Source organism: Peromyscus eremicus, chromosome 6 (genome assembly GCF_949786415.1).
Source record: "Peromyscus eremicus chromosome 6, PerEre_H2_v1, whole genome shotgun sequence".
Taxonomy (NCBI): domain Eukaryota; kingdom Metazoa; phylum Chordata; class Mammalia; order Rodentia; family Cricetidae; genus Peromyscus; species Peromyscus eremicus.
The window spans coordinates 66,057,429-66,345,786 of NC_081421.1; the positions used below are offsets into that span (position 1 = coordinate 66,057,429).

Consider the following 288,358-nt stretch of genomic DNA (forward strand, 5'->3'; position numbering starts at 1 on the left):
TCACTTAGCATAATTCATCTGAGACTCATTTTATTACATAGCCTGATAATATACCACACATTTTGCCCATCTATTTACTGGATGAAGGGCATTGGGAAGTTTTCTGGTCATTGGTTATCACAAGAAAAGCTTCCATAAATATTTACACGCAGGGCTTCATTTGAACGTAAATTTTCTCTTTACTGGAGTGACTAGCACGTTGTTTCTAGTTAAATCATAAATACATTTACTCTGAAAAGAACTCAGTTTTCCAATGTTAGATGTACCTTCCTTCGTTCCCAGAGTGTAGGTCCCCTGCATCTCCTTTGTACTTGGTACTACTAATGTAATAATTTAAAACGTTAGTTATTCCCGGTTTATAAATGTTACCTCTTTGGGGTTTTAGTTTGCATTTTCCTAGAGGTTAATAATGTTAGTCATCTTTTCACAGGCTCATTTAGCATTAGTCTATCTTTGTTAGTGAACTACAATAATGATCAGCCTGACAAGACTGCCTGTTCATGGTGTACCAGTGACACATATGTTATGGGAGTAACCATCCACTTTCTGATTGGATTTAAGCCCTGCTCCACAGAAGGAAGCACATGCCTGGTACTGCAGATATGGCCAAGAACCCATAGCTGGGGAGCTCACAGATGAACCTACCACCATTACTTTGTTAAATGGACACAGTATCAAACTGTCCTCTAATTTTATCTCTCTCATCTCTCTCTATCCACAGGTCTCAGTCCTCATCAGAAAAGTTTCTTTGTGTGGTGAATGGCAATTAACAACAACAACAACAACAAAATAAACAAACAAAACAAAACAAAAACACCTCACAAGCAGTCAAAGGGCAGAAAACAAACATCTGTGGAATTCTCTGCCACAAATGCTTCTCCCCTCCCCTGCTGAATGCTCAGGATCCACCTTAGAAGAGCAGGCAGAAGGATTGTAAGAGCCAAAGGTTGGAGAAGACTGGAACAAACCAGTGTCTCTGGACATTACAGGACTGCACCCATGAACTCACAGCAACTGTGACTGCCTACACAAGATCGAGCCAGTCAACATTCCAGCACTGAAGGGGCAGAGCCCTCACCTCTGAGGAGCTATTGACAGGCAATGGCTCCTGAAGGAAGGAAAGCCAGTTTTCTTTCCGCTTGCAGCCACCGGCTGGCAGACCACACTCCAGGGGAGTGCCCCACATCCAGGAGTACATGAGCATCCAAAAATGGACTCAATGGGTTATTTTTTAAAAGAGGACATGAAGTTGAGGAAGGAAAACGGGAGGGGGGGTCGGGTAGGGAGGTGTGGTTGGATCTGGACAGAGTTGGGGACAGGAGTAGGGAGTATGATCAAAATATATTGTATGGCATTCTCAAATAATTAATAAAATATTTTAAAAGTCACTCTATAGGTTTATAAATGGCAACTCATGGGTGTTGACTTGCATTCCTTAGGAATTAATAATGTAGGCATCTTTTCACGTGTTCATTCATCATGAGTGTATCTTTTTTAGCAAAGTGTCTGTCCATTAAAAACTTTCACCCATTTTCCTCCAGGGTTGTTTCTCTCCTTGAAGTTTTATTTGTGTGATATGTGTGTGTGTTTGTGCATGTTTGTTGGGTGCACATAAGTGTGTGCATATGTGGAAATGAGAGGGTGACATCTGTGCCTTCTTCTACTGTGCTCCATATAATTTGAGACAGGGTTCTCTCACTGAACCTGGAATTCACCAATTGGCTATCCTGGCTGGCTAGCAAGGCCCTAGGGCCTTCCTATCTCTACCTCTCTCTGCTGAGACTATAAACTATGTCACCATGCCCAGCTTTTTACATGAGAGGTGGGCCCCCAAACTCAGGTCCTCATGCTTGCATGGCAAGTACGTCACCCATGGAGCCAGCTCCCCAGATCCTACCATTGAATTTTAAGAGTTCTTTACACAAATCAGATACACACATCTTATCAGATATGTGATTTTCAAGTACATTTTACCAGTCAGTCTGTGATTTTTACATAATTCTTTTGATGGTATTTTTTTTAAAATCCCAAGTTCTAATGAAATCCATTTAAACCCATTTATCTTTCCTTTCTTTTTTTGTTTAAATGAACTGTGCTTTAAGTGTAATATTCAAGAAACCTTACCTAGCTGAATGTGGTAGTGCATACCTTTAATCCCAGCACTTGTGACATGGAACACAAGAATCAGGAGTTCAAATCCAGCCTGGGATACGTGAAAACTGAGAGCTGGAGGGGCACTGACCTAACCGAAGCCACACAAAGCTTTTTCCTATTTTCTCCTTCCCTTCACTTCCTATACATTTGTTCCAGTACCACAGAGATGATCTTCCTCAGTTTCAGAAATAACTAACTTTTGATAAGACATTTTCCTGATTAACGCAGCTTCGTAGTAAGTTCTCAAGTCAATCAGTGTCAATCTTCCAATATTTTTTCAGTTTGTTTTGGTTATTATAGTTTCTTCGCATAAATTTTATAATCAATTTGCCTACATATACAAAATAAAAAATAAACACATGTAACAATACCACTGGGATTTTTATTGTGATACTGTTTTATCTATAAAATAATTTGAGGAGAAACTGAAAACAGTACTGTTTTCTCTTTGTAAACATGTATAACTCCTCATTTATTCAAGTTCCTCTTTGATTTCTTTCATCTGTGTTTTATAGTTTTTAGCACACACATCCTACATATATTTTTCAAAATTGTATCTAAGTAGTTCATAATTTCAGCATTACAAATGGTAATTTAAATTAAAATTTTACCTGATCCTGAAATATCCCCCCTTTCCAGTAGTCTCTTTCAGTACTCTCCCTCTACCCGCCTCCCACAATCTGATTGCTCATGTTCCCATCCCCACCTGCCCTCAGTCCACTCACAAAATCTCTTCTATTTCCCCTTCCCAGGGATATACAGGAATCCCCCCATTAACTATCCTTGTTATCTAGTCTCTCTGGGTCTGTGGATTGTAGCATAGTTATCCTTTATTTTACAACTAATATCCACTTATAAGTGAGTCCATACCATGTTTGTCTTTCTTGGTCTGGGTTACCTTACTCAGGATAATTTTTTCTAGTTCCATCCATTTGCCGTCAAATATCCTGGTGTCCTTTTTCTAACTGCTGAGTAATACTCCATTGCATAAATGTACCACATTTTCTTTATTCATTCCTTGGTTGAGGGACATCTAGGTTGTTTCCTAGTTCTGGCTATTTCAAATAAAGCTGTTATGAACATAGTTGAGCAAGTGTCCTTGTGGTATGATTGAGCATTCTTTGGGTATATGCCCAAGAGCAGTAATAGCTGGGTCTGGAGGTAGATTGATTCCCAGTTTTCTGAAAGACTGACACACGACTTCCAAAGTGACTATACAAGTTTGCACTCCCATCAGCAATGGAGGAGTGTTCCCCTTACTCCATGTCCTCTCCAGCATGAGCTGTTGCTTGTGTTTTTTATCTTAGCCATTCTGACAGGTATAAGATGGAATTTCAGAAAACATGGTGGAAGCAAATCTCCCAGGAATCTGTAAGGATGACCCCAGCTAAGACTCCTAGCAATAGCAATAGCGGATATGTAGCCTGAACTGGCCCTCTCCTGTGACCATATTGGTGCCTAGTCCAATTGTCATCAGAGAGGCTTCATCCAGCAACTGATGGAAACAGATGCCGACCCAGAGCCAAACGTTAGGCAGAGTTTGGGAAATCCTGCAAAAGAGGGGAAGAAAGGATTGTAGGAACCAGAGGTGTCAAGGACACTACAAGAAAACTCACAGAACCAACTAACCTGGGCTCATAGGGGCTTGCAGAGACTGATCCAACAACCAGGGAGACTGCATAGAACTGACCTAGGCCTTCTGCATATATGTTACAGTTGTGTAGCTTTGTCCTCTTGTGGGACTCCTAACAGTGGTGACAGAGACTGTCTCAGACTCTTTTACTGGCTTTGAGACCCTACACCTCATATTGGGTCACCTTGCCCAGCCTTAATACATGGGAATGTGCTTAGTTTTATTGCAACTTGACATGCCATGTTTTGTTGATACTCTTGGGAGACCTACCCTTTCCTAGACAAACAGAGGAGGAGAAGAGGATTGGGAGGGTGAGAACAGAGAGGAGTGGTGAGGAGGAACTGGGAGGAGAAGAGGGAGGGGAAACTGTGGCCAGGATGTAAAATAAATAAATAAACAATTTTTAAATAAATAAATAATAAAGAAAAGAAAAAACTGTGAAAATTAATTACTTAATTTTTTACTTAATTAAAAAATTTAATTATTGATAGTATGTAGAAATATGATTAATTTTAGGGGACTGATTATATCCCAGGACTTAGATAAACTCACTTATTATTAGTCCTAATAGGTCTTTTGGTTGCTTTTGTGCAGTAGTTTCTTTGGGATTTTTCACAATAGTGATCATGATTTTCTAGCCTATGGCCTTGCTACACTGGCTACCAGCTTCATGAGGATGCTGACCATGGGCAAGGGAGATGCATGTTTTCAATTTAAAAGGCAGAACACTCAATCTTTATCTTTCAGTAAGATACCAGCTTTGTGGATGTTGAAGGTAGCTACTTTCAGGTTGAGAAAGTTCCTTTCTATTCCATTTTAGGCTAGAGAGTTTTTCCACAAATGGATGTTGAATTTAATCAATATCTCTTTTTCATCTACCTAGATAATATGTAGTTAATCTACACTAGTTTTTTTAAGATGATGAAGTACCTTGATAGATTTGGAATGGACACCCATCCTGGCATTCCAAAAATAAACTCTAGTTGATCATTACACATTGCACATCTAAAGACATTATTATATAGGATTTAATAAACTTTCATTAGGAATTTTGTCACCTCACCACATAGGACACACTTTTAATCCTAGCCTTCAGGAGGTAGAAACAGGATGGCCAGGAATTCAAGGCCAACCTCTGCTGCCCAATTAGTTTGACACCAGCCTGAGCTATATGAGACTTTAACAAAAGATTTTATCAGTATATTTATGAAGAATATCAGACAATAGATCTCTTTTCTCTTGTCTCTAGCTTTCACACTGGCCTCATAGAATGGGTTGAAAAGTTTCACATCCCCTTCAACCTTCTGGAAGAGTTTCTATGGACAATTTGTATTATTTCTTTCCTAAATATATGATAGTATTTACCAATGAAGCCTTCTGGGCCCAAAGGCTTTTTTGTGGCAATTTGCTAAAACAATATGTTTTAATTACACATTTAACTGATTTAATAGACATGAGGCTATTCAGTTTAGTCATTTCTTTGTGCTTGATTTTATTATATATTCACAAATCAAAGTTACATATATTATTTCTTTTTGAGTAACCTTTAGTAGTTAGTATCTTTCAAGGAATTTATCCATTTCACCTAACCTGTAAAAACTATTGGCATAAAGTTATTTATAATTTCCCTTTGTTATCTTTTTAAGGTATATAGACTTTATCATGCCTTTTTCTCATCCTTGATATTAGATGTTTGTCATCTCTTTTTATCCCTAGTAAGTCTAACCAGTCTTTCAATTTTATTTATCACTGCCAAGAATTAAATTCCAGTATCTTTATTAGTCCTTTTATTTTCATATTATGCACAATGTCCTTTTCTTTTTCTCTAGTTTCTTAGGTTTGAAAGCATGCATTGTTGACACCTCTTTTCTCTCTCTTTAGTTACTTGACAACTTTGTACAATATGTTTTGGTCATATTTACCCCTGCCCCAACTTCTCCTGGATCCAGCTCTTTCCACATTCAACTTTGTGGCCTCTCTATTGTTTGTTTGTTTGAATCCATAAAGTACATTTTGGGCTGCCCATATATTTATGAATGTGTGGTATTCTATTGGACTGTAGTTGACCTGCAAGTGGAAACCCTTAAAAACTGACTCCCTTCCCCAGCAGCCATCGATTTCCAGTAACCCCTTGGCTAGTGGTGACACTTCATATCCACCTCCTATCTCCATGTTGAGATTTAGTCTGGGTGGAGCCTGCACAAAACTTGCACATGCTGTCATAACCACTGTGTGTTCATATGTGTGTGTCTCACTGTATCTGGGAGACACAATTTCCTTCTATTCATAAGTCCCTCTGGCTCTTACCATCATTTCTGTCCCTCCTTCCACAATGATCCCTGAGCCTTGGAAGGAGAAGGCGGAGCATAGATGATCCAGTTAGGGCTGAGCATCCTGTAGGTTCTTATTCTCTGCACCCTGGTCAGTTGTGGGTCTCCGTCTTAATCACTATATACTGTAAACAGAACCTTTCCTAATGAGGGTTGAGAGATGTACTGATCTATGGGTATAACAAGCCATTAGAAGTAGGTTTAATATTATGTTCATTTAGCAGAATAATAGTAGTAGGTTTTCCCCTGGGGCTTATTAATTGTCTAGTCACAGGTTCTTGGCCCAACAATGGTGCCAAATATGGGTTTTCTTGTGCTTAGGGCAACATAAATCTAATCAGAAAGTGGTTGGTTACTCCCATGATCTTTCTTAAAAGTATGTGACTATTTATTAATATTAAATAAATATAAATTTCTGATAACTGAATAACTGATTAACATAAGCTATAAATTGAAGCAGCATATAAAGAGATATAAACTGTATGGTCTTTCTTTAAAAAGACAGGAAAAAGGTTTTAATTTTATTTTGAGATTATAATATAATCAGAACATTTCTCCCTTTCCTTTTGTGCTTCCAACTCCTCCCTTACACCCCTTCAAACTCTCCTTCAAATTCATGGCCTCATTTTCCACTAATTATTATTGCATGCATATATGTACATGTATTTACATAATTTTTTCGTGTTTTCCCTTTTATTGAAAATGGACTTTTTCTCACATAATATATCCTGATTGTGGTTTCCCCTTCCTCCACTCTTCTCAGTTCTTCCCCACCTTCCATCATATCCAGATAACGAACAGTCTTCTAAGGGATAATAATAAAATAAAATAAGATTAAGCAAAAACAAGCCCATCAGAGTTTGGATAAGACAAACAAACAGAAGGGAAAGAGTGCAAGAGAAGGCACAAGAAACAGATACTCACTAATTTGCACACTCGGGAATCCCAGAAAAACACTAAGCTGCAAGTCATAGGTGGTTAGATAGGTAGGTAGGTAGATAGATAGATAGATAGATAGGTAGATAGATAGATAGATAGGTAGGTAGGTAGGTAGGTAGATAGATAGATAGATAGATAGATAGATAGATAGATAGATAGATAGACAGACCTAGAGGACCTGGTGCAGAACCATGCAGGCCCTGTGCATGCCGCTTCAGTCTCTATGAGTTCATATGTGATTTGATCATGTTGACTTGGAGGTCTTGTTTCCTTGGTGTCTTCTATCCCCTCTGGCTCTTACACTCTTTCTGCCTCCTCTTTCACTAGGTTACCTGACTCCTGAGAGGAGGGATTTGATAGAGACATCCTGTTTTGGGCTTAGTGTTCCAAAGACTCTCCTCTCTGCATAAAGTCTAGTTGTGAGTCTCTGTATTTGTTCTCATCGGCTGAAGGAGGAATCTTCTCTGATGATGGCTTAGCAAGGCACTGATCCATGAGTAGAGGAAAATGTCATTAGGAGTCATTTAATTGTTACATTTTTTTTTGTAATTCTTGTTCTAAGAACAGTAGTATTTAGTTTTATCCTAGGTCCCTAGGCTATCTAGTCCCAGGTTCTTGGTTATACAAGCAGTGTCAGGTATGGGTCCCATCTCATGGAGGGAGGCCTTAAGTCAAATCAGATATTGGCAGATATTAGCTGGTTACTTGCACAAGCTTTGTCCCACAACTGCCCCAGTATGTTTTTTTGGGGGAAGGATTTTTCATGTAATAGCTTTGGCTGTCCTGGAACTTGTTTTATAGACCACGGTGACCAAAAAATTTTTACAGAGATCTGCCTTCCTCTGTCTCCTGAGTGCTGGGATTAAATGTGTGCACCCCTACAGCCTGGCAAGCTCCAGCAAATCTTGAAGGCAGAATACCACTGTAGATCAAAGGGTTTGTGGCTGTCTTAGTGTTTATGTTTCTCTTTTGGTAGCATGTAGAGTACCTATCTGTACCACACATGCTAGCACATAGGGATAAAGGCTCTATGTGGTTTCCAGCTTGACTTCTCCATGTTTAATGAGTTGTGTGGGTGTTGTCTTCAACAATGTGGCCTTGTCATCAGTTTGGAGAGAGCGACCTATATAGCAGCCTACTCCTGTGATCTTCATGCCCCTATTGCACCAGGGGTCATGGCCTACCAGGCCAGTTGTTATTGTGCTGAAGTCATTTACAGCTGGGTAAGATTGATGGTTACTTTTCTCTGGTAGCATGCACAGCATCTTCCAGCACCATAAAACCTAGCCAGTAGGTATGAAGCTTTAATATTAGTGCCAGAATATGCTGCGTTCTGTGAACCAGAACCAGGCATCCTCAGAAATAGGGTCTGAATGAGGTAATCTAGATCCTGAAAGATAAATGTCACACTTTTTCTCTCATCTGTGGATGGTAGTCTTGTATCTTCAGATATATTTCATTGGAATAACCATAGAGGTCAAAAAATTAGTAAGGTACCATGGGTCTGGAGCTTTCAAGAAGAGGAGATAGAAAACAGTGGTATAAAGGCTTAAAGAAGGATCAATGGAACACATCAAAAAAATTATCCACCATGACCAAGTAGGCTTCATCCCAGGGATGCAAGGATGGTTCAACATAAGAAAATCTGTCAATGTAATACACTATATAAACAAACTGAAAGGGAAAAAAACCCACATGATCATCTCATTAGATGCTGAAAAAGCCTTTGACAAAATCCAACACCCCTTCATTAAAAAGGTCTTGGAGAGATCAAGGATACAAGGAACATACTTAAGCTTAATAAAAGGAATATACAGCAAGCCAACAGCCAACATCAAATTAAATAGAGAGAAACTCAAAATTATTCTACTAAAATCAGGAACAAGACAAGGCTGTCCACTCTCCCCATATCTATTCAATATAGTACTCCAAGTTCTAGCTAGAGCAATAAGACAACAAAAGGACATCAGGGAAAACAAATTGGAAAGGAAGAAGCCAAACTTTTGCTATTTGCAGATGATATGGTAGTCTACATAAGTGACCCCAAAAATTCTACCAGGGAATTCCTACAGTTGATAAACACCTTCAGTAATGTGGTGGGATACAAGATGACTCAAAAAGTCAGTAGCCCTCCTATATACGAACGATAAAGAGGCTGAGAAAGAAATAGGAGAAACAACACACTTTATAATAGCCACAAATAATATAAAATATCTTGGGGTAACTCTAACCAAACAAATGAAAGACCTGTATGACAAGAACTTCAAGTCTTTGAAGAAAGAAATCTAAGAAGATATCAGAAAATAGAAAGATCTCTGATGTGGGATGTTCTCTATGCTGTGAATGTGTTGCTCTGATTGGTTAATAAATAAAGTGCTGACTGGCCAGTAGCCAGGCAGGAAGTATAGGTGGGACAAAGAGAGAGGAGAATTCTGGGAACAGGAAGACTGAGTCAGGAGATGCTTTATAAGTAATATAAGCTTCTGAGTGATTATTTTAGAAGTGGGCTGCAGGACTATGGGGGCTTGGCAGGACTCAGAGAGAAACCCTCCAGCTACAGATCTCCCATGCTCACTGACAGGTAGGATTAACATAGTAAAATCTTACAGCAATCTTACCAAAAGCAATCTACTGATTCAATGCAATCCCCATCAAAATCCCAACACAATTCCTCACAGACCTCAAAAGAAAATACTCAACTTCATAAAGAAAAACAAAAAAACCTAGGATAGCTAAAACAATCCTGTACAATAAAGGAATTTCTGGAGACATCACCCTCCCTGACTTCAAGCTCAACTATAGAGCTATAGTAGTAAAAACAGCTTGGTATTGGCATAAAAACAGACACATGGATCAATGGAGTATAATCAAAGACCCTGACATAAATCCACACACCTATGAACACCTGGTTTTTTACAAAACAGTCAAAAATATACAATGGAAAAAAGAAAGTATTTTAAATAAATTGTGCTGGCATAACAGGATGGTGGCATGTGGAAGAAAGCAAATAGATCCATCTCTATTTCCATGCACAAAACTCACATCCAAGTGGATCAAAGACCTCAATATAAATCCAGTTACACTGAACCTGATAGAAGAGAAAGTAAGAAGTAGCCTTGAATGCATTGGCACAGGAGACCACTTCCTAAATATAACACCAGTAGCACGGACATTGAGATTGACAATTAATAAATGGGACCTCCTGAAACTGAAAGGCTTCTCTAAGGCAAAGGACACTGTCAATAGGACAAAACAGTAGCCTATAGAATGGGAAAAGATCTTCACCAACTCCACGTCTGACAGAGGGCTAATCTCCAAAATATATAAAGAACTCAAAAAGTTAGACATCAAAACACCAAATAATCCAATTAAAATATGGGGTACAGATTTAAACAGAATTCTCAACAGAAGAATCTTAAATGGCCAAGATACACTTAAAGAATTGCTCAACCTCTTTACCTATTCAGGGAAATGCAAATCAAAACCACTCTGAGATACCATCTTACACCTGTCAGAATGGCTGAGATCAAAAACACTGATGATAGCCTATGTTGGAGAGGATGTGGAGTAAGGGGAACACTCCTCCACTGATGGTGGGAGTGCAAAACTTGTATAGCCACTTTGGAAATCAGTATGGTGGTTTCTCAAGAAATTGGGCATTAGTCTACCTCAAGACCCAGAGATACCACTCTTGGGCATATACCCAAAGGATGGTCGATCATACCACAAGGACACTTGCTCAACTATGTTCATAGCAGCATTATTGGTAATAGCCAGAACCTGGAAATAACCTAAATGCCCCTCAACCGAAGAATAGATAAAGAAAATGTGGTACATTTACACAATGGAGTATTATCAGCTGTGAAAAACAATGACATCAGGAAATTCGCTTGCAAATTGATGGAAGTAGAAAAAAATTATCCTGAGTGAGATAACCCAGACCCAGAAAGACAAACATGGTATGTACTAACTCAAAAATAGATAGTAGATGTAAAGCAAAGAATAATCAGGCTATAATCCATAGCCCTGGACAAGCTAGGTAACAAGGAGGACCCTAGGGGAGATACATGGATTGCCCTAGGAAGGGGAAATAGATGAGATCTCCTGAGTAAACTGAGGGCTGGGGGGGAGGTACAGGGGAGGGGATGGGGGATGGGAACATGAGGAATCTGGATGGTCGAGTTGGGGGAGGGTCAGAGAGGGAGAGCAATTAAAGAGATATCTTGATATAGGGGGCCATTATGAGGTTAGGGAGAAAACTAGTACTACAGAAACTCCCAGGAATCTACAAGGATGACCCCAGATAAGACTCTAAGCAGTAGTAGAGCAGGTGTCTGAACTGGCCTTCTCCTGTAGTTATAATGGTGTCTACCCTAATTCTCATCATAGATCCCTCATCCAGTAACTGAAGGAAGCAGATGCAGAGATCCACAGCCAAGCACTTGGTCAAGCTCCATTAATCCAGCTGAAGAGAAAGAGGAGGGATTATATGAGCAGGGGGTGGTGGTCAAGATTACGAGAGGGAAACCCACAGAGACAGCTGACCCAAGTTCGTAGGAGCTCACAGACTCTAGACTGACAGCAAGGGAGACTGCAAGGGAAAGACCTAGACCCTCTACATGTGGGTGACAGTTTTGTAGCTTGGTCTGCTTGTGGGGCCTCTAGCAGTGGGACCAGGACCTGTCCCTAGTGCATGAGCTGGCTTTTTGGAACCTGTTCCCTATGGTGGGATGCCTAGCTCAGGCTTGATGCAATGGGGAGGAGCTTGGTCTTGCCTCAACTTGATATGCCATGTTTTGTTGACTCCCATGGGTGGCCTTACCCCTTCTGAATGGAGAAGGAGGAGGAGTGAATGGAGGGGGGGGGAAGTAGAAGGGAGGTTGGGGGAAGGAATGTGAGGAGAGGAGGGAGGGGAAATTGTAGCTGGTATGTAAAATGAATAAAAAAATTACTAAAAAAGTTTAAAAAGAAAGGAAAAAAAAAGCAAAAGAAAAAAAATTTAGTTACTCAATAGTGGGACAACAATGCCCCTCCTAGACACCACAGACTAAGAAATAAATTTCCAAGTGCCAGGAATGTGTTTTCTTTTATGGGATTGTTGGCCAGTGAGTACCCAAAGAACCTCAAACATTACAGACTATTGCATGCTCTCCAGAACTCGATGGAAATGTCATTCTTGTTCTCTAACACAGACACTTAGTATTATGAATTTTCCTCTAAGTCCTGGTTTGACTGCAACTCACAAATTTTGAAATGTATATTCATTTCTAACTAGTTTAGAGAAATTTCTGATTTTCTTTGAGCCACAATTTATTTTGTGTTTTAGTTTCTAAATCTTTTAGTTTCCATGGATTTTTCTGTTAGTTTCTATCTTTTTCTTGGGCTTTTCATCATTATTACATTTACTTGCTTATTACATGTTTGTGTACAGGTGTGTGCATGTGGAAGTCAGAGGACAACTTGCAGGAATCAGTTCTCTTATGTGGATCCTGGGAACTGAACTCTGGTCATCAGACTTGATATCAAGTATCTTTACTTACAGAGCCATCTCACTGTCCCCCTTCCCAGTTTTTGTTTGTTTCTTTATTTGTTGAGAAAAAGGTTTTGGTATTTTGCCTAAGCTGGCCTTGGACTTACTGTGATCCTCTTGCCCCAGTCTCTAAAGTGCTAGAAAACAGGTATGCTTCGCTATGTATCTTTATTTCATTGTGATCAGAGGTTGCACTTCATAGGATTTTTAAAAAGTTTATTGAGGCTTATTTTATGACTCAAAATGGGCATACTTAATAACTGTTCATGTTTACTTGGAAAGGACTACATTCTGATATTGCTGAAGAAATTATTCCATATGTACTGATTAAGCCAGGCTGGTTGACAGCATTCTTTAAGACTTCTATATCCTTGTCAATGTTCTGATTTTTTAGTAATTATTAAGTGTTTTTTAATCTCTGACTATAACTATGTCTTTTTTCAATTTCCATCAGCTCATATGATACTTAGGATTGTACTGTCCTACTGATACTGATCCTGCCTGAGCTTCCTTTACTGTCCTGTTGGCAAGGAAATAGTACTAGGCTTTAAGCTTGGGCAATCATAGTACTTACTTACTTCGTTTACCTTCTTTATTATTCAAGAAGTGAAAACTATTGTGGAATTTTTTGTTCTTTTTGGATATTAGTTGTCAAAAGTTAAGAGTTTATCTAGTCCATGTTACTCCATCTTTCCAAAAATCCTGAAGGCAGTAACTGAGCAGAGACAGAAAGGAGAAGAAAGACTAATATCCAAAAATGGCACTTCAGAGAGAGGAAATAGAGAAGAGAAAGGCCCTGGCCCATAAGGAGGCCAAGGTGGACATAGCAAAAATAATAACAGGAATAGCAAGAGATGAAAGCAGAGATATTTAGTTCCCTTTAGTCAGACCCGCGGCTTATTTTGAAAAGGACAGTGGACACTAACAATGTCATTAAACTGAGGAGTGACATGCCCACATCCCTGTTTTAGTGTGTTCCACTGTGAACTTGTACTGTGCTGTGACTGTAGAGAATAAAAACAGAAGCAAGCAAATCAGTTAGAAGGCCAACAGTACCAGCACCAAATGATGGAGCTGAACAAAAATATAGCAGTGGAAATGCCAAGAAAGCCAATTCTCTCCTTAACGTGGAGGACATGATACAAAGCAACAGCATTTGTTGACTATTAGCCTGTGATGAATAAAAGCCAGATGTCTATAGCTCTAGAGAACTTTGCACTATTTTGAATCATAATAGCGCGCTGCCAAGAGCAGGGTCTCTAGCAGGTCAGAGAAACTGGAGAGGAGATGTGGATAGGTGGACTATTGGATCAGAAACACAGACACACACAGGATCCTTATCGGAGAGCCAAAGCCTAATTCTTTATTTTATTTTTCTCTCTGCTGGTTGTCCTTCCTACTCTGTTCTGTTCCTTTACCCTGTTGTGTATTTTTTTACATTTTTTTCCAGTTTCTCTCCTTCTATCCCCCTGATGTTTCCCTTCTATTTCTTCCCTGATCTTTTTTCTTCTATATCTCTCCTTCTCCTATATCTCTTATTTTTCTCTTATCCCTTTTATACCTCCTAATACAAAGATCTTTATGCAAGAAAAAATTAATTCACAACCATAAGTTACATATTTTACAAAAACAAATTAAAATCTTTACATAAGAAGAATTTATATTAAGATCGTAAGTTACACATTCTCCTTAGAAGCCCACAAGTAGTTAGACATTTTTCTTTGTATTAATTTTCCCACCATAACATCTTCACCCAAACACAATGGTTCTTTTATAACTGATTAACAAAGTTTTAGCAAGCTAAGTATATTTCAGCAAGTTCCTTTTATACTGGCAGGCAGCTGTTTGTGGCTTTAGTGGAACATAATTCTATTCTTCTACTCTAGAGAAACTTTAAATGAGTGTCAATTTACCATCTATTTTCCTTTACACGCAATAGAGTCATTTAATTTATTTTTACAACTTTTCAAGCTGGTGCCTGTGGTTAATTCTGTAAGTTACATGACCAAGGAACTCAGGCCTAATCTTGGGTGTAGGGACATAATTGTTTTCTTTGATCATCAGCCTGTTTTCCCACAGGAGGAATTCATGAGTCTATAATGCATGAAACTTCCTTGTTCTTATTGTTCATCTTCTGCAAATCTCATATCTAACAAAAGGGAAGGTAACTTATAGCCTATTTTTGTCTTTTTTGTATCTCTTTTAAGAGCAATTGGCAGAATAACCTAAACCATTTCCTAATCATCTTCACTAATTGTCTTAACCACCTGTATCCCTTAGGGTGACTCAGAAAATCCAATTAAGTCAAAGATTAAACTAATCCTCATTGCTCTTATAAAAATCATCTTCATTATGAGCTGCAAGTAAATTGCCCAGTGAGGGGTGAGATTTTCTCAAGAAACAATCACACTCTGCTAGATACAGTGGAATTCCTTCATATAGTAATCACACCATGCCAAAAGCAGCAGGAACATGGCAACAGCAAAGAGAAGGAAACAGCAGAAGCAAGGGGCATTCTGGAAACAATCCTCCTGGGGCTTTGCCTCTCCAGGATGGACCCAAGTAGCTTTGTTATACTCTGGACTGTATTCCATGAGCTTCATTGCTGTCTGAAGCTTCTCTGACATACCACTGGCAATAGTGCTTTATATCTGAGAGATAATTTTATGGATTAACTCTCTTATTATGACTACCAAATAAGCAATAGGTATGCATTTGAGGCTTTTCCATGTCTTTTCCAATGGTACAATGCACATCTGCCCTTAGTGAATTTCTCAGGTATAGTAACCAAAGCATAAAGGACTCTCTTTTCAATTGGCCATCTCTGAAATGGAATGGATGGAGATGGGGACCAAAACTGCCAATATTTGTATTTGTTAGTGTAAAAGCAACCATCCAAAGCGCCCTCCCTTTACTATCATCTCAAAATAGAGAACCCTGCCTGACAAATAGGTTCCAGAATACTGAGTTGTGGAAGTAATAGGTAAGTGAACCAGATCTACAAGAGGCAGGTTCTGAACCTGGCTGGTATGTACCTGACTCAACTTGCCTCTGGCTTCTGAGACCTGAAAGGATTGGGTTTTGCTTCAAATGAACTCCAGCTTACAACCTTGAGTAGCTTGCAGGAGAAATAACAGTGAAGCTTGATAAGTCAATTTATATTTAGATAGAAGAATACTTAAAGTTGCAAAGTATTCAATTGTACCCAGATCTTAGTCAGGAAATGTCTCCCTGTCACTTTGACTGACCTGCTTAACACTGTTCATCTGTCTGAATCCTATGGGGTGGAGAAGCAGGAGGAAGAAAGCAGACATCCAGAAATTTATGATCCAGCAGAGACTACTGAGTATCTGGCTATTTTTTGAAGAGAAAGTACATAATTTTTCTATGTAGAAAACCACAGAAGAATCCCTGATTTCAAGAATTGATGGGTAAGCATTCATGGAGAAGATGAGGTGGCAAAGATCGCAACCAGCCATGAAGGAGCATTTAGGGGGCAGAGTTGAAACACATATAAGATTAGAGAAACAGGGTAAGTTATCCCATATATACCTGCCCCAGTGGAAAAGAAACATAGAGTCTCTGTATCATGAATTCAGGGATAAGCTCTAAGCTGGTATCCACAAAATCAGTGCTTCTGGTCTGAGGATTCTCTCCTTTTGGGGGAGAGTTTTCATCATTATCATAACCATTACAAGTGGCATAAAAATTACTGGCATAATAATCATTTTTAATCATGGGCTCATCAGCCAACAGAGCCAGAAGTACAATCAACTTTGAAGCAGATCAATTATAAGCCAGGCTTTGCTTTTTTTTTAATAATATATATGCTAAGATGATGATTAGTCCCAAGTGCAGAATCTATCATATGATTTTTAGCTCTCAAAACAAAACTGGTAACAGTATTTTTCATGACAATATTATCACTAAAAGAGAAAATCTAATTATTTTAATAAAACCTATGAAACAAAATAGCATCTTTTTAATTTTGAGTTAAAATTGTAATTTCTGTGTTATTTAACTACTTTTTTGCTTTAGACACTGTAAACTTTTAGGCTTTAAAACAACACACTGAAGAAAATGTCAGCTATCCACAAACACAGGTCTACACAGCTAACGACAGGGCTCAATCACTGTGCAGTGGAATCTGGTTTGGTTCTTTAGACATAACCTAAGAATCACAAATTTAATAGTTCTATGTCATATCTGTAGTCAAGTCTTCTAGTTGGAGCAAATTCAGGAAGCAGGTATGAGGGTGGCCTTAGTGGACACCTAGGTTCAAAACTATTTCTACTGGAGCAAAGCCCCATCCTCTCCTTCCGTGTGGATTCCTCCCTTTCAAGGCAGGTCCACCCCAGAGATGAGTAAACATCATCTTTAACACCTTACAAGTGAAGCATCAGTCTCCCTAGGCCAGGGTTTCTGCAGCTACAAGTGTCACTTGAACAAAACTGGGGATGTAAGGTGGGGCAGTTGGATTAGCGAGCATAGGGAATCCCTGAGACATTAGTCACCTTATCATAGTTACATAAAATAATTACTCTATCTGAGTTTTGCAATTATCTTTCTAAATTAGTGACCTAGTGTCCCTCTTCTAAGACATGAATCACTAAGGAAGAGAATTCTCACTGAGGGAAAAATGAGACAGGGAAGATGAGTTTTGTGCACATCCAACTTTATCATGCTTCTTAGAGTCTGTACATTCAGAGGTGACTTAAACTGAGCAGAGAAGATTTAAGCACTTAGCTTAATTAGTGCCAGAGAGAAGGTATGAGTAAGTGGGTGGATTACTTTATTTATACTAGGCTAAAAAAACATAATTAATTTCTTAAAGGGAGCATTGTCATACTCAACAGTAATAATCAATATTAATTTGATTTTTTTTAACTCACAAACCCACTACCAAATGCTTACCAATGGCTCCAAAATCACATTCATGATTAAAAGGCCAATTGTTTTATCCACCAAGTGACATTTTTAAAAAATGCAAAAATGTACATATGACTTCCAGTGACTTCACATTGACTGCAGTGGTTCTGGACTGTGTAAACAAGCAACGAAACCTCAACAGCTTTACTTAGCAGCAATCCCTTTCAACTTGCCAGAATAAAACTCCCAGCCTACCGAGTGAAGTCTATCATGTCAGTACTAATTTGGCTCTTTCTCTTCAGTCAGGTTTGACTTTCGGTAAGTTTCCAACTCTATCCTGAAGCAATTTATTTCCACCCTAGTGCCACGGGTTAGTGGTTTTGTGGCTGCAAAGACCTTCAGAACTTCTGAGACCTAGCTTGGAGATGTGCAGTTCTGTCAACTTCAGTGAGCACCGGAAGGTTCCAGACGGGATATATGAGTTAAATCTGCACTAAGCAAGTTATGGAAGCCCCATGCTGCATTCCTGAAGCCTGGGTGTGTGGGTGGGCTTCTCCTCTGGATTCCATTGCCCTGGTGCATGGAACTCCAGATATCCATCATCATGTGGAAAACTAAAAAAGGGCTCTGGAAGTGAAAGGCATTCTTATACAATGCAGCTAGTAGTTCCTGTCTTCCTCATGGACTTTTCATAATGAAATTCTTTAGTGTCTTTGAAAGCCAAATCCCAAATGCTGATGTCTGATTTTACCTACAGAGGCCGGAAGAAGAGAATCAAGTTAGGAATCATCTCTAGGAACCATCAACTCTACTCATTTGTAAGATTAAACTGGACAGAAAGAAGAAAAGAAATACACTGAATCCCTGTTACATGCTAAGCATTATCTGAGTGTTAAACCAAGTTATTCTCAGAGTTGTGTAATTATCCCCACTTCCCAAATGTGTAAACACAATCAGATATAGAGATGTTCCCAAATTTTACTGGTAGTATATGTTGAAATCTAGTACAAAAGTGATCTATGTGTCTTGATGTAAAAATCAATGCCCTCCCCTGCCCCGCCCCCCGCTCGCCAGTCTATCATTCTAAGCTTCCAGAACAGATCTTTAAACTGCTCCAAGAGAAGAGACAGTTAATTCATACTGATGGACCTGCAGGAAGTCTTAGGGGCAGCTCTCAGTTGAGTTCACTAAGTATTCCTGGAATAGGGACTCCTGACTCCTGAGAATCACAGTGAGTGGAAATGTTTGGTTCTCATTAAGAAGTAATTCTTTTCTTTTCTTTTTTTTTGGTTTTTCGAGACAGGGTTTCAGGGTTTCTCTGTGTAGCTTTGTGCCTTTCCTGGATCTCGCTCTGTAGACTAGGCTGGCCTCGAACTCACAAAGATTCGCCTGGTTCTGCCTCCTGAGCGCTGGGATTAAAGGCATGGCATGCGCCACCACCCCCCAGCGAAGAAGTAATTCTTACTTGGATCCTATTGCAGGATTTTAATCTGAAAAGATGACTTTAATTTTGATAAGGTGACCCCATGGGTATGATTATATGCAGTAACAAATGAATCAGACATTCTGTAGAACTAATGGCTGTGACTTTCACACATGCAGTTAAAGTTTGTTTTAATAGTATGGGATGTGTATGCTTATATAATAGCACATGAGCTTCCCCAAATGGCCCCTGACTACCCAGAGCAGGGTGGGTGTGAGTAGGTAAGCAGTGGGTGATGAGAGAATGGAGAGGAAGGAGGTCCAAGGACAGAGGAGCTGCATATCTGAGACTGTCCTGATGGTGCTCTGGGCTTCTGCTTCCTCAGACTGTAACTTGTTGAAGTTAGGTAAGCAAAAGTCTCTGCAGATATCACCACAGCAACCTTTATATCTTAAAATACCAGAAATGGTGTTCCTTCACAGAAGGCACTTAGGCCCCTCTTAGGTAGGGACAATACTTATTCCATACTGCTGCTCAAATGGCCTGACATATCCACTTGTACCTAGACAATAATAACATTTGGTGGTTATCCAAAAGGGAAACAGAAGCAATGGAAAGTTCATGGAGACTTCCCAAGAATACTGACTCTGTAGGAGCCATTTTATTTCACAGCCCCGCACGACTATCACCCACTAAATTGTATACTTTCAAAGTCCAACTTTTATGGTATATGAAATATATCTCAAAAGATATGTTCTTTTTTTAAAAGTTTGGAATTACCTTCTGGACAATGCTTTTGACAAAGGCTTAGTATTTCTGCCTTTTCAGAGCCTATTATAGGCCCCTAACTCACTTTTTAAAATCAATTCTTATGTATAAATTTGGATGGCATGAAACACTTGCCCAAAAAGAGGTTGTATAGTTTACTATGTGGTTATTACAGGGCACATACCACCTCCATCAGTGAGTAAGTGCTTTCATTCAGGTTGTTTAAGCTGGGAAGCCCAAGCTAAGAGAATTTTTAGTTCTGCGGGGAATGCAGCTGGTAAGAGGCAGAGCTGAAAGTTGAACTCAAGTCTTTCTAACTACAAAGACTATAATTTTATCCATTATGCCAAGCAAGTAAGAAAAAGAAGAAAGACTGAACACAAAGAATACAAAAAAAAATGAATTGCTAAAGTTCTGAGTCAGCAGGCTATGGAAAAGTTTCCAAGTTCTAAATGAATGCTGGAATTCAGTGCAAGACTAGCTTTAAATTTAATTCACGATGGATGTGAGGCACCAAAGTCTTCCTGATAAAACCACTTTCACAAAAAAGAAACACAATTTCAAAGGAGCCACACAACTTAGAAGGACTATAATATCCATGGGAAAAACCTAACTTTCTGTGGCTGTGTTAGCTTAGGAGTCCCTTGGTTATAGGAGCAATGGTGTCTTTCAGGGGCAAATCCATTAGCATGTCTGTGAATAGATATTCATCCTATATGGCTGCCAAGCTCTAGGGACTGCCTGGATAATAACTGTCCCCAAGGCAGTACCCAGACAGAAGATGACAGACCCCAGACATGTGGTGAACCTGAAACTCTAGGCCAGGCTTTAGCATCCAGTAGGGTGAGTCACTTTTCCTTCTGATGCCACTGTGATTTTTGTCCCAATTTAAATTTTTTAATGCTTTCATTTCATGATCTGTAAAGGAGGTGACAATAGTATTGACCTTACAAATTTACTTGAGAAATAAAAATAGAAAAGTAAGCAAAAACAGAAGACAGTAATCACTTCACTAATGACAGCTGCTGTTACCATTTCGTGGTGGTGAGTACAGAAGAGGTGATTTATCATGCCTAATGCAGTTTTCTAATTATTTTGCTACCCTTAAACACACATGATATACATTATGTACATATACTTTCCCAAGAGATTAGGCCTAAAGATGCCAGACTACCAGTGAATATAGGGCACTGGAAGAAAGTCCTGCTCTAAAGTCATCTTAAACACTTATTTTTAAAAACATTACTTTTACTTACAGACCCTATACTTGGATAGACAAAAAAAGTAGCTTACACAGAACCAGAGAATATTTCTTCTTTTCATAGCTTGCAGCATCTCATACATTAGCCCTTCATATTATTGTGTTTCAGTAGACCTGTCATTCTTAAAATGGTGTGCATATGGTATAAATCTCAGATTCATTTATGCATAATGGTTATATAATAAGGTTGCACTAACATAATGGTTACAGCAACAGCGTACAATAAGATAGTTATATGTTCAAATCTCGACACTTTCAGCATATAGCTATGACTTTGAATGCTTTTAAACCTATGTCTTCATTTGTGATGTGGGGAAAAACATACACATGCAAATGTTATGAGACAACATGACAAGAGAGTTATGTTCAACACAGTATCTGAATACAGTAAATTCTCAACAAATGGTAGCATAATATTATTGCAAAAGCCATGAATTGAGTAAGCTTAGTGGCCTGGGTCATTTGCAATTCAAAAAAAAACCCCTTCACTGTGCACCTGCCAAGTATCTTACACTCTGCTATCTTCTTTGAACACTAGATAATGAAAACCAATTGCACAAATCAGTCCTCCACAGCGAGGTCTCTGCTTCTCACTGTGTATGATGACTCTAAAGAAGAGTGTCCAGAGCAGGTCTCTGTTGTGGAAGGCGAGGCCATTAACACCCTTTCTGCAATCATCTTACAGACGAGAATGTGAAGAAGGAAGATAAACATGCAAGGGGTGGAGTTAAGTTAGATTAGAAATGAATCAGCCCATCCCACAGAAGACAGCACCCAAGCTAGAAGCTATATAAGGGTCACTGTCCCAATCTATCGACACCCTGCAAGCTGCATCAGGCCTTATCCTACTTGTTCCTTTGGTGAACCAGGTGAGAGGAATTTAAATCTATAGGATTTGGTGCTCTTGTGTCAGATATCCTGAGCTAAGTCTGAGCTCAGGCATAGAGACTATCATATTTTGCTACTTTTCCTTTTGTTGTTGCTTCTTTTATTTTTGGTTTGCTGTTTGGGTTGGTTAATTTAGTTTATTCTGAGTCTTTAGAAATCAATATGTCTTTATTGAGGAGAATAAATCGAGTAGAAGTCTGTCTTTGTCTAGGCCAGAGGTTCTCAATCTGCAGGTCATGACCCCTTTGGAGGTCAAACAACCTTTTACCAAGGCCACATGTCAGATATCCTGTATATCAGATATTTACATTGTGATCCATAATAGTAGCAAAATTAGAGCTATGGAGTAGCAACAAAAATAAATTTATGATTGGGGGGGTCACTACAACCTGAGGAACTATATTAAAGGGTCACAGCATTAGGAATGTTGAGAACCACTGTTCTAGACCATCTCACAGTCTCCCTAATTTTTCCATATGTCATCTTTTCTGGGCATGTGGAAGAGACTGGTAGGACGGTGTAGTTTCTTTGTGGTTCAGTGTTGGTTCATAGAGCTTTGAGATCTAATTCTCCACTTTCAAAATCTTGTCTGGATTGCTAATGTTTAAAAGGAATAGTGTTTGATCGAGGGCTGATATTGTGCCAGTTTCTGACTTGGGATAAGGGCGATACTATCTCTAGGTTCTAAAGTACCAAGGTATTATTGAGACACTTTGCCCATTTTTAATTTTGCTTAGGACTTTTGGGTCTAGTTTGCTTTCTGATGAACAAAAAGGATTTAGATGTTAAGGCATCTGCCACTTTTGCCCCAGCTGGGAATGGGGGAACATGCATGTAATTCTGCCACTTGGGAGGTGGAAGCAAAGGAGATCAGGAGTCAATTGCCAAACTTTGCTACAAAGGAACTTTTTGAGGCCATCCTGAGCTACATGAGATCCTGTCTCTAAAATAAAAATAAAGAAAGAAAGGACTGAAGAAAGAACAGAAGGAAGGGAAAGGAAAGGAAGAGAGAAAAGAAAAGAGCCTGAGCAAATAACTGAACAAGTAAAGTGCCGGCCACACATGCATAAGGGCCTGAGTTCAGATGCAGAGCACCTATGTAAAAGCTGGGTGTGGTAGCATGTGTTTGTAATCCAGTGCTGGGTTAGGGAGAGAAGCTGCTGGCTCTCCAGAGCTCGTTTGCTAGCCAATCTAGCCAAGTCAATGAGCTCCAAGTTCACTGAGAGACCTTGTCTCAAATACAAGGTGGAAGACTGGAGGAATGGCTCAGTGTCTAAAGAATTTACAGTACAAATGTGGGGGCCTAAGCTCAAATGCCTAGAACCTATCTATAGCTAGGCACAGCAGTGCACATCTAAAATCCCAATGTTCCTATAGCTAATCTGGCAACACAGTGACAAACACCATACAAAAAGGAAACCATGAGGCCAGGCGACAGTGGCGTATGCCTTTAATCCCAGCACTCGGGAGGCAGAGCCAGGAGGATCTCTGTGAGTTTGAGGCCAGCCTGGTCTATAGAGTGAGATCCAGGACAAGCTCCAAAACTACACAGAGAGACTCTGTCTCTGGGGTGGGAGGGAAGGAAACCATGACTCAAACAATGTGAAATGTGCTCAGGTTTACCTCTGATCTTCACACATGCACCATGGCACATGTGTGCCTGTTCTCATGCACAAATACAAACACACATACAAACCCTCACATATTATACACACACTTACATAACATACACAATTCACTTGCATATAAAGGAAAGATATAAAAACAATGTGAAGGATTATTTGGTTTCCACACACATGCCCATATATACACATTGTATCCCCAAACACAAATGTGTATGCACACCCACACAAACACATACATGTATCACACACATGCCAGGAAATAAATGAAAAGGAAAAAAAGGAGAGAAAAGAAAAGAAGGGGCAAGAAGAGGTATGGAGAGAACAGAATAGGAGAAAGCAGAAGAGACAAGACAGACTGGGAAATTTGGAAGTCCAGAGTAACACTGGATACCAATATACTCAGAGATATTATATCGAGAATATATTAATCAAATAAATGATATGTAGAGCTGAGATCATCCCAGCTGGTCTAGGAACATGCCCAAAGTCCCCACTGTGTTGACTGACATTACAGAAACCCTGAGCCATACTTATACGTTGAGGTTGAAGAAAGAGAAGAGGTTTTAAGTTATTTTACCAGCAGTTCTCAATCGGTAGGTCATGACCCCTTTCATAGGGATCATAGATCAGATATCCTACATATAATATATTTACATTATGATTCATAACAGTAGCAAAATTACAGTTATGAAGTAGCAATGAAAATAATTATATTTGAGGGTTATTACAACATGAGGAACTGTATTAAGGGTCTCAGCATTAGGGAGGTTGAGAACCACTACATTATATTAAAATAAGACCTGTTAGTAAACTGAAAGATAATGAGACCTCTCTCTGACCCTTTCTTTTTATCTCTATCTCTGTTTCTTTCTCTTTCTAGGTTTATTTAAACTTGGGGAAAACAAGATGACAGACCTCCTAAGAAGTGTTGTCACTGTCATTGATATATTCTACAAATACACCAAGCAAGATGGAGAATGTGGCACACTGAGCAAGGATGAGCTAAAGGAACTTCTGGAGAAAGAGTTTCGTCCAATTTTGAAGGTATGGGCCAAGTCTGAAGGCTTCTGGGGTTCTGTATGTGTTCTAAGATCAAAATTAGTGGGAAAGTGCCCAGGCCCAGCTGATTTTGAGCAAACCCAAGGAATAGGCTTTTGAACTAGGGCATCATAAATCTATTCAATCTGTGTATATTTTTTAAAGACAGATGTTTCTTCCATACATTCCTGTGCCCTTCCACTTTTTAGAACCCAACTTTCTCATACACTCAGGCTTCCCATCCCAAGTAAATAAATAAATTTGTGCTAAGAAATTAGCCAATTGATTGATTGATTGGTTATTCTAACAAATGTGGAACAATATTATAAAGGAATGTCATCTTCTTCCACAGATCACAATGGTCTTTATTTTCTATTAACCCTTCATATATGCTAGGTCCTATTAACCTAAAGTAATACTCAAATGAATTAAAATCATATAACACACAATATATACTAGGTAATACTAGGTTATTTTAGTTGAGAATAAGGCTGGGCTAACCAAGTCTTCCTTGATGTGTCTCTCATATACAGAATCCAGATGATCCAGACACAGTAGATGTCATCATGCATATGCTGGATCGAGATCATGACCGAAGACTAGACTTTACTGAGTTTCTTCTGATGGTATTCAAACTGGCTATGGCCTGCAACAAGGTTCTTGGAAAAGAATACTGTAAAGCTTCAGGGTCAAAGAAGCATAGGCATGGTCATCAACAGCAAAAGGAAGAAAGTGAAACAGAAGAGGAAGAGGAGACACCGAAACAGAAATCAGGTTTGAGACATTCAAGTTGGAGTGAGGGAGAGGAGCATGGACATAGTTCTGGGAGCTCATCAGGAACTGGAAAACATAGACGTAGGTCCAACCCTAGGTGGCTGGAAAGGCAAGGTGAATTCTCCAGCTCAGAGGAACTTAGGAAAAAACACCATGGGTCTATCTCTGGTCACTCTTGGAGCAGTAACAAAGAGAGACATGGTTCCAGCTCTGAAGAGTTAGAAGGAAAAAGAAATTCCCATGGTAGGTCCTCTAGTGAGTCTGGGGAAGAATATGAATCTGGATCTAGGTTAAACAGTCAGGGAAGAAAAGGTCATAGTGGATTGTCACATGGACTGGAGAAGAACAAACATAAATCAAATTCTACTCAGTCAAGAAAGGGTGAAGAACCAAAGCTTGGGCCTAGCTCTTCAAGTTCAGGAAATAGTAAGGTACAAAGTCATACATGTGGTTACAGCAATTCTGGTGGATGTTGCAAGCCACAAAATGCTTCAAGTTCTTGTCAGGCAAGTAGCTCTGGGGGGCAAGGAAAGCAATCTTGCTGTACCCAGTCAAGATGTCAGACAGGAACTAGCAGAGGACAAGGCTATGGATGTGTCTCAGGAGGTCAGTCCTCTAGATGTTGTCAACCTGAACATAGATCCTGTAGCCAGTCATCAGGTCAGAGAGGGTATGGATCTAAACAATGTGGTCAACCTCAGAACTATGGAAGTCAGCAGAGGATGGGCTCATGTCATTCATCATGCTGTGGGTCTGGAGCAACTCAATCTTCTCCTTATGATCAACATGGAACCAGGTCCTGTAGACACCCTTCAAGCTGTCATCAAAAGGGATGTAGTTCCAATGAATTTTCCAAGTGTGGCCAGCATGGGTCTGGTTCAGGGAAGTCATCATGCTGTGAACAACATGGAACAAATTCAAGGCAGTCTTCTGGCTTTGAACAACATGGACATGGATCAGGTCAGTCTTGCTGTGGACAACATGGTACTACCTCAGGTCAAGCCTCAGGTTGTAGTCAACATGGGTCTCACTTGGGTCAGTCATCTGGTTTGGGGCAACATGAGTCTGGTTGTGCTCAGTCTTCTAGCTCTGGGCATCATGGGTCAAGTTCTGGTCAAGAAACTAGCTCTTGGCATCATGGGTCTTCAGGCACAAGTCACGCATCTAGGTCTGGGCAGCATAAAGTTGGCCAAGGTGAGTCATCAGAGAATGAGAAACATGGGTCTGGTTCAGGTCAAACATCTAAAACAGGGAAACAAGGGCCTAGATATGGACAGTCATCTGGACCTGATCAACATGGGTCTGGATATGAAAAATTTAAGCATGAACAATCAAAATCAAAGTTTCATGGAAAACAGGGAAATTCACAGGAACAGTCAAGAGACAGCAGAAGACAGGCTCAGACTGGGCATCACGAGCACCCACAATCAGGAACTGGGAGAAGTACCAGAGGGGAACCTGTTTATCCTGAGTCCAGTGAGGGTGAGGAACACACAGTAGTCTCACACAGACACTCAGAATCCACTCAAGGTCATGGTGGAGTTCAGCATGGAGGGTCTGGGTCCCCAGGTCGTGGACCTCAGGGACATCCTGAAAGTCAGTCTAGGGACAGCACTAGACAGCCTCAGTCTGGACATCAGCAGCCCTCACATTCAGGGTCTGGGAGAAGTCCCAGAGGGGCACCTGTTCATCCTGAGTCCAGTGAGGGTGAGGAACACTCAGTAGTTTCCAGGAGACACTCAGGATCCACTCAAGGTCATGGTGGAGTTCAGCATGGAGAGTCTGGGTCCCCAGGTCGTGGACCTCAGGGACATCCTGAAAGGCAGTCTAGGGACAGCACGAAACAACCTCAGTCTGGACATCAGCAGCCCTCACATTCAGGTTCTGGCAGAAGTCCCAGAGGGGCACCTGTTCATCCTGAGTCCAGTGAGGGTGAACAACATTCAGTAGTCTCACACAGACACTCAAGATCCACTCAAGGTCATGGTGGAGTTCAGCATGGAGAGTCTGGGTCTCCAGGTCGTGGACCTCAGGGACATCCAGAAAGGCAGTCTAGGGACAGCACTAGACAGCCTCAGTCTAGACATCAGCAGCCCTCACATTCAGGGTCTGGGAGAAGTCCCAGAGGGGCACCTGTTCATTCTGAGTCCAGTGAGGGTGAGGAACACTCAGTAGTTTCCAGGAGACACTCAGGATCCACTCAAGGACATGGTGGAGTTCAGCATGGAGAGTCTGGGTCTCCAGGTCAAGGACCACAGGGACATCCAGAAAGGCAGTCTAGGGACAGCACTAGACAACCTCAGTCTGGACATCAGCAGCCCTCACATTCAGGGTCAGGGAGAGGTCCCAGAGGGGCACCTGTTCATTCTGAGTCCAGTGAGGGTGAGGAACACTCAGTAGTTTCCAGGAGACACTCAGGATCCACTCAAGGTCATGGTGGAGTTCAGCATGGAGAGTCTGGGTCCCCAGGTCGTGGACCTCAGGGACATCCAGAAAGGCAGTCTAGGGACAGCACTAGACAGCCTCAGTCTGGACATCGGCAGCCCTCACATTCAGGGTCTGGGAGAAGTCCCAGAGGGGCACCTGTTCATTCTGAGTCCAGTGAGGGTGAGGAACACTCAGTAGTTTCCAGGAGACACTCAGGATCCACTCAAGGACATGGTGGAGTTCAGCATGGAGAGTCTGGGTCTCCAGGTCAAGGACCACAGGGACATCCAGAAAGGCAGTCTAGGGACAGCACTAGACAACCTCAGTCTGGACATCAGCAGCCCTCACATTCAGGGTCTGGGAGAAGTCCCAGAGGGGCACCTGTTCATCCTGAGTCCAGTGAGGGTGAACAACATTCAGTAGTCTCACACAGACACTCAGGATCCACTCAAGGTCATGGTGGAGTTCAGCATGGAGAGTCTGGGTCTCCAGGTCGTGGACCTCAGGGACATCCAGAAAGTCAGTCTAGGGACAGCACTAGACAGCCTCAGTCTGGACATCAACAGCCCTCACATTCAGGGTCTGGGAGAAGTCCCAGAGGGGCACCTGTTCATTCTGAGTCCAGTGAGGGTGAGGAACACTCAGTAGTTTCCAGGAGACACTCAGGATCCACTCAAGGACATGGTGGAGTTCAGCATGGAGAGTCTGGGTCTCCAGGTCAAGGACCACAGGGACATCCAGAAAGGCAGTCTAGGGACAGCACTAGACAACCTCAGTCTGGACATCAGCAGCCCTCACATTCAGGGTCTGGGAGAAGTCCCAGAGGGGCACCTGTTCATTCTGAGTCCAGTGAGCATGAACAACACTCAGTAGTTTCCAGGAGACACTCAGGATCCACTCAAGGTCATGGTGGAGTTCAGCATGGAGAGTCTGGGTCCCCAGGTCATGGACCACAGGGACATCCAGAAAGGCAGTCTAGGGACAGCACTAGACAGCCTCAGTCTGGACATCAACAGCCCTCACATTCAGGTTCTGGCAGAAGTCCCAGAGGGGCACCTGTTCATTCTGAGTCTAGTGAGGGTGAAGAACACTCAGTAGTCTCACACAGACACTCAGGATCCACTCAAGGTCATGGTGGAGTTCAGCATGGAGAGTCTGGGTCTCCAGGTCGAGGACCTCAGGGACATCCAGAAAGGCAGTCTAGGGACAGCACTAGACAGCCTCAGTCTGGACATCAGCAGCCCTCACATTCAGGGTCTGGGAGAAGTCCCAGAGGGGCACCTGTTCATTCTGAGTCCAGTGAGGGTGAGGAACACTCAGTAGTTTCCAGGAGACACTCAGGATCCACTCAAGGTCATGGTGGAGTTCAGCATGGAGAGTCTGGGTCTCCAGGTCAAGGACCACAGGGACATCCAGAAAGGCAGTCTAGGGACAGCACTAGACAACCTCAGTCTGGACATCAGCAGCCCTCACATTCAGGGTCTGGGAGAAGTCCCAGAGGGGCACCTGTTCATTCTGAGTCCAGTGAGCATGAACAACACTCAGTAGTTTCCAGGAGACACTCAGGATCCACTCAAGGTCATGGTGGAGTTCAGCATGGAGAGTCTGGGTCCCCAGGTCATGGACCACAGGGACATCCAGAAAGGCAGTCTAGGGACAGCACTAGACAGCCTCAGTCTGGACATCAACAGCCCTCACATTCAGGTTCTGACAGAAGTCCCAGAGGGGCACCTGTTCATTCTGAGTCTAGTGAGGGTGAAGAACACTCAGTAGTCTCACACAGACACTCAGGATCCACTCAAGGTCATGGTGGAGTTCAGCATGGAGAGTCTGGGTCTCCAGGTCGTGGACCTCAGGGACATCCAGAAAGTCAGTCTAGGGACAGCACTAGACAGCCTCAGTCTGGACATCGGCAGCCCTCACATTCAGGGTCTGGGAGAAGTCCCAGAGGGGCACCTGTTCATTCTGAGTCCAGTGAGGGTGAGGAACACTCAGTAGTTTCCAGGAGACACTCAGGATCCACTCAAGGACATGGTGGAGTTCAGCATGGAGAGTCTGGGTCTCCAGGTCAAGGACCACAGGGACATCCAGAAAGGCAGTCTAGGGACAGCACTAGACAACCTCAGTCTGGACATCAGCAGCCCTCACATTCAGGGTCAGGGAGAAGTCCCAGAGGGGCACCTGTTCATTCTGAGTCCAGTGAGGGTGAGGAACACTCAGTAGTTTCCAGGAGACACTCAGGATCCACTCAAGGTCATGGTGGAGTTCAGCATGGAGAGTCTGGGTCCCCAGGTCATGGACCACAGGGACATCCAGAAAGGCAGTCTAGGGACAGCACTAGACAGCCTCAGTCTGGACATCAACAGCCCTCACATTCAGGTTCTGGCAGAAGTCCAAGAGGGGCACCTGTTCATTCTGAGTCAAGTGAGGGTGAAGAACACTCAGTAGTCTCACACAGACACTCAGGATCCACTCAAGGTCATGGTGGAGTTCAGCATGGAGAGTCTGGGTCTCCTGGTCAAGGACCACAGGGACATCCAGAAAGGCAGTCTAGGGACAGCACTAGACAGCCTCAGTCTGGACATCAGCAGCCCTCACATTCAGGGTCTGGGAGAAGTCCCAGAGGGGCACCTGTTCATCCTGAGTCCAGTGAGGGTGAACAACATTCAGTAGTCTCACACAGACACTCAGGATCCACTCAAGGTCATGGTGGAGTTCAGCATGGAGAGTCTGGGTCTCCAGGTCGTGGACCTCAGGGACATCCAGAAAGGCAGTCTAGGGACAGCACTAGACAGCCTCAGTCTGGACATCAACAGCCCTCACATTCAGGGTCTGGGAGAAGTCCCAGAGGGGCACCTGTTCATTCTGAGTCCAGTGAGGGTGAGGAACACTCAGTAGTTTCCAGGAGACACTCAGGATCCACTCAAGGTCATGGTGGAGTTCAGCATGGAGAGTCTGGGTCCCCAGGTCATGGACCACAGGGACATCCAGAAAGGCAATCTAGGGACAGCACTAGACAGCCTCAGTCTGGACATCAACAGCCCTCACATTCAGGTTCTGGCAGAAGTCCCAGAGGGGCACCTGTTCATTCTGAGTCTAGTGAGGGTGAAGAACACTCAGTAGTCTCACACAGACACTCAGGATCCACTCAAGGTCATGGTGGAGTTCAGCATGGAGAGTCTGGGTCTCCAGGTCGTGGACCTCAGGGACATCCAGAAAGGCAGTCTAGGGACAGCACTAGACAGCCTCAGTCTGGACATCGGCAGCCCTCACATTCAGGGTCTGGGAGAAGTCCCAGAGGGGCACCTGTTCATTCTGAGTCCAGTGAGGGTGAGGAACACTCAGTAGTTTCCAGGAGACACTCAGGATCCACTCAAGGACATGGTGGAGTTCAGCATGGAGAGTCTGGGTCTCCAGGTCAAGGACCACAGGGACATCCAGAAAGGCAGTCTAGGGACAGCACTAGACAACCTCAGTCTGGACATCAGCAGCCCTCACATTCAGGGTCAGGGAGAAGTCCCAGAGGGGCACCTGTTCATTCTGAGTCCAGTGAGCATGAACAACACTCAGTAGTTTCCAGGAGACACTCAGGATCCACTCAAGGTCATGGTGGAGTTCAGCATGGAGAGTCTGGGTCTCCAGGTCATGGACCACAGGGACATCCAGAAAGGCAGTCTAGGGACAGCACTAGACAGCCTCAGTCTGGACATCAACAGCCCTCACATTCAGGTTCTGGCAGAAGTCCCAGAGGGGCACCTGTTCATTCTGAGTCTAGTGAGGGTGAAGAACACTCAGTAGTCTCACACAGACACTCAGGATCCACTCAAGGTCATGGTGGAGTTCAGCATGGAGAGTCTGGGTCTCCAGGTCGTGGACCTCAGGGACATCCAGAAAGGCAGTCTAGGGACAGCACTAGACAGCCTCAGTCTGGACATCGGCAGCCCTCACATTCAGGGTCTGGGAGAAGTCCCAGAGGGGCACCTGTTCATTCTGAGTCCAGTGAGGGTGAGGAACACTCAGTAGTTTCCAGGAGACACTCAGGATCCACTCAAGGACATGGTGGAGTTCAGCATGGAGAGTCTGGGTCTCCAGGTCAAGGACCACAGGGACATCCAGAAAGGCAGTCTAGGGACAGCACTAGACAACCTCAGTCTGGACATCAGCAGCCCTCACATTCAGGGTCAGGGAGAAGTCCCAGAGGGGCACCTGTTCATTCTGAGTCCAGTGAGCATGAACAACACTCAGTAGTTTCCAGGAGACACTCAGGATCCACTCAAGGTCATGGTGGAGTTCAGCATGGAGAGTCTGGGTCTCCAGGTCATGGACCACAGGGACATCCAGAAAGGCAGTCTAGGGACAGCACTAGACAGCCTCAGTCTGGACATCAACAGCCCTCACATTCAGGTTCTGGCAGAAGTCCCAGAGGGGCACCTGTTCATTCTGAGTCTAGTGAGGGTGAAGAACACTCAGTAGTCTCACACAGACACTCAGGATCCACTCAAGGTCATGGTGGAGTTCAGCATGGAGAGTCTGGGTCTCCAGGTCAAGGACCACAGGGACATCCAGAAAGGCAGTCTAGGGACAGCACTAGACAGCCTCAGTCTGGACATCAGCAGCCCTCACATTCAGGGTCTGGCAGAAGTCCCAGAGGGGCACCTGTTCATTCTGAGTCCAGTGAGGGTGAGGAACACTCAGTAGTTTCCAGGAGACACTCAGGATCCACTCAAGGACATGGTGGAGTTCAGCATGGAGAGTCTGGGTCTCCAGGTCAAGGACCACAGGGACATCCAGAAAGGCAGTCTAGGGACAGCACTAGACAACCTCAGTCTGGACATCAGCAGCCCTCACATTCAGGGTCAGGGAGAAGTCCCAGAGGGGCACCTGTTCATTCTGAGTCCAGTGAGCATGAACAACACTCAGTAGTTTCCAGGAGACACTCAGGATCCACTCAAGGTCATGGTGGAGTTCAGCATGGAGAGTCTGGGTCCCCAGGTCATGGACCACAGGGACATCCAGAAAGGCAGTCTAGGGACAGCACTAGACAGCCTCAGTCTGGACATCAGCAGCCCTCACATTCAGGGTCAGGGAGAAGTCCCAGAGGGGCACCTGTTCATTCTGAGTCCAGTGAGGGTGAGGAACACTCAGTAGTTTCCAGGAGACACTCAGGATCCACTCAAGGTCATGGTGGAGTTCAGCATGGAGAGTCTGGTTCCCCAGGTCATGGACCACAGGGACACCCAGAAAGGCAGTCTAGGGATAGCACTAGACAGCCTCAGTCTGGACATCAACAGCCCTCACATTCAGGTTCTGGCAGAAGTCCCAGAGGTGCACCTGTTCATTCTGAGTCCAGTGAGCATGAACAACACTCAGTAGTTTCCAGGGGACACTCAGGATCCACTCAAGGTCATGGTGGAGTTCAGCATGGAGAGTCTGGGTCTCCAGGTCAAGGACCACAGGGACATCCAGAAAGGCAGTCTAGGGACAGCACTAGACAACCTCAGTCTGGACATCAGCAGCCCTCACATTCAGGGTCTGGGAGAAGTCCCAGAGAGGCACCTGTGCATCCTGAGTCCAGTGAGGGTGAACAACATTCAGTAGTCTCACACAGACACTCAGGATCCACTCAAGGTCATGATGGAGTTCAGCATGGAGAGTCTGTGTCCCCAGGTCAAGGACCACAGGGACACCGGGAGAGGCAGTCTAGGGATAGCACTAGAAAGCCTCAGTCTGGACATCAGCAGCCCTCACATTCAGGGTCTGGGAGAAGTCCCAGAGGGGCACCTGTTCATTCTGAGTCCAGTGAGGGTGAGGAACACTCAGTAGTTTCCAGGAGACACTCAGGATCCACTCAAGGACATGGTGGATTTCAGCATGGAGAGTCTGGGTCCCCAGGTCATGGACCACAGGGACATCCAGAAAGGCAGTCTAGGGACAGCACTAGACAGCCTCAGTCTGGACATCGGCAGCCCTCACATTCAGGGTCAGGGAGAAGTCCCAGAGGGGCACCTGTTCTTCCTGAGTCCAGTGAGGGTGAACAACATTCAGTAGTCTCACAGAGACACTCAGGATCCACTCAAGGTCATGGTGGAGTTCAGCATGGAGTGTCTGGGTCCCCAGGTCATGGACCACTGGGACACCCGGAAAGGCAGTCTAGGGATAGCACTAGACAGCCTCAGTCTGGACATCATCAGCAATCACAATCTGTTTCTGGGAGAAGTCCCAGAGGGGCACCTGTTCATCCTGAGTCCAGTGAGGGTGAACAATACTCAGTAGTTTCCAGGAGATATTCTCGATCTTCTCAAGGTCATGCTGGAATTCAGCATGGAGATTCTGGGTCTCCAGCTCATGGAAGCCAGGTGTCTCCTCAAAGGCACTCTGGAACAAAAAGTTTTCAGTCACCCAGTTCTAGACAGCAGTATGATTCTAGTCATCATTGGAGACATGGCAGCTATGGCTGTGAGGAGTATGACTATGGCCAGTCAGGATATGGACCTTCTGGAGGCAGCAGAACTAGCAGCCGCAATTCTAGCCCTCTGAGGTCATCTCATAGAGCTTCAAGTACACAAGTGTCAACATATGGACAGTCTTTCTCTCTTTCTCACCATGCAGGATCCAAAGGAAATGAAGGAATGGGAGGACTGGTTTTAAAATACAGAGAGTCTGACACTAATCATGGGCATTCACTTGACCACTACAATCTTACTGATTATAGTACAACTAGAAATGTAGTGTCTAATCATCCCCAATCTTTAGTAACACTTGAACATTTAAATGACTATGATACTAAATATGGATATAGTATAAAAGAAAAACAAGAAACTACTCAAAGCCAGCCAATTGACCAATCTGATTTTGGCCATAGTCAATATACATCATTTCAGGAACATTCAGAATCCAATTCAATTGGAAATCAATCTGGATTCGGCACCAATAAAAGCCATGGCCAATCAAGTGACAGCTACCAGCTGTCAAGTGACAGCAGATATGCAAATCCAAGATCGTCTCCCAATAACTCTCTTCAGAGCCTATACTGTATGGGAACTGAAGAGTGTAAATATTTACCAAGTGTAACCACATTTGGTGAGGGAAGACTAGGACAGGAGCCAGGTTATAATCCATCACGGACCATCAGAAAATATAGTCAATATGTAGATGACAAGGAGACAAGAGACTCTGAATCCAGAGGTTACCATGAAAAGAGGGAAATGAACTTCGGTTCTGCCTACGTAGACAGCAACACTCCACTGTACACTTATGTCCAAGAACAAAGATACCATTATTTTTATTGAGAAGCCAGTATAAAATATGATAAACCAAGATAAGAACTAAATCAAAGAAAAAAGTAGATGCACATAAGATAATAAAACATTCAACATGATTCCTCATTTTGGCAGTAGGTGGTATATTCTTTCATATTAACTGTACTACTATTTTGATGTTGTTTGGTGCAAGATCTTTTTGTAGGACTCCAGAGACACTGAGCTTCTTGGACAGAAGAAAGTAAACAAAGCAAAAAGTATTGGAACAGTATTCAGAAATACAAGATTAAAATGTATGATTTTGATGTTTGGGAAGTAAAATGAATATTTAAAACTTCTAAGATAAGTATTTGGGTTTTCCACATGCTGTTGTAATTTTTTGATTAAAAACTTGTCCAAGAAGCAAAGGACATAGTTTTGGAGTCACAATTTTTCTAGCAATATTATAACATATTCCGTGTCCTGAACAAAGAATTTGATTGTTTCCTGGATACTTTTATCTTTTGTGTCACCACTGGAACTCTGTATTACTACTGAATTTATTGTCATGATTTCCTACATAGAAGAATCAGAAAATTGTATTGGATTAACATTTGACAATAAACTTTTCATCTGAATATATTTTCTCTATTTTTATTTCTACAAACATAACTCCATGCCAAGGGGTCAAGTGTATGTTTTTCTTCTCGCTCTGGGCAACTAATAGCAGTAACATACTCAGAAGCTAATAATGTAGAGTCAAAAAAAGGAAGAAAATCAACCACACCTAGTCCTTTTCTCTCTTCTTTACTGTCCAAGGAACACTTTATACTGAATTGACTAGAAATGTTTTTATTAATCATTATCAACACAGAAAAAATAAATATAATTCCAAATGTCCATTTCCTAATGTAGTCCAAGCTCTAGGAATAAGATTTTTGTGGTATAGACTTTCTCTGTCAAATACATGAATAGAAATATCCATGCCAGTGGAGGTTATGGAACACCTACATTCCCTATAGAATAAAAGTAATTGTTCCTTACTAGAAGGAAAAAATTCATAAATTTGTTATGAACAGTAAAAAAAATAAACAGAAAAATATGTACAAGATACTAACTTCAGCAGAAAGTTGACGACTACTATTGTACCAATGATAATTTCCAGAATGTCAAAACTAGTTTAGAGCTTTAAAATTTTTCCCATGTTTGCAGTTTCAAAGAAAAGGCCAAACAAAACATATTTAGTGAAAGAGTAACAAGTTTCTAAACAGAATTTTATGTCCTGCATTTCTTTGCCCCTAATTCAAACTGTTTTTCTTGACCTTCCTTGTGGAATTCAAACTAAAGAGAAATTCCTGAGTGGGAATATAAAACATTTCAAAATGGTGGAAGGAAGGTACCATGCCATCACCTCTTCTGTAAGGAGGAACCACAACAATAGATGTTGTTATATTCTGAGATGAGTGGCCATGAGTGAACACCAGAGCTAGGAAGATAGAGTAGACTACTGTAAAAATCATAGACCTGGGACAGAAACTTACTGAGAAACTGAAGATTCTGGCATCTACCACCCATAGCTCCACAACTTCAGGGGAGGGGTATTCTGCAGTCACATGTAGGTTGTGGCCTTTGCAGGGTAAGAGTGAGAATCCTACCAAACTCTACCACAATAAAACATTTAATATGATTCCTCATTTTGGCAGTGGGTGGTATATTCTTTCATATTAACTGTACTATTATTTTGATATTGGGATGTGAGGAATCCCACCTACTAGAATATTTCATGACACTCACAGAGTTTTACTTAGATAATAAACTAAAACTTACTTGTTTTAGTAAGTTAAGTATAACATAACATACAAATACAATGAAAGATAAAAAAAACTATCCGATCATTTCAATGGGTGAAGAAAAAACATTCAAAAAATTCAAAAGCCCTCATGATAAAATCCATGAACAAATTAGCTATAGAATTATTATAATTTAACATGCAAACACTGTATTTAAGAAACACATAATGAGCATCAAATGATGAAGAAAAAGATCAGTCAAGAACAACATAAAGGTGTCCATTTCACCATCATTAACACCATTAGAAATTTTAGCCAGAGTGGCTTAATAAGAGAAAGAAAGGGATTAGAGAGATAGTTCAGCAGTTAAAAAGTGTACTGCTTTTCTAGAGGACCAGAGTTCAGTTCCCAGAACCCATATTGGGTGGCTCACAACTCTGCAATTCCACTACCAGGGGATCTGATGCCTTCCTAGCCTCTTGGGACACCTGCACTCACGTGCATTTATCAACACACAGACACACATCCACAAACATTTACTCATTGCCATTGGGAGTGCAAACTCGTGCCACCACTATGGAAATCAATGCACTAATTCCTCAGGTTGCTGGGAATTGATATACCTCAAAATCCTGCTATACAACACTTGGGTATATACTTGAACATTTGATATCTTACTACGGAGATGCTTGCTCATCCATGTTCACTGCTGCTCTGTTCCTAAGAGCTAATAATTAGAAATAGCCTAAATGTCCATCAACTGATGAATGGATAATGAAAATATGTACATTTGCACAATGGAATATTATTTAGGTGTTAAAAATGAAATTTGCAAACAAATGGATGGAGCTAGAAAAAAATCATCCTGAGGTAATCCAGATCCCGAAAGCCAATTTTGTATATTTTTTCTTATATGTGGATGTACATATATGAAAGTAATCTAGATGAAGTCACAAAATAATGGAGACATTGCTCCAACTTGACATCTTAAGCCACCAAGTAAAACCTCCAGTACTTGGAATAGTTTACATCTTGAGTCATTGGCCAAAAGGGCCCATTGAAGCTCCAACACATCACAGCTACTGCCAAGGCTATTGTTTGTTCACTACAACCTGATGGTTTGGCCCTATTGCTGAAGACTACGCATATATCTCATTGAACATGCAAAATTTGATTGACATGGAAAAGTTGAGCTGGTGCCTAACTAGAAACATCAGTCCTACTGACTAGTATTCATGGTCCTTATAGTTACTCCACACAATACTAGAGGAGAAAGGTAATCATTAATATCATCCACCTTAAACTGTGACCTACAACTAAAATGCCTGCAAGACAAAGTGATATAATTGTGACATAAGCACTTTTTGGTTGGATTTAAGGACCATCCATGAGATGGAACACATACCTGACACTGGTAAAGTGTTGAGATAGACTAGACTAAGACTAGATAGGTCCAGGGACTAGGGGAACCAAATACTACTATTCTGCAAAAAAAAAAAAAAAAAAAAAAAAGCAGTAAAATAACTCCTAATAACATGCTATATAGATCAGTGCCTCACTCAACCCACATCAAAGGAGCACCTTGCAGTATATGGTTGTTAATACAGAAACCCACAACTGGACAACATGCAGAGAGTGAGAGACTTTGGAGCACTCAGTACTAAATGGGATCAAACCCATCCCCTCAAGGCTCAGGGATCTATGTAGCAAAAGAAGCAGAAAAAGTATAAGACTGGTCAATGATTCCAAAGTAACAGTGTCTTCCAGATATGATGATATGATTGGACTGGTACACATATAAACTCACAGAGACTAAAGCAGCACACGTAAGACTTGCACAGATCAAGGCAGGCAGGGTCCCACCCTTAAACCAAGAAACTATCTGGAACTGATACCCACTGATAAAGTGAAAATCAGATTTCTCCAATAGAGTGTCACTGGGTATATCAACCAGACTCCAGGGCAGGCTTCAAGCCCAGGAGTGGTTGGCAAACAGGAAATTAACTCAATGGTATTTTTGTGGACTTTTTTTTCATTTTTATTTGCTTTGGCATTTTTTTTTTGTCTTTTGCCTGTATTCTTTTATTTGTTATTTTTCTGGTTTTGATTCTTGCTTTGGTTTCATTTTTGTTTATTTGGTTTTTTTGTTTTTTTTTTTTTTTTTTTGGTTTTTCGAGACAGGGTTTCTCTGTGTAGTTTTGCGCCTTTCCTGGAACTCACTTGGTAGTCCAGGCTGGCCTCGAACTCACAGAGATCCACCTGGCTCTGCCTCCCGAGTGCTGGGATTAAAGGCGTGCGCCACCACCGCCCGGCGTTTATTTGTTTTTTAAAAGAGAGAAAGGATAGTAAATCCTTTTTCAAAATCTCTTTTTCAAAAGAGAGAAAGAGTAGGTAGGGAGGTGGGGAATCTAGGACAAACTGGGAGAGGAGGAAAATATAATCAACATGTATTGTACAAAATTGTAATTAGAAACAAAAAATGAAAAAAATATTAGAAGAAAAGAACTGTGCATGACAAAATGAAACAAACAAAAATGAAGTCATGTAGAAGGGGAAAAGTGAAGTAAAGTAAATTTAAAAAAAAAAGGAAACAAAGGGGATATGATAGGAAGACAGGTAGTCAAATGATCAGTGTGGAATAAAAGACTCTACATACTGAACAAACCCAGACTTCACAAAAAGACCATTAGATTGATTGATTTAGTAAATTTACAATTGCAAGTTTTGCTAAGAAACTCAAAATATACCTATGAATAAAATTAACTGAAAAAAATGAAAGACCTCGACAATGAAAATTGCAAATAGCTTAATAACCCCGTTCAGACAGACTAATATATTATGCATATAATATATTATACATAACAATAATAAAGAATTAAAGAACATGAATTTGACTGGGAGATTTAGGGGGAAACATAGGAGGAGGCAAGGAGGGGTAATATGTTCAAAATGTATTACACTCATGTATGAAATTCTCAAAAAATTAAAGTTAAGGATATCCTTATACCCACAGGTAAGTGTAGTCCTCACACTTCATCAAGGACTCTTCTCTTTGCAACAGACAGAGACCACCACAGAAAACCACAACTGATCAATATGCAGAGCTGTGAGCCCAGTACCAATGGATACATTTACAAAACACTCACACACCTAAAAGTTACTGGACATTGTAGAAAAGGAGGCAGGAAGATTGGCAGAGTCAGAGGATTAGGGACTTTGCTGTGAGATTGTGTCTCCTAGTAACATCAAAACTATACCTTTAAAGTCTCATCAACATACTGCCCAAATATGAGCTAACAAGGAGGATAACAGTGAATATGCTCTCTCTGGATTCCCATCTCAGACTGCCACCACACTACATAGCTGCTTTGAAATTCCCTCAGACTTCTACCATTCTACAGAGTCGGCAGACTTGGTAAGTCAATTAAGATATCTTAAAGGGTGAAATTACTTAAAAGATAATTTTTCCCCACATTAAAAAATGGGAAACATTTTACTATGGAAGGAACTTGGTCTCTGTTTGATAATACATTAGGCAGTTTGAAAGTGGATCAATTAAATAGGAGGATAATTAATATTGACAGGATGTACATAACGTCAATTATGAATATTATTTTCTTGATCATTTTTATTTTAGCATTAAAAATGTTGGTCAATTTGAGTGCCAAGATAAAAGCTTTAGAAAAACCTGTTAAATGAATCACAGAGAAATTCAGACCCAGACAGAAGCATTTAAAGGTGTATGTATCTCACGACTGAATTATACAGTTACAGAGAAACAGCCTCAGGTTACCAGACAGCAAACTTTAATCTACTCGGTAACCTTACAGAAACTGTCAAATGCTCAAGGGCATATACAAGCTAACTGGTCTACAGTGGAAATGTTACATTTAGGGAGATTTAAAGAAGCTATTGTGGAGAGGCGGGCAGGCATGGGGGTGGGGGTGGGGCACAGTTGCAATAAAGACCAGAAAATTATTACCCGCTGAAAAGTTAGTGAAAACAAGCTCTTAATCAAGAGCTTGGAACAGGGATGCCTTTAATCCCAACATCTCCATGGGACGGAACCAGAACAGATCTGAACACTCTGTCTGAGGCCAACCGAGGGCCCAGCTGCTGATCCTGTGAAACCCAACAACTGCGAAACCCAACAACTTGGAGGTGTTGGTGAGACTACCCTGCTCAGCTGAAATCCATCCAGGAGAGGATTCAGAACCCTACAGTTTGAAGTCTGAGGAAACAAGATCAACTGAGGAGTTAACAAATGAGCAAAACGTGACCTGAGAACACAGAAGAAGGCGCCGCCCAGCCACCGAACCAGATCACCAGAATCACAAGTATACACTTCACTGACTGAGAACAAGTAAGCTCCCATCTCCAGACGGACAGATCAGGTCCCTGGCCCCTACCCTACCTTGGAGTCCCAGAGACCAGACAGCTACCTTTCCCTGCTCCCCCACCAAAAAAAAACGAAACAAAACAAAACAAAAAAAACAAAAACCAAAAACCAAACAAAAAACTAACCCCTACGAACCTACCAACCACTGAAACCATAAGCACAACCTGCACCAACTGGGAACAACTGCTCCCAGAAACAGAACCCATTAACACTGATTTGACTAAGCTGCTACCGAAGAAACAGAGCCCAACAGCACCAATTTAACCAAGAACTCCTAGTGAACCAAGACTAAAAATTAGAACAAGAGAGGCACCTTCAGACACAGACACGGCCTGCACTGAGCAGAGGAAGAGATGAATAGACGCCAGTGCAAAAATACAGGCAACAACATAAAGACCTATATGACAACATCAGAACCTAGTGATTCTGCACCTGCAAGACCTGAACATATCAAGACTTAAGAAACAGAAGAAATCAATCCTAAAAATGACTTTAAGAAGATGATAGAGGCCCTTAAAGAATAAATAAAAAATTACTTTAAAGAGGAAATAAAAAATACCCTTAAAGAGGAAATGAAAAACTCCCTTAAATAGGAAATGAAAAAAAAGAGGAAATAAAAAATTCCCTTAAAGAAATGGAAGAAAAAACAAACAAAAATTGGAAGAAATCAAAGAAAGACAAGAAAAAGTAATTAAACAGATGAAAGAAACATTCCAAGATCTGAAAAATGAAATTGAGACAATAAAGAAAACATAAGCTGAGGGAATGCTGGAAATAGAAATCCTGACTAAACAAACAGGAACTACAGAAACAAGCATAACCAACCGAATGCAAGAGATGGAACAGAGAATCTCTGACACTGAAGACACAATAGAGAAAATAGATTTGTCAGTCAAAGAAAACACTAAAAACAAAAAAGTCGTAATACAAAACCTCCAAGAAATTTGGGACACCATGAAAAGACCAAACCTAAGAATAATAGGGATAGAAGAAGGAGAAGAATACCAACTCAAAGGCACAGAAAATATATTCAACAAAATCATAGAAGAAAACTTTCCTAACCTAAAGAAAGAAATACCTATGAAGATACAAGAAGCTTACAGAACACCAAATAAGCTGGATCCAAAAAAAAGTCCCCTCACCACATAATAATCAAAACACTAAACACACAGAACAAAGAAAAAATATTAAGAGCCGCAAAAGAAAAAGACCAAGTAACATATAAAGGCAAACCCATCAGAATAACACCAGACTTCTCAATAGAGACTATGAAAGCTAGAAGGTCCTGGACAAATATTATGCAGACACTAAGAGACCACGGATGCCAACCCAGACTATTATACCCAGCAAAACTCCCAATCACCATAGGCGGCATAAACAAAATATTCCATGATAAAACCAGATTTAATCAATACCTGTCCACAAACCCAGCCCTACAGAAAGCACTAGAAGGGAAAATCCAACCCAAAGAAAGTAAACACACCTATGAAAACTCAGGCAATAGATAATCCCACACCAACAAACACCAAAGAAGGACAACACAATACAACCACAAAAAATAACAGGAATTAACAATCACTGTTCATTAATATCCATCAATATCAATGGTCTCAACTCACCTATAAAAAGACACAGACTAACAGAATGGATAAGAAAACAGGATCCATCCATCTGCTGCATACAAGAAACACACCTTAACTTCAAAGACAGACACTACCTCAGAGTAAAGGGCTGGGAAAAGGCTTTCCAAGCAAAAAGAAGCTATTGTATCATATGGCATGCATTCTCCATTTGTAAAGCAGATGTTAAACTCATGGTCAATTCGTAATAGAATTATCCCTCTGGACAGGGAAGAGTTAATTACAGCTGTCCTAGAGGCCAGACTACAGTTACAATGGAGAACATTGTTTAAAGAGGAGGCTAAAATTATAGAACAATGATGTATGACTAGAGGTGTGGAAATTTCATAAAATCAGCTTCTTGGAGAAGGCAATTATACTGATATACAAGGACAATGTTTATATGATAACCAAACCCTAATTCTATGCTGCATGGTAGCTATGAATACATGGGACAGATTTGAGGAAGCAGGGGAAAAAATGAGTCATTTATAAAAGTTATACAAGGCCTGAAAGAACCCTTCCTCACCAGGAGAGAAAAAGCCAAAGAGATTCTCACTGTGTGCAGCTTGGCCTGAGCCTTGCAACTCAGACCTGAGCTGGGGGACTTGTAACAAGTGGCTTCTTTGTGAATTCTTGCCACAGTTGTTGGGTGCCAATTGTAGATGAATTTATAAATGGCCTTATTAAATAAAAAACACAGAGCCAGATATAGAGGTTAAAGCCTGAGAGAGATCAGAGGAATAGGAATAGCCACAAGCTAACTTCACCTCACCAATACCTCAGCTTCCAAATGCGAGCTACTTCCTGTCTACCCACACCTATATGCCTTTCTGTTCTACCATCTGATTTGCTCTCTCTGTCCAGCTACATCACTTCCTCTTCCTGCCCAGCTCTATCACTTCCTGCATGTCTGTACAGACCTCCAGACTTGCATAGTTAACTAGTGTTGGAATTTAAGGTATGTGCCACCACACATAGCTCTGTTTCCAGTGTGGCCTTGAACTCACAGAGATTCAGATAGATCCCTGCCTGCCAAGTGACAGGATTAAAGGTATGTGCTAACATTGTGTGACTTTTGTGTTTACTTATAATGGCTTGGTTTTTCCTCTGATCTCCAGGCAAGCTTTATTTATTAAAGCATAAATAAAATATCACCACATTTCAGCACAAATAAAAAATCACCACACAGGTCCTCCACGAAAGGGCCATTTCTGTTCTGGGTTCTTAATGTTGGCACTTGTCTTTAATGTCCCAAACATGCTTAGATAATATATAGAAGTTTATTAAAAAGTTCAAGGTCAAAACAACCTCCTATTGAACACATCAAATAGGCTCACATAGTGGTAACAGTAAGACTCTGCTGTTAGCTCCCTCCTGTCTTTCCAGAGTCCTCAGCTGTGTGGACTAATAAATTCTATCTACATGTTCAGCTCCATCTAGAGTCAGTTCTTGGCATGACAGACACAGATCTTCAGTCCCGGATAGCCCAGTGTACAAGCACTGATGGGAGCTGCCCTGCAACTGTTTGCAGGCAATTCACAGCTCATTCACACAATTGCTGCCCACATGTTGCAATGTGTCCCCATTTTAAACAAGAGAACAGATGCTCAAAACTGGGAGAACCTGACCGAGGACGTACACCACTGTTGTAAATGGAAGCCGAATGAAGAAGACAAGCAGGACATGGTTCTGTGCATCCCAGGCTGAACATCATGCACTGAACCTCTGACTTCCTTATGCCAAGTTTTTCAAAACTTGATAAAACTAAATACATTAATAAAACAGTGAATATGCCAAACTGAATGGGGAAAAGCCCAAGAGATCTTAGCCCTACACAAAGAACTACAGGCAATTGAATAAAGCCGGAGTGTGAAAGGTGGTCTTCCCCAGGGAAGAGCACTTCAATTGTTTGTCCAGTGACAAATCATCAACCCTGAAAACATATATAAAAGTAACATTATAAAGACTTCACAGATTATATTTAAGAATATATGTATATAAATACATATGCATGCAATAGCAGTTTATTAAAAAAGAAACCATGAATTTGAAGGAGAGTGGGGGAGGGGTATATGGAAGGGTTTGGAGGGAGGAAAGGGAAGGGAAATGTAATTAAAATACTATCTCAAAACTAAGCAAGTAAAATTTAAAAATGAAAAAAGAAATTATAAAAAATAAAAATGTGAAAAGACATAATATTTATGAAATGGAATAATTAAGGTTATTAAAATATTAACATTATTCAATATAATATATAAACTAAATGCTATCCCCATAAAAATGCCAATGATATTCTTCAGAGAACTAGAAAAAAAAATTCCCAAATTATTATGGAAGCACATAGTATATCTGCAGAAAGCAGAGGTAGAAATTCAAAGAAAAGAAGGAAGACGGGAGGGAAAGAGGGAAGGAGAGAGGGAGAAAGGGGGAGTAAAGGAAGGAGGGAAGGAGGATATTCAGAAAAGACAACTGGCACCACAGAGAAGTACAGTCTAAGAAAACAAGAGACCTGGAATTGGCACATTGGCACCAAGGAGCTTCTTTCTTCCCAGCTTATAATGTTCGGCAGTACCCAAGAGCCATCTTTTTTTATAAATATTTTTATTTTATAATTAATTTAATTTTACATATCAGCCATGAATTCCCCTGTCCTCCCTCCTCCCACCCCCCAGTCTTCCCCCCAACCCATCCCCCATTCCCACCTCCTCCAAGGCAAGGTCTTCCCTGGGGAGTTAGCCCAGCCTGGTAGATTCAGTAGAGGCAGATCCAGCCCCTCCTCCCTGCACCAAGGCTGAGCAAAGTGTCTCAGCATAGGCCCTAGGTTCCAAAAAGCCAGTTCATGCACCAAGGACAGGTCCTGGTCCCACTGCCTGGGGGCCTCCTAAACAGTTCAAGCTTATCAACTGTCTCACTTATCCAGAGGGCCTGGTCCAGTTCCATGGAGGCTCCTCAGCTATTGGTTTACAGTTTATGTATTTCCGCTAGTTTGGCCATTTGTCCCTGTGCTTTTTCCAATCATGGTCTCGATATCTCTTGCTCATATAATCCCTCCTCTCTCTCACTGATTGGACTCCCTACTCTGGTGATTGGATGGCCGAACACCCTGTTATGATAGAGCTCTCATCCAGTGACTGGTGGAAGCAGATGCAGAGATCCACGGTCAAACCCCAGGTGGAGCTATAGGAGTCCAAGAGCCATCTTTAGAAGACATGAGCAAAGCCTACTACTTTGAGAGCACAAGGCACCTACATTTTCCTGTCTCTGGAAAGGTCAGGATGCATTAAATGTTGAAAGGCTACTATTACAATAAAGAAAAGACATTGGGTCAAAAATTAAAGACTCCTGGGGTAAAGTCATGTTCTAGAAGCTCCATATTTAAGTTCTATATAATCAGAAGAGTCAGGACAACAAATGACAGACATAAAAGAGAGAAAGAAAAAGGGTGTTGGGAAGCACAAAAGTTACAAGGTGATTGTGACTGTTCTCCCAGCTAGACATCCCAGTCTCTAAGCCCTAGGTTCCCAGGTACACCCTGTGCCCTCCCTAACCCATCTCAGCCCCACTAGCCCACCAGCAGGCAAGGCTCCTGACAGCAAGCCAATCCACCACCACCAACATCATACCCCGTAATCTACAAGTCCCACTCTACCGCCCAAACCTACCCATTCACCACAACATCAGCAGCTCCCTGAGACATCCATACCACCTGCACCAATCACATGAAGAGTGGCTCCCATAGGCACTGACAACACATGCATCAATTGGACAAAGAGTGTCCCCCAGAGGCACAGGCACTGCCTGAACCAATAGGAGGAAGACATGGGTAGATGCTAGTGCAAGTATACATTCAACAACATAAAGAGCAATATGGCAACACCAGAACCTAGTGGTTCTACAACAGCAACACTTGAACATCCCAACAGAGAAGAAGGAGGAGGAGGAGGAGGAGGAGGAGGAGGAGGAGGAGGAGGAGAAAAAGAAGAAGAAGAAGAAGAAGAAGAAGAAGAAGAAGAAGAAGAAGAAGAAGAAGAACCTTAAAAAATAACTTTATGAAGATGATAGAGACCTTTAAATAGGAAATGAGAAATTCCCTTAAAGAAATTGAGGAAATGACTAACAAAAAAATGGAAGAGATGAATAAATTCCTTAAAGAAAGCCAAGAAAACTTAGAAAAGGCAATCAAAAAGGTGAAGGAAAGAGTTCAAGACTTGAAAATTGAAATAGAGGCAATAAAGAAAATACAAACAGAGGGAATTCTGTAAATGGAAAATATGGGTAAATGAACAGGAACTACAGATGCAAGCATAACCAAAAGAACACAAGAGATGGAAGAGATAATCTCTGACATTGAAGACATGACAGAGGAAATAGATATATTGGTCAAAGAAAACATTAAAGCCAACAAAGTCATAACACAAAATGTCCAGGAAATCTAGGACACCATGAAAAAACCAAACCTAAGAATAATAGTGATAGAAGAAGGAGAATTCCAGCTCAAAGGCACAGAAAAGATATTCAAAAAAATCATAGAAGAAAACTTTTCCAACCTAAAGAAGGAAATGCCTATGAAGATACAATAAGCTTACAGAACGCTAAATAGAAAATAGACTGGGACCCAAAAAAAGTCCCCTCACCACATAATAATCAAACAACTAAACATAGAGAATAACGAAAAAATATTAAGAGCTGTAATGGAAAAAAGCCAAGTAACATACAAAGGCAGACCCATCAGAATAACACCTGATTACTCATGACTCTGAAAGCCAAAAATTCCTGGACAGATGTTATACAGACCCTAAGAGACCATGGATGCCAGCCTAGACTACTATACCCAGCAAAAGTTTAAATCACCATAGATAGAGAAAACAAAATATCCCATGGGGAAAAAACAGATTTAAACAATACCTGTCCACAAATCCAGCCCTACAGAAAGGACTAGAAGGAAAACTCCAACCCATTGAAGTTATATGCACCCACAAAAACACAATACATAATATCACACCAGCAATTCCCAAAGAAAAGAAACACACACACATACTACCACCAAAAAATAATGGGAAATAACAATCACTGGTCATTAATATCCCTTAATATCAATGGACTCAAGTTGCCTATAAAAAGATACAGGCTAACAGAATGGATACAAAACAGGATACATCCTTCTGCTGCATACAAGAAACACACCTCAACTTGAAAGACAGACATTGCCTCAGAGTAAATGGTTGGGAAAAGATCTTCCAATCAAATGGACCTAAGAACCAAGCTGGTATAGCTATCCTAATATCTAACAAAATAGACTTTAAACTAAAATTAATCAGAAGAGATGGAGAAGGACATTTCATATTCATCACAGGAAAAATCCAATCAAGATTAAGTCTCAGTTCTGAACATTTATGCCCAAAATACAAGGGCACCCACATATGTAAAAGCAATACTACTAAAGCTCAAATGGCACATCAAACACCACACACTAATAGTGGGAGACTTCAACCCCCTACTCTCCCCTATGGACAGGTCTGCCGATAGAAACTTAATAGAGCAATAAGGAAACTAACAGATATTATCACTCAAATGGATTTAACAGACATCTATAGAACATTCCACCCAAACACAAAAGAATATACCTTCTTCTCATCACCTCGTGGAACCATCTCTAAAATTGACCATATCCTCGGTCACAAAGCAAATCTCAACAGATACAAAAAAATTGGAATAAATTCCTGTAGCTCATCAGATCACCAGGGCTTAAAGTTAGAATTCAACAACACAAATCACAGAAAGCTTATAAATTCATGGGAACTGAATAATGCTCAACTGAATCACCACTGGGTTAAGGAACATATAAAGTAAAAAATTAAAGACTTCCTAGAATTCAATCAAAATGAATGCACAACATACCCAAAGTTATGGGACACTATGAAGGCAATGCTAAAAGGAAAGTTCATAGCACTAAGAGCCTACATAAAGAATTTAGGATAATCTCACACTAGCACCTTAACAGCACACCTGAAACTCTAGAACAAAAATAAGCAAACTAACCCAGGAGGAATAGATGCCAGAAAATAATCAAATTGAGGGTGGAAATCAATAAAATAGAAACAAAAAGAGCGATAAACAGAATCAATGAAACAAAGAGTTGGTTCTTTCAGAAAATCAACAAGATAGACAAACCCTTATCCAAACTAATCAAAGGACAAAGAGAGAATATCCAAATTAACAAAATCAGAAATGCAAAGGGGAACATAATGACAGACACTGAGAAAATACAGAGAATCATCAGGTCATACTTCAAAAACCTGTACCCCACAAAATTAGAAAATTTAAAGAAGTTGACAATTTTCTGGATAGATACCACATACCAAAATTATATCAAGACCAGATAAATTATTTAAATGGACCTATAACTTCTAAGGATATTAAAAGTCCCAACCAAAAAAACAAAAAGCAGCCTAGGGCAAGATGGTTTCAGCACAGAATTCTACCAGAATTTCAAGAAGAGCTAATACCAATACTCCTCAAATTGTTCCACACAATAGAAACAGAAGGAACATTGTCAAACTCCTTTTGTGAGGCTATAATTATTCTGATACATAAACCATACAAAGATGCAACCAAGAAAGAGAATTACAGAACAATCTCCCTCATGAACATTGATGCAAAAATACTCAATAAAATATTGGAAGATTGAACCCAAGAATGCATCAAAAACATCATCCACCATGATCAAGTAGGCTTCATCCCAGAGATGCAAGGATGGTTCAACATATAAAAATCTGTCAATGTAATTCACCATATAAATAAACTTAAAGAAAAAAAACACATGATCATTTCATTTGATGCTGAAAAAGTCTTTGATAAAATCCAACACTGCTTCACGATAAAGGTCTTGGAGAGATCAGGGATACAAGGAACACACATAAGCATAATAAAGACAATTTACAGCAAGCCAACAGCCAACATCAAATTTAATGGAGAAAAACTCAAAGCAATTTCACTAAAATCAAGACCAAGACAAGGCTTGTCCATTCTCTCTACCTATATTCAATATAGTACTCGAAGTTCTAGCTAGAGCAATAACACAACAAAAGAAAATCAAGGTGATACAAATTGGAAAGGAAGAAGTCAAACTTTTGCTATTCGCAGATGATATGATAGTCTACATAAGTGACCATCAGAGAACTCCTATAGCTGATAAACAACTTCAGTAATGTAGCAGGATACAAGATTAACTAAAAAAAAAAATCAGTAACCCTCCTCTATACAAATGATAAAGGTGCTGAGAAAGAAATAGGAGAGACAACACCATTTACAATAGCCACAAATAATATAAAATATCTTGGGGTAACTCTAAGCAAACAAGAGAAAGACCCATATGACAAGAACTTTAAGTCTTTGAAGAAAGAGATTCAAGAAGATATCAGAAAATGGAAAGATCTCCCATTGCTCATGGATAGGTAGGATCAACATAATAAAAATGACAATCTTACCAAAAGCAATCTACAGATTCAATGCAATCCCCATCAAAATCTCAGCACAATTCTTCACAGACATCAAAAGAACAATTCTCAACTTCATAAGAAATAACAAAAAACCCAGGATAGCTAAAACAATCCTGTACAATAAAGGAACTTCTGGAGGTATCATCATCCCTGACTTCAACCTCAACTATAGAGCTACAGTAATAAAAACAGCTTGGTATTGGCATAAAAACAGACACATGGACCAATGGAATTGAATTGAAGACCCTGACATTAATCCACACACCTACAAACACCTGATTTTTGACAAAGGAGCCAAAATTGTACAATGGAAAAAAGAAAGCATCTTCAACAAATGGTGTTGGGTGTCAACATGTGAAAGATTGCAAATAGATCCATATCTGTCACAGTGTACAAACTCAAATCCAAGTGGATCAAAGACCTCAACATAAATCCAGTTGCCCTGAATCTGATAGAAGAAAAAGTGGTAAGTAGCCTTGAACACATTGGCACAGGAGACCACTTCCTAAATATAACACCAGTACCACAGACACTAAGAGCAACAATCAATAAATGGGACCATCTGAAACTGAAAAGCTTCTGCAAGGCAAAGGACACAGTCAATAAGACAAAACGACAGCCTGCAGAATGGGAAAATATCTTCAACAATCCCACATCTGACAGAGGGCTGATCTCCAAAATATATAAAGAACTCAAGAAACTAGACATCAAAATACCAAATAATTCAATTAAAAAATGAGGTTCAGGTGTAAGCAGAGAATTCTCAACAGAAGAATCTCAAATGGCCAAAAGACACTTAAGGAATTGCTCAACATCCTTAGTCATCAGGGAAATGCAAATCAAAAGGATTCTGAGATACCATTTTATATCGGTAAGAATGGCTTAGATAAAAAACACTGAGGACAGCTTATGTTGGAGAGGATTTGGAGTAAGGGGAACATTTCTCCACTGCTGGTGGGAGTGCAAACTTATATAGCCACTTTGGAAATCACTATGGTGGTTTCTCAGAAAATTGGGAATCAATCTACCGCAAGACCCAGCTATACCACTCTTGGGCATAGACCCAAAGGATGCTCAAGCATAACATAAGGACACTTGCTCAACTATGTTTATAGCAGCATTATTCATAATAGCCAGAACCTGGAAACAACCTAGATACCCCTCAACCGAAGAATAGATAAAGAAAATGTGGTACATTTACACAATGAAGTATCACTCAACTGTAAAAAAAAAAAACAATGGCATCATGAAATTTGCAGGCAAATGAATGGAAGTAGAAAAAAATCATCCTGAGTGAGGTAACCTAGATTCAGAAAGACAAACATGGGATGTACTCACTCAAAAGTTGATAGTAGATATAAAGCATAGGATAACTAGACTATAACTCACAACTTCAGAGAAGGTAGATAATAAGGAGGAACCTAAGATGGATGCATGGATTGCCCTAGAAAGGGTAAATAGATAAGATATCCTGGGTAAACTATGAAGGGGAACAGTAGAGAGGAGGGGATGGGGGATGAGGACATGAGGCAATGGAATGGTCAAGCTGGAGGATGGATATAGTGGGAGAGCAATGAAAGAGATATCTTGATAGAAGGAGCTATTATGGGGTTAGGGAGAAACCTGGTCCTAGGAAAATTCCCAGAAATCCAAAAGGATGACAATTTGGTGATATTTTGTGTATGCTCTAACAAATAAAGCTTGTCTGAAAGTCAGAAGGCAAAGTCAGCCCCTAGTTAGCCATAGAAGCCAGGTAGTGGTGGCACACATTTTTAATCCCAACAATTGGGATTTCATGTCTTTGTTCCCAATACTTGGGAGGCACACATATTTTTTAATCCTACCACTGGAGAGGTTGAGACAGGAAGTGATATGGCTGGGCAGAGAAAAGGAATATAAGGCAGGAGGAGACAGGAGCTCAGTCCTTTTTCTGCTGAAGAGTTGTTGAGGTGAGAGGTAGGTGTGGCTTGTTCCTTTGTCTCTCTGATCTTTCAGCATTTGGGCTCTGGGTTTTTACTAAGACCAATTAGGATTTTTGCTACATCTGGCACCCAATGTGGGGCATGAACCCATGACCCTGTGATTAAGGGTCTCATTCCCTTGCCTTGGCTACTGACAGTATGCTATCTAAATGAGACAAGAAGGACACAAAAGAAAGGACTGCCAAACTTTGCCAAGACAAGGTAGGACAGCCCTTCAGAAAATCCTGCTTCACAGATAAGTCTGTCAGATATTCTAGGCCTGTAGGCCAAAGATAGATGCACCAACATTGCAGAGAAACCTTGAGTGACTGTCCAGGCAGCCAGCTGTTTCTGTTATTTCTTACAATTTTTGGAAGCTGCTTGCTTGTACTTCCTGCTTACTCAGTTAATTGATGGGGGAATGTTTTTCTGTATGCTGTGAAAATATGTTGCTCTGATTGGTTGATAAATAAAGCCATTTGGCCTATGACAAGGAAGCTTAGAGGCAGGCAGAAAATCCAAACAGATAGAGAGGAAGAAGAAAGAGCAGAGGAGATGCTGCCAGCCACTGCCAAAAGAAGCAAGATGTAAAATTGCTGGTAAGCCACAAGCCATGTGGCAAAGTATAGATTTATAGAAATGGATTAATTTAAGATATAAGAGATAGCTATCAAGAAGCCTGCCATTGCCATAGTTTAAAAATAGTATAAGCCTCTGTGTATGTTTATTTGGGACCAAGCAGCTGTGGGATGTGGGTGGGAGAGATTCCACAGGACCATCGAAAACTTCTGGCTAGAGTTAATATTATTTCATTCTCAGGCCTCTGGAGTTGAAGACTAGATAGTTATAGTTACAGTTTTCCTTGTTAACAAATTCAGAAAAGAAACTCACTAAATAGGTGTAAAGCGTATAAGTTTGAGAGACATCAAAAGATAGTTTTCAGTTGGTAATACATTAGGATAGAAATTGAATTAGGTACAACACCATGAACTCACCAAAATAGGATAAATAATGGAGTATTTCCTCTGAATTTTTCAAGTGTTAATGGACTAGACATTATTGATATAATTATTACCTTATATATTATATATAATTATTTTACTTATTGTATGTAGTTTTTCTTATATTAATTATAATTTTTTATTTTGAACAAAAAAGAGAAATGCGGTGATATTTTGCATATGCTCTAACAAATAAAGTTTGCCTGAAGATCAGTGGGCAAAGCCAGCCACTAGTTGGCCATAGAGGCCAGTGGTAGCACACACCTTTAATCCCAGCACTAGAGAGGTTGAAACAGGAAGCGATGTGGCCAGGCAGAGTAAAGGAATATAAGGTGGGAGGAGACAGGAGCTCAGTCTTTTTCCAGCTGAAGAGTTGGTGAGGTGAGGGGTGGCTATGGCTTGTTCCTTTGTCTCTCTGATCATTTAGCATTTACCCCAATATCTGGCTCTGGGTTTTTATTAAGACCAATTAGGATTTGTGCTACATGACCCCAGCTAAGACTACTAGCAATAGTGGAGAGGGTGCCTGAACTGGCCTTCCTCTGTAATCAGATTGATGAGTACCCTAACTGTCATCATAGAGCCTTCATCCAATAACTGATGGAAGCAGATGCAGAGATCCACACCCAAGCACTAGGCCAAGCTCTGGGAGTCCTGCCCAAGAGAGGGAGGAGGGATTACATGAGCAAAGGCGGTCAAGATCATGATAGGGGAATCTAGAGAGACAACTGAAACAAGTTCATGGGAACTCACAACTCTAGACTGACAGCTGTGGAGCCTACATGGGACTGAACTAGGCCCTCTGCATGTGGGAGACAGTTATGTGGCTTGTTCTGTTTGAGGGGCCCCTGGCAGTGGGACCAGGATCTACCTCTGGTACATGAGCTGGCTTTTTGGAGCCCATTCCCTATGGTGGGATGCCTTGCTCAGTCTTGATGCAGGGGGGGAAGGGGCTTGGTCCTGCCTCAACTAAATGTACCACACTTTGTTGATTCCCCATGACCTTACCCTTTTGGAGAAGTGGATAGGATATGAGGGTGGAGGAAAGGAGCAGGAGGAAGGGTGGGAGGGGGAACTATGGTTGGTATGTAAAATGAATAAAAAATTATTTTTAAAAAAGGGAGCTACAAGACAACTTAAAAGCATGGGGAACAGAAAGTTTGTACAAAGGGAAGTAGAAAACAGCTCAAAGTTGCTTGGTAGAAAAATAAGGCCAAAGTTATGACTACAACATAATCTAAGTATCCATGTTGAAAGCAGATTGTCAGTGACAGCCTCAGATAAGCCTACAGTTCTCCTAAGCCTTATGTCCAGTGGTGAGATTTGATATGACAATGACTTCCCCTGTGTGGAATCAAAGAAGATATCCATTTTGTCATTCCCCACATCTCAGAGTGCTTACCTCATTACAGTGTCTGAGTAGGAGCTGGGATGCTTGCTGAAGACACAGTAAATTTACTTAATGAAACTCTAACAGACAAAAATCTTGTGTCCTTCTGCCTACAAATAAAATATCAAGGTGGAGGTGAATGGGAGAATCACCTTCTGTTTCCAAACTACTCCAATGTGTCTCTGTTTCTATTGACTATTTATAGGATAAAAATCTTTAAGGAATGGCTGAAGTCAGGCCTTAACAACACAGGCATAAGTGATAGGAGAGGCAGCTTCCCAGATTGAGGCAAAACATTAAATAGTTGTATTATTTATTCCACTATGGATGAAAATAAAATCAAAATATATTCAATGCCTATTCACTATTTCAGGCACTTTCTCTAAAACAACCTTGCATGTCAAATGTTGTGTATAATCTATAGACAAAACTGACAATCATAAAGATTAAAATTTAAACCACACAAGCATGATGTAGAAATCTAAAGTCACACACCCTAGTCACTCAGAAGCCCAGATGTCCTCTACATCACCACAGTACTTAACACAAGACTTTAACACTCAGACAGCATACATCAATTGTTGATTTTTCTTACCTTCTTTCCCCTAAGCATCAATTTACATTTCCCAATTAGAACACATAGATATAATAAATAAGTGAGTATGTAGATAGATAGGTAGATAGATAGATAGATAGATAGATAGATAGATAGATAGATAGATAGATGAGTAGATAGATAGATAGATAGATAGATAGATAGATAGATAGATAGATAGATAGACAGATAGATAGATACACACCTTGTAGAGTTTTACATTTGAAATGTTAAAATATTCTGTATACCTCATTAATCAGTACCACTATTTCCTTTTGTCAAAAGAGCTTTAATAAGACAGTAGTTCAACCCTTCTTTGTCAAATTCTCAAGACGAGATTTTTGTCAGCTCTAATATTGTCTGCTGCATTGCTAAGTTTCATGGATATATTAATAACCAATCAACCAATAAACAAAATCACAAGTCATCTAAATTAATTTACTCCAAGTAGCATTTAAGAATGCATGACAATGTGAAATTACTTCTAATTGGTGTAATTTCAGATGCTGGACAAGGGTTATGCACCACACAAATTCTAGATTTGAATATTTGGGGATTAGGAGGATAATCAATAACCTTGATTTCCAACAGCTTTACTGTTAGTTTCCTTCTAAGTCCTTGCTTCATCCTTACTAAAACCTTCCTGACAAGTTTTGTCAGGCTTAGCTAGCCAAGCCTGAAAGAACAGGTGGTTGAGCTCCACCTATGTGTGACAACGTACTCATTTCTACAGCTCTCCTTCAACTAGAAACCCAAGAATGTGGGCTAGGCTGGTCAGCAATCCCTCTCTGATTACTTTGATGACAGAATACAGATGATCTAGATAATGTGGGTGTTGTCAATGTGACATTGGGGTCATTCATTAACTCATCTATCCTTGGGAAGAAGTTAATAACAACTTAATTGACAGGCATTATCCTTGGTATTGAAGTTACAAATATAAGAAAGACACTGTCTCTGTCTCTTCATAGTTAATGTATGTATACCCAGGAGACCAAAATGCAACGAAACAACAGATATGAATACTGTGGAGAGTACTATAATAACTACACTAAAGGAACAAAGTCTGCTGTAAGGTGATCAAATCTAATCCTGACTAAAGTGAAGAAATGGGATTTTAAAAATCTCAAGGAAAAAAGTAACATTTACAGCTGGTCTCTAGAACTGGCCAGTCCAGGCTTACATGTCCCGCAACTCTAAGAACATCTTAAAGTGAGTGTAACTTCCCCGAGGAAGGAAGTTCACAATGACTGAAAGGAACATGAGAATAATCCAGTATAGCAATGATGTAAGTTATGTGGCAGCAAAGCAAGAGATGCCAGAGCACTGGGCCAGGATTGGATCACAATGAGCTTCACAGATAAGCCTTGCTAAGAACTTAAGCTGTTATGAACAATGAACAATTGTCAAATGGATTTTTGATGTCACATGATCATATTTTCACTTTGAAAAAAATATGGCAGAAGGACAAGAGACGATTTGTGAGGACAATTCATAGACTGCTAAAAAATCTGGATGGAAAATTGTAGTGAATGCAATGAAAGTGCGACAGGATGCTGGACATATTTCTAAAAAAAAGGTTTGAGATTATCTGGGATATAGTAATGGAATGAGAAGAAGATATTTAAGATTATCAGCTAGGTTTCTGGCTTGACTGAATGAATTTATCCTGGTATCAATGAATTCCTATAAGAATAGATGAAATTGATGAATTAATGAAATCAGTTGTCTGAATTAACTTAAATGAATCATTTAACAAAGTTTAGAAGTTAAAAGATAATAGACAGACATGCTAGGCAGTAGAGTACTTGCAGTCACCCTTTGGACTAGGACTGAGTTTCTATCCCATCTGAATGTCTCCCCAACACCAACACTGTGTTCACTCAATCAGTGGGAGGACATGGGGAATCTACAAACAATCTCTTTCCCAAATCCTCAACTTCTACCTGCAGCCTCCAAATGTGCTCCTTAAGAACATATGACATACTTGAAACTGGCCTACTTTATCCTAAATCATAGAAAACATGTCAATCATTCATTCAGAAATCTAAGTGAGGTGAATTATCCAAGACTATAAAATACTTCTGGACCAAATAAAAGACCTTTCAAACATTGGTTTTATAGGTTTCTCCTTTAATGATTAATTGATTGATCAAGTTATTTTTGTTTTGTGCATATTTTTTGTTAAGGAAAAATCTGATGCATAACAAAATTTTAAATAATTTCAATAAGAAACATGTTATGAATTAGGAAAGGGCAGAACAGATATGATAAATTGCAGAAGCAAAAATACTTGATTGGTCTGTGGTTACTTATTTATCTTTGAAAGAGCCCTTGTTGGAAGTCCCCTAATCACATAATCATAGGCTACTTGACTCCTTAAGATTAGCTGAGGTCACATTTCTGTTTAATAGAAACATTCACCAGAACCATCCCACACTAAGTTTTGTGTATATTTGCAGTTATGATGCAGGGTACGTATCACCCATGTTTTCAACTGAATAAATTAGAGCTAATTTTAAGGCTTAGCTGATTTTACCTGCTCAAAAATTTCACAGTCTCTATCCCAAATTTGTTCTAACAATATTCATAATAAACTGTAACATTAAAATAGGAGTATTTGGACATGCACTGGAATACTTGAATTTACATGTAATTTGGCACACAATAGGATATTTTATTATAATTTTTATTTCATTTTCCCACAATGATCTGGAGAAATAGTCCTCAGGAAACAAAGCAAAATGAGCATCAGTACAACATAGTAAAATCAACAATAGTCTTTTTCCGGAAACATCTAAATACAATGTTCTCATTACTCATTCCTAGAGTTTATTATTTTCTGAGAAAAATAATAACCAAAAACAATGTGAATTACTTTTAAATGTAGTTAAAATGTATGTCACAACACTAATCAGGCAACACACACATGCATCAAAATAAAGAAAATCAGAAGTAGAAAAGATATGGTCAAAAAGGTGAATTTTAAATTCAGGATATAAAAATGTTATTTTAAAAAACTTATGACAAAGTTAAGATAATATAATGAGTAGGGGAATGGGTGATGCAGGGGGAAAGTACAAGCCTCGTGTCTTCAACACTCACTCTAGAGTCAGTTGATTGGGTGTAAAATTGGATCACCTAAGTTTTCAAGATAATTTGCTGTTGTCATTAATATCCATTTTCCTTTATTCTTAAAGGATTTATAGACATTACTAACAATAGCAAGGAAATATCTTAATTTTAATTTTATTATCTTTTATAGCAAGTTAATATGAACAAAATTTCAGATACTTTATAAAACTGTTAGATTTTTAGTTAAAACTGCAAAGTGATTACTCTACTTTGAATCAATTTTGTCTATTTTTCATCTAGCAGTATAAAGTCTAAGAAAAATGTAATATTTTTCAAAAGTTAACACTGAATATTTATATGTAAGTAGTGGTGATTTATGGGTTTTTTTTATAATTGTCTGTATTGCTTGAGAATTTTTTGCATAAGATAAGCATACACTGTTCTTAAAATGCCATTAAAATATAAAACAAATCACATGGTACCATTCCCAGAAAGATGGAACATGTCCAGACAGATAAGGAACTTGTTCTAAGTTCTGGCCCGAGGCTCTGGGAAAGCGCTGCCACTCAAGCAAACAGAGGTAAGGTGCAGAAGAAAGTAGAGTCCAACTTACTAACATATTTCAAGTTTAGATTATTTTGCTGATAGCAGTCAAATGTTAGCAAAACACTGGGATACAAAAGAAGATCAAATGTTGGAAGACAGCCAAGTGTTTGCATGTAATAACAACAATAGTAGATTGAATGAGGCCAAAAGGGCCTAACTTTGTGAGGCAAGGTCTCCCGATGCCAGTCACCATGCTTCTGGTGATGCGGTCAGTTCTCTCCTAGGGACTTGGCTCTTGTTGGCTTTCTCACTCAAGGATAGGATTACAAAGAACATTACCTCACTACATTACTGAGTGAAAAAGAAAATTAAATGTTTTTCATCGAATCAAACAATTAAGTTTGATAACTCTCTCCATGGTGAAAATAAACCATAGTTTTTCCATATTTTTATTCACTTAATAAACAGTTATTTTCCCAGAAAAATAATTCTCAAGATTTTTCTGTCATAAACCTCTGTTGCACTTAAGAATTACTAAGGCTCCCAAAGGGCTTTATTTACATGAATTACATCATCTACCAATATTCTCCATATTAGAAATTAGAATAGAAAAATCTATGAAACATTAATTCCTTTAGGAATTATACTAAATCACCTGAGAGCAGTGGTGTTCATCTTTGATTCTGGTACTCGGGAGGCTAAAAAAGGAGGATCTGGACTTCAATCCCAGTCTGAATTCCCCAAGACTGTGTCTCACATAAACAAGTGTATGACATGTCAGCACAGCTTATTTTTATAAAAATACTAGGCATTTTCTAAAAGCTACAGAGAATAGTAGCTATGTTTCACTTTTTCTTTTTTTTTTAAATTTCATTGGTATCTGGTTTAGCAGAAGAAAGCTCTGGTATCTGCTTCTGCATGGCATTCCTTGTGATCAACTGAACTGAACTTGTAAGAGTGTCAGCATGGAAAAGGTAAACAGCATGTTACTACTGTGGCGGAAGTAGTTTTGTCTCCACTTGGGCCACAGGAACATGTTTCAAGAAACACGACCACACACAGTTTTAGTAAGCACTTTAGTGGGCACTCTAGTCTTTGTCATTTCACTAGGTTTTTACTTGGCCCTCTAGGCCTGGACCCACTTCTTGGTGAGGGAAGGAGAAAAAAATATTAAGAAATACAAGGCCAGATTTTCAGGAAACTAATGTTTTGTACCTATCAGTGCCCTGGTTTTGGACAGAGTTAATTCACTGATTTTTTTTTTCCAACTACTTTTTTTCAGAATTCAAAGAGCTTTCCAGCCCTAATTATTAACTACTTCAAAATTGATCACAGTTTTCCAAAACACTGAAAAACCACAGGCCCCTCTTTCTCTATTAGAGACTCCAGTTGCTGTATTAAATATTGTATGCTATAATGTATCAGACAGGGACAGAGGACTGTACATGGATTATTCCACAGAGCACTGTATTTACCTTGGAAATTAGTTATTCTATGAATTATGGAAAGTATTAACCAACTTTGGTTTTGTGTTTGTTTTAGTCATTTGAAGAGGACCACATGGGAGGCTTTGCCTTCTTGTGGGAGGGAGTGGGGGATGGGTTGGGAGGGGAGGCTTGTGGGGCGGGAGGAGGGAAGAGGAGGATCTTTGATTGGTATGTAAAATAAATGAAAAAAAAAATCTTTAAAAAAAGAAAAGGGGAGGAACAATATAAAAGTTTCAAGGATTGCTTCACGCATACACAATTGCCCCTCAAGGATTACTCCCCTCTCAAGGATTGCTCCGCTTCAAGGATTGCTCCCCTCTCAAGGATTGCTCCCCTCTCAAGGATTGCTCCCCTCTCAAGGATTGCTCTCCTTCAAGGATTGCTCCCCTTCAAGGATTGCTCCCCTCTCAAGGATTGCTCCCCTTCAAGGATTGCTCCCCTTCAAGGATTGCTCCCCTCTCAAGGATTGCTCCCCTTCAAGGATTGCTCCCCTTCAAGGATTGCTCCCCTCTCAAGGATTGCTGCGCTTCAAGGATTGCTCCCCTTCAAGGATTGCTCCCCCTTCAGGGATTGCTCCCCTTCAAGGATTGCTCTCCTCTCAAGGATTGCTCCCCTCTCAAGCATTGCTCTCCCTTCAGGGATTGCTCCCCTTCAAGGATTGCTCCCCTCTCAAGGATTGCTCCCCCTTCAGGGATTGCTCCCCCTTCAGGGATTGCTCCCCTCTCAGGGATTGCTCCCCTTCAAGGATTGCTCCCCTTCAAGGATTGCTCCCCTCTCAAGGATTGCTCCCCTTTCAAGGATTGCTCCCCTTCAGGGATTGCTCCCTCTCAAGATTGCTCCCTCTCAAGGATTGCTTTTAACAGAGCTTCACAACTGAAAGCGACACTAAGATCCTCTAATGGACAGCCCGAACCTTCTTTCTGCCAGTGCCTTATTATTCCAGAACTGTGAGAGCACCACTCGCACAAGGAGGCCAGATGCATCAGCCTTCCACAGGGCTGATCACACAATTTTTAGTTTTAGGAAAATGGTTCTCAATCTTATGTGATCAATGAGTGTAAACTTCAAATGAGAAGGCGCCTGCTATAGCTTTGCCATTCAAGGAGGTCTTTTGGAAACAGAAGCAAAGACAAGGAGGTTGGTGCAGTGGAAGCTGAGATTTAAGGAGAAAACACAAAGCCCATCCTTTAAAATAATATTAATGTTTTCTTATTTTTCATTACAAGCATGGTACATAAACATATATGCCTAACAAAATGAGCCAGTTTCTTGCTGAGAATAAATTCATACCAAATTATCTTAATTTGTATTAACCAAATGCATACCAATTACTGTACAAATCATTATTAATTTATGTAATAAATTATTTCATCAAATACATACCAGGTGAATAAAAATGGTTTTTAATTTAGTTTTGAAGGAATACATTCCTCCCTTTTAGTTGAAATATTTATGGCTAAAGGTACAGCCTCCTCTGATTTCATCTCAAATATAACTAGCCCTGTCTCACTGCAAAGCCAGAGTTGGTTTTGTTTTGTTTTGTTTTGAGACCGGGTTTCTCTGTGTAGCCCTGGCTGCCCTGGAACTCACTCTGGAGATTAGACTGGCCTCAAACTCACAGAGATCCTTCTGCCTCTGCCTTCTGAGTGCTGGGGTTAAAGTCATACGCCACCACTGCCTGGCAAAGCTTGGTTCTTCCCAGGTACCTACAAGAAATTTTTATATGCAAATATAAGCACAAAGACAAATATTTAACATTTTGTGCATTTCTATCTAAAAGGTGTCTTGCTATACTTCTTGTTCTGCATTATACAGTTTTTGCTGAATAAAGTTAATTCATTCATTTAAATTGCTTATACAATTCTATGATAGGTTTATGCTAAACTTTATATAGTGACTCACCCTCTGGTGGGCATTCAGGTTTATTTTCAGAATTACAAACAATGATGTACTAATATTGTACTCATGTCTCCTTGTTCACACATGTGCTTGCCATGGGTGTATCTAGAAATGAAATAATTGGCAACAGGGTGTATGCAATTTTAATCTCAATAGATATTGCCAAACTGTCTTCTAATTAACAATGATTGACACTCCCATAGAAGTGTATGAAAGTAGCCTTTCCCCAGCAGAGTACAAAGTACATCAACTTTAGAAGTTCTGCTAACCTTGGGCATCAACAATACCATCCATTTTTTAATCATTTACATTTTCCTGAAGTCTTTTCTCAATCTTATTGCACTTATGAGTTTTATACAAAATGTTTAATTTTTATGTTTGCATCTTATACTATTTGGTTATTATCAGGTCAGTTCTTTCTGCACTTTGAATGTCAATCTCTTCCTTGTTGAATATATTGCTAATATTACCTCCCAATCCAATTTTATTTTAATAGTGCTTTTGTCCATAGCATTCCTGAAGTTTTAAAAATTAAATTCATGTACCTTTTTCTTCATAAACATGACTTCTGGGAGCATATGCATTAAAGTAATTCCTATCAAAATAAAATGATATTTCAATTCATGGATATTAATTCCTTATCAGATGAATAGCTGGCAAAGAATTTTTCCTCCTATTCTGCAGGATATCTCTTCATTCTGCTAATGATGTTTCCTATGATGTTTAGACGCTTTTAAGTTTTTTGAATACCCATTTGTCAATCCTTGCTGTTATTTTTTAACCTATTTTCCTATTCAAGAAGCCATTGCATCTAGAGTTAGGTGTTTTCTCCATGATTTCCTCTACTGCTGTCAAAGTTGCAAGTCTTTCATTAAGAGCTTGATCCATTTAAAATGGGTGCTTTTGTGTACAATGTGAGAGATAAGGATCTAGTTTTAGCCTTCAACATGTGGATATCCATTTTGCCTCACATAGTTTAGTAAAGAAGCTGTCTAGTCTTGTTTTGAGGTGCCTTAATTGAAAAGCAGATGGCTGTATCTGCATGGGTTTGTTTCTAGACCCTTTATTCCATTGGTGTACAGATTTATTTTTGTGCTGATATCATGTTCTTTTTGATTCCATGGCTCTTTGTTGAGACTATAAATTAGCCCAGCCATTACAGAAATCAGTAGAAATCCCTCAGAAACTAAAAGCTAGCACATCATCCTGCTATACCACTCTTGGAATCAGTCAGCATGCAACAGAAACACTTGTACATCCATGTTTATTGAGACACTACTTACAACACTTCCCACCAACGAAGGCATGAATAAACAAAATGAGGCATACAAATATTGGAGCATTATTACCCCATAAATAAGAATGAAATGATATCATTTTCAGGAAAAATGGAACTAGAGACCATCATGTCTAATAAATTAAGCCAGATTCTGAGACTGTAACACCTGTTTTCTCTCATATGCAGAATCTCAGTGTTTCCTTTTAATTTAAAAAAAAAATCTTTTTACATTTAGTGTGTGTGTGTGTGTGTGTGTGTGTGTGTGTGTGTGTGTTTGCTTACATACACAGCCACTGCTCATGTGTGATGATCTGAGGACAACTTATGGAGTATGTTAGTCTGTTATCTCCTTTAATCATGTGATCACAGGGAATCAACTTGAGGTCATTAAACATGATAGCAACTGCCTTTACCCTCTGTGCCATCTCACTTGTCCCCTGGAGTGTTTTTTTTTATTATCATTGTTGTTTTTTTTATGGCATGGAATCAAAATCTTTGCACAATAAACCAAACCTCCAGTGTTACCAGGTATGAGAGGCCTCAGAAACCTATAGCTGGGAGTTCACAGGCCCTCAGAAGGAATGACTACTGTTGTTTTGCTCAACTGGCATGGTACCAAGAAGCTTTCTAAATATTTATGTTTGGAGCTGTAGATGAACACAATTCTCAGCCTTAACTAAAACTTCTATATGTACTAAGCAGTGGTGGATACAGAGATCCAAGACTTTGCTCTAGATCCACGGCTGTTCAAGGTGTCAAGAATAAAGGAAAGTTCTCATCCCTAAATAGGACATTTATATCACCCCCTCTACAGTCAGGGAATATCATGAAGAATATAGCAGAAGAGAAAGCAGAAGATAAGAAGGTGGCCATGGAATACCGTCTTCAAGGCATGGCACAGCCATTGCAAACACAGTCTTATGTGGGATGCCAGCTGTGAAACTGGCTTCCACATTTTACAACAGGGTACTCTTGAGGAGTGAGGGATAAGAGAATTAGATAGAAGGATAGAGGGGAGAGAAAGAGAAACACAGGATAGCCTTGGGAGGGCCTGGATCCTTATCCATTGGCCCCTCCTGTCTCTTCTAAAGGGCTATTTATAGGACTACCAAGGGATGGAGCAAAAGACCGCCCCCTAGCTCAGCCAGGTGTAGACCCTTCCAATCACCTAGAATCCATGCACATGGTCAAGCAATCCTCTAATGCAGCTCTGCTGGGTAAAGCAAGCTCAGATCTCACTAGGAAACCTTTGTGGGCCTCCACAGTCTTACAACTGCTGTACTTCCTGCACAACACTGGGAATGTCAATGATAAATTGTGGATTGGAAGGGGGATCAAAGGACCCTTTGCCCTGTTGCACTGTTAGCTGCTGATGGATTCTGGGGTGAGGACAAGCATTGTCTTCAGTTGTGTACATAAGGATGAGCCTACCAGGCTCTAATGGATAATTCTAAACCCATTGCCACATAGATGACTGAATAAAATCAATGGACCACAAAACAAAACAAAAAAACATGAATGTGGGTAAAGTACTTGTAGGGAGGAGGGTAGAGTGATGGGGAGGGGGGAGATAAAGAAGGTAGGGGTGAGAATAACCAGAATACATTGTATATGTGTATGAAATTATCAAAGAACAAGTTTTATTTAAAATACTTCTTAAAAACCATGAAAGCAAGCCGGGCGGTGGTGGCGCACACCTTTAATCCCAGCACTCCGGAGGCAGAGGCAGGCGGATCTCTGTGAGTTCGAGGCCAGCCTGGGCTACCAAGTGAGTTCTAGGAGAGGCGCAAAGCTACACAGAGAAACCCTGTCTTGAAAAAACCCAAAAAAAAAAAAAAAACAAACAAACAAACAAAAAAAAAACCATGAAAGCAAAAGGTGACTATGTTAGAAGAGGAGGGGGACCATTAAGAGGGAAGGGGACAAAAGAGGGTAATAGGGGTCTAAACATGATCTAAGTACATTACGTTCATGTATGAAAATGTCACAATGAAACATATTATTTGTGTAAATATATGCTAATAAAATAGCTTTCATCCTTCTACATCTTCTTCAAATAATTTAAATTTGGTTATTTTTGTTTTGCCCTGGTTTGGGCTTAGGTTGATCAAATGTCCACCTGAACTTACATCTGTGTGAGTTGACTGGATCTGCTACAAGGCATCTATTTCTTTGACATTAACACACTGACAGAAAACTCTCTTGTGCAATCTTGAATATGAGGTGTGCAATGCAACTGATGTTTAAAGTACTACCTCTGTCACAGTCTAAAGCACATTGTCACACGTGCAAATGGTTGTTTGGGGCTTTTTCTTGTGTTCATCCTTTGCCTTTCCACAACACCATGCTTAGTAATCAAAGCTCTTTCTAGTTGTTCAACTTTCTGAGAGCCCATTTTTCTCTACTTTGTTTTCTATCCCAAAGATAGACAGGCTTTTACTGTATATTTACATTCCATTTATAATCATATTTGCTAGACTCTGGAAAGTTCAAGGACTTAGAAAGGAATCCCATTAATTTTTTTGTATTAATTTGGATGAGGACCAACGTTTTCTAGAGTATATTTATTTGAAAGAATATACCTTGGGTTAGCAAGATGGCTTAATGGGTAAAGCACTTGACACACAAGACTGACAACAAGAGTTCAATTCCTGGAATCAACTGTAGAAGGAGAGAAACAACTCCTGAAAATTTCCCATGCACACACACATGCACACACGTGTGCATACCACACACACACAAAAAAAAAAACTAAAAGAAATTAAGAACATATGTACATCTTTTAGACTATAGTGTGATGATGATCTGATAGTAAAGTTCCAATGTACTTACCCTTGTGTCTGTGATGGTTATCAACTTGACAGAATTTGAATCACTCAGGGAACAATCATCTAGGCATGCCTGTGAGAAACTTCTTACATTCAGGTCAGTAGGAACATACAACCTTAATGGAGGCAGCATGATTTCATGGTCTGGAGTTCTGGATTGAAGACAAGCTGAGCACCTACAGGCATCTCTCTCTCTGCTTCCTGACTGTGGGCACAATGTGACCAGCTGCCTGTGTTCCTACCTCTATTTATTTCTCACAACCATAAACTGTAGCCTAGAACTGTGAACCAACAGCCACACTTCCTTAATCTGCTTTTGTCGCAAAAATAAGAAAAATGACTAAGACAGCATTGTTCCTTATCAAAACTGAATTGTCAGTGCACCATGGTAGCATATTGTAATCCCAGGACTTTTAGAAGCTAAAGCAAAAGGATGTTTGAGGCCAGCTTAGGCTAACATAGCAAGACCTTATCTTTAAAAATAAGCCAATAGGAGTTTTAAAATCACAAGAGAAATATTCATTGTGAAAATTCAACCTATTAAGATGAAGGGTTTGTCAGCTCCACGAGTCTGTTTGGACTCATGTTTGATTCTCTAAATAGCACGACCACACTTATGTAATACTGTTCATCTTTAGAGTGATTTACAAACCTCATCTAGTCAACAAGCAAAGACAAACCCTCATGTCCTACATGGCTTCCCAGAATCTTTCCACCAGCTGGAATCTAATTAAATCCAAATGAACTTGCTTCTCTTTCATGAGAGTCTCAGCAATACTTTAAACAGCACAGAATCTTAAGAACATCATCTAGACTTTAAGTCCAATCAAATGCTGCTTTAGATTAGCTTCCTGAAACTGTACAGGACTTACCTCTCTCCCCAAACTTTCATAGCTAGCTTCTTTTCCCTTAACTACTGTTCAACTTCTTATCTGACCAAGGAAAGGCACAGAAGTTGTAACTCATCATAGACTTTGATTTACAGTAAATAAAGAGTTCAACCAAATTTCTTTTGAATTTTATTTTAAAAATAACTCATGCATATTACATCTCCAGATTAATATCTTGACAATAAAGTTCTTGAGAGATAAAATAATTGACTTTTATTCTTATATTTCTATTTCACCTTTTCTAGAAGCAATCTATATTGCTCTAAGCTTCCTAAAATTTATTTTAAATTGACATTTATGAAAATAACATGTAATTTATATATATATATATATATATATATATATATATATATATATATATTGCAGCAAGTCAATCAAGTTAACTAACATATCTACCACCTCATTTTTGTGGAGAGAATGTTTTAAATCTATTGGTATTTTGAGCTGCGCAGAACCATGTTGAGCGTGATGGTCACACAGTGTGCAATAGATCACTAAAATAAGTCTTCCTGTCTGAAACTCTATGTCCCTTAACAGTGGTGAAGACTAAACCCAGGGCATTACTCCTGCTAGGCCAGCACACCAACAGAGCTGGATCTCCAGCCTCAACTTTGGATTCTTTAGACACCATCTTTACTTCACCCATCCCTGAAGCACTGCTCTCTCTCAGCATCTCTGCAGCTCCGCTCTCTCTCAGCATCCCTGCAGCTCCGTTCTCTCTCAGCATCTCTGCAGCTCCGCTCTCTCTCAGCATCTCTGCAGCTCCGCTCTCTCTCAGCATCCCTGCAGCACTGCTCTCTCTCTCAGCATCCCTGTAGCACTGCTCTCTCTCAGCACCTCTGCAGCTCCGCTCTCTTTCAGCATCTCTGCACACCGCTCTCTCTCAGCATCTCGGCAGCTCCGCTCTCTCAGCATCTCTGCAGCACTGCTCTCTCTCAGCATCTCTGCAGCACCACTCTCTCTCTCAGCATCCCTGCAGCACTGCTCTCTCTCTCTCAGCATCTCTGCAGCACCTCTCTCTCTCTCAGCATCTCTGCAGCTCCGTTCTCTCTCAGCATCCCTGCAGCTCTGCTCTCTCTCAGCATCTCTGCAGCTCCGCTCTCTCTCTCTCAGCATCCCTGCAGCTCCGCTCTCTCTCAGCATCTCTGCAGCACCGCTATCTCTCAGCATCCCTGTAGCACTGCTTTCTCTCAGCATCCCTGCAGCTCCGCTCTCTCTCAGCATCTCTGCACACCGCGCTCTTTCTCAGCATCTCTGCAGCACCACTCTCTCTCAGCATCCCTGCAGCACTGCTCTCTCTCAGCATCCCTGCAGCACCGCGCTCAGCATCATCTCCTCACTATTTTCTCCTGTTTCCATGACACTGACTTTTACATATTCCGAGATTGTACAACATTTGACTTTCTATATCCACTTCACTACTTTTTCCATAATGCTCTCCAGTTCCAGCTACACTGTTTCAAATCACAGGCTTTCCTTTATGAAAGATTAAATAGTATATATTGTGTACATATTCCATGTGTTATTCTGTTCAGTTAGGATGCTTTATTACTGCTGTATCTTAACTGCTCTCAGCAATGCTGAAGTAGATGTGGGAAGTCTCTTCAATACCTTCAGATGCATGCCATACAGTGTGAATGCTGAATTATTTGGCAATTTTGTTTTTGAATTGTGCGGAAACTTCCAAGAGATCTTCTAAGTGGGCTCCACTAGCTTACCTCCCCACTATGAAAACCAGCCATCTTAAAATGCAGAATTTCTCAACCTACTTAGATTTTCTTTCATGATCTTCTATAAAATTTGGCCTATATAAAAGGGAAAATGTGTATTCTTATAACAACATTTTACTGCATTACCAGGCCTATTTAGGGCACCTTACATTCTGATACTAATGAAATTTTCTGGTTTTAATTAGTGATTTCTTTCCTACAAGAAGCTACAAGCTCATTTGCGCCAATCAATGAATGTACTGTTACTGCACTTTCTGACTCTCTTAGTGTATCAACTAATCTACTTGGGTTCACTGTCTTCAGTGGTGCAGAGAATTATCTTTCTTTTCAGTATTTATGCTTCATTTCTTGGTTTAGCATTGTAGCCAGCTTTAGGTGCGCTATTCGATGAGATTAACGCATCCACACTGTGTGATACTCACCTCTAGGCATCTCCACTTAATATTCTATACTCATCAGACATTCAGACATCACGTGTCAAGGCTCACATCCTTCACCATGTTGCCAGCCATCGTTATATTTTCTGCCTCTATAATTTGATAACTCTATGCAATTCATGATTGAAATTATATAATAATTTCATTTTGTATTTGGCTCATTTCATATAATATCTTCAAGGCTCATCAATCTTGTAGCCTGTTTTGGAATTTCATTCATTTTGAAAGCTGAATAATATTTCATTGTATACACCACACTTTGTTTTTCCATTAATAAAACATATGGTTGATTTTGTCTACCTTTTTTCTATTGTGAATAATTCTTCTATGAACATGAATATACAAATACCCCTTCAAGTACTTGCTGTCAAATCTTTTCTATACAAAACTGGAATTGAAATGTTATTTCTTATTGGCTAGGGCTATATAATTATTAGTAGTAATAGCTCACATCTTTGTCTTGTGTCTGACATCAGTGTCATATTTACAGTGTTTCAATAATTGAAGCATCTTGCTATAGGCTTTTGTTACATAACTACTATCACATTAAGGAAGAACTCTTTTATTCACAATGAGAATGTTTACACAGAGTTTTAAATTTTACTCACATTGCCTTTGCCATTTCAGTAGAAATGACAGGGATTTTCTCTTTGTTCTATTCATTTAATTACCCTGTCATTAATTATCTGAATTTACTTTCAAAGATTGAACTGCTCTTGCATTTTATGAGAGACTTTAGTGGTGAAGTGCATTTGGAATTTTCCTGGAGTTAGTATGATAATATTCTATTAGAATATTTGCACCTCTGCATTAAAAAGTAAAAACTGACTCATAGTTTCATTTTCTTGGGCTTTCAACTATCTGGTTTTCATTAAGATTATACTAACCTGATTTATTTTGACTGGGAAGTTTTCAATCTTTTCTATATTCTTAGAATGATTCATATAAACTATGGATTTCTTGAAGCTTTAGCAGATCCAATCCATGGGACAAGTAGATCTCCTGCCTCTGGCAAGTTTGAGCTAGTGTTTGATAAGCTGAAATAAAAAGAATCATAAATAGATTCCTTAATGGTTCAAATTGTCTTAGAAAAGTATCCATTTTATGTTGTTTTCATTATTAATCAGATTTAGCTGTTCATAATATTCTATATTTAGTGCAGGTTTGTTGAGTTATAACTGACAATAACATTACATGCTTAATCACTATTTCACCTGTTATTGATGTTACTTTTATTATAGTTGTTGAAAGTAATTCTTATGTTTTCTCTTTATTTACACTATTATCATTTTAAAGAATTATTTACACTTTGTCAAAGAAATAAAAATTTTATGTTTCTCATGGACATGCTTTGCCATTCTTTTCCATGGGAACCTTAGTTTATATCCTTACATTTTTACTTCGTAGTCAATAACTACAATTATGATGATTACATATGATGAATTTTCCTGATTATTTACCTCTGACTTCTAGAGATTAATAAGCAACTTTAGTTGTCCATTACACTTATTTTTATTTTTATTTAGTTTCTTCTGTGTCTCTCTATTCACACAGCAGTGTGTTATTTTCTACATGTGTGATTTTAACATTTCCCAATATATGATTTAAGTTTAATTTTATGTTAGCCATCCTATATTATTTATTTCTACTTTTTTCATTGTAGTTATTTACTGTGATAACTTTGATATTCTAGTTTATATTTTATTCACACTTCCTTTATAACTTCATATATGGTTAATTTTTATTAACTTTGCATATGCTATGAAAAGAATGTATATTCTCTGTTGAAATTAGAGTCAACGTATATCCATTAACCTATACATACACATAAACTATTACTTAAGTTTTTCTTTTATACATTTGTCACTTGATCATTTTGATTTTTAACAGAATTGTGAGGCTTACTTGCTGTCCCTGTGTATTTGTGGGCAATTTCCTTTTTCTTTTAGTTATTCATTTAGACACCTCATAATAAGCATTGGGTGCTAGAAGCTCTTCACAGGTGTTTCCTTGTGAATTCTTCCATTCACCAATATTACATCTTTAATTATCAGTGTTTCACCTTTGTGCTGACTAGATTTTGTCAAATTGACATAAATTAGAGTCACCTGGGAAGAGGGAACTTCAGTTGAAAGACTGTCTATACCAGACTGGTTTGTCAGCATGGGGGGGGGGCATTTTCTTGATTAATGATTGATGTCTGAGGGCCTAACCCACTGTAAGCAATGCACTGGGCCAATGGTCCTGGGTTCTATAAGAAAGCAGGCTAAGCAAGCCATAAGGAGCAAGCCAGTAAGCAGCATTCCCCCATAGTTTCTGATTCCGTTCCCACCTTCAAAACCTGGCCTTGTGTTCTTGCCCTGGCTTTCCTCAGTGATGGACTGTAACCTGTAAACCAAACAAACCCTTCCTTACTTAAAGTTTTGCTCAGTGTTTTACCATAGCAACAGAATACAAGTTAGAACAACCTTCTATTTTTCCGATATTAATTAAAGCTTGCACAATGTGGGTTTTCCTTACTTCTCTTTTACTCTTTTCTTTGCAACTTCATTTTAGAAATGTCTTTTGTTTAGTTAGGGGTTCTACTGATGTGATAAAACACCATAACCAAAACCAACATGGGGAGGAACGGGTTTATTTCAGGTTAGACTCCCATCACACAGTCCATCACAGTCCACTCAAAGCAGGAACCCAGAAGCAGGAACTAAAGAAGAAGCCATGGAGGAGTGCTATTTACTGGCTTGCTCCTCATTGCTTGTTCAGCCTGCTTTTTTATATACCCTGGGACCTCCTGCCTATTGTGGGCTGGGCCCCCTGTATCAACCCAGTGGGAACATTTTCTCAATTGAGTTCCCTCTTCCCAAATGAATTCAGCCTCTGTCAAGCTGACAAAACAAACAAACAAAAAACACCTAGGACAATGTCTAATAAACAATGTAGAGGTTAATGTTGATCTTTGAGTTTGTTTATACAATCTGAGTTTGTATTTTATAATAGAAAAGATGACCTTCTCAATTAACCTAGAAGAAAAAGCTAACAACTTAGGGAAACTGCAGAAAGGCGAAGGATGAAATAGGATAGAAGAAATAAGTCTTAATAACAAAATTTCAACGAAGCAAATGAGCTAATCAAGGAAAAGGAAGAGTCTTTTAGATTTGGAAAAGTCTTTTAGATTTGATAACAACAATAAAAAGACTTGAGAATACAGTATCTGCAAGACACAGAGCGAATAAAAGTGAAAAAAGTAAGTTAGACAAATATGAATCAAAATAAAACTGGAATATAGTTCTTAATGCTTGCAGATATATCTGGATAATGTAATGTGTTGCTTATTTTGCACATCCATGCCTCTATCTGATCCTATTGCTCTCAACAGCAGTAAGAAAGCATCACTGTCCATGTAGCTGCAAAGTCCTAGATAGCCTGGGTGTTGAGGGGTGGGGAATGGGAAGGGAGAACTCTGTACTCACAACAGTTAAATTACAAAACAGGAACTGAGATCCATGACAGAGCATCCAGTCATGAGAGTATCCAATCACCGTTTGCAAATGCTGGCTTTACAGAGTTGTTTACACTGGTGTCTAATTTTATCTTTTGTATCTTTGTGTTGCCTAACAAAAATGCAAATTTCTTAAAGGGAAAAACTACTGTGAACTAAATATTGTTTCTATTGTAATAGACATATAGATCAAAATACATGGGAATTTTGTTTGTTAGCATTTTTTTTCAGTTAAATAAAGCTTATTGGGTACTCCACATACAGTTTTATAGATACTTGGGATACAGATTTATTCACACACTCTGTGTCTTCAAACATCTTGTTACAGTAATGATGGGCAGACTGGTATTATACAACAAAATATTTCAGATAATGATGCTAATGAGAAAGTCTGTGAAGAAAAAGGGGAAAAAATCACTGGAAAGAAACTGGGAATGATGAAAGAAGGCTACCTTACAGTGATATACAACAAGAAAGGAAATGTGACACATAAGATACAAAATTTATAATTTCCTACAAAAATATGAATTACTAAAACCTGGTACAAGAAGAGACAGATAAACTCAATTGGGTCAAAAAGTATTTAACTATTAACACAATAATCAAAGATTTACTTTTCCATCTCAAAAACAAAAACATCACATCTGGAGCACTAAGGAATTCTACCAAAATTTAATATACAGTTGTTAGAGCAGGAGAGATGCTTCAGTACTTAACAGAGAACCTGAGTTTGGTTCCCAGTACCCATGTCAGTGGCTCACAACCATCTCTTGAAAGACGTATACAAACATGCAAAAATATCAAGGTAAAAGTGCCTCATGTTGTGCTTACCAATTCAGTAAGACGTCATAGTTATGCAGTACCAATAATTGCCATTTACTATCTGTTACAATGTCAGGCAAAGAGCCATGGTATTGATTTATAATTCCTTTAATACCTGCAAGAACCATGCAAAGCAGAGTCTTCACTTTGAATATGAGGAAACAGACCAGGAGAGGTTAAGACATTTGCTCAGCCACACAGCTTGTAACTGGAGGAGCCAGTACTCCAATACAAGGCTGGGAGGTCTGTGAGACTGCTGTCACCACCACAGTGTGGATTTTTGTAACATTAGCACTAACTGGAAGACCAATATTGGAAGCATAGTGGTACATAGTTCAGTTCATAGTTGATAGAAGTACATTTCAAGTACCTCATCCAAAGAGTTCTTATAATTAGGAACTTCATCCTAACTTGAGGACTATTAAATCCATACTGTGAAAGTAAATGTAACTTTCTTTTGTTTTTGTTTGTTTGCTTGTTTTGATTTTACTCTGTTCCAGGTAGTCTGGAGCTCTCTTGGTAGACCTGGCCTTGAACTCACAGAGATCCACTTGGCCTGCCTCTACCTCTGGAGTGGTGGGATTAAGGGCATGAACCACTGTAGCAGGCTTTCTTTTGGGCCAGCTCCTGAATCATGACATGGAGACCTCTTATTAGTTATGAATGCTCAGCCTTAGCTTGGGCTCATTTCTTGCTAGCTCTTATAACAGTTTAACCTGTTTCTTTTCATCTATGTTTTGCCTCAGAGCTTTTTGCCTTTCTTTCATTCTGTATGTCCTACTTTTCCTGATTCTTCTGTGTCTGTCTGTCTATCTGGCCCCTGGTGTCTCCCTCCTTCTCTCTTCCCCTCGAGCCCAGATTACTCCTCCTACTTATTCTCTCTGCCTGCCAGCATGCCTATTCCTCTACTGCCTAGCTATTGGCCATTCAGCTTTTTCTAGACCAATCTTTTGCCTTAGGCAGACAAAGCAACACATATTTACATCGTTAAACAAATGCAACAGGTCTTTACATTATTAAACAAACGTAGCATAAGCAAATGTAACATCTTTACATAGTTAAAAATAATATTCCACAACAGAACACCACACCTGGTGTAGTTTTATATGGATTTTTTTAAACATAATTATCATATAAAGTGTTGTCAGATTATACTTTACTAGGATAATTAAACTGATGGCCTTGTTAGAGAAATGGTGAAATGTGGTAAAAAGGGACATTCTAGAAAATATGAGTTCAACGATTAAACAAATATTGAAAAAAAGTCCCCTCACCCTTACTCAGCCTCTCAAGTACTACTTGCCACAGAAGGACAAAAAGTCATCCCCAAAAAAATCCCAAGACAAAAGACCTGAAAGTTCTAAATGGATACAATAATTTTGTTATCCACACTATGAGGTGGTTCCAAAATTTATTTGACCCAGCTCTGTTAGACTTTGTCCCAAGTTGTTTGGATATCCTAAAATAAGATAAATCTTTTGAAACAAAGTTTCTAAGAAACCAGGGAAGTTACACTTAAAGGGGATACTGCTAACAAGCAGAAATGTTGGTGAGATGCGTCCACCTGCACAACAACATGATCACCTTTAACGTCAGAATCTATGAGGTCAACAAAAACAAATCATCATTAGCCTCACAAAGTCAAACTCCACAGCCTGGACCCTTGGGTCTCAATGACTTTTCTATATACCTGGTAGTTTTAGAGTCCTTTTTTTTAAACTTTTGCTATAAGCAGAAATTACACATAATATGCCTGAGTAACTCCAGAGTTATTCTGATGTTCACCTCCTGAACTCATCAAGTTCCCAGACTATTAGGCTATGCAACCCTTGTGGACAAGAGCTAAGCCATGCACACTATTCTGGTCCCTGTTCTGACTACATCTGGTTGAGAGGGGTGTGTTGTAACAAAGGCTGAGGCTGGCTACACCAATAATCATGGAGATTATCAATCAAACATCTGCCTATTCTACAACATGTAGGTGGTGAAATGTGATGTGTGAGTAACCCAGAGAGAAACAAAGGGAAAATAAAGTCCATGTTGACAGAAAGTAAATGCTGAGTAGATACATAGTCTTCAGGTACTAGAAGTTCAGTGAGACCCCTATCACTCAGAATAAGTAGTAACCTTCTATAGGAGGAACTTAAAGATAGAAGTTACCGGAAATTCAGGAGCATCAGGTCACCTATGCTGCTACTCTGTCCTTGATCCCTTGCACTCATGAAAACACAGTCTCTCTGTTTCCTTGTCCTGAAGATAGGAACTCTTGTTTGTTCTTCAGAAGCCTAGATCCAAGATAAAAATGCTGATGTGAAAGATGAGCCCTAACCCTAACGTCCTTCTATCAATTGATGGGATGTCAGTCGATATCAAGTTCCAAATACCTGCTTATCTAAACCTCCTATTCAATCACTGAATTCTGAAACACACCGTTGGGCTGTCCTCACTAGGTTGCCCAACACCAGCTGTTTGGCAGAGCTTTAACTAACCTATTGCCTCTTGTTCTTCACTCTGCTTCATTCCCCACATCCAGTGTGTCATTAAGAACTGCTTCTGGAAACATCTCTTCCTTCAGCACTACTGTCAATGCCTTAATTTAAGAATTTATTACCTATTCTCTTTTACTTAAATGGCCTATTCCAACTTAATCTTCAATCCATATGCCTAAAAGTCGTTTTTTTTTACTGAAAATATCTGATCTTGTCATTGTTCTACTTTGAATCAACTTCCACTGCTGCTACCCAATATAGATAAGCTAATACTCAATCAGATAACATCCATATAACTTGACCTGGCTTTTGAGGCTTTCTTCTATGGCCTTTCAGGTTAAAACTCCTGCTCTTTTACATTATACTTTATTCATTTTATTTTATTGTTATATATGCAAATGCTTTGCCTACTTGTATGTCTGTGTACTACATGTGTGCTTGGTGCTTGCTGTGGCCAGAAAAGAGTGTCAAATCCCCTGGAACTAGTGTGTTATCGATGAGGTGCCATGTGAGTGCTGGGATTAGAACCTGTGTCCTCTGGAAGGACTTTCAGTGCTATTCACCATTCAGCCATCTCGCCAGCCTCCCATAACTTGATCCTTTTAACCTCTGATCACACATCACCTCCTCTTAACCTCTAAATAGTGAGTTGTCTTCTTGTCTCTTGTAGTCATCTACAGATACCTTTATTATATCACACTGCTTACATGTGATATAATATACTGCTTTCCTCATTCAACTATGAACTCTTTGAGGACAGAGAACATGCCTTCCTCATTTATAGTTCTGTGACAAGCATGGTGATGGATGAGTTGACAACTGGCATCACATGTTTGTTGAATGAGTGAATTATGCCTGAATATTATGACTTATCTACATCTGATTTTCCCCCAGTACATGAAAAAACTTACCCTCAAAAATATATTCTTACGTATCTATCTACTTCTCTTTCTTTTGCTTTCTATTTATACTATCAGAATATGTTCAAGGGAAAAGGCAAAAGGAGAGTGGGAGCATATTTCAAATTCTATCTCCTTGATCTTCCACATTCTCTTCTGATTATTGTACTATGATAGACTCTGTCTGAACAGGTAAGATTGTTAAAGCCTTGAAAACAGCTGTAATGTCTCAACCCTGGCTGGATTCTTTTATTCCATATTCTGATGCTTCGTCACCCTCACTAATCCTCGCTGTTCGCTTCTGTAAGGCATGGAAAGCCTAGTGATCTGTTCTTCACTAATAATGATAATGATGCTCATTGCTGATACAGCCACTCAAAGACCTCAAAATCTTATGATTCAAGAATCAAGTTATAAGTTTCTTTCCTTAACTGCACAATATAGGATAACCATTATTTTTCTCTTATTTTGTTCCTGTTACAAAAAACTACTCACTTAACATAGGATAGAAAAGGAGAGGAAAGGAGATGAGAGGACAGGAGAGGTAGCGAACTGAAAGCAACTTGAAAAGCTTGCTTGAGATCAATAGTACTTCCTTCTACCAGTGTTCTGAAAAATTCAAGCTTTAAATAGAGATGTATTCAGTTACTTTTCTGCTCTATCACTGAATTGCAAAGCAGGAAAGTCAGCTCCTACTATGCCAAGGAACCCAAGAGAATATTGACCTGGAAAAATTCTAACCCCAAAAGAGCACCTCCCAGGAGATGACTACAGCTCCTGTAGGAAATCCTTTAACCACAAATTCCAACTCCCCTTCACTCCTACAGCCTCAGTCACACATCTCAAAGGGCTGATCCCTTGAATTGTGACAACCTGACCCACATCAGCAGCCCAGAGGCCATATGGCAACATACGTCTTTCCAGCCTACTGGATAGGGAAAGGGAGGGACAACCAATTGAATGATTGTGATTGAAATCCTATAATTTATGATTTGTCAATAACATTTGCCTTTTGGGGAGTTCTCTTCACCCCTTAACAAATCCTAGCAGCTATAATATATAACTATAGACATCTAAGATACCTCTGAAGCCATTCATTGTAATGAAGAATATGGACTCTCTGGAGTAGAGACATCCTCTATATCAGAGCTCATGACTCTATATTAAAGACTTTAAGGGGAAAAAATCCTTTGGATTCTAAAGTTAAAAAGCTAGTATGCAAATGAGATCAGCTATGCTGGAATGAACTGAGACAGAAGTTGGAATCTAAGTACTTTTTGTTCACACCACAAAGTGACATTATTGGATATGTTACCCCTGCAGTCACTAAACCACACTGATCAAACAGCATCTGAGTTTTGATAAATCAAGTCAGAGAAAGACATTTTCTTGAAACACAGCTCTTAGGGTGAAAGTGGGTTTTATTAAACATGTACCCAAATTCCTACACTTAACTCCCTCAAAAACATCCCTGTCTTGAGCTCATTTCCTAGCAAGTGATGCATACTGGCTCAGTGTAAAGAGGAAGTAGGATGGAAAGTCCTGAGCTACAGACCAGGGTCTTTACTCTTGTATTTAGCAGTCACACAACACTAGAACTCCTGGTCCTCACCTACAGTGTGAAAGAGCTAGATTACCTCATGGCCAAGAAAGGTCTCATCTAGTTCAAGTCACCTAAGTAATAAGGAACTACCACCTCCAAAACTAATTGCTGTACATTTGAACAATTCTAAAGATGAAAATAAAATTTTTCTTAAACGAAGTTTTCACTCATGTACCTGAGTTCCACCTACCCTTGTACCACACAGCTTGAGCCAAACAACCACCCACAAAACTGAAGACAGATACTGTGCCATCCACTCATGGCCCATCCATACACCAATCCATCTAAGCCTTTTCTCTTTTTCTACTTACCTACCTAATCATGGAATTTGTTCCCTTTAGAGTACATATTGAGTTGTCCATAGCCTTATTGAACTGAATTGAACTGTGACCACCAGAAGTAAATGAAATACTACAGAAATAATCTGACATGTGCCAAGTAAAGAGGACCACCACAGACTGAGTTCTGGTCACGATGCTCCTTTTAACACAGTCTACCATTGCACTGTCTGCTGGCTGTCTTATCATTGCCACTGTCACAACAAAACTTCTTTACTTGTGAATCTGCAACACTCTTATGAAATGTATTTTGGAACCAAAGTCAGATTTTTACTTTTGTTTCTGTAAAACTCATTCTATAATATTTCAACCACTGGTACATCATGCCAAAAATCTTCTTTGATTTTTTTACTCTAAAAAATATCTGGCCGGGCGGTGGTGGCGCACGCCTTTAATCCCAGCCCTCGGGAGGCAGAGCCAGGCGAATTTCTGTGAGTTCGAGGCCAGCCTGGTCTCCAAAGCGAGTTCCAGGAAAGGCGCAAAGCTACACAGAGAAACCCTGTCTTGAAAAACCAAAAAAAAAAAAAAAAATCTGCCATCTTTTTACATATCCATCCAAGTTATTGATGAAATACACTAACTATAACAGTTTTCAAAGTCAGTCGTGGAACATGCCACAGAGATTCCCCTCCACAGTGATATGAATCTACAAGATTTGGGTCTTCTGACCACTAAAATGCCACATCTTTGGGTGCCTGTCCTTGTCACTCTTTGTATTTACCTTCTGTGCTCTTATCCACAATGATCTAGTCTTTTAGTTGCTTTTGTAATGATTTCCATAGGTAAGTTTGCTCTGGATCTGGGGGGTGGGGGCATATTGAAAAAAAAAAAAGACAACTATAGGAAAAGCTAGGAAAAGAGGAGAAAAATTCCAAGGAGCATGAGGTGGTGGAAATAGGAACCTTGGTGACCTGGGATTAAGTCCTCCTTGCTCACCTTGTCACAATCAGTTCTCTCATCTTTGAAATAGGGATAGTAACAATGACCTCACAGGGTTGCTCTGAGGCAGAGAAGTAATGCATTGAAAACCTTAGCACATTCTTATCACATAGCCAGTACACAATAGAGATTAGTCTTATGATTAGCATTGTTACACCATGTCAGGATACAAAGACACAATAGCTCCTGGCACACAAAGACACTTACACCCAAAATTTAAAAAAGAAGACCTGTGTTCTGTGAGTGCTAACTGGTGTTCAAAATGAAAGAGCCAGGAGTCTATTGAAATTAGCAATGTGGACATTGAAATATTGTACTTTTTAACCTAAACAATATTGGCAACCCTCTTGTTTGCTCTTCTTTGCTCATGTTTCAGACATGTTAACAGGACTCAAGAAAACAAAAGAGGACTCAGAAATAGCCAGTGTCAAAATGAAAAAAAATAGAAATGTGAGAATAGGGCACAGACACATACATAATTGAAATAAAATACATGTTTGGTAAGTGGTAAGCCCAGCATGTGTGGAAAACGGCAACTTACGTGGAGATGGCAAATAAGGTTCTATGCACAAAGTGGTGATTCAGGAGGGTCCTAAGAATGACTGAAGTTAAAGCCAAGGGACTTTCACATGGTGAGGATAGCATGCATACATTTCCAGCAGGATTGATTTCTCTAATGTGACTTTTCCACGATATTTGATCAGTAAGAGAGGAGCTTGAAGGATATGAGCGCATGCTTAATTGTGATGGGGCTTTTATGTCAAATAAAGGAATGTAGAAGCCAGCACAGAGAATGACATTAAAAGCTGAAAGCTGAATTAAAAAAAATGCATGAGTTGTAGTATTTATTACAAACACCCAATTGACAGATGTTACAGTCCAGAACCAAAACCGTCACATAGGAGATGTAGAATAGGCCTGCATAAAGAATACAAGTCTAAAAAGAATACACATTATGTGGCATACGCATGGAACACGGGAAAAAGAAAAAATAAACAGTGTGCAGACTTCTGGAAGAAAGGTACTTTGGTAGGGGATACCAAAGTATTAAACATATTAAATAACATGGACTGAGGTGTTGGGGTGACATCCAAACGGAAGTATAGCTGGTTTAGCACACTAGTATAAAAATCGAAAGAGAGATCCAGGATAAGAGTCTCCTGTATGTGTTCAGGAATAGCAGGAATAATGGTTTATCCATCTTCCTCACATACTCATCCATGCCTGCAACCAAGCTCCATTTGTTGGTTACACAGGAGGGGGCCTCAGTGCAATAACCTGGAAAACATGGCAGACTAATGGATTTTGACCAATAAACTTGCATTCCTGGTGATCACAACTTCTAACTCAAGAACTCACATTCTTGTTCCATTTTGAAAAATCAAAATTAATGTGACTATCTCCTCTCCAATTATTACGGAATCAATATTCATCTCATAGCAAGTTGTCTTATTACCCAGAGATGATATTCATGGCTAAAAGGGGCATGAAGGTAGGCACTGAACTTGTGATGAATTTTATATATCTTCTAGAAATAAGGATCAATTTATGCTTACCAGGTCAAAGTGGGAGCTACAAAAACATAGGTATGGGTCTGCATACATGAACCTTTAGTAAAGACCCTTTCAGAAAATCAGCAATACCACAGGGCTTATGTAAATCCAAATTTGGAGCTTGCTAAAACAAGTACACATGAGTACGTGAGGAAGTTGGGAAGTAAACACATGTCATTGGAGAAATAGAGGTGGAGATGTGGGTGGATCTGGGTTTGGTTAAGAATGAATCAGACCATCCCACAGAGGGTGGCTCCTCCCTGGATGGACTTGCTGTATAAAAAGGCCATTCCCTCAGACTGCGGTACCCAGCAAGCTCCTTCAGCTGCATTCTATTCACTCTTCCTCCAAACAAGGTAAGGCGGAATACATTTAACTTTGCTGGATTAGTGTTAAGACAAGTGGACATCTGTACAAATATGCATCCTTAGGCAAAAGGTCTAGATATTTAGAGTTTTTTTTATTACTTCTCTTGTCACTATCATTAAAGGTATATATATACATATATATATATATAATATATGAAATAATGGATTTTATTTCCATGAGAACATTAATGCTCTCTTTTCCACTGTTGGTTTGTCCATGTTTTCATTCATTCGACAAAAATATTAAAGCCCTTCTCTTTGCCCAATGCTGCTGCCATTGTCACTGATCTTCCATCAGAGAGCTATATAAATCCCATACTTTAGAAGTTTACATTTAGTTATGAAAGATATTTAGTAAACAATAAATGAGTATGTCTACTAATGACAAGAATGATGAAGAAAAATGGAGAGTCACATAGCGGCATAATGGCAGCACAAAAGTATTGTAGATTGGATGGTCAGGGACTCCCTCTCTGGAAAATTATCTTTCCTTCGTTTTTTTTTTCTTTTCTTTTCTTTCTGATCATTGAATAAAAATTTCTGTTGACATAGAATTGTACATAATAAAGGGATATATAGTGCATATATATCTATATGATATGTAATCATAAGATCAGGAAAATTATCATACCTATTATCTTAAATACTTATAGTGCTTAAAATTTATGAGAGATGAGAATAATAAAAATCAAAACCTCTGCTTGAAGCCAAAACCTACTCAAATTTATAATCATTTATCTATGATTCTACAATGATAATATACAATAATAATCATTATTATAGAATCAATGTTACATAATTATATTTCATGATTCTTATCTTCGGACCATATTGATTCATCACTGTACCCAGACAATGCTGCATACCTAGCATTTCAAATCTATTTATATTTGTCTCTCAGTCTACATGATCATTTCAACTCAGTGCACACTCAGATCCTACCTCTGATTATTATAAGAAAATACCACAAGTTTGCCCATTTTTCTATTGATGAACACTTGAGTCATTTCTATTATAAAGATTTTAAATTTGCTGTGTAATAATTCTCTCTCTCTCTCTCTCTCTCTCTCTCTCTCTCTCTCTCTCTCTGTGTGTGTGTGTGTGTTTGTGTGTTTCTGTTAGGTAGGAATATTCTAGGAGTAAACTTCTGGGTCTTAGATACTACCAAACAATATTCCAAAGGACCTCTGTCAGTTTAAGCACACTCTAGTAATATGAAAGACTTCAGTTCTCCATGCCTTCATCAATATTTGATGTTATCATGTTTCTTTGACCTTTATTTTAGTCACTTGTGATTGTATTGCATCCTCACACTATCATTGCAATTTGTTTCTTCCTAGTAATTCATGAGGTTGAATATTTATGATACATTCTTTAGCAATTTGATATTTTCTGTAAAGTGCTTCTGGGAGAGACTAATTTTTTTCTGTTGAATTTTCTGCATTTGATAGGTATTATTTTTATATTAAAAACAGAGTTTTCTATTGGTTAAATGTGTTGTATATATTCTCCCATTCTGGCTTTAATGGTATCAGAAATGAACAGAGATTTCTATCCTCAGTGCCGTCCAATTTTTCAATTTCTTTTATGTTTATAATATTCTATCTATTGAGACAAGGTCTCACTATGTAGTCCACTGGCCTGAAACTTTCAGTGTAGCCGTGTGGTCCTCCTGCCTCAGTCAGTATTTCCTATCCCAAAGGCTTAAATATATTCTCCAATGTAATCTTTTGTATTGCTGAATCTACTGAAAACATTTTTTTCCCGCACTTTAATCTAATTAACCCAGAACCATTTACTCAATAGGCTATCTATCCTTGGTTCAAGAGATGGCTTAGTTAGTAAACTGTTAGCCATGCAAGCATGAGAACTCAAGTTAAACCCCAGAAATTATGTGAAACATACTCTGGCATAGAGGCCCATGCCTGTAACCCATGCTGGGAGGCAGACAAAAGCAGACAGATCCTGGGCTCACTGGTTAGCTAGCTTAGTCTACTCAGAAAGCCCTCAATTGTTCTACTTCCAAACTTAACTAATAGGTTTTCTGATGTTAAGGCGAATGAATTTGGGGATAAACTTGCTTAGATTTGATATTAGCTTGTGTATTCTTATTTGTTTAACACTGGGATATGTTTACCAACCTTTCATTCATATTTTTGCATGTGTATTTATGAAATAGTCCCAAAATTTTTGTGTCATGACGTGATGCTAGACTCACAAATAAGTGTTTTTACTCTTTTTCACTCTCTAAAAAAATCTCTGTGATGTTAGTACGATTTCTTTCCAAGAACTTTAATAGAATTCACCAACTGAAGCCATTTGACTAACAGCTTCTCCCCGACTAGAACCTATAGTCATTTAAGATGCAATTTCCTTAATAAATAGAGGGCTATTTACACTTTTTATGTATGGCTTGTTCTGTTTAGATAAGAAGTATATTTCTAGAAATGTCTGCTTCACCTACATTCCAAACTGATTTCAACAAAGGCTTTCTAACTGTGCTCCCGCTGTGTCTCCCTTCCTGATTAATTTTGAGGGTTTATTGACTTTATTAGATGCTTTCATGGTGGAACATTACATCTGTTGCTTCTCTAAATTTATTTCATTAATGTCAGTTACCTTATTTTTCCTTCATTATACTATCAGCCTTAATTTCTTGTTCTCATTCAAACTTCTTGAGAAGTATGCATATTAATTTTTTATCCTCTCTTTAAAAACTGCATTTATTTAAGTTATAAAAAAAACCACTAGACATGGAGTTAATAAATCCAACCCACTTTATTAGGTTAAATAACTCAACCTATTATAGAAATGCTGAAAGATATTAGTATTTTATTATATATTTTTTATATCATTTTATTATACCATTTTATTATATCAATATACACTAAATTTTTTCTGTGTATCAATTCTTTCATTATTCCTCATTCTTTACTGCTCCTCTGTGTTCCCAAGTAGGATTATACTTTAATATTTTTATTATAGTATCTGCCTCATGATGAGTTCTTTTTGAGTTTGAATATAAACCATAGAAAATTATCATGATCTTTATAGTTCTACAGTACCAACACCCCCACCACACAAGCACACTAGCTATCTTTGTTCTCAAAAGAAGGGTTAATCTAAAACAATCAAATAAACTATTGTACAAAGTAGCATTTTAGTAAACAATCAATTTGATCATTTTCTGACAAAAATCTTCATTCTATCACATTTAAGTAAAATGCAACAATTTTCCACTATTTAAAGATTCTACCTGACCCATATCTAGATCTCTCACATTAACTTGCATGAATCGTGGATTTTGTTTTCCCCTTCTTTTTGAATGCTTCATAAGGCTTAAATTCAGTTCTTTCAGGAGATAAAAATAAGCTTGCCAAACTATATATAAATAAATCACAACAAAAATCAGGAAACACATTTCATTTTTTATGAAAGTCCAAGGTCCATAATGATTTAGTTCAGAATATAAAACATATTTGACAAATTTATGTTCCCTATAGTATTTAGGTTTTGCCTGTTATGTAAATCTAAAAATCATCATTGTAATGCTTTTATATAATGAATAATTATTTCATTTATTGATATGCCTACTAATTTCTGGTCACTAAGTAAACAAGCAACTGAGCTTGTTATTACCCGGCCAAGAAGAATATTCAGTTCACCAAGAGGGACTATGTTGCAGAGAGCAAACTGACATCTAGTAGTTTAAGAATCTACTATTGTGAATATATTTAAAGCCCCAAAATAGGCAGGATCAGTTCACAAAGTTACTCAATATTTTACTTTGTAGATGGTATGGAGAAGTTGTTCATAAATAAGTTTCATTTCAAAAATGCACTATTTAAGGAAAACTATGGGATTAAAATATAACTAATCATTACAATAATAAATCAACCTATGAAATAAAATTAAAAAAGAAAATGAATTTTGTTTCACTTTAACAGGTACACATATACTGCTGAAAGATGTCTACTCTCCTGGAAAACATCACTGGCATGATTGAAACATTCCAGCAATACTCAAACAACGATAAGGAAACAGAAACACTGAGCAAAGAAGAGCTGAAGGAACTTCTGGAAGTAGAATTACGGGCAGTCTTGAAGGTAACAAACAGACAAAATAACCAAGGAGAGCAGACTTTCTGTGACTTAAAAACAATGCAACCTAAGATTGTATAAAACCTTATTTAACTACTTTATTTGTAAATGAAATAGGCAGCGATGAATTTATTTGGAAAGAATTTAAATGTGTGCCAACATGTTTTTCATAGAGAGATGACATGTGAAAAATAAATACTATCCATATTTAATAACAAAAATATGAAAGTAACTTAATTTTTCACAGTATTTTTCCCATCATCAAGAATATTAGTGGGGTATACTTAGAAAAAAATTAAATAATGAAATGAATAAAATTCAGACTCATGAAATGAGGAAAACAGTAACTGACAACAGGAAACAAGTAATGATTTCTAGCTGATCTTTAAATATTATTTTATACACTACCAACACATGTGAAACAAAAATAGAATAATATACAAATATGACAAATGAAAAAAATGTAAATGACCTGACACAAATGTTTGTTGAAAGACGTAAATTTACATTGAATTTGAATTATAAAGTTGAAATTAGTTGGTAAGAAGGAAAATCTCTCTAATTCTTACAGAATCCAGATGACGAAAATCTTGCAGATGTCTTCATGCAAATCCTAGATGTAGACCATAATGAAAAAATAGATTTCACTGAGTATTTACTGATGGTGGTGAAGTTGGCTCAAGCATATTATGAGTCATCTCAGAACAAAAGTTTTAAAACTGGATCAAAGAGACGGAGTAAAAGTCAACACAAAAGAGTAGGAGAAGATGGAGAAGAAGAAAGAAGACACAGATCAAGCCATAGGAGATCTGAGGGAAAGGAAAAAAAAGAAAGCTCAAGAAGCCCAAGAGGGAGAGGGAAAAAAAGACATGGATCAGGCAGCAAAAATCAAGATAGAGACACAACTACGCACAGAGAAACAGAAAAACATGGGAAACATCACAGTTCAACTGGAAAGCAACGGGGAGGATCTAACTCGACTGAAAGAGATGGTAGAGTTAAGAAGGAGAGAAGATCAAAGGAGAGAAAAGAAACAAAATATGATGCCATCAATAATGAAAACACAAAACAACAAGAACAGTGGGAAAAAAGCTGTGGTGAATATTATTATGAAATCGAGCATAGCAAAAGTGAAGAGACAGGAGGAAAAAGAAACACTACGAGAGACAAATCTGGCCGAGAAGAGTCTCCAGACAGCCCTAGGCAGTCCAGTTCCCGTCAGAGGAGCGAGTCTCCCCGGACCAGCACAAGAACAGGCCACAGAGGAACACACCAGTCCCCAGCCGGCCAGCAGTCATCCGATGGTCACAGGCAAGCCACTTCCAGGAGGGGCAGACACCAGGAGGACAGCGCCAGCCAGGCCAGCGACAGCGAGGGCCACTCAGAAGTCCAAGTCAGGCACAGGCAGGCCTCAGAGACCCACGGGAGGACCGCGTCCGGCTCAGGGGTGCAGCGGGCATCCAGCAGCGGTGGCCAGGCAACTGACAACGTCAGGCACTCGGGGGCCCGTCAAGGCCAGTCATCCGGCCAGGGACAAGGACGCTCCGAGTCAGCATCCCGCACCAGGGAAGCACGAGGGAACCAGAGACACGGCCAGTCGGCTGACAGCTCCGGGACCTCCGGGACTGGTCACGGAAGAGGCCAAGCCACCTCTGCTGAACGGAGACATCAGAGGCCCAGCGAGAGTCAGGCCAGTGACAGCGAAGGCCACTCCGAAGCCTCAGAAGCACACGCAGTGGGAGCCCACGGTGGGTCTGGAGCCAGCCACAGGCACGAGCAGACATCCTCTCGAGGCCAGCATGGCTCTGGATACTACCAGGTGTACTACTACGAGCAGGAACACCCCGAGTCTGGACACAGACAGCAGAGGTCCAGTGGCAGGGCTCCTCAGGGGTCCGGCCCAGAACAAGGGAGGGACAGCCGCAGGATCGGGGGCTCTCACGAAGGACAGAGCTCCTCTGAACTCCAGGCTAGAACCTCCCGTGGAAGGTCCGGAACCAGTGCTAGAGGGGGTCAGGGGTCCTTCGGAACGGACCGCTCTGAGCGCCACCAGTCCACAAGGGGCCACGAAGACATCCACGGGGGCTCTGGACGCTCACGAACAAGGCAAGGACAGGTAGACTCCCACACTGGGAACGACACCTCCCACGGTCAGGCAGAGGGCAGAGGCAGGGTTAGCAGGCACACAGGCGGCCGAGAAGAGTCTCCAGACAGCCCTAGGCAGTCCAGTTCCCGTCAGAGGAGCGAGTCTCCCCGGACCAGCACAAGAACAGGCCACAGAGGAACACACCAGTCCCCAGCCGGCCAGCAGTCATCCGATGGTCACAGGCAAGCCACTTCCAGGAGGGGCAGACACCAGGAGGACAGCGCCAGCCAGGCCAGTGACAGCGAGGGCCACTCAGAAGTCCAAGTCAGGCACAGGCAGGCCTCAGGGACCCACGGGAGGACCGGGTCCGGCTCAGGGGTGCAGCGGGCATCCAGCAGCAGTGGCCAGGCAACTGACAACGTCAGGCACTCGGGGGCCCGTCAAGGCCAGTCATCCGGCCAGGGGCAAGGACGCTCCGAGTCAGCATCCCGCACCAGGGAAGCACGAGGGAACCAGAGACACGGCCAGTCGGCTGACAGCTCCGGGACCTCCAGGACTGGGCACGGAAGAGGCCAAGCCACCTCTGCTGAACGGAGACATCAGAGGCCCAGCGAGAGTCAGGCCAGTGACAGCGAAGGCCACTCCGAAGCCTCAGAAGCACACGCAGTGGGAGCCCACGGTGGGTCTGGAGCCAGCCAGAGGCACGAGCAGACATCCTCTCAAGGCCAGCATGGCTCTGGATACTACCAGGTGTACTACTACGAGCAGGAACACCCCGAGTCTGGACACAGACAGCAGAGGTCCAGAGGCAGGGCTCCTCAGGGGTCCGGCCCAGAACAAGGAAGCGACAGCCGAAGGATCGGGGGCTCTCACGAAGGACAGAGCTCCTCTGAACTCCAGGCTAGAACCTCTCGTGGAAGGTCCGGAACCACTGCTAGAGGGGGTCAGGGGTCCTTTGGAACGGACCGCTCTGAGCGCCACCAGTCCACAAGGGGCCACGAAGACATCCACAGAAGCTCTGGACGCTCACGAACAAGGCAAGGACAGGTAGACTCCCACACTGGGAACGACACCTCCCACGGTCAGGCAGAGGGCAGAGGCAGGGTTAGCAGGCACACAGGCGGCCGAGAAGAGTCTCCAGACAGCCCTAGGCAGTCCAGTTCCCGTCAGAGGAGTGAGTCTCCCCGGACCAGCACAAGAACAGGCCACAGAGGAACACACCAGTCCCCAGCCGGCCAGCAGTCATCCGATGGTCACAGGCAAGCCACTTCCAGGAGGAGCAGACACCAGGAGGACAGCGACAGCCAGGCCAGTGACAGCGAGGGCCACTCAGAAGTCCAAGTCGGGCACAGGAAGGCCTCAGGGACCCACGGGAGGACCGGGTCCGGCTCAGAGGTGCAGCGGGCATCCAGCAGCGGTGGCCAGGCAGCTGACAACGTCAGGCACTCGGGAGTCCGTCAAGGCCAGTCATCCGGCCAGGGACAAGGACGCTCCGAGTCAGCATCCCGCACCAGGGAAGCACGAGGGAACCAGAGACACGGCCAGTCGGCTGACAGCTCCGGGACCTCCGGGACTGGTCACGGAAGAGGCCAAGCCACCTCTGCTGAACGGAGACATCAGAGGCCCAGCGAGAGTCAGGCCAGTAACAGCGAAGGCCACTCCGAAGCCTCAGAAGCACACGCAGTGAGAGCCCACGGTGGGTCTGGAGCCAGCCAGAGGCACGAGCAGACATCCTCTCAAGGCCAGCATGGCTCTGGATACTACCAGGTGTACTACTACGAGCAGGAACACCCCGAGTCTGGACACAGACAGCAGAGGTCCAGTGGCAGGGCTCCTCAGGGGTCCGGCCCAGAACAAGGGAGGGACAGCCGCAGGATCGGGGGCTCTCACGAAGGACAGAGCTCCTCTGAACTCCAGGCTAGAACCTCCCGTGGAAGGTCCGGAACCAGTGCTAGAGGGGGTCAGGGGCCCTTCGGAACAGACCGCTCTGAGCGCCACCAGTCCACAAGGGGCCACGAAGACATCCACGGGGGCTCTGGACGCTCACGAACAAGGCAAGGACAGGTAGACTCCCACACTGGGAACGACACCTCCCACGGTCAGGCAGAGGGCAGAGTCAGGGTTAGCAGGCACACAGGTGGCCGAGAAGAGTCTCCAGACAGCCCTAGGCAGTCCAGTTCCCGTCAGAGGAGCGAGTCTCCCCGGACCAGCACAAGAACAGGCCACAGAGGAACACACCAGTCCCCAGCCGGCCAGCAGTCATCCGATGGTCACAGGCAAGCCACTTCCAGGAGGGGCAGACACCAGGAGGACAGCGCCAGCCAGGCCAGCGACAGCGAGGGCCACTCAGAAGTCCAAGTCAGGCACAGGCAGGCCTCAGAGACCCACGGGAGGACCGCGTCCGGCTCAGGGGTGCAGCGGGCATCCAGCAGCGGTGGCCAGGCAACTGACAACGTCAGGCACTCGGGGGCCCGTCAAGGCCAGTCATCCGGCCAGGGACAAGGACGCTCCGAGTCAGCATCCCGCACCAGGGAAGCACGAGGGAACCAGAGACACGGCCAGTCGGCTGACAGCTCCGGGACCTCCGGGACTGGTCACGGAAGAGGCCAAGCCACCTCTGCTGAACGGAGACATCAGAGGCCCAGCGAGAGTCAGGCCAGTGACAGCGAAGGCCACTCCGAAGCCTCAGAAGCACACGCAGTGGGAGCCCACGGTGGGTCTGGAGCCAGCCACAGGCACGAGCAGACATCCTCTCGAGGCCAGCATGGCTCTGGATACTACCAGGTGTACTACTACGAGCAGGAACACCCCGAGTCTGGACACAGACAGCAGAGGTCCAGTGGCAGGGCTCCTCAGGGGTCCGGCCCAGAACAAGGGAGGGACAGCCGCAGGATCGGGGGCTCTCACGAAGGACAGAGCTCCTCTGAACTCCAGGCTAGAACCTCCCGTGGAAGGTCCGGAACCAGTGCTAGAGGGGGTCAGGGGTCCTTCGGAACGGACCGCTCTGAGCGCCACCAGTCCACAAGGGGCCACGAAGACATCCACGGGGGCTCTGGACGCTCACGAACAAGGCAAGGACAGGTAGACTCCCACACTGGGAACGACACCTCCCACGGTCAGGCAGAGGGCAGAGGCAGGGTTAGCAGGCACACAGGCGGCCGAGAAGAGTCTCCAGACAGCCCTAGGCAGTCCAGTTCCCGTCAGAGGAGCGAGTCTCCCCGGACCAGCACAAGAACAGGCCACAGAGGAACACACCAGTCCCCAGCCGGCCAGCAGTCATCCGATGGTCACAGGCAAGCCACTTCCAGGAGGGGCAGACACCAGGAGGACAGCGCCAGCCAGGCCAGTGACAGCGAGGGCCACTCAGAAGTCCAAGTCAGGCACAGGCAGGCCTCAGGGACCCACGGGAGGACCGGGTCCGGCTCAGGGGTGCAGCGGGCATCCAGCAGCAGTGGCCAGGCAACTGACAACGTCAGGCACTCGGGGGCCCGTCAAGGCCAGTCATCCGGCCAGGGGCAAGGACGCTCCGAGTCAGGATCCCGCACCAGGGAAGCACGAGGGAACCAGAGACACGGCCAGTCGGCTGACAGCTCCGGGACCTCCGGGACTGGTCACGGAAGAGGCCAAGCCACCTCTGCTGAACGGAGACATCAGAGGCCCAGCGAGAGTCAGGCCAGTGACAGCGAAGGCCACTCCGAAGCCTCAGAAGCACACGCAGTGGGAGCCCACGGTGGGTCTGGAGCCAGCCAGAGGCACGAGCAGACATCCTCTCAAGGCCAGCATGGCTCTGGATACTACCAGGTGTACTACTACGAGCAGGTACACCCCGAGTCTGGACACAGACAGCAGAGGTCCAGTGGCAGGGCTCCTCAGGGGTCCGGCCCAGAACAAGGGAGGGACAGCCGCAGGATCGGGGCCTCTCACGAAGAACAGAGCTCCTCTGAACTCCAGGCTAGAACCTCCCGTGGAAGGTCCGGAACCAGTGCTAGAGGGGGTCAGGGGTCCTTCGGAACGGACCGCTCTGAGCGCCACCAGTCCACAAGGGGCCACGAAGACATCCACGGGGGCTCTGGACGCTCACGAACAAGGCAAGGACAGGTAGACTCCCACACTGGGAACGACACCTCCCACGGTCAGGCAGAGGGCAGAGGCAGGGTTAGCAGGCACACAGGCGGCCGAGAAGAGTCTCCAGACAGCCCTAGGCAGTCCAGTTCCCGTCAGAGGAGCGAGTCTCCCCGGACCAGCACAAGAACAGGCCACAGAGGAACACACCAGTCCCCAGCCGGCCAGCAGTCATCCGATGGTCACAGGCAAGCCACTTCCAGGAGGGGCAGACACCAGGAGGACAGCGCCAGCCAGGCCAGTGACAGCGAGGGCCACTCAGAAGTCCAAGTCAGGCACAGGCAGGCCTCAGGGACCCACGGGAGGACCGGGTCCGGCTCAGGGGTGCAGCGGGCATCCAGCAGCAGTGGCCAGGCAACTGACAACGTCAGGCACTCGGGGGCCCGTCAAGGCCAGTCATCCGGCCAGGGGCAAGGACGCTCCGAGTCAGGATCCCGCACCAGGGAAGCACGAGGGAACCAGAGACACGGCCAGTCGGCTGACAGCTCCGGGACCTCCGGGACTGGTCACGGAAGAGGCCAAGCCACCTCTGCTGAACGGAGACATCAGAGGCCCAGCGAGAGTCAGGCCAGTGACAGCGAAGGCCACTCCGAAGCCTCAGAAGCACACGCAGTGGGAGCCCACGGTGGGTCTGGAGCCAGCCAGAGGCACGAGCAGACATCCTCTCAAGGCCAGCATGGCTCTGGATACTACCAGGTGTACTACTACGAGCAGGTACACCCCGAGTCTGGACACAGACAGCAGAGGTCCAGTGGCAGGGCTCCTCAGGGGTCCGGCCCAGAACAAGGGAGGGACAGCCGCAGGATCGGGGCCTCTCACGAAGAACAGAGCTCCTCTGAACTCCAGGCTAGAACCTCCCGTGGAAGGTCCGGAACCAGTGCTAGAGGGGGTCAGGGGTCCTTCGGAACGGACCGCTCTGAGCGCCACCAGTCCACAAGGGGCCACGAAGACATCCACGGGGGCTCTGGACGCTCACGAACAAGGCAAGGACAGGTAGACTCCCACACTGGGAACGACACCTCCCACGGTCAGGCAGAGGGCAGAGGCAGGGTTAGCAGGCACACAGGCGGCCGAGAAGAGTCTCCAGACAGCCCTAGGCAGTCCAGTTCCCGTCAGAGGAGCGAGTCTCCCCGGACCAGCACAAGAACAGGCCACAGAGGAACACACCAGTCCCCAGCCGGCCAGCAGTCATCCGATGGTCACAGGCAAGCCACTTCCAGGAGGGGCAGACACCAGGAGGACAGCGCCAGCCAGGCCAGCGACAGCGAGGGCCACTCAGAAGTCCAAGTCAGGCACAGGCAGGCCTCAGAGACCCACGGGAGGACCGCGTCCGGCTCAGGGGTGCAGCGGGCATCCAGCAGCGGTGGCCAGGCAACTGACAACGTCAGGCACTCGGGGGCCCGTCAAGGCCAGTCATCCGGGCAGGGACAAGGACGCTCCGAGTCAGCATCCCGCACCAGAGAAGCACGAGGGAACCAGAGACACGGCCAGTCGGCTGACAGCTCCGGGACCTCCGGGACTGGTCAAGGAAGAGGCCAAGCCACCTCTGCTGAACGGAGACATCAGAGGCCCAGCGAGAGTCAGGCCAGTGACAGCGAAGGCCACTCCGAAGCCTCAGAAGCACACGCAGTGGGAGCCCACGGTGGGTCTGGAGCCAGCCAGAGGCACGAGCAGACATCCTCTCAAGGCCAGCATGGCTCTGGATACTACCAGGTGTACTACTACGAGCAGGAACACCCCGAGTCTGGACACAGACAGCAGAGGTCCAGAGGCAGGGCTCTTCAGGGGTCCGGCCCAGAACAAGGAAGCGACAGCCGAAGGATCGGGGGCTCTCACGAAGGACAGAGCTCCTCTGAACTCCAGGCTAGAACCTCTCGTGGAAGGTCCGGAACCACTGCTAGAGGGGGTCAGGGGTCCTTTGGAACGGACCGCTCTGAGCTCCACCAGTCCACAAGGGGCCACGAAGACATCCACAGAAGCTCTGGACGCTCACGAACAAGGCAAGGACAGGTAGACTCCCACACTGGGAACGACACCTCCCACGGTCAGGCAGAGGGCAGAGGCAGGGTTAGCAGGCACACAGGCGGCCAAGAAGAGTCTCCAGACAGCCCTAGGCAGTCCAGTTCCCGTCAGAGGAGCGAGTCTCCCCGGACCAGCACAAGAACAGGCCACAGAGGAACACACCAGTCCCCAGCCGGCCAGCAGTCATCCGATGGTCACAGGCAAGCCACTTCCAGGAGGAGCAGACACCAGGAGGACAGCGACAGCCAGGCCAGCGACAGCGAGGGCCACTCAGAAGTCCAAGTCGGGCACAGGAAGGCCTCAGGGACCCACGGGAGGACCGCGTCCGGCTCAGAGGTGCAGCGGGCATCCAGCAGCGGTGGCCAGGCAGCTGACAACGTCAGGCACTCGGGAGTCCGTCAAGGCCAGTCATCCGGCCAGGGACAAGGACGCTCCGAGTCAGCATCCCGCACCAGGGAAGCACGAGGGAACCAGAGACACGGCCAGTCGGCTGACAGCTCCGGGACCTCAGGGACTGGTCACGGAAGAGGCCAAGCCACCTCTGCTGAACGGAGACATCAGAGGCCCAGCGAGAGTCAGGCCAGTGACAGCGAAGGCCACTCCGAAGCCTCAGAAGCACACGCAGTGGGAGCCCACGGTGGGTCTGGAGCCAGCCAGAGGCACGAGCAGACATCCTCTCAAGGCCAGCATGGCTCTGGATACTACCAGGTGTACTACTACGAGCAGGAACACCCCGAGTCTGGACACAGACAGCAGAGGTCCAGTGGCAGGGCTCCTCAGGGGTCCGGCCCAGAACAAGGGAGGGACAGCCGCAGGATCGGGGGCTCTCACGAAGGACAGAGCTCCTCTGAACTCCAGGCTAGAACCTCCCGTGGAAGGTCCGGAACCAGTGCTAGAGGGGGTCAGGGGTCCTTCGGAACGGACCGCTCTGAGCGCCACCAGTCCACAAGGGGCCACGAAGACATCCACGGGGGCTCTGGACGCTCACGAACAAGGCAAGGACAGGTAGACTCCCACACTGGGAACGACACCTCCCACGGTCAGGCAGAGGGCAGAGGCAGGGTTAGCAGGCACACAGGTGGCCGAGAAGAGTCTCCAGACAGCCCTAGGCAGTCCAGTTCCCGTCAGAGGAGCGAGTCTCCCCGGACCAGCACAAGAACAGGCCACAGAGGAACACACCAGTCCCCAGCCGGCCAGCAGTCATCCGATGGTCACAGGCAAGCCACTTCCAGGAGGGGCAGACACCAGGAGGACAGCGCCAGCCAGGCCAGCGACAGCGAGGGCCACTCAGAAGTCCAAGTCAGGCACAGGCAGGCCTCAGAGACCCACGGGAGGACCGGGTCCGGCTCAGGGGTGCAGCGGGCATCCAGCAGCGGTGGCCAGGCAACTGACAATGTCAGGCACTCGGGGGCCCGTCAAGGCCAGTCATCCGGCCAGGGACAAGGACGCTCCGAGTCAGCATCCCGCACCAGGGAAGCACGAGGGAACCAGAGACACGGCCAGTCGGCTGACAGCTCCGGGACCTCCGGGACTGGTCACGGAAGAGGCCAAGCCACCTCTGCTGAACGGAGACATCAGAGGCCCAGCGAGAGTCAGGCCAGTGACAGCGAAGGCCACTCCGAAGCCTCAGAAGCACACGCAGTGGGAGCCCACGGTGGGTCTGGAGCCAGCCAGAGGCACGAGCAGACATCCTCTCAAGGCCAGCATGGCTCTGGATACTACCAGGTGTACTACTACGAGCAGGAACACCCCGAGTCTGGACACAGACAGCAGAGGTCCAGTGGCAGGGCTCCTCAGGGGTCCGGCCCAGAACAAGGGAGGGACAGCCGCAGGATCGGGGGCTCTCACGAAGGACAGAGCTCCTCTGAACTCCAGGCTAGAACCTCCCGTGGAAGGTCCGGAACCACTGCTAGAGGGGGTCAGGGGTCCTTTGGAACGGACCGCTCTGAGCGCCACCAGTCCACAAGGGGCCACGAAGACATCCACGGGGGCTCTGGACGCTCGCGAACAAGGCAAGGACAGGTAGACTCCCACACTGGGAACGACACCTCCCACGGTCAGGCAGAGGGCAGAGGCAGGGTTAGCAGGCACACAGGCGGCCGAGAAGAGTCTCCAGACAGCCCTAGGCAGTCCAGTTCCCGTCAGAGGAGCGAGTCTCCCCGGACCAGCACAAGAACAGGCCACAGAGGAACACACCAGTCCCCAGCCGGCCAGCAGTCATCCAATGGTCACAGGCAAGCCACTTCCAGGAGGGGCAGACACCAGGAGGACAGCGCCAGCCAGGCCAGCGACAGCGAGGGCCACTCAGAAGTCCAAGTCAGGCACAGGCAGGCCTCAGGGACCCACGGGAGGACCGGGTCCCGCTCAGGGGTTCAGGGGACCTCCCGTGGTGTCCAATCAGTAGATAGTTCAAGTGATACTCCAAAACACCTTGAGTTCAGTATGGCACAGAGATATTATTACTATCAATGAACAAGTAGTTTAAGTGAGATAGAAATGGTAATGCCCTACAAAACCATATTATCCTTGAGTGTAGGTCTTATATTGTATTTTTGTGGGTAATGGTTTCCTGGGGTTGTTTTTTTTTTTCTTTTTTTTTTTTTTTTAGTCTTTTTTTTTCTTGTCTTTTGCTTTTTTTGCCATTTAAAAATTTAATTTTTCCCTAATTGGTGGTAGTTTTTTCTCATTTTATTAATATTTTTAAAAATGTTTCATGATTTATTACCTAGAACATTCCATGTTATGGAGATTTATTTTTAGTAGTAGGAATATTTGGTGTAAGAGTAAGGTAATTTACCTTGAAAGATTTTATTTTCAATCAACTGAATATTGGATATTAATTTTTGCCAAAACCTTGTAAGAAAGCCCAAAGTCTAAGACCAGTCTTTTGGAGGCCCCAGTCCTCTCTCTGCAATCAGTGTTCAAAATGTATAAGCAATTTTCCACTTCATTGAATCATTGAAATCAATTGAAGCAATCATTGAAATCATATTGGACATATGGAATTCAACATGTTAAACTGTATGATAATTGGAAATAAACAATTGGCTATCTAATATTGTTTGCCTCTTTCATTTTTCTTTTCATAAATTCGAAGACTTCTTTCTGTATGTCAGAACTGCATCCTTCAACTTTATAGAAAGCTGGATAACCATATAGAAATATCTGCTTTTCAATGATTGATGAGTTAAAATTAAAAATATACCCATATATTTCTCTAATGGAATTGTTGTTCCATAGTAGTACTTTACAAAGCAAAATAGCTTTGTTCCAAATAGGAAATCATTTATCCATGTAGTAATTATCTCTCTCAAGCCAAGATCACAAATAGGAATCTTTGAAGAAAAAATGAAGTTCTTCCTTCCAAAGAACATGGCACTTAATGTTTCTAGTGACAACCAATGGGAGCAGAGTCAAGGTCCTGGTGTACATTTACAGAGGGAAGGAAGAAACACAGCCACATTTATCATTAGGAATGGGTCAGGAGAGAGAAAGGAACCAAGTAAGATGTACACAAAATCACTTCAGTAAAAGGGATATCTTTCCATCTGAACTGTATCTGGATTTTACTTCCCAAAATATCAAACTGGGGAGAGCCATAGGCACACATCCTCAATTTTCAGATGAGTTTATCACACAAATAACTTCTCTCAAGACAAGCAGATATCCATGTTTTGTGTTTGGTGGTTTTATAAAACGTTCACATACGAGCTACCTTTCTTGAACCTTTACTGAAATAAATCAAACTCAAGATGAAGTGAAACTGTCAAAATTTTAATGATCTTCAATGGAGAAAGGTATTGAATCAAAGTCAGCAAGCAAGTTCCTTGTTTTAATTAGCCTTGTTTCATGTTTCTATTGGCTTCCACAAGCCCCAGATGGTGGTACTCCCCTCCATGCAATGCTGTCCCCATATAAAACTATAAAACTGCATATTCCTTAAGTTGCCAGAGCTGATAACTTAGCAGTGCTGCCACAGACAGTCTATGCAGCTCCTTCAAGCAGCCCTTCTATACGTTTAGTTAGGCCTACCTATGGAGTTAGGAGTAAAATGCTGTGAGTTAACAGTACAGACCTGGCTTGACCAAGGTGGATGTACTGATGGGCAATACAACAGAGATGGATAGATATGTGTTCTCTACAAAAATAAACTCTCGTTTTCTGACAGACCCACAGCCAACTGAAATTGCTTTCTTTTGTATTCCTGCTCACTCAAAGGACAGAATTACCAGAACATCCTTTTGTCAGCTGACAGAAAATCAGCTTACCCATTTGGATGAAACAAGGTTCACTAGAAACATAAGCTTTTCTCTGTTCTCTTGTTTCCTCATGACACGTTTGCCCCTCTTCTTAGGTGGCTAACTCTTATAACAAAATTAGAGGGTCACAAAGACCTAGTAGGTCCATGGAAAACACTTAGAATTGCACCTGACACATAGTAAGCACTCAATAAATGTTTGTCATTTGGGCAGGGTGGTGGTGGTGCATGCCTTTAATCCCAGCACTCGGGAGGCAGAAGCAGGTAGATCTCTGTGAATTTGAGGCCAGCCTGGGCTATACAGTGAGTTCCAGGAAAAGGCACAAAGCTAAATAGAGAAACCCTGTCTCGAAAAACAAAACAACAAAAACAAAAACAAAACAAAAAAATTGTCATTTGGGGCAAAGTTTTAAGCATGAGTTAAATAACAAGATGAAGAATAAAATATTGAGAAAATATACCATTAAAGGTCTGCCCATAGGGCTAGAGAGATGGCTCAGTGGTTAAGAGCACCGACTGCTCTTCCAGAGGTCCTGAGTTCAATTCCCAGCAGCCATATGGTGGCTCATAACCACTTGTAATGAGATCTAGTGCCCTCTTCTGGCCTGCAGGGACACATGCAGGCAGAATACTGTATACATAATAAATAAAGAAATCTTAAAAAAAAAAAAAAAGGTCTGCCCATAGTTAAATAACAAGTATGTGGTAGGTAGAAGATTTGAAACCTGGAAACATACAGCTCAGTAGTAGTTTCTAGCATGTATAAACCCTGAATTTAATCCCCTGCACAAGAAAACAATAGTAAAAACAAACCAAACATAAATTTATCTGAAGATAATTTCTTTGTGCTAGGCATGGTGGTGTTTGCCTATGATGCAGTACTTTGGAGGCAGAAGTAAAGATAGTATATTCAAAGCCTGTCTGGACAATATTACAAAGCTCCAGGCCATCAGAGGATATACATGGATGATATCCTGCCTAAAATTAAAGAAAATAAAGATAAAAAGATTTCCAAAGCTAATTCTGTCTTTCAAGTCATACTTCTATCACTAAGAAGTGTTATCAAATAGCACAGAAAAATCAAGTAAAGAGAAAAATGAAATACAGTCATTTTTGGTATCTTGAAATCTGTGATACAAGGAAAAGCCATTTCCATAGAGAGGCAGTGATATGAAGAAATTATTGGAAATGTTAGTAATGAATGGTTTCCAATGAACCAGACACAACAAATATAGACTACTTCTATGAGGAAGCAAAAAAAAAAAAAAAAAAAAAAACCCTACTACCTAACCAAATCATCCAGGTTTTCCACATCCATCAGAGTGCTGGCCTGTGAGGATTTGTGGAGTGAGGCTAGGGAAGATAGTTTTCAGGAGCTACCTTCTGAGAATTAACAAGAGACCAGATCATGGATGGAACATTGGAAACCAGAGTTCAAGGCTGAACTTCCCTTCCCCAAATTTCTGAAAAATAAATAGCACTTTTAAATAGCATGTTTTGAGTATATAATTCAATGCATTGATATAAGTATACAATGTGAAATAATCACTATGGTCTAGCTAAGCTTAAGATATCAATTATCTCACATAGTTACCTTTTCCAGGTGTGTATGTGGTGGGGACACTTGAGATCTAGCCTCTTAACAAGTTCCAAAACAACACATAATTATTGACTATAGTTAATTGTACATTGTCTACAGTAATCACTCTTCTGATAACAGAAGGGTTTAATCCTTTGTTCAACAGATATTTTTTCATACACTCTCACCCCTGGTAGCCACTATTCTACTCACTTTGATTTTATGAGTTTGACTTTTCTTTAGATTGTATATATGTGAGTCATGCAATATTTATCTTTCTGTTGACTTAGAATTATGCCCTCGGGGTTCACCTGTATTGCTGCAAATCACAAATCTCCCTTAATCTTAAGGCTGACTAATATTTCCTTGTATATACAATCAGACATCCATTAACAACAGGATATATTTTGAAAAATACCTTGTTAAGTAACTCTGCCATTATATTAACATCGCAGAGTACACAACACAAACCTAAATGGTATAGATCAACCACTTCACATGGCCTGTTGAGGCAATCAAGTAAACATGAAACATATAAGGTGTTGCCAACATTATATGTCATACTATTTTACACTAACAATGAAAATGTGGCATGTGAAATATACACACTAGAAATACAGTCATTTATTATCATTATAAGGTATTATATGCTGTGCATAATTGCATGTGCTATATTTTTGGAGGTGTAGTATACATGCATGTTTATGTGGATATATGAACTCATGTGCACATGTATGTGGTGGCCAGAGGTAGTTGAGTGTCTTCCTCAATGACTAGTTTTTGTGATAGAATCTCCCACTAAAGCTAGAGCTCACCAATTAACTAGTGAGCTACAGGAATCCACCTGTCTCCACTTCCCTATGCTATAACAAATTCACACTGCCCTGGTCAACTTTTACATGGATGTTCAGGATCCAAATCAAGATCCTCATGTTTGTACAGCAGGACTTTTACTACTCTGTGCTATACTTTCACATAACTGGCCAGAACATAGACCTGTTTGTACCAGTACAATCATAGACACACGAGTGATGCATTATGCTACAAAATTATGATGGCCACAATGTCACTAGGTGATAGGAAATTTTCAGTTCTATTATAATCTGACATTATTGCCACTATATATGCAATTTATGGGTATAAATAAGGAGATGGTGTCTGGAAGCCTCACAACCATGATAACCACTTACAAATAAAATGTACATATTCAGGCAAGTAGAGGACATGGGAAAAGAAATGTCTCCTGAAGACATACTATTAAGTACCACTGCCACCTACTGGCTGAACAGAGAAGGGACTGTTCATTTGGTCCATTAGTCTTTTCTCCAAACAACAAAATTGCCTTGCTTGTTTAGATCATCTATCTGTTTTTTTTCCCTTAGGTATGTGGCTATATGCCTCCTCCTATAATGACTAAAATAGACTGAAGTTTCCCTCATCACCTCCTAACCCCTACTTAACTCTGAAGTCAGTCAGAAGAGCTTGAAGTTAGTGACATTACAGATGGTCCAAAAACATCAGTCTGAGGCTTAGGAGTATACATAGGCACAGAAAACACAAAAGCATTATAGATGAATTGGATGGGAAGGGGACTTAGTGTGAAAAGGGAGTTAAGGAGATGGGGAGAGAAGGAAAGGGGAGAGGAGAGGAGAAAGAAGAAAGGAAGGGGAGAGGAAGGGGAGTGGAAAGAAAGATGAAGGAAGAAGAAATCAGTATAGGGGAAAAGGAAATTTCTCTTCAGTGTTATAGAATGAACTTCATGAGAATGTGAATTGTAATGGTCACCTCTGCAGCACAGATATTACATTTTGAAACACACAGAGAACACTAGCATAGTCCCTGCCCAAGGATGACATGGAAATTCACAAATCATTCCATATTTTTAACTAAGCTACAAATGGATTGAGGTCCTCAACACAACAGCTAATTTTTTTTAAAACAAATTCTCTTTATGTAGCCTAGGCTGCTCTGGAACTCATTCTGTAAACCAGGTTGACCTCGAACTCACAGAGATCCACCTGCCTCTGCCTCCCAAGTGCTGGGATTAAAGACACGTACCATCAAGGTGCACCACCACGGTCAGCAGGCTCTCTTTCTGAATAGGACTCCAGCAACACAGGAAATAAAACCAAAAGTCAACACACAGGATCTCAAAAAACAGTAAAAGCTTCTTCCATCAAAGGAGACTGTCAATCAAGTGAAGAGGTAACCTACAGAACAGGAGAAAATCTTTGGCAGTTATTCATCTAACAGAGGATTGGTGTCTAGAATTTATAAATGAAACTAAACATCAAGAAAACAAACAACACAATTTTTAAAATGGACTATTGAACTAAACAGAGACTTAAGAAATAAAAATGGCTAGGAAACATTTTTTTTTAAGTGCTCAACATCTTTAGCTATAGGGTAAATGCAAACTAAAATTACTTTAAGATTTTATCTCACCCCAATCAGAATGACCATCATAAAGAATACAAACAAACAAATAATTGCTAGTGCATGTGTGAGAAAACATTGACTCCAGCTTGGAAGTGTAAGCTAGTGCAGTTCCTTTGAAAATCAGTCTGGAGTTTTCTCAAAAGAGAAAAAAATAGAATTAACCGTACTAGATGACCCAGTGAGACCACTCATGGGCATATACCCAAAGGACTCTGTATTGCATTACAGAGATACTTGAGCATCCATGGTCATTGCTGTTCTAGTCACAATAATGAGGTGTGTTGGCTAGGGTCTTTTTTTTTTTTTTTTTTTTTTTTGTCAGCTGAGCACAAGCTAGGGAAGAGGAACTACAATAAGGAAAATGCCTTTAACAGATGGCCTGTAGGCAAGTCTGTAGGACATTCTCATGATTAACGATTGATGTGAGTGGGCTCAGGCCACCGGGACCAGTGACACCCCTGGGCAAGTTGAATAAGAAAGCAAACTGGGCAAACCATGGAAGCAAGCCAGTAAACAGTGTTCCTCCATGATGTCTGTTTCAGTTTCTGCCTCTGGGTCCTGCCCTGAGTTCCTGCCCTGACTTCTCTTTATGATGGAGTGCAATTGTTAGATGAAATAAACCCTCTCTTCCCCAAGTTGCTTTGGGTCATGGTGTTTATCACAGCAATAGAAACCTAATAAGGACACTAGAAAATGGAAACAGCCTAAATATTCATCAACTGGTGACTAGATCATGAAAATGTGGTACATATACACAATGGAAATTTACTCAATTTTAAAGAAAAGCAAAATTTTCAGGAAAAATGGATGGAACTAGAGATGATACATGATAGACAGACAGATAGATCAACAGGACAGAGTGAGATGGCACAAGCCCAGAAGTAGAAATGCAGTATGTTCTCTCTCATATGCAGATCCTAGCTTTTATTCTTTAGTTTTGTTTATTTAATCTGGAGTGGCTGTAGAAACCAGGAAACTAGGAAGGATACATGAAGAGAAGTGTGGCTTAAGGGAGGAGAGAGAGTAGACACAGGTAAAAGAGGAAGAAGAGTTTAAGGAGAGAAGGGGTAGGGGAAGTTTTGTCAAAACAAGGAGTGTATGAAAAGGTTATATGGAAACTTACTATCTTATAACCCAATTTAAAAACTAAGGGAGATTGAAAGTAATGCTGTTCATAGAAGCAGTGAGTTTCTAAACAAAATTCCCAGTGCAAATACCTCTATTAGACTTATTAGTCAAGGATGCTCCAAAGGCCTCTCAAACAATGCAGGCTCTTGCCAGTACTTGTGTTTGCCCATCATAACTATTGGATAAATAAGACCTTATTGCTGAAGATACCACATATTTCAGTTGCAAGATACAGAGAAATCAAGGCAATAGGTGCAATGCAGGCAGCAGTGGAAGAAAAGGCTTCAGTGGTTTCACCCAGCTGTGAACTCTATGAACAATCAGGTAAGATGTGCCCATTGGTGTACTAGTGGCATAACTATTATAAGAGCAAACCAACCACTCCCTAGCTAGATTTGAAGCCTGCTTCACAGACGAAATCTACACCTGGTACAGAGGTCCAGTCAACAACTCACGCCTAGGGAGCTCATAGGCTCAAGGCATAATTCAGCTGTCATAGTATCAAATTGTCTTCTAAATATCTGTGTATTTACTCATAGACAAAAGTTACTTTCATCCTTAACTAGAGAAGTCATTCTCTAAGTGAACAGTAGTAAATGCAAAGACATATGGATCCCCAATGTACTGAGGATAAAACATTGAGGGCCCAGCCTGAAAGAAGGACCACCCCTCCTCGAAGGCTCAGAGAACATTGCAGAAGAGGGGTCAGGAAGAAGTTAAGAGCCACAAGACAGGCAGCGTGGGTGGGGGAATGATGCCCTGCCTCCCTACCCCGGCGACCCATCAACACCTGAGGCAGGTGAGAGAGCTGGTTCTCTGGTCCCAAAAGTGGGAGAGCCATCCCTGACCCCAACCAGCTACAACACTCAGGAGAGTAGGCCATGCACCTTGCCAGGGCAGCACAATAGAGCCAACTTTGTTAGTGCAGGCATGGGTGAGCCAGCCCCAAAATTGTGAGATTGGAAGAGCTGTCCCCATTACCCACCTGTCCTGTGGCAGCATGGGCAGGGGAGAGTTGCCTCCCCCACCTGCCCATCAACACCTGGGGCAGATGGGAGAGCTGGCCCTGTGGTCATAAGAGCCGGAGAGCACAGGTGTGGATGAGCCAGCCCCAAAGTTGTAAGCATGGGAGAGCTGTTCCTATTTCTCATCCAGCAGACCAATCCTACAGCTGCCCAGGCTCAGACCCAGGGTTGCAACTTGGCCCGTCCCAACATCCACCCCGTCTATGATCTGCTGGAGCATGCGAAGGGACCTGACCCACAGACACAAAGCTGTAGGATCTCCATAACACAGGGTAACAACAGAATATCCAAGAAGAGTCCTAGTGATGCCCAGCCTAGTGATCCATAGTGCAATAGAAACCAGAGGCCTCGAACCAGACCAATGACTCTTTGCAATGAATACTTATAAGTAAAGATATATGTACAAAGGGGTTTATGATGTGACTCCCTGTGTCACACTGCAGCTTCCATGACAAGATTTTTAATTTTTCCCTTTTTTAATTTTTTTCCTTTTTTCTCTTAAATTTTGTTTTATTTTAGGGGTGTGGTGCAGGGCCAAAGGGCAGATGGGAAGAGACAGGGAAATGAATGAGATCAAGATACATGATGTAAAAGACACATAGAATAAATAAAAAGAAAAAATACAATAAGTTAAAAGATAGGGAGAGAGAGAGAGACAGGACAGAAGAGAAGGGCTGTGAAATGCCATCTAGATAGCACAGTCACTATGATCATGAACTCACACAGTGGTGGCTACCTACTATGGGCCTGTATAAGACTGGCCCTGTCTTATCATAAATGAAGAGCTCATTAGGTCATACCCCTTACTGCTGAACTATTTGTTGTTGATAGATTCTGAGAGGAGAGGAGTCTGTCTTCATTTGTACACCCAGGTGAGTCTACCAGGCTCCAATAGATAGCTCCAAACCCATGGTCATCCAGATGCCCTGGTCAAGTTCAGTGAGTTACAGACTAAAAAACAAACAACAACAACAACAACAAAAACCAAACAAACCAAAAACAGGAATTTAAGAAAGATTCACAGGGAATGGGAAGTAGACAGGTATGAGAAGGGGTTAAGAGGGGATAAAGGGGTGAGAGTAATCACTACATACATGAAATAGAGAAATAAACTAATTAGTAAAAAGAGAAATCATTTTAAAAGAATATGAATTATTAAAAATACTATACTCAAAACGGTGATAAAATAGGAGAATGGTATTCAACAGGATATTGGAAAGTTAAAGAAATCAAGAATATGCATTTATAAACCCCTCATGTGGATTATAGGCCCAGATGGAAAGAAATCACGTTACTAACAGTGTGGAAAAGTCCCGAACAATCCCACTGAATACACAGAAAAATGACAAAGGGATCAAAGTCACTAAAGAGAAGCTTGCTGATATGAAGATACCTTATGAATCTACAACAAAGAACAAAATAGAGTTAAGGATAGAGCTCAATGATACAAGCATGTGTCTAGTCCTCAGCATCAGAAAATAAAAGGGGAGGGAGGGAGGAAAGCAGGGAGAAAGGAAAAAAGAAAGTAGTGGAAGGGGGCCAAACAAAACAAAAAAAGTTATTCATAAATATATAAAGAAAAAAAAACCCTGGGATGAAAAAAATAGTTAAAATCTGGAGAGATGGTTAAGCAGTTAAGAGGGCTGGCTGCTCTTCCAGAAGGCCTGGGTTCAATTCCTGGCACCCATACAGAGGCCACAACCCTCTGTAATTCTAGTTTCAGATCTGATGCTCTTCTGACCAGGCGTTTATCAGTACACAAAAATAAAAAGAATAAATCTCAAAAAAAAAAAAAAAAAGAAAGAAAGAAAGAAAAGAAACGGGCTTTTGTTTTGTTTTGGGACAGGGTCTCTCTATGTAGTTCTTGCTGTCCTCTAACTCACTCCGTAGACCAGGCTGCTTTCAGAGATACGCCTGCCTCCTCTGGGATTAAAGGCATGCACCACCATACACCTCTATTTTTAAAGATAGATTAAGATCATTACTCTTTCCTCATTACATGGTTGACAGAATATATCACTGAAACTGCCTACAGTCCTGTTTCCTTGAGAATTTGAAATTTAGCATCTTCAGTAGACACAGGAAAATTCAGATTTTTCGTTGTATCAGTTCTGATATATTGAGGTTTGTCAAGAAATATTCCATTTAATTGAAGTTGTTCAATATATTAAGAAAAAATGGTTGGAATTTTAAAAAGAAATCTATTACGCTGCCAAAAAAACAAACAAACAAACAAAATCTCAACATAAAATTTCTAATATGGAGACATTCAAATAACTTTACTATTCTTAAAAGATATATAAATACCCTATTTTTCTACTGAGTTTCTCATTTATAAGACCTGAAAATATGGTGGAAATAAAAAATAAATGGCAATATTTTGAGGTACTCTGCTCATGGGTAACACATTTACTAAACTTTTTCCCTATCTAAAAAAAAGAAAGTTTTCATGATTGCTGAAGCTTGGGAAAGGGATCAGGGAGGGCCAGGTCATCCTGTACTCTATAGGACCCTCATCCTCACAAGGTCTCCAAGGAAATATCCTATAAGAGCAGAAAGAAAATGACATTTATATTCTCATATCCTTTCTCAGTGTGAAGACATAAAGGTACAGAAGTTCACCCAAATAAGGCAGCCAATATTAGGCTAACACCTAAACTCTGATAATTATATAATAGCTCTAAGTCTTAATATAACTAAAAGCCATATAATTGGTATATTAGCTTACTTAATTCTTTAGTGGCCCTTGTAGAATGCATTATCCTCATTTTAAGGATGAGGAAACAGACTCAGAGACTAAGTAGATTGCCAGAATTCAATGGGGGGGGGGACGACAAAAGACAAACTTCAAGGAAACCAAATTCCAAAGCATTTGTGGTTAACAGGGTTCTAGATTGGTGTATGGCTTGATTGTCACAAAAAGGGCATCAGCATAGTGGTGATGGTGTTGCTTAAGTCAATTCCATCAGTTAAATTTATCACAAGAGGTTTTTAATAAGAATTGGAAAACATGAAAATATTAGGTGATATAAACCCACAGAAATTAACTTAGTGCAATTTACTCTGAGCCATAGTACACTTTGCTTGAGTGTTAATGGATCCCCAAACAGAAAGAATAAAAAGAGCTGTAGCAGGGTATCCTGGGTCAGTGAAGCCATGGTTACTTGTCTCCTTTCTGCCTGTGTCTGCCTCCCTGTAGTCTTTGCCCAGCTGCCCAGGCTTCCTACACTAATCTTGGTCTGGCTTCTCAGCACCACTCTGTCCCTGGAGGAACCCAGAGGAGGTCCAGGACTTTGCAGCTGGCCTTGGCACTTCCATAGGTGCCTGAAAAGGTCACACACTGGTACTGCCAGTACACAGCTGAACTCCCTTTAAAGTTAGAGGAATTCCAGGACAAGTACTCTATGTCTTGAAACTCTATGACAAGATTGATCCAGAAGAAGCCTTCCGTAAGTTCTCTTTCTATAAAGGGCCTGGGCTTAGATGGTTTGGACAAAGTGGAGATAATTATGGCCATGGAAGATGAATTTGGTTTTGAAATTTCTGACAGAGATGCAGAGCAGTTCATGTGTCCAAAAAACATTGTAGATTTATTGCAAGTAAGAAGGATATATATGATAAAGTATCAGAGCCTTCTTCCTCACTAATAGGACTCCAATAACATACGATAGCATCACAGCTGGATGTTATACTCATATTTAAATTGTCTAAGTGTTTTACTCTTTGAAAATAAACCTATTATGAAACTTTAAAAAAGAGTTGGATTTGTGGATGAAGAGTTTTAAACAAAGGGAAAAAAAAGACCATAACCCTTTAAGGAATACCCCAGTAGAGAAGGGAATTCATATTGATGAAATTAAGACTCAAAGAGTCACAAATACTTTCACTGCTATGCATACTATCCAAATGTGTGCTCTAGTCCAGGAGAATTCTGTCCCAAGTTGTTTGGAAATTTTTAAATAAAGATAAAGCTCTGGGAAACTATAAAAAAGTAAAAGCAAGTGAATTAAGATAGTGATGGAGACACTAAACCAATCTTCATTCTTACAAGGTCAGCATTGATCAATAAATTTTTATATGTCTATGTATTTGGTAATGATGAACACAGTATAGCTTGATGAAAGAGAAATGGGAGGTACTGCTTTGGTCATGTTATATTTCAAATAACTACAAACATGTCAAAATGTCAGGCACGCAGATGGATAATGCCCATGCTGCCACATTCAACAGTCCTTCCAATCTCTTGATATCATAGCAGCGTTTAGCATAATTAGCTTTCTTTTTGCTTCCATGATACCATTTTCTGCTGGCTTCTCTTTCTTTCCTGACCACTACCTTAGTTGGCTGGCTCTGCTTGCTTGGCTTGACTTATCACCACAAGGAACGGCTCCAAATTTTTGCCATTTATCTTTTCTCATTATATATCTGCACAATTTTCACTTACTTTTCTTTGACACTTATCAGTCCTGTGAGAATCCAGAGCAGTAAAGAGTAGTCACAGGATTCAGAACAGTCAGATCCATGATCAGCCTAAACACAGCCAAAGGCAAACTGGAGTCAACACAGGAGTCAACTCTAACCACAAGTGAACAGGAAAAATTCCTAGACAATCAAATATCAGCAGGGCCAAATGCCTGGTCATAGACCTTGGGTTTCTATGCAACAAAGGACATCAATCCAATACTGAGAAATCAGGAAGAAGCATGAAATATTCAGGATTATATCATACCCAACCAATATCTATAATGTCTTGACTCATTACAAGTGGACAAAAGTACCTAGGGCCAAAATAAAAATTTTAAAAAAAAAATTGAATACTAAAAAAAAAAAAGAAAAAAAAGTACCTAGGTATAGTCAATATAATGATAGTGAAAGACAGTCAAAAAACTCAGATAACGGCATCTCATGAATAGTTTAATGTAGCCATAAACAATAGAAAAATGAAAGAAAGAAAAAATTATCAAGGTTCCAGACATGAACAGTCACAAGACAGAATTGGATATTCAGTATAGACATTTACCCATAGACAATCTAGGCTTACATGAGGAGAACCTGGGCCTAATACAAGAAAACCCAGATTCAGTCAGTCAATTAGTAAAGAACTCAAGATACCAATGTCTTCTCATAGGCACTGATCATTCTCCATACAGTCCAGATGCATCATAAACAGAAATCTAATTTTACTCAATTCAATGACAAAGAATAAGCAGGAGATTTGGATGGACAGTTGTGCTTTCTGCACTCAAGCTATGTATAGACATTGGCAGACTAGATCCAACATAATGAAATATTTTTTAAAAGAAAATTGATTCGGAGGCTGTAGAGATGGCTCAGTGGTTAAGAGCACTTCACAATCACAATAACCAGAGTATAGGTCCCATTACCCATGTAGCAAGCCCAACTCTAAGCAGGGTATGAAGATGGGATCACTGGGGCTTGTTGGCTTCCAGCTCTAGCCAAGAAAAACATAAGTTTCATGTTCAGGGAGAAATCCCACATCAAAGGAGTAGACAAAGAGTGATAGAGAAGGACACTTGGTGCCCTCATCTGGCCTCTGGGCATGTGCACATATGCATACACATTAATTATCAATTATTTCATCTTTTTTAAAAGATGCTTTACCCATGAATAGTCAAAGTCAGATTGAGATATTCTGAAGACAGCAGAGAGATATTCTGATGACATTTTTTGAGATAAAGGCAGAATAAAAAAGTGTTTGTGAGATATTAATTTGTCATTAAAAAACTCATGGGAGTTTCTTGTCCACTGGTAAATGGAAAACTATAAAAGGCTCAAAAATAAATTATAATTGAGTCTAATTAGAAGAAAATTCTGGCTTATTTGAAATGTTTTGTACATTCATGAAAGTTTCTTTGATAAAAATCAAGGATCATATAAAACCTATGAGTCTAGCAGATAGAAAAATAAAGAAAGACTTTCATTTAATTCCTGTGGTACTTTAGTAAAACACTTTAAGGAGAAAATGACAAAAATAATCAGATATTTTCAGATAAATCATATCTTCAACAGAAGAAAATATTTGAAATTTCAAGAAGGTTGTATAAATAAATAAAAATGAATCTGAAGAAATCACTTTTTAAAATGCTTCCAAGAGTCACTTGATATTGGGTCATACAGTATTCTTCAAAAATTATTTTGGTGATGAGAATACTTAATACAGCAAAGCAAAAGTGGTGAAGCTGGTTCAGGAGAATGAAGACTTCTTTTCAAGCTAAAATGAGCCAAAATGTTTAGGTCAAAGAATGTACTATATAGGTGTGGTAGCTCACACCTATAATCTCAGCATTTGGGTGGCTGAAGCAGAATTGGCATGACTTTGAGGCCATGCTGGGCTACATTAGTTCTAAGCAAGCCTCAGCTATAGCCAGGCTATAGAATAGTTCTTGTCTGAAAAAAAAAGAAAGAAAGAAAAAGAAAAGAAATGAAAAAAGGAAGGAAAGAGAATGACTTGTATAAGTTATACTTGTCAGTAATGATGTGGGGAAGCTGCTTTAGCTGTTGCTTTCTAAGTTTCATTCAGCTATGTCTAAAGAGAACATGAAACTAAGCTTTAGATAAGTGATAGATTGCTATGGATTAAGTGATAAAGTTAAGAAATAAAGAAGAATTGATAGTGTTTAAATCATGATTTTCATACATTCATGCGGACATATACACCTAGGTGCATATTGTTTGCTCTGCTCTGTTCCACTTTGCTCTCAGAGCTGGGGATTGAACATAGGGCCTTGCATACTCTCTCTACTGAACCGTATCTTAAGGCCCTCTCCAGAATATCTTTGAGAATGACAATTCAACAAAGATCTACATTTTTAAATGGAAGATATTAGCCATTGGAACATAGAGGACATCAACTTATGGCACTCTACTGTGTAAATGAAGCTCTAAAATAAAATTCAGCATTTTGAATTGATTTGCCAAAGAAAATTTGGTATTTAAAGAGGTACCAAAAAAACTCTTAAATCATACTTTTAGAGTAAATTGAATAATTCTAGAAACCAGTTTTAATGTGTTTTGCTTTTGTGGAAAAATTGCTTATTTACAATGTTTAAAAAAATAGTTCAATCTAGTTAAATGTGTAAATCCAAATTGGTCTGAAAGTGATTGGTTCTCTCCTAAGTTTATGGGCCTTGTTTCCATCCAGTGCTCTTACAGGAAATAAAGCTGATTTATTTTATGTGCAACTTTCTTTTCAAAACTGAGGTCATCAAATATTGTCATCTACTCACTGACAATCCAGATCTCTCCCTGAAGAATATGATTCAACATAAGGGACAGAAATGGGTTCACTTATGAACAATCAAAAGGTACCACTGTAGCTTTAGGCTAAGCTTACAAACAAGTACTATTAGCATATTCTGTATTTGCTATAAGCAGACATCAAGGGTTCATCTTCAGATAGTGATGATTAATTCAATCTGGCAAGGTTGTAGTTCAATCCTTGGGCAATCTGTAGAAAAAGTAGTGGAATATTTCACAAAGAATAATAAGTATCCAGTCATAGGGAACATAGGACATAAATTATATAAATTTTGTGTACTCTTTATAAAGTCTAATTCTAGGCCTCATCAGAGCCAGATATCCACTAATGATCAGTTTAAATCTACACATAGATGATCCAGATACAACACCATAAAAAGTCAAACATCCAGCTATGTGAACAGACAGAAGACAGCTCTAGACAACAGTATATTCTCAGGGCCAGACATAAATTCATGGATAGCTTGGTTCTAGTCACAGAGATGCTGAGTCCTATAAAAAAGGAATACACAGAACCCCTCATGAATACTCAGAAGACAACTACAGGTGCCTGGAGACAAGTTCAATAACAGTCTGTAACCTGTATAAAATGACAAAAACCCTACCAGAACACTTGGAGAATCAGTAACAGCCCATGAAAAGCTTGAGTGTATGAGACATAAGGAAAGGACCTATCCACTGTAAAGAAAACAACATGGATTGGAGTCTATGCACATATTATAAGCAAAAAACAAAAACAAAAACAAACAAACAAACAAAACACAGGCACCCAGTTAGAGTCAACATAGTGATAGTAAAAGGCAATCATCAAAATGGACTGTCAGCTTTTGTCCAAGGCCCCTCTGAGAATGGTTATAAACAGTTATGGTTCAATACAAGAGGAAGACAAATTTGATGGCTAATTTCCATTGTCAACTTAGAAGGATTTAGAAGCATTATACAAACACATTTCTGAGTGTGTCTATGAGGATATTTCAAAAGGGTTGAAAACTATCCCCACAGAATGGGGTCTCAGGTTGAATAAAATTGAGAAAGCAAACTAAGAACTAGTATTCATTTCTCGCCTCCCTAATTGCAGACACAATGAGACCAGTCATTTTACCTACCTTACCATGGTGAACTGTATCCTCCCAAATTCTAAGCCAAAATAAACCCATCCTTGAAGTTGCTTTAACCAGTCATGGAGAATTAGAAGGATATTTGTAAACCTTCAGGATATCAACATGACCAGGAATACTCTAGACCCATCCAAGGATGTAAGAGTCTAATATAACAACATCAAACATTGTATCTCAATGCAAACAACCAGATATTCCACCTGCTCACAGAGTATCTGTGTCTACCTATCTGGATCAAGTATATACAGACACCAGCGGTCCCAAGTAATGATACTGACATGATCAGCAGATTCATGTAGAAAGTCAACATAAGTCTGTCCATGGATGGTATGAACATGATTAGAAAAAGTTGGCCTGCTCCTTTCTGGATGGAGATGGAGGAGGAGTGGACGGGGAGGAGGTAGATGGGAAGGGGTTGGAGGGAGGGGAAACTGCAGTCGGTATGTAAAATAAATGAGAAAAAAAAGTTCTTTAAATAAAAGAAAAAGTTCAGACAGAGAGGTAGAGGACAGATCTAGATACCCAGAATCTTACCAAGGGCAGACAAAAACTGGAAGGACTATCCATGAACAGCCAAAATCTAGTACCAAAGCATGCAATTTTTATATGGACAAGCAGAGATGAGTGTAGACAGACAATCACTGTATACAGTTTGGATCCATTATAAATAGACAAGAAGGATCCAATTATAGTCATCCTGAGGCTGGTGAAGGACAAGTAGAAGACAGATAATAGATTTTTCCTTCTCATAACGAGCCAAAGTGCATTATAGCGAGTCTGCTCTAATACAAAAAGAAGAGATGACAACTGCCACAGAAAAGTTAGAAGACAGTCCAGGGATTTAGACACCAACTGCCAAGCAAACTGTATCTACCCACAGAGAATCTATATTCAACACAAGAGAAAGATGTCACTCTATTCATGGGAGATCTAGAATCAGGATCATCTCATACACAATCAGCTATACTGAGTGAGTCCATAAGGAGAAAACATCAGTGATCTTATCTAGTCAAGTCAGAGTCAATGAGACACAATTGTAACATCAAAGTGATGGTCACAAACAACCCATGGATGATGTAAGTCCAACTTAAGAAATAGTACTAATCTAATACAGCTAATCAGGAGGCAATGTCAGCACACAGGGCTGCTTCAAAGCCAGATAACGGCTAACTCTTGCTCTGGTTCTGCCCATGGACCATGAGGATGAGCCAGCACAGGAGAAGCAAAGGTGCTTAAGATGAGGCTCTCTGTCTCTGACTCTCCTATCTTCCATTTGCTCTTCAATCCTTTAAAACAGGAGTTTTGTAGCTTCTTGCAGATTATCTTAACTCCTCTGTCTCTGTGCTTATTTACATGCCTTTGTACTCACATGTTTGTGTTCCCTAAAGTTCTGTCCTCGATTATCTACCAGTTTAAATCTGTGTCCACTCTTAAAATTTATAAAATAAGGTAAATAGGTGAAACTCACTACTTGTTCAAAATCTGTTATTATCAATTCTCACCCAGTGAGATTGGCTGAAAGGAAAACTCAGAAGTCCTGTCTCTAAAGCATTCTAGTCAGCCACAGTGACCTGATACTAGGAAACCTAATGTACTGTTTTGAGTGTGTGGAATATAAAATCAGCAAAAACTTACTATTTCATACTTAACACTTATTGCCAGACAACAAAAATCTTATATAATATTACTATCTAAACTTACACCACATAAGTATGCTGAGGAGGATAAGTACAAACTATCTTATAATCGTGGCTTGTTAAATATTCTCTCTCCGACTACCTGTCTTTCTCTGTCCCTCTGTGTGGGCATCTCTGTCTTCCTGTCTCTCTCTCTCTCTCTCTCTCTCTCTCTCTCTCTCTCTCTCTCTCTCTCTCTCTCTCTCTCTCTCTCTCTTTATAATCTACCTATCTCATAGAGCTTAAGCTGCAAAGAACTGTTGGAAACATGGGAGAAAGAGAATGGACAGAACGTTCTGGATCTCCTCTGTATCCAGTAGATGGTGCTACAGACACATCTCACCTGCTTCCAGACCAGGAATGAGTTTCAGTTTATTCTTGAAGAACAAATTTTCAGTTTGAGGAAGCAATTTATTTCAGCATCTAATTCTTTTATATAATTAGAAGCTCTGAATGTGATTTGAGGTCGGCTTTTTAATTTTTCTTTTTCTTTTTTTTTTTATTTCCAGGTTTTTCTTTTCATTTTACATACCAACCACAGTTCCCTCTCCCTCCCCTCCTTCCACCCTCCCTACATCACTCCTCACCCCCATCTACTCCTGAGATAGAGTAAGTCCTCCCATGGGGAGTCAACGAAGTCTGGCATATCAAGTTGAGGCAGGACCAAGCCCCTCCTCCCTGGATCAAGGCTGAGCAATATATCCCCTCATAGGGAATGGGCTCCAAAAAGTCACTTCATATATTAGGGATAAATCCTGGTTCTACTGCCAAGAGCCCCACAAACTGCCCAAGCCACACAACCATCACCCACCTTCAGAGGGCCTAGTTGGGTCCCATGCTGGTTCCCCAGCCCAGAGTCCGTGAGCTCCATCTAGCTCGGATCAGCTGTCTCTGTGGGTTTCCCATCATGGTCTTGACCCTTGCTAATATAATCCCTCCTCAATCTTTGACAATTACACACACACATACATTTTGTTCATTGTCACTCTCTATTGCCCTTCCATTCCCCTCTCTTCCACTAAAACTCTTCTTCCCACTTCTTCCCACCAGCTAACTAACTACTACTAACCCATCACCTACTAACTTCAATTTATGGCTTGATTCATGCTTACATGAACATGAATTGGGGGTTATTTATTGGAACATGGGCAACTTCTCAATGGCTATACTGCTGGAGAAAATCACACACACACACACACACACACACACACACACACACACACACACCACAGTAACTTCACATAGTCCCTCAGTGAGAGGTGACCTTCATGAGCCTTTCCCCCATGCAAGGTGAAATGGTAACGGGTCCGATCTTGTACTTGTAACCACAGCTGTGGTGAGTTTCTAAATGGAATGGCTGTATCATGTCCAGAAGACACTATTTCATCTCCAGACTCTGTCTCTTAAGTTCTTTCTATACAGGGAGCAAAATTCTATCCCCAAGAATTATCTCCAAAACTCTACCTTTTCCAAAACACAGTGCCTGCTCACCACTTCCTAAGAATATGTAGATGGAGTTTGAATCGTGCTTCATTAATAGTGAGTTTGAAGTAAGTCACATCATTCAAAGAAATTCTGTATATCAGCACACAGTGCACTCTGCCTCTGCAGAAAGGATAAAATAATGTCTTTTCTCCTCTCAACATATCAAAAGCACTAAAAAACTAGATTCTGGCACATACCATAAAAACCTTTTCTCATGCAAGGCATGGTAGCAACTTCCCATAATACCAACATTCATAAGGAGAAAGCAAGAGAATTCAGATTCAAGGCCAGCCTGAGGATATAGCACACTCTAAGATAGCCTGGGCTATGAAACTTTGTTACTGACAGAAGGAAGAGAGAGAAGGAATGGAAGGATCTTTTCTCTTGAAGCCTGTTATCAATAAAAAAAAAAAAGGAAGCATTAACTAAAATTAGAGGGGAGACGTTTCCTTGCCCAACCTTGCTACTGTGGAGTACACACTAAGGAATTCGTGAACCTTAGCTTTTGAACCTCCAGGACAACCTGACTAAAATCTCACATTGGTAATATTTAATATAGAAAGAAAGAGCCAGAGCACAATTTCAATAGGTACGTTGTTTTTGTTATATGAACCAGGAAATAACACTTGACAAAATTTAGCTTGATAAGGACATTCAGAAAACAAAGCACTGAAAGATCAAGCATAGGACACATGGCAGTCCCTATATACTATCCAGACAACAAACTATTTCAGAAAGAACACACTGACTATTCAGTTAGTTCAGATGTTAACGTTTTCCTTTCTTACATCAGGTCAAAACATATTTCCTTTTTATAAGTAACATTGCTCTGTCTTCTTTCCATACATCGTGAACAATAGGTATGTGAGAGTCAGCAGCTCTGTTGTGCCACACATCCCAGCCTTATTCTCTCTGTGAGATTCTGCTCTCCTGGAAGACCTTCCCGACAAGCGAATGAAGTAAGAGGTGGTAACTGTGACTCTTAGGCCATCACAAGCTCACCACAGTTCATGTAAGTCCACAGACCACAAGGCACTGGTTCTCAACCTTCCTAACACTATGACCCTTTAATACAGTTCCACATGTTGTGGTGACCCCCAATCATAAAATTATTTCATTGCTACTTCATAACTGCAATTTTGCTACTGGTATGAAGTGTAATGTAAATATCTGTGTTTTCCAGTGGTCTTAGATGACCCCTGTGAACGTGTCATTCAACCCTCCAAAGGGGTTGTGACCCACAGGTTGAGAACTGCTGCCATAAAGATTGTTTTCTACATTTACAATTGGTTGAAAGACTATATGACATATAGAATTCTAAAATCAGTGTCCATAAGCAAATGTCTTTCCAAACACAAACCTTTTATACAAATACCATCTAGGGGGCTGGAGACAAGGCTCAGAGGTTAAGAGTACTTAAAAGCTGCTCTGCCAGAGGACCCAGGGTTTGATCCCCAGCATCCCCATGGCAGCTCACAATTATTGGTAATTCCAGTTCTGGAGGAACCAACACCCTCATCTAGCCTTCATGGGCACCAGACACACGTGGCACACAGACATATATGCAGACAAAACATCTATTTTAAAATAAAATAATTTTAAAATACATTATTTATGACTGCTTTCATGCTAGAATAGTAGAATTGAATAGCTGCAAGAAAGATCATTTGGCCTACAAATCTGTTGATATTTGCTGTCTAGCCATTTATAGAAAATTTGCTGACACCTCGTTTAGGAGAACACTGGCCTCAAAGGCATGTTCATCTGCAACAGCCCTCCTTACAACTCTTTCCTGCCTCTGAAATAACAACTCTTCACTCAGCAAATTCCACCTCCCCTTCACTCCCACAGCCTCAGTCACACCTTTAAGAAGGTCATTGCTCTTATGCTGTGTGACAACCTGACCCAAACCAGGCATCCAAGGAAGCACGACTGGGAAAGAGCCACTGACTTGTCACCCTCTGGGTAGTTTCCAGGGAGAAAAAAAAAAAAAACAACAGTCTAATGATAGTTGAATTTGGAATCATGTAATTTGTCATTTGCCAATAATTGCTACCATCTCTTCTCAAATTTGATGACTATATTACACACATTTTAGGTTCATTTAGCTTCAGATATCTTCAATAAAATTTGTATCTGTTCACAATGGATGGAATTTGGGGACAAGCTCCTCAAGAGTGAGCAAAGAGTAGCTTGTTAGTTCTTAATAATAAGATTCAACTGATATCCATGTGAAATTATGTCTTCTACACCAAATAGGGCAAAAAAATAGAGAGATCCTAGTTCTGAAAAAAAAAAAGTATAGGTTGGTCTGTGCAGAGGTTTGAAGGCATACCCTGATCCTTTTTTAATTCAGCTCAAACTGACAAATATTTCTTGAGAAACTTTACACACCAAGTAATAGCCTAGTTCTCTAGCTGACACAGGGATTAGTAATGCCCAGTTCCTGTTCTGTAGGAGTCATAGTCTAGAAATTATATAAGGCATAGAAAAATATTTGTGTGAAGAAATACGTTAGTAGCAAATCAAATAATTAGTGATGGATGTTTCTTTCTAGTACATTTACAGGTACTGTAATTTTTTTTTCTCTCTAAGCATTTTCAACTTTCTAGTTTGGAGGCTGAGCTAATGGCTCAGTCACTAAAGTGCCTACCACACAACTATGAGGACTTAAATTCAGATCCAGCATCCAAGCCAAAAACAAAAAAAAACAAAAAAAAAAACAGGCACAGTCACAGGGCACCTGTAATCCTAGCATGGGGGAGGTGCAGACTCCCCAGAGCTCACTGTTTAGGCAGTATAGCTAATTACTGACCACTGGCTCCAGTGAGAGACCCTGTCTCAAAAGACAGATGCAATGTGATGAAGGAAGATGCCTGAAATTGACCTCTAGGTTCTACAAGCAAATAGACACACACACATACACACACAATTTTTGTATCTTTTATTTTTTACAGTGTTAATAATAATAAAATGGTTTGGCCGGGCAGTGGTGGCACATGCCTTTAATCCCAGCACTTGGGAGGCAGAAGCAGGGGGATCTCTGTGAGTTTGAGGGCAGACTGGTCTACAGAGTGAGATCTAGGATAGGCACCAAAACTACACAGAGAAACCTTGTCTCTAATAATAATAATAATAAAGTGATTTGAAAAACTGTGAAATATTATAGTTGACATAACTATAAAATCAGAATGGGGAGATAGCTCAGCCAGTAACATGCTTGCCTCACAAGCATCAAGACCAGAATTCGAACTCTAGAGGAAGAATACTGAGTGTGATCGAGCATGTTCGTAACCCCAGCTCCCTGGAAAGGAAGACAGGAGGAACCCTAGCTAGCCAATCCAGGCTAATTGTGAGTTCCAGACCATTGAAAGATCCTGTCTCAAAGAAGGTGAAAGAAACATTGAGACGAGGCTTAGTGACACATGCTTTTAATCCCAGCACCCAGGAAAGCAGAGATAAATAGATCTCTACAAGTTTAAGACCAGCCTGATTTATGTAGCAAGTTCTAGCTAGGGCTACAAAGTGAGATCCTGTGTCAAGAAAAGAAGAAAATGGAAGATGGATGGCATTACTGAAGATGACACCTAAATTTGTCTTCTGGCACACACACACACACACACACACACACACACACACACACACACGAACCCATGCATTCACACATTAACTTGAAAATCATGAACAAGTTATGATTCTCTCTTGAGTAATACTGGAAACATTTCTTACATAAAGGCCAAAGTTAATTGTGAAGAATAGCAACTCAGTAGATAGATACGGCTAAAAGGTAATCTAAGGGGGGAAAAAGATGAAATAGCATGATATATTGAAGTCATTAACTCCAGTTGGACACAAAAGTAAATATATATGTATAGAAACAATGGAACTTAAGAGAAGCCACAGGCAAGATCATGAGGGACCTAGAGAACATATGCTTCTCGCTATGGTTATATGGTAGTTAAAATGAAAGTGACACTCACGAATAGTTGTAAGTTAGATAAGTTGAGTTAGACAAACAGATGAAAAGAAGAGCCTCTCTACAGCCACTACTGACTCACAAGAGGTGATAAAATCATGGCTGGAAACTCTTACATAAAACTAGTTTGAAATGGGTGCACCTGACTAAGTGATATTTCAGGTTTCTTCTAAACATCAAATTCCATGATTTTTTGACATTTAAGTTCTCATGTCATTCCATTCAACATCTATTAAAGTATAATGCTGACTGTCAATTCGGCATTACATAGTTGGGTGCACACACACACACACACACACACACACACACACACACACACAATTAAAAAAATTAAAAAAGAAAAACCTTTCTGCAAAGTGTCCTGGGAGTCTGACAGGTGGGGCTGATACTAGCCCAGATTTGGGAACTGCTATTGCAATCTCAAGTTAACATGTAAGGAAGTAAGAAGGTAAACACCTGGGAGGTGCAGATGGAGAAGGAGCTGGACTTGTTTAGGAGTGAACTAGGACATCTCAAAGAAAGCAACTCCTCCCTAAGATGGACCATCATTGTCTCTATAAAAAGGCCAGTGTTTCCAATGAGCAGCACCCTGCAAGCAACATCAATCTCTGTCCTGCTGTTCCTCTGGTGACTTAGGTAAGTGAGCAGTTTCAGTTCTACTCAGTATTTAGGTCTATTAAATACTAAAGTAAACATTACACTCGTAAGCTTATTTTTTAGTAAATTATGGTGAACTTTGATATAAAACCACACTGTTTATAGTACCTATTTGAGATCTTTCCTTAAGAGTTTAGGAACCTAGTAAGCCCTGGCAGTTTGTCTCTTTTTCTCTCTGCAGTATAAGCAGAAAGCCCTGAGGAACAGCCCTACATGAAGAATGAAAACATTCTTCTGATAGGCACTTCCTCGGTTCCCATCACCTAACACTGTGGTTGGCTTCGCTCATTTTTCCTACTTTATTTATCCTGGAAAAATTTTGAGAATCCGAGTCAGCCACTAGGTATCTTTGGGTAGATTTAGGCATACTATATAGAGGATATGTCTGTCCGCTATAGTGCGATGGTTGAGACCTAGAAAGCAACTAAGGAGTTGATGGGTGAGCACATTCAGGTTTGCTATAGCTTAAGAATAAATCAGGGAGCCCAACACAGAAAGTATCCCCTGCATTCATTCAGGAATTGAAGTAAGACACAGGGCTTTTGCTCTAATTTCATCACTCTCTTGCTACATATCTGGAACAAGTTATTCAACTCCAGATTCATTCTCAATTAGTACAGAAAGAAAATTAATCATGCCCGATAATTACTACAAATGACTTGAAGTATTTATGTGTTTCAGCATTAAGAGATGGATCTCTTGTTCCCCCATCTAGGTTAACTTCAATTTGCAACAAGATGCCTAAACTCCTGCAAGGCATTGTCACGGTCATCGATGTTTTCTACCAATATGCCACTGAACATGGGGAATGTGACATGTTGAGCAAAAAAGAGATGAAAGAACTTCTGGAAAATGAGTTTCACCAAATTCTGAAGGTAAGAACTCTATACCAGAACTGAATTCTGAAGCAATTCTCTAATTTACCCTACATTTTGTTTATATGTCAAATATCCAAGAGGACTCTCCTACTTGGTAATAGAGAACTGAATTTGGCACACTTGAAATGCCATAAACCATTGACTAATAATGTTTCTATAACATTATTAAGTTAAAATTATCCTATCAAAGAACAGGAAAATTCATATATTTAATTTTTTTCTGTCTGTGAGAGCAATTCTTATGAGCCTCAGAAAATATGCAAAAATATATTGAATTCATATTCTTACTTTTTTTTTTTTTTGGTTTTTTTCGAGACAGGGTTTCTCTGTGTAGCTTTGCGCCTTTCCTGGAACTCGCTTTGTAGACCAGGCTGGCCTTGAACTCACCAAGATCCACCTGCCTCTGCTTCCCGAGTGCTTACATTTTGTTCTCTTTAGTGCAGAGTCTAAATCACTGCCTATTTCTGGGGTTCTGGTAATCTAAGGCCTCTTAAGTTCAGGAAATTTGTACTAACCTATAAATAACTAAAAAGGAAAAAATACACCTTAAAATGATCAGCTCTGGAAATAAACATGTGGGACTTAAACCCAGCCTTAAATTCAAATGTTTACTGCATGTAATTGGGTTACTATGGATCTCTTGCATCACATATGACTAGCACCTTACCCTCTCAACTCATTCCTTCTCTTTTAGCTCAATATAGAATCCTAGGATTAGTATTGATTTCCTCAGTCTCAGAAGAAACTGTCACCTGTTCATCTCTATTCAGTTCATAAAGAGACTTCTAAAACCTCCCACTTCTCTCCATCAAAACCACCAGTCCTCTGGTTCAGGCTCCCCTCTATTCTACTCTCACCATACAAAGTCCCCCAGTTAGTTTCATCTTCTCTTAATATAGAAGTCAAAGTTCCTCAACATGATTTTAAAATTATGATCTAGTCTCTATTTAACTCTTAGCTGAATGTCTTTATTCCTTGTACTCAATCTAGCACTCCTGAATTTCTATCAGTTCTTTAAATAAATCCTACTTCTCTTCCCTTTCACACTTTATTCATATTATCACCTCTATCTGCATCTTGTTCTCCCTATTCTCTCCTCGTGCCTCTTTCTTCACTTAGCTAATTCTAATTCATCCTTCAAAATATCGTTAACATCATATTCTTTCATTAACCTTTCTTGAATCATAATTTGTGCCCCTTTGTTGCACTCATATTAGTTATAATAAATTATACACTTGCATATCAAACTGCTAGCCTTTACTTTTTAAATTTTATTTATTTACTCATTTTTATTAAAACAGGATCTCATGTAATAGTCAGACCTTACACTTGCTATGTAGCTGAAAATGACCTTGAACTCCTGATCTTAGTGCCTCCACCTCCAGAGAGATGGGATTATGAGCATGTACCATAATTTGCAGTATAACCACTGAAATCCTTCACTGATTTAGACCCTCCATAAAACAGTGCTAGGCAGACAGTAGCTACATATGCCCCACCCCCAAAAAATATCTGTTTTAAATTCTGTAATTAGCAAATTAACTAACTGGACAAAGAAAAATTATATATTCATGCAGATGTCTGCAATTATTATTTATAGATTAACTAATCATCCTTGATTAACCATTGACCTTTCTTTCTTTCTTCTTTTTTTTTTTTTTTTTGGACAAGACCTTACTTTTTATTCCAAAGAACCCAAGAACTTGCCATACAATGCACACTGTTTTCAGGATCATACTTCCATGGCCTCCAAAGTACTGGTCTCAGCGACTATCTTAACCAAAAGTGATTGGGCCACTTGCTCCCTTGAACCTTTCAATTGCATCCCCTCCTGGCTAATTCTTGGAAATAACTGACTGCTTGACAGTTTGCTGGCTGATCTCTCTCTCTCTCTCTCTCTCTCTCTCTCTCTCTTTCTTCTTCTTTTTCTTCTTCTTCTTCTTCTTCTTCTTCTTCTTCTTCTTCTTCTTCTTCTTCTTCCTCTTCTTCTTTTCCAAAGAACTATGTGGTCAATTTCAAACTGATTTATTAAATATTCACAATACTACAGACTTCTCCCAAATGGTAAACTAGATTTACAGTCTATAGTTACAAAGCCTCCATTTCTACATTATTCCTTTACAGAACCCAGATGATCCAGACACTGTAGATATCATCATGCAAAGTCTGGATCAAGATCATAACAGCAAAGTGGATTTTACTGAGTATCTTCTGATGATAATCAAGCTGGCTCAGGCTTGTAACAAAATTATTGGCAAAGATTACTGTCAAGCTTCAGGGTCAAAGCAGGGAAATCACAGTCACCATCACCAAAAGGAACACAGTGAAAAAGACGAAGATGACAAAGAGCAAGACACCTCTTCAAGTTATTCAAGTTCTAGTGCAGGAGAGAATGATGCTTATTCCAGGGGCTCGAGAGGAAGCAATAAACACAAGTCTACAAGGACCTCTAGAAAACCAAGGAATGAGAAACACCAAAATTCTGAAGAAAGAATGGAAACAAACTCAAGTCACTTAGAAAATAGTAACAAATATCAACAAGGCAAGCATGAATCTGGATCAACCCACTCATCGAACCAGAGCAGAAGAAGTATTAGAAAAAGGGAAGATTCTGGCTACCCCCCAAATGGCTCTACATTAGAACAGTCTGCTGGCTCCAGGAAACAAGGATCTGGCCAACATCAGTCTTGTGGTAATGGAAAAAATAATATTTCATCAAGAGAATCATCAGTCGAGGGCTCAGGACAGTCTTCCAACTATAATACACACAACTCAGGGTCAAATCAGTCTTCCAGCCAGAGGACAAATAAATGTGGGTCAGGACAATCTTCTGGGTCACAAGAATATGGCTCAGCATCAGAAACCTCTCCTGGCTCCACAAGACAAGGATGTGGACAGGGTCACTCCTCTGCTTCTGGACAATATGGTGCTTCCTCGGGACAGTATTCAGGGAGTGGCCAGCATGCTTCTGGTTACAGTCAGTCTTCCAGCACTGGCACACACTACTCAGGCTCCAGCCACACTTCTACCCAGAGCAGACATGGCTCTAGGTCAGGACAGTCTTGTGGTTCAGGTGAATATGGTTCTACATCAGGACAGTCTTCTGGCTCCACAGGGCAAGGGTATGGACAAGGTCACTCCTCTGGTTCTGGACAATATGGTGCTTCATCAGGACAGTCATCAGGCTTGAGCTCAGGTCACTCCACTTCCCATGGCACACAAGGATCAGGATCAAGCCAGGCATCTAAGCACAGGAGAAGCAGTTCGAACTCAAGTGAGTCTTTTGGCTCCCAGCCACATGGGTCTGGCTCAGGAGGGTCTTCTGGATGGAGTCAAAGTGGATCTGGGCAAGGTCAGTCTTCTGGTAGTGGGAAACATGGTGCTTTCTCTGGACAGCCATCAGGCAGTGGCCAGAATGCCTCTCATTATGGTCAGTCTTCCTGCTCTGGCACACACTACTCAGGCTCAAGCCATACTTCTACCCAGAGCAGACATGGCTCTAGGTCAGGACAGTCTTGTGGTTCAGGTGAATATGGTTCTACATCAGGACAGTCTTCTGGTTCCACAGGGCAAGGGTATGGACAAGGTCACTCCTCTGGTTCTGGACAATATGGTGCTTCATCAGGACAGTCATCAGGCTTGAGCTCAGGTCACTCCACTTCCCATGGCACACAAGGATCAGGATCAAGCCAGGCATCTAATCAAAGGAGAAGCAGTTCTAGCTCATGTGAGTCTTTTGGCTCCCAGCAACATGGATCTGGCTCAGGAGGGTCTTCTGGATGGAGTCAAAGTGGATCTGGGCCAGGTCAGTCTTCTGGTAGTAGAGAACATGGTTCTTTCTCTGGACAGTCATCTGGCAGAGGACAGCATGCCTCTCGTTATGGTCAGTCTTCCAACTCTGGCACACACTACTCAGGCTCAAGCCATACTTCTACCCAGGGCAGACATGGCTCTAGGTCAGGACAGTCTTGTGGTTCAGGTGAATATGGTTCTACATCAGGACAGTCTTCTGGCTCCACAGGGCAAGGGTATGGACAAGGTCACTCCTCTGGTTCTGGACAATATGGTGCTTCATCAGGACAGTCATCAGGCTTGAGCTCAGGTCACTCCACTTCCCATGGCACACAAGGATCAGGATCAAGCCAGGCATCTAAGCACAGGAGAAGCAGTTCGAATGCAAGTGAGTCTTTTGGCTCCCAGCCACATGGGTCTGGCTCAGGAGGGTCTTCTGGATGGAGTCAAAGTGGATCTGGGCAAGGTCAGTCTTCTGGTAGTGGGAAACATGGTGCTTTCTCTGGACAGGCATCAGGCAGTGGCCAGCATGCCTCTCATTATGGTCAGTCTTCCTGCTCTGGCACACACTACTCAGGCTCAAGCCATACTTCTACCCAGAGCAGACATGGCTCTAGGTCAGGACAGTCTTGTGGTTCAGGTGAATATGGTTCTACATCAGGACAGTCTTCTGGTTCCACAGGGCAAGGGTATGGACAAGGTCACTCCTCTGGTTCTGGACAATATGGTGCTTCATCAGGACAGTCATCAGGCTTGAGCTCAGGTCACTCCACTTCCCATGGCACACAAGGATCAGGATCAAGCCAGGCATCTAATCAAAGGAGAAGCAGTTCTAGCCCATGTGAGGCTTTTGGCTCCCAGCAACATGGATCTGGCTCAGGAGGGTCTTCTGGATGGAGTCAAAGTGGATCTGGGCCAAGTCAGTCTTCTGGTAGTAGAGAACATGGTTCTTTCTCTGGACAGTCATCTGGCAGAGGACAGCATGCCTCTCGTTATGGTCAGTCTTCCAACTCTGGCACACACTACTCAGGCTCAAGCCATACTTCTACCCAGAGCAGACATGGCTCTAGGTCAGGACAGTCTTGTGGTTCAGGTGAATATGGTTCTACATCAGGACAGTCTTCTGGCTCCACAGGGCAAGGGTATGGACAAGGTCACTCCTCTGGTTCTGGACAATATGGTGCTTCATCAGGACAGTCATCAGGCTTGAGCTCAGGTCACTCCACTTCCCATGGCACACAAGGATCAGGATCAAGCCAGGCATCTAAGCACAGGAGAAGCAGTTCGAACTCAAGTGAGTCTTTTGGCTCCCAGCCACATGGGTCTGGCTCAGGAGGGTCTTCTGGATGGAGTCAAAGTGGATCTGGGCAAGGTCAGTCTTCTGGTAGTGGGAAACATGGTGCTTTCTCTGGACAGGCATCAGGCAGTGGCCAGAATGCCTCTCATTATGGTCAGTCTTCCTGCTCTGGCACACACTACTCAGGCTCAAGCCATACTTCTACCCAGAGCAGACATGGCTCTAGGTCAGGACAGTCTTGTGGTTCAGGTGAATATGGTTCTACATCAGGACAGTCTTCTGGCTCCACAGGGCAAGGGTATGGACAAGGTCACTCCTCTGGTTCTGGACAATATGGTGCTTCATCAGGACAGTCATCAGGCTTGAGCTCAGGTCACTCCACTTCCCATGGCACACAAGGATCAGGATCAAGCCAGGCATCTAATCAAAGGAGAAGCAGTTCTAGCTCATGTGAGTCTTTTGGCTCCCAGCAACATGGATCTGGCTCAGGAGGGTCTTCTGGATGGAGTCAAAGTGGATCTGGGCCAGGTCAGTCTTCTGGTAGTAGAGAACATGGTTCTTTCTCTGGACAGTCATCTGGCAGAGGACAGCATGCCTCTCATTATGGTCAGTCTTCCAACTCTGGCACACACTACTCAGGCTCAAGCCATACTTCTACCCAGAGCAGACATGGCTCTAGGTCAGGACAGTCTTGTGGTTCAGGTGAATATGGTTCTACATCAGGACAGTCTTCTGGCTCCACAGGGCAAGGGTATGGACAAGGTCACTCCTCTGGTTCTGGACAATATGGTGCTTCATCAGGACAGTCATCAGGCTTGAGCTCAGGTCACTCCACTTCCCATGGCACACAAGGATCAGGATCAAGCCAGGCATCTAATCAAAGGAGAAGCAGTTCTAGCTCATGTGAGTCTTTTGGCTCCCAGCAACATGGATCTGGCTCAGGAGGGTCTTCTGGATGGAGTCAAAGTGGATCTGGGCAAGGTCAGTCTTCTGGTAGTAGAGAACATGGTTCTTTCTCTGGACAGTCATCTGGCAGAGGACAGCATGCCTCTCGTTATGGTCAGTCTTCCAACTCTGGCACACACTACTCAGGCTCAAGCCATACTTCTACCCAGGGCAGACATGGCTCTAGGTCAGGACAGTCTTGTGGTTCAGGTGAATATGGTTCTACATCAGGACAGTCTTCTGGCTCCACAGGGCAAGGGTATGGACAAGGTCACTCCTCTGGTTCTGGACAATATGGTGCTTCATCAGGACAATCATCAGGCTTGAGCTCAGGTCACTCCACTTCCCATGGCACACAAGGATCAGGATCAAGCCAGGCATCTAATCAAAGGAGAAGCAGTTCTAGCTCAAGTGAGTCTTTTGGCTCCCAGCCACATGGGTCTGGCTCAGGAGGGTCTTCTGGATGGAGTCAAAGTGGATCTGGGCAAGGTCAGTCTTCTGGTAGTGGGAAACATGGTTCTTTCTCTGGACAGGCATCAGGCAGTGGCCAGAATGCCTCTCATTATGGTCAGTCTTCCTGCTCTGGCACACACTACTCAGGCTCAAGCCATACTTCTACCCAGGGCAGACATGGCTCTAGGTCAGGACAGTCTTGTGGTTCAGGTGAATATGGTTCTACATCAGGACAGTCTTCTGGCTCCACAGGGCAAGGGTATGGACAAGGTCACTCCTCTGGTTCTGGACAATATGGTGCTTCATCAGGACAGTCATCAGGCTTGAGCTCAGGTCACTCCACTTCCCATGGCACACAAGGATCAGGATCAAGCCAGGCATCTAATCAAAGGAGAAGCAGTTCTAGCTCATGTGAGTCTTTTGGCTCCCAGCAACATGGATCTGGCTCAGGAGGGTCTTCTGGATGGAGTCAAAGTGGATCTGGGCCAGGTCAGTCTTCTGGTAGTAGAGAACATGGTTCTTTCTCTGGACAGGCATCTGGCAGAGGACAGCATGCCTCTCGTTATGGTCAGTCTTCCAACTCTGGCACTCACTACTCAGGCTCAAGCCATACTTCTACCCAGAGCAGACATGGCTCTAGGTCAGGACAGTCTTGTGGTTCAGGTGAATATGGTTCTACATCAGGACAGTCTTCTGGCTCCACAGGGCAAGGGTATGGACAAGGTCACTCCTCTGGTTCTGGACAATATGGTGCTTCATCAGGACAGTCATCAGGCTTGAGCTCAGGTCACTCCACTTCCCATGGCACACAAGGATCAGGATCAAGCCAGGCATCTAAGCACAGGAGAAGCAGTTCGAACTCAAGTGAGTCTTTTGGCTCCCAGCCACATGGGTCTGGCTCAGGAGGGTCTTCTGGATGGAGTCAAAGTGGATCTGGGCAAGGTCAGTCTTCTGGTAGTGGGAAACATGGTTCTTTCTCTGGACAGCCATCAGGCAGTGGCCAGAATGCCTCTCATTATGGTCAGTCTTCCTGCTCTGGCACACACTACTCAGGCTCAAGCCATACTCCTACCCAGAGCAGACATGGCTCTAGGTCAGGACAGTCTTGTGGTTCAGGTGAATATGGTTCTACATCAGGACAGTCTTCTGGCTCCACAGGGCAAGGGTATGGACAAGGTCACTCCTCTGGTTCTGGACAATATGGTGCTTCATCAGGACAGTCATCAGGCTTGAGCTCAGGTCACTCCACTTCCCATGGCACACAAGGATCAGGATCAAGCCAGGCATCTAATCAAAGGAGAAGCAGTTCTAGCTCATGTGAGTCTTTTGGCTCCCAGCAACATGGATCTGGCTCAGGAGGGTCTTCTGGATGGAGTCAAAGTGGATCTGGGCCAGGTCAGTCTTCTGGTAGTAGAGAACATGGTTCTTTCTCTGGACAGTCATCTGGCAGAGGACAGCATGCCTCTCGTTATGGTCAGTCTTCCAACTCTGGCACACACTACTCAGGCTCAAGCCATACTTCTACCCAGGGCAGACATGGCTCTAGGTCAGGACAGTCTTGTGGTTCAGGTGAATATGGTTCTACATCAGGACAGTCTTCTGGCTCCACAGGGCAAGGGTATGGACAAGGTCACTCCTCTGGTTCTGGACAATATGGTGCTTTATCAGGACAGTCATCAGGCTTGAGCTCAGGCCACTCCACTCCCCATGGCACACAAGCATCAGGATCAAGCCAGGCATCTAATCAAAGGAGAAGCAGTTCTAGCTCATGTGAGTCTTTTGGCTCCCAGCAACATGGATCTGGCTCAGGAGGGTCTTCTAGATGGAGTCAACATGGATCTGGGCAAGGTCAGTGTTCTGGTAATAGAGAACATGGTTCTTTCTCTGGACAGTCATCTGGCAGAGGACAGCATGCCTCTCGTTATGGTCAGTCTTCCAGCTCTGGCACACACTACTCAGGCTCAAGCCATACTTCTACCCAGAGCAGACATGGCTCTAGGTCAGGACAGTCTTATGGTTCAGGTGAATATGGTTCTACATCAGGACAGTCTTCTGGCTCCACAGGACAAGGGTATGGACAAGGTCACTCCTCTGGTTCTGGACAATATGGTGCTTCATCAGGACAGTCATCAGGCTTGAGCTCAGGTCACTCCACTCCCCATGGCACACAAGGATCAGGATCAAGCCTGGCATCTAAGCACAGGAGAAGCAGTCCTAGCTCAAGTGAGACTTTTGGCTCTCAGCAACATGGATCTGGCTCAGGAGGGTCTTCTGGATGTTGTGTACATGGTTCTGGACAAGGTCACCCCTCTGGTTCTGGACAAAATGGTGCTTCATCAGGACAATCATCAGGCTTGAGCTCAGGTCACTCCACTTCCCATGGCACACAAGGATCAGGATCAAGCCAGGCATCTAATCAAAGGAGAAGCAGTTCTAGCTCAAGTGAGTCTTTTGGCTCCCAGCCACATGGGTCTGGCTCAGGAGGGTCTTCTGGATGGAGTCAAAGTGGATCTGGGCAAGGTCAGTCTTCTGGTAGTGGGAAACATGGTTCTTTCTCTGGACAGCCATCAGGCAGTGGCCAGAATGCCTCTCATTATGGTCAGTCTTCCTGCTCTGGCACACACTACTCAGGCTCAAGCCATACTCCTACCCAGAGCAGACATGGCTCTAGGTCAGGACAGTCTTGTGGTTCAGGTGAATATGGTTCTACATCAGGACAGTCTTCTGGCTCCACAGGGCAAGGGTATGGACAAGGTCACTCCTCTGGTTCTGGACAATATGGTGCTTCATCAGGACAGTCATCAGGCTTGAGCTCAGGTCACTCCACTTCCCATGGCACACAAGGATCAGGATCAAGCCAGGCATCTAATCAAAGGAGAAGCAGTTCTAGCTCATGTGAGTCTTTTGGCTCCCAGCAACATGGATCTGGCTCAGGAGGGTCTTCTGGATGGAGTCAAAGTGGATCTGGGCCAGGTCAGTCTTCTGGTAGTAGAGAACATGGTTCTTTCTCTGGACAGTCATCTGGCAGAGGACAGCATGCCTCTCGTTATGGTCAGTCTTCCAACTCTGGCACACACTACTCAGGCTCAAGCCATACTTCTACCCAGGGCAGACATGGCTCTAGGTCAGGACAGTCTTGTGGTTCAGGTGAATATGGTTCTACATCAGGACAGTCTTCTGGCTCCACAGGGCAAGGGTATGGACAAGGTCACTCCTCTGGTTCTGGACAATATGGTGCTTTATCAGGACAGTCATCAGGCTTGAGCTCAGGCCACTCCACTCCCCATGGCACACAAGCATCAGGATCAAGCCAGGCATCTAATCAAAGGAGAAGCAGTTCTAGCTCATGTGAGTCTTTTGGCTCCCAGCAACATGGATCTGGCTCAGGAGGGTCTTCTAGATGGAGTCAACATGGATCTGGGCAAGGTCAGTGTTCTGGTAATAGAGAACATGGTTCTTTCTCTGGACAGTCATCTGGCAGAGGACAGCATGCCTCTCGTTATGGTCAGTCTTCCAGCTCTGGCACACACTACTCAGGCTCAAGCCATACTTCTACCCAGAGCAGACATGGCTCTAGGTCAGGACAGTCTTATGGTTCAGGTGAATATGGTTCTACATCAGGACAGTCTTCTGGCTCCACAGGACAAGGGTATGGACAAGGTCACTCCTCTGGTTCTGGACAATATGGTGCTTCATCAGGACAGTCATCAGGCTTGAGCTCAGGTCACTCCACTCCCCATGGCACACAAGGATCAGGATCAAGCCTGGCATCTAAGCACAGGAGAAGCAGTCCTAGCTCAAGTGAGACTTTTGGCTCTCAGCAACATGGATCTGGCTCAGGAGGGTCTTCTGGATGTTGTGTACATGGTTCTGGACAAGGTCACCCCTCTGGTTCTGGACAATATGGTGCTTCATCAGGACAATCATCAGGCTTGAGCTCAGGTCACTGCTCTCCCCATGGCACACAAGGATCAGGATCAAGCCAGGCATCTAAGCACAGGAGAAGCAGTTCAAACTCAAGTGAGACTTTTGGCTCCCAGCAACATGGTTCTGGCTCAGGAGGGTCTTCTGGATGTAGTCAGGGTGGATCTTGGCAAGGTCAGTGTTCTGGTAGTAGAGAACATGGTTCTTTCTCTGGACAGTCATCAGTCTGTTGTCAGCATGGATCTGGCACTGGTCAGTTATCTAGCAGAGGCCAACATTGTTCATCATCCAAACAATTACCATTTTCTGGGCCGTCTCAGTGTAGCTCAGGTCATTCCTCTAACTGTGATCACCATGGTGCTACTTCTTGGCAGTCTTCCTCCTATGACCAGCAACAGCCTGGATTATATCAGCCATCCTCCTCTAGTCATCATGGGTCTAACTCTGGAGGGTCTTCCAACTTTGGCCAATGTGGTTCTAGCTCAATAGAGTGTTCTGGATTTGGTAACCAGGTATCTAGCTCAGGTCATTCTACTTACAGCCAACAGGGATCCAATATAAGCCAATCCTCTGGCTATGGACAATATAGTCCAATATCAGAACAGTCATACTGTGGTAGTCAGTGTGGATCTAATTCAAACCAGTCTTCCTGTTGTGGTCAACAAGGGTCTGGTTCAAGTCAGTCTTCTTACTATGGCCAACATGAATGTCCCTCAAGTCATTATTCTAGCCACAGACAACATAGAGCTGGGTGCAGTCAGAGTTTTAGCTCTGAGCAATATGGGTCTGGTTCATATCCTTCTTCTATCTCTAGACAAAATTGTCCCAGATCTGGTCTATGTCCTAGTTCACCAAAATATGGGTCTGATTCATGTCATTCATTTAGTTCTGGATCATGTGGTTCTGGATATGGTCAATATTCTAGTTATGATCAGCCTCAATTAAATGGGAGATGTGGAAACAATTTGCAATCTGGCTGTAGCCCCTCAATTTGTAATGTAAATCAATCAATAAGTGTATATAGGCAAGTAGAAACCTCCTCAGGCTGTGACCTTGGAGAATTTACACCTTCACATGAGCATAGTAGATCCAACACTCCTGGTCAATTTTCACTTTGCAATGTGGATAATAGACAAGGTGACTCTGACTATCGGAGAATCAGGGAAGGTAACTCTGGAATGAGAAATAGAGGCTTGGATTCTCACAGTTTCAGTAGTAGCACTCCACTCTATGAGTATGTACAAGAGCAGAGACGCTAATTCTCAAAGTGAGTAAGGAACTGAGGTAAAATTAACTTAAATGTTAATTTAAGAAATGAAAAATTGTTGTAGAACTCATCATGCAATTTCTTTCTCAATATCGACATGTCTGCTCTCATTCTTTTCTTTTAAAATGAAAATTAGCCTATATTCCTTGTTATTGAGTTCCTCTCAAATAATGTATGATATTTGGCATACTTATGATCTATCACAATAGAAAAATACTTGGTTTTAGGGAAATTAAGTGTTGAAGATTAACTTATAGAGTTTGGGTTTAGTTGGATTAAGTTTAGAAGAATAATTTAAAGAGTTTGGGGTTTCGTTAAGGTATCTATCTAAAAGATTATTATTTAGCTTGGGATGATGCTAAAGCTAAGCTTGTAGTTTTAAAGGGCATATATTATTAATCTATTATCATTCCAGTTGTCAAAGCTTAATCTTACATCAACATACAGTCCAAATTTTAATGTATACTATGTTAGATGGCAAGAGATTGAGGGGGAAAAGGTATAAAGTATTGGTTTCTATTTTTACCAAAATCACCAAGATACTTCTTTGGTACATTTTAAATCAGTAAGTAAACAAGTGGCATTAAAATTTTCTTCAGATGCTTCTCCCTAGCCACTGGAACAGAGGTACATGACCAAAGGATCCATATGTGGGCCTTAACTTTATTTCATCAAGAAAGATCTTTGTTTTCATTTGTAAGAAACTGTTTCAGATTAGAAAACGTTAAGCATATTATACATGGAAATATAAGTAGCTTACTTACTATGCAGAGATATCATCAATAACCCAATGGAAAGGAAGCTTGCCATTGTTACATAGTTCTTTTGACTGTAATGGATTTGTTTCTAATCTTTCAATTCAAATAACTGGATTGTATTAATATTGACAATAAATTAGTGGTGATTAAATACTAAGATTTGTCTTTCCTCTGCTTCATATCACTTCTTTCACACAAGTGGTCAAAGAAATCAATGCAAGCAGCTATTTCCCAAAGTCCCATAATCTACAGTCAAAACAGATAGAAAATTTTAAAGTCTCCCAGCACTCTTTCTCTCCATCCTCTCCCTACCTGATCCCTCCTGTTCCCATGCCCACCCTCATCCAGATCCCTCCCCCAATTCACCTGTGATATCTATTCTATTTCCCCTTCACAGTGAGATTCATGTGCCCCCTCTCACCTTTGCCCTCCTTTCAACTTAGCTTCTCTTGGGCTATGGATTGTAGCATGGTTATCCTTTACTTTATAGCTAATGTCCACTTATAAGTGAGTACATACCATACTTGTCTTTCTATATTTGGGTTATCTCACTCAGGAAGATCTTTGCTAGTTCCATCCATTTGCCTGAAAATCTCATGATGCCATTGTTTTTAACAGCTGAGTAATACTCCATTGTGTAAATGTACCACATTTTCTTTATCCATTCTTTGGTTGATGGACATATAGGTTGTTTCCAATCTCTATCTATTATGAATAATGCTGCTATGAACATAGTCGGGGGTATCTCTGAGATGAGCTAGAAACCTAGTACAATGGAAACTCCTAGAAATCTATAGCTAAGACTCCTAGCAATGGTGGATATGAAGCCTGAACCAGCCATCTCCTGTAACCAGGCAAGACTTCCACTGGAGGGACTGGAACCCTAACCCAGTCACATACATAACCTTTGACCTACAATTGGCCCTTTCTACAAAATATTCTAAGGTAAAGGTGGTGCAGAAATTATGGGAGCAGCCAACCAATGACTGGCCCAGCTTGAGACCCATATCATGAGAGGGAGCCCACTCCTGAAACTGCCTAGAGGGCCAGGACCCAAGAGGCTGAACATCCCAGAGACCTAAGATATAGCCAAACATGACTGGCAAAAAATAAAAAAGTCAACACAATGATTCCTAATGACATTCTGCTATACACTACACTCATAGATTATTGTCTAGCCTAATCGTTATCAAAGAGGCTTCACCCAGTTTCTGACGGAAACAGATGCAGAAACCCACAGACAAACATTAGATGTAGCTCAGGGAATTCTGTGGAAGAGGGGGAGGAAGGATTAGGGGAGTCAGGGGGGTCAAGGACATCACAAGAAAACTGACAGAATCAACTCACCTGGGTGCACAGGGGCTCACAGAGACTGAACCGCCTACCAAAAAGTCTGCATGGAACTGACTTGGGCCCTCTGCACATATTTTACAGTTGTGTAACTAGATCTTGTGGGACTCCTAACAGTGGGAGTAGGGACTATCTCAGACTCTGTTACCTGCTTTTGGGACGCTTCCTTCCTACTGGGTTGCCTTATCCAGCCTTAATAGGAAAGGAAAGGAAAGGAGAGGAGAGGAGAGGAGAGGAGAGGAGAGGAGAGGAGAGGAGAGGAGAGGAGAGGAGAGGAGAGGAGAGGAGAGGAGAGAGAGGAGAGGAGAGGAGAGGAGAGGAGAGGAGAGGGGAGGGAAGAGGAGGAGAGGAGAAATACTAAAGAAAGAAATGTTAATGGGGCTCTCCAGGACCAGCCCATGCTCCACATCCTGTGCCCTGGCCTAGTGATGATGACTCCACCTGACCCTGTTCTGGCTACACCCTCCCCAGTTTCCACACCCAGGCCAACTTTTATGCTGAGTGTCCCAGCCTAGTCTGAAGAGCTTTATACCATTCCCTATCTGCAGGCATGGACCCAGTGGCAAAACTTCTGTGCCAGGCGTGGGTGTTGGGTTCACCAGATTCTATCCTACTCATGCTATATCAAATCTCCAGACTTAGCCTAGGTCACACATCCTGTATGCTAATCCAGTCTAGTGAGTCTCCTGGACTCTACACAGCCTGTATCATATCTAACCTCCATGCCTATCCTGGGATATATATTTGTGTGCTGGCAAAACCTGACGAGTTCCTAGAACCTCAGTTGTTCATCCTATCCCCAATCCTAAGGTCGAGCCTCAGTCAGACAGTTAAGTCACTAGAACATCCATGCCATCCCAAATCTTCATCTCTGTTCCACAGCCTGTATAACAGCCTAAGGTGGTGAGTGAATTATCCAGCCTACCAATGAAACCCTCATATTCCCAGATAAATCTTGAGTAGTATGGATTGCACATCAGACAAATGAGATCCAACCATTTGTCCCACTCACACATTTTCTTGTTTAATACAGAACTGGACTCAGTCTAGTAAAAAATCAACTCTGAGTGTCTGAAGGATCAACCTACCAGTTCCTCATACCTGCTCTGAAATCAACCAATCTTGGACAGAAACAAAATAAACCTAAGCTCCCATCAAACACACCACCAACAGCATGCCAAGTCTCATCCCAAAAACACTAGTATGAAAGGCCAAGACAGTCTGTCAACAAATCGCAGGGCTGTTTCCTTGAAAAGATAAACAAGATCATCAGATCACTGGCCTAACTAACCAAAGGAAAGAAAGAGCACAAGTTAACAGAATCAGAAATGATCAGGCAAACATGACAACAGACACCAGTTCAGAACATTATAGAGGAAAATGCTTTTTAAAAGTATTTCTTTTAGTTTTTGAGATTATAATCTAATTACATCATTTCCCCCTTCCTTTTTCTTCCCCCTCCAACCCTCTTATATATCCCTCCTTGCACTCTTTCAAGTTCATGGCCTTTTTTTCATTAATTGTTGTTACATACATATATATTCCTAAATACGTAAATAAAACTTGCTTAGTCTGTACAATGTTGCTTGTATGTCTTCAGGGCTGACCATTTGGTATTGCTAAACCAGTTGGTGTGCTCTTCCCTGGGGAACACTATCTCTCCCACTCTCAGCATTCCTTAATTTCCTGTAGCTCTTTGTGTAGGGTTGAGGCCTTGTGGTCTCCACCCCATCCATATTTGCATGTCTATTATTGCCCCTTTCAGGTCAGGTATGGGTAGTCCTGCTGGTGAGACTTTCTGAGTGTAACTTCTGACATTCCTAGGAGACACACTCTCACATCAAATTCCCTGATCCCCTGGCTCTTACAATCTTTCTGTCCACTCTTCAGTGATATTTCCTAAGCCTTGGGTCCAGGAGTTGCTTTGTAGATGGATCAATTGGGACTTGATTGGTTATGGTTTCCATAACGGTTTCCATCTGCGGCACAGAAAGCTTCCTTGATGAGGGGTAAGGACCCTTACATGTGGGTATGAGGATAAATATAGTGTGGTTAGAGATGTTTTAGGAAAGTTGTAGCTATAGGTTCTCCTCCAAATTCTCTACTATGGGCTTCCTTTTCACTTGATTGTTTAATTAGACATGCAGAAGCTTGTTTTATGAGGTCCCACGTGTCAATTATTGATCCAAATTCCTGTGCAATGGAGTCCTTTTCCAAAAGTGCTTTCCTACACCTATATCATGTAGGGTGCTGCCTAGTTTTCTTCCAGCATTTTCCCTGTCTCATGTTTAGGTCTTTGATTCATTCTACTCAGCAGCATTCTATCACGTCTCTACAATAAGACCACATCTTGTGACATAAAACAAATCCTTCCAAGTTCAAAAAGTTTGAAATAGTTTTGTTTATCCTATCTGACCATAATACAATAAAACTTAAAATTGACAGCAAACAAGTTTCTTGTAGATACAAAAATCCATAGAGATTAAACAATTCATTGCTAAATGATGAATGGGTCAAAGAAGAAATCAAGAAAGAAATAAAAAATTTTCTGGAACTAAATGAAATTTACAACACAGCAAAACCTCTAGGACATATTTAAATCAACTCCATAGGGTAAACTTACAGCTGTAAATGTCTACATTAAAAAAATCAGAAAGAGCATAAATTAAAAACTTAATGATGCAACTCAAACTTTGGAAAAAATAAGAACTAACCAAATCCAAAACCAGTTGAGGGCAAGAAATAATAAAAATCAGAGCAGAAATTAATGTAATAGAAATGAAATAAATAATGCAAATACTCAACAAATCTAAGAGCTGGTTCTTTGAGAAAATAAAGATTGGCAGATCCTTGTCCCAACTAACCAAAAGAAAAAAAGAGAGGACCATCACAAAACCAAGAAGCCAACAACCTAAACAGACACACAACAAATGAGGACATTGAAATAGTAATGAAAAGCCTTGTAGCTAAAAAATTCAGGGCCAGATGCATTCATAGCAGAGTCTACCAGACTCTCAAAAAAGATCCACAGCCAAACCTTAAACTATTTTTAAAAATTGAGAGGAGCACTCCCAAACACCTTTTATGAGTATTTTCCTTACAAGAATAGTGTGCACCCCATGTGCTCCTGATGCCCTTGGAGACAAAAGAGGGTACTAGATCCTCTGGAACTAGAATTAAGGACACTTACATTGTGGGTGCAGCAAACAGAATCCAGGTCCTCTGCAAGAGCAGTGAGTGCTCTTACTCAATAAGCCATCTCTTCAGACCTTATTCTATCCTTAAAATGAAGGAATTAGTGTCAATTACAACCTCGAGGATGAACCTAGAGATCATCATGCTAATTGAAATAAAGCAGATACACGAATAAAGTTAATTAATACACAATCTCACTTAGTTGAATCTTTAAAAGTTGAACTCAGAGAAACAAGAGCAGAGGAGTGGTCTCCAGGAGTCAGGGAGAAATAGGGAGACATTAGTCAAATGGTTAGAACTCTGTTATAAGTTCTGGAGACATTATTACAATAGACTGGTTTTCATCTATTATCATTACATTTTTAAAAATGAAAAATGGGACTAGAGAGATGGCTCAATAGTTAAGAGCACTAGCTGTTCTAGAGGACCTGTGCTTGATATCCAGCACCCACATGGTGGTTCATAACCATGTGTAACTCAAGTTCCTGGGGTTCAAAATATATAAAAAGTAAATATTTTATGTGAAAGTAAAAAGTTTACCCATTCTTTCCATAAACAGATAAAGCTTTTAAGCCAGAAGGTCATAAGGGAAGAGTATCACATATGTTAGCCTAATAGTAATCACCACAAAAGACTCTAGTGGGACTACAACCTATACAAACAGCCACCTCAACCTTACCCCAAAATCCTGCAAGGACATCTACATAGCGGTTATACCATCCTTGTTAGTAAATGTAGCTAAATATGATTGTTTCGAAGTATCTTATGCAGGAAAAATGTCAAGTGCCATTTGTGCCCTTGAGTCTCCACTGACCATGAAGCCAGTGCCAGGGTCAGGGTCTGTGGAAGAAACCAACAGCTCACCCCCTAGCTAACCTGCCCTAGCAGAACATCCTCATTGCATCACAGTTCCCGGCTCCTGGGAAATTAGGACATTAAATTTTGGCAAACCTGCAGCAGATGTTGAAACATCAGGAGAAACTTTTGCACCAAGAAAAATGGCTGACAAAGACAAAGAGATAGCAGATACTGTTGAGAACTGGACTTGGCAGTGCATGAAGGGGTTCGAGGACAAAATGTACTATATATCCTGTTAGTTTCCATTGTAAACTAAGGCAAAAAGCAATTACAAGGCTTGATGTGAGCATAGCTGAGGCTCAGGATTCTCACCAGATACTCGGCACTTCATCACTAGTGCCTAGTTTAGACATCATATTATCTAAAACAAATCCAGAAAAAGAGAGACTTGCACATTCTACTCACAGAGGCAGTGAAGAGACTTCCTGGGCTGACTCACAGTAAAAGAGGACTCAGCTGCCAACCGCGAAGCCAGGGCACTGTCCTCACCTGAAATTAAGGAACACCTCTACATGCACTGTATTTCAAGGAGAAGATATTTCCAGCAGCTCTGACAGCCTGTTTATTAATAAGCTACAAAATACCACAAATGTAGACCATGGTGAACACCCCTGAGAAGCAAAAGAATGCTGAGAACTTAAAGGTCTTTGCAGGAGGCCTCTTAAGTAGTCATATTACACAGAAGTACTAGAAATGTGAACAAAAACCCCAGCACCCCCTTCACATTAAGTTAAAACCAGTATGTTACCCATACAACAGAATAACCCATTTGTCACTGTTTCCTCTGAAGAGCAGCTGGGGCAGTGCAGGGATAAGCAGCATTACAACCATGCCAGCTTCACCATCTCTCCACATAGGTTTTCTCTGTAGAAAAGTCTTTGGCAGTTCTGAAACAAGAGAAATAGAATTATGAGACATGAAAACAGAGCTCCCAGCACAAAAATCAGCTGAAAGATTCAACATTTAAATGCAGAGTTAAAATCCAGAAAGGGTGTTCGGGGAAATATGGAGAAACTGGAGATGAAGATGAAGACGCCCAATCTTCTGATGGAAGGTCTGAAGGCGGACTGTAGGAACCCTCCTAAATCTCTGACCAGTGAAACAGCATTATCTTACATCAAAGCTTCTACATGTATGAACACCAGACATTAGTGAGGAGAAAGTTTATAAAGTTACAGAAAGGGAGCTACAGCTTGTCTTTCAGAAGACGATCTCTGTGTGCTTTAAAAATTCAAACTTGAGTACTGCATTTAATCATACAGCATTAATACTGCAGTATGTTGTCCATCAGTCTATTTTAGTGTGTTGCATAAAACACTTTCTCTTCTCTGAGATAACTTTGTTCTCTCTTTCCTTATGCTTGCCTCTGCTGAACAGCACTGATTATATTCTGTCCAGTCACTGAGCTGTCTCAGACACCAAAAATGAATTAGGAAGACTTACTTCCTTCTCTTTCAAATAACAAAGGGGCATTCTAAAGAATTGTGTGAATGTTTTCATGAATTACTGAGATGTTAAGTTATGAAAAAAAACTCAGAAGACACTCAAAAATGCTTAGTGAATACGTGTTTCCTGCTTCTGTCTTCCCTTTGGAATACTGTCGTCTCACTGGGCACAAGGAACACTCTGAGGAAATGCTGATGAGTGGAGGGTCTCTCCGGCGGAACCTCCACACAGACTGCACTGGCTGAACTGCACTGGCTTCGCTTGACTTGAGTCTACTGTAGTTTCAGATTACAGCTCTTATGGACTCTCACATGTAGTTAGGAACCCAATGTTTTTTAACAGTTGCAATTGACTAGCATGTGTGTTTACCTTCATGTCATCTAAACTAGCATGTAGTTGTCTCCAGAGAAGTTAATACTTATACTACCAAAAAAAAACAAAAACAAAAACCCACAACTCTTTTTCTAAAACACATAATTTTTAAGTATTAAAAAGAGAAATAAAATATCAATTTGAGCAACTCCAAAAATATATCTTAGAAGCTCCTCATTTATATTTAAAAATTTTGAATTAAGCTAATACAATGTCAGTTTGAAGTTGCTTTTGAACACAAATTTACAAATCTAACAATTTTCCATATCCCCTCAAAAAAGCCTTATACCTGAAATATTTGTCATAAAGAGTAAAAATAGAAAGTCCTGAGTAGAAACAAAAACAATTTTGTCTTGCCTCAGCTATTAAACACAAACTGTATGGTAATAGTGGTTAATTTATAATACTGCATACATTGAAATCATGTCACATATACATGTTTCACTACATATGGGCGAACTTCAAAATCAAAATAGTCAGTGAAAATTTTATCAAACATGTATATGATAAATATAAGATCAGGAAACAATAAATACCAAATTCATGATACTGGGTACTCTCGAGGGAATGGAGAAAATGAGACTAACAATATACAAGGCCCAAACATCTGTGAATCAAGATGCCATTTGTTACATGATTTCCTGTACTTGCGTGTAAACCACAAAATATTTCAAAATAAAAACATTTCTCCAAAGACCACTGTTAGAATGCCCATCAAGAGCAGCTCCAGGGAGAAAGTGCTCTGACCAGCTAGTCCATTGACATATTTGGTCTAGCATGTCCCAGTTTTTTACATAAATTTCTCACCACATTAATCCACGATGATAGTCATCAGCTGAGTCACATAGCAAATATTCTGTCTACCCTACAATTAACCTGGGCCTTCTGCCCATCAATTTCCCAAAAGGAAAAAGCACCTGTTTCTATTTTAAGTTAAATAATCTAGCATTCTGTTTTTCATGCTTCAGTTCCTAGCAAGGTAAGTTACAATGAAAGAGATTTTCTGATTCTCACCAAGTCCAGGGTACTAATGTTAGTGTGTTTCTGGGTCTACAAGGAAAAAGCAGGCCCAGACCCTAGCTTTTTCTACACAACACTCCAACCTTATTCCTTAACTTTCAAATTTCAAGAGGTAAGTAATATGAAATCTTTCTAAGAAAAAAATAAAGAATTTCAAATAAATATCTAGCTGTATAGCTAAGCCAAGTTTGTTATGGTATTTCTCTTCTTGTTATGATTCTGTAATCTCAGAACCTAACTGTTGCTGCTAAAAGAGAAAAACCGAGGGCTAAGTAACTCGGCAGGATGTCAACACCTTAGCCAGGGGCTGGACCTCACTTCTGAAGATAAGGGGAGAGGTTCTAATTCTCCAGGTTTATTTCCCTGGTATATTCAGCTGCAATCTGGAAGGCTAAGTCATACTAAGCAAAAAGTTGATGGTCCACTTTGCTAACTATGAAGTAAAAAAAACAAAACAAAAAAAAAAACTGGAACCAATTATCAAAGGTTATTAGATGAGCTTTAGAGCAAAGGAATTTCAGTACTAATATTTCATTACCACACTATGGTAACCTGAAAACTTCAATAATTTTTCCTGAAAGGGAAGGAACAACACAAAAGTGACCTTACTGTTCAATATGTAATGCTTACAAGCTAGGAGCATTACTTCATTCACTGTGCTTGGTATAAATTACTCAACATACTATTCATCATTTAATTTTACTTTCATAACAACCCAATGCTTTATGGTATTATAATCATTTTATTAAAGAGGAAATAGACTCTAAAAAGTTAAGTGACTTGTTTTCACTACAAAGATTTTACATACAAGTCTATCTGCTCCTTACACAGATCTCCTACCATCACACTGTCTTACACTCCAGTAATTAAACTACAAATATTGAAGGCCAGAGCAGCCTCTTCTTTCTGGACACTGCTAGAAACACTAATTAGTATCCATCCTCTTCCTACCCTCATTGCAAACACACTTAATGTCCTTGAGGGAACATTGAGAAACAACTTTACTCATTGGTAGTACACTTAATAATTTCCAAGGGTGGATCCCTGCATTAGACAACTCATCTCACATTTTATTTAGCTTATCACATTAATTGTACTCATTAGCTTTAATTCCAGGTGCCATTTTGTGACCTAATCCTTAATGCATGCCCTATTTGAAGTTCAACATTTACTAATGATTAATAATCATATGTAGCTTTGTATTCGTTTTTTGAAAGATCCTATATCCAACTCTCCTAACAGCCATATTTTCTGCCCCACTTCCCTATCTGCTCCTGTGTTCTCAGACTACCCCAGTCTGAGCACTAAATTCCATCCAAGAGGATCTTTGAGTAGCAAAGACTCCCTGGCTAGTCCTTCAGAACATCCCAGAGGTTGACTCTCTTAAATCACAAGGTACTCATAGACCCACAGAGCCATGATGGGTCAACTATGCAATATTTTTTTAATTCACAGCCAAAGAAAGAAAATCCATGCCCAAAGACATTATGGAAAGTGAGCTCAGGGATCAAAGAATATATTGTTTGGGGCTGAAGCATGCAGGGGGAAGAATATCCAAAAGTATGGCTAGAAAAGCAAGTTAGAAGCACATGTTACAGGGTTTTAAATAGACTCATTTCAGGTAGACAGAGAAGAAAAGTTCATGAAAAACATGGAATAGATTAATCAAAGGAAAATGAAAAACAAGCATTTCAAAGAGAATTATAAGAAGTTAGCAAGACAACAAAATGCATTTTATAAAGTAACAATAATACCATAACGTATTGTTGAATAGTACGTAGATAACTGAATAAGTAGCCTATAAATAGATTCATATATGCACACATAGATATACACTAAAATTGATATGTAGACTATCTGATAGAAAGTTGCTATGTAAAGTACTTGAAAAAGTATAATCAGAGGTTAAGGGATGGTTCAGCAGATAAGAGTGCTTGCTGCATAAACATCAGGACCTGAGTTATAATCCTTAGCACACATGTAAAAAGTTGGACATGGGCATGCACCTCAGCATCATGGGAAGCAGAGACAAGAGGATGGCTGGAGCTTGCTGGCTGCCAGCATAGCTCCAGTTCAGTGAAGTTTCCATGTCAGAGAAAAAGACTAAAAGTGGTAGATGGGACAACTGGCCTTCTCCCCAGCCCCCATGTGTGCATCTGAATATATGATAAACACACAACACACACACAATTTTTAAAAAATATACTCATATAGTGTTAATAACTATCTTTACCACTGCTTTTAATTATTACAAGTTAGTACGGGAAGAAAATATTCTTTGGGAAATTTAGTGGTTAAATAAGTATGACTATAGACAAGGAAGAAAGAAAAAAATGTACAGAAAAATAATGTGATTGAAACATGGGAGATAGTGAGTAAAGAATTACTGGATAAATCATGCTCATAAACCTAAGGGAAGCAGATTATAGAATTAAGGGACTGTCAATACCAGGGGAGGTAATTTTGCCAACTCAAAGAACTAGAAAAAAATTACGGAAACAAAATCAAAGTCAGGCATGGTGATACATGCCTATAATTTCAGAGTTCGGGAAGCTGAGGCAGGAAGATTGCCATGGGTTTGAGAAAAGCATGGACACATAGTTGTGGGAGCCCAACTGGGAGACCAGCTCCCACATTTTCCCCAGGGTACTCTTGAGGAGTAAAAAATGTTGAACTGAATAATTTGTTTAAAACCTTAGAAGGTGACAAGGACTTAAATAGTCCAAGAGAATTATCACCTGAAGCTGAGAAAGAATTGATAAAGGTTCGATTTGAACAAGAGAGACCTCTTAATTAGAGGACGTGATAGTTCATCAACTAGCATAAACATCCAATTTAAACTAACTTATACCAGTAACACATGCCTTTTCATTTAATCAGATATTAACTTGCCAAAAAGGAACATCCCCAAAAAACCTTGGGGAAAGGTTTTTGTTTTTGTCTTTTAGGAGAATGAAGGTTAAGGAATCTGATAACACTGGACAAATGAGACAACTGAAGAAAAGGGACAAATCATCTATCCCAGGAAACAGAGTGAAATGGCATATGGGTATGTTATCTAAAAAATTTTATGTCTTCCTAAATGTTTGTTTCTGCTTTTCTCTAAAGATTTAACACTATTGGTCTTCTAATAGTCCCAGTTCAATTAAAATTTAAAGCTGACTTTGGAGTTGGAGAATGGCTCTCTCCTTCTTTAAACTCAAGCATGTTGTTAAAAGGAAAATGCAAACTCCCTGTATCATGCCAGAAGAAAAGAGCCATCTTCTGCTATGGGACAGGAGAAAAGCCAAATTAATTAAGGGACTATTCTATTACTAATCTCAACTCTTTGATTTTATTCTGATTCTCTAAACTTTTCTTAAAGTATGAATTTTATATCAAAATTTACAAGATTAATATATATAGATATATATAGATATATACATTTTAAACTTTGTTAAGATATGAATGGTCATATAGAGTACTGACTAATTCTAGAAAGAAAAAAAGGCTTCAATTACCTGCATATATATGTCTTTGTGTACGAGTCTCTTATCAGTTTTCTGCAGGAATTCACGGCCAGGCCTAACATCTACTGAAGTCTCCAGGAAGAAGATGAGGCCCCACAACAACAACAATTCCACATGGACAATAATAACATCACTAAGCTGACAAACATCATCTACAGATCAGCTTTGAACTACAAAGTGCTCAGAGCAATTTTGAGAGGGCTAGCTGAGATGATCCAGTCTCAAAGACTACTTGAATAAGGATTTGAGATAAACCCTGAACTTTGGAATTATATACAGACTGGATAACGAAGGATATAGTTACCTTTCCTAGAATTTGACAATTAACCTAAAATTTTTCTTTTCAGGATAAAGATACCTTCACCCATACCCAACAGGAAGCAATTTTAAGAATACGATGCCCACATTCCCAAATAGGTAGTGTGGGGTGGGTGTTTTTTTTTTGTTTTGTTTTGTTTTGTTGGTCTTTTAATGGGTTTTGGGTCTGGGATAATTTTCATTGATTAGGGGGGTTGGTTACAAGTTGTTGTCAAGGGTTAGGAAAAGGGCTAAGCAAAGGAGATTAGATTTAAGGTTCTTATTTTTAAAAAAAAGAAAAAGAAAAAAGAAAGAAAAGAAAAGAAAAATGTAAATACTTTACATTGGATTGGATTGTTTTATATTGTATACAAATTATATATATATTGAAATTGATATTGTTAGAAAATGCTATATGTATATTTGTAATTGTACTTATACCGTTCATTTAACAATGTAATGCAATTTTCTGATCCTTGAATGTTGTTATTACCAACTATTAGGATATAAAGAAATAAAAGTTAGTAGTTAGACATTAAAATAGAACTTGTAGTCATATTAGGTATGTTTTCAAGATTGAGCAGATATATTTTAGGTAGACAGGTCATCTTCAAACCCTTCAGAGATCTACAGAATATGGCATTTAAAATGTTTTAATAACTTAGAAAATTTTTCTTTTTTGTTATGACTATGAGACATATCAGCTCCTGGCAGTACCAATCTACTTCAGAGAAAAGATGGGCATTGAAAAAACTGCAATTGGAGTTAACTTTCATTGTGGCAAAAGTTAGCCACTGGACAACAAAGTATCCTTGAATCAACTGCTGACAAACAGGACAGACAGGACACGAAACAAAGGACTACCGATTCTTGCCGAAACAAGTGTGGTTATGGCTTTATCAAAAGGCATCTTCTGAGGCCAGGACAATATGGCAGCATCCCTGAAGTGGCCTTCACAATCCAGGAAAGGTACAGTGCCCTTTTCTTCGAAGGCAGCTGAACAGGCAGTGGGCTTATGATGTACAATGGAACAGCAGCTGAAACAGTTATTCTTGAAGAGTAATTAAGCTCACGCCTCTCAATAGTAGAATGGCATTTAATAGAGGGATGTGGAGAAGAACAGGATGCTGAGATGAAGCCACATACACACATAGCCAAGAAGAATGGACAGCTGAATTCAAGAAACATCAACAATTTCCAGAATTTAAAATCCTGAATCATGACATAACACTAGTGGAATTCAGGTGTTTCTGGTACGTGGACTCCTCTCACCCAATGTGAGGTTGAACTGTTGACCTTGTGTACATCCTACTTCACAAATGAGTCTGTCAGATACGCTAAGCCTATAGGCTGAAGATGATGCCCCAACACTGCGGAGAAACCTCAGATGACCATCCAGGCAGCTGGCTGTTTCTGTCAACTCACAATTTTTTGGAAGTTGTTTGCATGTACTTCCTGTTTTTATTTTTGTTAGCTAATATTATTTCCTTCTTGGGTCTCTGAGGGAGTTGAAGATTAGTTAGTTATAGTTGAAGATTAATTAGGATAGAAAGTGAATTAGATACATTTTGGACTTACCAAAATAGGATAGATAATGGCATTATTTTCTCTGAATTTGTCAAATACAAATGGACTAGACATTGTTTAGGTATTTATTACTTGTATATATTGTATATAGTTATTGTACTTTTGTATATAGTTTTTCTTATGTTAGTTATAAGCTTTTTCCGTTTTTCTTTTTATTAAAATAGAAAAGGGGAAATATGGTGATATTTTATTTTGTACTAAAATGTTATTTGTATGTTAATAAATAAAGTTGCCCAGGGGTCAGAGCTATTAGCAAGCCATAGGAAAGCCGGGCAGTGGTGGCATACACTTGTAATCCCAGCACTTGATATGCAGAGCTAGGTAGATCTCTGTGTGTTCAGGGATACAGCCAGCATTGGAGACACATGCCTTTAATCTCAATACCAATCACAGAAAACCTGGAGGCCTATACAGACAGGCCGTGATGAGGCAGTCATGTGGTTGGGTTTACAACCAATGAGAAGGCAGAACAAAAAGTCTATATAAAGACTTTAACACAGGAAGTAGGTCTCTTTCAGAGAGGTAGGACCACCGCAGGAGTAAGGGTAAGGTTTTAGCTCTTAGCTCTGACCTCTTGGCTTTCTTCTTTGCATTGGTTCTGTGTTTCTTATTTAATAAGACGATTCGTTACATCTACAGACACATAATTGTGGGAGCCCAGCTGGGAGACCAGCTCCCACATTTTACCCCAGGGTACTCTTGAGGAGAGGGATAAGAGATATTAGATAGAAGGATAGAGAAGAGAGAAACAGATAGAAACACAGTATAGCCTCAGGAGGGCCTGGATTATTATCTACTGGCCTCTCCTGTCTCTTCTAAAGGGCTATTAATAGGAATGCCAAAGGATGGAGCAAAAGACCTCCCCCTAGCTCAGCCAAGTGTAAACCCTTTCAATCACCTAGTAACCATGCACATGGTCAAGCAATCCTTTAATGCAGCTCTGCTGGGTAAAGCACGCTCAGATCTCACTAAGAAACCTTTGTGGGCCTCCACAACTCACCCTTCTTGATATAATAAAGGGCCCCCCAGGTCCCTCAGATAGACTGTGCCTGTCTTAGGTCATCCTTCTTGATTAATTTACATACATACATTCAGGAAGTTATCAAGAAAAAGCTGCCCATCTTTGACTACCAGCCTCTGGCAAGAGAGGTTACAGAGCCTAACTCCGCTCTGACTCAGGTCCCTACTAAGAGCTTGCAAACATCCACAGTGATCTCCATAGCTGCCACACCTCACAGTAAAGGAGTAGAGAATAATAAAGATGGAATATCCTTATTGGAATGGGTCTAAGGTGACTACAGCAGTCTTAGCTGTACTACCCCTTTTCTTCTAAACAGAGGAGTGGAAACTTTTAGAAAGAAGACAGAAAAGCTCCCCTAATTATGACACCTTCACTTAAGTTAAAATTATATTTTAATGTTCAAATATATCTGGTATAAACATTACTATATACACTTACATATTTACAACTGGTATGAATAAAACTGTTATAGATATTTACACTTTTTATCACTATATTTACACTTTTTACAAACTTACATTATACATATTTACACTTTTTACAAACTTATATTCAAAAGGAAACTCTATAAAATTATTTTACAAATTTTAGCACATATCTAGAAGAGGTGTCTTAAAAGAACTATTTACCAAACTTATAGTCAAGAGGAAACTCTATTAGCAAACATCTAGAAAGAATCTCTTAACAGAACTAACTTACACTCAAAAGCAAACTCTATTAGCAAACATCTAGAAGAGATTTCTTAACTGAACTATTACATTTTCTTCTAACAAGACAGGAAATACGCAAATCATTTCTAAAGTTCAGAGTTTATAGTCAGCTTTGGTATATTCTGAAAGTTTTCTTGAGAGTTTAAGTCAGAATCTCCCTTTTCCATACCTTGTACCAAACTCTAAGAGAGCCATCAAGCTTCTGAGGGTACAATTTCCCCCTTAATTTTTTTTTTAAAGTTGCTTTTTAAACTGTCATAAGCTCTTTCAATGATGCCTTGTCTTTGATAGATTTTTATTAGACCAATGTTTCTGATAAAGTTATTTGTTCACAGAAACTGCTACTGTCCAAAGAGACAAGAACATAGACATGTTTTATTTATCACGAAACACATCTTTCATTGGCTCACTCTGAGAAAGAACATTTTCATAATTTTATATTTTCATTCCATTCGCTAGCTTCTCAACCCCTGATGCCAATTTTATCAGTAGCTTTGACACACTCTGATCATGAGTCATTCAGCTCAGACTGTAGCTGTAGCTTTTCAACCTTCAATACTTGGCACATTTTTCCTATTCTCACAAACATCAGTGCATTCACTAAGCAAACATTCTAATTTAGCATTGTTTTCTTGTGGGGAACTTTCAAGTTAAGTGACTCTATTTTGTAAGACAGATAAAATTTCTGGAGTTTGGTCCCCATCTACAAAACAGTCACTCCTTTCTAAATACATGCTTCCTTGTTCCCCATTATATTTGCAAAGGAATCACTCACTGCAGGCTGTTGTTCAAAAGGAAAAAAATTTCTCTGATTATCCTCATTTGTTAAGGATTTCAAAATGACTTGAGAAGCATCATTAGCATTTTAATTGCTTTCTGACAGACATCACCTGTTTCTCACTCTTCCATAGCAAATAATTCCCACCTGATAGGCAAGCTGTTTGCCTGTTTCTCATTCCCAGGAGGCAAGCTAACAAAGCTTGTGGAAAAAATGGCATTTGGGAGTTTTTGGAGAGGCTATACTGGCAGGATTTCCCTTGGGCATTTTGATACTAAGTTACTGGGAATATCTGAAAGTTTTTTGTCCCAGTCTATCTGCTTTTTCTCCAGGTCTGCTTGCCTATGCCACCTCACTTTTGTGCACTACATTTCCCAAGCTGCCTTTCTCTATAACATCATGCTGTTACAAACTATGTTACAGACTACATTTCCCAAGCTGCCTTTCAGGTCTGCTGCACTCCCATTTCTGTTTACATGGTTTGTTTTCATACTGAAAATCAAGATCAAGTGAGCTGTTTTTTGCCATGGGAGGTTTCTGTTCTTCTTGAGCTTGCATTGACAGGTGTACTTCCTTCACTTGACATTGTCCCTGGAGTGGGCTGCACCCACCCCCGCACGTGCTTACAGATTGGCACTTGTCTCCTGCCTTACGAGGTCAGTGAAGGAAAATGAAACTACTTGAAATAAAGCTTTTTCAGTAAGATTTTTTTCCCCTGGATAGATCTTCTGCTTGTCCCCGCTTGTCCCCTCCCCCAAGATGCAGAGTCCCTGATGCCTTAGGCTCAGTTTCTCTGCTAACTGCTTTCTGTTCTGGGGATAAGGGCTTGAGTTCCTGTTTCTATTTGGGCAAAGTTTTCCTCAGCTTTTTTCATGCTGTTATTACTTCTAGGAACTTAGACCCTGCCTCCCCCATTACAGGGAGGATTTCAAAGCCTTCACTGCTTCCTTCGCACCAGCAGTCCCTCCCCGGGTCCTGCACCACCTCTGCTGTGGCTCCACTTTGGGGGGAAGCTGTCCCTGCTCAGCTCTCTGTCTGCATTTTCTTGGGTGTAGGCTCTGGCTGCAAGGGATTCTGGCTAATACTGGCTTGAAGGAGAGACAGGACTAGCAGAGAGGATTTGTCATATTTCAAGAGGTTTTTTGTTTTTTCTAGAGCAAATACAGGTTGTTGCTGGAGAATTTCTCTCCAGCTCCCGCCACCAAGTCCCGCCAGTCCCGGGCCCACTTATAAAATAAACACACAGACTCTTACATTATTTAAACTGCTTGGCCATTAGCTCAGGCCTGTCATTGTCTAGCTCTTACTCTTATATTTAGCCCATTTCTATTAATCTTCACTTTGCCACATGGCTCATGGCTTACTGGTACCTTACATCTTCCTTGTCCTGATGGCGGCTGGCAGTGTCTCTCCCTCAGCCTTCCACTTCCCAGAATTCTTTTCCTTGTCCCACCTATACTTCCTGCCTAGCCAATGGCCAATCAGTGATTTATTTACTGACCAATCAGCAACACACTTGACATACAGACCATCCCACAGCACTTCCCCTTTTCTTTTCTTAAAAAGGAAGGTTTTAACCTTAACATAGTAAAATTACATATAACAAAACAATTATCAAGCAAGAATTACAGTTACAATATTAAAGAAGAGATCCTATCTATCTTATATTTGTAAGTTTAAGGTTTTATATCTAACTTATCTTTTATTATAACTAAGGAAAATTGTAAGTATCTAGTCTTTAACCACATCAAAGACCTCAGAAGGATATATTACTACCTGAGAAATGGAGAAGGATATAAGCAACTTTTAGGAGTCTTGTAGGGTAGACAGAGACAGCTGGCAGCCTGGACAGTCATTCAAAGTTCTCTTGTAAAGTTGGGGCATCTGTCTTCAGCCCACAGGCCTAGAGTCTCTTATTCACTTTTCTCTGTGTCCTGTAGAATGTCTGGCAGTTTTCTCTGCAAAGCAGGAACCTGAAGGACCATTTTGTCAAGCAAAGTTCAGTGGTCACCTTTGTATGGGTCCTGCATGTCCAGTTGATCAGACAGTCCAGGCAAGAACAGTTTCTTGCCCAAATGGCTATTTTTGTCAAGGTGAAGATAAACTCCGTATGGAGTGTCTTCGATGCCCATCCTCCTCTCTGAAGTAAATCGGTGCTGTCAGGAGCAGACATGTCTCACTGTCCAGAAAGTCTAAATTTTTAAAACATTTTAAATGCCATATTCTGTAGGTCTTTGAAGTGTTTGAAGACTACCTATCTATCTGAAATATAACTATGTATACCTAAAAGACTTAACTAACATGGCTACAAATATGATTATCATAGATGACTAATTATTAATCTATTTTTTAATTATCCATTATAATTTTAAATGAGTTACATAAACATAATACCTCAAACAAGAATAGAAATATATATACAGTATAACAAAATTAAGTTTAAATTTGTATCAATAAACTAAAATCTATAGCGATGTAAAACATTTTAAACAAGTTGTTACTCTTTAAAAGTAGGTTCATTAATCTACCCTTTCATCCCATCATATCTAAACTATCCCCTTTTTTTCTTTAGAAAGAGATTGTATTTATAATCAACCTGTTTTAAATAAAAATATTGGTTTTTGTCTGTCCCACACCAGAGGGCTCTTCTGATTTGGGACATAAGAATCTCTTAACCATTTTTTTTTTTTTTTTTTTGAGCAATATGTCTGGGTTTAGAGGGGGAGTGAGCCAATTCCATCTCTAAAGCCAGCTTGGTATATTTGGGAATTTGGGCGTAGCTTCTCTTACTACTTCCTGCTGGAGGGGGGCGCTGTATCTTATGGGGACACGAAGAAAATTTTAGGATCATGGAGTAGTCCATGAGGCTGTATCGTCTGAGCCAGTTGCCTTGGAACCATTCTGGATGTTGAGTCATCTGGGCCATGGTGTCATTGGAGACCTTTCAGGGGGTCTTGGCTGGTCAAACCTGATGTATCTTAATCTGGAACAAATCCATAGTCTCTGGCTTTCTGTGGAAACAAAAGCAGAGACTCTTTTCCAAAGCAACATATCCTTATATCCAAATTTAGAAGTCAAGGTACCTTTAAAATATACATTTTGGCATAACTCAACAGCTTTTACAATCAAATGTTTTTCTGCAGTTACGAATATCAAAGAGAACATAATCCAGATTCTCTGTGTGGTAGCCATCTTTACGTGGCTTATTTTTTTATATTAGCTTGAGCCTATTGCTTTAAACTGTAGCCTTCTAAGCCTGAAACGGCACTGGCGCTGTGGCTGCTGGTTCCACCCACTTCAGCTTCCCAATATGGCGGTAGTCCGTTTTCCGCCAGCTCTGGGAGCCATCAACTCTCAGAAACAGTGGGTCTATGCTTCTATCAAAGCAGCGTGTAGCGCAGAAACCTCTTTTTTTTTGTTTTGTTTTGTTTTGTGCTAGCAAAGGCTAAATTCACCATATAGCTTAATGTGCCATTTGCAGAGGCCTCATTCCCGCCATACGGCGGCAGGTCGAGCACGCACGCTAGGAACCCGCCAGTAGCTCAAACCGGCAGCTGCCGCTTATTTGAGAGAGACAATTAGGAAGCTGTTTTTAGGTCCGTTTTAGAATCTTTTTTCTAAGTTTTTAGGTCGAAACTCTTGCCACCACGTTGGACGCCATTTGTTGCTGGAGAATTTCTCTCCAGCTCCCGCCACCAAGTCCCGCCAGTCCCGGGCCCACTTATAAAATAAACACACAGACTCTTACATTATTTAAACTGCTTGGCCATTAGCTCAGGCCTGTCATTGTCTAGCTCTTACTCTTATATTTAGCCCATTTCTATTAATCTTCACTTTGCCACATGGCTCATGGCTTACTGGTACCTTACATCTTCCTTGTCCTGATGGCGGCTGGCAGTGTCTCTCCCTCAGCCTTCCACTTCCCAGAATTCTTTTCCTTGTCCCACCTATACTTCCTGCCTAGCCAATGGCCAATCAGTGATTTATTTACTGACCAATCAGCAACACACTTGACATACAGACCATCCCACAGCAACAGGTGACTTTCCCATACTGATAGATGTTATTTCCAGGTCAATCTATTTTGTCCTTACAAAAAGAAAAAAAAAAAAATCTGAGAAGAAATGACCTGAAAAGCTTTCAGATTTTTAGAGAAAGATTACTAAGTTTTTCCCAAGACTTCTGTTCCCTAAACTTTGGCTTCATGGCCAAGAGGAAACTAATTCTAATGGTACAATGTTTTCATACAGTGGTGATGCCAGAGTTATATGAAGAGTTTTATTTCATCTGCATCTGCCTCAGGGAAAATTCTTTTCGCGCTGCTCAGGGCTTAGATCTAAGCTGTCCACAGGCCAAAAGCTTCCATAGGAATCTTTTTCTGCCTGTTTTCTTTTATAGTATTTTTCCATGACTGATTCTTCCCAAATTGTGTTTATAGTCCCAAAGTTGAAAAATCAAGGACAAAAAGTTCCTTTGTCTTGTTGCTTATCTTATTCTACTTATTCTATTTATAGGAATGCCAAGGGGTGGAACAGAAGACCTCCCCCTAGCTCAGCCAAGTGTAGACCCTTCCAATCACCTAGTAACCATGCACATGGTCAAGCAATCCTCTAATGCAGCTCTGCTGGGTAAAGCAAGTTCAGATCTCACTAGGAAACCTTTGTGGGCCTCCATATATAGTGAGACCCTAGTGTTTAAAAAACTGAAACCAAGGGAATGGAATAAAGAGCATCCATAGAACAATCAGCTTTGGAAGAGAATAAGCTCTCATACTGCTGAGACAAAAAAGGAGGTAAAATGAGTGAAGACTGTAGCATAGGAAGCTGAGGCAGGAGCATGAGTTCCAGGCCAGTGTAAGCTACAAAAAAAATTCCCAGCAGGTCTCACCATAGTGAAATCCTGTTCTACTTTTTTTTAAGTTTTTTAAAGAGTGAAGGTATACTTATAAGTTTGTTTGATGGTTGTTTCTAAAGACAAGCTCTCCCTGGGATGAGCTGCATCAGTATCACATAAGATAATTACTTTAAAAGGAAAATATTTGGACACCATCACAGATGTATTTAATCTATATCTAGTGATAGGCCCAGGAATATGCACTTTAGTAGTTTGTGGCCCAGTAGATCCCTTCAAAAAGAAAGGAAATAAAGAATTTTCCTATCCATTGGTCCTTACTGAGAAATCAAAACTGGCCCCTTGCCTCACCACTGCTATGACTCCGCACACCAAATTCCACCACCACTAGAGGAAGAAGTTTTTTGTTTTTGTTTTTGTTTTTCCAGAGCTGAGGACCAGACCCAAGGCCTTGTGCTTCCTAGGCAAGCGCTCTACCACCGAGCTAAATCCCCAACCCCAAGGAAAAAAATCTTTACATTACATTCTGAGATAAGCAGATAAGCTGAAAATGGGAAAAAGATTCTGCTTAAAACTAAACTTCCAAAACCAGCAAAGCTTTGACACCGTTCCTATAAACTGCTAATATCAAGTGACTTTGTCCCTAGCTTTTGTAATACAGCCCTAAGAATCAGGTGAGGAAATTGCTATTTGACTTGCTTAAGATAAGCTAACTATAACCTCAGTAACTTACTGGACTTGGTGTGTGCGTGTGTGTGTGTGTGTGTGTGTGTGTGTGTGTGTGTGTGTGTGTGTGTTTGGGGTGGAGGTGGGGGTGTTTTTTATCCAAGTAAACATTCTTCTCAAGACTGGACTCCTAGTGCTTTATAAACAATCTCCCATTTTAGCAAGCTAGTAAAGTCATCCACCAAAAGCAAGATAAGGAGAGAGGGATGGGGAAGGAAAGAAAGCAGGGAGACTTGAAAAGAACAGGAATGGTCTGAAAACCCTACTGTGTTGGAATCAGGAAGGGAGAAAGATATGCCAGGCACTGTTCAGGTTTTGAGCAAAGGAGGACGTCTGAAGTCGGCAAAGGAGTTAAGGCAGCATCAGACAACTTTACTAGCACCCCAAAGCCTGGCAAAAACAGAAATGGAATAAAGTAGCAAAGCTAAATTAATCTCAGATTTAAGAAAAGGTGCAAGGAAAGGCAAAAGGTCCGAGGACACTCAATGGTTCCTACAGAGGGTTACAGGTACAGAAGACAGCAGCTCCCCTGAGCCCAAACTCTGCATATGTGAGAGGATAACTTCATAGCCACATTCCTTAGACAATAGTCAGCGGAAAAGCAACGCATTGCTAAGAGTGGCAACTCATCAGATTAAAGGAAACTATGGAGCGCACTAGGAGCTATGGATCAATTGCCTTCACAAGAAATCAACCAAGAGAAAAACGTTTAAGCTTTTCAGTGTGCAAACTGAAGCTGCCATGAATCCAAGGACATGTAACTTACCTGTGATATAGTTCATATCACCCACAAAACTCATTCTCAGTCGGATTCACTAGCCCACACTGGCATGCCCATGAACAACTGTGCTCCACTAGGAAAAGCAAAGCTATATAGATAAAAGGGAAATACAGATCCTGGTAGAGCCAGGGCCTGTAGCAAGTATTTTAAAAAGAGAATGGTATAGGAATGTTTCTTGGCACTATAACCAAAGAGAATGAGGAAGATAATGCAGAAGTACTTGTTAGACTGCAAACACCAAAAAGTAACTCTAAGTATTTTATCTGATTGCCAGTTGAAGGAGTGTAAGCATGGGGGTGGACAGGAATAAGAGGGACAAGCTGGGTGGAGAAGGAAGGGAGAGGAAAAATTTGAGCTTAGTCCATTTATCATCATTATCTGTGATCTCTCAGAGGAGGTGGTGTGGGCATCAAAAGGTCTGAATAGGACTTGTCTAGATGAAGAGAGTCATCACACATGGCAGGCCACTCTCATTGCATCTGCAATAAAATTCTTTTCTTCTCCCTGCCTTGGGAAATGACTAGTGTGACTTGGTTTGTTCTTCAGTGACATGCTTATCTATTGCTGACACCAACCACAATGCAACAGGATAGAGGCCCACGGGTCCAAAAGTGTAATGATGGAATGAATCTAGGGTATTGATTACATGAAAGCACGTGGGGTGGAACTAACAAACTGAGAAACACTATAGAGACCACATACAACTACTATGCTATTTTTCCATTGCTCAGAGGTGCTCACTGGGAGCCAGTTGGCACAAAAGTCCAATTTGTTTAATAACCCATGCATTCCTAGTTCAAAACTACACCCACCAGAGTGGACGATTATAACTGTCCTCCAGTTTTCTTAGCTGATTGGTTCCAGGACCCAAAGGTCTCAAAATCTGCAGATGCTCAAGTCCCTTATAGAAAGTGACAGAGCCCTGCAGAAAACCTATATATGTCCTCTTGTATATATTTCAAATCATCTCTAGATTTATAGTACCACATGAAATGGAAATTCTGCATACATTCTTGTTAGCCACTGTTAGGGAATAATGACAAGGAAATGATCTATGTGTTCAGTGTAAATATGCTTCTGTCTCACAAGTACTTTTTCTTATCTGAAGTTGAATGTTTGCATGGGAACTCACAGATTCTGACTGCTGACTGTACTTTTATTTCTATCTTTGCCAATTTTTATTTTTACCTTCCATTTGCCAAGTTATATGCCCAAATAACTAGTCTTTTTTATTCACATGAAAGCACCGCACAGCTGGAGCATGATGTGCAGACCTTTAATCCCAGGACTCAGAGGCAGAGGCAAGCAGATCTCTCTGATTGAAAGTCAGCAGTCTGACCTACACAGGGAGTTCAGGCTAGCCAGGGCTACACACTGAGATGCTGTCTCAGAAATTAATTAATTAATTAATTAATTAATTAATTAATTAATTTAAACACCCAAGTAGCACACAGTCTAGCAGTTCAGGTATGGCCTTACCTTAACCATAACTCTACTAGCCTATTTTGTATGGGAAGACAATGTATAATGAACACTGAAAATGGATAAAGTATACAATATTCTATAAAGCTCTATTGAAACTATTATATATATGTAAGATTTTGAAACCTAACATCAAATAAAAGTCATTACTAATTATGAACAGTACATGACATAAATACTAAAACTAACAAAAATTACATATATACAGACATAAGCACATTCACTAAATCCTTTTTTTTTTTTTTTTTGATTTTTGATTTTTGAAGATAGGGTTTCACTGTGTAGTCCTGGCTGTCCTGGATCTCACTCTGTAGAACAGGCTGGCCTCGAATTCACAGAGATCTGCCTGTCTCTGCCTCCCAAGTGCTGGGATTAAAGGAGTGTGCCACCACTGTCTGGCTCATTCACTAAATTCTTAGTGGTAGTTTCTTCTGAGATTAAAACTTAGTGATAAGATATGGTGGACTTAAATATGCCTGCAATGTTTTATTCATTTTAATATATCTTGAAATAAATGACAATCTCTCCATGTACAATTATATACAATCTTAGCATACAAATTACTCAAAACAAAAATAAAAACTATTTCATGAAACAAAATTTCACTCTGCAGCTCTAGCTGGCCTGGAACTTACTACACAGACCTTGAACTCACAGACATCCACTCACCTCTACCTCAGAATGCTATGATTAAAGGCATGTGCCGCCACACCTGACAAAAAAAAATAAAAAAGAAATATTTTCTAAGAAAAGATTTAGTAGAAAGTCAAGAGTAAGAGAGTTAGGAGGCTATGCTATGCTGTGTTGATCAGTAAGTAGAATTTCAGCATTCACAGCTTCAGAGTAAAGCAATTATGGGTAATAACAAGGCCCAGGGTATGGCGATTTGAATGGGTAGCTGATGTGGAGTCCAGGCTATGGTCATTTGAATGGGTGGCTGATGTGGAGTCCAGGGTATGGCCATTTAAAATGGCAGCTGATGTGGAGTCCAGGCTATGGTCATTTGAACGGGTGGCTGATGGGGAGTGAAGTCCAGGGTATGGCCATTTAAAATGGCAGCTGATGTAGAGTCCAGGGTATGGCCATTTAAAATGGTAGCTGATGTGGAGCCCAGGGTATGGCCATTTGAATGAGTAGCTGATGTGGAGTCCAGGGTATGGCCATTTGAATGGGTGACTGATATGGAGTCCAGGGTATGGCCATTTGAACGGGTAGCTGATGTGGATTGGAGGGTATAGACATTTGAATGAGTGGCTGATGTGGAGTCCAGGGTATGGCCATTTGAATGGGTGGCTGATGTGAACTAGAAGTAGAAACCAGTACAATATAAGAAATGAATGGTGCAGATGTGTCACCAGCATGGTTGCTAAGATTTTCCAGAATGATGACGATAGCCAGGGTGGAAAGAAACAATTGCCAAAGTCGTCACTGAATATGATTATAGGGTAAGGAGATTAATTGAGGGAAAAGTGAGGATAAAGAGGGTGGAGTGTGCATCGATGTATGAGTAATTGTTGAAAGAAGCCATAGTGGTGAGTGAAAAAACAAAACAAAAACAAAAACAAAACCATATCTATACCACAGCGTGATGGAGAGGAAAAAGAAATACCTGCTTTGGATCTGCTGAAAAGCACCATCATTCAGGAAAAATCCAATCCCAGTTAAGGTGAAGAGGTGGTTATATCAAAAATCCCATTGAGGGAGCTGGTATGATGTCTCAGCAGTTAAGAGCACTGGCTGCTCTTCCAGAGGACCCAGGTTTGACTCCCAGCATCCACATAGCAGCTCACAACCATCTGTAACTCCAGTACCAGTGGGATCTGACGCCTTCTTCTGTCCTTTCCAGGCACTGCACACATGTGGTGCACAGAGTCATGTGAGCAAAACATCTACACACAAAATAAAATGAAAAGAAAATCCCATTGAAACTGTTAACTTTCTAATTCACTGGCCCACAACTATGTGTACAATCATAGAAGAGCAGATTTATGCATCCATATAATATATAAACTTGAGTCCATATTGTGGTGGAAATAAAACTGCCAACTGCAGCAAAGAACAGTGACTACCTAAACAAATTATCAAAAGGCCAAAGGCCAAGTGATAAGGTGTTCAACCTTGGGAAATAAAGTTGGCACTGAGTGAAATGACCTGAGGGAGCAGATAAAGTTCCAAATATTTTAAATGAAGGGGTGATTCTGGTTGGGGAAATGGTTTTAGTTCTGGAAACAGTTCGTGCTAAGATTCAAGGAATAACTAGAGAGAATAACTGACCAAGAAAGAGACTTGAGGTTTTAAAGTCCAAAATGGACACAGAGAACGGGGAAACCAATACACTGCAATTTCAATCTTTTTAAGATAGAGTTGGAAGAGTAAGCACAATGGGAAAGAAAGACAGGCCAGGACCTGAGAGAACAAGACTAACTAATACTTCCCAATGTTCAATCCACCTCAGGGCTTAGTTTCTCTAACATTAATACCAGGTATGCCAAATTCTCTGCTCCATAGGCCTGAATGAAGGACCTCTCTACAATGCTGGAGTCATGTTGGTAACCCCAGGCAACATATGTCATCGCTATTCTGAGACCACACACACACACACACACACACACACACACACACACACACACACACTTCAAGACAGCTTTGTACTGTGTCCACTCATCACCCCTCAACTTAGTCTAGAGCACGGTCCTTCATACTAGGTCTTCACTTTTTCTTCAAATTCCTCTTTACTCTTTTCTGGGGACCTTAAGAGTATACCAAATAAAGTTAAAAAGGGGGCTGGGACAACCTCAAAATAGTGCATGTATCTAGCCACAGTTGTTTTTATAGCACTAAAATATTTCACTTCCAAGCATCTGAAAACTTAGCAAACTAAAAAATTTTTAAGTATAAAATTCATGTTGTTCTGTTAAAGAATAAGGCAGCAAGACTATGGCATTACTAACTATGGGCACAAGAAGGAAGGGTGGATTTTTGTTCTTTGTGGTGGTGGGGGCAGAACCTATGATGGCCTCATACCTCATGCATTCTAAGTAAGCTCTACCAGTGAGCTACATTTCCCAGTCTAAAAAGTAACTTTAAGGTTAACCAAGTTGGGTAAAATCACCAAACTCTCCAACTCTTTTTTTTGTTTGTTTGTTTGTTTGTTTTTTTGTTTTTCGAGACAGGGTTTCTCTGTGTAGCTTTGCGCCTTTCCTGGAACTCACTTGGTAGCCCAGGCTGGCCTTGAACTCACAGAGATCCGCCTGGCTCTGCCTCCCGAGTGCTGGGATTAAAGGCGTGCGCCACCACCGCCCGGCTCTCCAACTCTTTATCAACAACATACCGATCTTAAAACAAATTAATCAGGTTTTCACCAACAAAGAAGAAAAAAACATACAATAAAGAAAACATAAGGAAGTAGAGGAGTAATGTCAAAGCTCTAACAACATGCATCATTTTCCTGGCTTCAGACTTGGTTATCTTCTCTTACAAAAACAAGACAGCACCAGAATTCTTCCTGTGTTCTGGGCAGCCCGCAGAGAATAATATTTCCTTGTGTTGGATAGTCTAGGTCTACATTCCAAAGAAAATAATCCCATCTGCATCTGGAGCCTCCCTCTGGAGCAACTGCCAACTCCTGAGGAATTCAGTCCTCACTCAACAAACCCCAACTGCCCTTCAAACTACACCCTCAGTCACACCTTGCAAAGGTCAGTCCCTCTGTGATTAGCAGCCCCAAATGAAAATATGTTAATACTGAATGGCTCATTAAGCATTAATAGCTAAGAGCACTAAGCATTTCTTACACGTGAGCTCTGCTCTAAGAAGCTCCTGTACACAAACTGCCACAGAAACTCTTGGAGGTGTTACTCTTCCACGCATATCACAGAAGCAAAAACGGGGCAATTAAACTGTAAGGTGTTAAATAGCCACTCTAGGGACACACAGAGAGACGGGGGCAGAGCCAGGACTTGGGCTGGGCATCTTAACCATTATCTGATTCGCCACCTATGAGACAAAACAACTAATGCACTGTTTTATTCAGAAAAAAATGCACATGTACAATTTCCAAGTGGCCCAGGCTTGCACTGACTTCCTGCTCCTTTAGATTCACTGTTTATGTTGATGTTTTCAGTCGTTACATCTGAAATTCAAGAAGGGACAAATTGGTTCATCTTAGCCAACTGGAATAAGCAACAAGGCCTCAGTGGGAATATAGTCCTCACAGCCAAGTACCATGCTCATGTTTTCATCAAGGTGAAGGCCACATTTCTAAGGTAGGTGGTATCAGCAACAACAGAATTTAAGCTCTCAGAAGTTTAAAAGGAGTAAGTTTGAAGAAATAAACTTAGCTTTGGTATTCATTCACTCAACAACTACTTTTGGAACATTGACTATGTATCTGATACTGTGCTGGATTCTGGACATTTGGCAAGGAGCCAACTCAAATCCTTATCCTCTGGCAGCATTCACTCCCGAGGTAAGCTAGAAGAGACTGGACAAGCAAATAAACAAGTAAGAACTAGGACAGGGTGACCAAATAACCAAAGAGGCCTCTTTAAGTATGGGGCACTGGAGGACATACTAAATCAAGTGCTCAGAGTCAGGGAGGTGGATGTGCAGGTCCTAATGGTGTGTGTCATTATGTCTTCATTTCAGATTCCCAGGAACTGCCATATTTAAGAATATCTCATGATTCTGCAATACGGACTTCTCAACCTTGAGCCCCAGGGCCTGCTCTAGTTCAGACCTGCCCATCTCTCCTCTCTCACCTCCACTCCCAAACACACCCTCTCCATTCCACTGAAGCTAATCTCCTCATTGACCCACACATACCATGTTGTCCTCCCACCCCTTCTTCCCCCTACACCTACTAATTCTGCTTATTCTTCAAAGCCAGGAAGTTCCATCTTCCTCATTCTTCTATGCTGAGTCCCCAGCTCTCTCCTCTCAGCCATACGACTCGTTCTCTGATGATTAATTACCTAAAACTGCTCTTCTATCCCTCACTGCTGTTTTACATGTGCCATATTCCAGCACTTTGACTCACATAAGGCACCACAATCTCCTCCCAGCATGTGTGGGCAGGAGAGAAAGGGAGTTGGTACTTGAAAGTTCTCACAGCCAGAGGCAGAGAGAAATGACCCAGGCTCATCCCCACATCTCAAAGGGGCCGACAAGTATCCAAGAGGCACAAGTTCCAAACAGGAGGACACAGAGTCTCTAATCAAGTGACAGGAGTCTGACAACTGAGAATACAGGTGATGGGGGAGTTTATAGGGCTAATGAGGATTCAGGTGACACATTTAATGGAGTACTACAGAACAAAGTAAAAACTCAGCCTTACGGACCGGTCCTTCACGGGGTAGAGGTAGTCAAGACTTATTAACTTGGAAAACTGAGATGATTGGCTAGTTAACAAACGGCAGCAGCCGGGCAGTGGTGGCGCACGCCTTTAATCCCAGCACTCAGGAGGCAGAGCCAGGTGGATCTCTGTGAGTTCGAGGCCAGCCTGGGCTACCAAGTGAGTTCCAGGAAAGGCGCAAAGCTACACAGAGAAACCCTGTCTCGAAAAACCAAAAAAAAAAAAAAAAAAAGGCAGCAAGCAGAAGGACTCAGGAAAAGTTCAGAAACCAAGAATGTGAACCAAGATTAAGAGCCTGACCTAATTCTAAACTGGAGAAAGATCATTAGTGGGCCTGATGTGGGGAAAATGGGTAAAGTCGATGAAAGAGAGAAAATGAGAGCCAAAACTGTTCATGCACAAATTAATCCTTTGAAGGAAAAGGCCATACCTGTGCCTCTTTTCTACCATGCATAGCCCTTAGCAAAATAAATATACATATACATTAAAAAGAAAGATCAGAGATATTTGGGCATTACCCAATAGGGAGAAATATGCCCAGAAACGTAAGTCATCACTTAGCAAGCTAAGGAAGGCACAGGTTTACTAGAAGACTCTGTCAATTGACAAAGAGAGAGGCTATGTGATCTGGTGAATGAACACAGGACTAGAAATGAAGAAGTAGACTTAGGCCTCCAGCCTTGTCAACAACCTCCAATGAGATCCTTAGCAATCCTTCATCCCCACCCCCACCCTCCACCCCCCACCCCGGCTCAATTACTTTATCTGTAAAGATAAAATGCAACTGCTCTATTTTTTTTTTTTAAGTTTCTAGAACACTCTTTTCTCAGATCTCTATTTGGTTTTTTCATTCCATGTTTCCAGCCTTTGTTTTAAATCTTGCCTTCCTAATGGGGCTATATTAACTACTTAATACTGTAACCCACCCATTCCACTCACACTCTAGTCTAAGATCTTTGTTCTATTTGATTTCACTTCATAGGATATGGAACAGAGAAAGCATCCGATAAATATTTGTTAAATAAATCTAATATGGGGAAGGGGATCGTGTGAAAGAAAAACTAGAATAATGAACCATTTAAATGCTCCCTGAGGTCAGTTCCCCATCCATGGTCTTAACTATCCCAATATTTCCCTAAGCCCTATGCAGTAGTATGGGGTTTATTCAATAAACCCTCATTAAATTACTAATTAAGTTAGTGGGCAGCAAAGGGCAAACATCCATAATATTCTGGGGCCACCTGCTGTCAACCGGATTCAGTATCTACTTAAGCAATTATAGTGACAAGAATTGCCACAGGTGAGTAAAAGTTGCAGGGAATACTTACCTTCCCTAACAGGGACAACCAAGCTTTTCCAGTAAAAACAGGAAGTATGCTAATCTCCAGAGGTCCCAGAAAAAGATAGCTAAATCCCCCGGTAAAGGACTACACACCCAGTAATAACAGTAAGTGCCTTGCACTGGGGTCTTATGTATTAGATACTAACTTAAGCATTTTTATATAATCTTTTCTTTAATCCTTACACCCAGTCCATTGATGTATTGTCAACAGTTAATGGATAAGCATTCCTTTGAAGAGCCACAATAAACCGACAATGTAAACTAAAACATTAATAAGAAAATTAAAGACATGATGTGCACGGATCGTTTGGGAGGTACTACGGCACACGTACTGGCCAGTAATATGAGGCCCAATCCTATTTCATGCTGCTCTTGACCTGCTAGGTCTGGCTTTACACCAAACACAGCCAGGCTGCTGGGCTCAGGATTCCAAAGTTTACTTGTTTTAGTTTGTGTTGTGAGACAGGGTCTCATCTTGTAGCTCTGACTGACCTGGAATTCGCTGTGTAGACCAGGCTGGTCTGAATTGCAATACTGTGCTCGCCTCTTCCTCCCAAATGCTGGTATTGCGGCCAGCTTTCCCGACCTTCACGAGGGAATTTTGTACCTGGTTCTGGGTGGCTCAAGCTGAAAGGTGCTGTTAGCATAAGCACGATTCCGGAAATGCAGCCCCTCCGCCGGAAGTGCGGAAGTGGCTTTTCTATTTCCCTCAGTCACAGGGCTGAGGGCCCTAAGGCTGTTGCGTTTTCCTAGTGTGCTGCTCAGAGTGACCAGCAGGCTGACAGAACTGTAGCAGTCACCCCTCTGAGAAGGCCTGTGTGCCCAGGAGGATTGGTATTACAGAGGAGTGTCCAGGTAAACCTCCTGATCCCTGACAAAGAGCCGCCGCCGTCCCCCCCCCCCCCCCCCTTGATTGGATAAGGCTAAGGACGCTCTCTGTCCAGCTCTGGTTGCAGCTGCAAGACTTCCTCAACTTCCATCCATTCCATTCCTTCCGCAACTTACTCCCAAAGAAGGAGACAGTTGCGCCCCCTGGTGACCAGATGGAACCGTGGGCACCTTGGTCTTCCCGGCAGCCTTGATGATAAGGCTACTCAAATGGAGTAGGAAAAAGGTTATAGTTGCTGCATATCTGTTTAAGTGTTATTCTTGGGCTTTTTGCTTTTAAACAAAAAAAAAAAAATGCATCCAGTACCATGAGCCCGTAATCGCTGATATTATTGAATACAAAGCTGATTTTTAAGCAGTTAACAGTAGTTCAAAGAAAATGTTAAATACATAATGCACAAATTACAGCAAAAATTACGATGGCAAACGGGCCTGGTGTTTCATGCCTGCAGTACCAGGACATGAGAGGTAGGACTGTGAGTCTAAAAAAAAAAAAAAATGAAGGTAGTAAGGTGGTACTCAAAATCACAAAAAATGTAAGTTTCAAAAGGTCAAAGGGAATGTTCGTGCACTCTTTGATTTTATGTGTGGACTTGACAGGTGTTTTTAAATGAAATTAACATTTAAATAATTTAAATAGCATAATGCAGATTACCCCCATATAATGTGAATGAGCTCATCCCCATCCATTAAAGGCCTGAACAGAACAACCAACCAGCATCCTTGAGCAAGAGGAAATGCTCCTGCAGACACCCTTCTGACTTCAGTTTCATCTCTGTTGCTCCTGAGTCTCCACACTGCTGCAGATTTTGGGGCTTGCCCAAACTGCATAAGTCAATTTCTTTATAATAAATCTCTTCTTTATAGATATACATTCTATTGGTTCAGTTTTTCTGGAAAATCCTAGTATAGTAAGATACTTCAAAAACCCCTGATTCTTTCTCTTTTTTCTTGCACTTTCAAGCATCCAATATATTTTATGCATATTTTATATATTTATGAAAGTGTAAAATTAAGTAAAACTCCACAGCTAATGTTCGGAATGCCTATTCTAACTGCATAGAAGTTCATGGAGTTCTCTCAACTTTGGGTCTGGTCAATTTTAGTGTGTGATGTTTTTTATTTATTTGCAAGTTTTTTATAATAAACTTTATAAAATGAAAAACAATTCCTTTTTCTGACATTGAGTCAGGCTGTGAGGATGGGAGAGCTTGAGTCTAAAACTCAGTGATCTGAAATGTTAAGGTGTCCCGTTTCTTCTTCCCTGTGAACAGTTTCCCTAGCTTCAGTATTTCCTCCTTGCCCTCATACCGGATCCCTTGGCTGACAAGTTCCTAAGTACAGCTCCTCACTCCTCTTGGACGAGAGCAATGTAGTGGAATAGAGCTGGAGCTGTGAACGTGAATCAGGAGAGCTGGTGTACTGACTTGGGCCTTTGAGAGCCTGTCACAACATCTTCGTCCTCTCTTGAGTTCTATAGCATCTGTATGAAAAGATGCTTCACTGGATGATGTCTACGGTCTTCACCAGAGGTGAGCATCTTTGCCCTGCCATGGGGCTCTTTCCCCTTTTTTGGCCCCTAAAGATTCAACTTATTTGGTGTACTTTGTAAGATTCATGGGCTCAGCTCTGCCCTGCTTTAATTTTGGGACTGGAGAGACCCTCCATGTTACAACTGGAGCCTAATCCATGATCCCCTGGACCTAACCCCAGGGAAGCATACCATGACTGTGTGGGTAAGACTGCTTGACTCTGTGCCTAGAATAAGAAGGCTGTAGCTAAAAGACCTAAAACCACTATCCATTATTTAACTGCTGTGTTATAAAGCACGGCATTCGGGGTACACCGTTTTCTTTCTACTCGACTTTTCCAACCTGTTCAGAATAAGGTAGGAAAATGAAGCAGTACTATTTGCTAGAATCCTTTGCAGAACCCCATAATTCCTTCTAGCCCCCTCTAGCACCTATATTAAATAAGACAAAGAAAACATTTAATGAGCAAGTTCCCACTAATGAACTAATTTGGTCCATTACAGGATGCATGCATCTTCAAAACACTGTAAGAGTTCTGAGAAAGAACAATGCCATGTGGTTAATGCTATAAATGAAGCTCCTTCAGTGGAAAGTATTTTTTCAGGACCCTCTAATAACATATATATCTGTCAATCAGTCAACAGTTGATATTTAAAATCAAGTTAGAAGTAGGACTTAGGGCATTTAACTGCCTAGGTTCAAGTCTGTCTGTGTCTCTTATTGACTGTGACCTTGAGAAAAGTTATTTAACTTCACTGTGCCGCTGGTTTTCATCTACAGAGAGATACTTGAAAATACTTGATTAATATCATAACCTGTTGTGTGCCAGGCACAGCTTTAATCCTACAATCTTAGAGATTTTTACTTCTAGAATTTAAAAAAGGAAATTATTTGATTGATTACCAAGATCATGGGAATAGTAAAAGTAAATCAAATATGGAGTTTGTACTGGGGAAAGAAATCATATCTGATACCAATAGACTATCCCAAACCCAGGGAGCTCTGAAGAATACAAGGTAACAAACCATACATAACTCTGTGTATTGAGACATAGGCTGTAATCCCAAAAATGGCCAGCAGGTGTCGACATTCACTAACCTTCTGCCTCCAGTAGCAAACGCTAATTAGTGACAGACTGCAGCAGACCAGGGCTTCTGATGCAACACCAGGTATCTATACAATACAATACTTACTGTTAACACTTAACTAAAGAGAGAGAAAAGCAGCTGCAGTCAGTCCAGAAAGGAAGCTGACACTCAATTCCTTTCAGGAATGAAGTCTCTTCATTGGGTGAGAAGGTACAATATACTTGAGAAGGAACAGTGGTTGGAGAGACAGACGAGCTTAAATGGGCTTTCACTTAAAACATGAAAGAGAACTCCTTTAAGAGCGAGATAAAGGGGCCAGACAGATTACTTAGTAGTTAAGAGCACTTGTTGCTCTTACAGAAGACTAACGTTAGGTTCCCAGTGTCTCACAACCATCTGTAACTCTAGTTCCAGGGAATCGGATTCCCTCTTCTAACCTCCAAGGACACCCTGCACTCATGAGGTGCACATACAGAGTCATGCAGCTAAAACACTCATACACATGCATTAAAATAAAGAAATTTTGGCCGAGTTGGGGTAGCACATGCCTTTAATCCCCGCACTAGGGAGGCAGAGGCAGATGGATCTCTGTGTGAGTTCCAGGACAGCCAGAGCTACACAAAGAAACCCTGTCTCAAAAAAATCAAGAAAAAAAAATTTAAGGGAAAAGGTAAAACTAAGGGAAGGACTGAGGGAGGGGAGAGAACCAAACGGAGATAGAATATCACCATGAGAGGAATTTGTGGAGGGAGACCAGAGTTTCAGTGAGGAGTCTTCTGAGGAATTTCTCTGAGGGTTTTCTAGACTAATCCCCAGAACAAACAAGAAATCTAACTTTTCTAAGTTTTGGAGAGCTGGCAGGAAGTTTTGTGTTGTGTGATTTATTCAACAGAGCATGTGTGACAAAGCACGAAAGAGCCAGGTGTCATAAATCATAGCTGTCAAGTGCCAAGTCATAGCACAGGTGCGTCTTCTCATTTATTTATTTATTTATTTATTTATTGAGACAGGGTTTCTCTGTGTAACAGCCCTAGCTGTCCTGGAGTACTTTGTAGACCAGGCCGGCCTCGAACTCACAGAGATCTACCTGCCCCTGCCTCCTGAGTGCTGGGATTAAAGGCGTGTGCCACCAGAGCCCTGCTCACAGGTGCTTCTTAAATCTGTTCCAGAGAGAGCTATAGGGAGGCACGGGGAGGCATGGCCTGGCTCAGGCTGTAGGATCTGGTTTAAAGTTTCAGGCCTGTGTTTTGATAAGTCATAAACTTGTTTTTAAACAATTTTTGGTATACATATAACTTCATCACTTATGTAAGATTAAAGTAAATTTGCATGCTAAAAAGATAGATGTGCTTGTTTATTTCTGCATAAAGAGCTAGTCTTGTTAATATCTGATATTTCAGTGCAGAGCATCTTCACTGATTTTCAGACTCGATTGATATGTAACATGAATTGCTAAATGGTCTCGTCAACTCCTCAGCCAGTCCTGTTTCCTCAGACTGAAAGCCTCTGCGTCCTCACCTGAATGGATCACAGCTGAACTGCTGCTAAAAGCCTTCTAGGAAATCCTCAGTCCAAGAGCCTCTGAGTCCTCACCGTAAAGGGCCTTAGGTTGAACTGCTTAAAAGCCTCTAGTTCTGGTCCTCCTGCCTGATATACCTTTCTGCTTCCTGCCATCACTTCCTGGGATTAAAGGCGTGTGTTTTTCCCAAGCAAAGACATGAGATCTCAAGTGCTGGGATTAAAGGTATGTGCCACCACGCCTGGCTCTATTTCCAGTGTGGCCTTGAACTCACAGAGATCCAGATGGATCTCTGCCTCCTGAGTGATAGGATTAAAGGTGTGTGCCACCACTGTCTGGCTTCTGTGTCTAATCTAGTGGCTGTTCTGTTCTCTGATCACCAGGAAAGCTTTATTAATGTGCACAATAATTCACCCACATTGGTATTTTGATTTCATGAAGCACTGAGAATGCCACTCCACATAACTATGTAGAACAAATGTCTGAAGGATATTTGAGGCTGTTTCAGAAAGTGTTGGAAATCCTGACCTCCCCCAAGCCCAAAGTCACTAAAGGGTCTTCTAGAAAACTCCAAGCCAGCAACTCAAACAAATGACAATGGCTTTACAAAGGAAAAACATAGCTTTTTCCAATAGACTGTTAATGGTTTATAAACCATGCTTATGGGTAAGCCCCATGTGCAGCAATAGTTGGAGGAAATTAGAAGAGATGAAAGACAAGAAAACATGATCACAACATATTGTATGAAAAAAAAATACTTTCAATTAAAAAGTAAAATAAATAAAAATAATCTTAGTCCAAGTAGGAGCCTGAAATTCCTATAATATTACCCATGCTTCTAACCCTTCAAAGTATAACAGAGAGGCCATAGTAACCAAAGACAAATCCCAGCCCACCAGCATGTTCTTTCTGGTTCTACAGCAATTTATGGGTTTGTCTTCTTTAATTGATGTGAAATACAGCTATCACTTTAAAGAGACTAAGAAGTCTCTTTTTTTATCTTGAGCCAAATATGAGTAAACAATTCCATGGGGCCCAGAAACTTTGAATTAAGTAAGCTATAGAAAAAAAAAAAAAAAAAAGCTTTACCATGGAAGTGGTTACATGAAATTTAATTGCAGAACAAAAAAGTCATAAATTAAAGTATTTGCCATATAATTTAGTAGGAATGCCCAACTAGGAATTGTTATTTATTTGCAGCATTATTTACCAGACGAGAGAGAACACGGGGTACAACGAAACCCACTACAAGAGTTTTACTAGGGGAGGAAAGGGGGGAATGTGCAGTTGGCCTACCAGAAATGAATGGTGCTGGAGAGAGAGCGGGAACCGGTGGAATCTGCTTTTATAGCACCCCCGTCCCCCGTAATACTCCCTCCCCCCCCCCCCCCCCCCGCAAGCATTTGCATATGGTTTTATGTAGCTGCACCACACGTGCGCATAGATTACATGATCACACTTCACAGGGATTACATGGCATAGGACGCAAGGCCCTGGGGTGACTAGACATTTTGCCTTACTGCCAGACAGTACTACAAATTATAACAGGAATAATTCTTCATTTTCCCCTACTGTTAAGGCAGTAGTTTTCCAACAAGGGGAAGGCTTTAACCCAGTGGAAAGACATACGCACTGAGCACTAAGACCTGTTTATATTTGTTAGAGACACAGATTAGCATTTGGAGAGTACCTGCCAAAATCTGTCTTACAGAGAAAGACTGGTTAGTTACAGGAAAGGAGATGCTTCATTAAAGTAGAGAAACCTATCTGCATGGCACTGTGCTAGACCTGGCCAGGCTCCAACAGATTAAGTGGAAGGGGATACACTGTGGTCTTTATGGATCATTTACATGCTAAGCATTTTTCTTCATAGGCTGTCTTTCTCCAGACTTCCAGACTTCAGCTGTCGCCTTTCACATGTTAATCTGGAATCTCCTCCTCTACCCTGCCCCCATTCTCCTCACTCAAGCCCTAGTGTTGGAGGCCAGGGCGGTAGCCAACGCTTTAATCCCAGCACTCCACTCAGGAGGCATAGGAAGGTGAAGCTCTGTGAGTTCCAGGACAGCCAAGCTACACACAGAACTCCCTCCCCACCCCCCAAATCTAATTGTTAGTCTTTAAATGTCACATTTTATAAGGTAATAAAGCAAAATTCCTGTTCTCTAACCCAGTTTTTGTAAATGCAAAGCCTTTTTTTTAAATAGAAAGAATTTAGTTTTATGTAAGTGTATTTAATTCTCACCTAAGGAATAACAGATTTTAATAATCTTTAATTGTAATAAAACAAATCAGATACATAGGACCTTTATCTTTTATAAACCATCTGGTGACTTTCTCTCTAGCCTTTTACTTATGTCTCTTTAAAAAAAAAAAATCCTTTACTTCATGACAAACTTTACATAAAGGAAGAAAAGGATAGATAGGAGCAGAGGATTAGACAAGTTAGGCTCTCCAGAATTTGCTTTTGGCTCTGACACAATGCTTAAATTTTAATTCAGTTTTTATGCTTTAATATCTTTTTAAATTTTTGATAGTTTCTAGAACTCTATCAACCTTTTATAAGCTATCAATTTTTTTCTTAGATCTTCCTAAATTTTAATTGAAGCCGATTGCCCATTTATCAGTAGACAATAAAGTTCAGGACATTAAGTTTAGTGTGCAAAAAAGAGACGAGGAAATATCAGAAGTTTCCCTGTTTTTAGAACACTTGTAAGTAAAATTAACAAAATTATCAAACAAAACCAGCTAAACTATCAACTAACTGGCAGTCTTTCTCCCAACATCCCCTCCTTTCTTGAGCTTCTAAGAAGAAAAAACCGAGTTAGTTCTTTTCTGGAGTTAGCTATTGGAGGAATGGCAAGGAACAAAGGCCAAGTGCCATCAACAAGTGATGGGAAAACAAACAAAAACCAGCAAATACTCTGAGACAAACAAAAGGACATCCAATAACTAGCTCAAAATACCCCAATAGGTCATCAACCAATCCACATGTCAGAAAGAGCTCACCAGCAGCCACCCAAGGAAGCAACAGGATGGTTGGGCACAAAGTGCCCTATTGGCACTTGGTATCAGCGCAAATGACTCCCTTGGCTGGCTCTCTATGAGAAATAATTTGAAAGATTTTACCTAGTAGTCAAAAGGCAGTTAAGTCAGACGGGGGTAGGTAATGAATGACTATTAAGTTTACTAAAAAGAGTCCAACAAAATTTGCCTCTGGATCCAGAATATTCTAACACTCCTCAATCTGAAAGTACTAATCAACCATATAGCCTTGTGGAATCTTTAACCCAGGTGTAACTTCTCTTTTGTAAACTTCAACTTATGCTTACACAAAAACACACTAACACCATTGCCAGATCCTAAGTTCCTTGAGGACAGGGACTCTGGTTTTCCATTCCTCTAAACACTATGCATAGCAGTTTATACAATGGATGCTTATTGGATTGACCCAGGTCACAACTTCTGTTGTGGCATTGTATACCTCTCTACACTAAGGAATTGCTATTCTGAAACATGGCCTGTGTGTTCCAGTGGCAAATCTGGCTTGATCGCAGAAGTGTGTAGTATGATGTTTTGGCACAGGAGCTGGATGCTAGGACAAGGGTTGAGTTCAATAGATTTGAGGGGAAAAAAATGAAATACATATGCACAAACACTTCCATGGCATGGATCTCCACTGGGCCCCTACAGCTGCCCTTCTGTGTCCTCCTCCAGTTCTTCCCTTCTACCCTCGTTATTTCTGGCTGTCTTTGTTCTCATCCTCGACCTTTTGCTGTTTCCTCTCTTTCCTTCTCCTCTTCTCCTTTTCCACACCCCAGCACTTGAACAGAAGTAGTGTCACATTCCAAAGACCAAGGATCCTTGCTAAAATTGTTCTAGAAGTTATCCATGCTGAAGGACTCTGCACTAGTGAGAATTCCTACAGGAAAGCTTTTATTTCCAGTATCTCTGTCCCATTTTATTTGTATATTTGTTCAAAATCAGTCACTTGCTCCTTAGATGCTGATTTCCATTGCCCTGTGTACAAAGCCTCCCAAAATAAGGCTAACCCCACTTTGTCCCATGAGTGCCACCTCTGCCATTTACAAACCTATCCAGTCAAAACCTTAAGTCCCTCTATCTGTGGGGGACAATCATTATCCCTACAGGACCCAGGAACACATTATGAATCAATGAGTGTTTATACACAAAAGGATGGGAGACAATGCAATAGCTTCGCCACCAGCCATATAGAAGCAAACAGCCAACCCTGAAATAGGTTTATATCCAGGGAACATACTGTCTTTCCAATTCACTGGTCACATCTTCAGCTGATCATTTGCTCTACCTAGGGGTGAACTATATTCTGTGCTGGCTCATAGTAGTTGAAAGCAATCACACACAGATTCCGTTCATTTTGGGTTTCAGTCAACCAGGTAATAGTTGTGCCTGTGACTATACTGCATTGCCGTTTACTTAGGGGCGTTATTCGCCTCTTTCATAGCCCAGACCCTAATCTAAAGAAATAGATCACACATTCCTTAAAAGGAACCTTGGGACTAAAGGGATGGTTCTGGGGTAAAAGTGCTTGTCTCATGCCTGAAAAGTGATGGGACAGGAATTCAGATCCCAGAAACCCACACCAATGCTGGATGGGTGTGGCAGCCCATCTGTTATTCTAGTCTCAGAAGGTGGGGGGATGAAGGATCCCCAGAGCAAGCTGGCTAGAAAGACATGACATACTGGGGAGCTCTGGAATTGATCGACAAACTCTGTTTTAATGAATTAGGTGAAGGATGAGTCCCAGAAACCACCTTAGGCTGCCACATACGTGTGAATCCACACACATACATCCACATTCATGCAAAAACATGAACATTTAGCCGGGCAGTGGTGGCGCACGCCTTTAAACCCAGCACTTGGAAGGCAGAGCCAGGCGGATCCCTGTGAGTTCAAGGCCAGCCTGGTCTACAGAGCGAGATCCAGGACGGGCACCAAAGCTACATAGAGAAACCTTGTCTCTAAAAAAAAAAATAAAAAAAAAAAAACCAAAAAACAAAAAACAGACAAAAAGTGAACATTTACACACATAAGCATAAATGAAGACAGAACAAATTTTAAATGGTCTCTTTAGACCTTATGAATAATTAAGTTTTCATGTATACTGTTTGTCTTAATGGTAGGAGATGAAATCTGGCAGAAAAAGACCACAGAGAACAGGACTAGAGCAAAACACAGTGGAAATGCCAAATTCCAGAGTAGTTCCATGATGAGGTCCTCGTGCCAGACATTACTACAGAGAGGTGTGTAATTCTTCTTAGCTCAAGTTATACTCCCAAAGCTATGCCTGGGCATCTTAGAGCCCAAACTGATAGCACTGAAGGGGCAATAACCCTGTTGTCTCCTTCCAACTTTAGGTTATACTACATGTGGGGGGAAAAAACTATGAAGAGTAGAGGCAAAAGGACCTGACCAACATTATATGACCAAAGTTGGGAAAAATGTGATGTGAGCCCGGTTTCCAGACTCTCATTACAAGTCTCTGCTTACAGGTATTCAGGGGTACCTATATCCTTCACAAGAGGCTAAAATGCCCAATGAAGATGCGGCAGCCATCAGCTGGGATTGCCTCACTCAGAAATCTGTAACACTAGAATACAAAGTAGCCACTAGCTCTAGGGGATAATAGGAAGCAAGGTTATGCCATTGGAAGGATGCTGCTGAGATGTCAGCTCATGGGTTAACCTGGGGGTCTTGAGGCTCCAGGCAGACCGGCGATAACCACATTTAGTACCCTGGACTGCCAAGCCAGGCAGCAATATTCATTCCTGACACAGGGTGCTATCATCCCACCAGGACATTGGGACATGTCTGTATTGTTACATAAGATCAGTAAAATGCCCGTTCTCTACAACAGAAGTCTACAAAAGAACAGAGAATCAAAAACAAAACAAAGAGAATCAAGACAGCCTGAGAAATACTTCAAAACACAGACCCAGATTCTCCTTCCCTCAGTATTATTAAAGAAAGCTTTTCATTTAATTTCTCTCACTCTCTTAACACCTCAAATTAACACATTCCTTCTCAATAATTTCCAAGCCTACAGATAGGTCTACATCTATTTTCACACCAGGGTGGTTATTTCAAGGTGCTTCCTGTAGGAGGTGCTGTAATCTCACCAATTGTCCTTAAAGTATCTTCAAATAAATCACTTCTATGAAGGCCTTAGATCAATGGTTCTCAAGATGTGGGTCACGATCCATTTGGCAACCCTCTCTCTCCAAAACTATTTACATTACAATTCATAACAGTAGCAAAATTAAAGTTATGAAGTAGCAACAAAAGTAATTTTATGGCTGGGGGTCACCACAACATGAGGAACTATATTAAAGGGTCACAGCATTAGGAAGGTTGAGAACCACTGCCTTTGACAGAACCAGCAGCCAAGCCCTTCCATATGAGTTAGCTCCAAAAGGTCTGCAGGGATTGGGGTTTCCTGTGTCCTCTTCCAGGGTTTTTGTGTCTGTTATTTTTGGCCTAAATCTCAATCTCTTTGTGCTTAGCTCCTAGGTGCCTACAACAGCACTGACCATCAAGGGGACCCTTTTACTCCATAGAGATGGAGATTAAACTCCACTTAACTCAATGACTAATCAATGACTAATGCTATTCAGCCTTCTCACCCCAATGAACCCCATGTCATGGAAGATCAGAACCATGTCACTGGCTCCAGCTCTGTCACAGGAGACATACCTTACTCATCAGGACTCTTTGTAATACCCTCTAGTTATTTCTGATCTGGAGTGAGTTAACCTGGTCCCAGAGCAACTGGCTGCCATGTAACTCCTCTTCAGATTTTTGCAATGAATGAAACAATCTGTGCACAGTAGTAATAACAACAAGAATGATGATATTAACAAGAATAGCAATACAATAGCTACTTGGTGGTTTCTTGTCAATAATGGGCCAAGGGAAGGAGACTAGGTCTCCATAGAGCTATGTCTCACTGTGAGTGCCATGTAGTCTGTGCCCAGAGCCTCCATTGCACTGCTGATATCAGGAGGAGCCCTACAAATCTCTGCTACTCATGTGTCAGAGTCAACTCCAGAGCCCTGCATGCTGAGAGACAATTCTTTTTCTTTGTTATTTAGAAGTTGTTTTTTGGTTTGTTTTGTTTTTATATAGCAACCACAGTTTCCCCTCCCTTCTTCCTACCCTCTCCCTTCCCACCTCCCCCTCAATCCCCATCCACTCCTCAGAAAGGGTAAGGCCTTCCATACGGAGTCAACAAAGTCTGGCATATCAAGTTGAGGCAGGACCAAGCCCCTCCCCCAAGCATCAAGGCTGAGCAAGGTATCCCTCCATAGGGAATGGGCTCCAAAAAGTCAGTTCTGGCACTAGGCGTAAATCCTGGTTCCACTACCGGGGGCCCTACAAACTGCCCAAGCCACACAACTGTCATCCACATTCAGAGGGCCTAGTTCGGTCCCATGCAGGTTCTCCAGGGGTCAGTCCAGAGTCAGTGAGCTCCCACTAGCTCAGGTCTGCTGTCTCTGTGGGTTTCCCCATTATGATCTTGACCCCTCCTTATTCATACAATCCCTTCTCACTCTCTTTGACTGGACTCCAGGAGCTCAGCCCAGTGCTTAGCTGTGGATCTCTGAATCTACTTGAGGGACAATTTTTTTTTCTAAGACAAGGTTTCTCTGTGTAGCTTTGGAGCCTGTCCTGGAACTCACTCTGTAGACCAGGCTGGCCTCAAACTCACAGAGATCCACCTGCCTCTGCCTCCCAAGTGCTGAGATTAAAGGTGTGCACCACCACTGCCTGGCATGAGAGACAATTCTTAAATTCCATTTAAAATAAACGAATAAATAAAATAAAGGATCTGTACAGACATCCCCCAGAACGGGCTGATCTTAAGGAAATGAGCTTTTCCCAAGACATTTATTTACTTATTTAACTTTATTTTTTGATGCAACTATATCTTGTTTCTGCCTCAATATTCTCCCAAAGAGAGGAAAAGGGAGCCAGATTTAGTAGGTACATAATGAGTTTGACTATAAGTCCAGCAGATCTGAAAGCACCTGAAATTCTTCTTGGAATAAGTGGTCAAAGGGCTGTGAGATTCTCAGGACTTGCCATCCTAAATCCACTGTAGGGCCTATGAGGTTCTGTGTTTGTCTCCCTAATGGAGGGCGCCAGCTTCCATCAATGCTGGCTTTAGCAGCTCCTTCACACAGAAGTACTCCAGCAGTTACGCATGTGGGGACACGCGTGTTTATTTGACTATGACATTAATCTAGCACAACTATCAGAAACCGAATCTGCTCCTGCAGGCATAGAACAGACCGTGTAAATATTTACATACAAATGAGCATGTAAACTTCTGAGAGCCATCTTTTATGAGGCGAGCTAGTAGCCTACAGAACATCTAGAGACAGCAGCCAGGATTGTGAACACTCTGGAGACCTCACCATGTGAGAAAAAGTTAATAATAACAGACTCCAGAGACAAAGATTAAACCATTAGAGATGGTGTCACTGGTCATTGTTCTAAAGCCATATACAAGAAGGATTTAAGCATTGATTTAACTGTTCCAGTGGCAGAACTGAAACCAAGAAGTAGAGGTCCCCTGCAGGTTGCAGCTCTAAGTACACCAATATGTCCCAGGGCTGGAGCTACCCAGTGTGGATAGGCCGCCCCCTAGGAAGAGCTTCTTTCATCTGATGGAATGACCCAGCAGAGGCTGTGAGCCAAGAGGGGCTTGCACAGGACAAAAAGTTGAGCCCACAATTCCGTCAACTAACGTCACGTGAGAGTGTTACAAGTTTATTTTTCTCAACCACAGAAAGATGTCCGAGTTCCATGAGACCCCAAACAGAAACTATGAGATGAGGAAAATCTTTAGTTAAAATATCTTCAATGAATAAAACTGTAAGTTAGAAAGAGACAAATTAGAGTGCAGCCACCATCCCTCACCTTTTCTGAAGCGCTGTTCCCTCTTCTTGTAAAACTCCTATTATTAACATTCTTGTCTGGGGCACAAACCAGCTAAGGAAGCGGCGCCCCTATGACCGCTGCTGTCTTAACACTGACCTAATGCCTCCATATTTTGAAGGAGGGTGCGCCAAGAGAGGTGGGATAATCTAATGGGAGGGCTTTCGACACAGGATCATTTGAAGGAGAAAGTCTTCCCAGGCATCCTCCAACTAGTCAACAATGGCTGCCATAGTGTTACCAGAGGGAATGGGCATTGGATTCAGAGGAAGAAGTCTGGGCTTAGTCCTAATTCTACCTCATACTGTCTATGGGACCTTGGTCAGTTCATTAGTTTCTCTGAACTTTATTTCGCTCATTTTAATAACAGAGTTACTCACAATGTCTCATACAGGGCCACATGAGACACTGAAAAAAAATGCTTTTTTAAATGTACAATGCTAAGTACATAGCATATTGTGATGATTATTACTGAGCCTAAGTGGGAATACAAAGCAAAATAAGATGGAGTCTGTCTTCAGGAGCTATGGTGCAGCTCAGTGTAAAGTGCATGCTTACCATACACAAGGCCCTGGCCTCTATCTCCAGTCAAGAAAGAGAGGGGAGAGGGGGAGGAGGAAATCAATAGAGGATAGGAGGGGAGGGGAGGAAAGGGGAGGAGAAAGGAGAGGAGGGAAGGGAAGGAAGAATTTGTTTTCAGACAGTTCACTACTGTGCAACTGGTAAGAGGAGCTACTTTTCCTCATTTCCCCCCTTTAACAGAAATAAACAAAAGACCACAAAGGTGTCAGGAGAATGGAAAAGATAGCCCTGGCTTAGAGAAGGGACTGAGTCAAACCTTAACCACACTGGATCCCTGCCCAGAGCCCCACTACCCTCAGGCTTGTGTTGTTCTCTTGACTCCATCTCTCAGGTAACCCAGACCTTTGAACTCACCACCTTTCACAACCATTTCAGGCACAGAGCTCATCCTCTACCTCCTCCCTTCCTGTTCCTGCTTCAGCAAGAGAGAGAGATGGCTCCCTGAAATGAAAAACCAGCCCGACCAATTCAGACTACTAAGCCCTTAAGCTTCCTGATTGCCAATGAAGGGCTTCATAATTATATTGCATAGAACTGAGTCAGAGCAAATTAAACTGATTTCCACAGTGAGGGGTGTCCTCTCTCTTCATGAATGACATAGCACTACAAAAGGAATCAGCTACACTGCAGGACTAAGGAGTTAGCTGAGATTCAAGAGCATATTTCCAGACAAGAAAAAAAGTACTAAAAATTCGATTTCATGGTTACTGTCTGTCTGTCTTTCTGCTCATTGTTCTGCTATAGATTAAATCAGGAGTGAACAAACTTTTTTTTTTTTTTTTGGTTTTTTTCGAGACAGGGTTTCTCTGTGTAGCTTTGTGCCTTTCCTGGAACTCACTTGGTAGCCCAGGCTGGCCTCGAACTCACAGAGATCCACCTGGCTCTGCCTCCCCAGTGCTGGGATTAAAGGCGTGTGCCACCAACGCCCGGCACAAACTTTTTTGTAAAGACCAAACTGATAATCCTAGGTATCTAGGAGTAAAAGAATAGCACATAGGCACCCATATGTAACAAGACAGAAATCTTCACAATTTTTGGCAAAATCTAAAACATGTAATAACTAGGTGAAAAAATTGTAACAAATCTGACAATAATAAAAACAAAATTCTTGAAGAGGTAACACTTCATTTGATTAGAATTCAAAGTTATTGTCCTCAGTTACCAAACTCTTACAAAATTCCATCCAATAATGCCTATGTATAATTTTTGAACATTCCATTTGAATATTTCCATTTGAATGTCTTTTTACATAGATATTGCCAAGCAATGATTACAAAAATAAATGAATTTTAGTTAAGCATGCTCCTCACTTGGAAGACAGTTACTAGTTTTCTATTACATAGATCTCTTTGCTTTATAACATGTCATTACCATGACCACAACCCACTTCTAGTTGAAGGCTGGAGGAAATCTTTAATTACATATCTCAAAGGACTTTAAAATATGGAAACCTCCTTTACACTTGTACCAAAAAAAAAAAAAAATGATGGCAGAGCTATACTTTGAGTTCAGAAAATATATTAACCACAAATTTATGTGGGAATTAAAGGTCCTACTTATTTTATTTTATTCTATTTTTGAGACAGGGACTCATGTAGCACAGGCTGGCCTTGAACTCACTATGGAGCCAAGGACAACCTTGAACTTCTGATCCTCCTACCCCCCACCTCCGGAGTGTTGTGATTACAGGAGTAACTACCATCCCAGAGTGTGTGGTTCTAGGTTGTACCCTAATAAGCAGGCACATCTCCAGCCTCTCACTTTAACTTAACAGCACAGGAGTTTGATAAAGCACTATAAAGTGCAGTATAAAGACATTACTTGTGCTGCAAGGAAACATTGAAAGACTGTAACCACAACACCTCATCAACATGGCTGCCTCAACAATGCAAACAGTGATAGACATGCTACAGAAGGGGGAAAGTCACAGGGCCTCAACTTTAGGCAAAGAATTAAAAGTAACTGGAGAATGCTGAGACTGGGAGAAATGGGAGAAATGGTCTTTCTCACTTCGGAGTGCAGAGCCAAGAAAGCCATCCAGAGGCCCTGGTGGTGGTGGTGGTGGTGGTGGTGGTGGTGGTGGTGGTGGTGGTGGCAGGGTGGCAGTGGGGACACTTTTGGATGTGCCTATCATCATGATCATCTTCATTGGTGGCTGGTGTTTGTTGAACGTCTATGAACAGAGCTCTGTGTCACAATTCTCTTTAGACAGTTCCAGACTGTGTAACACAACTGCACTAATGCTTTCTTGAACAGGAAGCATAGGCCACAGAAGATTGATGCTGATCTCAGTCCTGCCTATTGGTGTGTCACTGTCACTGAGCTGTTAGGTCAAAGCTAGAGGTCTCAAAAGCTAGTCTTGGCTACCCATTTTTTTTTTTCAAGACAGGGTTTCTCTGTGTAGTTTTGGTGCCTGTCCTGGATCTCACTCTGGCCTTGAACTCACAGAGATCTGCTTGGCTCTGCCTCCCGAGTGCTGGGATTAAAAACGTGTGCCACCGCTACTGGTCTGGCTACCCATTTTTAATATGCCAATTAAAGAGACAAATTTAATAAACAATTAAAGATAGTGAAAAGCAGAGAAAGGGTATTTATTTTCATGGCCATACTAGCAAGAGAAACAAATAAAGAGGTCAACAAGCCCTCCAACTCCTTCTTTGGGATCCTGGCATGAGTCTTAGGTTTAAGTAGAGGCCAAGAGGTATGCACAAGTAAACAGTCCCAGACAAGTTTTGGTCCATCTGGTCATTGTCTCTATTCAGCCTCTCCTACAAGGTTGGGTGGTAAGTTGTCAGAACTGTGAAATCTCATTTCAAGAGACAAGCTCCCTAGGGCCCTAGCCTTCTTCTCTCCCACCATGAGATTCCTGGGAAAATCCCAAGTCTTTGGAGACCATTATTTCAATAGCCTCACAGCCAGAAGGACACAAGTGTCTCCCTTTAGAACAGCTTTGCTCCTGCCCAGATGCTTATATCATTACGGTACAATGTGGGCCACTGTTTCCTCATTATAAACAAATCAGATTTGACAGTGCTTCCAAGCGGTTTACTTACAGAATCCAATCCTCAAGATAAGCCTGTAACTTCAATAAGCCTGTAACCTCAAGGTAAGCCTGTAAGACCAATGCAAATGTGCTGAGTAGTTAGAAGCAGCAGAACTTCTCTCCAGATTCACTCACAATAGACCCTGGCAGGAGCCAAGAACACAATCTGGAGGCCACTGGTTTAGAGCTAGGCAGTACTGGTCTCTTGCAGAAGTCCTCTGTAGGTTGGATTTCTCTGAAGGGAAGAGAGAGGTCATCTCTACTTCCCCCTTAGTTTTTATGTGAGCTCCTCACATGGATGCAAGAAGGAAGCTTTTGCTGATTTTAAATGAACATGAGGATATTTACAAGAGAGTTAAGCTCAAAGAGATGATCAAATCATGGTGTTTTTAAACTCTTCTGATGGAACAATGTATTCATGAGTGCAGGACAGGATAGATAAATATCTGGACAAGGATAGTTATATGTAGGGGTGTTGCTAAGATATAATAGGGAAGGGTAATACAAGGGAGTGGAAGATGGGGGTTACTTCACCAAACTAGTTTTTTGGGTTCATTGTAGGCCCAGTAACCAGTCTCCGGTGATCAAAGCTATTTTCATGTGTTGGTGTGTAAAGGACAGGCTTCCCCAATGCATGATAATGATTTGCTGCAGCCCCAAATCACAAGCTAAACGGCCCTTTCTGAGACTACCCTCAAGTGATTTTTAGCTTGCAATAACCAATATACCAACTGGCCATATTTTGAAATAGTTTGTCCTTAATTTCCTCACCTCCAAGCTCAGTTCTGAGAAAGACCAAAGAACAGCTCGAGGGATGTTTCCTGGGTGAAACCGGAGACTGGGAGGAGAAGGAAACACATTTCAGAGATGATTATCTATTGCGTTAGACATAAGGAGATGGGCCTCTGGGCTCAGAACAGAGACTATTTTAACTGGGAGCTAGGAGTTCTGATGGTCTGCTGGTTAGTTTTTGTCAACTTGACACAAACTAGAGTCACCTAAGAAGAGGGAACCTCAACTGAGGAGCTGCCTCTATCAGATTGGCCTGTGGACAAGTCTGCGGGGGCATTTTCTTGATTAGTGATGGATGTGGGAGGGCGCATCCTACTATGAGCAGTGCCCTATTGTCAGCAGGTATTCCTTATGGTACAAGAAAGCCAGGCTGAGCAAGCCATGGAGAACAAAGTAGGAAGCAGCATTCCTCCATGGCGCATCTGCATTGCTTCTTGTCTCTAGGTTCCTGACTTGACCTCCTGCCCTGACTTCTCTTTATAATAATATAATAATAATAAGCACTTTCTTCCTCCAGTCGGTCTTGGCCAGTGTTTTATCACAGCAACAGAAAGCAAACCAGAACAGAAGGGGAAATGGAGTCTGATGATGACCACCCAGACACTGAAAGGTCCCCCTCTTTCCAAAACCACAGATCCTCATCCGGATCCCTGAGGTCTGCCACACAAGAAACAAGAGAGCTATTGTAGAGCTGTGATTGTGGCTGGCCATCAACAAACTTCCTTGACACTTGTTACATACACACCTGGCAAGACAATCAGGTGCCACATACTTTGAGCTTTGTTGTCACAGTCCAATAAGAGGGAGGTGGGGTTCAAAACACAGGGACTAGATACACTAGACAACCATCCCCAGGTTTTCCAAACAGTAGGCAACACAAATCCACAGGGAAGCAGGACTGCCCCATGGAGCTATGTGAGGCTCAGCAGTGCACTCACTGTAAGGTCCCTAATTCAGGAGGAACCAGAAGCCTTCAAGCTGTCACCCTGTCTTTAGTCTAAAATGTCACTAATCCCCTGTAACACTCCTGCATTCTTGCGAGTGTGTGGGTGGAACAGCTATTATCCCTATTACATCGGGGAATGACGGCCAAGAAAGACTCAGTCATAAAGGCTGACATGAGAAAAGACAGAAGAGAAGAGCAAGGTATTAGAAATGAGGAAGAGACAACCTCAACTCAGTCTCCATGTCCCCAGGGAAGGCCCCTCTGACTGGGACCCAGATTTTTCCCCTGGCTGCCACAGTTCTGAACGTGGTCCAGAGCACTGGGGAAGCCACTTGCCATTTTCAGACCAAAAGGTCCGCAAGGACATGGGTCCTGTCTACCTGGGCATAGCATGTCCCAATGCCACATGTTTACAGAAAAGCAAAAGATAGAGCCTGGACAGGGTGGGCAAGCGGCTAAGAAACACACACAGTTAAATACAAACGCCATGTTCCTGAGAACCAAGAGGCCACGTATCAGCAATGTTCTAGACACTGACATTGCAAGATGTTTTCTTTTCAGTCAGCAACAGGGGCTACAAGTGAGCAAATATGTACTAAAGTAGGGCCGTGGGGAGACGCTAAGAAGGAAGGCAGAGCAGAGGAAGAGGACAGAAGAGTAAGAGGTGGTGACTATTTCCTACAAAGTGGGCAGGACACCCGATAACTCAGTCATCTGAACAAAATGAACCTTTAAATTACATGGCTCTTCTGAGGCAACAGCATTCCAGAGAGTGGGAAGAGCAAGCAGAGGGGCCTAAAGTTAGGAGATCCCAACTTACTGGTTTGCCTTTTCATTTTCTTTCTAGTTTATTCTTTTCTGAAGTATGTAGAGGCAGAGCCCTTAGGAAGCCACAGCTCAGAAGGAAAGAGAGTCGAGGTGATGGCCAGATAGCAGCGGCACACAGCAAATGTTGCACAAGAAGTAACAACATAGTGCAGGAAGACACAGCCAGGAGGTCTGCAAACAAATGGACAGTGGAGTGCACATCCTCGAGCAGCAAGGCAGAGATCCCTGGGCCCCTTGCTTGCATCGTGAAGCACAGCTATTGTTCCATATGGAGAATTTTGGCAGGCTTAGTAACGATAACAGTAACAACTATCGTGTATTAAGTACCCATCTATTGAGGGTCACACTAAGACTTCCATATTCTGAGCTGGGGTGTAGCTCAGTTTCTAGAGCACTTGCCTCCCATGAAGGAAATCTGGGTGCTAGTCTCATTGCTGTATGAACTGGGCATGGTAGTACATCCCAGCACTCAGTAAATGGAGGCAGGGGATCAGAAGTTCACATAGCAAGCTCAAAGCCAGCCTATGCTACATAAGACCCAGTCCTAAAAATTATGTATGAAAAGCAGCTAATAAGGTTTAATACCTACTATGTTCCAACCCATTTTGCTTGCTTGCTTGCTTGGTTTGAACCTCTAGAGAGGTTCAGCCCTGGGCTTTGTGCATGTTACGCATGTTCTCTACCATTGAGCTACATCCTTAGTATTTGTCATCATGACAACTCCATACTGCAGAAGTGATAAGAGACCCTTCAAAAGGCTAGCCTCTTCTGTTCACAACTAAAGGAAGGGTACTGAGTGTGTGATGGGAAGAGAGGAGGTAGATGTGAGATCTATGGTAAGTCTAGAGCCAAAAGACTGGTCTACCATTGTGATCTGCATTATTTCATACACTCTGGGAAGACTTCGGCAGAGAGACACAACCATGTGACCAAGATACCATAGCAAAAGCAAGCAAAAGCTGGATTCTGAAAGGAAGACGCCACAGGAAGCTGAAGCTACTGATCTGGAGCTAAGGACTTGTGCAAGGAGTTCCTTCTAGGTGAGGGGAAACAATGGGATGATGGAGTTCCAGGTGAATCAGCAAGTGCAGAGTGAGGAGGTGGCAAACATCTACATTTGCATGTCGTGTCTACATTTGCATGTCGTGTCTACAGCAGGACTTAGCCTTGCCTGCTCGATGAGTGAGTCCTTCCAGTTCAGTGAGTTTGAACACAGGAGCAGAAGCTAGTGCTTTGGACTCCAGAGGAGTCTTCTTCCCCCTACAGTACGGTTCACATGCTTTACATCATAAATGTTTTTCACTGAATGTGTTATTTGCATTTGCCCACAACAGAAACCCATGGCACTTTGGATGGATTAGAAATGACCATTCAAAATCACAATTCCCACTGAATGAATGACAGGAAATGCACTATGGTCCCCTGCTCTGCTAGTCAACCTGGCCACCTCCTCCTCTGCAAGATGTTCTGCTCTCAAAGGACTTGTCTGTGGAGTTAGGTGGCTAACTATGTGTTATAAGAGGCCAAATTATGACAAAAGTAAAAATGCAGCTTTAAAAACACCCACTATCCATGACCCACATCCCCAAGACTCAAATTGATGGCAAAGACTACAAAGTTCCTCTATTGTATCTCAGAAAAGGCAAGCAGGGCAGCATCTCCCCTCTGTGGGTGGCTAATGTATTAAATAATAATAATCTCTGCTCATAAAACTACTGAACTCCTGACATACTCGACTAGCGGAAGCTGAAATAACCAAAGCAGTATGCCTGAGCAACTCAGCATCTCTGGTACCTAGTGAATTTCCAGAACACTGACAATGGCTAGATAATCTCAGCAGAGAAGGGTCCATGCTCTCTGTGCCAGACCTAGACCAGACAGTTTCAACCATGAGCACACAGGTTCCCTGCAACAATCCCAGGCAATCGGGATTTCCATTCATATCTGCCTAACCCCCAGATGCATGTCCTCTCTACCATGGACTAGATTACTAAATGTGACTACAGAATAGTATACACCATAGACAGACTCCAAGGAAAACATATTTGTATTGGAGAATTCAGATTTGCTTAGGACAGGATCTCACTATGCATCCCAGGCCATCCTTAAATTCACAGTCCTTCTGCCTCCACTGAATACTGAGATTACAAGCATGTGCTAGTCACATCCATCATAAGCAAGTTAGATTCTAACTGTAGCTTTAGTGTTGACTTTTTGTGTAATCCTATATAATCTTGTAAAAAAAATTGTGTTTTTTTTTCTTACCAGATTAAACTTTTTTGTCAAAGATAAGAAAACTACTGAATGAAGCCTATAGGACTCAAGGTATAGAGTTCTGGTCCTTTCAAGCCACAGCTCAACCTTCCTACACTCATTTTCCATAGTTTATCTTATGGCACAGGGTCAGGCTCTGAACTCCTGTGTGAGGTGACTACCAGTCTCTCTCCTTGCAGGCCACCATGAGCAGACTGCCATGCTGCACAGAGAAATGGAGATAGGTACTCACACAGGCAGACAGGCGACTGCTGGGTTTGTCCAGCCTATAACACGTCAAAACAAAATTCTGCCTGGCCCTCAAACCCACGAAGCTCTGAACTGTAGCCAACTCCCCCTCTGCTCCTAGTACAGGAAGGTGAAAGAAACATGATTCTTTTCCTGCAGGGTAACTGTGGCCACGTGGATCACTTACGACCACAACAAAGGAGCTGGGGTTTAAAGGCTATGCGTAGGCAGGACTCTCATGGCAAAGGAGTGTGGTAATTAAGCCAAGTCATAGCTGAGGCACACACAAGGATATGAGGCTCTTAGAGGGTTGGAATTAGGAGCAGAGTAGAGGGGAAGTACTTGTCCAGGCTTGTCCCACTGTAGGAGAAGGGCATGATGATGAAATTCCACTTGTATTCCAACCACGACCTCCAGCTCTCCCAAAACCTCTTTCCAGAAGCCTCTCTTCCCCTGAAAGGTCTGACTCCCTCACTAAACATTTGACATAAGGGTAAATGAACAAATAAAAGAATGAACCAGGGAAGGGGAAAAAAAAGAGAACTCCTTCCTGGCCCCAGCCCCACTCTTCTTCCCTGTTTTTTCCTATGCCAAGAGTGTGTTAGGTGGACCTGACCAAGTGGGTGTATCACTCAAGCATTAACTGAACTTACTTATGGGACCAGGCAACAAGTCACAGAGAATCTGGGACAGTGTCCTTCCCCAGTCCTACATAAAATCCACCAGAGCCCCTAGGCCATCCTCAGTGGCCTCTGATCTCTAATCCACTGGCTGAACTTTGCTGGCAAAAGCTACAGATTATTCTCCTTACACAGCCAAAATAACTTTGCAAATGGCTTGCTCCTGGTATTCACTACTTTTTTCTTATTTTCTTTTTCCCTTGTCTTTTTACCTTTTTTTCTTTTCCTGGCAGGGTCTTGTTATTTTAACTTAAGCTGACCTTGAACTTGCTATGTAGCCCAGGCTGGCCTTGAACTCCTCACCTTCCTCCTGCCCCATATCCCCACCCACAAGTGATGAAACAATAGATTAACAAGTACGTCCTACCATACTCATCCTGTTCACCTGCTTTTCTCTCTGTGATCTCTTGGGTCCCTGGATTCAGCATCCTGTTAAACTGAACAGCCAAGAGAATGAGACATAGACATGAGCTTGGAACAGCAACCATTTGCTCTTCTGGAAGCCATAGGACTAATACCTGCCAAGGATGGCTTGGACATCAACCTACTTGCATCAGGAGCAAAGTAAGATGAACTCTGGAGGGTCTATGACAGCAGTTCTCACCCTTTGGGGGGTTGCCTAAGACCATCAGAAAACACAAATACTTACATTACAATTTATAACAGTAGCAAAATTACAGTTATGAAGTATCAATGAAAATAATTTTATGTTGGAGGTCACCACACACGAGGAACTGTATTAAAAGGTCACAGCATTAGGAAGGTTGAGAACCACTGGTCTATGAGCTTGATTCTCCCCTAGCACTGCCTCAGCTTGCCTGCTCCAGAACTGCCTGGCACACATTGCAGCATCACAGATGAAGCCAGCCTCCTGCTCGGGACACCTCTGAGCCCTGTACTATATCTCAGGAATGGCCTCCCAGATGGCCGAGGAGAGTGGACGTACAGCTCTTTCTAAGGAGCAAATGCAGTTCTCCTGTCCCTTCTGTATGTAAGGTCTTTATACCAGCTGCCATCCCCTGGACCTCTTGAAATCATCGTGGCCCAGCAAAGGTCCTGCTTCCAACCTCTCTTTGAAAAATTGAACCATGACACACTAGTGTCTTTGCCACATTCACAATGAAACTGAGTCAGAACCTTGAGGGAAACCTTGCAGTTTCTGAGCTACAAGCTCTCTGGTGTACTAGGGTGATGCGCAAGGAAAGGTTATAGGGAAAACAGAATATCTAACTGCTTTACATCCATCAGCAATGGGAGAGCACAGGCTTCCGCACATCACATACCCCAAGTTCATTCGAATATGGCTGACAGCAGAGTTTCCAGGGAGCAAAGAAAACACTCATCAAGTGAAACCCTAATAACACCTAAACTATGGTGGAAAGTTCACAGATTACAAAGCGTATTTACCCCTACCCGTTTTCCTCCACTCTAACTTTACCTCGGGATATATGCATTCCTTTGATCAACAAATCTTTATCAGATGCCTATTACCAGAAGTGCTTTGGTAGCTGCTGAGTTACAAGTTGTGCAAGACCCTGGGAGGCACAAAACAACAGAGGTAACTCCATATCCCTGACCTTTGCTCTGCCTCTCAGCAGCTCAACCAGGCAGGTTTGGCCTGTTGTCATCCTCAAGCCAGGGCATTCAAGCTTACCATCCCTTCCCATCTTGAAACAACTCTAAACAGTCGGCCTTTACTCGAAAAGTAAAAGATAGAGTTTCCATATGACCCAGCAACTCCACTCCTAGATGAAGATGAAAAAATAACAAAACCATAGAACCACACAAAAAATACCTGATTGTTCATGGTATTGTGATTCGTGAGAGTCCAAAAGCTGAGCCACCCCAAATGCCCATCAAAAGATGAGTGAATAAACAAAATGTGGTTCATTAATATCCTAAAAGTATTAGCTTGGACATAGAAATGAATTATTAATATATGCTATAAAATGAATAAACCTTGAAAACATTATGCTAAATGAAGGAAGCCAAACAGTGGAATGTTCTATGACTCCATTTACATGAAAGGATCAGAATAGACAAATCTAGAGAGACCCAAAGTTTTAGCACCTCTCAGGGATAGCAAAAGAGAAGAACAAGAGATGAATAGTGGTGGGCACAGGGTTTCTTTTGGGGTACAAAAATGTTCTAAAATTGGGGGCCAGAGAGATGACTCTGACGGTTAAGAGCACACATTGTTTTTGTAAAGGACCAGAGCTTAATTCCAAGCACCCATGTTAACTAGCTCACAACTCCAGCTCCAAACAAAGCTTTCAACATCCTCTGCCAGTCTCCAGGAGCACTTGCCCTCATGTGTGCATATCCCTACACACTTACACATAATTTCAAATTAAAATCTTTTTTATAAAGTATCTTAAAACAAGATTATGATAATAGCTGTACAACATTAAATGGTGTTGAATTGTACACTTTCAGTGGTAAACTGTATGGTTTATAAATTATTTCAAAGCCTTTTTTTTTTTAAAGATGTCTCATTATGCCACTGAGGCTGGTCTCAAACTCCTAGCAGTCTTCCTGCCCAGCCTTCTAAGTGCAAGGATTACAGGCATGAATCACCATTATAAACTGCAAGTAAGGCCATTAGGAAAAAGGAACCAGGCTAAACGTAGTGGTCCAAAACTGTATCTCTGGGACTTAAGAGGCAAAATCAGAGAATCATTGTTAATCCAAGCCCAGCCTGGCCAATAAAGGAAGTTCTAAGCCAGTTTGTTTAACAGTGAGAACCTATCTGTAGAATCCACAAAAACAAAAACAGAAGAATTGCCATGAGTTTAAGGCTGCCCTTGTGACATATTGTATTTCCTCACAGCCTAGGCTACAGAGTCAATAACAAGAAAAATTAACAAATAAACAAACAAACAAAAAACAAAACACCTCAGAAACCTTTCTGATAAGAAAGATCCAAATGTTGCCATCTTTAAGACATCTGTTTGGGTCTGCAGCATTCCTAGCCATGTTTTAGGAAATAAAAATCCTGTGGGCCAAGCTCAGCAACAGCTTCAGATACTTACTAGCACATTTCAATTGGGGATATGATAGAGCCCAAGGTATTGGGGAGGAGAGAGATGCTCTTAGAACGGAGTCCAATGGTATAAGAGGCACAGAGACAAGCTGGGGTCAAGATCTCAGCTCTAGAAACACTGTACCCCAGAACTCCCAGGCTTCCTCCTTTGGGCTCAGAGCTTACTCTCGGACAAGGCTAAAATATTGCTGAGGCCAACGTTGCTTTAAAAATCCCCTGACTCCTACAGATGTTATTTAGGGAAATGGCCTATAATTAGGAATGTAGTTCACTGAAAAGAAAGACTTAAAATGGCAATTTATTTATTTAATGATAATAAATGACCTTTGAATATCAAGAAATCTCAAAAGAGTCTATTAATTAGTCCTCTCTGGAGGGTGTTCATTTGCTCCATCTCTAGCTTTATGCTCCTGCTGAATGCCAAATGGGTAGCAGGAATGAAATGTACCTAACATTGCACTGGGAGCCTTCCCTTGTAAACCAAATAGCCGTGTTTGGGATTCTGTGGGCTTTATCTGACTAAAGAGGCACCCAACATTTCATCAGAAGAAAGAGGTCTGAGAATTGTGTGATAACCATCTCTGATGATTTGGCCAAAATACAGCAACGGATCTTCCTGAAAAATCCATTAACTCAGACTCATACCTGTCAGGTCCAACAGGCATAGCTTTATCCAAGGTAAATGAACACCAAAGGCTTGCAATAGGGTCAAGAGTCATACAGAGGGATGATGGATGGCTTATCCGGTTAAGATCCTTGCCACCTGACAACGTAAATCTGATGACCTGAGTTCCATCTGGAGAGGCCACGTAAAGGAAGGAGAGGAGAGACTCCACAAAGTTGTCTCCGACCTCCACATGCGTACTGCTGTAAACACACCGTGGTACGCATGTGTGGGTGAGTGTGTACTCACAAATAATAATAATAATAATAATAATAATAGTAATAATAAATACTTTTCTGAATTCTCCTTTTTAATTTTCTTAAAAACAATTAATGGGCAAGTATAAATTTTACCTCATTTCACACCAGTCTTCAGGACTGTCAATAGTAAACGCAAAAAGGTGCACTTTCTATGTAGATTTCTTTTTTTTCTTTTTTTAAATTCATTTTACAGACCAACCACAGTTCCCCCTCCCCTCCTCCCACTCCTTCCCCACCTCCCCCAATCCACCCCTATCCACTCCTCAGGACCACCCCCATCCATTCCTCAGAAGGGTAAGGCCTCCCATGGGGAATCAACAATGCCTGGCAAGTTCAGTTGAGGCAGGATAAAGCCTCCCCCTCCCCCCATCAAGGCTGAGCAAGGCATCCCACCATATGCAATGGGCTTCAAAAAGCCAGCTCATGCACCAGGGATAGATCCTGGTCTCACTGCCAGGGGTCCCACAAGCAGACCAGGCAACAACACTGTTGCCCAAATTTGGTCCCAATGCAGGCTCCCCAGCTGTTGGTCTAGTGTCTATGTGCTCCCACAAATTCAGGCCATCTGTCTCTGTAGGTTTCCCCATCATGATCTTGACCCCCCCTTGCTCATATAATCCCTCTTCCCTCTCTTCGACCGGACTCCTGTAGCTAGGCCTGGTGCTTGGATATGGGTATCTGCATCTGCTTCCATCAGTTACTGGCTGAAGGCTCTATGATGACAGTCAAGGTATTCACCAATCTGATTACAGGGGAAGGCCAGTTCAGGCACCGTCTTCACTATTGCTAGGGGTCTTAGCTAGGATCAAATGACTCTGAGATATCATCTTACAACCATCAGAATGGCTAAAATAAAAAAAAAATTAAAAAAAAAAAAAACACTGACCATAGCCTATGTTGGAGAGGATGTAGAATAAAGGGAACACTCCTCCACTGCTGGTGCAAGTGCAAACTTGTACAGCCACTTTGGAAATCAGTATGGTGACTTCTCAAAAAATTGGGAATCAATCTACCTCAATATCCAGCAATACCACTCTTGGGCATATACCCAAAGGATGCTCAATCATATCACAAGGACACATGCTCAACTATGTTCACAGCAGCATTATTTGTAATAGCCAGAACCTGGAAACAACCTAGATGCCCCTCAACTGAAGAATGGATAAAGAAAATGTGGTACATTTACACAATGGAGTATTACTCAGCTGTAAAAAAACAAAAAAAAAAACAAAACAAAAACAATGACATCAGGAAATTTGCAGGCAAATGGATGGAACTAGAAAATACCATCCTAAGAGAGGTAACCCAGACTCAGAAAGACAAACATGGTATATACTCACTCACAAGTGGATACTAGATGTAAAGCAAAGGATAACCAGAGTACAACCCAGAGCTCCAGAGAAGCTAGGAAACAAGGAAGACCCTAAGAGGAACACATGGATTGCCCTGGGAAGGGGAAAGAAATGAGATCTTCTGGGTAAACAGAGAGTGTGGGGAGGGGGTTGGTAAACAGGAGGGGATGAGGGATGAGAATATGAGGGAATGGGATGGTTGAGCTGGGGGAGGGATGGAGTGGAAGAGCAATGAAAGGGATATCTTGACAAAGGGAGACATTGTGGTATTAGGGAGAAACCTGATGCTAGGGAAATTCCCAGGAATTCTGTGTAGATTTCTACACCTAATAATCATCTGTCTTGTCTCTCTAAAGAGAATGCATATGCTTTCAGAGTCCAAACCATTTTTAGGCACTGGAGGAACAATGGAAATCAAATAATAGATGTTGATTGGCTAAGGAAATTCTCTTTTCAATGCTAGATGCCTTCACAGGATGTCGTTAGTGAGTTATTTTGTTCTTTTTCACTTTAGTCTGTGAGGGAAACTATTTCTCTCCTAGAGGAATGGGAAGCAAATCAGGTCTGTGAGCAAGGGCTTTGGAATGAAGAAGACATGGGTTGAGACCTTAGCTAAGAGAGCTGTAAGCAGCACAGCCTTGAACACATTATTTATCCTTCTCTCACCCTTCCTTAGTTCCCTTGTTTAGAAAATGAAGATAATATTCCCTCCTCGTGCCTTACTTTGCAGTTTAGCATATATAAAACAACCTATCTGAGGATAGTAGGGAGACTTCAATAGCTGGTGGCTTCAAACCTCCTACCTTTGAGCATCAAAATCCACCGAGAAACAATAAGCAAAATGGCATAGTTCTTCGTAGAATTCATAGGTGCTAATAAGGTGGCAGGGCACCCATGACTGCTGTCCCCACTTTTCATAGAGGAAGAGTGAGCTTTCATCAGATTGTGAATAAAGCAAAGTTAACATTACATGAAAGTCCCTGGTGGACCTGCGATTGGAATCACCGAATCTTAGAATGCTTGCTTCCAAATGAAAGCTTCCAACTTCTATGAATGTCCATCTGCCCAATATTACCCAGGACATACCACGATTCCATCAGTACAGGGCAAGCACAAGCAATATGTATTATTCTCTTTTTCATTTGCTTGTTTGAGATAAGAATCTTACTGTGAAGCCTAGGCTGGCATCAAATTGGTGATCTTCCTGCCACAGCTTCTCTAGTGCTAACATTATAGGCGTGCAAATGTAACTATTTCTAACTCCCCAAATCTACTCTTCTTCCTATATATCCTACCACCTAGTAGGGTTAAATGTTTCAGGTTTTTTTTTAAATGATTTATTTATTTTTATTTCATGTGTATCAGTGTTTTTGCCTGTATGTATGTCTATATACCACATGCATGTCTGGTGTACATAGGGGTCCACAGAGGACATCAGATCCTCTGGGACTGTAGTTACAGACAGTTGTGAGCTACCATATGGGTGCTGGGAATTGAACTCAGTCCTCTTCAGGAACATCAAGTGCTCCTAACTGCTGAGCCATCTCTCCAGCACCAAAGCAAAGGCCTGTAAGAATGAAAACCAGGGAGGCTGAGGAGAGGGCTCTGTTGACCAAGTGCTTACCACACAAGCATGAGGATCTGACTTTGGATCCTCAGCATCCATGCAAAAATCTAGCACAGCATCATGTGCCGATAACTCCAGTGCGGGGAAAGCAGAGACGGGGCAAACCCTGGGGCTTGCTGGTCAGCAAGTCCAGCAAAAATGATGAGTGCTTTGGGTGCATTGGGTGTGGTGGCACACACCTTTAATCCTAACACTCAGGAGTTCTCCATGAGTTCTCAGCCAGCCTGATCTACATGCTGAGTTCCAGGACAGTCAGACCTATATAAAGTGAGCTCTGGTTAAGCAAGAGACTTGTCTTAAAAAGTAAGGTGAGGGGCAGCTGGGGAAGAAAGTTGATTTTGAGCTCTGGCCTTATAAGCATACCTGTTCACACACAGGCCCACACACAGAGACACAGCTACCCACACATAAACAAAGAACAGGGATTATGTTTTAACTCTGGACCTACAAAACGGCCTTCTGTATGCTCACAAGTATCCACTGTGATTTTGACCGTGATTCTAACCGTGCTAGAGAGCTTAGGTGTTAAGTGAATTCATGGACTGAAAATCCTACTTATAAGAGCATGATAATCCTGTGACAAATGCAGAGAGCAGTTGAAGCAGCAGGAAATCAAGACTTCAAAGGACAGAGATCTGGGGAATGCCAGCAGAGGCTCTTCATCTTAGGTTTCACCAGCCTCATTCAGAAATTACATTCCTTCATTATAGTGTGGTCCTTTTAGTCATCTAGATTAAATCCTTGGGACGATTCCTGATATCCCCACTTTCTTTTCCACTTCTTGAATCTGTTAAAAAAATATATGTTTTCTTTCCCTATTTCATCCATCCATCTTCCTACAGTTTAATTTGCTCCATCAGGGTCAAAGCCCCTTGCTTGCTTCTCACCAAAGTCACACTACTGATTCCTAACTGGCCTCCCTGTTCTGACATTCCTCTTTCAGGCCCATCCATTCACCACAAACTACAGTGATCCATGTATCCCAGGCTGCCCAGAATGCTTCCACTTTCAGCACTCATTTCTAATTGTGGGAAATTCCTCAGTTCTAGATTAATTGAGAAAACTAGTCACATACTGCAATGAACTTAAAATCTTCCCCAAACCAATGCTGACAGCAAAACCAACAAACCCTCAATTAACATTCATCATTAAAACAAACCCTTAAATTGGGCGCTAGTTAGCTTCCATAGAATGCATAAAAATGCATGTTAGCCGGGTGTGGTAACATACCTGTAATCCTAGAAGCTGAATGGCTGAGACAGGATGATTCCCATGTGTTTGAGGCTAGCCTGGTCTACATAGTGAGATCATTCCTCAGAAAAGAGAGATAGAAATAAAGAAATGAAGAAAGGAAAGGGAGAGAAGAGGACAGGAAAGAGAGGAGAGGAGAGGAGAGGAGAGGAGAGGAGAGGAGAGGAGAGGAGAGGAGAGGAGAGGAGAGGAGAGGAGAGGAGAGGAGAGGAGAGGAGAGGAGGAAAGTGTACTGTTCTAGGAAGGTAAATGTGCATCAGGCCTTGTGAGAGTTCTTCAGCAGGTCATTCAGGATAACTAGAAACTTCGGTTTCCTCATCTATAAATTAAGAAGCTAAAGCTAAACTTCCCTTTCAGCTCACAAATTCTCTACCTCTACTCTTTTATCACTCTCTACTTCCCCAGACATAGGCTCCCATGCTAATTCCAGCCACGTGGGAGTTCTCAACTGTGCCACTTTGGTCTTTGCTTTCTCTCCTTCTCTTCCTAAGTGTTCCAAAGAACAACATAAATCTTGCTTACAAAACTGGAGTTGAAGGAATGCCAGGGCCAGCCCAGAAGAATTCCACCTAGATTTTCTAATTATTGAACACAGCATGTCCTACACTGGTCTTTCAAAGTCTTTCTGATGTGAAGCTCCTTTGGTCCAATTAGACTAAAATGTTTCTGACCTTTTATGATTCCTTTGAAAAATCCTAAAGATAGAGTAAATAAGAGCAAGTGTCATCACAAGCAATTGACTGGGAGACTAATTATATAATCAATTGATGTAACTAATTATATAATCATATAATCAATTATTTAATATGATTATGTGTTCCATATGTAATTATATACAACTGGCACTTGTGAGACAAAGCAGAAAGGCAGGTGAATCTCGAACTCTTTGTTACTTACACAAGATTCATTCTCCAATGTGTCCACAATTCAACAATTCACTTAATCCTGGAAGATTTATTAAGGATCTCAATGACAAGACACTGTGCTGATGTGTCACAGGTGTTACTGAGATGGAAGATACGTGGAGGCTGAGGTCACAAACAATATCTCTATCTCACAGACATCATAAGCTTCCAGCTTGTCCCCTAACTCTAACTTTTTAGTAAGACTTAAAGACTCGAGTGTCATGCTGGGCAGTGGTGGCGCACAACTTTAATCCCACCCAGAATTTAGGAGGCAGAGGCAGGTGGATCTCTGAGTTCGAGTCCAGTCTGGTCTACAGAGTGAGTTCCAAGACAGCGATGGCTACACAGAGAAACCCTGTCTCTAAAAAAGCAAAAAGCAAAACAGCAATAAAACTCTCAAATGTCAACTTTACCTTCATCACCTGCCACCCGCTATGTCCCTAAAATTGATCGTACAACTACTTCTCCTACTAGCCTGCAGAAAAGAATAGCCATTAAAAATAGGTCAGTAAGATATACGAATATCTACTTGTACAAGCAAAATATAAGTTTAAGACTTATATTTTCCAAGAAGTATATCCTGACCAAATGTATAGACTCCCTAATCTCTACTTGAGTGGGATTTTTTAATAGAACATATAAACATCTTTCTTTGGTATGATTGAACTGTTATCTACCCCCATCAGCCTTGGTATGGAATAATTTCTAAGGATTGATTCAGCTGGAACCTCTGTCTTTTTAACCCGTGCAGCATGTAGCACACACACTCCCTTAATTAAGTGGGGCTGAGACTTGAAAAGTGTCACCTACTACAATGACAAACAGGTTCATGAGCAAGTGGGGGAAGTAAATAAACCAAACGGTTTGCAGAGGGAGAGGTCGAGCTGGGTTGAACTGGGCTGAGCTGGGTTGAGCCCAGAATGATTCAGGCCCCACCACAGAATGGGTGTCTCCTGGGATGACTTAGTAGGATAATTAAAAACCTTATAAATAGGATGGATGTTTAGGTCTCTAACATCCTCCCTGGCTCCTGAATCTTCAGCTCACTCTTCCTCCAACAGGTAAGACATGCATGCTGGAGCAACAGCAGTATCTACAAGTGTGGCAGTATATACATCTTATAGCAGAAAGCTAGGAGGTGGAGGGCAGTGACTGTTTCCTGTCGGTGATACTCTTGGGCACCTTTCTGCTTCCTTTTCAGAGAATATCTTAGAATATGATGAGTGCTGGAGCAGCCTACCTCTAAATATGTGGGCCCTACATGTCCCAAAACGGAGCTTCTGAATGACTGGTTGATGGCTGACTGTTCTGGAGTGAAGTGTTTACCTTTTGTACAAGTTAGGCAAGGCCTGGACCCTGGGGACTCAGAAACACTCAATTTCACTATCATAAACGGTCACAAAAGGCGCAGCTTGTCCTGTGCAATCTATTATTTGTCACTCACATGTACAGGCATCACTGTCTGCCTATGTTTTGCCGTTGGGGTGGCATTTTCAGAAGCCTGTGAGCACAGTTTTTTGTACTACAAGAAGGAGTATTGGCATGCAGATTGCAGAAGACCCCAGCTCCCCAGCACGGCCAGTGCTGACCTGACTGTGCAGTACCTGTCATGTGTGCAGTGGGTCCACTTGCTGCTTTTCTCTGTAACTTTTTTTCAATTACCGATTCTGTTTAATAAGCAGGTAAAAGAGTTTTCAAGAACTTAACCTCTCAGAAAGGCTTCTTGGACCACCGAAAGAGATATTTTACCTTCTTCCTTGCTTAAAGAAGACTCCTTAGAAGATAGACACCTCTTCAATGGCATGCATTTACTGATCTCTGCAGTCATTGCTGGAAAACTACACACTTTGTGCTTCCCTCTGGCCCATCCTCTTTGGGCTAACCTTCCTTCATTTTTGCTTTCACATGAGAGTCTCAGTCAAGCAACTTCCACCCAAAGTAGAGAGGAAGGCCTGTGAAATATCTACTACACAGGTCTATTTTTTTTTTAAAGAATTTGCCTTTTACTAGCAAAGAAAAACTGCTTTGAATCACTGCCATGATAATATTTGATATTTGGAGCCTGACTGTTAGTCACATGATAGCCTAAAATTATGGTTAAGAAGGGACTCTGTGGTTTCTTAAACCTCTTTCCCAAATCCAAGCAACCACTCTCTGGAAATGCCAACTCCAAGTCTTCATCCCACACATAAACAAAATCTTCTTTCTTTCTTTTCTTCTTCTTCTTTTCTAAAGATTCACCTGTATTTGCCAGAATGCCTCAACTTCTTAACAGCATACTCAATGTGAGTAAGGTATTCCAGAAATATGCTGAACACCATGGGGAATGCACTTCACTGAGCAAGATGGAGTTGAAGCAGCTGCTTCTCACTGAGTTTGGAGACATCCTTCGGGTAAGACACCCAGGATCTTGATCCTGTGGCATGGAATGTATGATTCTGGTGTCTGCATTCAAGATATCTTGTTAATATTTTGTTTTATTTGGTCATTTCCCACCTGTAATGTACTGGTAAGCTCTTTCTAGTTCAGACAGTTCCTCAGTAGTTCTTACACACACACACACACACACACACACACACACACACACACACCTCCTTCTTTGTACATGAACAAAACACAGAACAACTACAAAGTAATGTGGAATAACTTTTTTAAATTCTGTCATTCATATTTTCTATATGTAATCCTATGCACACACCTTCTCAGGTATTTATTCATTAATTTACTAAAAGTTCATTGAGTACCTATTCCATACTGGCATGATGCGAGTTATGGAGGATACAAACATGAAGAAAACTAACTTCTTTTCCTTTGATAATGTCACAGTGTAGTGAGAAAGAGATATATAAACATGTAGGCTATATCATATAAAAAGACATAATAACTTTCTCAAATGATTCAAATCCATTGTTAATACAGTTGCCTGCTCCCTGTGGTCATACCCCACTGGTTCATCAAAGATGAGGTTCAGAAAACAAGCTGATCAATAAACTAGAACCAGAACTAAGGCACTTCACATTAATAGTTTCGCAAAAAGAAAAGAAAAAAGAAAGAAACCCTGTTTGGGAGCTGATTGGGGCATTAAGACTGATATACAATCCAGCATCCATGAAAGAACATTTGGGGTTTTTCCTTTTTTTCTTCTCACAGAGACCGAATGACCCAGAGACTGTGGAAACCATTCTGGAACACTTGGACCGAGACAGAAATGGATATGTTGATTTTCATGAATACCTCTTGTTGGTGTTCCAATTGGCCCAAGCCTGCCATCATAAGCTAGATAGTAAGTTGTATGGAGGCAGAACCTCCTCCCAGAAAGACCGGGATCAGAAAGGAACACAGAGCCATAAGTTTTCAGAAAACACAGGCAGACAACATAGGCAGAATTCTCACAACAGTCAGTCTGAGGGACAAAGTCAGGATGTCCAACATGATCAGTCTCAGAAACAAGATAAGAACTCTCACTACGGTCACTCTGAGAGACATGATACAGACTCTCACCATGGTCAGTCAGAGAGACAAGACAGGGATTCCCACCATGGTCAGTCAGAGAGAGAAGACACAGATTACAGCTCTGATCAGTCTGAGACAGATGATCAATACTCTAGCTCTGGTCAAAGATTGAGTTATAAATCTAGCAATGACCAGGCCAAAAGTCAAGGATATGTCTTTGCCTTAAATCAGTCTACGAACCCAGCTCAGGTTTCTCATTATGGCCAGTCTAAAACATTTGGACGACAAAGCAGCCATGGCCAGTCTGGAAGGCTCCGACAAGATTCTTATTCTAGTCAAACCAGTCAACAAGAATCTGGTTCTTATAAACAATATGGAAGGCAGCATCAGAAATCAGGCAACAGTCAGACAGACAGACCGGCCCAGAATTCTCACAATAGACAGCCAGACAAACAAAGATATAGTTTCCAACATGATCAGACAGATGGACAAAGCCACAGTTTCCATTATGGACAGATGGATAAGCAAGGCCAGAAGGGTTTCCAACATGGTCAGATAGATGGACAAGGCCAGAGTTCTCATGACCAGACAAAGAGCAAAGGCCAAAATTTTCACTGTGGTCAGACAGGCAGACAAGGCCAGAGTTCTCAGCAGGGTCAATCAGACAACGAAGACCAGAGTTCAAGCTGGCATCGGACAGACAGAGATGGCCATAGTTTTCATTATGATCAGACAGGCAGACAAGGCCAGAGTTCTCAGCAGGGTCAATCAGACAACGAAGACCAGAGTTCAAGCTGGCATCGGACAGACAGAGATGGCCATAGTTTTCATTATGATCAGACAGGCAGACAAGGCCAGAGTTCTCAGCAGGGTCAGAAAGGTGGACAAGGCCAGAGTTCTCACCAGGGTCAGAAAGGTGGTCAAGGCCAGAGTTCTCACCAGAGTCAGAAAGGTGGACAAGGACAGACTTCTTACCAGGGTCAGAAAGGTGGACAAGGACAGACTTCTCACCAGGGTCAGAAAGGTGGACAAGGACAGACTTCTCACCAGGGTCTGAAAGGTGGACAAGGACAGACTTCTTACCAGAGTCAGAAAGGTGGACAAGGACAGACTTCTCACCAGGGTCAGAAAGGTGGACAAGGACAGACTTCTTACCAGGGTCAGAAAGGTGGACAAGGACAGACTTCTTACCAGGGTCAGAAAGATGGACAAGGACAGACTTCTCACCAGGGTCAGAAAGGTGGACAAGGACAGAGTTCTCACTGGGGTCAGAAAGGTAGACAAGAAATGAGTTCTCATCAGGGTCAGATAGATAGGCAGAGACAGAGTTCTCACCAGGGTCAATCAGACAATGAAGACCAGAGTTCAAGCTGGCATCGGACAGACAGAGAAGGACACAGTTTTCATTATGATCAGACAGGCAGTCAAGGCCAGAGTTCTCACCAGGGTCAGACAGGCAGTCAAGACCAGAGTTCAAGCTGGCATCGGACAGACAGAGATGGCCATAGTTTTCATTATGATCAGACAGGCAGACAAGGCCAGAGTTCTCAGAAGGGTCAGAAAGGTGGACAAGGACAGACTTCTCACCAGGGTCAGAAAGGTGGACAAGGACAGACTTCTCACCAGGGTCAGAAAGGTGGACAAGGACAGACTTCTCACCAGGGTCAGAAAGGTGGACAAGGACAGACTTCTCACCAGGGTCAGAAAGGTGGACAAGGACAGACTTCTCACCAGGGTCAGAAAGGTGGACAAGGACAGACTTCTTACCAGGGTCAGAAAGGTGGACAAGGACAGACTTCTCACCAGGGTCAGAAAGGTGGACAAGGACAGACTTCTTACCAGGGTCAATCAGACAATGAAGACCAGAGTTCAAGCTGGCATCGGACAGACAGAGAAGGCCACAGTTTTCATTTTGACCAGACAGGCAGTCAAGGCCAGAGTTCTCACCAGGGTCAGACAGGCAGTCAAGACCAGAGTTCAAGCTGGCATCGGACAGACAGAGATGGCCATAGTTTTCATTATGATCAGACAGGCAGACAAGGCCAGAGTTCTCACCAGGGTCAAATAGACAGACAAAACCAGAGTTCTCACTGTGGTCAGTCAGAGACTGGGAAAACTGAACTTCAAGGGCAAAACAGGTACTTCCAAGGAACTGATAAAACAAGGAGAGACTCATATGTTGAGCAATCTGGAAGGTCAGGAAAACTAAGTCAACAGACTTCAAGAGAGGGAGTGAATCAAACCCAGAGACAGAGATTCCAGGATAGAAGGGAGCAGCAAACTCACCGCCAGGCATGGAAACCTGAAGAAGATAATCAACACAAACTCTTGGCTCAGATACAGCAAGAAAAGCCATATTCCCATAATGAGTATGACTGGCAATCCCAGAGTAGTGAGGAGGGCCACTGGGCAGAGGAAGGGCATCATCAAAGCTGGGATAGGCACAGTCTTGAGGATCAGGAAAGTCTATATGAGATGCAGAACAGGCAAACCCATGAAGATGAAAAAAGCCATCAGTCAAGGGATAGGCAAACCCATGTAGATGAGCAGAAACAGCAAAGACAACACAGGCAAACTCATGAAGAAAATCAAGGTCATCAACATGGTAGACAAAGCCATGAAGATGAGCAAAGCCATCAGGGACAAGACGAACATCAAAATCATCAACAGTGGGATGAACAAACTCATGAAGAAAACGAGAGGTTTCAAGGACCCCAAGACCAATCCAGGAGTTTCCCCAACAAAGAAAAATTCCACATGAATGAAGAGGACCAGTGCCAAGGATCCCAGGAAAGACATTTCCATCCAACTCATGGTGGTGAGAGGTCCCAAAGAAGAGAACAACACAGAAACCACCCTACCAAAACAGCTAATTCCCCCAACCCCTTCTATGACTATGTACGAGAGCAAGCAGCTTATCAATACTAGGCTGCCTGAGCAGCAGAGGTAACATAGCTTGAATCTAATGAAGAAACCTACATGTCAATTCACCTTTGCTTCTGCTTAAAAGGTTCAAGTTGTATGTCATCCTTCTCTTTTTCATCTATCTATGAGAATGCTTCTGAAGACTAGTCTAGCACCCACTTTTTGAAATTTCAATTCCTTGAGTAGCAATTCTAGGGTTATTTGGTTGGGTGGAGTAAATTAGGTGAACTAACCAATGTTCATTTTGATCACTTTGTAGATTTAAATCATTCCTAGTTTGTTTTCAGTTTAGGTGATACTTGGTTGAATCATTGAATGGAAGAAAATTCTCCCTAACATTTAGAAACAGGAAAAGGTACAATGGAGACTTATACTACATTTGAAGGAAAGGATTTTGGACTTTGATGAGCTTTGGCTGCTGGAGAATGGGAGACAATTCTGAAAACCTTTCCAACAAAGACCACATGTAAAACATTATATTAATTATATTAAAATACTCAATAAATGATTGGTGAGCAATGATGTTGATGGCTTTTTCCTTTCTTCAATATGGAAATATGACCTTCACTTATGGACATTTTCTAAGAATAAAGAACACTTGCTATTCTTGTAAAGTTTTGGGGTTTGGTTCCTACACCCATGTGTTGGCTCATAACCATCCATAACTCCAGTTAATTGATAGCTTGGGCTACCAGGGATCTTCAAACAGACGAGATATAGTTTCTCTCTATGTGATGGATTAATAGGGGTCTGGTCAGCTCTCATGACCCATCAACAGAGGAATAAGAGCCTAGACATCAGAGATGTCAGTGTCAGAGAAGCTCTCTGTGATCTATAGCTCTCCTAGAAGAAAGTCTTCTCACTGTGCTTCATCAAAGTCTAGACTATGAAGCTTGTGGTTCCACAGTTTCCCTAGCCCAGTCTATTTCTTTCTTTCTGATCCAGACCCTTCCAGATGCCTCTAGATATTTTCTCTCTCTTATTCACCACCACCACCACCACCACCACCACCACCACCACCACCACCACCAATGGAGCAGTCACATTTACTGGGCACCCTTGCATACAAAAATAACACTGAGAACAACTATTAAAAAGATGTCAGGGCTGGAGACATGGTTCAGAAGCTAAAAGCACTGGCTGTTCTTGCAGAGGACCCTTTGGTTCCCAGCACTCACCTCAGGTAGCTCATAACTCTTTGTAACTCCAGCTCCACAGGATCTGATACCTTCTTCTGGCTCCATTGGGCACCCACAAACACACATGGCATACATTTACACAGACATAGGCATAAATAAAAAAATATATTTTAAAATATATTTCTCACAGTGCTCACCAGATTAATCAGAATGAATTAAAAACTTTCAGACTGAATATGTAAGACATGGGGAAAGGCTTTTTGGCAATAATCTGGACTTTGACTCCACCAAGAGGACAAGAAAAAAATAACTAAGTGGTACTATAGCAAACACAAAAGCTTCTATGCAGCAAAGGAAGCAATCAATGGAATGGAAAGGCAACCAATAGAACTGGAGAAAGTTTTGCAAAACATATATCCAACAAGGGATTAAAATCCTAAAATATAATGAATTCAGAAAACAGAGATAAAAACAATCCATTAAAAAATAGGCAAGAAAATGGAATAGACATTTTTCAAAAGAACACACACCTATGGCCAACAGGTACACAGAAAGGTTCTCAGCATCAGGGACCACCAGGGAAATGAAAATTAAAACCACAGTGAGATGTGGCCTCACACCTGACAGAATGGCTACTCTAAGAAAGATGGGATTATGGAAGAGGTTTGGAGAGCCTGTGCTCTATGAGCAGAACTGTAAGGTAGAGCATACAGAACCTCCAGGAAAACAAGTGTAGCTTTTCCTCAAAAATTAGGCATAGACATATGATTCAGCAGTCTTAGTGATGGTTATATCTTTTTTAAAGTACAAAATCAGTATTTTGAAGAAATGTCTGTACTCTCATACTCATTGAGCATTGTTCACAATAGCTAGGATATAGTTTCAATAGCTAGAATATGGATTCAACCCAAGTGCTCAGCCATGGATGTAGGAAAGGTGAAATATATGTAAGTGTATATGTTTGCCTATGTATATGAAATATGCTATATATAAATACACATTATGTATAAAAATAATACCATTTGGCCACAATTTAAAAAAAAAAAGGGAATCCTGCCATTCATGATAGCATGGATAAAACTTGAGGCTATGACGTTAAGTGAAGTGAGAGAAATACTAAGATCACTGTTCAACAGAGTCTTTAAAAAGTGAACTTATGGGCTGGAGAGATGGCTCAGAGGTTAAGAGCACTGGCTGTTCTTCCAGAGGTCCTGAGTTCAATTCCCAGCAACCACATGGTGGCTCACAACCATCAATAATGAGATCTGGTGCCCTCTTCTAGCCTGCAGGCATACTATATACATAATGAATAAATTTTTTTTAAAAAGTGAACTCATAAGAGCAGAGACTAGGAAAGTGTGGCTTCTCAGCACTGAGGGACTAGGAAAGGATCTGCAGTCAGAGGACACAGACTTCCAGCTGTAAAGATGAACAGTAAGGCCGGGCGGTGGTGGCGCACGCCTTTAATCCCAGCACTCGGGAGGCAGAGCCAGGCGGATCTCTGTGAGTTCGAGGCCAGCCTGGGCTACCAAGTGAGTCCCAGGAAAGGCGCAAAGCTACACAGAGAAACCCTGTCTCGAAAAACCAAAAAAAAAAAAAAAAAAAAAAAAAAAAAAAAGATGAACAGTAAGTTCTGAGGGCTACTATTAATACTGTGTGGGGACTGTAGTTAACTTTACTATTATATACTAGGAATTTGTAAAGATGGGACATTTTGAATGTTTTTAATAACACAAAAATAAATATACAAGGTCTTATACAGATTAAGTAACTTTGTAAAGATAATTATTTCATAATACATGTATATATCATGCCATCACAGTGTATAACTTCGATCTTTGTGATTTTATCTATTGTACTTCAATATAGCTGGAAAAAAATAAAATACATAAATAGCACCAGGAGGAGAAGAGGAAATAAAGGGAGAAATAGTCGGAAACCTTGAAATCCAGTCCTGACACAGTTATTAACAACACAGCAAACCCGGAACCAGTCATGGCCCTAGACCGTACTCCAGTTTTCTCAGCCTTAAAACAGAAGGTTGTTTGTATTTTGGCACACTACAACTTATAATAGTTCCATACTGAAGCATGATGGCTTTGTAACTAAATATCTAATCAATCAACTAACATGGTTATGGTACAATAAATATAGCAGAGGCCTTAAAAAAAAAAAAAATCTTCTTCAATGCAAGATGGAGAAAAACGTTCTGTGGGGTTCTAGCGCCACCTGTTGGTCACAGGGTTCCCTGCGTCCAAACGTGATAGCTAGACAATGACAAGCACAGTTGAAAATGGTGATCAGGTAAGGCTGTTATAGCCATGTTATAGCCAATTGCCCTGTGACAGCTGCTTATGTGAAAAGGGTACAGCTGCTGCTTGATTGGATGTCCCTGGCAACTGTTTCATGTTGGTTTTGCATTTGGAAGGGTTTGTTCTGTTGTTAGAGGAGAGTTTTGCTTTGTATCTCTGTCCCAAACCCAGTGCTGTTGGGCTTTGCTTGTCCCAGAACAAAGAAAGCACAAATTCTTCTGGTTCATTCAAAAACTTAAGTCACATCAACAGTTATTAAACACTGTTAATCCGCAACTGTTCAAAGGATGCTGTGGAGGGAAGAACAGCGTTTACAGCCAAAGAGAAATGGGTTTCAGGTGTAGCCCAACAACTTAACTTTCTGGGTGACTCGAGCCTTGATTTTCTCAAGTTAAAATTATTACCCCCTCTGAGGAGTGGATGGGGATTATATATGGGGTGGGGGGGGCGGGAGAAGGGGAGGGAGGGGAACTGGGGTTGGTATGTAAAATGAGAAAGGAATTTTAAATAAAGAAAAAGAAATAAAATTCTGATAATGTACAATATCTGCTTTGGGTGTCTATAAGGGTTCATGAAATCCCTGCTACGGTGCCTGGCATGACCTAAGCACTAAAGAATTGTTAAGCTACAACTCAGGGCACGTAGCTCAGGGGCAGAGGCCGTGCTTACCCATGAGAGGATGCTTGCTGTTTTCCCTGAGCTTACCAAGGGCTGAGACAGAAGGTAAGGTCTCAAGAAAGAACACGCACAGGGGCTCAAGGATGTTTGTTCCCCAGGGGTAAGGCAAAATAATTGTCCTCTCAGTAAAGAGGACAATTGTCCTCTGGACATTGCCAAATCATCAGGAGTTAAAAGGCAGGTGAGCTTTTTCAGTCAGTATTATATTTACCCTTGAAATCTCACGCCAAGTTTTATCTTTGTGAAGTCATGCCCTCCCAGTATCTTAGTTGTTCATTTTTCTGCCCCACCTTTCTGCATTTACCATTCTCTACTGTCTACTGTGTGACATCCTAATTCATTCTGTTGGTCAGCCCCCTACACATACGTATACAGACTGAGCAGGTTATATTTAGGAATATGTATGCGTATACAGATACGTGTATGCATGTAATAATAATTAATGGAAAAAGGGGCCATGGATTTGGAAGAGAACAAGGAGGGCTATATTTGGATTTGGAGGGAGGAAAATGAAAAGGGGAATTATATGACTGTGTTATGATCTCAAAAATAAAGAAAGCATTTTTAATTTATAATTTGTAAGTGTGCATTCCTTACTGGTTCTTGAGATCTTTATTTCTAGGATCTAACTGTGCAATGTCTCTAATTACAGATACACATTACATACGTAACTCATCAGGGCTACAATCCAAAGGTCCCAGGTTCACTCATTTGTTCAACAAACACTGAGGGTAATTGTTCTGGAACTTTTGCTGGGCAGTAGGGATATAGATCCAGGGTATCCACCACCAGAGACTCATATTCTGTGAGGCAAGAAAACAACTGTAATTCCCTGTGATTACCACCAAAGAACAAAACATTTATTTACAATTAGTAGTAAAGAGAAATAATGAGTACTAAGTTTTCCTAAGGCTCTGAGCATGAGTCGTGCAATGAGCCCCTTACTCTCAGATCTCCTGAATCCTGGTGAGTTGGGAGTTTTTGTTGTCTACATTTTACAGATGACAGAACAGAGGTACAGACATACACACACACACACACACACACACACACACACACACACACACACACACACACGATATGACTGTGGGAGTCCATGTTTTCAAAGACTCCATTGCTTCCCAAGCCAGTGAAAGAAGATCACTATAACCCAGAGAAGACTTGCATGTAACTGAATCAAGGAATGTCTTTCTAGAATAGCTTCATGTGACATGGCATGCAAGCGAATCTTATCACACCAGCCCTCAAAGAGTGCACAGAATACTGAGAGAGATGGTGATTCCTATAAATCAGAGCACATTCAGTTTAAAGAATACTGTACTGCAAGGCTGATGGCGGGGGTGGGGTGGGGGTGAGGGTGTGACATGGAGGAAGTAAGCATCACATCTGAGCTGGGGAATTTTGGTGAGACTGGCTGGAAGAGGCAAGCACTTGACCTGGGCCTTTAAAGATGAGTTGGCTTTGAAGAGGCAAATGTGGGCGAGGAGGTGGAGTGAAGGTCACAGCAGGTTTAATAGGCCTGAAAGATCTGACTAAGGGTTTTCATTGATTCTTGTCGCAATAGGATAGCAGTGTACTGCTTGCCTTCAGGAGGATAAAGCATGCTACAGAGACTCTAGGTTAAATTAACAGAAGTAATGACCAGGCAGGAAGGAAACAAAACTGTGCTTGACTACTGCTCAGCTCAGACATTGAGGAGCTCTGAGGTAGCCTGGAGCTTTTCCAGAGGGATATGTCAGGATTTCTCTCCTAGGGAGAACTCATAGGGTGTTAGAGGCATTGGTAAGTGCTCAAAAGCTGCCACACAGAATGAGGAGCCATTCTACATTGCTGGAGAGAATAGGACCAGCAAAGGGTACAAGCTGAAAGAATATGATCTGACCCAATGTAAGGAGAAATATCTTATTTATAACATCCACAAAGCGAAGTTCTCTGTTGCGGAACGTTGTGATACTGAGTCACTAGCGCTGCTTAAGAAAAGCCTGGTTACCAAAGTTACCACAGCAGGGCTTTTGTGATGAACAAATGTGGTACTAAATCATTTCTAGGTTAACCAAGTAATCCAGCCCCATAATTCTGTGATTTAAATGGAGCATCATGCCATATCCCACACAACCCAGACGCCTCTGTTTTGGCAACTTTACCAAATGGGCAGCCTTTGCCAGAATTTTGGTTTTAAATCAGGACTATGCTAATTCGCATGCCTTGCCCCCACCTTAGGTTCAGGCAGGTGAGTTCATGGTGAGTAGGTGAGAAACAAAATCAATGCTTCATTCCTGCTCCCTAGTGTGTCTGAGTAGAGTGGTGAGGAGTTTGGAAATCACCCCACAGTTGCTTCCCCAGGAGCATCCATGCTCTGTCCAGCTGCTGCCCATGTGCTCACTTTGAAAACACAGAAGTTGAGAAGGGTATCCACACAGGAGCCAAGGTCTGGAAAATATCTACACATCCAACCTTATGAATCTCTTCAGAGAGTTTTTACCTCATGTTTGCAGACAAATATGTCCTAATTCTTCTCTCCATTTGTGTTAAAGCATCCTTTATTTTTAGAAAATTTCTTCTCAAATAATACATAAATTTCCAGATAACAAAAGACCAGGGTTTGAAGGAAGATTAAACAAACTACCCAAGATCTCCTCCTTTCCAGAATGTATTCTTTAAAGGAGAAAAAAAAATCCGACTAGCTGAAGAGGTATCTACCCACGGGAACTCATAAGGATTGACTACAATTCGGTGAAATAAAAATCTTACCAAGAAACCAACAAGAGGTAAGAGTAAGAAGAGGAATCAGACTTCTTGAACTAGTGGCTCTCTGCCAGCTCAAAATACCATGGTTGTTAAATAAACATACATCACTCACGGTTTACGTATTCTCTCAACAAACACTGAGTGCCTACAATATTCCAAGAACCATCAAAATACCAGAAAAAGAAATATTTTAAAAATATATTAACAAAAGGCATGGTTTTCTATAGTTTACATTTCCTAATTCCTAATTTCTTAAGAAATAGTAAGAAATAAATACATAAGCTAGAAATTATGCCAAATACTAAGTGTTACAGAAAAAAATAAAATAAAAGGGTAAGGTATGCTAAAGATCACAGTTTTAAAGAGAGATCTCCTAAGAAAGGGACACTGTAGCAAAGGGTTGAAGCAGGTACAAGAAACAAACCAATGAGCATTTTTCTGAGAACACTCCAGGCAGAACTAGGGCAGCTACCCAGGTGCTAGGGCAGTGTCCTGACAGGTGTGCTCAGGGAAGGATGAGGAAGAAAGTAGATACCCTGAGAACTAGGCTGTGAGTCCTAGATACGAAATAAGAGAAGAAATTCTGGCCAGGTGTAGTGGCACACACCTTCAATCCTAGCACTTGGGGGGCAGAGAGGCAGGAGGACCTTTCTGAGTTCGAGGCCAGCTGGTCTACATAACAAGTTTCAGACCAGCCAGATCTACACAGTGAGACCCTGTGTGAAAGTTCCCCGGAAAGCTAGAAATAGATCTGCCACATGATGGAGCTACACCATGCTTGGGCATATTTCCAAAGGACTCTATATCCTATTACAGACGTACTTACACATCTGTGTTCATTGCTGCTTTATTCACAGTAGCCAGGAAATAGAGTCAGCCTAGACACCCAACAACTGATGAATGGATAGCAAAAATGTGGTATATTAATACGATGAAACAGTATTCAGCTGTTAAGCAAAATAAGATTATGGAATTTGCAGGTAAAGGGATGAAGATGGATACAATCATTCTGAGTGAAGTGACCCAAACTCCCAAAGACAAACATGCCTAGTCTTAGTTTCTCTGTGTAGTTTTGGTGCCTGTCCTGGATCTTGCTCTGTAGACCAGGCTGGCCTCCAACTCATAGAGATCTGCCTGGCTCTGCCTCCTGAGTGTTAAAGGTGTGCACCACCACCACCCGGCCTCTTTTCTTTCTTTCTTTCTTTCTTTCTTTCTTTCTTTCTTTCTTTCTTTCTTTCTTTCTTTCTTTCTTTTTTTCTAAGGATATGACCACTGATATGTCAATGATGCTCTCGAGGATAGTCCCATACAGCAGCACAAATAAATTGGAGGCTATATCGAAATATATTCTAAACATTTATCCTTTGAGCCACAGATAAGTGCAGTTCTCACCTTTCATCAAGGAAACTTCTCTTTGCAACAGATGGAGATCATTACAGAAAACCACAACCAATCAAAATACAGAGTTGTGGAGCCCAGTCCCAACTCACACATCTACAACACAACTACACCTACGGCTCAGGGATCATTACAGAAGAGGGGGTGGAGAGACTGTAAGGGCTAGAGAAACAGGAAGTTTGCTGTGAGGATGTGTCCTCTAAACCTATGAAGTCTCATTAAATTGACTGCCTAGATTAGAAACGAACAAGGACAACAGCAGTATACATTAACATGGAAGGGGGAAAGCTCATGAGGCCTCAGATAGAACAAAGAGCTACAGGCAACTAAGGAATCCTGAGAGCAGGAGAACTAGTCTTCCCCAGGGAAGAGCACTTGGTTGGTTATCCCATACCAAATGGTCAGCCCTGAAAAAATACATACAAGTAACATTAAACAGAATAAGCCAGTTGTACTTACGTATTTAGGAATGCCCTCTCTCTCTCTCTCTCTCTCTCTCTCTCTCTCTCTCTCTCTCTCTCTCTCTCTCTCTCTCTCTCACACACACACACACACACACACACACACACACACACACACACACACACAAATTAAAGAAAAAGAGACCATAAAAATCAGACTCTGTGGGTTTAAAGAGAAGGGGACATAAAGTTGTGTGGACAGAGAAAGGGGGAGTGAGTGTGGGAGTTGTGTGAGGGGTAATATGATTAAAATTCTTGTAGAAAATTCTCAAAGAATTAATGAAAACTCTTTTTGAACAGAGCAGTAACTCTGTAGTCCCACTGCTCATGGAGGCTCCGATAGGCTTAAGGACTTTGGTTCTTACAGCAAGAGAAGCCATTACATGGTTTTGCCTCAATAGCTTTCCATTTCCTGCACATGCCCTGAATATTTACATTCTGGTGCGGCCTACAGGTCTGGACTAGCAGTACTGAGTCAGGTGACATCCCATGCCTCTGTAAGTTGTCACCTGATTCTTAGTCCTGTTCAAAGAGTCAGAAGTCCTGTCATCTGGCAGCAACATCTTCAGGAACTCAGCATGTGATTAACCAGCATAGACCAGCTGATGCTGGCTAAGAACAGCAGCCCCCTCAGCTAAGCAGGGTCAGAGTAACAACACATAGTTTCTGTCTGCAATTAGTTTATAACATAAATACAAAATCAAGCGCACATACTTTAGGATGATTTAGTAATTCACTCTATGTTATACCTATATAGAACTATTTTCCAGCTCTACTGAGATACTATTGACAAATATTTAAGACATGCATGATTACATATGTATGTATATAGAAAGTTAAATTATGCCACTATCAACTTTATATATACACACATATAATATATATATATAATATACATATATATATTCTCATATAGTTACCCTTTTCTTATGTAGTGAGAACATGCAAGGCCTAATTTTTATAATTACAATATAATTAATACAGTCACCATGCTATACATTAGATTTCCAAAACTGATTCATCTTGCATAATTGAAACTTCCCAACCCTTTAACCAATACCATTCTATTTCCCATATTTCATTGTTACCACCTAAAAATGAAGTGATTGTTAACATGTTGATTTTGTGTCCTATGACTTTACTGAATTCACTTATTTTCAGGTTTTTTTTAATGGCATCTTAACAGAGACACATGGCAGGTCTCACAGCCTGAGCTCAATCTCCTGGACTCAGAAGATGGCATGAGAGAACTATCCCTCACAAGTTGTCCTCTGGCTCCACACAGATGTGTCAAGTGTGCACACACATAATATGAAAAGATAGACAGAAAGACAGATTGTTAGATGAAATGGGGAGAGTAGGAACCCTTGCTTTTTCCTGATGTCATAGAAGTCTTCAGATTTTTGTCATTAGACATGATGAGATTGTCACATTCAGTCTTTCCCATGCTGAGATGCATTCCTTCTGTATCTAATTTGTTGACAGGTTTTTATTGTTGTTTTGGTTTTCCAGACAGGGTTTCTTTGTGTAGTTCTGGTTGTCCTGTAACTAGCTCTGTAGACCAGGCTGGCCTCAAACTCACAGAGATCCATTTGCCTCTGCCTTCTGAGTGTTGAGATTAAAGAAGTGTACCACCACTGCTTGGCTTGTTGACAATTTTAAATCAAAAAACAGATGCTAGTTTTTTTTTTAGGTAGTTTTTTACATTTATTTTATTGAGATTATCATGTGATCTTTTTCTTTTATTCTGTCAATGTGGTATCAATCACATTTATTAACTTGAGTATTCCTTGCACTTCAGAGATCTTACTTGATTATGAACCATGATCTTCTTAATGCTCTGTCAAACTCGACTTGCTATTATTTTGTTGAAAAATTTTGCATCTCTTTTCATCAGAGACATTGAATTATAATTTATTTTCCTACAGTGCCCTGTTTGACTTCAGTATCAGTATCAGTATAATGCTGACCTCATAAAGATGAGTTTGAGACTGTCCCCTTCTCCCTGACTTTTGGAAGACTTGGAATGAGAGAAGTGGCTCTCCTAAGTTGTCCCCAGACCGCCACATGTGTGTGGCATGCCCACCCCATACTAAATAAATATATAAATTATGTAATTTAAAATTTTTGTTTGATACGATTTACCTGGGAAAACATCAGCTATTCTTTTTTGTGTGGAATGGGGAAGGAGTTTATTCATTTTTCCTTGTTCAGGTTCTTTCTTTCTTTATTTCTTCATGATTGAGTGCTAAAAGTTTTACTTCTGGGAATTTATCTCTTTCCAAGAATGATTTCTACTGCACTGGTGAAGTTTTTGGTATGTTGCATCCATTTTCATTTGTCACAGGTATTTTTAATTTTTCTTTTGGTCCCCCTTTGACTCATTGTGTGGGATTATGATTCAATATTCACATATTTGTGAATTTTCAATTTTGCTTCTGTTATTGATTTCCAGTTTCATACCATGTGGCAAGGGGAGAAAGATACTTGATATCATTTCAACTTTCTTAAATTGAAGGTTGTCTTGTGACTGGACATATGATCTATGGTAGAGGATGTTTCATGTATACTTAAGAAAAATGAGCATATTCTGCTGCTGTTTGATGGAACGTTGTATGTGTGTCTCTCTGTGTGTATTAGACCCATGTTGTTTAAGTTCATATTGTCCTTGTTCTTTATTTTTTGTCTCAATCTTTTTGTTATTAAAAATGGCATACTACTTTACAGGTATGTAGATGCTTGATATTGAATATATACATAATTATTATTTCTTCTTAGTTTATTGATCTGTTATTCTTATAATAATGACCTACTTTGTCTCTTGTGGAAATTTTTGATGTAAAGCCTATTTTAGGTGAAATAAGTATCACTCTTTTGGTTACCATTTGCATGGAGTATCTTTTTACATCCTTTGCTTTAGCCTGTGTGCATCCTCAAAACTAAAGAGGCTCCCTCCCTTGTAGATAGCTTGTAGGTTTATCCATTCAGGTACTCTACTGATTATAGAATTTAACCCATTTACATTTAAAGCACTATGTTTACCAATCAGGATTTACACTTGCTACTTGGTGTTTCTAGTCTTCTGCTCGGTAGCGCTCTTGTTGCTTCTCTTGTTATCTGTTTTTTGTGATTTGATAAATGTTTGTTTCTTTGATTGACGTCTGTAGTCTTAAGTTTTGATTCCTTTCATTGTATCTTTTAAAACCTACTATGGATTCTTTTACATTAATGGGGTTTATTTAAAGCATTTTCTAGGGCCTGAAGAGATGGCTCAGCAGTTAATCCTCCAGAGGGTTCTGTCCCCAGCACTCACATGATGGCTCACAGCCATCTGTAACTCCAGTTCCACCTCCCTCTTCTGGCCTTCACAGACATTGCATGCTCTGCTCATGTGCACAGACATATATACAGACAAAACATCCATATACATAAAAATGTATAAAAATAAATCAATAACTTTTTTTAAAAACCAAATAAACATCAGTTAGACACTAACACCTTCAAAGTACATCATTTTGTACAAGAAAAGGATTTAATACAAGTTGTGTTAATAAAAACCCAAACTAAATGATGAGATGCGTCTCTGCTTCCTGGTGGTACTCGGGAAGCACCATTTCCTAATTCCTAGCACTAAATAAAGTTGCAGAATTCTTTGCCTAGTCCTTTGAGAAATTATGAAGACAATTTAACAACAAAGCAAGAGTCTTCTCATGCAGAAATACATAGCTGGCTTTGCTCCCATCTATACAAACAATCACAGGAGATGTGAGGGCCCACATACATGGGTGCTTCCAGGTGATCTAAAAGAATGTCTGCATACTGTGGTCCCTCTAATGGGTAAAGTACTTGGCTGCACACTGCACTGACACTTTCTTTTATCTCTGTCACTACTTCATTAACACCATATTCTTGTAATGTCTGCTTCCTGGCCATGTCTTGTAATTTGCATAAACCTTGCAGAATCCACGTTCTTGGCAGGAAGATAAAAGGACTGTTTTTCCCTTGTAATTAAGTCTTAGTCACCAACCAGCTATGGTTTTAATTATTCAGGAATCTTTCCTTAAACTTCAATTTCTAGTGCTAAATGTTTTCTCCCGTTCAACCTCAGCCTTCATTAGACTGTTTTCTTCTGAAACTGAGGTGTTTCAATGGTGTAACTGCTATTTCCACTCCTGGGCATTTGCTGGTCCTTCAGCGTTTGCCTCTTCAGCCTCTTTCCTGTTACAGACCGACGCCTTCTTTCCTGTGCCGGTTGTGTTAGGCGATTGCTTCTGGTGGACTTTCTGTGATCCTCAGGGGTTCTTCAGTGTTCACATCTTCAAGTATGCTGCTCACTGCGATTTGTAAAGTATTATAAAGTAAATAAGTGTTAAAAAAATTTTAATTTCTTGTAGAAAAAGTTCGAAGTGGTGAACTCCCTCAACTTTTGTGTCTCTGTGATGTGAAAGACTGGCCAAGTATAATGTTCTTGTGTAGCCATTTCTTTCCTTCCCATGCTCTCCAGGGCTGCAAAGCACCTGCTGAGAAACCTGCTGGCCATTTGCCTATTGACATTTAACTCAGCCACTGTGTTCTTTAGCTCAGGGACTCATTTGTTCCTGTATCACATTCCTGACGCGTTTGTACTCACTGCGCTTCTTTAGAATGATTGTTCCCCTCCCACAGGACAAAACCTTTGTTGCTGAACATAAAACACCCACCAGAGAGGCCTGGCCAGTGGCCTCTTCCATGGATCAGAATCTTGGGTGGAAAGATCTGGGGTCACCAGTCCCACAGCTACTGCCACACTAGCTATAGAGGACAGGTAGAGTGAATCTCAGGTAGCTCTGCGAGGAGAAGGTACCTGGGGACAAGTTCTTGTGTGGAGCTGAGTGCCTGGGATGAGTGAGGGGTGTACAGGGGCCTGGCTTTCTCCATGTCAGCACAGTTTAGTCCTGGAAATCTGGGGCAACAAGGGAATGAAGAAAAGACACACTGTGAGAACAGAACAAGAGCCACATTATTTGTTATTAAGTCTTCATACCTTACAAGAATAAGTTTCTGTTTCCTAAGCTGAATGTATCCAGCAAACCATGGTTTTCAACCTACCCTGAACTCGTGACCCCATGATATACACCCACCCCTTTGCCTTGCAAAACTCCTGAACCCGTGATATATGATTGTCCTTTTGCTTTACAAAAACGTGTCTTCCCAGACACCTTGATGACCCCCTTTCCACATGATGTATTCTTGCACTTATCTATCCCCCAGGCAGCCTGGAGCCCTGAACCTCCCCACTCTTCTGTCCAGGTGCTAACAGGCAATTGTCCCAACAGTTGTTTTTGATCAACCCTAACCCTTCCCCATACAGGGGACCTCAAAAGCCAGTGAGGGGCTGCTCTCTGGAACCCCAACTTAGTGGGAGTCCTTGTGTACTTCTAAATACAGCTAGCTTTAATCAGACTGTCATGGAAATGTTTTTTCCTCGGGTCTAATAACACATACAGAAAAGCTGGGACCAGGTGGGCCATGCTCACTCTGAGGGAGATTCAGCACAGTTATTATACAGCACAGGGAGTGGGACTAGCTAGTCTCTTAGGAGGTCTCTGTAGGGGAGCAGTCTCAGGTTACAGTCATCCAGGAGGAGGGAGCAGTCATTGCTAGTTTTTGCATACACTGCCAGCATTCCCATATAGACAAGAGGAAGGTTTTGCCAATGCTGAGTCTGACCGGTATGGGAAGGCTTTGCAATGGGTCCTTGACATGGCTGTGTCCATGTCAACACATGTTCATTCAAGGACTCCTTGGTTCCCCACAGGCTTGAGGGAGTAGAACAATACCCTGGACACACAGACTTCCAAATGCTATAAGCCAAAGGCCCTGTGTGTGGCTGAGCTGGGCTCCATGGCAGGCTGCCCTTCCTCAGGGGCAGTGATGGATAGAGCCTCTATTTGCTCCAGGAGTGAGGGTCTGAGGTAGGTACATACTGGCTTCAGGAGAGCCTCATTGGCATGGTTGGATGTGATGCAGCTTCCCTGAATCTTTGGTGCTGGGATCCTGAGGTCCTTGGGGTCCAGCCTGGCCTCCTAGTTTTAGGGAGAAATGTGGGCAGATGATGGACCACAGCTTGCAGAGGCTTCTGGAGCCTGACACTGCACATGCCCCACCTGTTCTGAAGGCAACTTCCTCCTGATCCCAGGAGAAAATGCTAGCAGAAGGGGAGAGTGGAAGAAAGGAAGCAACAGTGGCCTTTGATGATAAGGCAGAGGTGGAGGATAATAACCCTGGGGAGTGCTGAGGGGAGTCTGGTGTCTAGGATGTCAGTTGATGGACATCTGTCTGGCAGAGTGCCAACAGCAGAGGGCTTCCCAAGTTCATGAACAGCTGAGGGCCTGATTCTCCAGGTTTTATCACTGGGCCCTGGGGTAGGAGATTCAGCTGCCCACTGGTTATGCCATTTCTGGTTGCTATGGATAAGCTGGCACTGGGCAAGATGGTACAAATATCCCAGAAGACAGTCAGGGCAGAGCAGCACGTGCTTTTTCTTGCATGTTCCAGATGAATAAGAGTCCATCATGGCAGGGAGACATGGTAGCTAGCAGCAGGCATGGCAGTTGGAGCAGGATGTTGAGAGCTCACGTCTTGAACCACAAACTCAAAACAGAGAGGAAGAGGATTATTTTTGAGGTTATTGTCTAGTAGTTCATAGATCTCTATTTCTTTAGCAACACTTCTGGTGTTTTGCTTTGTTCATTTGATTAGGCCATGTTTCCCTTATTACATATGATCCTTGTGTCTCTATGCTGGCATCTGGAAATCTGAAGATACAGACATCTCTTCCAAGGTAAGATTGTACAGAGAAATCTAAAGATCAGCCAGCCTACCTATAGAGTGTAGGTACACCCACTTAAAGGGTAAAGCCTGCTGCTGGAGTTCTCAAGGGGGTTGGAGTGGCACTTGAAGTGATATGTAAGTGGAGCCTGGGTACACTGGCACAGACCTGGACACAGGGCACACAGGGACAAATTGAACACCACTGGGACTGACATTCATTTGGGATCCATGGAAGCCAGCTGGCAGATCCTGGGTCTGACTTGTCTTTGTAGTAGGCCCAGAACTTGGGTCTTCAGAAGCAAGTCTGGAGCTTGGGACCATGGGAACAAACCTGGAGCCTGGCACTGATACAGACTGAGAGCTCAGGTTTTGAGAGCTCAGCCCAGGAGTCAGCTTTGCAGAGGCTACTCTGGAGATTGCATCAAAAGAGAATGGCCTGACGCTGGGGTTCATGGCGATGTTCATTTCCTTCACTCACATTTTCCTGAGAAAAAGAAATCTCTCTCTATAATGTGTTATTTGGTCTTTGGAGAAAGTGTACTGTGGTGTATTAGTCAACTTTGCATCACTGTGACGGAACACCCACGGAAATGGGCTTAAAGGGGAGAAAAGACTGGGCTCATGATTTCCAAGGTTTTGATCCACATTAGCTCAGTCCTGCCACCTTTGCACTATGAATGTGGCTGAAAACCCAGAGATCTGGTAGTGTGGCTCAGGCCACAAAGTTCAACTCTGTACCAGGCTCCTGGTGTAAATTCCACAGTGCAAAGACTGAAGAAACGGGAATCTTTTTTCTAAGATGTGCATCAATAGAAAACACATTCTACTCTGGGTAGTTTTGGGAGACAGCCTTCCTCCTTCTGCTTCCCACTGATTCTATGGTACCTACCCAAATTGACAGTGATTATCCCATGTGCCTTCTAGCATCCTAGACTGCTGGGTATGACTAACATGATCTAACTTCCTTCCCCTAGACTCTGCCTCATAAAGCTCCCTTCACAAACATACCTAGATGTTATGCTTTCTAAGTTCTCTTGGTATTCCCTCCATTAGGTCAAATTGATACCCAGAATTAATCAACACTGAGGCTAGTGATAAATCTATTCCACCATCTTGTTGATGTCACCCTCCCATATAAATGGCTTTTTACAGTCTTGAATGTAAATCTATATCAGCCTTTCAAAGACAGTATTTCTTTGAATTCGTGATAGGTAAACAGACAGACTTTAGCGATTTTTCTAGAGGCACTCAGCACACCAACATGAAAGGGCTAGAACTGAGCTTAGCTTTTTAGCACTAAGCTCAGGCCTCTTGTCACCTGGCTAGGTCGTCTCTGACACAGAACTTACACTTAAGAAAGCATCCAAATGGGAATCATCAGAATCACGTAAAAATTAATGAGATGTTCCTTGGAAGAAGAACTCTGGGATAAGTCTGTAAAACACAATGGATGTGGGTTGCTGATCTATAGAAAGGCTCTCGTCCTGGGTGGAGGGCCAGTAGAGACACAGATGTGCATCTATCAGGCTAAAGACAGAGACGAGATTACACAGGCAAAGATTGTGTTCCTGAGTAGCTGAAGGTTGTGTTGAACAACAGAGCACACTCCTTTTTTCCCTGAGATCTCACAGCCTTTGTGTCTGTAATTCCCTTTTTCTATAGTCTTTCATTCCTGCAAATGTCTTAGGTTCCTCTATATTGTCACTTTTAATGAAGATTTCCCCACTTTTCAACCAGTTGCTTCTTAGTGCCAATGACATCTTACAATCTGGAGAGTTCTAAAACACCATTTTTAGGGTCACATTGCTAGAATTCTAATTGCCTGTGTCTATGGTGTGGCTTTCTCTATAAGAATGCTTAGACATTGTCCTAGGTAGTTCTAATGCGACCAATGCACTACACCCAGACAATCTCATTTTTTATTTGAGATTTTAAATTGTTTTTAGATTAATTTATCTTATATCTATGTATGTTTGGCCTGTATGTGAATACGTGCATGCGTGTGTGCGTGCGTGCGTGCGTGCGTGCGTGCGTGCGTGCGTGTGTGTGTGTGTGTGTGTTTGTACCACATGCCTGCAGAAGCCAGAAGAGGGCATCAGATCCTCTGGAACTAGAGTTAGAAACAGTTGTTAGCTGCCGTTTGGGTGCTGGGAACTGAACTCAGGTCCTCTGCAAGAGCAATAAGTTTTCTTGATCACTGAGCCACCTCTCCAGCCCCTTTGCTTGAGATTTTAAATGTCAAAGTCCTCGTGATAGCTCACAAACCTCCATTAGCAGCCTAGATTTCTCTCCTGCAATCCAGACTTGTATGTCCTACTAGCTCCTGTCTGTACCTTTTTCTCTACATATCTCACGCACATCCTAAACTCAACAGGCTCAAAGTGGGAAATCCTTCTTCCATGTTCCTCTCTACTATTTTTGTACCCACCAAAACTCAGGTGGAAGTTTGATTAGCGATGTAATGGTGGTGGATCTAGATAAGGAGTAGAAAGTTGAACTAAGGTATTTGCATCTGATAGAGAAAAATTATTTAAATTATAAAGACTTTAAGGCATAGAAACTTCTTAAGGTTTTGTCCCTTTAAGAGGTGTTTGGGTCATTAGGGCTCCATCTTCCTGAATGTATTATACAGTATCCATGAGAGCGCCGTTGTTATAAAGCAGCTGACTTCTTTGCCCCTTCCCTCTCTTTATCATTTGCCCTCTTGTCCTCTATCTACTTTTATGAGCTAGAATCACAAAGTCTTATCAAATGCAGCCATCCAACATTGGACCTTCCAACCTCCAGAATTATGAATCAAAATAAACCCCCCTCCTCTGTAGATTAGCCAACTTTGGAATAGGATTACTATTGGTGTAATTATTAAGGCCACTCCATGTAGTTAAAAGGGAGGTATATTTTGTGGGGTAACTTACAAGTGAATGGATAGTTTACAGAGTCTGGGAAAGGCATGGCACTGTCCAGAGGTGTTCTCTGGAGAACTCTGCTTGGTCTACCTCCAGCGTCCAGAGTCCAGGAACTAAGAGAGCTGGCACATCCAGATCTCAGGTCTTCAGGGTTCTCTCTTGGCCCCGCCTTGTAGGCGTGACAGTTACAGAAGCCTCAGTGGGGGTTGGAACTTCCAGATCAAGGCTGGAATGGCTACCCACTACAGATTGCAGTAACTGGAAATGGACAAAATCACCCCATTAAGTTCCTACTACCTTCCTAGCTACACAAGCCAATGACCCAGACCTGCCTGATTCCTTCTTCATTCTTGCCTTCCGCATCCAATGCGTCAACAAAACCCATGTGTTCTCACTTCAAGTCTTTACAAACTAAATGAATTTTCTCTAGTCCGACTGCAATGTCTTAGTTCAGCCCATCATTTCTCATCTATTTTACTAAATAACTTCAATGTCTCCCATCTTGCTTTCTTCCAACTCATTATCAGTAATAATGACAGTGACATTTCTTTTTTTTTAATTTATTTACTTTTATTTTCTGTGCATTGGAGTGAAGGTGTCAGATTCCCTGGAAGTGGAGTTACAGACAGTTGTGAGCCACCATGTGGGTGCTGGGAATTGAACCCAGGTCCTCTGGAAGAGCAGTCAGTGCTCTTAACCATTAAGCCATCTCTCCAGCCCTGACAGTGACATTTCTAAAAACACAAATTTGACTACATTGTCATGTCCTGCCAAAGAATCCTATCATGGTTCTCCATAGTCTATAGGATAAGACCTCTAGTCCTTACTGTTGTTCACAAACTCCTTCATGATCTCCACTGCTTGGGTCTCCCAATCTCACCTTTCATCACACCCTACACCCAACTTGTCCCACAGGATGTGGCATAATCTTTACCTCTCAGCTGCTCTCCTTAAGTCCAATTTATGGGTGAAGTACCCCTTCAATGTGCTCCCATAATACCATCCATCATAATCTTTCTTATCCTGGATTAAAATAATGTGTTGATTTAGATGACTCTGTGACCACACTTTAATCTCCTCGAAGGCTGGGTCATGTATTAGTTCTCTTTATACCTCTGGTTATTTGCACATCACAAGTACTTAATTAAGTTAGGTGACTAAAAAAGGAATGAATGAATGCTGGCTGGAGAAGGTCAGCTGTCAAAAAAGGTTGAAATGGCTGACAGTTTTATATTTAGCAGTAGGTGGTCTGGTTACCTTCTTACCCAGAAGACGGACATAAATACAAATAGGAGATGAGAAAGAACTCTTTGATAATAAGTTATATGATACAAATGAATCTTACAAAGTAGGCACTGCCTATAATGATATTCTAGGTTTTGCTTTAGGTCAAGAAGCTGAGGTCATGAGGGTGATTTTTTTTTAGTGTCCTTCATCTGCTAACTGATCTGCATCACATAACTTATTATGAAAATATTCTTTTACATGTCCCTCTTCTGATTACAATGACCACCTACTGTTAAATATAAAATTGTCCTCCATTTCACTTTTTTTGGTACCTGGCCTTCTTTATTAGATTTTTGCTAGTTGAATTAACTAAATTAAAAACTTGAAAACTTTCTGAAACTGTAAATTATTATACAAATGTAGTAAATTAAAATCATGTAAATAACAAGAGGTATGAGGCCATCAGGATGCCTCAGTAGGTAAAGAAGATTACTTCCTCCAAGTCTGATGATCCAAGTTTAATTCCTGGGACCCAAATGATAAAAGGACAGAATCAATTCCAAAAGTTGTCCTCTGACCCACACACACATATACACACCATGGCACAAGAGTACACATGCATATAAATAATAAAAAAGTAAATGAAACTTTAATGTTGGGTTGTAAAGGACTTAAGTAAAACCCCAGGCATCAGAGCCTTATGAAAAAGAGATGCCAAATATCAGCTCCCCATTTCCCTGTCATGTGACCCTCAGGAGATCACCTAGCTTTTCTTATTGCAGAGCTAGGCTTCATCAGCAAAATATACGTAGGTTTATTATGCTAGTTTTATACCTTATACAGAGCATGACAAACAGAAGGCAACCAATAAATTATAGTCTCCCATCCTCCTGAGCAGTCACTCTATATTCAACCTGTGAGATACTATCCTGGCCTTCTGATGAAGGTACCAGAATCAGAATCCAGAGTAAGGAGAGGGATACACTTACTCAGGCTTCCTCTAAACGGGAGAAAGATGGGGGAGAAACTCTACACACCAGGTGAGAACCACAAGGATGCAATGTGCTAAACGGTGATCTAGATAAATGAATTACGTCAAAGATTAACAGTGGATGGGAGAGGACAACAAAACAGTTCTGGAACCTGAATTTTAAGCAGGTGGGTCCATGGCAGAAATGAGACTGGGTGGTGTAATGGTCTGGTAGTGAGGTCAGGGGCAAAGAATCTCTCCCTCACATCCCTCCTCCCTTGTGTTCATGAGTCATCCTGTGGCCTTAGGCAAGCCTTCTAAAGGCTGCCTCCACCTAACCCTCCAAAAAATGGGAACCATAAGACTATAAGCACATCAGCAAACTGAAGAGCTTTGGATTCCCATAGCACAAAGCTGCTGAGATGTCAGATTTCAATGGTGGTCTGCTATAAAAAGTAGCCTGAGAACCTGAGCCTGGGTTCCTTACACATCCAGTTAGAAAAGACCACTGTCAGAGCAAGAGCCCATCAGATGAGTATGTCCCCCAAATTTTAACTTCTTGTAGGAAAAAATATTTAAGCCAGAGATAATCCCAGCAAATACCCCATAATGGCAGAAACTGTTGATATATGAAGAAAAGAAAGAAAGGGCAGAACTTGGCACTCATAGAATGTCTGAACACATGAGGCTTGGTGAGTTCCCCACATGGGAATCTCTTCCTAACCTCAACTTTCTCTTCATGGATCTCTTCCCAGGATTCTGAACTTAGATGTTAAAAGAAGAGAAGAAAAGGGCACGCAGAACCTGGAATTCTCTTCCTAATTGTTTTCCTATAAAATCAAAATACTCCACAGTTTATGATCTTCTTTTGTTATAGCGCATGCGTGCACACATACACAATCTTAAAAAATGAAGGTGTCATTATTGTAATTTTATAGCTAGATACCTCATGCCCAGAGAGTTTAGCTGACTCACCTGAGATCACAGAGAATACCAATTCTATGATGGGTCTGTAACATGAAACCCCAGGCTCCTAATTTACCACATGGCCAGGCAGAATCTATTAAAAAATTAACTGTCTCTAAAGAAAACACATTCTTCTATCCTCACATTGCCTCACACAAAAGAAGTTCTCTACAGTAACTGACATCCAAGTACGTACTCCATAATCAAGATCATAATCATAATCATCATCATCAATATAGATGGTGTAATGAACCAAGGGCAAAATTAAAGTTTAGTTCAGATCTCTGGCTCATTTTCTGGTGTTTGTTACAGGCTCATGCCTAAACACTTCTCACTTCTGCTTCCTGTAAGAATTTTGACAGGAACCATTTCTTCTGTGGTTAAGTTCAGGGAGCAAGATGAAGCTCAGGGAGTAGCCACAGAAATAAGGAGGGAGACAGCATGCTGCCCATCTGAATGGGGCATTCCTGCCCAAACTTTCTCAGGAACATTCTGTAGAATGCCAACCATCAGAAGATAAATAGAGAAGGAAAACAGTCAGCAAAGCCCAAATTTCATAAATGCTTTCTGGTAGAGTCCTTATTGGAAATTCACAAAGCATACATACAAGAGGTTCTGAAAAGCCTCCGGCACAAGAATACTGAGTAAGTACCTGAGTAAATGACTTGTCTCCACTTAATCCTGAGTTCCCAAATTCTCTAACAGTGGAGTCAGTGCACCTGAATCCCTAGGATGATCCTGTGAGACTAGAGCTAGAACAGCTAATGCTGCCCCCAAGAAGCTCCTCCTTCATCAAAAGCTCAGAACTATTCACCATCTGTGCCCACCTCTAAATGCCTGGAAGTTGGAATCATTTGTTCGGATTAATTATGTCTTTTGGAGAATAAAGGGAAAGATGGTACTTTTTTAAAAAGGAGAACCCAGAAGAGGGAGAGGAATAACATCTGTTTTTGATACATCAAATTTTTGATACCACATGTGAAATTCACAGTGGGGGGGGGAGAGTGGGGGGGGTGGACAGATCCTTTACCTTGTTCTAAATCCCTACGGTTCCTATATCAGCAGATTGGCTCAAAGAAGAAAGCCCTTTCTCTACAATCCAACAAGAGGCAAGCCCAGTTCAGCCACTGGATGACCTAGGGCAGGCAACTTAACCTCTCAGTGGCCCTGTTTCCACACCTGAAGAGTGGAGGCGGCAGCACTTCCGTCGGGCTGGGCTGGAGGGAGAACAACCAATAAAAAGAGGGTTGTAAAAACCCTGTGCAATGCATTCAGTGTCCTGTAAAAGCTTAATGATTATAATCAAGCTGTTGTTACAAGTCTGCAAGCTCCCCTCATGACACTCATCAGTCACTGCTGGTATCTGATAACAGGGACACTCTAGCCTATGCCTCCACTACCTGCACAAACTGGTCCCAACCAATGCTGGTTTCTTCACACAAAGTTTTCAGGGGAGGGGGGATGTTCTAATTTCTAATTGCCAGCTCTCATCACCACCATGTTTTGTTGGTTATAAGTTCCTCCCAGACTAACAGAACCTTGAACTTGTGTTATGTAGGCTGAGGGGGTCTCCTTCATGAAGTTGACACTGCTGTAGAAAGCCACCCTACTTATAGACCGAGATCCTTCTCACCTCAAGGAGTCTCTTGGTAAAGGTTAAATCTGGTCCATCTCATATTAACGGGACTAATATTGAATGACAGTAAAGAATATGGGTTTTAGAGGATGCTAGGTTTGCATTCAGATTCCAGTTTTGCCACTTTCCAGCTTCTTTGATCTCAGGTTCATCTTCATCAATTAACATTTCCAAGTCTCTATTTCCAGGTCGGCAAAGTGAGAATAACCATGTCTACCAGCCAGAATTGATGGGAGACCTAAATGAGACACCTACTTTTCCTCCCTGTGCTGGAATAATCCAAGGCCTCACACATACTGGGCAGGCAGTCTGCCTTTGAGCTACATCTCCTGTCCTAACAACATTTACTATTGACAAGACTGAATTGCTCAAATGGAATGAGGTAGATGACTCAACTGGAACAAGAGGCTCCTTTAGAGTTACCTTCTAGTATGGGCAAAACCAGTCCACCTAACCTCATCTATGCTGGTGCCTCAGGCAGTTTCCTTACTGGGGCAAAATCTGCTCGCTCAAGTCCTCATTTGAATAATAATAGCAGAGGAAGCCTAGACTAGCCAGGTGATGCTCTTTGAATTGATTTTGAGATGCAGATAGGAAGCCAACCCCAAGGCAAAATAATTTATTTTCCCACACTTTTGCTAATCTCCAAAAGGAAGCATGGACCAGATCATTGAAGGAGGAAGTATTGGCTTGTCACTGTCTTTGCCCACCCCATCTTCATTCCCATAGACTGTACCAAGATCCAGTCACCCATTCTGTTCTCCTATCAGGATTTAGAAAGATAAAATTCCTCACCCTCTTCACTAGACTTTTTTCAAATATTTCTCTCTTACCTTTCTTCCTAATCTTCCTATGGAAAAGGGACTTCTGAACTCTAATAGGATATTTTCTGGTCATGCTGTTGAGTGTGATCTTGTATGTGACACATAATGCAATTCATTCATACTTTTCAATCAACAATTATTTCCTGAGTGACAGCTGGCAGGCACTGGGAACAGAGCATCAAGCAGGCATAGAATCTGCTTTCAAGGAACCTGTGATTTATTGTACTCAATAACTTCCTAAGTTAATGTAAATAGATAGTTGAAAGTATCATTCTCCTCTGTAAAGCCAAATGTTAAAAAGGTCCATAGAGACACAACCCTTTGTTAAAATGTGGTCAAGTCTCCACTTTAGGCAGCTCTCTTTATCTCAAAACACATTTTACTTGATCCCACACCCTTTCCTCACTCTGCCTGGAATGTCTCTATACCTTTTGCTCTGCCTAAAATCCATTCATAAGTTTCACCTCTTCACTGAAGCCCTCCCAAAGGACTTCACCCAGTACTACTCCCTTCCTCCTTTTTTAACCTGTAGAGTGTGTGTGCACTGGAACTGGTCTTCACAACTCTAGTAGTCTCTGAAGGCACAGGATCATGCCTTTTCCAGGGCTACTCTCTCTTTCCAATTTGTTGGTAAGCTGGGTAGCAAACTTTTGTGGAATTCATGGAATGGAGGTGGTGGCATACAGAATCAATCTTCTAGAGCTTATATTCAAAGACTTTTGAGTTTTACATCTTGGAAAGTCTAACAGACAAACTCTAAAAACTAAATTTGAAGAATGCTGACCCTGAAAGAAAAGATGATACTAATATCAGAAAAACTGATTTGTTTTCCTAAGCAAAACATTCTAATTATTCCTCCATTTTCTTTACACATACATGTTATAATTCACTTCAAAGATCCGATCTGCACTGCTAAAAGCATGGTTTTATTTTTGCAATTTGGAAGATACTCTCAGAAGATGCCCTTATAGATGAACTTTTAATGATTCACCCTCTGCCCAGAACTGACAGGGAGCCAGAGCGAGGCGGGGCTTGGTCCGATACTCAGCAATCAACATCCACACCATTCTTCATCTGCAGATAAGGAAAAGCCTCCAGTCATACACCTGATAGAACAGCTGAGTGGCTAACGTGAATTGGATAACCACGCCAGTGAGTTTTAATATTTAAATATTTTAATTAAAAAATATTGCTCTGAATTGCTTAGGGAATAATAATGGGGGAGTCACTGGGTCTCTTGCAGTTCATAAGCATTTATTGGGCCCTTTATTCTATTCAAAGTATGGCATAAGTCACTGGACCATGTTACACTATACATTATGGAGTATAAGAACTTCTGGCACAGCATTTGCATTGATTAGGTATTAAAGATAATCTATAGAAAAAGCACATGGGAAGATATGCAGTACATATGCAAATTCTACTACGCCATCTTCTATGAAGGACTGAGTGAGCATTCTTGGATTTGGGTATCACCAAAATCCTAGAACAAATCTCCACAGATACAGGAGACAGCTGAACAGACTCATCAATAAAACATTGCCTTCTTTTTGAAATTAAAACTTTCTTAAGGCAACCTACCCTCTCCAAATCATCAAGATGTAAAGTGTAGTATCATATGGTAAGTGTTCTAGGCTTGTGCTATGCCTGAAATGGAACAGAGGACTCACTAAATGGTATGGACCTAAAGAGACTTATTGTGGGAAGAACCAACAAATATGTAGCCTGTCTTTGATCTTAACTAAAGGTCTGTCAAGTCATATCCCCATTTGAGGCAAATGGACAAAGGCATCAGACTGGTCCTCTCAAAGCCCCTTTATTCTTATTCTATTTTCTGACCTAATTTTAGAATGGTCTTAAAGATGAAGTAGGAAAGGGAAAACTAAAAGGAGACAACAAGAAGTAACCAGTACAAGAAAGAATGTGAAAACAGGATACTGAGTCTGGTGTGTAACTCCAAGAACCACACACTCCTTTGAAGGGGTTACAGTGAGCCAGCGAACACTAAAAATTCATTCAGATCCTAGCCTCTTGCTTTCTTCTACTTCCATCCTTACTTGGATCCAGGGTGGGATGCCTAGAACCTAGCAGAAGATTAGAACTCAGTAACCAAGGACATCAAGTTACAAAGTCTGGGTCTAGAAGAAACCCTGCCAAACCAAACTAGCCATGTCTGCCTGTGCTCTTTTCCATACCAGGGAGTCCACAGCCCAAAGCATCTATTTAGTGTTAAACCTTAGCACTCACCTCCTTTGTGGTATGCCTTTTTATCATTAACAAACTTCTCCCAAACTATGTAAGTTCTCCTGTCTCACACCCCCAGAAGGATCATCATTCTATTAGGAACATAGCTTTGTCTAAAGAGAACATAAAGCATCACACAGTACTTCAAAGAGCTATAGCCCTTTCTCAAACAGCAGTTAGGACTCTTTATAAAATAGATCACATATAGTCTCTATGGCCTACTCAGACACCTGCTTCCTTCATTCAAGGTATTCATTAAATTATAAAAATTAAGTCTATCTGTCTCATTAGGGGTGAGATTTTTGTTTATTTTTGTTTTTGTTTTTGTTTTTTACAAATCCCAATGCTCTGTGAGTTGGAGGATTCACTCAATGGGCTAAAGATATGATTATAGAAAACAAAAATGATCTAAAATCTCTGACCAGTTTACTGAGAAAGCCAGGCTCACTCTGCTACCCTGACGGGAAGGCAGTAGTGTTATCCTTGGGCACCCGTGCCAGTCACCCTGCATGGCATGACGTGAGATGAAAGCGTCTGCTGACTCTTGGAGGTATAATTACCTAAAGGGTGGGGGTGTAATTAAAGTAAGGATAATTTACCTTGAAGAAGATAAAAATTAAGAATATTAATGATCATAATAATTAGCTCTTTTATATCTAAGAATCACAAAATGCTTTACAAGCTGTAATTATCACAGCTCCCCTCTGAGGAAGGGATTCATATCTTCTAGCTCGTCACTTAACAGAGGGGTGAAGTGATGGACATGGAAGAAAGAAGAGAGGGTGGAGCACTGCTTCCTCCCCCACCTGCCCTGTAAGCAGCAAAACTCACAGGAGGCCCCAGAAGGGCTGATTCCCATTATGGTGAGAAGCCTCATCCTCACGCCATCACTCAAACAGGTGATCCATCCTACTGTAAGCAACTCATCTCATTCAGACCTGCTGGCCACTGCCAGGACACAATAAAAGTACATCACTGAGGATTAGACACATAGTAGAAATAAAGGTACAGCGCTACTTTCAAGGAACTTAAAACCTAATTGAGGAGACAAAACAAGCATCCATTAAATTAGAGATAGATACGAAAATACTAACCAGTTCAAGGTTATGTGAATACTGATGATACAAGCTGATGATACTTGCTGTGGGGAGAAACTATCTCTGCATGGAAGATCATTACATATAAAAGCTGAAGACAGTTTGGGAGAGGAGATGGAACTTTAGTGGAGCTTCAAGTAAACTATGTTAGGTTTTTGCCTGGCAGATGAGAGTGCCAGTCACCGAATAATAGGAAATAATCGGGTAACCTGAAAGACTTAACACATAAGAAAAGGTCTCCCGGAAGTGGGTATTAAGAAAGCTTACCAAAGAATCTCACTTCTTTCAAAGCAATCTAAACCACCCTATTTTGGATGTTTTCCCAGATTGTCAACAGCATCATTCATATGGAGATCTTGAGAAGTCTCTTGGCTGATGAGGGCACTGAACCTCCTTTTTACCTTGTAAATTATCCAATTGGTCTCAAGCAGAGTCTGGGCCTGGTTAAATGTCACAAAATGTCAAGTCTATTAATTTCTTTTCTTGGATTCTAGCAAGGAAAAGGTGTAGGAAGGAGCCCTTGAGTGAGATAAAAACCAGGAAAACTTAATACTTTCCTTCCTGTTGCTAGAAACAAGAACCTCATCCCCCAGGGAAGGGCTTCATAATTGAATGACATTAAAGTAAATGAATGACAGAAGCTTTATTTCTGGTCTAGGCCAGCAAAATGGATCAGCTGGTAAAGATCCTTGCCACCAAGCCTAATGACATGACTATGATCTCCAGGAACCACATGGTAGAAGGAGAGAACCATTCTCAGAAGTTGTCCTTTAACTTCCACACCTGCACCATGACATGAGTTCACACACACACACACACACACACACACACACACACACACACACAAACATACACACACACAAATAAAGAAATATATGTGATTAAAAATTTCCTCATAAATACATTTAATTACTTTCTTTTAATTCTTCTATAATAAAGGATCCAAGTCCCAAACGTCAGTATAAAACTATAGTTATGTTCTTGGGGTAAAGAATATTCATGGAGAAATAAAGTAGGGTACTCAGTTCATTCCCATGCTAGTTGGTAATGTTCTTTGACCTCTCAGTACCTCAGTTTCCAGTCTTTAAAAAACAAAGACAATGAGAGCCAGTGAGATGGCTTGCTGGGTAAAGGTACTTGCTAACAAGCCAGAAGCCTGAGTTCAATCCCAGGAACCCACCTGGTGGAAGAAGAAAACCTACTCCCATAAGTTTTCCTCTGAGTTTCACACTCAAGCCCCTACACACAAGTAAATAAATGTAATTTTAAATATTTTTAAACAATGAGATCTTTTGTCTATAAAAATATGAAGATTTGGTGGTACAAGTCTTGAATCCTAGCACTCAGGCCACACAGGCAGGTGGATCTCTGAGTTCAAGGCCAGCCTGGTCTACAGAGCAAGTTCTAAGACATCCAGGGTTATACAGAGAAACCCTGTCTTGAGAAAAAAAAAAATGAAGATTTCCACATTATAAAAACATTGTCTTTGATGATACATGATTGGATACTACCATTCTCATAGATTTCTAGTTATCTTTAAATAAAAATAGACTGAACCAATTTGTTAGAAGTTACTTTTCTACATTTGCTAACATTAATACATCTTTTGCTGAAACTATAAAACAATCAAAATTGTTTCTTTGTCCAAAAATCAAATTAGAGACTGATACTGAAATTTGCTTTTTTCTTTATTATTATTGTTAGAAAGGGTCATACTATGTAACTCTGGCTATCCTGGAACTCACTCTGTAAACCAGGCTGGCCTTGAACTCACAGACATCTATTTGCCTCTGCCTTCCTAGCGCTGGTGTTAAAGGGAGTGTTGTTTTGTTATTTTCTGTATTCTTTTAAGAATCATGAGTATTTGCCTGCACATTTTTATATGCATAGTCTGCATGCCTGTAGCTGCGGAGGCTAGAAGAGGCCATCAAATCCCCTGTGACTGAAATAACAGAAGGTTGTAAGCAGTCCTCCGCAAAAACAGCAAGTGCTCTTAACTTGTGAGCCATTGGTCCAGCCCCCTGGAATGACATTCTTAGTCCCTTTTATTTTAGCCTTTGTCTAAAATAAAAGAACATAATGTAGCAATGCAGCACTGTTAACAGGCTGAAGTTACTTAAAAATGGACCAAGAGACCAGAAGAAGAAAAGTCATTCTCTGAGACTTGTGGGTTTTTTTTTTTTTAATATTTTTCTTTATGTTGTACTCACTTTAGAGAGGACTGGGTAAGAAAGGCATTACTAAACTTAAAACTTTTTTCAAGATGAAAAACCTGGACTGAGATTTCATAACAGATTACACCTGGGTGGATAAAAACAGAAGCAGACTCCTGAGGTGGCAACGAGGGGTCAAAAGTTGGAGACCATTTTGGACTATCAAAATCCTGAGAGAGAGAGAGAGAGAGAGAGAGAGAGAGAGAGAGAGAGAGAGAGAGAGAGAGAACAGCTCACAAACAGAAATCCCTTGAAGGATGTCTAGGCAAAATACTACAAGTCTCAGAGAGAGAGAGAAAGAGAGAAAAGTGTTTGACAGCTTGTAGTTAGTTATGTGTGCACATTGCTCAAGGTGGCCAAAAGGCTAAGAGAACTGTATAAAACATTACTTAGAACTGAGTAAGAGAAGACTTACTCTTAAAGGATTTGCCATATCAAATTAATTTACTGAGCCCAAAAGATAATGACAGTTCTAGGGAAACTTGGAAATCACAGACTTCCGTACTGAAGGTCTTGAAGAAGAAGAAATAAAACTAGGTTTACAACTGTCTTTTCCTCTCCTGTCACTTCAGCCTTCTACTTAATCCATGTCTGGGATAGCAGTGAGCGAAGTAAGAAACAGACATCAAGACCTAGGCTCCTGATTTTCACATACTACTGAAGAATATAAAACCTTTGTTTCATTGTCTTTATTTTAACAATTACATTCTCCTCAAAATTCCAAAAACCAATACTTGCCTTTGGTGGAGACAGAATTTCAGAGAAGCCACTGAATCATTTAATAGTCTCCATAAACCTATTATGAACCAAAGTTTCATGTAGTATGAAATGGAAGGGTGGGAGTCACGGGCAACCAGGAGCAAATCCAGTTCCTTACAGTAAAATAGCACCAAGATTCACAAATGATCACCAGGGTTGAGAAAGCTCTGACAGCTCTAATGGGCTAGAATGACCTTAATGCGCTTCCAGGAGTAGCCAACTCAAGTGTTTAGATGTCATAACCATTAGTAACTTAGGCTGAATGAGATGATTATATCTACAATCATGCATTACAGTAGCTCTTTTTCTCCAGGGGCTCCAGTATGCCAGCAAGAAAAACAAATGAGCAAATTTCATTTAGATTTAATATCTCTAAGAATGAAATTTCACAATATGCTTTTGCATCAACAGTTTGGTAAACACATAATTTAAGATACTCTCCAAAAGTATTTACTTAGAAAGCAACCCCTAACCTGTAGGAAAATCTGAGGAATATAAATGTAAAATAAATTTCCCACCTCAAATTTTGAAAAGAAACTCGGTCCCTCTCATGATCTTCAAGGTTCCAGGCAGGGCTGATGGTCATCTCTTCATAGTCTGCTACATGCCATACAGAAGTTAGTTGGTTCTCTTCAGTTTATGGCAAAGTTCCTGTTTAATGTCAACCTAGGATTTGTATTTTGCACAAAATAAATGGTTTAAGGGGTTAAAAATATGCTCAGCAATTAAGAGCACTTCCTGCTCTTGCAAAGTAGCAGAATTTGGTTCCTTGTGTCCATGTTGTGTGGTCAGTCCCAGGGGAATACCACACCTCTGACCTTCATAGGCACCTGTACTCATATGTGCACATGCACACACTCACTTAAAATTAAATCTTAAAAAATAATAAATGACTAGAGGTTGTTTTTTAATGAAGTCATAATAAATCAAGATTCAGAACATTCATCACCTTTGTTTTAATGTTTTTACTTTAACAATGAAAGAAGGTTAGAAAAATCTGCCAAACATTCTCCCTTTTTGTGTTAGGTGGGGCCAGTATCCAGTCAGGAGGCAAGTCCTGTGAACCCTGTCCAAATAGCTACGTGAGCAAATAGTGAGATAAACAAGCCATTCCTGGAGACAGAGGTGGAGCTGGGATTTGAATGAATCAGGTCATCCCACAGAGTGGGTGTCTCCTTCCTAAGTTGCTCCCCGGGGCACAATTAAAACCCCTATAAAAGGCCCAACTCCCAGGTACCTAGCACACTTGCCTGCAGTGTCAGCGAGCACTTGGCTTCTTCCTCTGGTGAAGTGGGTAAGTCCCATTCTGTGGGATGGTGTTCTTCTGTTCGACTCTTCGTTTTCTAGCCATGGTACATGTTGGGGGAATGAAGGTAGGCTCTATGTTCCAGAAGGGATCTCCACCTTCCAATGTTGGCTAAATCTCACTTATTCCATCTCCTCCTTCCCCTTCTCTTTTTTGATGAGGTCTCACTGTTTAGCCCTGTCTAGCCTAGACTTTACTATGTAGACTAGGCTGGTCTCAAACTCATAGAAACTGGCCTGTCTCTGCCTCTGAGGAGCTAAGATTAAAGGAAGGAGCCCCTATGCTTGGCTCGTCTCATCTTTTTATGGTTGGAGCCCTCACTTGAATAGCAGTTCTCTCAAGGCTCTGAACTCAATTCTTAGGCACATCAAGAAATACCATGTGTGCCTCTTATGAGGCTCATCTTTCTGAAAAACTATCAACCCCAAAGTGTGCAAAATCTCTCATCTCTTTTTCATGTGTTCAGTATGACATAGGCATCTTCATACAGTTCACATCTGAGTTGGTATGTGAGGTTTTCGAGTTCAAATGATAATATAGAACTCAACTAAGTGACCTACTATGCAGTCAGCCAGCAAAGCCATCCAAGTATTTCTTTTAATAAGGTTTTGTTGTGGCCGTGTGTTTGCTTTGTCTTGGCAATACTGGAAATTGAACACATTATTTTGCATATACTAACAGTCACTCTACCACTGAGCTACATTCCCAGAGGGCCTCCCCCCTTTTATAACACCAACATTCAAATGATTTACTTGCACTTAACAAAGGCTAGTCTTAAGACCAATATCATTCAAAGTTCTCCAGGCTTGTCTGATCTATTGACTCTGATTCACCAATCAGGATTTCTCAAATAATTCCAATAATAGAAGATATGAACAGCCATAGTATATTGGAGTTAAGACAGATAACATGCACTCTGTTTTTCTTCCTTGCTGTATCTAAATGTTACAATGTTTTATTTTGATGAGGAAGCACTCTTTAATCTTAGAATTGGTGACATGAATTAGTCCCTTATGGACTATACATTTAAGGAATGATTTACATTTCCTTTTCACTGTTGTTTGTTGCTATGTTTTTGCAGACACAATTGCCTACACATAGCTCTATTTACTTTTAAAAATGCTCAAGTCTTCTTTCACATCTTGGCTTTTTTTAAAAAACTATCCTTTTTTGCTCAACTTTAGGGGTTGTTGTGAGTAGCAATATGTAGAATTTAAATTCTTATTCTCATCTCCTCATTATCTATTATGAAATATGCTGAAACAAAAAAAGAGAGGAGTGTATGACTGACTTTTCAGTTTGAAGGTGGTTTTCTTGGCTTTGAATTTTTCAATATTTCTCTTCCTCTTTCAGAATACAGTAGTCAGGGATAAAGTGCTCTGAAAATGCAAGTTGCAGTAACTACTAATAGAAAGTCTAAAGATCTGTCTGAATCAGTGTAAGTAAAGTTTCCCTAAAATCGAAAGCCCAGATTTGCTTCTGAATCCTATCTTATTGTTCTAGGTTTACTTGAATTTGAAGGAAAGAAAAAAATGTCTCCTCTTATAAGAAGCGTTATTGATATCGCTGAAGTTTTCAATCATTATGCCTCACATAGTTGTGATGGAGCATCACTAAGCAAGAAAGACCTGAAGAACCTCCTTGAAAGGGAACTCGGAACTGTCCTTCAGGTAATATCTGACAAGAAAAAGAAATCTATGGGTGTGGAGCTATCATTTTTTCCTCCCAATAAAGATCAGAGTAAAGAATATTGATTAAAATGGATTTTTCAGCATAACAGGTCTACATCACGTTCTCATTCATTTTTGAGCCTGAGGTATTTAAATTGGTGGTGTAATCTGAGTACTAAAGAGGTTAATAGCATGTATTTAATGGATTTGGTGGTACTGTTAATGGGAATGTTAATTAATAGGGCATTACCACTAATGATGCCTAATCAAGTTAGTAGACTTGAAGGGACTTTTTTTTTTTTTGCTCCCAACTTTCAGCAACTGAAATCTGCCCGTTTCTCGACTAAAATAGTGTTGCTGTAAATATCTTAGTTCTTCTTCAAATATGGAATAGAAATTAAATCAGGAGTACTGGCTTTTTCAATAGAAATGTCTGTCGGAAATGTTCATAAAATTTCATTTTATCGATCATAAGGAGAAATTCATTCTCATTCCGCCATCTAGAAAGAATCTGTTGTTTTGATCAGCACACAATTACAAAAATTTCCAAGAAGGATATGCTTTGAAATGAGTCGTTCACATATCATATGGGAAAACAAGACAACATACATACACTATGCATTTTCTAATTGCTCGAAATATCTCTTAATCTCAACAACATAAAATAAGTGTGAGAGTAAAAGCTTACTACATGTAAATAATTAATTATAAAACGTTTGTTTTAATCTTTCAGAGACCACATGACCCCGAGACGGTAGACCTGACCCTAGAACTTCTGGATCGCGACTCCAATGGGCGTGTTGATTTCAATGAATTCCTCCTGTTCCTTTTCAAGATTGCTCAAGCTTGCTATTATGCTCTCGACCAGGCTGCAGGGCAGGATGAGAGGCAAGATCGCAGGCTAGAAGACCAAAGGAGATTCCAGCCCCAGGATGAAGAACCAGGGCGCCAAAGCCGGCAGAAGAGACATGAGCAGGAGGAGCGCGCTGAGGAGCTGAGGAAGAGGCAGGAGAGACTGGAGCAGCGCTGCGACGAAGAGCCCCGGCTGCAAAGACGAGAACTGCAAGAACTGGAGGAGCGCCTTGCAGAGAAAGAGCCGCTAAGCTGGAGCCAGGGTCCTGATGCTGAGGAGTTTTCTGAGGAAGAGGAACAGCAGAGGCGAGAGAGGAAAGAACTCAGGAGCGAGGACCACACGGAAGAGAGACAGCTGCAGGAGCGCGGGCGAAGAGAGCTAAGCGAACCCCAGCGGAGGCGCGAACCCCAGTTGAGGCGCACGCAGGAGTTGGTGCCCGAGGAGGACGAGCAGACGCAGCTCCAGGAGCCCGACGAGAGCTTCACTCAGAGGTGGCAGCGGCAGCTCGAAAGCGAGGCAGAAGCCCGTCAGAACAAAGTCTACTCCAGGCCTCGCAGACAGGAGCCAGAAAAGCGTCAGCTCGGGGAGCAGGAGCAGCGCCGCGACCTCGGACGGCAGCGTCCCGCTGAGGAGGAGCACCTGGAGCAAGAGCAGCAGTTCCGCAAGCGGGAGGAGCAGCGCTTCCGGGAGGATGAGTTGCAGCGAGCCCAGCTCCAGGACAGCCTCCTGGAGGAACGCCTGAGGCGTCGTCAGGTGGAGCGCCGGGACCAAAACAGAAGCGGGCAACTGCAGGAAGAAAGCCAGAGGCGCCACACGCTGTACGCCAAACCCAGCCAGAGGCAGCAGAGGGAGGAAGAGCTACGTGAGGAGCGGCTGCTGCAAGAAGTGGAGCAGCAGCGCCAGCAGAGGGGGAGGAGATATCGCCAGGAGGAAGAGCGGCTGCAGCGGGAGGAAGAGCGGCTGCGGAAGGAAAGGAGACACCTGCAGCAGGAGAGGCAGTATCAAGAGGAGGACCTGCAGCAGGAGGAAGAGCTGCTGAAGCAGCAGGAAGAGCGGCTGCGGAGAGAAAGGAGAAGCCTGCAGCGGGAGAGGCAGTGTCACGAGGAGGACGAGGCGCAGCGGGAGGAAGAGCAACTGCAGCAGGCGGAAGAGCATCTGCAGCGGGAGGAAGAGCGGCTGCGGAAGGAAAGGCGACTCCTGCAGCAGGAGAGGCAGTATCAAGAGGAAGAACTGCAGCAGGAGGAAGAGCATCTGCAGCGGGAGGAAGAGCGGCTGCGGAAGGAAAGGCGATTCCTGCAGCAGGAGAGGCAGTATCAAGAGGAGGAACTGCAGCAGGAGGAAGAGCATCTGCAGCGGGAGGAAGAGCGGCTGCGGAAGGAAAGGAGACTCCTGCAGCAGGAGAGGCAGTGTCAAGAGGAGGAACTGCAGCAGCTGCGGGCTGAAGATCAGCGTAGGGATCTGAAATGGCAGTGGCAACCAGAGAAAGAAAATCAAGTTCGCAGTCACAGGCTCTTCTCCAAGCGCAGGGAGGATGAAGAAAAGATCCGGCAGCTGGAAGATTCTCTGGAGCAAGAGAGACGGTTACGTCAGGATCGGCGGTCCCTGCAAGACGAAGCGGAAGAGAAGAGAGAGCTGGAGCAGGAGAGGAGGCGCCGACAGCAGCGCAACCGGCAGTTCCTAGCAGAAGAGGAGCTGCAGCGAGAGCACCAAAGGGAAGCCAAAAGACGAGATGAGACGTTCCAGGAGGAAGAGCAGCTCCTGAGAGACTCGAGAAGACGGCCAGAGGAGAGGGATAGGAAGTTCCTTGAGGAGGAAAAGCAGCTGCGGAAGGAACGGGAAGAACTGAGGCGGCGGCAGGAACAAGAGAGACAATTCCAGGAGGAAGAGGAGCTGCGCCTCCAAGAACGCGAGGAAGAACTTCGTCAGGAGCGCAACAGAAAATCCTGTGAGGAACAAAAGCGCCGCCAGCAGCGTGAAGAAGAGCAACATCGCCGGGAGCGGAGGCGTGAGGAAGAGCAGCACCGCCAGGAGCGTGACGGAAGATTCCGCTCCGAAGAAGAGCGCCGCCAGGAGCGTGACAGAAGTTTCCGCCAGGAAGAAGAGCGCCGCCAGGAGCGTGACAGAGGTTTCCACCAGGAACAAGAGCGCCGCCAGGAGCGTGACAGAGGTTTCCGCCAGGAACAAGAGCGCCACCAGGAGCGTGACAGAGGTTTCCGCCAGGAACAAGAGCGCCGCCAGGAGCGTGACAGAGGTTTCCGCCAGGAAGAAGAGCGTCGCCAGGAGCGTGACAGAAGTTTCCGCCAGGAACAAGAACGCCGCCAGGAGCGTGACAGAAGTTTCCGCCAGGAAGAAGAACGCCGCCAGGAGCGTGACAGAAGTTTCCGCCAGGAAGAAGAGCGCCGCCAGGAGCGTGACACAGGTTTCCGCCAGGAAGAAGAGCGCCACCAGGAACGTAACAGAAAATTCCACGAGGAAGAAGAGCGCCGCCAAGAACGTGGCAGAAGATTCCACGAGGAAGAAGAACGCCGCCAGGAACGTAACAGAAAATTCCAAGAGGAAGAAGAGCGCCGCCAGGAGCTCGAGGAAAAGCAGCTGCGAGACCGAAAGCTGAGGGTAGAGGAGCAACTTCGCAGGGAGCGCGAGGGAGAGCTGCGGCGCAGACAGGAATGTGACAGAAAATTCCGCCGAGAACAAGACTTCCGCCAGGAACTGGAGGAAGAGCAGCCAAGGGATAGAAAGTTCCGCCGGGAACAAGAGCTCAGGCGTGACAGAAAATTCCATGAGGAAAAAGAGCGCCGCCAGGAGCGTGAAGAAGAGCAGCTGAGGGATAGAAAGTTCCGCCGAGAACCAGAGCTCAGGCGCGACAGAAAATTCCGTGAGGAAGAAGAGCGCCTCCAGGAACTCGAGGAAGAGCCTCTGAGACGTCAGGAACGTAATAGAAAATTCCAAGAGGAAGAAGAGCGCCGGCAGGAGCGCAAGGAAGAGCAACTGAGGGATAGAAAGTTCCGCCGAGAACCAGAGCTCAGGCGCGACAGAAAATTCCGTGAGGAAGAAGAGCGCCTCCAGGAACTCGAGGAAGAGCCTCTGAGACGTCAGGAACGTAACAGAAAATTCCAAGAGGAAGAAGAGCGCCGCCAGGAGCGCAAGGAAGAGCAACTGAGGGATAGAAAGTTCCGCCGAGAACCAGAGCTCAGGCGCGACAGAAAATTCCTAGAGGAAGAAGAGCGCCTCCAGGAACTCGAGGAAGAGCAGCTGAGACGTCAGGAACGTAACAGAAAATTCCAAGAGGAAGAAGAGCGCCGCCAGGAGCGCAAGGAAGAGCAGCTGCGAGACCGAAAGTTAAGGGTGGAGGAGCAACTTATCAGGGAGCGTGAGGAAGAGCTGCGGCGGCGCCCACAGGAATGTGACAGAAAATTCCGCCGAGAACCAGAGCTCAGGCGTGACAGAAAATTCCTAGAGGAAGAAGAGCGCCTCCAGGAACTCGAAGAGCAGAAGAGACGTCAGGAACGTAACAGAAAATTCCGTGAGGAACAAGAGCGCCGCCAGGAACTTGAAGAGGAGCTGAGACGCCAGGAACGTGGCAGGAAATTCCACGAGGAACAAGAGCGCCGTCAGGAACTTGAACAGGAGCTGAGACGCCAGGAACGTGGCAGGAAATTCCACGAGGAACAAGAGCGCCGCCAGGAACTCGAAGAGGAGCTGAGACGCCAGGAACGTGGCAGACGATTCCACGAGGAAGAAGAGCGCCGCCAGGAACTGGAGGAAGAGCAGCTGAGACGCCAGGAACGTGGCAGGAAATTCCACGAGGAAGAAGAGAGCCACCAGGAACTCGAGGAAGAGCAGCTGAGACGCCAGGAACGTGGCAGGAAATTCCACGAGGAACAAGAGCGCCGCCAGGAACTTGAACAGGAGCTGAGACGCCAGGAACGTGGCAGGAAATTCCACGAGGAACAAGAGCGCCGCCAGGAACTTGAAGAGGAGCTGAGACGCCAGGAACGTGGCAGGAAATTCCACGCGGAACAAGAGCGCCGCCAGGAACTCCAAGAGCAGCTGAGACGCCAGGAAGGCGCCAGGAAATTCCATGAGGAAGAAGAGCGCCACCAGGAGCGAGACCGAAGGTTCCGCGGGGAACCAGAGCTCAGGAAAGAAAGGGAGGAGCAGCAGCGTCACCATCAGGAGCGGGAGCAACAGCTTTGCCAAGAGCGTGACAGGGAATTCCAGGAGGAGAAGCAGCTGCGCCAGGAACGTGAGGAACTGCAGTTGCGGAGGCAGAAACGAGATGGTCAGTACCTGGCTGAGGATCAGTTTGCCAGGGATAAGATTCGTCGTCAGGAACAGGAACAGCATCAAAAAGAGGAACAACTACGTCGCCAAGAGCGGGAGAGAAAATTCAAAGAAGAGCAGATCCGTAGGCAGGCAGAGCAGAGGCGCCGCCAAATCCTGGAGAGTGGCACACGCCAATTTGCCAATGTCCCAGTGCGTTCCAGCCCTCTCTATGAGTACATCCAAGAGCAGAGGTCTCAATACCGCCCTTAAAGGATGCAACCAACGTCCTGGCAGCAGCCAAATCTTTTTTTCTTTTTCAAGCAAAAGAAAATGAGAAACACTGGGTATCAAATGATAACTCATGTGTTTCTGGTTGTGGGAAAACTCTCTAGTCTTAGAATGTCTTTTCCAGAATCTTAAACTATACCTATTTCATTTCTTTCTATTCCTGTCTTTCATTCTGCCTCGGATCTTTATTGCAAGATGTCTTTGTTCTTTAGTGCAGATATGGTGTGCACTTTTAAAAAGAAGTCATTTAATTTTTTTAAAGAAATTTTGTTTGAGGAGCACATTGATTTATTGCCTTCATAAATAAGAATAATGTAGCAATTTGATATTCAAAATAATTGAGCCACTATTTTTAGTGGTGGATCATCTTGTTGGGAGCTCTCATTTTATAAGTTTAAGTTGACTTTTTCTTTGGCCTAAATTTCATTTGTATTCTCCTCCAAACAGTTTTCTTGATTTTGTTGCATAATTTTACCAGCCCTCAAATAATGCAGGGGAATGATTTATGCAGAAAAAATACCATGTGAAATCAGTTCATAACTGAAAGAAATATCTGTTAAGAGAAAGACTTGGACAGGAAATTAGAATTTGACATTGTATTTTTATACTTAGCACCACTTAAAATTTCATGAAGCAAAAGCAAGGTGTTCCTCAAACAACTCAAATTTAAAACTGCTGTAATTTGTAGAGCTCTGTTCTATTTCCCCAAGTTTTGTTGGGTTTTAGAATATTATTACTTTTGTACATTTTGGTTTAGAGGGAACCTATTCAAGGCCCTGTACACATCTGTCTTGTTTTGGTCCAACAAGAGTTCAGAGTGATGGACGAAGGAAAGGGGAAAATATATGAACAGAGGACAAATTTCTAGAGGTCTCTAGACTTATCAGCCCACAATTATCTGAGGCTTTATACTACCTTAAAGACATTCTTGTTGAAAAAAATTGGACTGTAAAAAAATCAATAAATGTTTGGCAAATAATTATCCTTGTCTGTTATAATTATGTGTCTATCATAACTCATATCTAATCTGGAAATGCATATATTTCCAATCACATAGTATTTTTACTATCAGTTATGTCCAAATATGAAAGGAGAGAACCTTCAATTTTCCCTACAATTTTTTCCCAATTAAGGTGACTCCTATATTTTTTAGGAGTAAAACTTGGGCAGAAAATTAGAATTGGGCATTATATTTTTATACTTAACACAACTTAAAGTCTCCTGAAGCAAAAGTAAGGTGTTTCTCAAATAACTCAAATTTAAAACTGCTGTAATTTGTAGAGCTCTATTCCATTTCTCCAAGTTTTGTTAGGTTTGAGAATATTACTATTTTTGTACATGTTTGAGTAGGGAACCTACTCAAAATCCCGTAAACACTTGTTTTGTTTTCGGGGAGGTGATGGGGGGATAAGTGTTCAATGAGTGTTGGATGAAGTTAAGGTTACCCTTATATCATTTCCAATACTACATAGACTCCCTTTCCATATGTTTTGTTCTTGCTACTACCCCTTTCTGTATGCTTTCTTGCAGTGACTCACACTGGTCATGACAAATACACTAGCTACTTTGTGTCTAAGCCAGTGATGGAACATGACCTAGATTTTTGGAGGAGCTCTATAGATAACAATTAGTGATCCAGAGATTTAAACAACACAGTCCAGGAGGGGCCTGAATCAGAAAATGCTGAATAGCAGTCCATCTAAATGTCACATTGCCATCCCACAATGCAGATACCCCTGTGCCACCTGCTGAACTGCATTATTTAATTGAGTTACTGGGGAGAAAATTAAAAAAGACCGTATAAAGAATATTGTTGCCAGGCATTGGTGGTACATGGCTTTAATCCCAGCACTCAGGAGTCAAAGGCAGGTGGATCTCTGAGTTCGAGGCCAGCCTGGTCTACAAAGTGAGTTCCAAGACAGCCAGGGGTACACAAAGATAGAAAAAAAAAATCAGAAAGAAAGGAAAATAATATCACTATTTTTTATTGTGAGAATCTTGGAAAATGCCCTAAAGTTACAGTCAACACATTAGTCAATGGTAAAAAGCTAAGGAGGCTAAGCCTGTAGCTCCTGAGTATCATTCTGGTTGAATAAGGAGACCCTTAACTGCAAGGAGTACAGACTCTCTTACACTTTAACACAACTGGAAGGTATTCCTAAAAATGGGTGAGGAGTAACTTAGTAGGAGCAGAGATGACTCAAAAGCAGCTACATCATTGAAAATCCTTTCCCCAACATGGGAAGACTCCCAAAAGCTGCACCTCCAGAGCTCTCAACATAGCTTGCAGACAGCTTCCAATCAATGTCTTTCTCTGCAATTCTGCTGGTCAGTGTCTTCCCCAGAAAAGTGTTCACTCCTTTTCATACTAGTGGGAAGAATATACTTCCTTTTATAGTACTGGCCCTCAAGAGTCTTCCAAGTTTTCTGTTCTCCAAGACAGGTGGAGAACATTTTTTTTTAACCTTCTGAGGCTCATAAGACTCTTATTCTTTCCTGGAGGAAATGTTTCAACTCAGAGGAAAATGCCATGCAAGAGTTTAATATGATGTGATAAAAAGTGGCTTTCCACTTAGGGTAATTGTATATTCTCTCTCTCTCTCTCTCTCTCTCCTCTCTCTCTCTCTCTCTCTCTCTCACACACACACACACACACACACACACACACACACTCACACTCACATACACACTGGTTTATATGTCGAAGTCTTAACATTCAGTAACTTGAGATATGCTCTTATTTGGAGAAGTAATTAAAGAGGTAATTAAAATGAGGTTATTAGTTTGTGTCCTAATCTGATATGGCTGCTATCCTTACAATACAACAACTTGAACACAGATACAAACAGAAGCAGGGAGATATGAAAACACAAAGAGAAGATTGTCACCTACTAGTCAAGGATAAAGGTATGGAATAGATCCTTGAATAAATTTATTCAAGCCAGCAGTCTGTGGCACTTGGTTATGACATCCCCGCCTAATCCATCACATAAGGTAGAGCTGTGCTCTGTTGCTACGTAAGCCCCTGCATTACCATCTTTACCCTTAACATTGTGCAAACAGGTCTTGCTTGGTTGCTTTATTTTTTGTTTTTTCTTGCATAATCATCACAGATTCCACCAGCAGGCTGAAGTTTTACAGCCTTCGAATAATGCAGGGGAGCAACATATACAGAAAAACAAAACAAAACAAAACAAAAAACTCCTTATGATGTAAGTCCAGAATTGGAAGAAATATCTGTTAAGAGTAAGATTTAGCTGGGAAATTAGAATTTGGCATTATATTTTTATACTTTGCACCACTTAAAATATCATGAAGCAAAACAAAGTGTTTCTCAGACTTCAGAACTCAGACCAGTTTTATGATGTCATGAAAATAATCCTGCAAGAAAACAAAAAGCTAGGGTTCATTCATTCACCATTCAGTCAATAATTGTTTATTGAGCTCGTGATCTGTGCAAAACATTGTTCCAGGCAATACACATGCAGGGTGAAATAGCAATTCTGGGCTCTTCTTTCACTTTCCTGTCTTGAGACCGTGTGTAAGCTTCGTGGACATTCTAGGTTTCCATTGATTTATATTCCATCTATAGGCTCAAACAGCCATCCACAATATTATCCCCAGGACTGAAGAAAATTACATTCTATTTCAAGGCGGGGCAGAGGATCATGAGCATGAGGCCAACTGAGCTACAGAACGAGATCCAAGTTAACCTAGTCTACAGAAAGAGACCCTGACTCAAAAAATAATTATTTTTAACTGGAGCACTCAACGTGTTCCACTGGGTCTCTCAAAGTGACTTAATTACTCCCACCCCCAACTCCTAGGGCTAGCTAACAGAAAAGAGGAGAAAGACTTAATTGACTATAGTAATCATGAGAACACATTTCAGCTTCAAACCTTATTTCCCCAGCCAAACATCCCTGAATTCCCCTCTATTTGTCTCCACAGATCCTCTCCAGAGCTCCTTATCACCCAGGTTTATTCATTAAGAGAGAACATTTTAAATTGACTTCATTTTCTTTAATCCTCTTACTACCAAAGACAATGACCCTTCTACTTTACAACCTTAGTATATGCATTTGATTATTCTCATTCTTTTCTAAGGAGAAAACTTAGTCCTAGAATTTACTCCAATTCAAACAAAACTTCAATAGCCGTCAGTATTCAACAGGAGACCTGCGTCTGCTTCATCTTCTATACTAATTACACATGGCTAATATGTGCATTCAGTCTTGATAATTGTGAGGTATTTTTTCAGCAGGTGTACTGGACCTATAATCTTCTGTAATATGTAACATATAATGAGCACATTCCCTTGTTAGTAATGAGCTGAGAGTCACATGTAGTAATCTAAAGCAAGTACAAAAGATTCTAAGCATTTATCATTTTCAGAACCCTCAGGCTGTTATAAAACCTTGTAGAATTTAATTTTTATTACTTCTTTTTAAGAAATGTGTCACATATTCAGGAAGATACAATATAGGACTTGAGTCTTTAACTTAATGCCTGTCTGCCACAATCTAGTACCCATCACCTTCTCAAACTTGGATCTCACAGTATCTTTGGGGCCAGCTATATGCTCAGACTTACTCTTTAGGACAGCATAGATTGCCCTTGTTTCACAGACTTACGGTAGAATTGTACCTGCATGGTATGCATCCTCCCCTCCTGTATCCAAGGGAAATTTCAACTCAAGTTATAAGGCCTAGATAATTTCCACCTCCTCCCTAAAATCTTATCACTTGGACACACAATATTCCTCTCCATTGAGACTCTAAGATATGTTATCTTCAGCAGGGCAAGATGGCACATGCCTTCAATTGCAGTACTTGGGAGGCAGAGGCAGATGATCTCTGTGAGTTTGAGGCCAGACTGGTCTATGGAGGGAGTTCCAGGACAGGCAGAGCTACACAATGAGACCCTGTTTCAACAAAACAAAACAAAAGAAACACACAAAAAGGTATGTTATCTTTACCAACCATTAATTGATTGCAATATTCTGCCTCAGTCGGCTTTACTTTTGTTTCTCTTCCTAATTAGATTGTTGTAAGACAATAATTTGGACATTTTTTATTTTGTGTGTTTTTTTCCATGATGAACAGTAAGCAACATGGCTCTATGAAGTTCTGAGGAAATGTATGGACTCTATCACTAGAAAGAAAATCATGTTTAAAGCTTTAGACTGGGATTTGAGAAGTTCTTAATTATGATAAGCCTTCTTAACTTCATACACCTGGCGTAAGTGGGAGAGTCGAAGTGGAAACTGGGAAGGAGGTGAGTTTTGCGCCATCCTGGTATCACAAAAACTAGAAAAGAACAGACTGTAAAAAGATAGTTATCAGGGCTGGAGAGATGGCTCAGAGGTTAAGAGCACTGGCTGCTCTCCAGACGTCCTGAGTTCAATTCCCAGCAACCACAGGGTGGCTCACAACCACCTATAATGAGATCTGGTGCCCTCTTCAGACCTGCAGGCATACATGCAGGCAGAACAGTGTATATGTAATAAATAAATAAATCTTTAAAAAAAAGATAGATATCAAACATTTCTAAGAAACCAAGTAAAATAAGGGTAAAAAGTGCATAGTTGGCAACATGTTCATCAATGATAGACGATGGAATAGGGTGGGGATACAAGGAAAATAAACAGAAGCATGGGAAGATGTAATGAGTTTTTGTAGTCAGACGACTCCCAAATGATGACATGGAGGCTTTATTAATTATAAAAGATTGGCCTTTAGCTTAGGCTTGTTAGGCTCTTATAGCTTAATTAATCCATATTTTTTAATCTACATGCAGCATGGCTCATTACCTCCTCATTCCTTCTCCTCTTTCTCTCTCTCCCTGGAAATCTCGCCTATCCTCTCCTGCCTAGCTATTGGCCATTCAGTTCTTTATTACACCAATCACAGCAATCCATCTTCATACAGTGTACAAATACCCAACAACAGGAAGACAGGTTTCACAAGAATGTGAACTATGAAGGAGAAGGAGAGGTTTGGTGTGGTTGAGATATATAGTGGGACTTGAGTTTGTTTTAATGCTTTAATGAGAAAGGACTAACAAAAAGAGGATGAAGTAGAAAAGACAGGAAATGATCAAATTCTATTAAACAATCTTAAATACTTCTATCAAGTCTGATGACCTGAGTTTGATCCTTGGAACTTAAGAATAGACTCCACAAGTTGTTCTCTGACACAAATGCTGTGACATGGGCGTGCAGGAATGTTCACACACACACACACACACACACACACACACACACACACACACAGAGAGAGAGAGAGAGAGAGAGAGAGAGAGAGAGAGAGAGAGAGACTAAATAAATAAAAAATGTAATTTTAGCCGAGCGGTGGTGGTGCACGCCTTTAATCCCAGCACTCGGGAGGCAGAGCCAGGCGGATCTCTGTGAGTTCGAGGCCAGCCTGGTCTCCAAAGCGAGTTCCAGGAAAGGCGCAAAGCTGCACAGAGAAACCCTGTCTCGAAAAACCAAAAAAAAAAAAAAAAAAAAAAAAAAGTAATTTTAAAAAAGATGCAAGTTTATAGAATCTCTTCAGTTTCAGTATCCTTATAATAATCCTAGCCTTTGGGATTATGACGAGTATAAATAACCTGTGCAAAGCATAAGGTGAATAATCAATAAATAAGGGGGATGCTCATTGTCTAGTTCAATGGTCATGGAAATACAAAATCTACAGGAGGTAAGCCTCATGGTATAGAATTAGAGGTAGGACTAAGCCCAGTCCTTTTCATTCTGGTGCTTTCATTTCAGAAGACTTCCCTCAATCTTGTCTTCCTTAGTAAACACTTTCTGAACACACACACTGCTCCAGGCAGTGAGCTGGCCTGGCACACAACAGTGATCAAGGCGACCAACCATGTCCAAGGTGTTAGTTTAGCAGAAAACACAATACGACAATTATTTTATGAGATATGTTTACTTTCCTATTATATGCTGTGATTCCAGATCATTTACCCTCCTTTCCTCATCTAAGGTAGTCTAATGTGGACCGTGAGAGACCAGCTCTCACAATCAGCTCAGGGTAATAAAAGGAATGCCTCAGAGTAGTGAGGGATAGGAAACTTTATTATCTGAGGGTAATTAGAAATAAGTTTTCATCTATCTATGACTGGTGAAATACGGAAACACACATGCTTTCTGATGTTAACTTTCTCTTTTACTTCATCTTAAGAAATTGTCTCTGTCTCCACATGGCTACATATCTCCACACCGCTGCATACAGCTATATATCTTTACATACATACTTCTTTTCATATAGCTACACATCTTTCTTTTACATTATTCATTCATCCTTTACTCACTCACTCTTCCACCTACTCACTCTCTCATACTCCTCTCTCTCTCTCTCTCTCTCTCTCTCTCTCTCTCTCTCTCACACACACACACACACACACACACTTCACTTACATTCTGCGGCAGCTCTCACAAAGCTCTGCACAGCAGTCTCTCTCCATACCACCTCTGCTGCTCCCTCACATCCAAACTCTGGACAGTTCTAAATTACATTTTCAGGCCCCTACCCATTCTCAAAACACAAGATAAGTCACATAGTTTCTCTTAGGCTAGTAATGTCACATTGACCCATGCATGTAGCTCTAAGTTGGTGAGGGGTCCCAGACATTAATAATTGGCTGAACCTTGAGCAGTCAGGGTACATGCAGAAAGAGAGCAATTGCAAGGACATGTCTTGATGTAAACAGCCTGGCCTTGATTTAGCAATAAACAACACCTGGGAATTAGTCTGTGTGTATATTCTATAGGGGGATCTTAGTCTGTCTTGGACTAGTTCTAAGGTCTTTGCAAAATGTGTAAAAGGCTGTCCTTGAGATTGAGAATACTGTTACTCTCATGTGTCAGTAGAGAAGAATATTCTGGTAATATTTTTGTTCATCAGAATTATACATCTTAAACAGAAATCATAACCTGATCATCCACAACTATAAGTGCCCAAAGATGGAAAACACACTACCAATGGGCTGTGGAAGGAATCCCATGTGGGGCATACGTGGGCTGCAAAGAGGGTGCCGAAAGAAATTTAGATAAATAGAGCTTAAGCTTTAAGCTGTTTGTGCAGAGAGTGGATACAAATGGTACCAGAGGAAGTTGGTAAGCTGTTTGTACAGAGAATAGATACAAAGGACGGCTAAAAGGAAGTTAGCTTGGGTTGTTTGCATGGAGATTAAAGACAAATAGTGAGAAAGGAAGCTAGCTCAAGTTATTTATGCTAAAAACAGGAGATGATGTCAGGGCATAAACAACTTGTAAATAGGGTGATCTTTAAAATGATTGGTTGGTTCCTTCATCCCCCTCCTAGGGTTCTGAGGTTTTCTGGTATAAAAGAGGCTTACTGCCCATCAATAAACAAGTTCTTGCTTGACTTGACTACCCACTGTGTCTGATCATCTCTGGGTAAGAGGGAGACTGGGGAACTGGCCAGCGGCGCACACTTACCTTTCCTTGGTTCCAGGCCACATCTTCACAGGTGACCTAAGTTCCCGGTGGGACAGATCCCCACAACCCCACAGCTGTTCTTATTAGGGAGACACAGGAGTGACACCTGAAAGTTACAGACAGAAAGCAACTGGTTTCCACAGCCAGTGACCCCATGGCTTTGCCAGGTGGGGTTACCATCAGGGAGTTATACGTCTGGTGGGTTGACTTGTCAAACACTAGTTGTCACTTGCTGTATACTGCCATGGCCCTCAGCAGTAATCAAGCTTAGACACTGTAGAAATTTACTGAGGGTCAGGTGATAAATTAAGTACAAAGTTGAACCCCCTTATTTGTCTATTCAAAGTTATTCCTTGGTCACCTGATAAGTTTATGGAGTGTGAGCATAAACTAACTACACTGTACGCACTGATTATACATACATACATATATACATATATAGTAGTATACATACTATTAAATGCTTGCACAACCTACACAAACATTTTTCTATTCAAATATAAAATGATGTGTTAGCTATAACAAACATCAACCATTTCATTTACATTATTGTTCTTGATAAGAATGGCTTGTTAAGGGGTAATTTGGAGGAGCCAATGACTTTAGAAGTTTGAACATGATGTGCACAAAGACCTACCCACCAGATATGCATTGTGTGATGGTTTATAATAATAAAAACCTGGAAACCATCAAAATATCCCCAATTGGGTAATTATGTAAACTATCATAATCCACTCATATGACAGACTATTACATACACATTGAAGCATTTTTTAAAGTGGAAAATTTAGAAAGGAAACAAGATGAAAAAACAAACATGTAGAATAAAATGTAAACACTGGTGGTGAGTGAACTGTAAGTGGTAGAGGCTACCTTTAACCCAGTCTGTCTAGTTCTAACTGAAGTGGCCTTTCTTTCCCAACCTTCAAGAAGAGCTAATTGCCATAAGAGTCTGTAACTAAGCTCTTCTTCCAGGCATTTCAAATGCAACTGGGAAGATGCAGTTGTTGTACACAAAACACTTGTGAAAGGCAGAGCCAGGTGGATCTCTGTGAGTTCAAGGCCAGTCCGGTCTACAGAGCGAGATCCAGGACAGGCACCTAGACTACACAGAGAAACCCTGTCTTGAAAAAAAAAAATGCTTGCTAAGAAGGATAGTTGATAAATGTCAATTTACCTGGTGTTCAGTAATTAAACATTAGAAGTCACTTTAAGTTAGTTCAGAATGTAAATGACAACATATTACATAGTAGTGAAAATCTTATTAAATAGAAAATAAAATAAGTATTCTCCCCCACTCCAGGCCCACTCTTCAGAGAAATGCTGAGTGTGTGAGTGTGTGTGTGTGTTATGTGATGTATACAACAGGGGATGTTCATTCGCTTTTATGGAAGTATGTGTGGCGGGAACAGCCGAACTCTGGAAAAGCACCTGAATAGGGGAGTGAGGATTAAGAAGAGACAAGACACAGAATAGAATCGGGAGAACTGTCAGTGAATACTGCAGCCCTGAATTTATTTCTCATGGCCTTTATATACAGAAAGCAAGGAGGCAAAAAGACTTCTTTATCTTAAGGACACCATGGTCCAAAGAACAGACAAGTATAAACACCTCCTTAATTCTCAGGACATCTGGTGACCATAGCCTTTGGCAAAACATCCTTTTATTCATCCCTGAGGAGCAAAAACAAGCTTGAACTCCCCGACCCTAAGTCAAGATGGAATCAAGCCACAAGATGGAGTTACTGTGGTCTTCCACATATGTGGAAGCTAGAGATGGACATAAGTATGTCTTCATCAGTCATGTCTCCACTTTATTTGTTTGTTGATAGATTGATTGACTGAGAATGGTCTCTCACTGAACCTACAGCTCACCATTTTGAGACCACCCCTATCCCCATGCCAGCTCTGAGTTTATTGATGTGTACTACTGTATGTACCTCTTTTTTACATAGATAAAAAGACAAAAAAATTAGGCAGCGTGGAGGAATAAGAGAAGAAAGGGGAGCCCTGATATGTTAGTGTGAACCTGAAAGGGAAAAATCAGTAGCCATCTTGAGAGATGCATCCCCCTCCCCTCCTCCAAAGGTATTTGCTGACCAGCAGTTTTAGAAGTGACCAGAAGTTGAATTTATAAGGCTGGGACAATAAATCTATGTATCTTGGACTTGGCAAAACAAGATATGGGGAGTAAGGGCTCACCTGACCTCAGAGGAGAGTAGAACTGGAACAATAAATCTGAATGTACATATCCTGGATTCAACAAAAGCAGGACATAGGGAGTAAAAATTTATGTCTCTGTAGATACCCTGAGTCCTGTTAGCCAACAGTAACCTCAGCCAGTAACTTCAAAGAACTATCTCACACCTAGCCCCCTCATCCAATCCCAAGCTGCATGTAAACCTTTCCTATACAAACCCCTTAAAGTGAGTACTTGGGGCTGTTCTCCTCCACCTGCTGTGTCAGATGTTGGGTGCCCACCAAGCTTGCTTGTTTTGTTATTAAAAACCTCTGTGTGCTTGCATCAGATATTGGCTCTGTTGTGTCTTGCTTGGGGGTCTTGTGACCTGGGCACAACAAACCAATAAAGGAGGTTCCTCAAAAATGAAAACTATTGGGTCTGAGGAGATGGCTCAGCAGTGACGAGCTCTTGCTGCTCTTGTAGAGTGCCTCTTGGAGAGCACTCACACGGGAAAACTTACAACTGCCTGTAACTCCAGTTCCAGAGGATCCAGTGCCCTCTTTTGGTCTCTGTAGGCACCTGAACACATGTGGTGCACATACATACACACTCAGTGAGTGTCTTAGTTTGGGTCTCTATTGCTGTCAAGAGACACCATAACCATGGCAACTCTTATAAAGGAAAACATTTAATTGAGGAGGCTTATAGTTTCAGAGGTTTAATTCATTATCATCATGGCGGGGCATAGCGGTGGGATGGCAGACATGGTGCTAAAGAAGGAGCTGAGAGTTCTACATCTTGAACGCAGGCAGCAGAAGGAGGGATTGTATACTAGGCGTAGCTTGAACATATATGAGACCTCAAAGCTCACCCCCACAGTGACATATTTCCTCCAGCAAGGCCACACTTCCTAACAGGACCACTGCCTATGGACCAAGCATTCAAACACATGAATCTATGGGGACCACACTTATTCACCACCACAGTGACATACACATATGCATAAAAATTTTTTAAATTGTTTGAAAATATTAAGTAGTAGATATTTTCCTTCATTTACTTATTTATTGGAGGAGGGGCAAGCTCATTCTGAGTTCATACATGGAGGTCAAAGGACAACTTGCAGTCATCAATTCTCTCTCTCCACCATGTGGGGTCCAGGAAGTGAATCAGTTAGTCAAGCATGGTGTCTTTATCCACTGAGCCAGTCTGTAACTAGAGTTTTTAAACTTCCTTCATGTTTTCTGAATTATATCTGTTTTCCCTGGGATCAGTTTTTCTATCCTGTTCGTGCTGACATTTGTATATGCAAATATTCTTACTTGCCCATTTAATATCAATAAAAGGATAACGGGTTTCTTCTAGTATGCATTCGTAGGCTTATTTTCACAAAATTTGTGACAGAGTTGGATAAAGTGTGAGATGTTTAAGAATTAAGTGGCTAGCTGGCTGCAGAGTCCCTCAGCACAACCAAATGTCATAATGGAGCACATTTTCCTAGAGTGCTCATGTCTATATTAGGTGTTTTACTTCCCAGTCAGTCTATGGGTTTGTCAACAAATACTAATAGAGTACTATATTTCTGGTTATCTCCTAGCTGGGTAGAGTCCCATCTCCAGGAATCTTACATTTAACATTTCTAGAAGATGTTTAATTCCTTCTGGGAGGATCCAGTTAATAATTTACTAGGAAAACAACTTTGCCAAGGAGGTTAGATAGTAAATACCCACATGTCTGTGTTTAAAAATGGAGGAGGGAGGGGAATGATGTCACTTCAGTACTCATATAAGAAATTCTAAAAAAAACCCAAAACATCACTTCTTGGTAAAACTAACAAATGTGCATTTAATATATACCACACCCTTCCAACAATAAAATAAAAAGGAAGAGGAAGCTGGAGAATGACCACTTGTCTTATACAAGCCTGTTTACAGCCATGATTCTCATTTGCATACACCTTGTCTCCCAGTTCTGAACTCAGCGCTTCTTTATATTCTAATGGCAAGATCTGTCTTCATTTCTGTAGCATTGCTAGAACACATTCCTACGAAGCCTTCTCCATCATTGCAGTCATGAACAGCTGCTACTCCTTCACTTTCCATTTTCTACCTCTATATGAAAATCTCTCACACAGTTATGATTCTCCCCTAACACTGTCATCATTCTGGTTTATTTTTGTTTAATTTGATTTTTATTTTATAAATTATATATATATATATATATATATTTAAAATTTTATTTAATAAAAAGGGTATTTTAAATTAATACTTTTATTTTAGAGTATTCTAGGCAGAACATTAAAAACATATGTTGTTGAGATGGTCAGGTGGCTCAGTGAGTAAAGATTCTTGCTGCCAAGACTGATGACCTGAGTTTGAGCCCCAGAATCCATATGGTGGAAGAAGAGAACTCTGACTACTACAAGCATGCTGTAGCTGGCCACACACACACACACGCACACACACACACACACACACACATGAGATGGGGGAGGGAGAGGGAAACAGAAAGAATAAATATCATTGTTAAAAACATTTTAAGAACATATATTAGTTCAGTCTACCATAATCTTAAATAAACTTCCATTACATTTAGAGTAAGTAAAATAAGATCGTGAAAATATAAACATAAGCTAAATCCTTTACTTCTTGTCAAACTTTACATTATATAATCATTAAAAATTATAAATTATTTTTTGGTCATTCTCTCTAAAGTAGCTATCATATATGTTTTGCTTGATGTTTTTATTCAAGACTTTAGTGTTGACCTTTCAGGAAAAATAGTTCTCAGGCTTCCTCCCACTTCCTCTCCCTGCCTCTCCTCCTTTTCACCTTCCTCTCCTCCATTCCCTCGCCCCTTCTCATTTCTATGTCATACTTAGATAAAATTAGAGGGATAAGAACATTACCTAGTAATGATTCCAGAGATCTGTTTAAGGCAAGAAAGGGCCACCTGGCTCTTCTTTTTGGCCATGAAAGAGGTATCCGAAGCTTACTGTACTACAGTCTGAAGACCTTTATTTATTTATTTATTTTTTGATTTTTTGAATTTTTTGAGACAGGGTTTCTCTGTGTAGCTTTGCGCCTTTCCTGGAACTCACTTGGTAGCCCAGGCTGGCCTCGAACTCACAGAGATCCACCTGGCTCTGCCTCCTGAGTGCTGGGATTAAAGGCGTGCGCCACCACCGCCCGGCTGCGCCACCACCGCCCGGCCTGAAGACCTTTAAACACAAGATGCAGGCAGCCACCTTCCTGCTCTGCCAGCACTCTCTAGGTCACCTCTCACTCAGAGTGTATTCATTAATAACATGGTTTTCAGTACACACTGGGACAATAGAGTGTCTGTAAAAGGGATTGTGAGTCCTCTCTGTGTTCAGAGATAAGGCAAAAGACAGCCTTATCTTGCCTTTCTTAATAGGAACGAGCATATAAAACCATAGACATTCAAAGCTGAAAGAGCTAGAAAGCGATCCCAGGGGTTAAAAGAGCTGGCAGCTCTGGCGGAGGACCAAAGCTCAGTTCCAACACCCACCACCCACATCAGGCGGTTCACAGCTGCAGCTCCAGGGGACCCAATGCCCTTTTTTGGCTTGTGCATACAAAGACATATGAGTATAAGTAAGTGTTAGAATAAATAAAATAAAAGGTATCTAGCCAGGGCACAATGCCATGGAATAGTAAATTATGTGGATACAATTTGGTCTTTGGAATCTGACACCTCATCAGCAGGAGGCTTTTGTTGGTATTGTTCCCAAGCTAACTAAATTTTCTAAATGCTGAACATGGTGTCTTGTGTTTCTTCACGCACTACTTACTCTTGCCATGGCAAGGCTCCCCATAACCTAATAATGCAGCCTCTCTGTGAACAGATCCAGAAACAGAGAACTCAGGCTTTAGGAGAGGCACTCCTCAGTGAAGACAATTCAACTCATTAGAAATTTCTTAAGAACTAGAGTCTGGCTTCTAGAAAGTTCCAACCATGTAATCTGCAATCTTTCAGCTGCCATCTGTCCCTGTATTACACAGCAATGGGAGATTGCATTAATAGGAAGACTCTGGTCTCAGAGACATATGTGTTGCATTTATCTAATTATTCTTTATCAATAAAAAATTTGGAGTCAGATATCGGGGTAAGAACCTGAATGATCAGAGAAGTGGTGGAGAAGCAACCAGTGACCCCCTATTTCTTCCCTTCCTCCATCCAAAAGGGCTGAGATTCTCCCTAAGCCCTGCCTTACTACTTCCTGTCTCTCTATCTGTCCTCAGTCCTCCAAAACCTCTATGGTTAATTTTGGTCAGCTAGTAACTCTGCCCTCTGATTCAAAGCAAACTTTATTATCAGAATTCAATCAAAATATCACACAACACATCTGTTCTGGGGACATTTAAATTCCGAATCTTGACACTTCTATTTACTAGCTATATGTCTACACCCAAGTTGCTCAACAATCAAGAGCCTTAACTTCTCCATCTGTTAAGAGGATAATAACTATGTACAAGTATTATGAGGCTTAAGATAGCCCGTGCAAAGCACCTGGTATGTCATGAGCATTCCTTTCTCTTCCACACCCGTGAAAATGGCTGCTATTTGGAAGACAGTTATTTATGTGCCCCCTGAGTGTTTCCTTCAACCACTTCTCACAAGACTGACCATTGCACTGCAAGGCAAGGACACACAACATACCCAGTGCTAAATAAACCAGTGCATGACAGTGTTTGAAAAATAGTTCGTACAGACAGAGTGTTAACGAGTCAAAACCAAACTGACCTCGTGCTGACCCTAACTTTCAGGAGCAAGACTTCTTCGTGGGGAGGGGTGTGCTGAAACTGTTTAAAGGTACAAGCGGCCAGAGTGGAATTTCCCTGACCCTCGGTTAACTTGTACTTACCTTGTCAGGAAACCCAGAACAAAGGTTTTGCTGAATAACAATCCCCCCCTTTAGCCTGTTTTCCCACTTACTTTCCCATCTTCATCTTTTTGGGCTCTTCATCTTAGTTTTTCACTCCTATTTCTGTAGATCGACCCACTTCTTATGTCCTTTGAAAGAAGAGGCAAAGATGTCTTAAAACACACTCCTTTCTCATCTAAAACATTGAAGAAGATAACAGAATAATTTTCCTCTGAATTAAATAGTTCTAGAAGGGACCTAAATCTGTATGGCAATCAAAACATTCTTCCCCATGAGCATCTTAGACTAATTTCCATCCCTACCTCAGCTTCCATAGCTCCCTCTCCCCATTCCAGAGAGAAAGCAGTCATCTGGATGCTCATGTCTGAGCTCCATAAATTATAAAAAATGCCCCCTAAAGGCAGCTGTCAATCATATTTTAAAAATAGCATCCACTTAGGTAAGCAAGGTTTTGCATATCTAACAAGAGATTTTTTTTTCTATCTTGGCCTTTGGGCATGGAGAGCAGAACATGAAAACAGCTGAATCAACCAATATCTCCAACCTTGTCCCGTGATTAAGCAGGGTTTTATTTTAAATACATGATTGACATCCCTTTCTCAAGGTTAGGTCAAACAGAGGCCAGACTGCAGGCAGAGGGAGGAATCAGATGACTTCAGAGGTCTCTGCCAGCCCCGTGATTTGTCAGCCAGAAATACAATTATGTCCTTAGGTTAAGAACAGAAAGACTGAAAGAAAATAAGAAATCCGCCGCCCCGAAGCCCTAAAAATACTTCAAAATTATAACCTACAAAAATCAGTAAGTGGAAAAGAGATCTTTCTACTTCTTTTTGGTCAATCTGATAAGACTTAACTGAAGCTACCTCCTGAAGGAGGAAACAACAGCAGGGAGAGCCAAAGGCAGAGAGGAGGAGAGACTGGGTTTGGTGTGATGAATCAGGTCATTAGACCCAGAGGGTGTCTCCTAACTAAGCAATTAGAGACTCAATAAAAAGGTCCCAGTGCCTGCTGTGGCTCACAGCCCGCTGCCCCACATTCCGCTTGCTCTCACTCCTGAACGAGGTAAGTAGGTAAGTCTCATAGACTCCAGTGTGCCCAGGACCTCTGCGGCTGCTTTGCTTCTATGTGAGACTGTGAAGACTGTCGGTGGCTCAGAGGAAAGTCAACCTTTGCTCAGGATGTTAAGCTGGGAGTCCTGCCATCGAAGACACAGTCTGCGAATAGAAAAAATATAAAGCCCATACCATAAGTTCTATTTTATAAGATGTAGGACCTAGATCCCTATTAGATGAAAGAGTAGATTGAATTAGATCATAGCCAATGAGGGAGGGTCAGGACTGGGTTTTATCACTGAGTTCTCATGGAACAGTGCTACTTGGTAAAAACGAGTTACACAAGGGTTGGTTTTTTGAACATGACCCCTCTTCCTTCTAAAAGCTTTACTAACTTGACAGTTTCATGTTCTTTCCTAGCAGACTAGGTGAGACTGAACCAAGGGTAGGGGAAAGCAGATGGACACTCTCAAATGGGGTTTAGAGGTTTAATCTCCTTCTGTCGACTTCATTTGTGTGTTAATACTTAGGTTTGAGGTTTTGTTTTTCCTTTCTTTCTTTTTTTCCTCTATTCTTGAAATAGTGTTCTCTCAGCACATGAGTGTTGCTGTTTATGGCAGCATGAAGTGTCTATTCTAATGACCACCTATATTGTATCTAACCTCACCAATTGTTGTGTCCCTTGTAAAACTAAATCACTCTTCCAATGCAAATACAATATTTAAAATACAGAATACAGTAGGCATTGTGGGCAGAGTTAGGCAGGTGCAGGAAGGATGACCTTGACCTTGGCTTGCTTTTCCTAGAGAGCCTATCCTGGGAGATGAGCCTTGTTTTTTTGTTGTTGTTGTTTTGTTTCTTGTTTTTTTTGGTTTTTTTTTTTTTTTTTTTTTTTTTTTTTGCTGTTGTTGCTTTGTTTTTTAAAAAGATTTTTTAATTTTTATTTTATGTGCACCAGTGCTTTGCCTGCATGTATGTCTGTGTGAGGGTGTCAGATCTGGGAGTTGCAGACAGTTGTGAGCTGCCATGTGGGTGCTGGGAACAGAATCCACCGACATCCTTGGCAAGAGCAAGTGCTTTTAACCACTGAGCCAGCCGTCTCTCCAGCCCTGACCTTGTTTTCTTGCAGCCTCTTCCAGGTTGTAAAGATGTCGAGGCTCCTGAGAGGTGTCTTCTGTGTCATTGAGACATTCCACAAATATGCCAGTGAGGATGGTGACCACAAGGCAAAGCTGACCCGAAGAGAGCTGAGACAGCTCCTGGAGAGAGAAATCAGGAACTTCCTTCAGGTGAGGAGGAGCTTACTAGTCCCCCCTTCACCACTTTGTAACACAAGCAGGAAGCGCTATTTGTCTGCTCGCTGTCACTTGGCTAGCTGGCTCTCTGCTTGCACTAACCTTTCAACAATTTTTTTTTTTTGGTTGCTTTTTTTTTTTTTTCCCCCAGTCTCAGCGGCCTCTTCTATGCAACTGCTTAGTCAGTCATGCAGAGGAAAGGTTTCCATTGTGTAACTTCTGCTTCACCCAGGAAGACTTCTGCACAGGGTCATAACCCCATTATGCTTCTAACTCAGCTCACATGTGATGCAATTGCTAGTGCTAGGCTTAGTGCTAAGATGAAAAAATGGATCAGAATTGATGGGTTCTCACTGTTTAAAGCAAGTCTTTCACTGTTAAGAGAGGTAAGGTTAAAAAAAATTTTTTTAAAATCTTTTCAGGAGAACTGAAGATACTTGGAACACATGACCACATGTAAATAAACAGATTTTCTTTGTGTTTACATGCAGCCACATGTCTTTCACGCTGTGGAGAGAAAGCTGAACCTTCTGGATATTGACAGAGATGGTGCCATCAGTTTTGAGGAATTTCTCCTTGCAATCTTCAGCTTATTGAACCTCTTTTATTTTGATATGTCATCACTAAATCCAGAACCAAGACCGATGTCGAAGTCAGAGAGAATGGATGATGTGGACCTTCTGGCAACCACCAGAAGGAGTCAGCAGGTAGTAGGGGTGGGACCAACTCAAGAAAGGCTGGTGTTGGCATCATCAGCTCAGCCCAGCCATGAAGAAGGTCAGGCTGGTGAACACAGTAAGATGAGCCCACAGGAAGACATTAAGACTCACAACCTACCACAAAAGGTGTCTGAGCCCAGTGACCCTGAGAACCAACACCCAGAAGAAGATGGTCAGGAAGTCGCACAAGATGTACCAGCAACAGAATATGATGGAGTCCAATTTAAGAGAAATACGCCAGGAGAAGTATCCAAACAGAGCAGCAATCCAACACAGGTGATCCCCAAAGAAAGCGGTAAGGCAGTCAGGAGTCAACGTGACACCAAATTAAGTGACCATATGGCACAGAGGCCATCTGAAGATGAGGAACGTGCTATAGAAAAGAGTATTAAGACACATTCCACAACACAGGATCCATTCCCACAAAAAGAAGACAGAGCCATGTTGGAGCACACTGATTTGCCAATAGAAGTTGTTTCTGGGAAACCATCTCACACACAGAAAGTTATTGAGCTTATGGATGATACTAGAATATCTGAAACTCAAGAACCAGAAAAAGATTCGGGCAGAACACCACCCGAAACCACACATTTAGAGGACACCAAGGCAGACAGAACATCTGAAACACACGAATTGCCAGCGCAAGAAAGAAAACATGAAACACAGAACCAGTCTGCCCAAAGTGGGAGCAGAAATGATTCAGAAACATCTAGTAGAGGCAAACAGGAGGAGGGGAGGAAAGACCATGAGAGAAAAACTGGACCCCCAGCACCAGAAGCCCAAACACAGGGTGAGAAGTGTCAAGAGGTCTCAGGATCATGGAGGGGAAAGGGTGCTGAAAAGGATTCTGGTACACAAGGGCTAAGCTCAGAAGAAGGAAATCAGAATCTCCCTGAAATAAAGGAAGAACCCATCTCAGGAAAAGAGGCAAGACACAGTGAGGGAGACACAGCAGACACATTTTTGATCAACAAAAACAGCCCTGCAGCTGAAGAGACACTGGGAACAAGAGAAAGTTCACAGGAGCTGGCCCCACTTGAGAAGCAATCTCAAGGGAAAAATCAGAGAGCCACCAGGACTCCTGACAAGCCAGTCAGGAAGCAGGACCACAGTGAGGGGGAAGACCCTGAGGTAGCAGTTCCACCGAGTGGTGAGGGTTCCTGTGAAACTCCCATCAGCCTGGCTCCAGAGGTAGGCAGCAGCAGCTCGGATTCAGGGGAACTACAGGTGCCAGGGGATTTGCAGAGTCAGGAAGACACCCATAGAGATGCTAAGCAAGGAAGTGACAATAACAACCCAGATCCCCAGAAGCAGGGGAGAGCGCCAGGCGAGAGCAGCAGAGTGCAGGAGGCTGTAGTGGTGTCGATCCAAGAAGACAGACAGCTCCCAGAGGAACAGGAACAGCCTGCCAGAGGGGAGCAGGGTGGTCCAGGGGCAGCTGTGGAGCCCAGTGAAGGAGGGGAGGTACAGGAGTCCACAGCAGGAGGTGAAAACAGAAAATCCCCAGAGGCAGAGAGTTCCAGGGCCCAGTGAGTCTACTAAACGTTTATCTATGTAGCTTGCTGGGAACACTGAGTTAAAGTCGATAATTAAATATCCTGATGATCAATTTCTTTTGTTGGTTCACTTCTTCCTTCATTCTCCATCTTGGGAGACACTAACAGAAACAAGCACAATCAATTACTTGTGGTTTTTTTTTTTTTCTCTTTCTCTGAATACCATAATTAGAGAACGATGCTTTCAAGTTTAGCAGTGATCCAGGAGTAGTTATCATATATTTCCTGAAGCCAAAGCACCAACCCCGTTCTCTTAGCATTCTGTTCTGACTTAATATTTTCCCAGTTAACTTATACCTCTTAGAAGAGGTACATTGTCTTGGGTACCATACCAAGGAATATATCAGATATGTGTATGTTATGTGTATTTATGTATAGATTATCTAGGTACTCTCCACTTGACACACCTAAAGACCTGTAACCTCCATGGCTTTGGACATCCCAGCACCAGGCACTGACAACTGCCTGTCCAGAAATGCTCTCTTCATGATCTATCTCTACCTCCCTTGTGAATCCATCATCTCCAGTTTCCAAGACTGTGGGGCCTTCTAGGCTTTCTCCTTTGACATCCACCCCCGCCCCCTACCCATATATATGTTATTAGCTACACTGATGCCCTCAATCTGCTTGTTCAGACCTGACTCCACATGTTAAGCCCACCCTACAAATAAGTTGTCACTTCTGAGATTGTCAGCCCCTGCCCCCTAGACTAGAATGGTTCTCTTCATTTCCTTTCTTCTGCCATTCCCTCAATCCCCATTCCATCAGAGTTCAAAGACACAAATACCAAAATCATCATTTGCCTTGCTTCTTTTTTAATCTTTATATCTAATCCACGACAGTATCTTTTGACGAGGTTTTCCTATAAATACATCTTCCAGATAGCTCTTTCATCTCCACCCCATATAAATCCATCTTCTGGATAAACCATCTTTTCACCATTATATACAAGACTTCACATATCTAAACTAGTGTCTCTCCCTCCCATTTTACCAAATGTCTAAGTGTTTTCTGTCCTATGGGGTCCAACCCCAATGACACTTCACTCATTATAAAATCTTTATTTTAAAAAGTGCATGATACAGGCTTGGAGAGGTGGCTCAATGGTTATGAGCACTTGCTGTCTTCTAGAGGACCTGAGTCCAGTTCCCAACACCCACATCAGGCAGCTCACAATTGTCTGTAACTCCAGCTCCGGGGAATCCAATGTCTTTGGTCTCCTCAGGCCTGGCACACATGTGCATATCTACATGCAGATAACACACCTATACATGACTGAAAAGAAACCTTTTTTTTTTTTGAATCTGTGGTAGTGTCAGATACTGGGTATGGCATTTAGGGTATAACTGAAACCAGGACAAATAAGAACTCGTCACCTTGGAGCTTACATGATAGTAAGGGAAGGGAGAGCCAAACAGTAGAATAAGAAGCAGACAAGGGAGCTCCAGGGAGCACAGCAATGAAGAGGACAGACCGTGGGAGTGGTGATGGGGAGGTGAATGTCAGAAGCACAGCCTTAACCCTGTGCCCCCTCTAGGTTCCTCCTGCCCAGCAGATCTAAGCTCCCTACAGTCCAGAGTCCTCACTTGGGCTTCTGCTCTTAACTTTCTCCTGAGTTTTAATTACAAGTGTGCTAGTCGAAACATCCTTCTCAGTGCATAGACTCTTTGGTGGCAAGATTTACAAAGTGAACATCTTACTGTTCTTCCTGAGCCTGGAGTTTGACCTCAGATATCTATTATGGTTTCAGTAGGTGTTTGTTGAGCAAGCAAATGAATGGCTGCTACATTTCAACATCCTCTTCACTAGGTTCCCATTGCCAGTCCATTCCCATTCAAGCACTCTTGAATTTTGCAAGACACTGTTTTCATCTCTTTACCTCCCTCTATTTAAGAACTCTTAGTGACACCTTATACTTTCCCGTGTACCACATCAAGCCTAAGCTGACCAAACTCTCTCTATTATATCCCTCTAATTACAATTGACCACCACTTCCTGCAGAAATCTTTCTGAGAACATCAGCTTGCTCATCTAATTGTCTAACCACTACTTTGATCATATCCTACTAAGTTTATAGGGACATTAATGGGATTGAATGCATGTAAGTGTATTTATCAAGCACTGGTTATATGCAAGCCACTGTGGTAGACATAGGCATGCTCAAGTGAATGGGAAGGTCATGGTCCCCACCCTCATAAAGGATACAGCCCTGCATAAGACAACTGGAAAGTCCTGCAGAGAGCTAACTAGAAGTTAGCAGTAATGCGACTTCCTCCCACCTCTATGCTGCTTGTTCTTGTGGCTCATCCTCCCTGAAGCTCTCTTCCTCTTCCTCTCTACTTCCAACTCTACCTTGTCCTTGAAGCCCTAGACAAAGTCATACTTCCTGTAGTAATCTCGTACTGATCCACACACAGCCTGCATCTCTCAGATTAGTGCTCACTGTATACTAGTTTTTACTAATTGCTCTCTCAATATTATTTCCCCAATTGCACAAATTATAAGCACTAAAGAAAAGGAATCATACCACTCCAGCACCTCAACTGTTCCCGGGTGCTTCCTTACCTTCTCTTAAGATAGTACCACCTGTGTAAGTGTCATCTAATCCACATAGCAGTCCTGGAGAAATGGAAGAAACAGAGATAGTGTCCAGAATAGACAAAGAATGCCTATAGAATTAGGCAACAGAATCTGAGAAAACAGAAAATGGAAAAAGGTATTTAAAACACATGAGAGAGGACATCAAAACACCAGTGAAAATTTTTTCAGTCTTATTAGATAGAGGTCAGATGAATGCAGAACAAACCACAGAGATCTAGTCACACCCAATACATGTCTGAAATTGATGGTTATATCAAGTGTGAGCAGAGACTTAGAGCAACTAGAACTCTCATCCTGAAAAGGAGAGTAAGCATACAACGATCCTTTAAAGACATATATGGCAATAACTACTGCAGGGCAAATTTTATACCTACATAATTCTACTGCAGAAATGGACTCAACCCAGAATGCCATTAACCTGAGCATTCAGGAAACTGAGAAAGGGGATCAGGAGGAGTTCAAAGTCAGCCTAGGCTACATAGCAAGATTCTATCTCAAAAAAAAAAAAAAAGAGAGAGAGAAAAGAAAAGAAAAAAGGAAAGATAAAAGAAAGGAAATGACTGCTCCTAGGTTTGGTGGAGGAGAAAGTTTATTTAGTTATGTGGGAGAGCATAGCCAGAAACCGCGACACCTAGGAGAGTACAGAGTGGACATGACCCTGTGAGCCCTGTGAGGAGAGGAGGGAGGAGAAAGGCGAGGAGAGAGGGGTACCAGGTGCAGCAGCCAGGAGGTCCAAAAGAGAGTCCAGAAAGAAACCAAAATAGTTGAATTATACAGGGAAGGGCAGCTGAAGTTTAGGGTAGTAGGTGAGGTATGCTAGCCTGGAGGGCCCTGTAACAGGAAGGGACTAGGGGATTCAGGGAGAACCTAGGGGCCAGGTCTGCTTTGATATGTTAAATAGGCACCTCTGTCATTTATCCTGGGTTTGAAACCTAACACCAGCATGGTTCACAACAGCTCAAAAGAGAAAGCAATCCAAAGGCCCACTAAGTAAAAAAAAAGAAAAAGAGCAGTATATTGTGCTATATACGTACAGTGAATGATTGTACAAAAATGAAACCACAAGAATTAAACCTATGTGCCACAAAAGACTTTCAGAAGCATGATGCTGAAAAAAAAAAAAACAAAACAAAACAGAGCCAGACACAAAATCCATCATGCTGAATGACTACATTTACATAAGGTTCACAATGAGGGAGAAACTAAGTTGTAGTATCAGAAATCAGAATAATGTCATCACTAGGAAGGAGGGGGCAGAGAATGGGCAGTACCAGCATTAGGTGACATTTTCTGTATGTTGATCTGGGTGGTGTCTACTTTGTGATAATTCATTATGGTGTACACTTGTGATTTGGATATTATACTTTAATAAGAACATTTGCTTAAATAAATGATATGTAAGAGACTGCCCAGCAAACCATGTGGCATTTCTGTGGCATTTCTATTGCATTTTAAGTGCCCAACTCCTACTGACTATCAAAACAATGCTGAATAAAAATTGACAGCTGCTCCTCCAGATGTCAGGATGCAAGTTTCTAAGAACAGAGTAAAGGAGGGACATGGGAGTGATGAGGAACACAGGCTCTGGACCCAGACTGTGCTCAGAGTAAACTAAGTCCTAGGTCTGTCCAGATGCAGTTTGTTCTTGGACAACTAACTCCCTTAGCCTCTCTGTGCTTCATTTTGTGCATCTGTCAAAAAGAAAATGTTGCATAAAAGGACTGGAGAGATAGCTCAGTGGTTAAGAGCATTTGTTCTTGCAGAGGACCAGGGTTCAATTCCCGATACCCAAGTGGTAACTCAGCTATCTGTAACTTCAGTTCCAGGGGATCCAAAGCCTTCTTCTGACTTCCAAGGGCATCAGGCACACACAGGGTGCACATGCATATATGCAGGTAAAGCATTCATACACATAAAAAAAATATAAAAAAAGTTGCATAAAAACTCAAATTCACCAAGCAACCCTGAATTACCTAAGGAACCCGTTTGTAGGAACCCCTAAACCTCAGATTATGAAGTAATGTACTTGTGTCTGCAGAAAAACTACATGAATTCTAGAGAAGCTAGGTAACTTTCCATGGTCACTTAGGACTCAGCAGGCAGAGCCAAGGCTTGTCCACAGGCTTCCTAACCTCCAAGCCATCTCCTTTCGTTACTTGGATTTGCATCCTTAGGTAGCAGATACCCCAGCATGTCTTTCCTTCCTTGCTCCATTGCTGTAGAACATTCAGTTTCGGCATCCATACATCCAAATGGAAGACAACCCAAATGGCAAAGGGTACTACAGGCTTAAAATCCACCTTTCCTTCCAGCCCAGCTTTCCCCGGGAGACATCCTGCTGAGTCAGGGACAGCACTGATGACTCCTGAGATTTTGACGAGCCCATTGAAGATGCCAATGTCCTGAATACCCCTGATCAAAGCCTCCCAAGAGGGCAGGCGGAGGCCAGATTCCCAAAGCCAATCAGAACCACCTCATAATTACACCTAATACCCATTCTGCATGCCCTGCTGATCCACATGAAAGGTCACGCCACTTGTAGTCATTCTTGATGCTCTTACTCATGGAGGGCAGAAAGTCAGGGATTCTGATGGACAGAAATCTGACCTTGCTCATTTCCCTGCAGAAATGTGGCTGCCATCTGTCCAGGAGAGGAAACTGCTCTGGCATCTCCATTTTCAGGTCATCTTGCCTGACACCTGTTCTTCTGGATTGGGGAATACAAAAATCAACCCCCCAACACAACACCTGGAGAACCAGCACACTGTATTCTCACCAAAGACCATAATGTGACCCGTCTGCTGGGAGAACCATCTTTATAGGCATTTGTAAGGGAAGTATAAATCCATTATTTCTCAAATATCCTAAATTCTACCCAGAGCTGGAAGTCTGTTTTGTTTTGTAAGACAAGGCCTTGTTATGGAGTCTAGGCTGGCCCTGAACTCAGAGTAGTCTAGACTTGCAATCCTCCTGCCTCATCCTCCTTTGTGCTGGTAATACAGGTAGGTGTGTTACCAAGCTGGGGGTTTAAATCTTAATGCAGCCATAGGGGGAATTATATTGATCTGCTGGCTTCAGAACTGGCTTCCCTGTGTTACATATTAAAGTCACAGCCTCAGTTTTTATGCTCATTGACTAAAACTCAACCACACTATTATTATTCAGGACACATGACATAGCCACTGCCTTCTCTGGCAAAGCACTGTTGAGAACTTTGTCCATCTCTTTTATCACAAGAGTCACACTTTTATGATGTCCCATATGAGATATTCTTTTTTGGACTTCAATACTAAATATCTCTTTTTCCCCACAAAAAGAATGGAAATTCTATCATTTCCCAATCTTGTGAGCAAAGGGCTGATGGTGGTTCTCCTGGGAACTGCTGCCAGAGATCTCTGACTCAATACTGGGGTGCAAGGACAGCAATTGTCCCAACCGTTGGGGTTGGCAAATTGAATTCTCTGTTTCTCTACTTCTGATTCTCTTTATTTTACTGTTCAGCTGTTACGTGTCTTATTGCACACATTGTGTTTTGCCCTGCCCCTGTGCCTGTATTTATGATGGCCACTTTGGCTTGGAGGAACAAGTTGGATTTCCTCTCAGCCAAACTCCATGTTCTCTTGGGAGCTTTTCCAAGTGTATTTTTTTATTTTCTATTCCTCTAATAAAATACTCGTGGTTGGGAACTTTCTAAGGAGAACCTATCCATCAGCTCCCAGCTCTGGAGATTCAAAGGAACAAAACATGGAACCAGCATCTGTTCAGCTCTGGTTAGAAGATTATAGGCCAGCAGCTCCATACACATGCCTCAGGAGCCAGTCACATAGTGTTGAGACAGGGCCTCTCATTGGCCTGGGGCTGGCTGGCGAGCCTCGGGGATCTGTCTCTGCCCCCCAGTATTGAAGTTACATGCTTGCCCCACTACACCTGTTTTTTCTTTCCCTTGAAGGTTCTGGGGATTTCTTCTTCTTCTTCTTCTTCTTCTTCTTCTTCTTCTTCTTCTTCTTCTTCTTCTTCTTCTTCTTCCTCTGCTTCAACACAGAGTTTCACTGTGTATTTGTGACAGACTGGGCACTTGCTCTGTAGACCAGTCTGTCCTCAAACTCACAGAGATCTGCCTGCCTCTGCCTCCCTAGTGCTGGGATTAAAGGTATGCACCACCATGCTGGGTGTGTTTTTGGAGATCTTAAGTCAGCAAGCACTTTTCTGACTGAGTTACTTCCCCAGGCCTGTAATGATTTTTAATAATAAAATAAAAATTTTCCTCCTAGGCTCATGACAATTAAGATGGTTAGAACTAAGTAGGAAAGGCCCTTATATTAGCTACTTTGCTATTTCTGTGATAAAATACCATGACCAAGACAACTTATAGAAGGAAGGGTTTATTGGGGCTTACAGCCCCCAGAGGAATAAGAGTCCATCACCATCTTGGCTGGGAAGCATGGTGACTGGGCAGTAAGCTGAAACTAAAATCAAGAAAGAAAAATGTAAATATCTTAGAATTAAATAACAATCAAAACACTACATACTAAAACCTAAGTGATAAAAATGTAGGCAGTCCTAAGAGGGACATTTATAGCTCTATGTACCTATATCACAAGCTCATTGAGATCTCAAAAATATCACTTAATGGTATACTTTAAGTCCTTAGAAAATTAAGGAGAAGCCAAACCCCAAATTAGTAGGCAAAGAACAGAAGTGAACATGAAGGAAAACAACAAACAAACAAACAAGCAAACAACAGCAACCCAGTCAAAAACTGAACTAAAAAACGGAACAGAGAGTTCTCAAAAGAAGAAATACAAATGGCCAAGAAACATTTTTAAGAGTGTTTGACATCATTAGTCATCAGAGGAACGCAAATTAAAACTATTCGGAGATTCCATCTCACTCCAGTCAGAGTGATTATCATCAAGGGAAAAATGACAACAAATGTTGCTGAGAATGTGTGGAGAGCATAAATTGGTGCTGACACTATGAACATCAGTGTGGAGCGTTCTAAAAGATAAAAATAGAATTATCATTTGACCCAACTATACTACTCCTTGCCATATACCCAAGACTCCATATCCTACCAGAGATACTTGCACATCATGTCTACTACTACTCTATTGACAATTACTAGGAAATGGAATCAGCTTAGATGCCCATCAACTGATCAGTGGGTAATGAAAATGTGGTGCCTATGTGCAATTGAGTTTTACTCAGCAGTACAGAAAAGAGAAATTGTGAAGTTTCCAAGAAAATGGATGGAACTGGAAAATATTCTACACAGTGTGGGTAGCCCAGTCCCAGAAACAGAAAAACTCTCTGTTCCATCCATTCAAGTTTTTAGACATGCTTGAGTTGGAGAGAGTGTTGAAAGAAGCCAGGAAGCAAGAAAAGAAGCAAGTGTGTGAGGGGAGATCCTAGAGATGGGACATATAGTGAAAACGTGTGATATGAAGGGAAGGGGAAGGGATTTAAAATGGGGGTGGAGGCAGGGGATAAGGGAAGGGAAAGGGGAAGGAAAAGGTTAGCAAAGGTTGAGGATGTGTGAAAAGGCCATACAGAAACCTAATACTCTCTAAGCTAACTGGAAAGTAGAATTATAAAAGAATTTGAACAGAGGTGTCTCTCATGGTTGGCTCCTTCTAGAAGCCATAATTTTGTTGGGGAATGGGGGGCATGTTTTGGTTTTGGTTTGAGTTGTTTTGTTTTGTTTTGTTTGAGACAGGATCTCTCTGTGTAGCCCTAGCTGTCCTGGAACTCACTCTGGAGACCAGACTGACCTCAAATTCAGAGATCCCCCTGCTTTTGCCTCCGAAGTTCTGGCATTAAAAGAGTGCACCACCATGCCTGGCCTAGTAATAGGTCTGCGGTTTGTTCCATAGTAGGAAATACAATGCCTGGTACTGTAAACTGCTAAAAAAAAAACAAAACAAAACAAAAAAAACAAACAAACAAAAACAAACAAACAAACAAACAAACAAAAAAACCAAAACCTATGGCTGGAGAGTCACAAGTCCTGGGGGGAACATTCTTCAGGCATTTTGCTGAATGGACATGTGGTCAAACTGCTCTATTAGTATTTGTGTTTACACCCAGAGACCAGTGCTGTTCTCAGCTGTGGTCACAGAGGCTGCTTTTTGCAACGAGTGATGACTAATAGCAAGACTCAGAATGAGTCAAACTAGCTTCCAGAGTCTTCTGGTTCAGGGCTCAGATCTCTCTTCTGGCATCCATGGTTTCTATCATTACTGGGTGTGGGGGTCCGTACTCTAAACATCTTGTGACTTCTGGCGTCTCGCTTGGATTTTTATTTTATCTTTTTCTAGTTGCTTGATTTTTAGCCTTCTTGTGTGCTGTCCCGGATTCTCAAATCTTATCCCCATTTCCTTTAATTCAGGGCTGAGAAAGACTTTATGCTCACATACCAGGACTTCGTTACTCATGACACCAGCAAAACGAGTTAACTGAAATGACTTACTCTCTTAGCTTTGTGATGCAGTTATTGAGGGATTTTCTCAGTTTTTCCAGACAGAAAATATTTTTCAATTACCGTTTACTTTTCCTTTACTTATGTCTTCTCAGTAAGCATACTCTTAAGTGGCATTTATGTTCTATTTTTTAATTCCCATTTTGGGTTTTTTGTTGTTGTTGTTGTTGTTACTTCATTGGATAATATTTTCTGACAGTATTTTTTTTTCTGTCCTTCTCTTCAAATATATGAAGGATTAAATGTAGCCAATTTAGTTTGAGGCTGTGAGTACTTGAATTTCAGCCTCATTTCTTCCCCTACAGTCATGGAACTCTGCTGACCTGAAGCTGGAGAGCAGGTTAATGGGCCACAGAAGAAGCCAGAGGAAGCATCCTGGTCCCAAAGCCTGACCATTACTTTCCCACTACCATTGTGGAGAAACCTATCACTTACCTGCCTTGCCAGGAGCCACATTTCAAAGTCCAGAAATGCCTTTGTGGCTCCAGAAGACACCTATCTTCGTGGACCTATTGTTCTCTGTACACTTTCTCCCCTTTAGTCAGAACAGCCTTCATCAACTACTCCCCCTCCCCCTGCCATACACATTAAGCAAAATTTGAATCCACGTGCTCTGTGTCTCCTCAATGAGACACATTGAGTTTTGACTTTCATTTCTCAGCACCCAGAAGTAACCTTCTCCTAACTGCTGCTAATGGGGACACACACAATTGTCCAGGCTATAGACAAAGCATTCCTTTTTATGTACATATTTATACTTTGAAATGTTTCACAGGCTGGGAAAATGGCTTAGTTGGCAAAGTGCTTGCCACTCAAGTATAAGGCCCAGAGTTCAAACTCCAAACCTGTGTAAAGGAAAAAGATCCAGGCATGGCTCATGCTTGTAACCCTGGCACTGAGAAGGGCCTACTCAGCAAGATCCAGAACTTGTCTCAAAAAACATGTTGAATGGATCCTGAAGAACAACACTCAAGGGTGACCTTTGACCTCCACACACTGGCACCCACACAAATGCACACCCATATGAACAAGCAGGAGCACACTTGTGCACATGTGAGCATGTACATTCACACACAGTAAAACAAAATGTTTTACAAGTTTCTTTTCAAAGATTGCATAAATCTAATATCAAAATCAACAAACTCCCCCAAACTAAAGCTCAATCTTATATACAAAAATAGAGATGAAAAGCCCCAACCGAAATAGTAGCCCCGAACACCGTTTCTCCTCTACTTTCTGGGGTGCTGTGAAAGACCACTCCAAGGCAATGTGCATGGGTCATTTTGTTACTGGAATTTTGGGGGGTCCCACCATAGACAACAGATAATACAGGAGAGATTTGGGTACCCTCTCAAAGTTTTAAGTCTCATTAATAAAATAATTTAAGTACAAACTCAAACAGAATCTCAAGGACAAATTCATTAGAGTTTAAAAGGAAAACAGAGCAATAAGCTGCAAACATCAGCCGTTCTCTAGATGAGAATGGAAGAGACAAGGGGACAGACATGCCATTTAAGCTGGCATGGCGATCAGACCCTTTAGGGAAGGAGTAAAGACCCTCAAAGTACCAGGAAAGGCATACTTGGGTTCCGATCAGTATCCTAAAGAGAGAAACAGAGAAACAAAACTGGGAAAGTTGCCTTTCTGATTCAGGCCACAGGAAGGTGGCTCCCCAGTCAAGCCTCACGATAGCTTGTGGGGACAGCACTGGGGTGCAGAAATTAGAAAGAAGCACAATATCTCATTAAAGGAAAAACTATTCTTCCTGTCTCTTTAGAGTGACTTGCTATGAATGCCTGAACCCGCCTTCCGAGGGGTGACACCCTGGCCAGGCAATTGGTCTGGTCCAGGTCCAGCTGGAATGTTAGGTCTGTACCCAGGCCAGAGATTTCAGTCTATTGACTGGGCAGGTTTTCTGAAGGGGCCTTGGATGCTACTCTAACAATTTCTGGAAGTCCCTGTTTTGTAAAGGAGACCCTTTACCCAGTCCATCCTGAACTCTATAGAAGAGAAAGCCTGGGGGACCAATTCTGTGGAGATGTGGAGTTTCTTGAAAGCATGTTACATTTTTTTTTTTATTGAAAACTTTGAAAAGGCAAATCTGTTTAAAATCAATAACATCATGTTTAGCAGTAAAACAGCATTCCACCAGTGTTTACAGAGCACCTCCCAAGGAGCAGGCATTGGTCTAGCTCAGTTTAGAGCCTAGTATTACACTAGTGTTTACACAGCACCTCCCAAGCCACATGCAGTGGCATGGCTCAGACTAGAGCCCAGTGACAATTACCATGGAAATTAAAAGATAAAAAGATCTATGCAGAAAGAATAGACATTATAAACAGAAAAGCAAGAACGAAACGCCCATCAGAAGTAGGGCAGGAGAAAGCCTGCTGCAGGAAGCCCATTGGAATGTGTCTCAAGCCCACAGGATTTTGCACCAAGACAGAAAGAATGGGAAAGCAAAGAAATTAGACACACAAATAAGAAAGAAGCAAAAAGATACATTATTGCTACTTAGGACAGCCGACAAACTGTCTCAAAAGATATCAAACATTTAGTAATATGTAGTTATTACACTTAATTTTAGCCAAAGTCTGAGAAGTGGTAAAAGGTAGTTATTGAATAAAAATATCCCCACATATAAAATGGTATCTTTCTTATATACCCAGAGAGCCTGATACATACATATAGTATATGTATATATTAGGGAAAAGATTTGGTTTACAACAATAATAATACCACAGCAGCATACTTAGGAGTGATGGATTTGAAATTGATTAGGGAACCAGTGGGTCATCAGACAGTCAGACTTCCTATGACAAGTGGACAGTTAAACTACTGATGATAAGGCGACAGAAAAACCAGAGGCCCTAGACAAACTCAGTAAGACCAGCAACCACCTAGCAGCAACGAATTTAATGGAAGACTGTGAGTCTCCTTCTACCTGCATTGTAACACATTGGCAAAGTAAGATCTTCACTCCTTGGGGATTTGTGAGTCAAGTGCAGCACATTTGAGCAATGGGAAAAGTGATGCATGTGCACTGAAAGTCTCTTATCTTTCAGGGAAAGGGCATGAGTATTCAGACCCTTCTCCATAAAATGAAGTGTCCTTGCTATTAGAGGCTCTGCCTGGGGATTAGCCTGATGGTCTCCTTTTCTGTAACAGAATTTCACTTGGGCTTCAGAACTAGCTAGTATTTGGTTTCTATCCTGTGCAAAGGAAACTTCCACCCAGCTGGTGGCAAGATTTGCCTATGATACAAAATTGGCCTAACGAGCATAAAAGAGATTATTGTGGTGGCTCCTGTTTGTAATTCCAACACTTGGGAAACTGAGGCAATATGAGATCATCATGAGTTTGAGGCCAGCCTGAGTTTATAATGAGTTGCAGGGTAGCCTGGGCTATAGAGTGAAACCCTGTCTCACAAGGAGGAAGAGGAGGGGAAGGAGGGGGAATAAAAAGAGGAGGCAAGGTGTAGGAAGAGGATGAGGAGGAGGAAGAGGAGGAGGAGGAGGAGGAGGAGGAGGAGGAGGAGGAGGAGGAGGAGGAGGAGGAAGAGGCAAAGCCTGACTGAGAACCTAGAACTCATGAAGAGGTATTTTAAAATCTGGATGCTAAAACTTGGGAGATGTTTCTCTGGGAAAGAAACAGAAGATGGGATGTGGATAAAGAAGGAGAAATCTAGGGCTGTCTGGCTTCTCTTATTTGATAAGGAGAAAGTGATGGAGAATAGGGAGTAGAAAACTAAAGAAAAATGAGGAGATAATTGGCAAAACTGAAAGCCGAAGGGCGGTGTGCATTCAGGGCCCGGGGGATGCCCGTAATGAAGGCACTGGCTGGATTAGCATGTGGGTGGGATGGGGTGGGGAGGGCCTGAATGAGCCTGTGTGGGACAGCCCTGTGGACTCTGCAGTACAGACAGCAAGCCTGTCTGCCAAGAGACAGGGCAGCAAGTTAACACACTGAACCCACGAGGAGAAACAAACCTCAGGGGTCAGGTCACCTCGAGACAGAAATGAACCAGGTGCAATCTCACTCACCACTCACCCAGCCCTCACATGCCACCCTCTGGAGGGGGGCCCAGTCCTAGTCTTTGGAAGTCCTTCTGTTTATATGTATGACTTTGACATCAGAGAGACAAAACTGTTGAACCAATCAGAGAATAAAAATCTATTATCTGCTTGTCACTGTAATAATTTCTAGAATGGCATTAAATCCCAACTCAATGGGCATGGTTCTTAAACAGCTCCTCGCCGTGCCGCTGTATTCTGATCTATATTGCCTATATCAACTGTAGGCATTCATTCAATAGATGTCATTACTTTTACGACTGAACCCTGACTTCTGTCTCCATTCATGGGTTGCAATCTCCCACTACCACCACTCCACACCCACATATCCTCCGTTTCACAGAGTCTATCCTCACAGACTCAGTCAACGCACCACGAAGTACATACACAGCTGCTCCTCTAACCATCACACAGAAAGTACCGGATCCCGGAAGTGTGCGCCTGAGACACACTGTGGTCTTATGGCTGAGGTTTGTGCGCCACCTTGTGGTAATTTGATGTAGTGTCCCATGTGGACCTAACTTGTTCCTAACAGAGATGGTTTATGTCTTCTTGGAACTTTATAAAGGGCACCGAGACTCTCTTCACAGGCTCACCTGTAACTTAGACTGTAAAGCAAAGAAGACTGTAGAGTTCCCAAATCCAGATCCTTTGCCAATACATACCGTTCCTTCTAAAATACCGAATTGTATGGTGAATGATCAAGGAGCACTTGAGAGTGGGAATTGAGCATTACATTAAATACAACCCTCCAATTTAAAATATGTATGGGCTATGAGGTGAGTGGTCAGAGGTGATGTGTGAAAAATTTTCTCTATTCCCTTGAGCCAGAAAGCCCCCCAAATACTACAAATCAAGAGGTTCAAATCTTTGTGTTCATTTTAAGAACACCCGTCAAACGTAGGTCATCAAAAACATGCATAATTTGGCCAGCTACGGACCTGAACATTGAAGCCTGTTTCTATTATTTCAGCACTACAGTAGCAGAAGTGGTAAACGTGACCAGGCCAGACAGTGGGCCAGACAATGGGTCAGGGGCCCCCAAAGAATTCTGAGTCCCTGTTACATATCCTTTTAAACGAAAAACATAGCCCTGAATTTAAAGGTTTCAATGGGGATTATACAGTCACTGAGCAGATTCAAATGAGCAAAGCACCCTGATGTGCCACTGTACCCACAGAGCCTGTGGATGGATTACTCCACTCATGAGTCTCCCTGATCACACCGAAAAACAAACTTCCCCCAAATCAGAAGGAAAGGACACCCCTCAAGTAGCAGGCTGATGACAAGAGACTAAACCTAACATAAATGATTGTTTTTAGTAAAGGAGAAAAGACAACCCTGGATTTCAGAAATACTAAAATGTGAGTAAATGAGTAGCTCAAGGTGGCTTTCGTTTTCGGTCTCTCCTGAGCAGGACATCATTGTTCCCCACAGTCTTGAATGTGCTTATTTCAGCACCCTTGATTCTGTAGAGAGGTTGTTCTGAGTTAACAGGGGTGACACTCATTTGCTCATGATCAAGACTGTAGACTGAGAATCGACTACCCATCTCCACACACAATCTTAGAGCCAGAAGCGATGCCCTTCCCCAGCCCACCTCCAGCACTAGCACGGGTGCTGTACTGTGTGTACAAAAGGAGGCAATCCTAATCTGATCATAAAATAGCTCTTTGGAGTGGAGTTTCAAAGAAAAATGTTTTGGGATAAACTTAGAATGAGAGTCCAGACCAGAGGATGCATCAGCTATCAAAGATGGCTGCCAGGGTTAGAAGAGACCACTCCGTGGTTAAGAGCATGGGCTGCTCTGGTGGAAGACCCTATTTCAGTTCCCCGCATCCACATGGTGGCTTATAACCATCTGTAACTCCAGTTCCAGGGGATCTGATGCTGTCTTCTGGCCTTCTTGAATACTTATGGAACATGGTGTACTTGCATACCTGCGGGCAACATACTTAAACACACAAAATAAAAATAACATAAAATAAATACTTTTTAGAAGTAGATGACAAACTTCCATGCACAGGAAGAAATCTAGGTTTTTCCAAGAGAAAAGAATGAGAAGGAACCCAGAGGTAGTAGAAGGCTGTGCAAGGCATGATGGGACCCTACCCAGGACACCTAGGCCTAAAAACAGTGCACCCTGAGATGGGCTGATAGAAATCTAAGGATAGAAGAGTTTAATTGTCAGTGTCAAGGAGCAGGAAGCCCATGTTGGAAGGCTACCATGAGAATGTGAGGATGAGAACCCTGGAGACCTAGAGAGATCACCTGGAAGGGTAGGGTGGCCTACTGCTCATGGATTTAGTGAAGAGATGACTAAAGAGTCAGAGAATATCTGGCTGATGCAAAATATATGTCTTGGGCTTTTACAAATTCTCACCTTATTTTACTCTACACTTTTAGTCCAAGATGACCAGCTCACCAACCACCTAACAGCACTAGTCTCACAAATGGCACCAATGACATTAACTAGCAGGTGTGACAAAGCCTATGTGGTAGTTTAGAGGAGAATGGCCCCAGAGGCTCACATGTTTGAATTCTTGGCCCTCCGTTGATGGAACTGTTTAGGAAGGATTAGAAGGCCTTTTTGGAAGAGGCCACCAGCCAACAAGACACAGAGGAAGTAGGAAAAGTAGGACATACAGAATGAAAGAAAGGTAAAAATCCCAGAGGCAAAAACATAGATAATATAAGTTATAAGAGGAAGTGGGACAAGCATAAGATAAGGCTGAGCATTCATAATTAATAATAAGTCTCTGTGTCATGATTTGGGATCTGGTTGGTGGCCCAAGAGAAAGCCTGCTACATTTGGCATTCCAACATGGGGCCTGAATTTCTACATAGGGTCTGAGAAAGCTGGGGAAAAAAAGGATATGGCTCCTTTAAGGGGATCTGCTGTACAGTGAGCATTTGAGTAGCTAGTACCTTAAAGTAGAAACAAAAAACTAAATAAAAACGCCTGCCACAGTGCAGACACCAGCTTCCTAGAGCTGGGGCAGTTAAATGCAGCTCCTGACTAAATGCTTAAATGGGCTTAAGGCTCAGCTCTCACCAACCCAAGGAGGAGAACTAACTGGGAATGGCATGGACTCTTAAAATCTCAGAGTCTACTCCCAGTGACACACCTCTTCCAAAAAGGCCTTCTAATCCTTCCCAAACAGTTCCATCAATGGAGGGCATCTCAATCTTATGGACACACATAATTGTGGATAGTCTAGAAGATGGTTTCTTATTTAACTGTATAATTTTTATGAATAGAGACATACTAAAATACGCTTCATATTAGGTCTATTGTTCCATGTGGACTGTAGACACTTAGAGGTCTTGTTCTCCATCCTTAGCCACTGACAAGGCAAAACTGGCCAGACAAAGTGTCCTCGTAGAACTTTCACAGAGCGGAATTGCAGGTGCCTGGCCTTGTTAGATCAAAACCCTCCAGAAGAATTAAAGCAAACTAGAAGTGACAGTGCAGGTGTCTGGCCTTGGTATATCTTAGTCCTTCAAGGGATCAACAGCACCTGTGTTGCCCTAAGCTTCCTCCCCACTCAGATTCAAAAAACAATTAACACTTTGTATTTATTTCTATACCAGTTTTTAATGCAAGATTTTAGGCCCAGTAGACTAATTATGTATGCATAAATCCTGAGATTCAGGCAATTAACAGAAAAAGGCTGTTAACTGACTAACCATGTCTGGATATTTTTAATCATATAAAATAGTACACATATTCTTTGCCCTTTCCTTAAATCTCTCATTGGTTTAATTCCTTCCCTTGTAACCCTTGTGGCTATCCCTTTAAGAGATAGCCAGAACTTTTTACAACCCACAGCTGTTGTCAGTCACCAATTAAGCTGACCAAGTCTTTGCCAAGTGTGACTCTTATCAGAATACTTGTCCAGGAGAGTTTACTTTGTAGTTTTTACTAACAAGTTGCTAATGAATGGAGATATATATTCTTGGAGGAGAATGAGAGAAGAACTTAGAACAATGAGAGAACAGCAGAAGGGACAGAGAGGATCTAAGTATGAGAACAGAAAAGAAGCTATGTAGATAGAAGTGACTTAGAAGAACAAAGTGAAGAGACTAAAGAACTCAGTGTACTTAGATTCATTTGATATCCCTAAATTTAGATCCTCAGCTGGTTGTTAGATTCTTCCACAAACCCTGGGAGAAAACAAATAGGGGCTGAATCCCTTTTGTTTTTGATAGAAAATGGAGTAATGAAATTTATAGGAAAAAAATGAGTGGAACTGGAAAATACTACGCTAAGTGAAGTGACCAAGCCTAGAAAAACAAATGCTGCATATTCTCTATTATATGGATCCTGGCTTTGAACTTTCAGATCTGTGTTTAACCTGACATGTCTGGAAGGACAGGAAACTAGAAAGGAGACATTATGAGGAAGAAGAAGGCAGGGGGGGCTTATGGGAGGAGACAATGCAACAGGACCCTAGACATTAGCAGGCCCTCAGACCTTAGCACAAGTAACTCCATGATGGAAGTACCATTCAGGCTGTAAAGCCCAGTTCTTAGACTGCACCAAGTGTCAAAACTAAAACAAAGGCCTAACCCATCAAATGTGGAATTTTCCTTTACAATGTGAATATATGTCACTATGATTGGTTTAATAAACAAGCTGACTGACCAATAGCTGAACCAGATAAAGTTAGGTGCGAGAGCCTAACTGAGAATGCTAGGAGGAAGAAGGGTGGAGTCAGTATCATGAGCAGACACAGAGGGAAGCAAGATGGGCATGCTGTACTGAGAAAAGGTACCAAGTCACATGGCAAAGCATAGATAAGAAATATGGGTTAATTGAAAAATGTAAGAGTTAGTAACAAGCCTGAGCTATTGGCTGAGCATTTATAATTAATATTAAGACACTGAGTGGTTATTTGAGAGCAGCTGCCAGCACAGGAAAACTCCACTTACACTCAAAGTCCATAGTTCTGACCAGTTCTCTAAATGTACTAACCTTGCTTTTGTTTTTACTCCTGTAATTCTGCTTCTGGCCAGCTGTTCTTGTTAACTGAATTGTGTCAACCCAGAATATGTTTTTTGTGCTTAAAATCTCACCCTGAGAAAGGCTCAGTGCTATACCAGGATCCCGAACACCCAATGTAGTTGCAGGCCAGTTGATAAAGATTTTCTATTGGCTTAAATCCATGTCCCAGCAGTCTTCTCTGTCAGATACTCTACAACAAATACAGAACACATGTGATATGAAAGTAGAGTGTGGGGATTCTGGGAATGGAAGGGTTTAAACAGGGATAGGAGTGGAGAGGTGAGAAAGAGGAGTGTTAGTGAGGAAAGATAACCAAAACTAAGGATGTATGAAAAAGTCATAGAGAAACTCACTATTTTACTAACTAATTTAAATATATAATTAAAAAAAAGAGAGTTTGAACAGAGGTACCCTGCATGAGTGGATATGGTGCTCCCAGAAGCCATAGGTTAGTAAATGAAAGCCCCAATACCAGGCACGAGATACCTCCCCAGGAACTGTTGGTCAGGGAGACCCCAGTGGGGTCATTGCCGTTGTTCTTATTTGCCCATCAGAACCAGATGGTAAGATCTGCTACTGAAAACACACCTTGATTGTAAGCCATAGAAAAGTCAAGCCAGAAGTGAGATGGAAAAGAGGTTCCCGCGGGTTAGCTTTCTCAGTGCTGGAATATACTATGCAGGATGTTGGGGGAGAAAAGCTGGGGATGGTCTTAGCCAGCTGTGAACCCTGTGAGTTATAAAAACACCTGCTGTACAAGATGTGCCCATTGGGCAATACCACCTACTGACTAAATCTGAGGCATACTCCTCAGGACAGCATCCATGCTGGGCACTGTAAACCTAGTGAAAAGTCCATGACTAGGAAGGTTTTAGGACCTACAGTGGAGAACCTCTCCTGATTGCTGATACTGTCAACTTAATGGCCTGGAATCACCTAGGGGAGAGCCTCCAGGTGTACCTTTGAGGAATAATTTTAATTAGGTTAGCCCTCCCATGTCTATGAGGGGTTGTTTTGATTAGGTTAATTGAGATGCGAAGACCCACCCTAAAACTGGATTTGGGTCCTGGACTGGATAACAGAACGCTAGCTGAGGGGCTAGAGAGTTGGCTCAGTATTAATGAGCACAGTTGCTCTTGTGGAAGAGCCAAGTTTGGTTTTCAAAATCAACTCTGTGTGGCTCAAAACTGTCTGTTACTCTCTCTGGGGGGATCCAATGCCTCTGGTCTTCTAAGGCACCTGTAGTCATGCTCACATGCTCACATACAAACACACTCACACATATAACTAAAAGTTAAAAAAAAAAAGTAAATGTTTAAAACCTAGCAGGAGCACACATCACTCTCTTCTTGGCTGTGGATGCCATGTGAACAGCTGCTTTGAGCTTCAGTTGTCTTGAAGTCCCCACCATGATGGCCTATGCCCTAAAACTGTGAGCCAAAATCCTTACATAACTATACTTTCTCATTGGAACTGCCAGCCCACAAATAACAACATGGAGACTTATTATTAATTATGAAAGCTTGGCCTTAGCTTAGGCTTTTTTCCAACCAGCTCTTATAACTTAAATCAACCTGCTTTTATTAATCTATGTTCTGCCACATGGCTCAGTTACCTCTACTCTGTACCATATGTCCAATGTCTTGTCTCCCTGGCATCTCACTGGTGTAATCCTTGTGCCTAGCTTCCTCCCTCTCTTCCTCTCTCTTCCTGGAAACCCTGCCTATATTTGTGTACACTGTAAAGTTTTGTCTCTGCCTAAGACACCTTCTGATTGGTTTAATAAAGAGTTGAATGGTCAATAGCTAGGCAGGAGAGAATAGATGAGACTTCCAGGGAGAAAGAGGACTCTGGGAAGAAGAAAGGCTATTTCACCAGCAGACTCAGAGCAAGTTGGATGTGCCATACTAAGAAGAGGTAACCAAGCCCCGTGGCAGAATGTACATTTTAAAAAATATGGGTTAATTAGAATATAAGAGCTAATTGGGGAAAAGCTTAATCTAAGGCCAAAATTCCATAATTAATAAGTCTCCAGGTCATTATTTGCTGGCCAGTGGTCCAAAGGGAAAGTACTACTGCAGTAATCTCATGAACACCTTCCCCATCCAAAACTAACTATTGACAAGGCCAGTCTTGCACAGGCCCAGTACGTGTAATTACAGCTGTTTACTGTTCCCGCTTGCAACAGTGTGGTGCCGAGAACATGACATTCTGCACGCTTTCTCCCGGTCGGTCTTCTTGCTCTTCTGTTCTTTCAGCTCCCTCTTCTGCAGTGTTATCACAATCTCTTGAGCCTTAGCGAGTGTGATAGGGCTGAATCCTGAACCATCACTTAACCTTAGCATCTTGGACAGCCTTGTGCCCTTATTTGTTGCTGTTCACCACAAAGAGAAACATCTCTGATGAACCCCCAGAGCAGCTTTTGTCTTTGAGTATAAACACAGATACTCAGAAGGCAGTTTTTATGACATGTCAATTTAGCCAAGCAAAGGTAGTAAGTTCCTCTCTAGGGCTAGAACCTCCCCAGTAGTCTGTTTTTTACTTGGTTCACAATACCAAGCATCCATTCCCTCCTGTGGAGCAGGCCTCAGAACAATCCAGCCACCATTTCACAGCTGGGCATGTCTTGCCTGGCAGGCTGGCCTTGTAGTTCTTCAGGTTCACATCTGGGTAAGACCTCTGATGGCTCTTCTCCCCCAGCAGCCTCCATAGTTCCTTCCAACACTTTGAGAAAACTACCTTTACTCTGAAAAGTTATTCAAAGAGTGGGGAAAGCCTATTGCTTCATTACTTATTATCTGTGTACTTATCTGACAATAAAATATGATCAGAGTGCTTCATCACAGGCCACAGTTATTTGACAGGAAGACTGTGTCTAAAGGAAAAAGAATCACTCACAAAGCTTGTAGTCTTGTGAGTAGAAATTTTTTGCTTAAATGCGCTCTTCACTGTTTCTTATTTCTGAAGGATTCTTTCTTGTTCTGGAATCGCTATTTATTATATTACCACGGCAGATGTTTCAGAGGGCAGCTCTGCCCGTCACTGTGTCACCAGAGCTTCACCAGACAGACACATTTTTGCTTGTTTCTAATGTTCTTCATACATGAGGATGAAGTCGAGACTTAAATTTTATTAGTTGCAATATTATAAAGACAATGGCTGATGACAAAATGAGACTTTTAGGTAGCGTTATTCTGTTTCAGTCTTTTGAAAAGAAAGCTTGGGGCTGGTCTTGTGGCTCATGGTTAAGAATACCTGCTGCTCTTGTAGAGGACCCGTACTCGGTTCCCAGAACCCATGTTGCAGCTTACAACTATCTGTAACTCCAGTTCCACTGGATCTGATACGCCCTCTTCTAGCCTCAACAGGCACCAGCATGCACACGGTACACAATATATACATTCAAGGGTAACACATAAAGTAAAAATAAATAAATCATAAAAAGCAAAACTTTAAGGAATAACATTTAAAAGTTCTATTAGTGTTATGAGCAACATATAAACAGACAAATATTTTGTCCTTTTATTTTTGAAGTAAAAAATCTTGCAGTTACAGGTACTTTGTGTATATAAGTAATACTTTGGAATTATATTATTTAATATTAGACTGATGTCATAACTGTAAAAACTGAAGAAGGCATTGCATCTGTTTGTGAATCCTTTATTTCCTACTAAAGTAACTGAAAAAGATTATAACACTAGCATGTGAACTGCCTTTCCTTGTAAGCTATTGAGTTGATTCCTCTAGTTTTGCTAAACATGGTTCATATTTTAAGCTTTTAGCCCAACACAATTTAAAAATTATGCTTAGGACTGGCCATAATGTACGTATTCTGTAGTGTTTGTGTGTAATTTTGTTAAAGAGGTATTTTCCCAGGCGCCTATTACTTGATTAGTCATTTGTTAAGATAATGCTACTCTGGTTAAGAGAGGTCAAATTACACATGAGAGATTGGGTTTTTGTCTTTTGTTTTTGATTTTTGCTGTTTTGAAATGAGGTTTTATGTATCCCCAACTTCCCTGAAACCTTCAGTGTAACCATTGGTGACCTTAAACTCCTGATCCTTCTTTTTCTACCCATATCCCTCCACACCCATACCAACACTCCTTCTACACTCAGCCCTGTACCCTTCCACACCCACCCCAATACTCCACACCTGCTCCTCCACCTCTCCACACCCAGCCCTATACCCCTCCATACCCACCCCTCCACACCAATCCCTATGCCCCTCCAACCCACCCCTCTACCCCTCCACCTCCACCCCTCCACCCCTCCACACCCACCCCTATACCCCTCTACACCCACCCCTAGTACAGAGATTGCAGATGTGCCACCATACTCCAGGGCAGATTTTTTTTTTTTTTTGTACCTATTCTTTTTTTTTTTTTTTTTTAATTTTTATTTTGCAATACAATTCAGTTCTACATATCAGCCACGGATTCCCTTGTTCTCCCCCCTCCCACCCCCCTCACCTTCCCCCCAGCCCGCCCCCCATTCCAATCTCCTCCAGGGCAAAGCCTCCCCCACAGACTGAGATCAACCTGGTGGACTCAGTCCAGGCAGGTCCAGACCCCTCCTCCCAGGCCGAGCCAAGCGACCCTGCATAGGCCCCAGGTTTCAAACAGCCGACTCATGCAATGAGCACAGGACCTGGTCCCACTGCCTGGATGCCTCCCAAACAGATCAGGCCAATCAACCGTCTCACCCATTCAGAGGGCCTGATCCAGTTGGTGACCCCTCAGCCATTGGTTCATATTTCATGTGTTTCCATTCGTTTGGCTATTTGTCTCTGTGCTTTATCCAACCTTGGTCTCAACAATTCTCGCTCATATAAACCCTCCTCATTCTCGCTAATTGGACTCCCAGAGATCCACCCGGGGCCTAGTCATGGATCTCTGCATCCAGATCCCTCAGTAGTTGGATGAGGTTTCTAGCACGACAATTAGGGTGTTTGGCCATCCCATCACCAGAGTAGGTCAATTCGGACTGTCTCTCGACCATTGCCAGCAGTCTGTTGTGGGGGTATCTTTGTGGATTTCTCTGGGCCTCTCTAGCACTTTGCTTCTTCCTATTCTCATGTGGTCTTCATTTATCATGGTCTCCTATTCCTTGTTCTCCCTCTCTGTTGTTGATCCAGCTGGGATCTCCCACTCACCCAAGCTCTCTTTCCCTCGACCTTCGCCCTTCACTACCCCCACTCTTGTCCAGGCTGTTCATGTAGATCTCATTCCATTTCCCTGTCATTGGGCGATCCCCGTGTCTTTCTTGGGGTCCTGTTTTCCAGGTAGCCTCCCTGGTGATGTGAGTAGCAGTCCAGTCATCCTTGTTCCACTTCTAGTATCCTGCTATGAGTGAGTACATACCAGGTTTGTCTTTCTGAGTCTGGGTTACCTCCCTCAGGATGATTTTTTCTAGATCCATCCATTTGTCTGCAAACCTCATGATGTCATTGTTTTTCTCTGCTGAGTAGTATTCCATTGTGTATATGTACCACATTTTGTTTATCCATTCTTCGGTTGAAGGGCATCTAGGTTGTTTCCATGTTCTGGCTATTACAAACAATGCTGATATGAACATAGCTGAACAGGTGCTCTTGTGGTGTGGTTGAGCATTCCTTGGGTATATGTCCAAGAGTGGTATAGCTGGATCTTGGGGGAGATGGATTCCCAATTTTCTAAGGAAGCGCCATATTGATTTCCAAAGTAGCTGTACAAGCTTGCATTCCCACCATCAGTGGAGGAGAGTTCCCCTAGCTCCACATCCTCTCCAGCATAAGGTGTCTTCAGTGTTTTTGATCTTAGCCATTCTGACAGGTGTAAGGTGGTATCTCAGAGTTGTTTTGATTTGCATTTCCCTGATGATTAGGGATGTTGAGCAATTCCTTAAATGTCTTTCTGCCATTTGAGTTTCCTCTGTTGAGAATTCTCTGTTTAGTTCTATATCCAGGGCAGATATTTTAAGTCAAATATTAGTGTTTTCTTCTATCTCTAGATTTCTGTGTCAAATCTAAACATTATTGTGTGAATTATGTAAAGTAGACTTGGTTTGTAATTCAGGGACATTTTATAACCAATAGATGCCAAGTGCTACATATATGACCAGTATAGACAACAATCAAATGTTTAAATTAGTTTTTTAAAACACCTTCTTATTTTCTCCACCTAGGAATTATCACATCATTATTATACTCAATTATACTAAAAAAGAGGGTTTTTGTTTGTTTGTTTTAAAAAGCAGTGATGATATTACACAGATTTTGCAAGGGAGAAAGAGAACATCACCATGGTGATGTCTATATCCTTCACTGTTGCTGTGGTGGTGGTCAAACCATCACAGCCTGCTTCCAAACAGTTTTGTGGTTTTTGAAGTTTCTAGTACAGAGTTAGGACACACTCAGGAATTTGGAACTTTCTTTTCTTCACATAAAGGCAAAAAGAACACTGGCCAAAGAACACTTTGTGTAATTACCAAATTAGTCACAAGATGGGTATGGAAGGCCATTGCAAACTCCAGCAGGAATGGTGAAATTGACCATGTGAGTGAAATTTTGTGCTATGAATCTTCTTCATATGGCAGTTCCCTGGAGAGTGAAGTATTTTCTTCCTGAGATACTTTCACCGCAGGGTTTGTGACATCTGTCTGGGGAAGGGGCGGGGGAGTGCCCATCTTCCTGTCTCTCTGCTGCATAGGTGTCTCTTCCAAAGACAAATGCTGAGGGAAGAAGGGATTGCCCTAGAGAGAAGACCACAGGTGGGTCAGACACCGGTAGCCATTGTGCTCCACAAAGAGCTTTCAAGTATCAATCGGTGACAGAGGATGTGGTGTTCTCATCCCACTAGTTCAAAGAACTGGGTTGTGCAAGAACGTGAATCATCTCATTTGGCGGAAAGGACAGGGTGTTATTCTTTCATCTCGTATGTTCACGCACCAGAACGTACCCTAGGTAGTTTCTATCTAACAGGACAGAAAACTGTAACTAGGCAACTAGTAGAAACAGATGTATACAAATAAAGCCTCCAACTGGATTGGCCATTTGAACTGATATTTATAAATGGTTTCCACTTACAGAACAAAGAGGACAGTCACCATTTTTCAACAAAAATCCAGAGCCATCGAAGACTTTTTTTTTAAATGAATTGCTTTTTATCAATGCAAGTGCAAGAAAAACAAACAAAAACAACAAAAAACCCGAAGAAAATACTAAGAGCCTGTTACAGATTAAATCTGGAATTGATACCTACAAGGTGAATATATTCCAGGTTCATGCATGAGAGTTCACAATGGTCCGGGGAGGTGTTGGTTGGTTTGGTTTTTGAGACAAGTTCTCACCTGGAATTTGCTAAGTCACTTTCAGTGACCCTCCCACCTCTGCCCCCCAAGAGACTACAAGCATGCTCCCCCCACCCCCACCAAATAAAGTTATTATCACTGACCCGTCCATAAGTTATATATAAAAATGATGTGACAGAGAGGGAGAGAGAGACACTGCTGGACTCGGATGTCAAGCAGCAACGATGATTTATTTTTTCTGGGGTATGTAGATTCCTTTAACTCTCAAGTTCCTCCTTAGTTGAGGAAGTGGGAAGCAGAGTGGCCTGAGTAAG

The 288,358-nt window shown here is 41.7% G+C and overlaps 4 protein-coding genes, 1 non-coding gene and 1 pseudogene across 5 annotated transcripts; 5 read left to right on the plus strand and 1 right to left on the minus strand.

Moving 5' to 3' along the window:
• Window positions 1-24,326: 24,326 nt before the first annotated feature.
• Window positions 24,327-163,050, plus strand: LOC131913759 (uncharacterized). The gene is made up of 13 exons (XM_059266545.1): window positions 24,327-24,464; window positions 24,992-25,663; window positions 25,800-26,714; window positions 85,804-85,941; window positions 86,507-96,610; window positions 105,426-105,466; window positions 121,500-121,659; window positions 123,787-128,242; window positions 128,360-128,446; window positions 128,696-129,679; window positions 130,055-130,591; window positions 162,205-162,346; window positions 162,966-163,050. Exons 1-13 carry the CDS (start codon window positions 24,327-24,329, stop codon window positions 163,048-163,050), a joined length of 18,459 nt encoding a protein of 6,152 aa, XP_059122528.1.
• On the plus strand, window positions 101,783-101,886 carry LOC131913901 (U6 spliceosomal RNA). The gene has a single exon (XR_009379978.1). It is a non-coding gene; the product is annotated as a U6 spliceosomal RNA (small nuclear RNA).
• Window positions 163,051-199,512: 36,462 nt separating the features above from the next.
• On the plus strand, window positions 199,513-203,638 carry Rptn (repetin). The gene is made up of 2 exons (XM_059264858.1): window positions 199,513-199,650; window positions 200,408-203,638. Exons 1-2 carry the CDS (start codon window positions 199,513-199,515, stop codon window positions 203,636-203,638), a joined length of 3,369 nt encoding a protein of 1,122 aa, XP_059120841.1.
• Window positions 203,639-215,934: 12,296 nt separating this feature from the next.
• Window positions 215,935-222,939, minus strand: LOC131913760 (mortality factor 4-like protein 1; annotated as a pseudogene).
• A 13,925-nt stretch (window positions 222,940-236,864) lies between these two features.
• Window positions 236,865-243,388, plus strand: Tchh (trichohyalin). Its single transcript, XM_059266546.1, has 3 exons — window positions 236,865-237,002; window positions 237,736-238,740; window positions 239,041-243,388. The coding sequence occupies exons 1-3, from the start codon at window positions 236,865-236,867 to the stop codon at window positions 242,389-242,391; spliced, it is 4,494 nt and encodes a 1,497-aa protein (XP_059122529.1). The 3' UTR covers window positions 242,392-243,388.
• A 16,784-nt stretch (window positions 243,389-260,172) lies between these two features.
• Window positions 260,173-262,571, plus strand: Tchhl1 (trichohyalin like 1). Its single transcript, XM_059264859.1, has 2 exons — window positions 260,173-260,313; window positions 260,811-262,571. The coding sequence occupies exons 1-2, from the start codon at window positions 260,173-260,175 to the stop codon at window positions 262,569-262,571; spliced, it is 1,902 nt and encodes a 633-aa protein (XP_059120842.1).
• The last annotated feature ends 25,787 nt before the right edge of the window (window positions 262,572-288,358 follow it).

What these genes read in the sequence shown, in the direction of transcription:
- LOC131913759 (XM_059266545.1), top strand. Translation starts at nt 24,327, where the DNA reads ATGACAGACCTCCTAAGAAGTGTTGTCACTGTCATTGATATATTCTAC. An exon ending in TTATCCTGAGTCCAGTGAGG is followed by an intron (nt 26,715 to 85,803) that starts GTGAGGAACACA and finishes TACTGCTGAAAG; the next exon opens with ATGTCTACTCTCCTGGAAAA. An exon ending in GTGAAGGCCACATTTCTAAG is followed by an intron (nt 162,347 to 162,965) that starts GTAGGTGGTATC and finishes TATTCTTCAAAG; the next exon opens with CCAGGAAGTTCCATCTTCCT.
- Rptn (XM_059264858.1), top strand. Translation starts at nt 199,513, where the DNA reads ATGCCTCAACTTCTTAACAGCATACTCAATGTGAGTAAGGTATTCCAG. An exon ending in AGTTTGGAGACATCCTTCGG is followed by an intron (nt 199,651 to 200,407) that starts GTAAGACACCCA and finishes TTCTTCTCACAG; the next exon opens with AGACCGAATGACCCAGAGAC.
- Tchh (XM_059266546.1), top strand. Translation starts at nt 236,865, where the DNA reads ATGTCTCCTCTTATAAGAAGCGTTATTGATATCGCTGAAGTTTTCAAT. An exon ending in AACTCGGAACTGTCCTTCAG is followed by an intron (nt 237,003 to 237,735) that starts GTAATATCTGAC and finishes TTAATCTTTCAG; the next exon opens with AGACCACATGACCCCGAGAC. An exon ending in AGGAGCGGCTGCTGCAAGAA is followed by an intron (nt 238,741 to 239,040) that starts GTGGAGCAGCAG and finishes CGGCTGCGGAAG; the next exon opens with GAAAGGCGACTCCTGCAGCA.
- Tchhl1 (XM_059264859.1), top strand. Translation starts at nt 260,173, where the DNA reads ATGTCGAGGCTCCTGAGAGGTGTCTTCTGTGTCATTGAGACATTCCAC. An exon ending in AAATCAGGAACTTCCTTCAG is followed by an intron (nt 260,314 to 260,810) that starts GTGAGGAGGAGC and finishes GTTTACATGCAG; the next exon opens with CCACATGTCTTTCACGCTGT.